The sequence below is a fragment of the Grus americana genome, chromosome 28 (genome assembly GCF_028858705.1).
Source record: "Grus americana isolate bGruAme1 chromosome 28, bGruAme1.mat, whole genome shotgun sequence".
Lineage (NCBI taxonomy): Eukaryota > Metazoa > Chordata > Aves > Gruiformes > Gruidae > Grus > Grus americana.
The window spans coordinates 1,470,874-1,749,593 of NC_072879.1; the positions used below are offsets into that span (position 1 = coordinate 1,470,874).

At 51.3% G+C, this 278,720-nt stretch overlaps 11 protein-coding genes and 1 long non-coding RNA gene across 30 annotated transcripts; 4 read left to right on the forward strand and 8 right to left on the reverse strand.

Moving 5' to 3' along the window:
* Positions 1-4,132: 4,132 nt before the first annotated feature.
* Positions 4,133-16,482, reverse strand: MKNK2 (MAPK interacting serine/threonine kinase 2). Of its 2 annotated transcripts, none has more exons than XM_054805491.1 (15): positions 16,391-16,482; positions 16,086-16,285; positions 13,764-13,845; positions 13,481-13,582; positions 13,221-13,318; positions 12,129-12,208; positions 11,526-11,599; positions 11,338-11,442; positions 10,909-10,964; positions 10,608-10,703; positions 8,853-9,047; positions 8,602-8,766; positions 8,455-8,498; positions 6,363-8,178; positions 4,133-6,272 (listed from the first exon to the last, which is right to left on the reverse strand). In XM_054805491.1, the coding sequence occupies exons 2-14, from the start codon at positions 16,131-16,133 to the stop codon at positions 7,911-7,913; spliced, it is 1,413 nt and encodes a 470-aa protein (XP_054661466.1). In that variant the 5' UTR covers positions 16,134-16,285; positions 16,391-16,482; the 3' UTR covers positions 4,133-6,272; positions 6,363-7,910. The 2 variants fall into 2 exon arrangements, with proteins under 2 accessions (XP_054661466.1, XP_054661467.1); XM_054805492.1 differs by having other exon boundaries at positions 16,086-16,170; positions 16,391-16,477.
* Positions 16,483-24,737: 8,255 nt separating this feature from the next.
* MOB3A (MOB kinase activator 3A) lies at positions 24,738-39,925 on the reverse strand. 6 transcript variants are annotated; one of them, XM_054805385.1, is made up of 5 exons: positions 39,772-39,921; positions 38,890-38,975; positions 28,879-29,434; positions 26,828-27,030; positions 24,738-26,142 (listed from the first exon to the last, which is right to left on the reverse strand). In XM_054805385.1, exons 3-5 carry the CDS (start codon positions 29,294-29,296, stop codon positions 26,113-26,115), a joined length of 651 nt encoding a protein of 216 aa, XP_054661360.1. In that variant the 5' UTR covers positions 29,297-29,434; positions 38,890-38,975; positions 39,772-39,921; the 3' UTR covers positions 24,738-26,112. The 6 variants fall into 6 exon arrangements, with proteins under 6 accessions (XP_054661360.1, XP_054661363.1, XP_054661357.1 ...); XM_054805388.1 differs by lacking the exon at positions 38,890-38,975 and having other exon boundaries at positions 39,772-39,925; XM_054805382.1 differs by lacking the exons at positions 38,890-38,975; positions 39,772-39,921 and adding an exon at positions 34,178-34,778.
* A 2,982-nt stretch (positions 39,926-42,907) lies between these two features.
* AP3D1 (adaptor related protein complex 3 subunit delta 1) lies at positions 42,908-87,281 on the reverse strand. Of its 2 annotated transcripts, XM_054805304.1 has the most exons (32): positions 86,892-87,281; positions 72,828-72,923; positions 72,032-72,112; positions 71,188-71,268; positions 69,164-69,271; positions 68,686-68,815; positions 67,196-67,335; positions 66,851-66,924; positions 64,942-64,991; positions 63,328-63,377; positions 62,855-62,903; positions 61,895-62,040; positions 60,578-60,726; positions 60,255-60,485; positions 58,687-58,918; positions 58,049-58,194; positions 57,790-57,931; positions 56,786-56,857; positions 55,778-55,853; positions 55,430-55,629; positions 54,665-54,738; positions 52,084-52,288; positions 51,293-51,355; positions 50,566-50,664; positions 49,898-50,047; positions 49,715-49,762; positions 49,155-49,344; positions 47,940-48,028; positions 46,819-46,904; positions 46,256-46,377; positions 45,422-45,501; positions 42,908-45,049 (listed from the first exon to the last, which is right to left on the reverse strand). In XM_054805304.1, the coding sequence occupies exons 1-32, from the start codon at positions 86,985-86,987 to the stop codon at positions 44,954-44,956; spliced, it is 3,651 nt and encodes a 1,216-aa protein (XP_054661279.1). In that variant the 5' UTR covers positions 86,988-87,281; the 3' UTR covers positions 42,908-44,953. The 2 variants fall into 2 exon arrangements, with proteins under 2 accessions (XP_054661279.1, XP_054661280.1); XM_054805305.1 differs by lacking the exons at positions 72,032-72,112; positions 72,828-72,923; positions 86,892-87,281 and having other exon boundaries at positions 69,164-69,201.
* Positions 87,282-98,851: 11,570 nt separating this feature from the next.
* On the forward strand, positions 98,852-167,356 carry DOT1L (DOT1 like histone lysine methyltransferase). Of its 10 annotated transcripts, none has more exons than XM_054805727.1 (28): positions 98,852-99,267; positions 115,884-115,927; positions 118,306-118,380; positions 120,596-120,659; positions 122,246-122,474; positions 125,709-125,803; positions 128,498-128,560; positions 136,626-136,681; positions 139,332-139,411; positions 140,727-140,795; positions 143,622-143,728; positions 144,742-144,783; positions 146,244-146,327; positions 147,040-147,274; positions 147,686-147,799; positions 149,271-149,362; positions 152,214-152,315; positions 152,912-153,049; positions 153,693-153,818; positions 154,633-155,114; positions 155,377-155,500; positions 156,283-156,303; positions 157,763-157,889; positions 159,258-159,871; positions 160,614-160,819; positions 161,595-161,659; positions 162,129-163,094; positions 164,208-167,356. In XM_054805727.1, exons 1-28 carry the CDS (start codon positions 99,187-99,189, stop codon positions 164,795-164,797), a joined length of 5,091 nt encoding a protein of 1,696 aa, XP_054661702.1. In that variant the 5' UTR covers positions 98,852-99,186; the 3' UTR covers positions 164,798-167,356. The 10 variants fall into 10 exon arrangements, 9 of the variants coding, with proteins under 9 accessions (XP_054661702.1, XP_054661701.1, XP_054661705.1 ...); XM_054805726.1 differs by having other exon boundaries at positions 98,853-99,267; positions 156,283-156,429; positions 160,698-160,819; XM_054805730.1 differs by having other exon boundaries at positions 98,853-99,267; positions 159,642-159,871.
* An 8,215-nt stretch (positions 167,357-175,571) lies between these two features.
* Positions 175,572-183,824, reverse strand: PLEKHJ1 (pleckstrin homology domain containing J1). 2 transcript variants are annotated; one of them, XM_054805735.1, is made up of 6 exons: positions 183,666-183,824; positions 182,730-182,797; positions 180,954-181,020; positions 179,453-179,543; positions 179,192-179,255; positions 175,572-178,541 (listed from the first exon to the last, which is right to left on the reverse strand). In XM_054805735.1, the coding sequence occupies exons 1-6, from the start codon at positions 183,757-183,759 to the stop codon at positions 178,476-178,478; spliced, it is 450 nt and encodes a 149-aa protein (XP_054661710.1). In that variant the 5' UTR covers positions 183,760-183,824; the 3' UTR covers positions 175,572-178,475. The 2 variants fall into 2 exon arrangements, with proteins under 2 accessions (XP_054661710.1, XP_054661709.1); XM_054805734.1 differs by having other exon boundaries at positions 175,572-179,255; positions 183,666-183,808.
* On the forward strand, positions 183,785-190,147 carry SF3A2 (splicing factor 3a subunit 2). The gene is made up of 9 exons (XM_054805733.1): positions 183,785-183,912; positions 184,991-185,161; positions 185,658-185,729; positions 186,047-186,093; positions 186,730-186,839; positions 187,963-188,012; positions 188,319-188,459; positions 188,963-189,031; positions 189,667-190,147. The coding sequence occupies exons 2-9, from the start codon at positions 185,036-185,038 to the stop codon at positions 189,997-189,999; spliced, it is 948 nt and encodes a 315-aa protein (XP_054661708.1). The 5' UTR covers positions 183,785-183,912; positions 184,991-185,035; the 3' UTR covers positions 190,000-190,147.
* A 2,454-nt stretch (positions 190,148-192,601) lies between these two features.
* AMH (anti-Mullerian hormone) lies at positions 192,602-196,332 on the forward strand. The gene is made up of 5 exons (XM_054805550.1): positions 192,602-193,205; positions 193,691-193,857; positions 194,495-194,618; positions 194,782-194,974; positions 195,146-196,332. The coding sequence occupies exons 1-5, from the start codon at positions 192,602-192,604 to the stop codon at positions 196,059-196,061; spliced, it is 2,004 nt and encodes a 667-aa protein (XP_054661525.1). The 3' UTR covers positions 196,062-196,332.
* Positions 196,333-197,158: 826 nt separating this feature from the next.
* LOC129197457 (uncharacterized) lies at positions 197,159-205,538 on the reverse strand. Its single transcript, XM_054805955.1, has 8 exons — positions 205,429-205,538; positions 202,893-203,026; positions 200,631-200,677; positions 199,688-199,835; positions 199,022-199,174; positions 198,875-198,937; positions 198,582-198,721; positions 197,159-198,433 (listed from the first exon to the last, which is right to left on the reverse strand). Exons 1-8 carry the CDS (start codon positions 205,536-205,538, stop codon positions 197,945-197,947), a joined length of 1,284 nt encoding a protein of 427 aa, XP_054661930.1. The 3' UTR covers positions 197,159-197,944.
* Positions 205,539-226,304: 20,766 nt separating this feature from the next.
* LOC129197384 (uncharacterized) lies at positions 226,305-229,707 on the reverse strand. Its single transcript, XR_008574303.1, has 4 exons — positions 229,615-229,707; positions 228,765-228,971; positions 228,117-228,328; positions 226,305-228,004 (listed from the first exon to the last, which is right to left on the reverse strand). It is a non-coding gene; the product is annotated as an uncharacterized LOC129197384 (long non-coding RNA).
* Positions 229,708-230,018: 311 nt separating this feature from the next.
* Positions 230,019-234,175, forward strand: OAZ1 (ornithine decarboxylase antizyme 1). The gene is given in 6 exon segments (XM_054805704.1): positions 230,019-230,214; positions 232,620-232,677; positions 232,679-232,765; positions 232,891-233,063; positions 233,557-233,642; positions 233,746-234,175. Coding segments are annotated over 6 exon segments (651 nt in total). The 5' UTR covers positions 230,019-230,098; the 3' UTR covers positions 233,877-234,175.
* A 2,737-nt stretch (positions 234,176-236,912) lies between these two features.
* On the reverse strand, positions 236,913-241,206 carry PEAK3 (PEAK family member 3). The gene is made up of 4 exons (XM_054805875.1): positions 240,956-241,206; positions 240,020-240,147; positions 239,087-239,757; positions 236,913-238,508 (listed from the first exon to the last, which is right to left on the reverse strand). The coding sequence occupies exons 1-4, from the start codon at positions 241,054-241,056 to the stop codon at positions 237,510-237,512; spliced, it is 1,899 nt and encodes a 632-aa protein (XP_054661850.1). The 5' UTR covers positions 241,057-241,206; the 3' UTR covers positions 236,913-237,509.
* Positions 241,207-244,239: 3,033 nt separating this feature from the next.
* On the reverse strand, positions 244,240-269,883 carry LINGO3 (leucine rich repeat and Ig domain containing 3). 2 transcript variants are annotated; one of them, XM_054805411.1, is made up of 3 exons: positions 269,711-269,883; positions 259,178-259,281; positions 244,240-248,155 (listed from the first exon to the last, which is right to left on the reverse strand). In XM_054805411.1, the coding sequence occupies exon 3, from the start codon at positions 248,119-248,121 to the stop codon at positions 246,304-246,306; it is 1,818 nt and encodes a 605-aa protein (XP_054661386.1). In that variant the 5' UTR covers positions 248,122-248,155; positions 259,178-259,281; positions 269,711-269,883; the 3' UTR covers positions 244,240-246,303. The 2 variants fall into 2 exon arrangements, with proteins under 2 accessions (XP_054661386.1, XP_054661387.1); XM_054805412.1 differs by lacking the exon at positions 259,178-259,281.
* Between the last annotated feature and the right edge of the window lie 8,837 nt (positions 269,884-278,720).

The following is a 278,720-nucleotide window of genomic DNA, read 5'->3' on the forward strand; positions in this document are numbered from 1 at the left end:
GCTTAGCACATCACACACACACACACCCCCCCCCCCTTTGCTGGCTGAGCCGCTTCCATGCATTTCAGCGTCACATTTTTTTACTCATAAACGTACTGCCTGGACGCCTGCCCGGTCCCTGCTCAGTCCTGCTTGGCTTTCGGGTGCTTCATTCGGGTCATAAACATTAGAGGGAGCTAAAGACTGCTGCGCACGCCCAACTGAGTGGCTGGAGGGATGGACATTTCTGATTTCGGTGGGCACCAGCGAGTTGGTCCCGCAGCCCTTCAGCTCCAGGAGTGCTACCGGGAGGGTCACCAAGAGCCCCCAGCCCTGCCCGGGTGGTGCGTGAACGTCCAGCCCAGCCCATGCTGCTGGGGATGGCTGAAGCTTCTCCACCGTAGAGTTCCCTGCTCCCAGATCCCGGCAAATCCACAGCTAGGCCTTCCTTGGGAAACACCGGTGTCGCTGAGGGCTTGGTGTCCCTGTCAGGGCGGATGCTGCTTCTCTGTCACGCGGGGAGGGGACTCAATGCCCACCAGTGGTACAGCGCCGGCGATCCTTCACGTTCGACGCCGATCTCCCCGGCACCGCCACCCTTCTCTGTGCCTTACTCACCACGCTGGCCCTGCCGCAGCTCCTTAGACAGGTCTTATTTGTTTGGCACGTGATGAACTAAACAAGGATGATTCGTATTGTGGCAGTAGCCAGAGGCTCAGCTCAGGGCCAGCATAAAGAAACACAGCTATGGGAATAAGAAGGGATAATATGGATAGCGCAGAAATCCTCGTGGGACGCTGTCGCCTTGGTTCTGTGGGATGGGATGAGGTGTTTGCTACAGTGTCCCCGGAGCAAAGCAGCAGCGATTAGCAGTGCATTAGACAAAAGAAATACAGCCAAAGAATAGTACCATACGGGAGACTTTACCATCCCAAAAAATAAAGCTGAGAACAAACGCTCCTAAAAATGGCACAGCGCCGTTATTTCTGGATCTGATAGCCAACAGATTTCTTCACAAATAATGCACTCGGCAAAAGGCAGCACTATTTTACATGAGGTAATCGCAAGATGATAAAACGCCTAACCACAGTAATAACTCTGGGTGGAGGAATCGTTGTGATTCAGATGGTGTTTGCTGAAGGCTGACCAAATACAGGCCTGGAAATAAAGGGTCTGGGTTGCACAAGGGCGAGCTACAAGCAGCTGGAATGAAACCGGTGGGACCAGAGTGCTCAGAGTTCGATGGCAGAGGACACCTGGCCTTTCTTTACCTTTTAGAGGCCAAAAAACCCCCCAAACACTTGGAATACGTATTCCAAGCGAAAGACAGGCATGTGGAGGTAGCTCTTACCTGGCTAGCAGCTCATCTCAAGGGAGTTATAAGACAAAAACGAAGCTCTGAGGCGGACAGACATATCTTGGGTGTTAGCCAGAGGAGGGCTAAAGTGGGACTTGCCAAGCCCCGTGCTTTAGCAACAAGCCTTCGTTTAAACCTTCAGCCAGCTGAGAAGATGAATCACAAGGCCCGTGACCCACTCCAGCCACGGGCAGCGGTGGAGTCTCAAGGAGCACGGCTGGAGATGCTCTCCCGGGCTTCGGAAAAACCTGACGCTGCTCCGCTCCCGCTGACTGACCGTAGTTCCCAACGCCTGTGCAGTTCCACCTGGAGCTGAAATCCCGTGGGAAAGCTGAATCTGTGCCCCATGGCTCTCCAAAAGCTGCACTTCACCATCTGAGCCCACAAACACAAGACTGACCAAGGCCTTTTCCAGCTGGTGGAGGAGAGCCGGCCACGTGGTGCTCGTGCCACCAAGGCTCGTCCTGGTGCAGAGCGCGGCCCGCCGCAGGGCGTTCAGGTGCAGTGACCGCAGGCAGCGCGGGCAGGGCCAGACCCGGGGTTTGCCAGGGTGCGCATTGCTCCCTGAGGTGGCCGCAGAGGGAGAACCTGCACATCTACACGCCAACCACAAAATGACACCGAAATGGCATGTGCTACCAAAAAAAAAACCCCCAAATCCTGATTTGGTTTGTTTTGGTTGCCTGGACAGAAGTGGTGATTCACTGCAAAAAGCACAGTGGTTCTTTCTCTGCCCCATCCTGAAAACAATTTAAAAGCACAAAACGGAAAAAATGAAACCTTTTTCTGCTCCAAAATAGCCCTTCACACCTTCCTCTCCACATGCCCAGTGCGGTTTTGGGGCTCACTGACTGTTGAGGAGACCAGTCTGGGGCTGAGGGAATGCATGTTCCTCACTTCAGGATTTTTTTTTTCAAGCAGATAGTGAATCAAAACTGGTTGATCACCCAGATTGTCTCCTGTCACCAGTATAGCCAGGCTTAGACCCCAAAATACTGAAGACGCTTCGTCCGCCACTCACCCACCCTCCTCGGTGCCCTGTGCCGAAGCCGGGCGCGACTCCACCGGCCACCCAAGCGCCGCGGCCGCTCGCATCCGCTCATGACCCGACGGCTCAATTAAATCCTGAGAAGAAGTGACACAAGCCATCACGTCACCCAAAGCCTGACTGACCCACTACATCACCCGGGCCATCCCAGCAGCTCTGCAGTGGCCCCTTCGCTCTTGGGAGCCACCGGGCCGGCGTGGGTGGCATCGCCGTTCCTCCTGCTGTGGGGCTTTTCTCCAATGCAACTCAACGCAGATTTATTTATAGCGCCCTTATCTCAGCGGGAAAGCCTATTTTGGGCCGATGCTCAAGCACCAGAGCAGCGCGGGTTATTTTAACCCAATGCTGGTTTATTTTTGGAGCTGCCCTTCTCTGCACGTGCTCTGAGATGGTTGCCATCTACTGGGTGCTTTCTGGGGGTGGTAAAACCAGGGGCAGGGGGGAAAGATGGACCATGTGAAGACATTATAGAGATTAAAACCGAAACCAGCCTCCGCAGCAAAGCTCCCTTTGACACACCATCTGTCTGGGATCCACCCAGCACCTCAGAAGACAGATTGTCTGCGGGATGGGGCAGGAGAGGAAGGGTTTCTGGAGCAGATAGCTGAGGGCTCAAGGACAGGTGAGACAACACGCAGGAGGGAAAGGAGAGCAGGATACACAAAGGGGGGGAAGGAAGGGAGAGCAGAATGCTCCTAAAATGTCCAGGGTCACACTGTGGCAGACCCAGGCACAGGAGCAATAGCTTTGTTCAACAGAGCCGGGAACAGCGCAGCAGGATGGGACACGTTCCTTCTCATCCTCTGCACCCAGGGGACCTCAGCCCTGGTCCCAGCACCGGCCATCCCGGAGCAGCCTGGGAGGGGAGACTCCTGCGGCCGCCCGGCCCGGATCCAGCCGCTGCAGGAAACGGCTGCCCCGCTTCCCAAGCAGTAAGCACGGACCGCTCGGCAGGGAGTTGCTGTGGGGCTTCCTTGGCTCAGAGCCGCCCTCGCCAGCACGCAGAGCAGGAGCAGCTACCGGTCCATGGCAGAACTCAGAGCCCCATCCTGAAAAGCGGGGGGGTGCCACATATGGGGGTCTGCCAGGACGGGGTGTCCCCACCAGCCATGGTAATGGCATCTGGAGGGCTCACAGTTCCATCCCCCCACGGGGCTGGAAAACTTACTTATGCCAGGCCAGAAAATACCTTTAAAAAAAAAAAAAATTCAAAAAGGTCTTCCCTGCCCATGGAAGAAAGCACAGCAGGGCTCCTGCAGCCCTTCTCCCACATCCTGATCACCAACGTCCAGTCCCTGCCGTATTCCCAGTCCTTCCCAGCGTCCCTGCTCCACAACCTGACAGAAAAGAGGGAGGGGGAGGAAAAAATGGGCCACAAGTGGCAGGGCGGTGGGCAGCCCCTGTGCCACTGCCCTGAGCACGGTGCTGCACCGTGACCCTCCGGCCCCGCTTTGGGGATGCGGCACATCACGCTACCCAGCTGGGAAAAGTGAGTCAGGACCTGAGCCGCTGCCAGCCCCTGGTCCTGGCATCCAAACCCACCGCCCTGCCGCGCCAGCCGTGCCCGGCCGCCATCCCGGCCCCCTTGGGACCGGCAGCGGGCTGAGGAGGAGCTGGTGGAGGATGACTGTGGGAAGACCCCTTGGATGGGGCACTGGGGGACTCAGTGCCCTCCCCAATCCCCCATAGCAGCAGGCAACGGCCCCGTGCTGCCCGCCCTGCCCGCAGCCACACGCCGACCACGTAGGTCTCAATGCATTTTTATTAAATTCTTACAAAACAGAATACAAAATTCTGGCATCAACAATTGTTATAAAGGAAAACTTCAATTCAGCTGTATCAGTTCACCTGGTACATACAGTAAAGTGCTTGTTTTTGTGGTTTTTTTTTTCCTTTTTGTTGTTTTTTTTTTTCTTTCGTTTTCATTTTTATTTTCCAGCCGTCCCCCGAGCAGAGGCTGCCATTTACAAACCAACAGTGCGTTAACATGACTCTTGTTGAACCAGCTTTGGCAGTCTTCATCAATTGTAAAGTGGAGAAAGTTTCTCCTGTTTTGATAAAAAAAAGTTAGCTTCACAGTAAACGTTTCTAACCACTTCTAAGTCGAGTTAGTCAGCTGAAGGAAGGGCGGGGGGGGGGGGGGGGAAGAGAGGAAGCCAAAATGCTTAAAGTTTCCAGCTTAAAAAAAAAAAAATTATCTTTTTGAAGTTGTTTTCCAAGACGTTGGAAATGGGGGGGAAAGGCTTTCGAGGAGGAAGAAGGGCGTTGGCCAGGGGGGTTAGCTGGTGCTGGACCACGGGTCGGGGAGCATCTGCCTGGAAACCACCCCGGGAGAGGCACTGGCAGCGGGGACGGGACGTCCGGCCCCGGCACGAGCATCTCCCCAGCCGGCCTGGTGCAATACGGAGCCCTGTGCTGCCGAGGCACCCGTGGGTGCCCAGCGCCGCCGCGAGTCAGGGCTGGAGGTGTTTCAGAGTCGACGGCCCCAGCTCTAGAGGCCTTCAGGATCCTCTCTAAACACACAGACCCTGCCACGCACGCCGCACACGATCTGCTGGGCGCTCGCCATCCTGGCGGCACCGGTGTCCGTGTCCCCCCCCGCCCCGAGTGCCGCGCCAGGAGCGCCGGGTCCACGGTCAAACTGAACTCCCGCGCTGAAACGCAAAACCAAGCCTGGGCTGAACAACCCAGCAAAGAGCTCGGATGCTCCCCGGCACGTCCGTCCCCTCGATGCAGACACCCGCAGCATCTGCGGGCATCCCCGGCCGAGGATGCCCACGCGTCGGCAAAGCGCCGGTGGGGACGGGCTCCACGCAGCACGGGTCGCCCAGGCCACGCGCCAGCCATCAGAAGTGTGTGTGTATACATATATATAAAAGAGATAGATCTTACGCGTGGGAAGAGGAAGGAAACTCTGTTTGCCAACAAAAGCACAGGGGACAAAAAAAAAAAAATTCAGAGACATCCCCCTGCCATCCCCTTCCCACAATTTTTTTTTTTTTTTAAAAAAGGCTGCAGCGTGCAGCGTTAACAATAGCTTTCACAATACCAGCTCAAGGCATCGCGTACTGTACATCATTCAAGTATTTCTTAATATAAGACAACAAGGAATTATCTACAACTGATAAAACAAAATAAGCTATAAAAAGTAACAATGTACAATCAAGATGGATTTTTCTTTTTTTCCTTTAAAGGAGGCCTCTCCGGGGTGTCCCGGTGCCTGGGGCGCGGGGGGGGGGTCTCCCCTCACTCACCACCACCCCACTCCTCCCCACCCTGCTCGGTGGGACCAGGGGCACCCAGGGGAGAGGGCAGATCCCAAGCGTGAGGCGGCTTTGGGGCAGGGGGTCTGGGGGGGCTGCCCTCCCTGACCCACCAACGCCACTCGGCAGCGGAGCCGGGAAGGGCGAGAAAAAATGGACCCTGCCCCAAACTCCATCAACACCAGAGATCATCATCTCCCAAGATAACTCACACACACCTCCCTGAAACATAAAACAACATATATTGCATAGTATTGCTGTCAGCAGTCTTAAAATAAAAAGAATTTTTTTTTTTTTTTCTGGAGACAGTGACTGTCTTGAGCTGGAGACCCGGGGAAGCCTCTTCCCCAGCTCAAAGCAAGCTCCCAAAGCCTTCACCCGTGCACACAATGGGCCGAGGCTGCTTTGTCACAATATAAACCTCAAAGCATTAACCTGGGACAGGAGATTGCTAACGAAGGGGACACCCTCCCTCCCGGCGGGACACGGGCATGGCAGCGGGCGCAGCGCGGCGGCACGACCCGCAGCAGGGAGCAGAGGTTTGCTGCTCTGGCTTGGTGCAGGGGGGCGTTTCGAGGAGCTGGAGGCCAGCCCGGCTCCGAGCACAGGAGCCACTTGCCCAGAGCTGGAGGCCAGCCCGGCTCCGAGCACGGGAGCCACTTGCCCAGAGCTGGAGGCCAGCCCGGCTCCGAGCACGGGAGCCACTTGCCCAGACAGCTCCAGCCCCGCGCAGCAGAAACCAGCCGAGAGCCTCGTCCCGATTCAACACCTCGAGTCCTCCCCCCGCGTGCATTCCCTCCCTCCCTTCCCCAAAGCAAGCTCTGAGGAAAGGACAACGCCGTGCAGGCACACGGGCGAACATACGTGAACGCAGACGCACACGCACACGCGTGAACACGCGTGGACACGCGCCCCCAGCTCTCCCGTCAGACCATGTGCTGCCCAGGCGCTGCTGCCCTGACCCCAAACCTTCGGCCTCACATTCCGAACCCTCCCCAGGCTGCTCCCCCACGCCGTGTCCCACGGGTGCTGCCGCCAGCCCGGCCGCTTGCCCGCCGACATCCCAGGGCGCCGGCCCCCTCCGCGCCCCCAGCCCCTCCTGCCACGGCAGCCTCGGGGCCAGCCCAAAGCCACACCAGGTCACACCGCCCTGCGGCGGGTCCCGACGCTCCTTAAGGGGGGTGGGTGGGGGGGTGTCCTTCACTTTCCATAAAGCACCCCTCTGGGAATAGCGGGGTATTTCTTTTTTGGCTGCTCCGGCTGCCCTGGAGACCTCATCCCTCCTTGCACCCCCATGAGGGCACGGCCACTGGCGAGCCCCCCCCTACGAAAACAGGGGTGCAACACCCAACCCGGCGCAAGAGCACAGCCCCAGATGCCTGTGCACCCCCCCCCCGGCTCTGACCTTACCCCCGGGGAGCTGCCAGCCGGAGCGCAGGAGGAAAGGAAGACATTTCTCCGTGCCCTGTAGAGAAGCACAGCTAGCAGTTTAAAACCAACAATAATTAAAAAAAAAAAAAAAGAAAGAAAAGAAAAAAAAAAAAGAAAAAAAAAGAAAAAAGGGGGGGGAAAAATAGCTTATTCTGGAAGCGGGCTGCCGAGGAGAGAGGGTGGCTCGGTGGGACAGGGTGCTGCTCCCGCGCTGGCACCGTCTCTCCCCGGCCCGAGCAGTTCCCTGCACAACGCCCACCACGTCCCCCCGAAGCACAGCCAGGGACACCCCCGAGCACAGGACGGAGGGGCTCCCCAACCCTGGGAGGTGCCTCTTGCCCCCCCCAGGAGGGGGGTTTTGCGGGATCTACCCCAACATCGGAGAAAGCTCCGCAGCTCCGAGGGGAGGGATGAGGTTAAAACGCGACTCCCGTTGTTGAAAACGCGACCGAGGGTCTTTTGTTCACAGTATGAAATGAGCTGAAATCGTCAAAGCGGCCGCGGATACAAAGAGTCCTTTGGTGCTGGGGAGGGGGGGAAATGTCAGAGGAGAAACCAAGAGTCGGGAAACAAAAGTCCGTGTGTCTGTCAGATGTCCTTGAGTGTGCCCTGGGTGAAGCAACCTCACGCTTGATTTAATACCTTAAAAAAAAAAAAAATCTTAAACCCTCCCACCCCCAGACCTACAAGATCAGCAAAACCTTGGAAACCAGCCACAGGGACGAGTCCTGATCTTGTCACTAGCCAGGAACGGGGGGGTTTGGGGGGGGAAGAAAAAGAAAGAAAGAAAGAGGAGGGGGACACGGGGTACAGCAGGTCCAAGGGGCACAGCTCAGGCTTGGTCGGCCACCAGGACCAGCGGGGCCACCAGGTGCTGCCCGGCGGCCACCGCCTTGGCCAGGCTGCTCTTCTGCCGCCGCTTGGCCAGCTTGGACTCAGAGGGGGGGGAGAGCTGCATGGCCCGTGAGGTAGCTTTGATGATGATGGGTCGTGCTTCCTCCTCCGCCTCCTCCTCCTCGTCCTCGTCGCGCCGCGTCAGCTGGCGGTTGACGGCAATGGCCTCGGCGGCGAAGGAGGTGAGCTCTTTGGCACTGCTGTTCCTGCGGGGGAGACGGGGGCTCAGAGTGGGGTGTGGGGGGCTGGAGGGAGGTCGAGGGTCAAATATCGGGGTGTCCCCCCTCGCACGCATGCCACAACAGACCGGTCGGGCACCCAAACCATGGCTCAAACCCAAACCACATGCTGCAACCGCTGCCCAGACAGTGAGAGCTGCAGCAGAGCACCCGAAAAGCGGCAAGAGGGGCCAGCAGCCCGCCAGGGAGAGGAACCACGGTTTGGGGGGTGTCCCCCTCCATCCCAGGGTCACCAGCGCTCACCTCTGCAGGATGATGGGGGTCGGCAGGGTGTTATCCGGGGCGCACTGCAACGAAACGCAGCCGGTCAGAGCCGGGCACCCCGCAGGGGGGTGTCCCCCACCCCGGCTTTTGGGGGGGGGGGGGGGGGGGGGGGGCAGCAGCACTCACCCCCTGCACCCAGGGGTGCTCCAGGACCTGGGCCGCGCTGAGCCGCTTCTTGGCATCTCTCACCAGCAGCTTGGAAATGAGGTCTTTGGCTCCGAAGGAGATGTGCGCCCAGTCCTTATCGGGGAACTCGTACTTCCCCTCCTGGATGCTCTCGAAGAGCATGTTCTGCGGGAGAAATAAAAGGCGCTGAGCGGGGAGCGGCGCTGCCGACCCGGCGGCGGGTTTTGGCGACGCCGGGGTCCCCCGCGCACCTGGCAGGTGTGGCACGCCTCGCCCCGGTCCCAGCCGCAGTCGGAGCCGCAGTGGCCCACGAAGGGGGGGTACCCGCTCAGCATGATGTACAGGATGACGCCCAGGCTCCACAGGTCGCAGCGCTTGTCGTAGATGGTCGCCTCCTCGTTGAAGGCTTCCACCACCTCCGGGGCCATGTACTCGGCAGAGCCGCACTGCGGGGAGAGGCGGGGGTGAGCCTCGGCACGGGGGCCCCGAACGGTGGGGGACCCATGGGGCAGAACCGTGCCGGCCGGGGGGGCTGGGGGGGGGTCCTGATGGAGATATGGGGCTGCACCCCCTGAAACGAGGGAGCAGACACAGCTGCTTCCCGGGTTTGCTCCTGGCAGGGGAGGTCACACCCCACACACCCCCCCCCCGGGTTTCCCACTGCACCCCTCCACGCAGGGGACGCCACGGACCTGCCTCTCCAGGGGCTCACCCATCGGGGGGGGCTGCCACCCCTAAAAAAAAGCCTAAAGGGGTGTAACCCCCTCCCGGACAACCCCCCCCCGCGGGGCAACGCTGCCGCCCAACCGGCTCAGCACCGCAGCGTCCGCCCCATCGCCTGGGAGCGGCCACAAAACACTGCGGGCAGGCGGCGGGACCGAGCCTGCTCTGCCTGTTCCCCTGCCTGTTCCCCTGCCTGCTCCCCTGCCTGCTCCCCTGCCTGACGCAGGTGCTGCGCCCGGAGCAGGCGCAGGATCCGGTGCCGGAGGAGTTAACACCGACGCAGGGAGAGGCGAGAGCGGCGGCCTGTTCCCCCATCGCTCCCGGGACTCTGGGGCTTTCCAGCGCACGTGACCCGCAGCCCACACGGGCCTCGTGACCAGCGGAGAAAAAAGCTGCAGCCAGCAGATAATCACCCTAACGAGAGGCCTCCACAGCCCCAGCAGCTGATGCCACCAAAAGGAAAAAAAAAAACCCACCCCAACCAGCACCCTGCAGCAGGGCTTTAACCCTGCAGGGACCGGGGTGGCTGCCCCCCGCCCCCCCCTGTCGCTGAGAACAGGGAAACTCGGGACACCTCAGAAATTCAGCCCCTGCCCCAGGAGGAGGGTAAATGCAGAGGAACGAGGGGGTCGGAGTGTTTTGGCCCCCACCTCTGCTGTTGTGCACCCTGCGTCGGCCAGGCTCTGCCCTCCCTGGCACATGAGGGCCCCAAAAACATGGGGGTGCAGGGCAACACCCTGCATGGAGGGCCCTGCTGCTGGCGATAAGAAAAGCACGGCTTTGGGGGGGGCGGGCTCAGCATCCCCCCTGGAGGGTGGGACAGCTTCTTCCAACATTGGGGTCACCCTGGAAGCTTTTGGGGTGTCCACCCTGCCCAGTCTACACTGCATGCAAGCAGCATCCTGCAGCGGGGGGGGGCGGTCCCAGCCCCCTCTCTCCACAACCGGGGGAATCACGGTGGCCCCCCCAGCCTCTCGCCTGACCCACTTCTCCCTGCGAGCGCCAGCCTCCGCGCAGCCGCCTCCACCGGGGCTGGCTGTTGCTAAGGCTCGTGGCAGCCCGGGCTGCGTGCCAGCCCCCCCCGCGCCGCCCGGCCCCCCCCAGCATTATGTAACCGCATCTTGCCCGCTGCCGCGGAGGGAGGGGGAACGCAGCATCAGCGACGGGAGCAACGAGCAGGGGGGTGACCGCACACAGCCCCATCCCCAAAGCTGTGGGACAGCGCGGGGGGAGCCCCTATAGCCAGCCGCCCCCCCCCCCAGCCCCAGCGTCTGCGTGCTTACTGGGGTGAGCAGCTCTGGGGTGGAAATGGGGGAGCAATCGCCGTTGAGTTTGATGCCGCTTCCCAGGTCAAAGTCGCAGATCTTCACCGGGGAGACCTGGGGGGGGCGGGAAAGGAGCAGCCAGTGACCCCCCAGCAGCCCCCGGGGACCCCCGGCCCTGCTTTCGCAGCCCAGCTGCTCACTAACGCCCGGTCCCTTCGTGCTTCACGCCACCCGCTGTGCCGCGGCAGCATCCCCCGTGGGGACCCGCACCCCCCCCCACGGCAGCACCCCCACGCCCGCCCCAGCTGCTCCCACTCACCTGGTCCGGGCTCTCGCACAGGATATTTTCTGGTTTCAGATCCCTGTGCGCGATTCCTGGGGGGAGAAGAGACGATGAGGGCAAAAATTCCTCCCCCCCTACAAGACCTCCGTGGCAAAAGGTCTGGGGGTGGCAGAGGCACCCCTCCCTCCCTCCCTCCCCCAAATCACCGCCTGCGTCGTGGCGAAAAAATTGCTGCTGGCCCCGAGCGCCGGCCGAACCAGAGGAACAGGCTCTGCCCCACGAAAAGCCTCGTGATGCAGCTGGGCCTGACCCTGCGCGCCCGGGGCCGGCGCTGTCCCCTGGGCAGGAGGAGGATGCAGGGAGGCAGCACCCCCCCGGGGAGGGCACAGCAGCACCCTGGGGAGGCAGCACCCACCCACCCCCCCCCAGGAGGGCACGGTGGCACCCCGGGGCGTTCCAGCTCACCTTTGTTGTGCAAAAAGTGCAGGGCGCTGGCGATATCCTGCACCACCACGCTGGCCTCCAGCTCGTTGAAGTGGCGTCTCCGGTGGATGTGGGTCAGGATGGAGCCTGTGGCCGGGCGAGAGCAGAGCGGGGGCTCACGGGGGGGGGTCCCACCACCCCGACTCCCCCCACCCTGGCATCGCACTCACCTCCTCTCATCTTCTCGAACACCAGGTAAAACCTCTCCTCCTCCTCGAAGAACTCGATCAGCTCCAGGACGTTCCTGCAGGGACAGCGGCATCAGCCCAGCATCCCCCAAAAACCTCCCGGGGCCCCCCCTCCCCGCAGCCTCCCGCACCCCCCAGCCAGCACGGGTCGCCGAGGGGGACGTGGGAGGGGAAAATTGGGTTTCCAGTGATTGAAACCACCCGGCTGGGGCCCCCCCGCCACATTCCAGGGGGGAGAGGGACTTTCGGCGCCCAGCTCCGCTCCCTAATTGCTCGCAGACCCTCCTGGCTCGCTCGCCCCTCTCCACCAACGGCCCCGCTCAGCAGCTTTCTGTGGCGGGTGGCAAACGCCGCTGCCGCAGCTTGGCTCGCCCCTCGACACCCCTCCAACTTGGCCGCCGCGACCCCCCGTTGTCATGGCAAATCGCTTAACGGCGCCTCAGGATGCTCCGGGAGAGGCCGAGGGGAGGGAGCGCCGCGCCGGAGGGCTGCCTGGCTGAAGCCCATGGGTGTCTCGAGCGTCAGCCCGGTCTCAGCCCACTCCCCATACCCACGGCGGGGGGGGCGCTGGCTGCCCCGTGGTACCTGTGTCCCTGGCACTGATAGAGCATCTCCACCTCCCGGAAGACCCTGCTGCGGATGTGTCCCAGGCGCTTCTCGATGATCTGAAGTGCGAAGCGGGGAGGCTCAGGGAGAGGCACCGCTGTTGGGGCGGGGGGGGGGCGAGGGGGGCAGGCTGGGGCCAGCAACTGCTGCACCCCCCCTCCCAGCTGGCGCTGGGGACCCCCGGGGCTGGGAGGAGGCAGGCGGGGGGTGCCCGAAGGGGTTAAGGCAGCAGAACAGGCTGTTCCCGGCGGCGGTGCCAAGCCGCTCCCTCCCGGAGCCGTGGCCAAGGCAAGGTCCATGTGACACCGCCGAGCCCTGGCGGGCGCTGGCACAGCGGGCGCCCAGCGGATATGCCACGGGGTGGGCAGGGGGTCCCCACCCACGGCCTCGCGGGGGGAGAGCTAGGTGCTCCCACTGGCCCCAGCCCTTCGGGGCACACGGAGCCCCCCCACCGCCACTCAGCCCTCCCCCGCTGCCTCAGTTTCCCCACCGGGGCACCCGAAGGCGCCCCTGGGGCAATGGGGGAAGCCGAGATCCCCTTGAATTATGGCTGCGTTATGATACGGGGCCCGTCCCAGCCCCCTCCCACCGTGGCTGGGAGCCTGGGGAGCGTGGGGCCACGGGACCACCAGCCCCAGCCCCAAAAGCGGTCGGCTCATCCCAACCCCCTCCAGCGCCCACGTGCTCGCAGGGGCATAGAGACTTCCCCGAGGCGAGCAAGAGCCGGCCATCCTGCCGGCACCGCACGCCCCTGCTTGCCCCAAGTCCCCAGACGCGTCGTAAGCATTAATTTAATCTCCCATCTGCCCTAATTTACAGGGAGAGGAGCGTGGCTAAGGGGGTTGACCAAGGTCCCGGAGCCAGGCAGTGGCAGAGGATGATGTGCCACCTGCACGGCCCGGCCGCGCTCCTGCCCCTCCCCTTCCCCTCCGGCCCACAAAACCATCGCTCTGTGCCAGCACCAGGTGGTCACAGGAGCTGGGAGAGCCCGAGAGGCGAAGGGCAGAAAGGGAAACCGAGGCAGGGGGTGGGAGGGAACCAGGCCTGCAGTCCCGAGCGGCAGAGCTTTACCTTCACCGCGTACTCCTTGTTGGTGATGAGGTTAACGCAGGACTGGACTCTGGCGTGCGCCCCTTCTCCCAGCACCTCCTCCTGCAGCTGGTAAACATCTGGCAGGGGAGAGGTCACCTGAGCCACCAGCCCCAGCGCACCACGGACACCACAGCCGTCCCTTCTCCCTGAGCTGTCCCCAAGCCTGGGGACACCAGGAGGGCCTCAGCCCTGCCCCAGGCCAGGGGGGACCCCCGGGGTCCCTGGGCAGCCCCGCTCACCTTCAAACCTGCCAGAGAAGCTGTCGGTGGCTCTGCAGCGCTTCTTCTTCTTGTTCCTTTTCTTGGCGTCGGGGATATCGATGGGTTGACTTGAAGGCATGTCTGTGCCGGAGCAAAGGCGCTAGCGTGAGTCACCCCCGTCTGCCCCGCACTCCCCCAGCATCGCCACCCCTGGGGCAGCCCCCCAAAGTCTTCGGGACAGGGCAAAGGACCGACATCCCGGGGCGAGGATGGGAGGGGACCCCCTGGGACGCAACCCCGAGGGAGGGCGCCCGCGGCTCACCGGGACGGGGCGGGCACTCGAAGTTGAAGACCGGCTCCAGGTGGTTGGACTGGTCGAACTCCAGGTCGAAGGGGTTTTGTCCCTGCGGGGGCCAAGAACAGGAGTGAGATGGCAGCCGCCGGATCAGCCGCCACCAGCCGCCCAGTACGGACACGGAGCCCGACACGCTCCTGGTCTTGGCAAACGCTCCGCTCGCCCGCCCCGCCGGTGCGGGACACCAGCTCACTGTGCTGCTGCCAAAGGGGCACGGTGGAGCCGCAGGCAGAGCCACGGGAGGAGGAAGAGGAGGAGGAGGAAGGGTTTGACCACATCTCCTGATGGTGACGGCGCTGTGGGGTCATGTCTCCATGCCAGCAGCCCCGGGCCAGCATGCGGGGGGTGATGAGAGGGGCTGGGGTCACTCGCACCAACCCAACCCCAAATCTCCACCCAGGCCTGAAGTACAGCTAGGGGGGAGGAAAAAAAGCCACGGGGCAGGATGTGCTCCAGAACCACCGTGCCATGTCCTCCCGGCTCCCCGCAAGGTCACAGCGTGCCAAGGCCCGCTCAGCCCCGCTCCGGTGAACGTCGTGCCCGTCGGGCTGCGAGACCCCTGTGACCTGGCAGGATCGGGCCCCACCCCAAAGCCTCCCTGCGCCCCAGATCGGTGAAGGGTGTGAGAACTGCTGCCTCCCCCACCCCAAACCCCAGCAGCTCCAGTCCCAGCGCCCCGAAGGGGACACCAGCCCCCTCTGCCCCCCAGTACCCTGAGCCACCCCACCGTGGGACGGGGCAGCGCTGGGGGCACCCGGCCGGGGAGGCGAAAGGGCCCCGTTCTCAGCGGGGTTACGAAATCTGTTTGGGTGGAGATGGCGGCTCCCGGCGGCGTTCCCAAACCCGCCCCGGTGCCCCGGTGCCCGGGCGGGCTGCCAGCCCCAGCGCGTCGCAGGAACAGCGAACCCCGGCCACCGCTGCCAGAAACAGCCAGAAAGCGCCTGTTTACTGCCGGGGCAGGTCTCGGGGGGGGGCCGGGGAGGTCCCCACCGCGGTGCAGTGTAGGGGGGGGTCACGCCAGGAGTGTGCACACACACAGCCCCACACCCCTCCCCAAGCACCACTCCAGATCTCTGGGGCCAAAACGCTCCTGCCCAGCATTCTGCCAGCTTCCTCCCCCCCCCCCAAAAAAAAAAAAAAATCTGAAATTGCAGAGTGCAGCGTTGCCCCTCGGCTGCCAGCACACACCCCCCCAGCCACGGGCCAAGGCCCTTGCGTCAGGGTGTCCACCCCCCCAGGACGAGCAGCTCTGGCCCAAGTCCCTGCACGAGGGGCAGGATGAGGCCTCCCGGGGGAGCAGACGGGGGGCACGGGGCCCCGCCAGCTGCCGCAGCACCGACACACAAAAGGTTTGGGGGATGGGAGGTGCGGAGCGGACGCTGCGCACCAGCTCCATCAGCACATCCGAGGTGTCCCCCTCATCCCCAGGCACCCGGCGGGGGGGTGGGGGGGAGCCAAACCCCAGCCCAAAGCCCCAAAAGCAGGATTAGGTGTCAGCTAAAATAAGCCGGGCAGGTTTCGGGTGAGCTCCCAGCATCCCTCGGAGCGCCGGGAGCCAAACTAAACAAAGATCCCACGAAGCTGCTCGGCCGCACGCTGGGACAAGAGCGAGCATTCAGGGGAGCAGGACCCGGCAGGATCCGGCCCCTTCCCGCACACCCCCAGCGTGACACCGGCCGGGACGGACGCGGCGTGACGGGGCGCGGGGCCGGCGGTCCCCCGGGCACCCCCGGGTGCAGCTGCACCCCCGGGCGGGCCGTGCTGCCCGGACCTGGCCCTCGCACAAGCTGCTTGCACAACAGGTCCCGGGCTGGGCCCGCGCAGCCCCTGCAGCCCCCCCCGCCCCGCAGGCAGCCCACCCACCCGCTGCAGCTCAGCGCCCCGCTCGCAGATTAGGGGCCGAAAGGGCGCAGCCCACCCACGCCCCCCACAGGGAACCCCCGAGGGAGCTGCAGGGAGGGGGGGGGGGGGAGCGAAGCCTTGCTGCAGCATCCCAGCGCCCGCCCGGGGAGGGGGGCTGCGGATCCGACCCCCGGGGGCGGGGGGGGGCCGGGGGGGGGGGGGTGTCCTGCCGCCCGCTTTGCATGGCAGCGCCCCCGGCGCTTCCCTCCTTCGGGGGGTGTCGGGGGGGGCGCGGCGAGCAGGAGGCGGATGGCCCCCCCGCCCCCCCGGGGATGCGGCGCAGAGCGCTGCAGAGCGCAGGATCCGGCTGCCGCGGGCCCGCACCGGCCCTGCCCGCACCCCCGAGCCCCCCCCCGCGCATCCCTGGGGAGGGGAGCAGCCCCTTACCTTGAAGGAGCGGTGGAAACCCGGGATCTCTGATTTCTTCTGCACCATCTTGCTGCGGGGAGGGGGGCGGCGGGGGGCGGCGTTGCTGGGAGAAATGAGGGGGGGGCGAAAAAATAATAAAAAAAAAAAAAATCGGGGCGGGGGGGAGGGAGGCGGAGGGACGGGCAGAGCCGGAGGGGAGTCCGGGGGGTGGCCGAGACCTGCGGGGAGAGGAGAGGCGGGGGGGGGTGGGGGGGGTGTGAGATGGCTGCAGCCCCGCACGGAGCCCCCCCCCCCCCCGCCCCCCCCCCCTCGGCGGCGCTCACCGGCGCGGCCCCGCAGAGCCGCCGCTGCTGGTGGTACCGCAGCCCGCACCGCCGCCCGCTCCGCTCCGCTCCGCGCCGCCGCCGGGAGGGGACGCGCCACCGCCGCCCCCGGCACCTTTATAGCGGCGGCCCCGGCCCGCCCCGCACCGCCCCGCACCGCCCCGCACCGCCCCCGCCGGGCGCCGCCGCCCCGGGCACCCCCCGCTCTGCGCCCCGGGACGGGGACACCCCCCCCCCCCGGGGGACACGAACAACCCCCCCGGGGGACACGAACACCCCCCCGGGCACCCCCCGCGCTGCACCGCGGACACAAACAGCCCGTCCGGGACCCCCCCCCTGCAGCGGAGCCGCCCCCCTGTGCTGCTCGGGGACATGGACACCCCCCCCGTGCACCCACCCCCCCCGTGGACACCCCCCCCCCCCGTGCACCCCCCTGCGCTGCGGTGGGGGACGGGGACACCCCCCCGGCCACCCCCCTGCGCTGCACCCAGAGACAGGGACACCCCCAGTCCCCCCTGTGCTGCACCCAGAGACAGGGACACCCCCCCGCCACCACCCTTACTGTACCCAGAGACAGGGGCACCCCTGCACTGCACCCTGACACCCCTCAGACCCCCCTGCACTGCACCAGGGGACGATGACACCCCCCCAGGCACACCAACCACCCCCCCACTTCACCCCTGGGCACAGGGCAGGGGCACCCCCAGGCTCCCTACAGTGCACCCAGGGACAGGGACCCCCCTTTGGGGTCCCCTCCTGCACCCAGGGACAGGGACACTCCGGCTCCACGTTCATTTTCCACAGCCCCGAGGCTCAGGGCTGGGGGGTGGGGACCGGCCCTGATCCCCCCCAAGTCAAGCCCACACATGCCACGAGCGGGGCAGTGCTCAGCCCTGCAGCTCGGCCTGCAGCGAGGTGGGGGAGCAGGGCACGGGGTCACATCCCTCTGTCCCCGCAGGCCACCGAGGCCCTGCTGGACAAGGCCAGTGGCAGGGGAGGGGGGAATTGGGAGTGGGACCCCCACTCCAGGCTCGGTGGCACCGTGGGAGACCGTCACCGTGTGGGTGTCCCCCTGCTATCTCACATGACGCCAACCCGGGCTGAGAACAGACGCGCTCGTTGCGCCGAGCAGCAGCGCCGGGGCCAATGGCTGCAGCACCGCGGTGCATGACTTCACCGGCCGCGCCGCGCATTGGCTGCTCGCCCCGTCGCCGCCATTGTGCACCCAGCGGGCCCCCCGTTTCGCCGCAGCCACCTCTCCCAGGGCGCCCCGTGTCAGCCCCCCCCCCGGCGATGCGGCCACCCGGCCCCACCGTCACCCTCTGCCCGCCCCCCCGCCCCAGTTTCTCCTTCTCCCCCCGCTGCTCAGGAACCTTGCGCTGTGGGATTTGCAGCCCCTCAAAGCCACCGGGGCCATCCTGGTGTGGGGCCACCGCGGTGGGGGCCCGGTGCCCCCGCCACACCCCCAGGCCCCTCCAACCCCTCGAAATTCTGGCTTTTGCCAGGCCCCGACGGCTGCTCCCCCGTCCCGCTCGCAAGCAGAGCAGCTGGGGAAAACCGGGCTGCCCGGCGTTTCTTCATTAGCGCTGCTACCAAGGGCTCCCCAATTAGCCCCGGCTGGGGGGGGTGGGAGCAGCCGTGGTGCTGCAGGACGGGGAGGGGGGGGGTTTGCAGGGTTTGGGCTCCCAGGGTTAGAGGAGGGACAGGGGACAGGGACGGGGGACAGGGACGGTGCCTCGGGGCGCGCTGGCCGCTGGCACTTGTTGGGCGGCTCCGGCGCAGGCAGAGGAGCCGCATGCCTCCAAAATTGCGCACGCCGCCATGTAGGTCACCGAGCCGGTAATGACAGGGCGGCAGTGCCGGCACCCACAGCCCTGGGGGGCCCACCCAGGGGTGCCCAGCACAGCGGGGACACCCACGGCCAGCCGGGAGCTTGCCCAGCCCGCGGGGGTGCCCGTCGTCACGCGGGGTGCCAGAGCGCTCGCAACCGTGTTTGCTGGCTGCGCGCTCACTGCACGTGTGCTGCCCGTTTGCCGCGTGCTCGCTGCACGTGCAATGCATGCGCTTCGTGTGTTGGCTGCATGTGACGTCATCGCGTGTTCTACACGTGGTCGCTGCATCCTCTGCATGTCTGGTGCATCTCACCGCACGCGCGCTGCCCGCTCTGTGCTCGCCTCGTGGCCTTAGCGTGACCTCTGCACGTTTGCTGCACGCGTGGCACACGGTCTCCCTGTGCTTGTTGCACACTCTCTACACGCTCCCTGCGCGCTCCTGGCCTCTCTGCACCTTCTGCACACCCGCTGCATGTCTGCGCGGTCACCGCACACTCACTGCGCGCTCCCTCCGTGCTCCCCGCTCGTGCTCCACACTCACTCTTTGCTCCCCGCACGCTCCTGGCCTCTCTGCACGCTCACACCGTGCCCGTTCCACGCTCCCCACGTGCTGCCTCCTGCACCGTATCCCACCCGCGAAAGGCCCCGACGCGGGAGGCGTTGGGGCGACGCCAGCGCTGTTCAAACCGGGGCCGGGAGCGGCGAGGGGCAGTGGCGCGTGAGGGGCAGGTTCCTCCAGCTGCAGGGCCGTGGGTGAGGTTTGCAGCCAGGCGTGGCGAGAGCTGGAGGTAGCGAGCGGCTGCCCGGTGCTGTTTTGCTGGGGGGCTCGTGCCGGCGCAGGGGGCTGGGACACGCACGTCCTTCCCTGCGCTCCCCCCCGCAGCGTTGGCCACCGGCACCCAGGGGGACGGGCACCCGCGTGGGGCCACGCACTGCGCGGCAGCCGGGCGTGCACAAAAGCGCGCGCCTGTGTGTGTGTGTGTGTGTGTGTGGGCGAAGCAGGGGGCGAAGCAGGAGGCAGCAGAGCATCACCCCACGTGGTGTTCGCACGCGCACACGTGTGTGCAGCCAGCACACGTGTGCACACACACGTGCGGGTGCAGCCTCTCTGGGTGCATCGCTGTGGAGCCGTATGGTCACCTGAGGGCCAGCTCACACATGCGCGCACACACACGTACATGCACACGCATACATGCATGTGCGTGTGCACGTGCACACACGATGGTGCCGGCATCGTCCCACATGTTGGTTTTTTGCCTGCACACGCATTTATCCTGGTGCATCACCCGCGTTTCCCCGCCCGGGCCGGGGGCTCTCCCACTCCCGCACAGCTCGGTGGATGCAGGGTCCAGCCAAAATCCCCCCTGCAGCTTAACCCCGGCTGCTTTCCTCCGGGCTGCCCCGTGCACGCGTGTTTTGGGGACTAAAGCGGGGGGTCCCACGCTGCACCCCCCTTTGCAGCAGCCCTTGCAAATCTGGGGCCGCAGCAGGTCCCAGCTCCAGCCGGCTCCGGCCGCGGGGGCACGCGTGGCCCCGACAAACGCACGGGCGGTGGAAGGGGCCATGACAGCGCCCGGCGAGAGGAGGCTTTGGCAGTTCATGGCCTGAGCTCACAGCACCGGGCATCCGACTATTTTTTCAGGGAAACACCAATTTGGATGCATTTGATGCCACCCGCCTGCTCCATGGGTGCTCAGCCCCCGGCCTTCCTCCCTCCCTCCCTCCTCCTGACGTTCAGGGGGCTGCAAGGCCGGGGCCGCTGGCAGCAAACCCACCACGTCCTGGTTTTTGCTGGCATCTGCGAGCAGCGAAACATCCCCAGGGCATCGCCCGTCCCCGCGCCCCTGGGTGCCGGCAGGACGGGGGTCCCCGTGCGGGTCAGCGGAGCCCCACGCGCTGAGCGCGGCCGAGGGAAAACAGGAAAGCGAGTGGGGCCGTGCCGGAAGACGGCTATTGTTGGTGTGGGGAGCAGAGGGGGTGCGAGTCAGGCGGGAGGCCATCGCGGCCACCCTGCCCACCGGCTGCCCCTCCGGCGGGTGGCACAGCCTGCCCCAAAGCCGCGCACGGCTGCCCTGTTCCCTGCGGGACGTGGGTCGACCCCGGCGTGGGCAGGAGCGGCAGGAGGGCGGCCACTCGTGGGTGTTCGGGGCTTCCTCCTCCCTTGCCCCGCTGGTTTAGAAGGAAAAAAACCCAATAAAAATCCTTTTTCCTTGTGTTATTTCCCCGGCACAAGGAGGGCCCAGCTTCCCTCCCCTGGAAGCGGGAGGATTTGGAGCCCTGGCTCTGTTTCAAATGAAAAATCTTGCAAAAAAACCTGGAATTTCCTGCCAGGCAGAAACCCGGAGGTTTGACTCTCCCGGCGCTGGTTCTGCTGCGGGCGTGGGACGGGAGGGACGGGAGGGACAGGGGACACAGGGGACACACACACGTGCGCGTCCAAGGCACACGCGGGCGTACGGCTGTGCTGGCTCACGTGCCGGGGGGTCTCCCAGCCTCCCCCCTCGCCCTGACGCAGCCGGGGGAATTTGGGCGGCTCCCGCGGCGCCCGGGCAGGTCACCAGCCTGGCTCCCCATTGCGGGGGGCAGGGTGCCGGGGCTCCAGTGCACCCCCAAGCCCCAGTGCTCGCCCCCCCCTGCCCCCCCCCCGACCGTAGCATCCTGTTTGGGTTTCCCAGCTCCTCCTTGGCACCCACGTTTCAGGGTTGCCCACCCTCCCCCTGGCACCCCACGGCTGAGCTGCCCGGCCCAGCTTGTCTCGGGGACAGCGGTGGGACGTGGCGTGGAGGGGTGGCCACGCGCAGAGCGGGGAAGGTGGTGCCGTGCCTCAGTTTCCCCAGCCAGAGGAGGTGCCATGGGGTTAAGGAGCAGCTGTAACCCACAGCCGAAGCAGCCGGGCAGTGCGACCCCAAGGGAGGGTAAAAACACACACTGGGGTGGTTTCACCCCAAAAAAAGCCTTTTGAGCTCCTCAGGGAGCATCCCCCGTCCTCCAGCAGCTTCACGGGGATACAGCCAGCTCCGGCTCTGCCGCCCAAAACCCGGGGGACAAGGAGATGGAGACGGTGGGGCTGGGCTGGGCCTCGGCACGGGCTTCTGGGGGGAAGACGGACCGAGTCACCATGGGGAGGGAAATCCCTGCAAGGCCCCGAAACCGGGGGCAGGAGCTCCGGGAACTGTGGCTTTGGGGTGTTTGTGGGGAAGGGCAGGGAGGAGGCTCGTGCCGTGCCGCAGTGGGGGTCCCGCCTTGGTCGCCAGCAGCAGCTGGGAGAAGCATCTCCAGGAGGCTTTTTTTGCCTCTCTCCATCCTCCAAATTCCTCGGGAAGGGGTGAAACCGTGGGGTGGCCCCGGGAGCCGGGGGACGCGGTGGGAGGGGAGGTGCAGGCTGGCACGTTGCGCAGTTTCCTAGAAGGAGTGGAAAAAGTCCCAAACCACCAAAAAAAATTACCCCTGCTCCCTCACTGTTTGAAAAGGTGCTGGTGGCCGCATCCTGGCAGCCTCTTGGGTTCGCAGGGGATGCTGTTCGCCGGGAGCAAAACTGAACCCAAGGCCCCTTTTTTTAAGCTGCTGCTGGGTGAGCTGTGGCAGCAATGTCCCCTCCTGCGGGGACAGCACGGGGCACGGAACAGCAGATGCCCCCCCCGTATCGCCTGCGAGCTGTGGGGAGGGGACGCGCGCTCCCCGCTCCGGTGCTTTCCCAGAAGGGTTGCCATGTCCTGTGCGTGTTCCCAGAGGGTGGGCAGGGTCAGCGGGAGCCGGGGAGCTGCTGGCCGCCCGCCTGGCCACGCCGTACAAGGGAGAGGAGAGCGCGTGCCGTGCTGGTGACCGTCCCCTTGTCCCAGGAACCGCTGTCACCTCCCCCACGGAACTCCAGAGCTCAAAACCAGAGGGGGACAAACCCGTCGCCCTGCTCCCCTCGCCCGGGGCTGGGTGGGTGGTCAGGGCTGGGGGTCTGCCAGGGCCCTGCAGGGCCCCTGGGGGGGATCCTGCCCCAAAGGCAGCAGCTGTCCTCCTGGGAAAAAACCCAAAACGCATTCAGAGCGCTTGGAAAGCTGCCGGCTGCCCGCTCGAGGAGGAGGGATGGAGGAGCAGGCAGCCACGGTGCTGCCAAGGTCTGGGGGGGCTGAGCACGATGGCAGAGGTGCTCAGGGACACGTCCTGTGCCACCCCGTTTCCCCAAGCCCAAAGGTGCAAGGGGGGGACAAGCAGGGGATGAGGCAGCACCTCCCGGGGACGGGAAGCAGCCTGTGCCCCTCCAGAGGGGTGGTCCACACCGCGGCTCTCCGGTGCCGGTGCAGCCCTGGGATGGAGCCCGGAGCACCGGTGGGCAGCAGCTCTCCGAGCCGCAGGGGCTGGAGGGGCAGGGCAGGGGTAAGGACGCGCTGACGTTGCAGCAAAGCCCCAGCAACGCTCCAAGCAGGATCTGCTGCCCGGGGAGGCAGCGGCAGCCAGGGACATCCCTGTCCTCACCCGGCTGGGACGTGGCTCCCGCACAGACCCAAGGGACATTTCCTGGCTGAAGCCACACGGCTGCAGAAGCTGTGGGAGACCCCAGACCCCGCGTCCCTGTGACTGGTTTCTAAGGGCCTGTGCGGTTGCTGCCCCTGCTCCCCAGCTTCGGAAACCAATGGCCAATTTTAAGCAAACCCTAGTGGGAACTGAGGTCCTCAAGCTCCCGAGCTCCTCAGCATTTGGGGACCGGAGGAGCCCAGCGGGGAGCGGGTGCAGGGCGAGCGATCGTTTCCTCAGGAGCAGCGGGCGACACCACGCCGAGCCAGAGAAAAGAAATATTTCCCTTCGAACATACGGCTGCCGCAGCTCCCTCCGTGCCATGGCAGGGCACCCTGCAGCCTGCGAGCCTGCGCCCGCTCCAGCTCCGGGGCAGACGCCATCTGTGGTTTTTGGGAAGGGGTCAGCCCCGCGGAGGGGTGGCTGCTGGAGCCCCAGGCGTGTTACCTGCTCAACCCAGGCCCTGCGATGCAGGAGATCTGCAGATCTGTTCTTTGGGCTCTCACCAAAGTCTTCACGACATCTCGGTCTGCGTTCCACCAGTGCCCAGAGACGAGCGATGAGTTCCCGACGGGACCAGGTCACGGCTAAACCCGCCCCGCCAGGCTGGGCTCAGCTCTGGGCGCTCGCTGCAGCCTGCTCACCTGCAGACCGTGACTCGCGACAAAGCAGCCGCAGCTCACGGGCGGGTAAACGCGAGGCCCCCGCACGGGGAGATGAAAGCAGGGTGCTGCCTGGGTGGCGGAGGGGAAAAGGCAGAGGCAGAAGTGGAGAAAGGCCGAGCGCCGGCTGCGGTGGCTCTGCAAACCTGTCTGAGCAACATCCTGCACTGCAGCACGCCACGGGGGACGGCCTCGGCTGCAGCGGCAGCTTTGGGCCCTGGTAGCTCTTCTCCCCTAAAGATGTTTTTTCCTCCTCCTCCTCCTCCTCCCTTGGCTGAGCCGGTCTCACACAGAAGCAGGCAGATCTTGCCCTCCGAAAGGGAGGGAGGGCAGCACCTTGGAGCCCCGCGGGTGACAGCAGGATGGGTGCCGCACGCCCCCGGACGCTCACGGCATCCGAGGTCGGTGTGAAAGGGAAAGTAGACGAAAAGCAAGGTGAGCTGCCCCAGCACCGCTCAGCACCCGCTCGCAGCCCCACCACAACCCGGCGCTCGGGTCCCTGCAGGTTTGTGCCTGTCTCTGCCTGCGTGCAGGATCCGGCCTCGCTCCCAGAGCACGCCGGGGCTGGGGGGTTGCTGCACCCCCTCCCAAGCAGTGGTGGGTCTCAGCTCCACGGGGGGCTCCAGCCACAGCCCAGGCAGCCACCCTGCACCCTCTACAGCACCCGGCCGGGGGCAGCCGCGGTTCCAGCTGAGCTCACAAAACACGGGGAGAGGGGCTGGAGGGGGCTTGGGAGGACCCAGCGCCTCCACCACGCTCGGGGAGTGGGCAAGAGCTGGTGTCACAGGCAGGGAACGGCCAGGTCTAGCACAGCCAGGAGCTGCGGGTTGGAGCCTGTTACTCCCCTCCTGGCCAGGAAAAGAACTTGGGGACCCTGATGCAGATCTTTGGCCAATCTAGTCCTTCAGCCTCTACAGCTCCGTCCACAGCTCCTTTCTGTGGCAGCAAAGAGCCCCTCAGCAAGCTCGTAAGCTTGAATTTGCCTCCCCTGTCCACACGCGACCAAGTTTTAGAGCTGGGAGAATCAACGCTTGGGTACAGGGACGTTGCAGAGACAAGTCAGGACGAACCCAGCCTGCGCTGGTTGAGCTCCAGCACCCGCCCGCTCTGCCCCACGGCCCTGGGAACAGGCGTGGGGCTGGGCGCAGCCCGGCCCCGGCCCCTTGGGAGCAGAAGGAATCAAAGCTCGGGGCAGCAGAGCCAGAGGCGCACACCCAAGAGCTTTTAGCAACCGTAGGAAACAGCTCTCCAGCAAACTTCCCGAGGAGTCCAAACACACCGTGTTTGTTCTGCTGATAGAACACCTCTGACGAACGCGTAATCACGAGACATTTAGCAATCGGAGCGTGCTATGTAAATACAACATAATTTATTGGTTCCATTTCAAAGAACTATAGTGGTATTTGTACGAGTGTCCTAATGATAGTACAAGAAACGAGAGTCACGTATGTACACAGATTCCAGGACACAGAAAAACTTTGTAAGGAAGAAGTGGTTAGTGGTACAGTTTGGTCACTGTTCATAGAAATCTTTTCTCTTATTGTAAACCCTGCTCCCCCACTCCCCCCAAATCCTAGGTAGACCTACCTACCTACCTCGGGAGCATCGCAAAGCTCTCGGCACGCAGCAGAGTCGCTCGTGCAAGCAGCGGGCAAGGCTAGCGGTCTCTGGCTGCACACCAGACTGGTTACGAGTGTGCGCAGCTGAGCGGGACGTGCTGCTCGGGAAGAGGGAGAAGGCTCCGTACCCTAATGGGAAGCAGAAAACAGTCCACACGCAGCCAGCGAGGCCCGAGGGCAAGCAGCCTGGTTCCTTCTCGGCAGGGTCAGCGTACCACAGAGAGACAGGGAAGTACAGGTGTTTGAGAAGACTTCCCCACGTCTATCCCAGTGCCTTCCCTCTGCTCGTTCCCATGAAGCAGAGGTCTGCCTGGCCTAACGCTGCTGGTGCGAATCCCCGTCCCCCGTGGGGACAGCGCACCCGGCTGGGCTGCGCGCGGGGAGGAACTCAGCTCAGAGCTGGTAAAGAGGCAAGGGCCGATTCACAACCGCAGCGCTCTGGCACAGACTCCGTCAGCAATGGCTGCACCGGTGTAGCTGTCAAAGAACCCAAGTCCAACTTCTGTCAGAGGGAACGCAAGGAGGGCCAAGCCTCGGGGACAGGATGCCAAGTGGAGGGTGAGCACAAAAGCAGCTCTGTCCAAAAACCGGACTCACAGCCAGCGGAAGAGGTGCTGGAACCAAACAGCACCCCGGGGGATCCACGCAAAGCAGCGTTTCTTCCCCAGTCCCCACGCAATCTCCTTTCACGGGTGGGAAATGGGTGTCCGGAGGGAAGTACCGCTTCCATGGCAGCACCAGCTACACAACATGGCTCTATCTGAAGCATCTGGCTCGGCTGGCTTGGTGCCGCTGCAGTGAGGGGAGGGGAAGAGGCAGTACAGGGTGGCTCTTCCCTCCTCAAAGAGCGAGCATTTCCACCAACTGTCCCAAAATATTTTCTTTTTTTTTTTTATAGAAATTACTATAAAAAACTAGTTTATCTAGAGCATCTTTAAAAAAATATTCCTGCAATATCACAGTTTTACATTGAAACTCATTAAAAATATATAGATTTCTTTAACAAAACGTCTCTGTTCTCCCCTTGAATCACGTCTCCGATGCAGGAGTGGGTCTCGGAGTCCTCGGAAGAGCCGCCAAGGTGGGAGCAGGAAGGTCTGATCTCAGTGGCACATCCGGGAGGTCATTTCCTTCTGTCAAAGGGACAGACAAGACAAGGGACCATGAAAGAAGATCCAAATTGCCAGGTGAGGGTGTGGATGAAAAAAACCTCACCTTTGTTTAGTGGTAAATACCCATCTCAGGCGCGCGGTGACACTTACTAAGAGCTCCAGTTTGGGCAGGTCTGTGTTCCCCCCACCACTCCCGTTCCCAGGCACGGGCAGGACATCCTTCCACTGCCCAACCGCTCTGCAGGTCTGCTCTGTGCTTACGGCTTTAGAAACACCGTCACCACCTCCTGGGGCTGGGTCCACCCTCCAGACTCCTCATGAAGGTGGTGGTGTCCTCACTTTTCAGCGTGGAAAGCGAGCACATGGTTTTAGCCATCCGCATCCCGGATGGGTAACAGCGCTGGGCTGACACAGCGCACACAAACAAGGCAAGCCAGCTGCTAGAAACACAAGGAGGTTGCTGGAAAACAAGTCAACTTCCCCCGACCGATGCCCGAATGGCCCTGGCTCAGCTGTGCCTGCACGTCCTGACTCCCAGCATCCCGACAGTCAAACTGCAAGGCCAACCCATGTCCTCAATTTGGGCAACCAGTTTTGAGAAGGTACCAGAGACCTCTGTGACTCCTCCACCCCCAGCCCACCCCTTCTGCGCTGGCTGCAGACCCTGAGAGACCAATGCATACCCTAAGCCCACCCAGACACTCACCAGTGGTTCCAGCTCCTTGGTGTCTATGAGATTGAACTCTTTCACAAAGTAGTAAAAGTGCTTGTAGCAGGTGTTCACGTGGGCTTCCGACCCCATCTGGGTGATCCTGTCGAAATGGTGGATGTAGACATGGACAAAGACCCGGAAGAGCCTGGAGAGAATCTTCTTCACCACCGGGAGGAAGTTCTTGGGGAAGGGAGTACCTGGGAGGGATGACACAACCATGAGAAACTTTCAGCAAAGTTAAAACTGGTTCCTTGGGGCTAAAATAAATCGATAAAACAGATAGATTGAGAGAAAAGGGCTTCTGTCCCAGGTAATTTCCAGTTCCCCTCTCTTTTTCCCTTTCCGTTCAGATCAGATTTTTCAAAGCACGGATTTCTTAAGTGCAAGTGCTGCGAGCCATTGATCGCTGCCAGCGAATGAAAGCGAGCGACCAGCCTCAGAGATTCCCAGCAGCTGTTTCAGCCTAATAGAGTTTTCTTCTATTCCTATTTGGCAAGTTTACATAAACAGTGCAAAATACCAGATACAACCAAGCAACTTCCCAAAAGAAAGAGTCAGTGCTGTTAACTCCCTACAGTTATCTCTTATTTTGCTGTGTCTTCAGCTCTTTGGTTAAAAATTAAAGATGTTAAGGTCGTCTTTAAAGGCATCGGTTCTTTGGGATTTGTTTAGCCAGGGTCCTGCGGCGGAGCGGTCTGGACAACCAGCCATCTCTGTAGAATATTACAGTTTAAAGTTCACACAGGTCATTTCTGGAGGAATGAGGATTAGTTAAACCCTTTCAGTGCTCTGCAAGAACTGCAGCATTTCAGTTGGCATTAAGGGCGAGGAATCTGGTAAAAGCCGAGCTGAAAACAACAATAACAATAAATAAATAAAACCCCACAACCCTCCTGCTGTCGGAAACTTGTCTTGCCTCCCCAGCCAGAACAAACACCCTGCTTACAGCCCCCAGAGAGCCTCGCAGAAGAGTCCTAGCTCAAGGCAGCACAGCAGCCATTCGGGCGACAGGAGGAAGGGGCAGGGAGGATTTCAGTGTTTCGGCCCTCTGAAGAGCTGCCTGTTTACGGCCCTGCTCCCCGCTCTGCCCGCTCACACCAGGTTTAGGCAGCGTTTTGGCACAGGCGGAGGAGCCCTGCGGATGCTCGTATGGCAGAGGCGGCAGACGTGTCCCAAACGGGGGCCAACCGCGTCCCAACAGAGCTTCAACAGGATAAATGCCAGGGCAGGAGGGAGGGAGCTCTGCTGCATCTTGTCTTCTGCGTCCCAGAAGATGGGAGCTCTGAATGGGATCAGTCATACTTGCCTAATGCTTTAGACACTGAATTCTCACATCTTCAGCACAAAACAAACAGAAAACCCAGCATCTTTGTCCCAAAGCCAGTACACGAAGCTGCGTTTGGATACGCAGATTTAGGTGTCTTAGGCCAAATTCTCATTTCCATCACCCTGGCAACAGATGAAACGCCGCCCCTCCCTCCATGCACATGTCAGCATCCCACCCAGCTGCAACGAAGAGCCGAGTGCACGCCAGGAAGCACTGAGCTAGAAAGGGCAGAGTCAGCTAACGCCAGCCTGTAATAACAAAGAGGCTAATTATGGAAGCGTGGCCACCATCACCAGGCCAACGCAGAGCACGCATGTTGAACCCAAGCTAGCAATCAGCTCTAAAAGAGCTGTCCTTCAGGAGAACATGTCCAGCATGAGCTACTCAAGAGTCATGTCAGAGACTGACTTTTCCAAGAGCAGCCTCTTGTTCTTGCTGCCTAGGCTCAGCTTGGCTTTCCTCGAGGTATCCGTGACTCCAAATGGGATCTGGAACTGCTCTGGGTATTTTAGCACTCCAGAAGAGCTCTGAAGTTTCTCAGGTGCTCGGAAGAGCTTACTACACTGCCGGCCTCTGAGCAGCACAAAAGGAAATAGCTCTGCTACAAGGGTGACCTGTGCAACAGCATCTCCTGGAACAGAAATGGGACTCGAGGGCTCAACGGAGAAGGTTGTGCACCAGCCTCCCTCCCCCCAGCCGCAACTGGAACTGAACTCACCAACATTAGTGGGAAAGATGTCCTCGTTGTTGATCTGTACCTCAATCCAGTCCATCAGGAGGTTCATGTACTGGGGAGCAGACAGGGCCGTGGGTTTTCGGTACTTGTGCTCATCCTGCCATCGGTACTCATACTTGGGTCCCCCCGACATGACAGGGCAGGACTGCTCAGTGCAATAGTCACTGATGGTGCCGTAGATCAGATTGATGCGGTTGAAGAAGTCCACCACGTGCACAGCCACCCAGTCATTCTGCTCCTCTCCCGGCGGCAGCTGGACGGCAACTTTCAAGTCCAGACCGGCGTTGAGCGAGGCTTGAGCCTTCTTGTGCAGCTCAAACCGCTGAGTCCCCGGCTCAAACTTGCGCTTGGGTCGGAAGGTTTTGTCTTTATTGAACACTTGCTTTAAAGCATGGGACATTTTTCTTCTCTTCTTCTTTCTTTTCCAGGTCCGTAGCGATGACAGCCGGAGACACAGCGCTGCTGGGCCACTTCCCGGGGCAGGGCTGAGGCGACTCTGATCTTCACAGAAACCTCCCTCTGCTCATCTGGTCCTGATCTGCAAGGCAGCACAGAAGGGCAGCGATTAGGAGCAGCTCTCTCAACAGGAAACCTTCTCTAAATCCCATAGGAAGAGATCTGGGATACCATCTGGGCCCTTGCCCCAGATCTGAGAAGGGGGGGAAGCCAACGCCAGCTTTCGTTCCTCCCCCTTCTCCTCACAGCCCAGCTTGCAGCAGAGCGGCGCTGAGCAGGTCTGAAGGAAGTCACCCCCGCAAGGTCTCCCTTGCTCAACGTGGGGATGAAGGAACCAGCCCCATAGGGAAGAGATGCAACGGGAGGCGTCAAGGCGTAGTCCCCCCGTGTCCCCCAGCGTGGCCTCTGCAGGAGATGGCTGCCATTCACCCCGACACCCAAACCCCACAGAACCGAGGAGAAACTCCACCACCTATTCAGCTCCAATACACCAAATATTTAAGAAGGGTAAAACAAGTTGGGTTTTACCCGGGTCAGATTTTTCACCTACGCTCCCTCCCCCTCTTTGGAAACAAGCCTACCGAAAAGGTAAGGTTATCACAACCTACAATAAAGCGCGGATCTGTTGCCAAACGTACTCCAACGAAACAGCCGTTTGAGCAGGAGCTGCGTGTGGTGTCGTAGCAAAGACAGGACACGAAAGGGCGGAGGGGAACAAGAAGAAGAAGAAGAAGTCGTCGCAGCTAAGGCACCCGGAAAGAGAGTATCCTGAAATAACACCAGCTCTGAGAGCAGCCACAGCCTCTTCTGCAGGTGCAGACAGACCATAAACATATTTTTCATTTCAGTTTAGCTCACTTCAAGTTGAGGGGTGGTTGAAAGTTGGAAGACCAGGGAAAGCTCGCCTTCCTCTTCCAGTCTGTGGAAAAGAATTAGCTCCAAGAGGGTGAGACACAAGTTAAGATCTGAAAGGATGCTGACGAGAAACACAGCTCTGTTTATCTGTAGCTAATTATACCTCCTTTGTTCCCACATCCATCCCCTCGTATTATTTGTGTCAAGCTGCTCTTTGATGGAAGCTCAAGGCAGAAAGCTGTGTGTACCAAAAATATTATTTTACATGTGCTGGACAGAGAAATAAAGTAACAGAAATTAACTAAAGCTGATGCCTTGCTGAATCTGGCAAATAAGAGTTTCCATAACTGTATAAGAAAGCAAGCAAACAAATCCCTTTCACCAAGCAGAAATCCACTTAGGTTTATATTAGGCCATAGTGCTGTTTAAATAGGTAAATAGTATTCTCAAACGTTGGCAACAAAATCTCAAATTCAAGGTCAAGACTACCTTTGCCACAATTCAGCCCATCTCTAACAGATGCCGCATAGTGCTAATCAGCATTTCTCCTCTGGAGAAAGATTAAAAAGATTTAAACCAAGGCCTCTTGTTTTCTTATTTAATTACAGCAAAGAAGAAAACCCAAACCTCTTCAGTTCGTCCCACTAAGAACAGGCTCGACATTTCCTAGTGCTGCTTTTCCTGCAGGAACAGGCTCAGTAACCTCTTTTGTGCAGGAGCAGAGAGATCCAAACTCCTGTTGCAACATGGGCCACGATGTGCATTGGGAGAAACCGAAAAAGCATTTTAATGTGGTTCAGCGAGATCCACCCTGGGCTAGAAGGTGAATTCAGTGCATGCATGCTTTCACTGCACACTGATAAAACAGCTGCTGCGACCCCGTAAGCTACCGTGTGAGAGTCAAAAAAAAAAAAAAAAGAAGAAAAAGAAACACACCCCCCCCCCAAAATGTGTCCCTAGGAGGTGTTTGATCGTACCACAGACATGTGGACATACCACATGGTTAGAGGAAGTAGCGAATGACATGGAGGGACATCTGAGCACGAGGCAGCAGCTTTGGTTACCGAGAGCTGTGTCACAGCCTCACCACATCCTGCAGCAAAACACCGAGGCGACCCGGCGGGGCGGAAGCACCAGGGAGCTGCGCCCACCCCGTCGCGGTGCCACGTCCGGAGCAACGGCAGGACTGGCCTCCAAGTAACGAGCAATGTGCACAGCAGGTGCTGAGTCTGCAGCTATTTCCAGCAGGAAATCAGTCCCAGAGAAGTCCTTGCACGCAATGATTTCCTTACACTGGAGATGGAGAAAAATGTCCTTTAAAACAAACAAGCCACAAAGAAGCACGAGCGTCGCCCTCCGCACAGCTCCCCAGAGGACTGGCAGCATCCTCAGCACGGTACAACTCTGCTCCTACTTATTTTTCTGTAGGATCTGCCTGATTGCTGTGACCGCACTCATATCCGTGCTGGCCCGAGACTGCAGCCAGGCACCGTCCCTCCCGCTGGACAAGGACGTGTTTCTCGAGTGGGGGTCAGGCCGTGGCTGCAGGGCCCGGCACGGAGAAGAGGATGGGGTGAAACAGAACGGCAAAACCGCAGGGAAAAAACCCCAAACATTCCCTGAGCTTGGCCACGTGCATCAAGAAGCAAAACCCGACCGTTTTCCAGAAGAAATTGTCATTTGAGCAGGGTGAAGAGGCTTTTAACGTGGTTTATTTGGTATGGAGGCAGCACTTGTCCTACAAACAACTTCCTCTTCCTGCAGAGTCATCATTCCTGAGAACTGGGGAGCTCAACACAGCAGCAACCGTCTCTCAGACGATTCAGCATCTGTCTGAGGGCATTAGCAAAATGAGTAGCTAAGACTTCAAGCAGATGCAGTCCATTTAATTATGGTCTTTGACTGCAACTGAGCTAAAAGAAACACTTAGCTCTAGGAAAAAAAAAAAAAAGGCACCGAGACCAAAAGCATCCCTAACATTGCTGGAAGATGATATCACACGTACAACACCTACTTCCACAGGCAGGAGTCCCAGCTCGGGCAGCACTAAGATGCTGCCTTCGCACAGAAGAGAAAGGAAAGGTTAGGAACAATCAGGATATGGGACATGCAAAGCACCTGAATGGTATTTGCAAGCTTCAAAGATGAGGGAAAAAAATCTCCCCCCCCCAACAAACCTGCAGTACATTTTGTTTACACCTCCCTTCCAGCCAGCCAAGATTACAGCACACGTCCGAGAGGACCTTGGCCATCCGAGATCACGCCACCACCGCAGAAAGCCCCACGCTGTGGCAGGCTGTCCGGAGCACAAACCGACCTCCAGCTTCTCCGCTATTCCCAAGGACAGGAGAGGAGCGGCTCGGTATTACGCTGGTTAAGGAGGCGACTTGCCGGCCCAGTGAGGGGGGTCGAGGCCTGGCCCTCCCTTCCCAAGAGCTCGTTCTCTCCCCTTGCTCCCTGCTCTCGCAGCTCCAGTCCTAACGCTGGTTTCTGTTGATGCCGTTCCTCTTCCCTCGGCGGGAACGGCGGATCACTCAGTGCTGCCTTACTCTAAAACCAGGCTCCGGGCAGAGGAAACCCAGGCGGTCCCCTCCCCAGCTCTCGGTGACTTTCACACGCAGCTCAAAGAGGGTACGAAAAAAGGAAAGATGGTCACCTCCTCCGAAACACCTGGAAACTGTCTCCCCTCGCAAGCCTGCCGCAGCCTTCCCGAGGCTTTCCAGGTGCGAGCAGCATTCCCGCCGGACCCTGCCCTCCCCGCAGAGGCAGAACGGCCAAAACCCTCTTCCAGGAGTCCCATGACTGCTCCGTCAGCGCCTGCCGGAGCAACACCCATGCTCCCCCCTGCCGCTAACACCGTGCAGGGGTTTAACAACAGCCAGGGGAAAGGAGAAAAGAAAAAAAAAGCAAGCAAGCCAGCACGCCAGCAAGCTCCTACCTGCATCTCTAGCCTTGGCAGATTACTCTGCAATTGCTCAGCCCGTCTCTGCAACTTCTACGAGCGCTCGTAGGCACTGAAGCAAAGAGCTTCCCTTTTCAAAAGGAGAAAAAAAAAAAAAAAAAGACTCCCATTTCATGCGCGGCTGCAATCCGAAGGCTCCCGCAGGCTGGGGAGGCGTCAGACGCAGGGCCACTTCCCTCCCAGTGACCCCAGCACCAGGGCAGATCACATCCTGCTGCCTCCCTGCTAAGAAAGCCCTTAAACAAACCCCAGCGAGCAATGCATTTCTCAGAATAATTGATTTCTCTAGTTTCCTTTTAGGGAAGCCATGCTGCTGTCCTGCGAGGTGATACGAATATGGTATCGCTGCTCAGCATTCATACCGAGTCCAGCCGAAAGCTCCTGCTGTGGCTGCTGTAATTGCAGCCCTTCGGTGACGAGCCCTCGCCATTCCCCCCGTCCCCACGGCTCCCCGGAAGGGAGAGGGGAGCAATGAACCCTTGAGCCGTTTTCAGTGTCCTCACTCACCGCCAATGCCATCGCTCAGACCACAGATTCCAACACAGGACACGAACCCACCCCATGCCAGTTTGATAAAGCAGCCACAATATATCAGATGCAGCGAGCACTTCAAGTAAAAAACAAGTTTACAGAGCGCACTCGAGAGGCAAAGTGGCTTCAAAACAGACAACTTAAACAAAAAAGCAAAGACGGATGCACACGCGCATTTTTCCCATCACACCCCCCTCCTTTCACAAATACCTTCCCACGGCCATTCTGCACTAGCTCAGTTTCTTGGTACAAGATGACCCTGGTTTTCTACGATCAAAGCAGAGATTTTAATAGGGAAAGCAAGGATCAGACCAATTACGGCAAACAGGGCTGGACTGGCACTAATGACAGCCGGTTTCTGCGCCTCTGGAGCCAGTCTGGCAAGAAACGAGAGCTTGCCTTTGCGGGATGAGATTTTCGGCTGTTCTTTTGAATTGTTTTATGATATGAGAAGCGAAGGTCTGTCCCCGTGCTTACCTCAGCCAGGGCAGGGCTCGGCGAGGAGCGTGTGGGGCAGAAGAGGAGGGCCGAGCGTGGTTGCGGCAGGCACGCCTGGCCATTCATAATCCCGGCGAGACGGCACTTCCACGTCAGCCGGCTTCCTGTCTGGCACCGAGTCCGGCCTCCCGGCCCGGGGAGCTGCCAACGTTTCCCCAAAAGCTAATCACTCCCCTCTACAAGCCCTGTCGTGGTGTTTCTGTCTTTTCTCCTGCAAGATCGCTCCATGCTGCTGCCTGAGGAGAGCCAAGCAGCCGCCCAGCGTTACCCTCAGCATCGCCTCTTCTTGTTTTTCCTCCTGGCAGCAGAAGCTGCTCTGAAGTTAAAGGAGAGGGAGCGGAGAGCGGATCTGGCCCAGCTGCACCTACAGCCCCAGGCTGGGTGAGACACGAGCAGCAAGTTCATTCTGTTGCTCTGCAGGACAATATCCACATTTTTCTTTTGGAAACTGCTTTAGGAGCAGCCTTCGCAACAAACTTAACGCAGCTATTCAGAAATGCACATTTGAAATGTTGAATTCCCAAGGTTTGGACAAACAAAGAGCCCTTTATACTTCACCACAAAGTCAGTTTTAAGAAAGCCCCGCTGGCTGCCAGCTCCCCCCCCCGCCCCCTGCAATTTAAATCTGCTGCACAATTTGGAAATTCCCAAGTCAGAAACTGTACAGACACCCCATCTCCTCGGCACTTCCCGGAAAGAGGCTTCCTTAGGAGCAGGGCAGCCTCTTTACGTGCCTGCAAGCCATGCAAACGCAGAGCCTATCTGCATCGCCACGCACATAAGAAAAGGAAACAGCATAATAGAAGACCAAAAATAGTTATACTGGGCTTTAATTGGTATCTTCTTTTTCTCCTGAAAGGCTATGCATTCAGACCAATTTTAAAGTCAAATTAGTTTATTATATAAAGGGAAAAGCCCTGTTGAATTAAGCCATAGCTGGGTTAGAAGACCCAACTGACTCAAACGCAGCAGCTCTGGCAGAGCCCATCAGGCAGCTGCCTGCTGCAGCTTGGGCCGATGGAAACGCGGCTGCACCGAGCGGAAAGCCCAGGTCACTGAGCAGCAAGAGGCATTTTTCAACCATCACGAGCAGGACGGAGGAGCAGGAAGTTTATTGCTCAACTCCGAGCTCGGGATTTGGATCCAGACCACACAGCGATGACAGGGGGGATGTTACAGGGATCGTGCGATGGAGCTGGCACCACAAGTGGATACTGAGGGGATGCAGGTGAGGGAACGAGCCCTGAAGGGGCTGGATGGCCCTTTCTGGCAGGGGAGAGGGAAGGCTGAATCACCTTCAAACTCTGCACGCAAGAAGACTGAATTTCCAGCGTGGGTTGTTCCCCTCGCCCTTCCAGGCATCCGCCCCACAGCCACAGAGTGTGGAAAAGCCACACGAGAAAGTAACTTTTGTAAAAAGTCACCCCTCCTACTTTCCCTTCCCCAAAAGGGGAAGGTCAGACAGCAGATGCTGCAATTTAAAACCTTCATTTGAAAGTCTAGAAACAACTGCAGTGTAGCAGGAACAGCTATCGCAGCCCCGAGCATTACCGATTTGGGCCAATTTTCTTGCCTCTTACGTGACATCTGCATCCATTGCAACGTCAGAGCTGCAGCTATTTTGGAAGGTTTCCACAGATCGCACTCGCACATCCACGCCGGGATGCATGTGGACGGCGTGACGGCCGGGATGATGGCTGCATGTGGAGGCAGAGCTAATCCGCTGCAGGCTTTGCAGACGCTGTGTTAAGCTGACAAGGTGGGTCACGACTCCAGCAGACAGGTTAACTGCACAGACAAATATTTCTAGGATAAACCACAGGCAGCGGGTGGCTGACAGCACGCTAAGAGCAGCTCTCTCTCTCTTTGAGGTCTGAGGGGTCATATTTTGCAGCCTGCTCCTTTCAGGAAGAACTTTCGCTGTCCTCCAACCCAGCTTTGTCCCCACCGGAGGACGTGTAAGCAGCAGCATGGCATTTATCGAGTCCAAGCTGCGAGCTTACATGTTTCTTCCTGCTTTTGCAGGCTCTACATTATTGTCCTCACCGGGCAGGGATATTTTTGAACCAACGGCAGTTTTATCTACTCTAACTTTGGGGTCTGCCTCCACCCAAGTAAAAGGTAATGCCGGTTCGGAGCATGAATTTTGCCTCAAGGCTGATAAAATGACTACAGCAAGAGGCACTGTTTAGCAGCGCGGCTCTGAGTTCGAGATCAGAGGAGATGCCAGGGCTATGAGCTCCTTCACCAGGGACTGAGCCGGCGGGCAAGCTGGCCGCAAGGCCAACCTTTCCCATGGCAGGGCTAATGCCATCAACAAATACCGCTTCTCCCCATGGTAATATTATGCTTTTGGAAGAAAGGCGGTATTGTTTCTTGCCGAAAGCAGATGCCCATGAGGCTCGCTCTTCCCCTCCACGAGGAGATATGGCAGTAACCCAACACATTAGCATGTCTCCAGGCAAGGAATAAGCCCGCTGATGTGGGGCTAGAGATCACCTCAAGACTAACCACATCATAAGACCTCCTGCCACACAGCGAGAAGAAGAAGAAAAAAAAAAAAGACCCAGACAGCAGCCCCAAGAGAAGCCTGCAGTTAAGATGAAAAAAATTATAGTGGCTTTTGATACAGCCATGGGCCTCACTCAGCCCCTGCTTCAAACTGAAACACGTTTTGCATGGCTCTAGCTCATTTTCTGTTCCACGGGCTCCCCAGCAGCCAGCGCAGAGGCACGCAGCCACGACTCACCCAAACCCAGCCGGTAACCGGGGAACACAGCACTGGTCCCTGAGCGGGCACAGGCAAGCACCAAGCATGGTCACAGCAGAACGCTTCCACCGCGGCACAGACCTACCCCAGCAGCACATGGGAACATCTGGCAGCGTCACCACCTTTGCCTCTTCTCACGTTGACTTGACAATAACTAAGCGAAGCTCCCAGGGACATCATCTGACTTTTCTGGATGAAGTCAAAGCTGCCCCAGTGTGACGGATTTTTTTTTTGCGTTGGCTTTACACGCTCGCAGAAGTGGGTTTTTTCTGGCCTTCACTGCCTCCGTTCCTCCCCTCTGCTCCCTGGCTGCTCCGCATACTCGGAGCAACAATTCCCCCATGTCATCAGGATCAGAACAGCACTTCTAGCACAACACCAGCTGAGGGAAGCAAGCAGCAGACCCAAACAGGAGTCACAGATAACTCTGCCTCCCAAGGGCACCTGGAAAAGGGAGGATAAAGATGCAGCCTAAGGTGCACTCTTTATTGAAGGCATTAGCTGGATATTACGTATTTCTAAAGATAAGCTCCTAAACCTCCAGCAAAGCTGGTTATGGATCCACTTACAGCAGCACTTACAGCTCAAGTATCACAAAATACTCTCCTGTCTTACAAAAAATTAAAACTCAGAAGTTGAAGGCAATACTTTTCCCAGATCTGAACGCTGTGCGCAGGACTGTTTAGGTTTTGCAATCTCTCTTGTCTGACCCCACGCGCTTTCACTGCTGACAAGGGAAACGTTTTTCCTTTGTGTACTGTGGCCATAGAGATCCCTGGCCCCTTTACAGAGAAGCACGAGTTACAAAACACAGCACGCGTCAGTACAGTCCAACCTCCACAAACAGGACTAAATCGCACCATTTCAGTTCGGGTGGTGCTTCACATCCCGTCAATGAAAGAGCCACGTTAGAGCCAAATGTGGACAAGGAAGAGTCTGGCAAACAGCTCCCACGCCAGAGGACAGCTGAAGACAGGAAGGAGGACTCTGCTCAAGATGCTGAGTGTGCTTCAAGCTCCCTCAGCCAAGTGGACAGGAGAGCCTGTTTCCATTTCTGACGATGGCACGGTTGACTGCGCAACCCCAAGCGGTGCGTCCAAAAGAGCATCCCAGGCCCTGAAAGGTGAGCCCGGTGCAGGGACCAGCTCCCTGCTCAGCACCTGGACTTGGCTCCTCAGCGTAAACTGAGAGCACCAGTTTTTGCTACCACACCACCAATCTGGCGTGAACTCCCAGCACTCCTCTCCTGCCCTTCTGGGGATTTTAAGAGGTTACAAGCTCACCCTCCTGCCCAAGTTAACTACACGAATACGTGACTAAGACAGAAAGTGAATCTAAGAGATGGAATATGCAGTCCAAGAAACAACAGCAGATAAACATAGAGTTGGATGTGAGCCTAAAGCTCAGAAAGGAAGCAGAGTGCAAGGACAAAGCCCTGGGGACTGTGATAAACAGGTGGCTGGGGAAATTTCACATCTCCTAGCAAAAATCCCCCTGTCCTGCAACTTGGCAGAAGACTTCCAGACCGGAAGGGGGTTTTAAACAAAGAAGGGATGGAAATCGAGAAAGTGCGGCTGCTTTTCAGCTCCAAGCACTAGGAGTAGAGGATCTCGCCTTTCACTAGCACCGGAGTCCACGACAGAGATGCTTTTTCCTAACATCTGTGCCACAGGCCGGACAGCTTCAAATCCCTCTTTCCTCTCTCTCCAGAGACTTCCTGCCCTTTCCTTTTTGCCTATCCTCCTCTCACACAGGGAACAGTTTTCTTTGAAGGAGCCGAGATTATTGTGCTGCAGATCACAGTGGAGGCAGCTACTGCAAGATTAGCATTCCTGCGCTCATAGCAAGGGACAGAAGCAGAGCAAGAGTTTGCTTTCAAGCGTCACAAGTTCTCCCTCATGACAGCTGAGTCGCAGCTCACCGTGATCAGAAAAAAGCGGAGAATTCCCCATTCTCCCCAAGCACTTAAAACATTGAGGAGTTTGAACTTCAGGACTATGCCTTTACCTACAATAGAAACATTTATTAGCATAGCTAGAGAAAGACAGGGGGGAAAGAGGCAGAATAAAATACAAGAACATCCAAGGCCGTAACTTCACGGTTATGTCAGCAACACCCTTACTCTCTGCGCCGGTTTTTTTTTTTCCCCCCCTCATTATGAGACTTTTTTTTTTGGTTTGCCGGTAAAGCCATGAGGTACCACCACCCGGACACCATCAGCCAGGCCTCTGCTGGGGAAGGTCACCGCTGCGCCCCGCAGCACCCCGCCGAGGCCGCGTCTGCTCCAGCGCACGGTACCACCGGCAGCACCAGGCCTCGGCCCCCCGCCCGGCCCCGCACAGCCCGGCCCGGCCCGGCCGCTCTGGGGAGCCCGGTGAGGGCCTCAGGGGCCTCCTCCCCCGGCCAGGGAAAGGCTTTCAGTGCGGACCGCAGCTCGGGGAGCGCAAAGCCACGAGAAACCGGCTCGCCATTACCTTCCGCCCGAGGGAAAGGAGAAATAATTAAAAAAAAAAAAAAAGGCATAGAGGTTTAGAAGTTCCAGTTCAACAAACAGGCTGCTCGCTACGGCCGGGGCGACCCTACACCCCGGGGAGGCCCTGTCCCTCCTGCGGGCACGGACAGCCCGGGGCATCGCCACTCCGGGGCGGCTGGCGGGGACCCCCGGGCAGGGGACGGGCACCCCCGGGCTCCGGGACACCGCGGCCCCCCCCCCCCAGGCCCGCCGTCCCCCTCAGGTCCCTACAAGCCCCCTCCGCCGGGCCCTGCTCCCCCCAGCCCCCCCCCCGCCCCGGCGCCCCCACACCTGGCTGACGGCAGCTAATCCGTGGCGACGCGGAGGCGGCTCCCCTCGTGCAGCCGCAGCACTCCGCCCCCCGCCCGCCCCGCACAACTTGGCGGTCTCCCGCGCGGCCCCTCTCCTCGCGCGCGGCCGCAGGCAGCCGGCCCTACTTCCTCTTAAAGGGGCCGCCGCCCGCCCCCGCCGGCTCCTCCCGCGGGCGGGACCGGGGCGGGGACGGAGGGGGGGAACCGGGGGGAGCCGGGGCCGCGGCCGGGGTCAGACAGCGCAGGCGGTGCTGAGAAGCAATTGTTTGTTTTATTTTTTCTATTCTATTTTGTTCTAGTTCATTATTTTACTCTATTTTCTTTTATTCTACTTTATCCTACTTTATTTTCTTTTTTTATTCTATGTAATTTATTTACTTTCTTTTATTCTCCTTTATCTAATTTATTTCTTTTCTTTTATTCCACTTTATTTTCTTTATTATTCCGATTTTCCTGGAGCCGGGGGTTAGGGGCAGCCCGCAGCCCCGTGGCCGTACCCCAGCCCAGGGATGCTCAGGGGGCTCAGCACCTCGGGGGAATTAAATTCTCCGTTGACACCGGAGGAGCCCGGCACGCCACGGCAGCAACGCCGGCTCCTGGAGTCAGGGGAGGGTTCGGGTGGGACGGGAGAACGTGACGAGGTGCCCTGGAAAGGGCAGAAACATCTGGGAGCAGAAGCCAGAATGAAATTAAGGTCGAAAGCTGCTGCGTCCGGCCGCGTTTCACGGAGCAACAGCCGCTCTGGACCCCCGGGCCGTGGGCACCGTCAGGCCCCGGAGAAGCGTTTTGGGGAGGCAATAACCAAAATTGCCTCTGTCCTCCCGCCAGCGAGGAGGGATGAGGGATGAGGGATGAGGGATGAGGGATGAGGGATGAGGGATGAGGGATGAGGGATGAGGGATGAGGGATGAGGGATGAGGGATGAGGGATGTCCTCCACCCTCCTCTGAGCATCCTTCCACCACAGCTGCCTTCAGACCAGCCTCGGGGAAGCCCAGCTCGCTGCCGGCACCTCCCATCCCCTGGCACTCCAGTAACTTCCTTCTTTTTCTGATTTCCAGCCCAAATTTGAGTCTGTGGGAGGGGAGGAGCTGCAGGGTGGGTTTGGCACCATCAGGAGCCGGGCAGAGTCAGGCCAGACTCGCGGCCGGAGCCGGCTCGGACCATGGTTTGAGGTGGTTTGGTGGAACAGGAGCCGCTGAAGGGACCTGCACGTACTTGTAGTTCAAAGCCACGAAAAGGAGAAGTAGCAGGAAACACAGCTGCTGGTTCAGAGGGAAATTTTCACAAAGATCAGAACAGGGGAAGTCGAACACAGGTGGCACGTCCCTGGGAAGCCCAAAACCAAACCGTGCCAAAAGCACAGCCGTTCCCCACCCCCCGCAGAGCTCCCCCCCCATCTCCTGCACTCGCGGTGTTCTTCCTACACCCCGGCCATTCCGCCAGCACAAGAGGGGAGATTCCAGGTGCCCCCACAACTGCCCCAAACTGGCAGCCTGGGAGATGTGCAGCAGCACCCAGGGGTGAAGGCTTTGGCCTGGCCTGGGGCAGCTCAGATGTTCCTGCAGCCTGTGGCTGTACCCCCCCCGGGGCTGTAACCCCCCCGGTACCCGCTGGGGCAGCAGCTCCAGCAGCGTTAGCGCCACTCCCGAGAGCGCGGTTGCCAAGGGTTGGGTACCTCCAAGGAATAGATGCTGCTCTGCCCCAGACTTGGCATGAAACACTCAACCGCAAAGCTCCAGGGTGACACTCTCCTGTTCCCGCAAGAATGATGCAGAGCACCGGTTCTTTTACATGCTTGTTTGTAACATGCCGTGTGCAAAACCCCACTTCGCTAAGGACCGATTTTCTTTGTCCAGTTGCTCCGTGAATTTTGACGCGATGTAAACGCAGGAAGCAGGGCAAGAGCCCGGCTCACTGCTCGAAGCCAGAAGGGGTCACTGTAAACTCCTGCATCGTGCAGTTAAGGTCCTGCAGCTCATTAAATACTCGATGTGCACTCTGCTTCCTGCATTTGGTGGTTTTTTTCATGCATTTTCAGAGATGGGTGTTTGTTGCGGTTTTCATCCTGTTTCATCAGATTTGTGCAGTCCCACCCCAAGGCAGAACAAGCGGGTGGCCTCCCCGCAAGCCAAGATGGGACTGCGGCATTGGACTTGCGGCGTTGGACTTGCAGTGCACGCAGAAAGCGGAAGACCTGGCCCTTCCTTCGCAGCAGGAGCTTATCTACCGAGTCAGTGCAAGCCCTGGGTTTTTCCTCAGTGCAGAGCTGGCAGCTCCTGACTATGCAGCCCCCAATATTTTTTGTTCTAAGAGATGCTTTTCACAGGTTCTGGTCTTACTAGCAACCCCCGAGCATCAGCAAAACTAATGCCTCAGCTCCTGACAGCACTGGACCTTAATTCCTCATATTAACGCTGCCGTGCTTCCATCACAAGTTTCACTGGCTGCCAGGCCAAGAGGAAGAGACAGAAGGGGCTGATTTCTGTCCTTCAGTTTATAGATATCTCTTTAAGGCCAGAGCTCTGATTTTCACAAGTGCTTAGGTTTTAGATGCAATTGCAATAAAAAAAAAATATTAATGTAGCTTTAACTGAGACCGTCTGAATTGTTTGGTGGTTTTTTCCCCTGTAATTTCTGTGTTAGTGACAACTGTCACTTGCAATGCTGCCTTCCAAAGGAGTGCTAAAACGCGACAACCGGACCAGTCCGCTATTCAAAGCCTGTAGGAATCAAAAGTTTTGGTGCCTACAAAAACCAGGTCAGTTTAAAATCCAAGAGGTGAAGAACAGCATCGTTCCCATCTCCCTCACTGCAGACTCCTCTGCTCGTGTACTTCAGGCGTGCGAGCTGTTGCTGCTGACAGAGTGGTCACGCGATCAGTCCCCGACACTCACAAGGGACACGGGACTCCCCTCGCTGACACACACCAGTGCCCCCACCCCACCCAGTGGTGGTAGAAATGAATTCTTACCTCCTCCAGAGCTTGTGGAATGAGATTCCCTGCATCCTCCCGAAGACACGAGCATTCAGAGCTCGGGTAAATCCATGTCATGTTTTTGGGTCCACACAAATCAGAAGGGTCTTGTAAAAGGACTATTTCCAAAGCCAAAAATGTAACTTTGTTTTGAAAGTTTATTGGATCATCTTGACACAAAATCATTACAGCAGCTTGTGGTATGTTGTTTTCTTTTTTTTTTTTTTAAGGGAATGTTGATAGCAAATAAATTTGTGAATGTAACACATCATACAGTTTCAAAAGTCTAGAATCACTGCACAGGATTCTGTAAGAGAAGACTCTACATGCTAAAGTGACAGTTTTCATCCATGAATTAAAAAAAAAACACTAATTGAGGAACATTATCCTTTAAGACAATTTTAATATGTTCAGTTTCTAATACACAAACTGGCTAACCAAGGGAGGTTGACCAATACCAAAAACTACCGCTTCACCAGCAGTGAAGCCTGCTGCAAACAAACTCCTGCAGCGCACAAGTGCGGTCAGAATACAAAGCCGGTCCTAGCAATAAAACCACAGCAGAGCCTTCGCAAAAATACCCTGAATATGGGAAGAGTGTAAAGAGCAGAAGACCTGCTTAAAGTACAGGACATTCACCCCAAGGGCAAGATCAAGGCTTTGTCCTGTTCCCTGCGTAGGGTTTTAGTTCAACTCTACTGGGCACTGCCGGCACCCTTGGAACGTGGTGGTGCTGGAGAAGTGTAGAGCAGCCCAGCTCCTTCCTGGGGACCCTTTTGGTAACAGCAACCCACGGCTCCTGCCCGTGCCTCAAAGCAAAACCGTTCAAGCGTGTTCTCAGTTTGCTGGGTATGGAACAGCAAATAAAAGAAATGGGAATAAAAAAAAAACCAAAAGCAAGAGATTTTTGGAGAAGGACATCAATGAAGCATCTCTGAAGTGACGTCCCTTCCCAGTAAGATTTCAATAGTGCAGAATGGGCTTCACTTGGCAGACCCTTCCTTTCTTCCCTCTAAAGTAACCTGCCACAGAGCCAAGCCTGCAGCTCCTCAGCATCCCCTCCCTCCTGCGCCCGGGCACGGAGAGTTCTGCTGCAGGGACCCAGCTACACTTGTGCTGCTAAATCCGCATCCACTGCTGCGAGGGCAGGGCAACGGGACGCTACGGGGACAACTGAGACAGCACGACATCTCTGATTTCACAGCACAGAGGGAGGGAACAGGGCTATATGCAAACTGCTTAGAGTACAAGGGATTACACGGGTGGGCGTTTCTCTAACCTGGTACTGGTCAACCTCAGCTGGTGAGCAAAATGATAAAAAAGCAGGAACAGACCCCTTTGGATTTCCAGTTTCTTGCTACACCCTAACTTTTCAGGAATGTGAAATTGAAGTGGACTCAGAAAACTCATCAGCAGAGACTGCTCGAAGGGGAGAGGCATGGCAGGCTCCGTTTGCGGGGGTGGTCAACAGGAGCAGAGAACCAAACGGTAACACTTTTGGCCTGTTTCACGCATTCACTCTCTACTCTTTCAGCCGTGACTAAAAGAAGGTTAAGGCTCAAGGCAACTACTATAAACAGAAACTCAGACATCCCCGTTCTCACAGGGCCCATTTGCATTAGCTCAAGGAGATGGAGGATGTTTATATGCTGATCACAATAGATCTTGAGATAATAATAATAATAATAAATCATACTTAGAAAAAAAAAAAAAAAGAGGCCTTCAGGTCCAGCACCAGCCTCTGCTAGAAATATACATCAACCACAGTAGCCCTGAAGACATATTCCATGGCTAAGGATCAAGTCAACCTTCCCTGGCAATAAGAACAAGCAACAGACTCCGTGCTACTGTTGATAAAATTCTGCTTAGTCCACCGTCCCGCACAGATGGCAAGGTTTATGGGGTCATCGTGAGCTGCTGAATAAATAGCGCCCCTCCCTCCCTCCAGTCACGTCACCAGGATCTTTGGGCTAGAAAGGGTTAACACCACAGTTTGTAAAAAGTCTTGAAATAAAAAGGTAACATACAGCCTTAAAATGTTTAAACTGCAAACAATGGTGGAGTTAACTGAAAAGCACGTGCCCCAGGATAGTACATGCGTACGAGGGAGAAACTTAACACTTGGGTCTGCTTGTCTTTACACATTAGGTGTGTTTCTTGTAACTGGAATATTTCATAAGGAATATTCAGCACTTGGACAATGTCTCTTTCATCTCATCCAACAAGTTGCTAAGCAGGGTGGAATCATTACATTTTCCATCTATGGATACAGAGTTCTCTCCCTTAGAAAGAAAAAGAAAAAAAGAAATCCATTAGCTCCTCTTCTAAGCAGGGACAATTTTATTCCCAGCCAAACTCCAGGACGGGAAGCAGCCAGTGGAGCCTGCAGAGGAATGAAGCAGGCTTAGCCGAGAGGTCATTTTGGGGAAGCCATCAGTGCTGCTACAACCCACCGGGCAACAGAAAGCCCAGGGGAGGTACAAGCATGGCAGCAGCACAGCAAGGACTGCTAGATGGGCCACCAGATGAATTAAATTGTCCATGGTGTCCCTGGATGATTTAGAGGGGAATATTTCCCTTGTTCTGTTAAGATAGGAAAGGCTGGAGATTTAGCTTCTCTCAGGTCTTGTTTCAGAGTGGTACAATGCTCTCACCTTTTTTACCAGTAGGCAGACGTGATGGCCTTGGATAGAACGACTGTACATTGATGCACACGAATCAACGCGTTCCACAACTATAAAGAAAGCATGAGTTTTCATTTAGTGGGACAACTTTTAATAGAAGGTTTGCTTCCTGTGAAGAGGAACTACTGCTTTGCCTGGCCTCAAGGAACAGAAGCTTCTACTGAGTGAGGGGAGGAGGAAGTCAGGGTTAAGATGATGTGCACGCCTGGCTCTTATCTGGGATATTTCACAACAGTGAGGTTAGTCATTAGTCTTTTAAGTAAGCTGCAAATATTTTGTGGCAAAAAGGCTGATCAGAAAGTAGATCTCTTCCCCAGAAATACTTTCATTGAGGCAACATCTAATGCATACGCCAGAGCATGATGAAACAGCCATTTGTTTTGCTTCATCCAGTACTTGTGTTTTAATTAATAAGTCCAAACTTTAATAGCTCGCGCTCTCCCTTTCTGAAATAAAGCACTGAGGAAAGAGGTTGGCTGAAGCACTAAAGACCAAACGCACCCTCCTGAGAACAGTTACAGCCCTAACTATAAGCGAGCTGCTCCCGTGATACCTGCCGCGTGCCTCGCCGGACAGGAGGAAAGCCACAGGGACAAAAGGAGAGTTCATTTTGAAGAACACTGCGTGCTTTGAGGATACGAATGTATTACAAAATCAGGAAAAAAATCCTCTCCCAAATTTATTTAATCTAGACATCACCTGCTTCTGTCATCGTTGAGGCTGTGGAGCGTGGCACTCACCAAGCATAGTGGAAATTTTAGAATATGGAATTTTGCAGAAGGTTCTGCATCAAGGAAGACTCACCTGAAAAATGATGATGAAAACAGATCTTTGCCAGTAGATGTTGGAAAGAAATGCTAATTCCATCTACTTTAATAGAACTCATGTGCAGATCTCCAGACTCTAGGAGCTTGGCAAAAGCATCACTGCAAAACAGGAAGGAAAGTAAACACTTGTGCTAGAAATTCAAGTATAATCTGCCACATTAGCCCCATGCAGACCTTGAGATATCTCAGAATGCAGAAGTCTAAGTACTACCAAGCTCTAGGAAAACGGGTGTACAGCCAGTATGGGAACCATACTCCAGACTCCACTGCCGTACCCTGACCTCAACCAGAGTTACTTCCGCACGACCTCTGCCAGCCTACAGGGCATACAGCTCCTTCTTCAGAACCACTTGAAATAAGTCACTGGACATATTTTAACAGTCAAACATTACACAAGATAACTGAAGTGTAATCAAAGCAATCGCAAGCAGCCAAAGTCAAATGCATGCTGTGTTATCTTGCAGAGATGGCCTGCAGCCAAAGCTCAGCTTCACATGGGCAGCAAAAGCACCAATGTTGTGCTCCCTAAATGGCACTTACCTATAGCAAGGCGTCGTGATCAAGTATGAAGCGCAACTGAAGTGCAATTTGAAATCTAGTTTTTCATGGGTTGAACCTTCATCATTCTGCAACAGGTCAAAGGAAAGGAGATGAAAGGGAGCCCCAAGGCAGCAAGAGGCGGCACCACCCCCATCTACCAAACAGGCACCGAGGAAGACTTTAGGGCTCAATCCCCTTTGATATATTCCTGGCTGGGCCTGAAGGATCAGTCTGAGAACAACCATCACGCTAAAGCATCAGGCCACTCAGAGAAAAGATTTGGGCAGCTAGGTTGATACGTACACCTGGAGCAGGTAAGGGACACAAATGGAGGGGTCTGGCTGTGTTTTTGATGGCACTCTGCTGAAATATATTGAGCAGACTGAATTTAAACTGATATTTGGAGATGTGGTTTTACAGTTCACTATTTCCCAAGCAAAATAATAAATTAGTATCTCCCAGATTCTTAGGCATTGAAAATAAGACTTGGATACTATTTTTAAGAAACCCTTAAAATAGAGATAATGGCTGGCTCAGAAGCAGCCACAACTGTCTCCATTCGCTTCCTTCAAGCTGTTCACACGGCTCCTTCATTAATAATTATACTGAAGTAAGATTAGAAACCTACATAGTCTTAAACAGCTCAATACTTATTAAACAATGCCTTCACTCATGTTCTGGGTTTCCATCCCTATTAACCGTATCTAACTGCTACTACAATTTTTCCAGCCTTGTACCAGGCAGCAGTGTCCAACTGATCTTCGGGCAACTGAGATCAGAAGAAACAACTCTGGGTTGCACCTCTCGCTAGCTGCTTGACCCCCTCTCCCTGGCAGATGCACCGCCGCAGTGACTTTCTAGCTGACAACGTGGCATATGTTTCAGGCTGCATTGCTCACACACTGCCAGGAATGACAATTTAGGACATGCTTACGCAGTATTCGGGACACTCTTTGCACAAGATGTCATGTAAAAATACTTCTCACATCACAGAATGGGCTGGTGCAGCAGAGATGAAATGATGCCTAAAAAAAGCTCTAAAGCAGTGCTTTCCACCCAAGTCAAGCTCCCTTATGCAGCTCCAAAGGAAGCAGAAGCACGGAGTTTAAAGCTGCACTTACTTTGACTATAAAGGACAGTGTTCCTTTTAACTTCTGAGCCATAACAATACTCTGAAGTGTAAACACAAACTGGGCTTCATTAGAGATTCCTAGCATGAAGAGAGGAGAGGGAGAAGTCAGGTCAGAAAACAGTTTTCATATCTAAGTAATGGCTAGAATAAACTGATTAGTAGCAGCTAAGCTTTAGGTACTATTTTTGAACCAAGTTTGAAGTTTTACATGTAGTTGGAAGAGTTATGTGTGCAATTCCTGTTGTGAATTAAGTGTTACAGCACTTAGCTCTTGGGTCTCTGAAAAGCAGCAGTGAGAGCTGGCATCTGGTAGAGGTTATTGAGCGAGTGCCTGGGCAAAGTAAGGCACAGCAGCAATGTATTTAAACTGTTTGTATAACTGGAAAATATACATCTTTCCAAGCGGTTTTCAGAACTAATTCACATTCTAATGTTTCTATATTTTTCTTTTAATATACAAGTCTGTGTCAAAACCTGCCTTATATAGAATAAAAAAAAAAAAAAACACCCCACTGCTTTTCATGGGGGAATCAAACTGCACCCTGAAGCCACTAAAATCCTAGAAGACTTCTGCGAGCTGTTTCAGTATTCAAATTAACTCTTTGGTGAAGGAAGTGAAATTCAAAGAAGCTCAGCGATTCGACCATACAATTGTACTATGTATGAAGCCATTATTACTCATCTCTGTGTCTAATATTTCTTAAGGGCTCAGCTTCCCATCCAAATAAGCACATGTTTTTCACAAACTTTCACTGCACATGGCCTCTGTCATTAAAACAGTGGGACAATAGCTCGAGAATAAATCCAGAGTGCATTCTAACGGTTCAAGAGCCTATAGCTTTGTTTCATTTTAAATCTCATAGCAAACTCCTCATGAATTTGGGATTCCTGGAGCTGGCAATGCTGGCATGTTCAAAGGTGTGCCAGCCTGCAACCACCTGAAAAAGGAACTCAGACACTTGGACTCCCAGCCCTACGTTATAGGCTTTGCTCTTGCTGTACAGCACCAACTGTGTTTATAGCCATACTGTAAGAAAGCTTATATCCTCTCCAGTGAATTGTGTGAAAGCCCAGTGAACACCCAGGTAGAGGGACACATCTTTCTGGAAAACAGCAAGTAGCAAGAAGTACAAACAATTCTTTCCACAGGAGGGCAGTGCAGGACTAGACATACTCCAAGAACCCTGTGCAAAGCTGCGCATACCAGGCGGTAGCTGGAAGGGCACAGGTATCCCATCATGTACTGATGATCCTTCTGGTCGGAGCATTTTAGTGTTGAGAGAGTCCAGGACATTTAGTTCCATGCTCTTAAGGAAGCTAGTGCTTTTGTTTTCAAAGATAACAGAGACAGTAACTTGACTATCATTCTGGAGGTTTCCTTGAATATCGTAGGTCTGCAAATGAAGGAAAAAAAATATTCAGAAACTTCCAACAGCAGAACACCAGAACAGAACACAGCACAAGAATAAAGCAAGCTTCAGAAAGAAGGTAATTCGGGACAGCTATAGGATAATGAAAAGCACACTGGTGATCAGCTCCACAGTACTACTAAGTAGCAGGAAAATATCAACTTAAAAACTTGTCAAGTGAGACATCCAAAGGAATTGAGATGGAGCTTTGTTATGTTTCTACCTCCTGGGATTTCAATAGTTCTTCAGTTAAATACTGTCTACATAAAGTCACTATACAATCCCCAGGGTATCCCTTCCTTCTCAGATGACACAAAAAGAGAAGACATGTGGATCTGAATGCCAAAACACTCACCATTTTAATGTATGGATTTTCAGCAAGAAGGCGGTAACTGGACATAGGCTGAAAACCAAGAGAGAAATCACAGTTGCAATACAACTAATTTCTCTGAAAAGAGCTGTCATTCTCCTCCCTCCCAAAACAGTTTAGCTCCTGCCTTTTCCCCAAGGCAAGCATTGCCAGCGCACAGCTACTCACTGGTAGTGGTTCATCATCTAGTGTTCCATTCTGCACCGACTCTGTTGTCTCCTCCTCGCTGTGATGACTCTTCTTTTTGGATTTCTTTTTATCCTTTGACTTCTCTTCTTTCTCTTTCTTGTGCTTTTTCTTCTTGTGCTTGGAGGATTTCTACCAAGAACAAGAAACTACAATAAACCCTTAAAGAAACCCTGCATTTCCAGCCATTACATCATGGCCCCTCTACCAATCTTTCAGCTATAGACTCCACTCTACACAGCCTTCTGGATGACTGAACGTGGTTTTCTACTGCTGCAGAAATCTGAAACAGAGCCCCCACTCCTTAAACCCCACCAGCCATCCCATGTTGAGTCCCAGTAAACCCTTGCTGCTCCCTGCTCACATGACAACATCTTAACCCAAAGCAGCCTGGGATCAGCAGGTGGCCAAATCTCTCCAACTGTTTGCAAGCTCAGCTTTAAAACTGCTGCCTGATCCTTGGCTCAAGGAAGAACCAAACCTCTTACTAGGAAGTGTTTAGAGCTCCTCAAGGGCGTAACATCCCACTGCTGTCTATTTGGTCACTACGCTGCATAGGATGCTGTTAGTAATTCCCATGTGCTTCCTTTTAAGGAATATGAGACACTAGGAGAATATGGCTAAGGGTGTCAGCAGTTTAAACCACTTACCTTTCCTTCATCATCATCCTCCTCATCTCGCTCTTCCCTTTCTTCCTTTTTTACCGCTTGAGGTTCAGCCACAACAGCAGCACCCACTTCAGGTTCACTCTGAGCAGATGAGTAGAAGGATTATCACACTAATGGAACACAGTTGAAACAACTGAATCCCACACCAAAAGAAATCTTAACAGTGACACTCCTCCCTGCTCAAAAATTACATTAGACTAACATGGTATCAAGTCTTTCATTTTATGCCTCTGAAACCCAGCAAATATGATCACCTGAGGACAAGATACAAAAGATTTCCTCCAAGGAATCCATCCCCTTATATTCCCTGTCTCTTCTTCTAAAATCTCCCATCAAAATTCACGAGACTTTCTTTCAGACTGTCTCTCTCATGTCTATTAATATTGCTCATGTCTAGCTCACACTAGGAAATAAAATCATACAATAATATAATATAATATAATATTAAACCCCACCAATAATATTAAAATCCACCAAGCCTGTAGCTGCACCTGTATTTCTATCCATTGATCTGCACAGCAAAATGAGCTTGAAACCTCCCATTACAGTGTCTGTAGACTGGGGAGATAAAGTGTTATTGCTTCACAGCCGTAAGTTGAGGAGACAAAGCCTATCCCTCCCTTCTCTCCTGCAGCACAACAAAGCACTTGTATCATAGCTAAGATGCAATCATAAGAAAAAGTTTCCTGTGATGTGGTAAGATGTCTACCTGTGGCTGGGTAGTGGAAGCAGGCGGTGGAGCAGTGGAGAGCCAGAAATCCAAGTCTTCCCCCTGAATTTCGAGAGAAAGCAAAACCATTATGGTTGTTTTGATACCATTCTTTAAAACAAAAAAATAAAAAAATCATCAATTAAATTAAAACCTTAAGTTTTCATGGAAATGCATTGTTCCAGAATGCTCGTACACCGATGCTACAGTACATTTAGGAGTAATTAATTCAAGCAGCACAACTTCGGCCTTTGAGCACGCTTCCAAACCTGGACAGAGCTGACAGCAACTGCAAATTACCCTACGTATCACAATATCTACAGGCATTCAAAGCATGTTGGCTGCATCTTAGCTGAAAAGCGCATCTCTACAGAGTGATTAACAAGAAGGATATGACAACTAATGTCAGGTTTTATAACTGAAAGATTCTGAAGTATATGGGGGACAGGATATAGAATAAAAGTCAGTTCTAGATATTTTGCTAAAGAGTTCCCCATTATAAGAACAGACAAAATATCAGTAAAATCAGCTTCCAAATTAGATCTGGAAGATCTGCTGCGTAGGATGCATCAAGGTGAATTCTGCTAACTGATAAGGCTAAGTAAATATTTTTATTAACAGAAATCTTTAAATACCTGCTCTTACGGTTGTAAAAAATTAAGGAAATAAAGGCTGAAAACATTCAACTGTTTGAATTGTCAAATGTGACTGTTCCTAAGCAACAAACAAAACAGCAATAGATATGGCCCATAACAGCAGTTTCTACAATAATGCAAGCCTTGCAGAATTACCTTTTTTTCTTCTTCCTCCTCTACCACCTTCTTCTCTTTCTCTTTCTTCTTTCCTTTGTCTCTCTCTTTTTCTTTGTGTTTCTTTTCCTTCTTTTTGGGTTTCTTGCTCTTCTTTTCTACTAGCGGAGCTTCTGAGTCTGGTGACTTCAGGGTCTCAACATTTCTGTGTCTCTGCACTGGCAGCTTCTCACTGTCTGCTAAGGGTCTTAAAAATGAAGAGACCATTACTCTTCTGCAAACAGTTTCCTGTAGCTCAGATTACCTGCTGGATGCCCAAGACAAGGTATGCCTTGTTTTTAAAGAAATTTCAAAAATCTTAAATCAGCACATAGTTTTTGTACCTGAAGTTTATTTATGTAACTGCAGACACTGCCCTCACAGATTAGAGGTTAACAGAAACATTTTGAAGGTGACGGAGCCAAACCCTGATCAAAACTTAGACCAAACAGAGTCAAACCTGATCACTCCTAAAGTGATAACTACAGACTTGCAGGCTGACTAACACCTATAGAAGAATACATACGTATAGCGTCATGCTGCAGTTCTGTGAAACCACTCTCAAAGGAAAGGCAAAGATGTGAAACAGCAGGAAGTATTCACAACAGCATGGAAATTCAAGCAGTGGAACGATAGCATTGCTCCAACAGCCCTTGAAGAGCATGTTTTTTCTTGTTATCAAATGAATAGATGACTCCAATTGGAAATTATTTTAAGCAATAAATTGTTTCATTTTGGAAGTTTATGCTATGAATCTGTACTCTTTAAAAAGTTGTGTTTAATTTCAGATATCTGTTTACAGAAAGCATGACTAGTAGTTCAGATTTACACGGTATCCCAAATCCATTACTTGGGAAAAAGACACTACAGAAATTTTCTCCATTCTTGTCAAACACTGTCCAGAAATCAGTGGGAAGTTCACCGACTGCCACCTCTTCTATTTCTACAGCTTTCACTTAACACTAATTTTCATGTTTGAGCAGCAAACACCTGTTCAGGAAGATTTCTAACGGTCTCACCTGCTTTCATTTCTTTCCTTATATTGCACAAAGAACCAGACCCAATTCATTTTTACTTTGAAACACACACTGTAAGGGCAAGATGGCCCCCTCATCTGCTTGAACAGTAAACAGATCTCACCTTTAAGCTATTTCACATATACCTGGTACAGGAACAGGGATCGGTGCTGAAAGTCAACGATGAACCAGACTCACACTAATTCGAGGGTCAATTATTTCAATAGGTTCAGCACCCTTCGAGTATTTACGCTGTCCACTGAAATTAACTAACCTGACAAAGAAGTCAACCACTTCGCAATATATTCTTACCTGGAAGGCTTCCCTGAAACCAGACTGCGTGTGAGCGTGACACAGACATAGCAGTGCAAGCACAGAAAGAAAGAGAGAGGACAGAGACATGAGAAAACGTGACAGGAGAGCACACTGACTCGTATGAGACGGAAAGAGAATGGATGGAAACAATATAAAAGTCCAAAGATGCCTCCTGGAGCGCAGCATTCAGAAATTGCTCTGCGCAGTATCTTCTGCGTGTTGAGACTTGTCACGCAAATATGAGGTCTATAGTCAGAAATTAATTTCCTTTTCTACGTTTGTTCCCTGCAGACTCAGGGGAATGGGACCAGCTCATGAAAAAAATGAAGTTTTTCAGAAACTGCTCTTTCACTTTTTAAAAATGCTACATCACTTTTTTGAAAGGTACCGAGGGGCCAAATCCCTACAGATTTGAGAAGTGCAGAGAATGGCACAGACTTTAAAGTTAAGTATCAGAGAGAGAGAGATACTACACATGCACACATGTGCCTGTAGTCTTCAAAACTTTACAGGAGGCATCCACGGACCATAAATCAGCAATTCTTTTTAGCGTCGCAATTTTGTAAAACAGCAACTAAAGAAATTCTCCACATGCAATACTTAACAGTCCACTGCTAATTATCATGTGGCACGCAGGGATTCAGGCTACAGCCTGGGTGCCAGAACTGTAAACAACTGCAGTAGCTGAACGGGGACCCGACTCTGGTCACAGTTATGAGATGCAGTTCACTCAATCGTATTAGAACAACATTTTTCACCAGTGGCACCATGTCTGAATGTCCACAGGGCAATGAGGATGCTATGAACTGGCTCTTACTGGTCAAATTATCACAAGACAGAGCATACAGACCAGCCAGGTGTACAGGGGTTCTGAGATGAACACAGATGAATGCAGGTCACGCTCGGTGCCAAGGCGGGTTAGATCAGACATATACTGGTATGCCCAAAAGCTCACACTAACTCTCTCACATCTATCCCAGCTACACCGCCTGTGCTTTCAGGCTTCGCTCAGTCACACAAAATTATTCCCCTGCCCCTCCCAAACCCCCCGCTCAGCAGCTTCACTTTTATCTATGCTGCAGTGGGAACCCAAGCCTGGATGATCATCTAAGGTTACATGCAAGACATGGTGAAAGACACAGTCTTTTCACCTACTGGAGTGTAGATAGTGCCTTTGCCTGTTTAGCCCCAGGCTTGTCTTCATGCATTCTGGTTAGCAATTAAGTAAATTCACCTACAAAACTGTCACTTACTTATCCAGATCTATATCAAGTGCCTTATACGGATCATTTGGATCTTTGTCATCTTCATCACTGGGCAAAGCGTTCTGCAGGAGAGATAAAAGAGACCATCCACTGAAGAAGTGAACCACAGGCAATTTTGAAACTAAAGCTCTACATCCCCCAAACCAGTCGTTTTCTGTTTTTTAAGATTGTTAACCCTGGAACAGGCCAGCTCGCAGTCAGGCACAGTAAGTACGAACAATGCACTGTAATGCAGCATCGAGTTACAAGATTAATATAGAACAGAAAACCATTCTTCATAAACTGCAGGATTTGAATTGCTGCTGTTCGGTTTTGATTAAAGGAAATTTTAGGAACAAATACAGATGACATCATTAGCATGTGCAATTAATTACAATCAGCTGCAAACCTGCTGACTAGACAGCAAGTTAATGTCAAAGTGAAGCAGCAGAGCATAATAAATGAAGCTACTATTTGGACAGCGCTACTTTTATAGCAAAGATGCATATTGTTTGTTTTGTTGGGTTGGTTTTTTTTTTTTAATAGCTTCAGTGGCAATTTTTGTCTTTTTGTGTACAAAAAGACAATCACTTCTCCTCCTGCAAAGAACAGCCTAGGACCATCTCAATCAGTCACTTCTTAAACAGCTTTGCAAGAAATCAGCGCTCTTGAACTGCAATGATACAGACTGGTTGGCAATTCTTGGGGAAAAATCTCTCTAGAAGAGCATGCAGATAAACCCCACAACTCAGACCACCAACCGAAGCAACTGACCTCCGGCATCTCTTCTGTTATGATATCGACATGGTGAGCTGGAGCAATATCCTCCTCACTCTCTGTGTGCAGAGAGTTATGGCGATGGTGTTTACCTCTCTTCTCCTTTTTCTGTTTTTTCTTTTTCTTGTCTTTCTCCAGTTTCTGTTTATGTCTTCGCTCTTCTTCCAATTTCACATACTGGTCAGACATGGGCATTCCTGTGGAGAAGGCCAAACTGCTTTCAGACTACAGTCCACATGGACATTCATCACTGGAACAGTGATGAAGATTCCTTCCTTAAGAAGGAATTATTGCTTTTGCTTAACTGAATTTTTGTAATTAATTGTAAAGATTAGCTGCACTTACCTGGAACTTTTAAGGGGACAGAAAGGTCGATTTGGACCACAGGTATATGTTCCACACCTGGAGTGTCCTGGTATCGCTGGGAAAATGAAAAGTTGTTACATTCTGAACATTGCCAGATACAAATCTACCTGAATAGACACATTTCAAAACATCAAGCAGTTTAATCCTTTAAGTGAACATTTTAAAGGATAGGAATGGAATAGCTCAGTACTAAATCCTGTGTGGTAGCAGGCTGTATTTTAAAGCCAGCTGATAACTATTATGAAGGCTTTTTTTCTAGCTACAGTTTTTTTAACCCTGCTACTGCCCTGAAGAAGGCTTGTTGCAACTCCGAAGAATTTTTGGGTTGTGTTTTATTGCTAATAACTTGTCACTTCAAAAGATACACTTTTGGATTTGAATTGAGGAAAATGGGGCATTCTTTTGGATATACAGGGAATAAAAGCAGGTTCTTTCCTGGGAAACAGTGTTAAGAGACCACAACGACCTTTTGATCCATAAACCACACTGCATGTTCACAGTTCACTCTCTCTTCATTGCTCTTAATGAAGTGCCTGGCAATCTGAACCCTTCCATCATCCAGAGCTGGGACAAGCTATCTGCAGAGGAATTTGTGACACAGAGAAGTGTTTCTCTACAGCTTTTAGAGTCCTTGCTGAAATATAAACACTGCGCTTTCCATGACAAGTTAATCCAGATTATTCCAAACTACTCTGTGATGGGAGCTGTGACAATTACTACTTTCTTGTTTCTAAGCTGGAGGTCCACCAGAGATTCACAGAAAGCTGGCTGTCTTGTGCTACTAGGTCACATTTGTGTTGAGAAACTCACAAAAGACTTACAAAAATAGTTGTAGGCAGCCACTCCAATCGGGACACTATGAAGCGATCAGAACTGCAGTGGGAATAATCAGAGTGTCCCAGAAGGAAGCTGCAGCTCTGACATTCAGTGAGACTTCACACAATTATAAGAGAGGCCAGCAAGAGATTTTAATTCAGACTCACTCACCTTCTGCGGGGAAGGAGAGCTTTTAATATAAAATGGGTTGTTTGCCTGTTCTTGTTTCCGGGCTTCTCGACGCTGAAAGCAAAAAAGAGTATTTGTTGTTAGAATGTTTGTTTATAAAGCAAAGAGAGATAAAAGGCAGCAAAGTGCAAAAAGCAATCTCCCTGAATTTCTGGAACAATGCATAACTACTTGCAAAGAGACTACAGCTTGAGTATGACAAATCAGCTTTGAGTTACAAGACATACTAGAATATAACTACAAGTAGTGTTACTAGTATAACTAATACTCCTTAGAACATCCTTTCTTTGTTTTTTAATTCTAGACAAGAGAGAGTAACTTCTGAAGACCAGATTTTGACAGGAATTCAAATATTCCTATCTTCTTGTTTGCAAAGAGAGGAAGAAGTGAAGATTCTTATCAATAAAGTCTTTTCTATGAAAACGAAAAGGTCAGAAGAAAGGTGGTGTCACTACTGAGAACAGTCACTTTACAGTAATTCATAGAACCTGCTAAAGTCCACGAGCAAAGATGCTGCTTCTTTTTCTGCTGCTATAGAGCATACAGAGTAAGAGAAGCACGCCAGTGGAGCAGGTGTGTGAAAAACCAAATAGCTGCAGGCTCAGCGTAAGTGTCCATCCTCTAGACCCTGTACTTTGAAGTGAACTGCACTACACACCACAGTTTACAGGTCAGATTTTTACAGGAGTCCAAAACTCCTAACAAGGGCCAAGTTATAATATCTCGCTTCCATGTGGACATGATAGGCAAGCTAGACTTCTCCAAGAGAACTTTATATAGGTGCATTCCACAATACCTAAAAAAAATAGATGTATTCGAATTACAAGTATATTTTGTTCACATCGAATCATCAGGTTTCCTGAGCTGCAGAGAGCAGAACGGCTCTCTAGCGACATGGAGAATCCACAACAGCTCCAATTGCTCTGGTAGCACTTACAACATTACTACTGAATTATGTAGGGAAAAGCATTTTAACATTCACTCACTCTGGCCAGTTCCTCTTCATCTATTTCTGGCTGTCTATGTCTGGAATGCCTTTGTTCCTCATCATGAAAAATTGTTTTGGGCTTTTCATCTTCAGACTCACTGTCTGATGGAGGTTCATTGATCCAGGCATCAAGGTCCAAGCTGGTAAGAATTGCAGTAAACAAATACTTTGACTCAGTACGCCTGACTATTTCTAATCACATACATCGCTTTACTATTTAAAAGTTTAAAAGCTATGGGAGAGAGAAGGAACCTTACCCTTCCGGAACTGGGACTTTCTTCTGTGCTTTAGGAGCCACAGGGTTCAGCTCACCAGCAAACAGGGCTATTACTTCCTCAGCTACAGGTACTTCTTTTATTTGTAGCTTCTGAATATATTTTATTAGTTGCAAGATGCAAGAAGCCTAAAAACAAATGCAGAAGTAGTTTCAGAACCAACATTAACAAACTGCGCCAAAAAAATCAACAGCAATGAAAGCCAGCGAAAGATAACTGTTCTACTCCATTCGGGGAATTAAGAGAAGCAGCGTAACTGTAGGTTTAGAGCAAAAGTAAAAAATCCATGTTAACCCTCTCTTCCAGCTGTGTCCTTTTTGTGTCCTTATGTGCTTGCATAGTTTTAACTCAAAACAATTTAATTTTAAATTCTTGTAAGCAGTCTTCAGAGGTGATATCAAACTGGAATAAGATCTGGGCTCTGATGTGAAACATCATCACTATTCCCACTCTAGTTCTAGAGCTTCTCTTTCACCGAGCTACACGTAGTACAGAATAAACGCACCACTCCATTGATGACAACAGCTTATATAAAACGTGCACATCCGCAGAAAATTACATTTATGCTCCAATACAAATGAGACTTTGTATGACAAATTCCAAAGTAATTTTGTTCTTACCCTCTCTTGAACTTCTAGATCTGCACTCTGTACAAACTGAGGCAGACGCTCAATCATCAGCTGTGTAATTTCCTGAGCTGCTTCCTTTTCCCCAGATTGCTCTTTCTGCTGTAGGATGGATGCATAGAGCTTCACCATGTTCTGGACATAAACTGCCTGGATGTGGCCTGGTAGAGTTGTAACTTTAGGCCGCAACATTGCTTCTAAAGTTTGGTTTGCTTCCTCGAGGTGTCTGTAAAGACGGAGTGGACAGATGAAAGACAGCAATTGAGAATTTCAGTATTTCATCAGTCTTCATGGAGAAGAATTTCAAAAACCTCAGTTGCAGTACAAAGTGCTGCAGAAAGACAGGACACTAAAAATACAGAATCATTTGCTCTCTGCATATTTTCCCCTTCCAAATTACAGTAGTAACATGGCACAGAAGAATTTGCAGAAGGGGAGGGACGTCTATTTCCACCTTTACAAGTTTAGCATTCTCTCCACTAACTAAGCATTGCACTTTTAAGTATCAACTCCATTGGCAGTCTGTACTTTACCACTCACATCAATGAGGTTGTATTTCCAATCAGTTACTGGACAAAAATAGAATCTAGAAGGCAATGCTTAATATACAGAAAAGAATGCAGATGATAGCACTTGTTTTAATAAATCTCATGCTCTTACTCCAAATTGTCTGTCCATGACTAAATGGAAGAGGCACAAAAAAGTTACTGGTCTATTATGAATGGAAAGCTGAAGTTCTTTCAAAAATGTAATCAAACTGGAAAAGGAGAGTATGTTCTCTTCCTGCTTAATCCACAGTTTTCTTTGCAGAACTTTTTTAATTAGATGAAGATCTAAGCTGTGTCAGCATTCCCTAAAAATATCACACCAACTATGTGAATTTAAACTGGAACCAGCCTTCAGAGTGGCAATTACAAGAAGAAACATCACACCAGATGATAAAAGGAGAATACAGCATCATGGTCTATCCAACTTCCCAAAACAAAAGCTAGGTAAGCATGTGTATAGGCACACACCACCAAGAGACAAAAACATCTGTTTAAACTAAAAGACAGCATTGGCACAAGGACATTGAAAACTGCGCTACTGTGGGTACAGACAAGTTTTGAGCAAGAATAAGATGACTTTTAATCCTCAGAAAGATTAGGTTCTGCAAAAAGCTTTCAACAAGGGCAAAACAGGGAGGAGAGTAAAAAAATAATTCAAACATGTTGATTGTACATTTTCCCTATGATATAAGTGGAGTTAGACCTTAATGATTAAGGAATTCCTTCAATGTCTTAAGATCTTACTGCTTATACCCACAACTCTGCCTTCCTGCATGAGCAGGCAGAACTATGGAGATAAGAGACAAGACCAGATATTCAAAATGAAGTATCCGTTTTGGCTAAAAACAGCTGAGGAGTCTTATGGGGTGAGGGAGCAGGAAAACAGCAATCACTTTGTTAGCTTTAGGGTGCATATTCTGAACCATCCTTCTCTCAAAAGATACTTTTCAGTGACCTGAATCTTTGTGCGAAAGACGACGTTCAAATCATGTCAGGCTTTCCGTTTGCACTTACTCTGAGAACTCCCCACATATCCAAGCAGCAGCATAAAGCACCTCGCAGATCCCATTTCTCTGGGTGTTGCTGGCTATGAGATGAGCGTTGTCCAGAAGCATGGCCATTTGAGAAACTGCAAATTTACGAATAGCTTTAACTCTGATAGCTACATCTAACATCTGAGCCGCTATAAGATGCCCGTGCCGTGTGCCTTCCAACCGGGTCAGCTCCACCAAGATGCTTATGTACCTACAAAAAGAGAAAGGGCCGCGATTTTATCAGCAGACAATCATGCGTTACCATTGCTGATGATCTCAAAGTTGACATGTAAAAACACTGACCATTCAAAGTTTGTGATATACTGATAATTGGACTGACTACAAATATCTATGATTTTGGTCAGCAGCTCATCCCGGTATGTCGTCCCTTCTGCTTTATCCACGTGAATCATCAGTTTCTTCACTATCTCCATCAAGTTCTTCTTCGATACCTGTTAAAGAATTATTGAAGGGTTGAACCAAAACTAAGCCATTTCCCATACTGTCAAGTCCTCCTAATTCCATTAAAGCAGCTCCTAGCTCTTTGACGGGCCTGTGTCATGTGTCAACAAGAAATCAGAACCACCTCTCTAGGTTCTTTTCAATATTGTTATTAAAGCAGAGCCAGCACAAGTATACAAGACCATGCTGTGGGAGAGCTGAGAATAAGAATTACTAGCAGCAATGCAGAAATCCAAGAGAAAATGAATCTTCTAATTCTGCCAGGTGGCAAATTTGATAGTTGAAAACATTTTTGTTTCTAAACTAAACAAATTTAAGAGTCATTAACATCCAGCAGAAATCTAGCATTTCAAAACATAGCTGTATTAACTTACTCTGGAAACTTATCTAAATAAAGCCACCAAAATATTCAGTAAATATCACCAGTTGAACAAAAGTAGACTCTTTCTCCTAGTTATTTTTTGACTAAAAACAGAACAAGCAGAATTTAACCTCCAGAACTAAGAACAAACTCCAATTCTCTTTGCAACAACATTAAAACCACTGTCCTATTACTCTCATCTCATGAGTACCACCAGATAAAAGGTATGCCTTCTTACTTTTCACTTTGTCTTCTGAAATAGGAAATGATGAGACATATCTATCATCATCCCTTTATGTAGGTGTGGAGTGGGCACAGACTCTTGAGTGAAAGGCACTTTATTACCTAAATCACAACTACAGCTCTTTTGGAGATCAAACGTTGTCACCACAAGACTGACACACTTTATCAACCACCCTGTGTGGCTGCGGAACGCATGATGCACAAACCCGTGGCACACAGGAGAGCAAACAGCAACAGGGACTGAACCTAGTACAGCACAGACCTATCCCAATAATGCCTACACAAATGACAGAAGGAGCAGCTCAGGCTTAGGCATTACAAAAGCAGCCTTCTGGGTGACTTCCACAGTGTCTGAACTCAGAAACTCCTTCCAGTCTGAATCAAAGTTTTTAAAGCCCTCTAACGCTGTGCCAGATCTTTTGTTTGTTGTAAGTGCCAAAAAAGATACAGGAGTTATCACAAGACTACTGGGAAGAGGGGAAGAGAAAGTTGCATTTTTTTCTTAAACATCAAGGGTCACGGGGGCTGGAGAGGAAATACATGTAGAAACATACCATGCCATATAGAAGATCTAAAGCTCTGAGTCGGATAGACTCATCTTTGTCATCCAAACATTGGAGAATGAGATCCTTGTGAGATTGGACTGATTTAGGATGTGTTTTCAGGATTTTGGACATAGCTAACAGTCCCAGGTATTTCACTGTGAAAGACAAAATAAAACTTCTTTCCAAATATAGAAACACTGTTTTGTGTTGAGCATGAAACCTTAATTCTGAGTGCTTCTACTGAAACCAACTTTAATACACTTGAATAAAAATCTATGATGAGGAAAAGCATTTTTGTGAAACAGTGCACCACAGATTACTGTCTTTAATTTCATAATCCTATACGCAGACACATTCATTACGTATAAAATCTTCATCGCAGTCTTCCTACACCTCAAGTTTTATCATTGATTTAAAACTATGCATTTAACATATAGAAACTATGGGGTTTGAGAACAGGCATCCTAGGATGAACACAGCTTTAAAAGCACTAAAGATTGGTGTATGAAGTAGGAGCTCTGTTCTCAATGGGAAAAAAGTCAGAAGGCAGGAAAAAGGTTTCCACAAAAAAGGACTTCCCAGTGTTCTTTGTAGTCACTGAAATAAATAAGCATTCTTGCATTTTACTATTATTCTTACACTGCCAAGTGCCCCTCACTATTTCCCAAGCTGCAAGTTTATAAAAAGGGAAAACCCAGAGCATGGAAAGAGAACTGGTTTAGATTTACAAGACCACAAACAGCAGTAATAATTAATCTCATTTGTTTTAGAAAAGCTCATTATAAAAAAAAGTCTTCACTATCAAAAAATATTTCCACATTAAAAATCCCAGCAAACATTTACAACATACCAGGCACTACAATACAGAACAAGCTGTTTGGAGAAACAGCTCGTTGCTCTAAGACTGTTGCAATTTCTCCCCAGTGCTCGGTTGCTAAAAGCTTCCATGAAGACAAGCAACATACTTACAGTTCTGGTCAGAATCTTCTATCAATATCCTTAACTTCTGAACACAAAGCTGGAAAAAAGACCACGTCATGCTTATTACAAGCCTGAAAAGTCTTAATTAAAATCACTCTTCATAAAGTTTACTCAATGCACAACGAAGCATTCCGATCGTGACCTGGGGCCTCTAGCTAAGATGGTTGTTGCATTAACAGGTTTCAAAACAAAAAGAACCCCTGTATGATTGTATTGATAGGAGGCAGCTGAATAAGAGAGTTAGGAAAACTCTAACTGAGGGGAATCTGCATTTTAGAGCAAAGGAAATAAGAGAATTCGTATAGCAAATCCTTCAGTTTAGCATTCCCCCTGAGTGAGAGCACTTCAGGGAGCTACTGCTTTAACTTTTGGCAAAGGAACACAATCCAATTTCTCCACGGCACTTGGCATTGCACATTACAGCAGAACAAAATCGCCCCCACCGGAGCCCCGCGCTGTACCTGGATGCTAGCGCTGTGATTAGGCATCCCAGAGGACAGGGAGATCAGAACTGAAATACAGAAGCACAAAGTTCCCTTAGTATTTCTGTGCTCTGAATGAATGCAACAACACAACACCTAAAGGTCAACAGCTAGCTCAGCTCACAAGGGAAAACATCAGTTTATGTTTGTTTGTTTGGACTTTTGGGAGGTCTGGGGGAAGAGAGAGGGTTGTTACACAAACTGTAGTTTCAATGTACCTTAAGAGTAATAACAGCAGGGCAGGAAAAAAGCATAAAGGTAGGAACTACTGGAACAGCCAGATCAAAGCTGCTTTTCATTACACTTTGCTCTCATTAAGGTTTACCTTACTGATATCGTGTCGCAGTCATCAGCTACTGACAGCTGAATTTTTAAGTGTGAACTTCCTTAATGCAGCAAGCTGCAGGAATGGATCCTAGAGTTTAATATAATTACATTGGAGCTTTAATCAAGCCAGCAAGAGACTCGAGGCAAAAATCAGGTCCCATTGTTGATTATCTTGTTAACTGCTGCTGTCATATGGCACATCCATGCCAACACCAACTCTTACTGAGCATGTCACACACGCTGACCTTAGTGACTACAAGTATAGTGGCATTTTGCTCTCCATAATCCTGCAGAGCTTCACTTCAGAGAAGACGTGTTGGATGCTATCATTTTGGGTCATGCAAAGAGATGGCACGTGCAAGGTGCTGCTCTAACGCAGGCATCAGCTTCCCATCTCATTTTCTGAATTTGAGTTTTACATTACAGTCCCCAAAATGTCCTGGGTGTGTGAATCTCCCTTTGACACACAGAGTTATCCTATGGTATCCCAGGGAAGCACGCTCTCATCCACAACAGAATTAACCTCTGTGTTATTCTTTCCCCCCGTCATAATGTCATCTCGCATTTCCCTGAAGGAACGAACGAACACAAACTGAGTGACAGATCACCCTTGCCTCTTTGAACTGACCCAGTACAGCACCTTCCTGCATCGTTGTCCAAACTACCCAAAAGAGACAGTCTTATGGCCAAACCATGGATGTCAATAACCCTCTACTTCCGCACTATGACAGAAGAGTGCCAAGTCTGAGCTGGAATACTGCGTTATCCCTTTTTGCCTTTGTTTCTCTCTCCATGCCCGTTATGGAGTTCACATCCCTTCCCCAGAGACTGAAACTGTAAATCAGTAATTCCAATGACCTCCTTTAAGGAACTACACCAAGTTTTTAAGCTGCGAAACCGTAGAATTAAAAAATAAGTCTGCTCCTTCATCAAGTAAGTAAACTTTGTTAAAGTTTCCATGAGGCATCAGTCATTTTCATTTTATTGCTGCTGGTATACTTGACAGTTCTGGCAACATATAAATAGTCACTCATCGTTTGTACTTTGTTTCAGCCTTTAGCAAATAGGACATAGCTGTAGTAACTTAGCATCATTGACTGACAACAAAGGATTTCAGTTACAGTTACACAGTGACACAAATCTAAGTTTGCCAGGCGACTTATTTCAGTTATAAAATACATTAAGTTAAAAAAAGGTTTACAGATGGTGATAATTGATGACGAAGTCCATCATGTTCTTTTCTAGGTTACAAATTCCAGTTCTCACCTGCTATTACTGTGTTCACACATTCATATAGGAGAGACATGGCTGAGGTGCTGAAACAGAAATCAAGTATTTTAAATAAGGAATAAAACCAGCACAATTTGAAGTGTTGTCAGCAATATTCTGGAGCTAGTTAACACCTTTAATTACACAAGAAATTGTCAGTATTCTGTTCCACATATCTTCAAACTAGATGAAATGATTCTCACTTAAAAAAAAAAGGGGGGGGGAGAGTGAGGGTTACTGAATGTTAAACAAAAATCTTCTCTGAGAAGCAGCACTGTAACAAGAGATGAGGAAGGAAGCAGTTACTCAAAACCTCAGTACCAGTTACAGAGCACTGAAGCAATCTTGTCCAAGGATCAAATCAAATCCACTGCCCAAGGTCAAAAACTCACAGTAAGGCAGGAAGGTGGAGAACCTCAAGTCTCTCTCTTCAAGGTGAACGAGTCATGCACAAACAGCAGACTCTTCTGGCACGCAGGTACACACTTACTCTTGCTTATAAGTGAGCAACGTATTTCAAATGTCTGATTTCCCCCAAACTTACATTTAAGACAACTTTTGCCAGTTGAACACGCACAGAGTGCAATTCTGAGGATTTAAGGTACTTACAAATCCTGATCTACACAAGAGGGAAACACAGCAAACCTCACAAGTAACAAAGAAGCAGACTCCAGAAGCAAGGTCTGCAAAGGTAATGAGCAAACAGCTCTGGAGGCAGCAGTCAGAAGCGACACCGTGAAGGTCACTCGGCACACCACATACGTGACTCCAGGACGCTCAGAATGAGACAGTCATTTTCGCTCCCCATCCATTCTGCGGTGGATGGCAGGGTGGTTTGCTTTACGCTTAAGTGATACGAGATCCAAAATGACTGAATGGAGACCAAACCGAACAGGATTACGTCCTCACAGATAATGAAATGACTAAGGTGGGAGTTGGGGAGAGGAGGTAGAGGCAGGATTGAAGACATACCGTCCTGCTTCCTGCTTTTTCTGGCAAAGTACTGTTTCTGGTGAATTTGTATGTGTTTGTCACTGCTGTAAAAACCCTCTTTAGGTATTTGGGTGCAACGCTGCTGGCTAGTCTGCTCTGAACCAGCTTTAAAGGCATACTAGGAGGGTGGACTAGTAGGTTTGACTGCTCTCATGGCTACATAGATATCCATTTAAAAATAAATTTAAAATTTGCCCATTCCCATCTATCTTCTTGCTCTGCCACATGAAGAGAAACAAACCTTTTAATTTAACAACTCATGCATATGACACCCTTCCTTTTCATAACTGGGAAAGTACACGTATTCCCTCCAAGACATCTACTTTCCGATTTCAGTTCAGAATTAGATCCAAAACAACACTACAAACCAGCTGTAACAAGGAACAAGGAAATATCTTCAAATTTATCTGATCTATATTTAGGACATATATGAAAGGAATCTCTTCCAAAACATGTCTGGGCTGACAAAGGCATGAGAAAGAACTTTAATATACTCCTTGTCACACTGCTTTGGCGGGTAAGGCACTTCCAAAAAAGTCAAGAGCCAAATGTGCGTAGGTGAACAGAATAGGCACATATACAGCTGAGTGTTTTTAAAACCAGAGTTTTTATATATTCTCCACAGTCATCTCTGGCTTAAAGTGAAGTGAAAGGAAAGCAAATTGCTCCAATTTTCATGCACACGTTGGAGAAATTAATGCTGACAGTCAGACACCCAAAGACTTTCCTTTAAGGTTTTATCTCGCTCAGGTTTTTCAGAAATAGTCCTGATGTGATTATCTTTTGATATGTGAAGCCAATATATCAAGACTCAAGAAAAAGTTCAGAAACACATCCGCAGACCTAGCTACTGACCTACCCAACAGGCACTTCACCGATCCTGAATGACCAAAGCAACATTTGTCATACGTACCTGTGGATGAGGTTGGTCAGAGGCTCAATCAATTTCTTTCCCAGTCTAGGTTCTAATGGAGTAAGAGCACCAAACTATTAAAAAGAGAAGTGCACACAAGAAAGTGATTTAATAGCTGCTTTTAAACAATACAAAAACATGATTTAAATTGCAGCATATTATATTTAAACCAAGCTATATTAAAACATTTTTCCCTCTTTGGTTATGCTCATGAACATTAGAAGATATTCCTGGTTTCTTTTTATTTGGATGTAATGGTAACTATATGTCCAAGAACTCTATTTTCACACCCAAGATAATTTAATGAGAACCCCAACCCTGTAAACATAGATCCAGAATACTTGCCAGTTTTATAATTTTAATGAGAACCCAATTATTGGTTGACGACGTCATCAACTTGAAGAAGAGTGGAGCAAGGGAAAGGTAGTTTTTGGGATTGCGTCGAGCCAGCTCACAAATAACATTTACTGCAGCAGACTGCACACCTGGGAAAAAGAAGTGGGAAAAGCAGAAATCTCATCAATGCCTTAATTGTAATTGAAGTTTCTGGTGCAGAACCTCCAGAACAAAAGCAGCTAAAGATTCAGGCTTGTGTGTCCAAGAGGAATGGTTCAGCCTCATTACCAACAGCAAAATAGTGAACTAAACACAAGAACGTAAAAACAAACCGAGAAAGGATTTTATTTAATTTTGGCTATATCAGCAAGCTGGTTATCTGCTTTGGATCCAGTATTAGAAAGAAGAGGATGCTGCCAGCTTCCTTCCTCCTTTACTGTGGATAGCTTGTTTGTGGGACACAGACAACACAACAATCAATAATCCTACCCACCATAAAGTTTCAAAACACTCTTGTTTCTTTAAAACAACAAAAAAATAATGAATCTTTAAGCAATCTGACAAGACAAGTTCATTCCTTTCTAATTGCTCAGCCTCTAAATGGATTGTTCTCAATTTGGAATCTTTCAGTCCAGATAGTCTAGGTTTTGTAGTAGAGTAGTCCTCTTTCCATAAAGCATAATAAGTAATTTTCTCCCCTCTGTTTGCAGGTGAGGGGGGTGTGTGTGTGTTTTGCTTTCTTTAGAAAGATTGTTCCTGGAAGATGAATCTTACATGCCTGCACCAAATTAGTCCAGTACATGCAACTAAATTTCTCCCTCTAAACACACAAATCAACTGGAGATCACAGAACTGCATCACACACAGAATTCTTGAAACAAGCGTACGGCATTTTGGTGCAGTGAGGGAAGATCAGCACCTTCTGGGAAAGCTGAGTAGAAGTGGGAATACCATACAGAGTAATTGCAAGCTTCCTCTGCTGCAACTGAATTGCACTGACACAGTACTGAAGGGCCCAAACAGCAGTCTGGACTCAAACTTTAAATTTAAAAAATAGAAGTGGGGGGAGGAAATATACCAAGCGATGTGAAATTATTTTAAGTACATCTATTGCAAGCCAATAGTTGCAGCTTTGTAAAAAGAGAGCACAGGAAACAACAAAAACCCAAACCCTGAAATCAACTGAAATATTTTCAATAGTCAAGTTAAGCAAGCAACCAACCAGGAATGATTAAGTAGCTTTGTCCCATTAAGGTTTAATCCACTGATATAGTTTCAGTAGCTTTGGGTTTGAAGTAAGAACTGGACACTTTACAGAATGTATTTTTAATATGGCAACATCTGTCAAAACTCTCATATGCTCATCTACCTATTAAACAGGCAAATCAGTACCCAAAAGATGATTACAGCATTTTTCATGTATTCTTGCCTCCACAAGCTCTAAAAGCATGTATACCTAGATGTTTTGGAGCAGAAGTAATCTACTAAAATTCACTCACCAGGATCTGGATCTTCAAGTTTCTCTTTAAGGCGAGGAAATGCGGGACGGAGGGACTCTGGGTATTTCAAAAAAACTTTGTACATGATTAACACTGCCTTCTTCCTGATGTAAGGCTTTGTATGAGACATCTGTTAAGGAAACAACTGCAATCAGGCTCTCAGCACATTTGTGTTTCCAGAATTATTCTCAAGGTCCTTATGCCCACACCACCGTCTCAAAACTTCTTTCTGGGAGACTCAACTACTTTTGAAAAACTCAGCTTTAAGGGGAGAGCAAAATACTGTCACTTATCACCAGAACTAACAGAAATATTCAATGTAATCCTCTTGAGCTAACTAAGGTCCCCCAAAACCCCACAAGAACAAAGGATCAGTTTTCACATGTAACAGTTCTAAATTTAACAGATATTTACCAGATTTGAACAATTTAACATTCTTTAATTACAGGGAAAAGTTATTTCAATCTTATCAACTCACCAGTGTCATGATGTCATTTGCCAAGTCCCTGGCAAGATCTGGAGTAACAAAACAGGACAAGCCAGTCAGTGCAACTCCAGTATCATACTGGTTAGGGCTACTCAGATCCTAAAAAAGGAAAAACAGGCTCAAAAATTTAAAATCACACAGAATGTTGAGAAACAATTTTCTCAGACCAGTTTCATTCACCCCACGCATATGAAGCAAAGCTCCTACTTCATGGGAATATTTATATCAACTATTAACAGGAACATCCTCCAACACCTGCTAAAATACCACTAACCTGGGGTTTAATAATGGGCATGAAGAATCGCAATTAAACAATAGATGGATGACTGCAACATAAAAACAATTAGAGATATCGTACCTTGGTGGTATTTTAGGAATGACAAATTATTTTTAAAAACTCATGACGTGATCAGAAACATGTGTAAAGTCCTAAAAATCCGGTATTAAATACTAACGCTGCTAAGTCAAAGCCTAAGTGTCATCAACTTCACTAGGAACAGGCACTCCTGTCAAGTGCTTAACAGTGTCCTAGCTTAATCTTTCAGAGAAATGAGATTACTTTCCTTCCAAGCTGCTGGCAGCACCATAACTTTCAGTCCATAAAGACATGACAAGCTAGGGTGTAGAATACATTTTATCGGTCAAGTTTCCTTGGACTTATTTGCAACCAGTGTCCTACATAGTCTTTCAGGTATTTCTAAGCTTCAGACTCTGAATATTAATATTCCTATCTAAGTATGTTCAAGTATAGATTACAAAACCAGACCTCACTGAATACAGAGCATCACAGGATCACTCCTTAACTGCAGTTATTAGGAAACAAAAATATGAAGTGAACTGCACAGAGCATTCCCACATGAACTACCAGAATTAACTGTCCAGATTCACGTGTACACGGAGGCTGCTTTAGGAGAGCTAAACATAGTCAGTCCTTCAGGGTTCTGTGTTATTTGCATCTTGTTTTAAAACCTTTTGCAGGTGGTAGGAAATTGGATTCTCTAAGAATAGTGAAATCTACTTCTTCAGGAGCAACAAAACTGCAGTTCATTTTGGCTTTAATGTATTTTGAGAACTGATAACCCCTTAAAACACAAAGTTGCTAGATCAATGAAACATGAAAAGGCATAAAGATGCTTTTAAGTAAAAACTCAGGCACAAAAAGGAAGGAGTAGCCTAGTGACTGAAATTCAAGGTCTTCATAATAAAAAAATGGATGGACATTATTAAAAATATACACTTGTTAGAGCAGAACAGTTTTAAAGGGAAAAGCACTAGTTCTTAAGGGAAGACACTGGATAACATCCCACTGTCTTTAAGTAAAAAGACATTTTAGCTACTTAGATGGCAAAAACGCAGGCACATCTCGTACTGGATCAGTTCAGATGTAAAGCAGTGTTACTCTGAAAAGTTAAACTTAAGAGCTTTGAAAAAGTATCTGTAATCTGAAGAACAGAAAAATAATGCTGCAGCCCAATAGCTCTGAAAAAATTTAAGTGATAAAGCTCTATGAAAATGAACGCAACACACTTTGGTACATTAATACAGAACACAACTTTACATACACTGTTCACCATTTTTACATGCAATTATTGTACCAAAGAAGTCCAAAGCCTGATCTGTTATTACCAGAAGAAAATGGGCCCTCACCAATAGAAATTTTGTGAAGCCAGGTGACTCTTCATTTTACTTCAGGAATGGGGACATTTTTCTTACCCATCACATTAAGTGCTGCCTAAGAGACTAGTAATATTAACAAAGGTGGTTGTTGGCACCATTCACAGTGTTGAATAAACACAGACAGCTGGTATGAGACAGCACGAGGGAAGCCTACAGATAGGTTCTAAGTATTTCATTAATCCTTCAGCTTGTGGGATGAGAGTAGACTGTAAACCAAGTAGATAGAATTCTACTTAAACATCTTTATAATCCTAAGAGAGAAATACTTTGTACAGATTTGAACGTACAAGTAGGGAGACAGTGCAAGAAAAAATGAAGAACTGGAGTAAAAAGTTTACCTTTCGGATCTGATTAGTAGTCAACATAATTACATCAGTCCCTTCATGAAAGCACTGAGAGGCAGCTAGGTAACCGATTCGCTGTAAAAGGGTAAGGAGAAAAAAAAAAGTTAAGTAAGTTTAGACAATGTTTAGATAAACAACAACTGGTAGCTTCAGAAGCAATATTAAAAAGATGAACAATTAGGCAGGAGGTTTGCATAACAGAGGCGGCATGATAGGGTTCTCTAGAAAAGGGGGTTTATATCAAGAAAGAATAATCTCAGACAAGTAACATCTCTAGTGATAATACATCTATCTTAAGGATAATAAAACTAGCTTCACCCTCCCTAATTTGTTAGAACATACAGGTTCAACGAGCACGAAGATGTAGACATAAGGTAGGATTGTCAGTAGAAGAAATGGAGAATATTACATTTATTTTGTCTGTGCTGACTCCTGACTTTCAGGTACTAAAGTCCAATTTGGAAACTATTCCTTATGAAGTAACATTCCACCTGTTTGATGAAACAGATCTGTACCACAGCAGAGCATGAACAAAACCTTTCAGGAAAAATTATAAAGCTGTTACAAATAAAATATGCTTGCTACTAGGAATCTTAGGTGGTCTTCACATAAAAATACTCTGCTTTTTCACAAAAGATATCTGACTGCTATTGTCAAACATCTGGTAGAAAAAGCCTACTACTAACAGGCCAAGTAGTATCCATTTACTAGAAACAAATACAGCCTACTTCTTTCCATATTGAAGTAAACAAATCAAAAGATGATGCATCAATACATTCATTAAATACAGTAATGAAGCAGCTTGGCTAATACAGTTGTAGTTACACAGAGAACTCACTTTGAATGTAAACTTCGATGCGCTCATGACTTCAATAATATTGAAAGCAGCCCAACTGATGTCATAGCCCAGCATCTGTAACTGTGAGCAGAGAAGCCAAGATAAACTTCTGAAATAAGAGACTCAAGAAAATAGGTCAAGATACGTCAGAAAGTTGAGGATGGAACAAAAGTCCAAAAATAATACTATAAGACATCTTAAGTTTATGAGTAACACTACATTCTACGCCACTCGCAGTAAGTGGAAGTAGTCCCGAAGTGCCACGAAAAGCAAGTTTTGAATAGGTTGCATTAACGCCAGGTACTACATATGCAGTTATATAAGCATCATTGTGAAGGGGTTTTTTCCCTGGATTTTTTTTTTTAAATAAAAACCAGAACAGAACCACAAAAATCATTCTTTAACAGTATTTCCCTCCTCTCCTTCTCGACAAAGGACTGTGCAAAGAGAAACAAACACCAGTTTCAAGTGCTCATGCAACTGTGTGATAAGAAACAATCCAGCTGAAAACAACTTTTTAAATTGGATTAGTTTTAAATCAGATTAACTTCCTGACCAGTCTCGATAAAAAAGAATTGTACCAATATTAGTGCAAACACAATGAACAGTGTGGGAATATGCAGCCTCTGACATCAGACACACGTGGGAGGATTTTCACCTGCAGCTTGCACTTCCGACAGTCTAAGGAACTGCAGTCTAAGAAAAGCAGGCATTCAGACCAAAGACTGACTCCTAGTCAGCAAGAAAGAACAAAATAAAGATGTGATTATCCATTGTACTGCAGCAAGGCACTTACATATGTCAATTTGCAGACTGCGTTTGCTTTCACTGCAATGTTATCCTGCTTTAGCTCCTGCTTGATCTCATCGATGCACTGGGAGATGTATTTTGCCTGAGGAAAAACAAACAAAAATTTGTGCGCATTTACCCATTTTGTAGATATCCAGCACGTTAGGGGGCAGAAGCAGCAGAACTCATCATTTGCAAGCACCAAGTCTCTCACACACACAATTTAGGTAAGCACTTAAATTCTGACAAAACTACTCATTAACAAGAAACGTCACAACTCTATTACAAAACTGAAAGTCGACAGAGATGTTTCTTCAGTGGTTTCCCTTTTCCCCATCTCCCTCGCAATTATACTGTTCAGTCCAGAGATCTAGTTTCAAAGACTTGCGAAAAAAGGTGTTTAATGGAGATTGTGTCCCTAGGGGTCTGAACAAAACCTGAGTTCCACCATTCCTATAACATGCACTAGGCACTCACCTCAATGGGAAGTCAGAGATCACCCATTCATTACGTGTCTAGAAAAAAAACTGTGTCAAACACTATTAATAGCCCACGAAGTTAAGGTGACTGAGAAAAATACGAGTTACTCTACTTTTGGGCACGCTGTGCATGGCTGGCACTGCAGATGTGCACCTCCCACGGGACGCAGGTACTCTTGGCTGTCACCCTCGTCATCCACCCCAACCATGGCAAGGACACCCCCTCCGTGGTTCACAACTTAGATGAGCCATTTTGCCATTTACACATTTAATAAGCAATAGTTATTTGTATGAATTTCTCAGTAATTCAGAGCACCAAATGTCAAAATGTTTACATTTAAATATTGGTCCTTCATCTCTTTCCAAACAATCACGGCTGTGCTTGTGGGAGGGATGTGGCAAATGCATGATTTAAAAATATCTGTACAGATTTTACTTTAGAAGTAGGCTTAGCTCAGTCAGAGACTCGTTTGGTTCACAATTAATTATGATTTAAGTACTGAAGGTATCTGCTACAGAAATCATGAAAATTTAAAAGCAGAGAAATAATCTCTCCTTAGAAAGCCACGCGTGCACCAGGGCATTTCACATTCAATATAAATAAATCAACTGCCAGAGGAACCAGGTCAGAAATGCATTACCTAGTTCCAAAGTAAAATCCTGCCTGAATACCATTACCTTCCACCAAAAAGATATTTTCAACATAGAAGTCTACTGACCTGCCTTTAATTAACATTTCTCCCCTCTACACTAAATTTTGTGTATTATCTGAACCATTCATTGGTCTTTTGCAATGTCCTAGAGCGATACTCATGCTTCAAGTCATAAAAGTTTGCTGCTAGAAGCAGAGTATGTTATTTTTAATAACTAGCAGGTGACAATAAAAAGAAATTGTACAAAGTCTGTAGTGCAAAGGAACACTGCAATGATCCAGGTGAGGAAAGGTAGCAACCGAATTTTAATGCAGGGATTTCATACTCCAAGCAGCAGTCATGCAACGACACTTTACACTGCTATCATTTAGAGTCTAGCGATACCAGAATTAGCATCCACCATCAGGGTCCGTGGTGAATACACGTAATTCAGAGGAGGAGCAGCTTCACTGGTTTAACAGCTTCTATAGAAGCAGAATAATTTATCTGGCTTTTCTCTCAAGCCTCACACAGAGGGATAAAAGCCAGCTCCTCCATGGCACGGGTCAGCTCAGGTGGAACCACATTTCTTATTTTGAGACATTTACTGAAAGCCTTCATTGACCTTCATGGAGTTCCCATCTGACCCATTCCTGCAGCCTGCTGAAGTCCCTCAACAGCAGCCCTGTGCTCCAGCATCATGTAACCCAGAAGGTCTGGTGGAAAAAAAGCTGGCAAGTAAGTTTACTTGATGAAATTTAAGATATTCCTAAATACCTGTATTTGGGGTAGAAACACTATCTTTGCAAGGGGAATTTTCATGTTAAGGGAGGGCATGCTAAACACCAAACAACTCTTTCCTCTGCAGAGGTACTCATCTGTCCTCTTGGATATGGGCGAGTGGATCACATTTGCCAAAACTGAAGATGGCATTGCCCCAAACGCTTAACGTATAGTCCAGGTGACTTCTCCTCAGAAGCAGAAGATTTGGGATTCTAAACCACTCAACTGAGAGTGATTCAGGTCCAGACAACTCCCATGGGAAGTTTAAACTCTTCAGTATAAACTAAAAAACTTCTGATAGTAGAAAATAAATACTTTATCAGAGATGCTGACAGAATGACTTACACAACATGCCAGTGATCTACAAACACATTGTACCTAGCCTTGAATATTTTATGCACACCTAAGAGCACGCTGGAACAGTGTCACAGAATCCTTTATGTGTGTATCTCATTGCCACACCTTGGCCAGCAAGGTCAGCACTGGTTCTCAGCGCAGAGGACTAACACACAGGTTCTCGGCCTTTACGTCCATAACCAGAAAACATTATTGTCATTTCCCACAGCATTTATCCCCAAACCATTTAAACACTAGCTTAAGCCTCCTGGCAACCTCTTGGGAGTTAAACACAAACCACTGTGTGACCAGGAGGGGGAAAAAAAAAGAAAATAGAGAACAGAGAAGTTCAATAACATACAGCCCGGCACAGCCAAATACAGGCTCCCAAGTCACCAGCCACACTCAATGGGCCCAGCAGCCTGCGGGCAAACCCCTGCCAACCAGTTAGCCTAACATAACGAGCGACTTTTGGAAAAGCATATTACAGAACTCAGAACCAGATCTGAAACTAAAATAAGTGATTTAAGAGCAGAGAGAAGTCCTTCCAAAATAGCTGTACTTCAAATCCTAACAGACTCCAAGGAATGAAAGACTCTCTATTTATAGAAAGCTTTAAAGGATCAGCAGGTATTAACTTTTTGTTAATCTCTGTGGAATAGCACTGTCATGAATGAGCAATATGAAGAAAACAGATCTGTTTAGTCTCCCACTGGTATCTGAACCCCAACCACCACACCCCAGCCAGATTCACGTTTAACAGCTACACAAATATGAAGGAAACGAGTCTGCATGCGTGGATCTTCAGCGAAGCTCTTTCCCCGGTCTCTGGCTAGCGGAATCGCTGACCTCTGCAAAGCACCAGGCAGGAGGCTGCACCAAAGCATTTCCATGCTGACCGATACCCTCAGGCCCCACGCTGCAGCCTGCAAGCTGCTCAATTCAGACAGCCAAGCTACACGGTGAAAGGGAGAACCGCCGCTTGACGCAATGAAGAAAAAATGGTAGTCACTCAGCAAGGCCTAAATATTTGCAGGAAAAAAACACCCCAACATTTACATACTGAAACAGGACAAAATCTGGATACTCTCCCTGGCATTGATTCACCGATAGTTTTTGCATAAATCCTTCTAATATAGTAATTAAAAATAAGTACTTCTCAGGATATAACTGGCTCAGTTTTCCCTAAAATGCTTTTAGATCCCACAAAGGAATGCAAAAGGAAGATACTTCAGAGTTAATTTATGCTCATAGTATTGATTATGATAGCAATATATTTCTGAACTATTAATTCCTTACTAATTCTGTGAGAGTCTTATTTGAAGTCTTCCCGGGATGCTACTCAATTGCTCACACATTTCGGCCATCAACAGGAACACTTCTAAGTCACAATATTTATAGACCTTTGGACATTCCCAGCCAGACTGCTTTGAGCAAGCAAGGCAATTATAAGGAAGCCTTTCACTCCTGGTGTAGTGGAGAACAAGCAGGGCCATTAAGCGACAGAACACCCTCGGAATGATGGCAATCCAGGAAAAGCTGCAAGTCTGCAGTCAAAAAGCTGAAGGGCATATGATAACCCAGGGAAAAGAGCTGAGAGGAGCTCTTTTATTTGTGCTAGGCTGCCAAATGGTAAAGGAGCCTTTCCCAACTCAGTGGAAAAGGCTCCTTAATGAAATGCTAAAAAACAATCACCCAAGTGGTTGCTACTCTGGCATATCCCTCAGAAGGAGGAAGATTACAGGAACTCAGAGCAGCGCAGCTAAAACCCAAGGAAAGCATGCAGATGTTAGCAGTAATTACTGAACAAAGCTGTGAGTACAGCAAAGTCACAACTGCCATTTCTTAATGTATTCCACCAAACAGATGCAGTAAGCATTTTATATCCATTAGCAACATAAGCAAGCTAATTTTTAAAATAAGCCCAAATTCCTCAAGAATTCCAAGACCTCACCCAGAAAATATGTGCATTTAAGCTAGTGCAAGTGGCTACAATAAGAACAAAGGTATCATGAATCGAAGACAATCCCTTTGAAACAGAGGGAGGGAGGAAGAGAAAAGTGGGTCATGGTAAGAAGCCAAAATGTCCGTTCATAGGATTTTTCATTTCCCAAGCCATGTTTTTTGAATTAACTTTGAAAAACACTAAAATTTTATTCCAAGCTCTGGCCAAGAGAGAACTTGGGGTTTGCTGACAATTTCAGAGAGGTTCACAAAAGACTAATATTTTTTTCAAGCAATATGTGAACAAAGTTGAAAAATCCCCAATCTAACTGAACAACAATTACATTCCTAGGAACTGTGACTATGCTGTACTTTCATCGGTTGATAAGACACTAATGATTAAAATGGATATCACTGCAGAACCTTTACATTAAATTTAATCATGAAAGCTATTCATTTCCCATAGTCTTAAAGAAGCTGTACTCTTCTCTCAGCCATATACCATCTTCCGAAACCAAGAGATGGCAAACTCACATTCTTACCACTTTGGGCAAAGTCCAGCAAACAGAGGTCCTCCCAAATCCTCGTCAGGACCCAGCCTCGATCCACTGGATCTGCTGCAGCTGATTTGAGATTCAAACCTGTCACTTACTGCAAGAACAAAGTGCTTTCCACCCAGATGAAATAGCAAAATGTCAGCGAACATTAGTCCCTATTCCTCTTGCTGCGTTTAACCCTGAAAGTACATTTTAGGGCAAGAGTGATTAACAGCGAACATCACAAGGAGCAAGATATGAGCCGATATAAATGCATAACTACACCACTCTAAAACAGAAAAAGTTTGGAATAAGTAGGACATAAAAATAAATAACTGAAATAAGCACAAAACGCGACATTTCTTTTAAGCACTGTAGGATTTATCTTTTTTGTAGCACTGAGACATACGCTTGCCATTAACTCCATGAAATCACATTTAGTGCAAGCACATGACGATCTCACATGAGGGGAAGATGCCCACTGCTCCAACTTCCAGAAACCTAGCAACAACTGTCCTTTTTTTTAAAAAAATAATCTTAAGAAATACTACCTGTGGGATGCAAGCCATGTGACATGACTACAATGCTTAACACAAAAAGCAGTTACACCACAGGCACCTTGCAGAGGTGAAGCAACTGTTGAATTTATTTGTTCTTCCAGCAGAAGATCCTGTTACAAGCACATTGTCCATCAGCTGCCACTTCCTAACCCAGGAAGAAGGCTGGAAAGAAATATGTATCACTTGCCAGGCTTCTATCAAAACCCCAAAAGCAGTACTTCACATCAACAAACACCACTGAACTAGTCAAAGAGAATTTATACACCTAGAATTGACTACAGTACCTGAAACACAAGCATTGCACCATCATAGCACAGAGTAAATCAACTGAAGTAACACACAAGAGCATAAAAAAGCAAAAACATGCTGCTTTCCACTCACTTGGACACAGCGCTAGAGAAAAACATATTAGATGTTAACTTCTGTCATACATAACTAAAAACATAATATTTAAATACTGTAGAGAAAGCTATTTGAGCTAAGTAACAGGATCCTTCGTTAAGACTACTCCATGGCTGGACAGAAAGATAATTGAGGCACACGCAATCTCACAACTAACTTGACTACAACTATAAACCAAGAAAATTAGATAAGCATGTAACAGAATACGAGCAATAACTAAGAAATTGCACAGCATTCATTTAAGCAGGTTTGCAGAAGCCACAATAAAATGGTGCAGAGGGTAATCAGATGCCATAAAGAGCTCAGAAAACATGTTAAAACTTGAAAGGCGTTTTGAAAAAGTTTGCCATTGCTACCTAGCTTTCCAGGGATTTATTCACTCATCTTCTGGATCTTTTGGTAGCCTTAAGATCCTGGACCAACATACTGTTCTCATCAGTGGTAAACACTGGAGGCATGAAGGTCTACCTCTGCCATTTCATTTGCAGCAGTCTTCTCCTGTGTTATTTATTGGAAACGTGATGTATTACCCACTACCCCATTGTCCATTACGACCAAAGTGAGATAGCAAGACTCCTTGGCCAAACACCACTGATGGAGGAACGCAAAAAGGCAATTTACACTTTTTTCTTTTCTTAACATTTACTGAAATTATACATACTGACTGAAATTTGCCAAGATGCATCCATCTATCCTAAAATGACTTGTAAACCAATGAAACCCTTTAAACCTTATTTTTAAAATTCAGAGAGATGCTAAGCAAGTAGCATACACCTACCAGTTTCAGAGCAGATACTGAACAACCCCAAACAAACCACCACAGCACCAAAAGGCACTGTATAAAAAACCCACAAACAATCTTCCGAACAGGTACGTTACACAGAAGGATCGGATTTCCAAAAAGAAACAGATGTAGAGTTGCAGCTGCTTGTCCAAAATGACTCCACGCGAGACCCAGGCCACCGCATGCACCCAGAGGATGGCGCTGCCCCAGACGCACTGGGCACCGCAGCATCGGCAGCACCGCTCCAAGCACCGGGGTGTTCCGGCAGGCTCCCATGGAGAGCGCCTTTTCAGTGCTTTACCCAGAGCCAATTGAAGTATTTCACAGAAAAAGAGCACCTATGTCAGCAGCTGGAGCAGCCACCCAGGCAGGCTAGGCCAAGATGCCAACAATTAACTGGGTATTGGATAGCAAAACCCAACAGTCCAACATAAATCAGTAAGCACGTATCATCAGCAAGACTCCAGAGATGTCCCTTAATATATCTCCAGTCTGAGTAGTCCTTAATATAAATATGCCTCCAGTCTGATCACAGTATTTGTAAATTTAATTGCACAGCAATTAAACAATCCTCGGGGGCCTGCGCTGTCTAAATCATACCAGAGCAGACAACTTTTAAGACTAAAGAGATGCATCAGATAAAAGCGCTTATTCCTGCTAACACAAGATTTACTCGAACTTTTAATTTTATATTACTACGCAAAAAGCTGTGCAAGCTATAGATTTTTCAATTTGCTAGTTCCAGACATATTTCTGTGCATGATTTCAGGTTTTGATAAATGTAGGCTTCGTTATGAGCATGTGTTTTGTTGTACGTATAGCAAATAGTCACTTCCTTCCAATGAACTAAAGTAACTACTGTTTCCAAGACTCAGCTGACTAGAATTAGTTCAGAAGGAAACATCACAAAAAAAGATGCTTAATGATGTATTAATACTATATAAAAATGTAACACTGAAAATATTGCAAAGATGTAACACAGATTTATGCAAAGCTATGAGTACTTTTCAGTTATGGAAAGGTAAGAAGGACAACAAAGAAAAAGATGGTTTGTGGCCATCACTGACTCTTAAATTCAGTACAAATATTTGTGTAATTAAAGTAAATTTGTTCCCCTACTCCCTGCCATACGATCATACCACGCTCTCTACACAAACTTACATTTCTCAAGGCTGAAGCTTAGTCACACCACGGTAGCTACAAGTGATACATATATTTTGCAGCCTGAATTTGCCATGAAGATTGAGCCCACTGGAAGAAAGTTTCAACATACCTACATTGATGCCTACTTCCCTTTATATACCTTTTAACACACAAATCTCTCAGCAAAAGCTATCAGGTTTGGACGTCCAGGTCATAAAAGAACAATAAACCCCCCCCAGCTAATACAAAAACCAGCACTCAATCACCCTTTGATCAGCCCACTGGCCAGTGACTGAGGAGGTAAGCCATACGAACCAGACATTTTTTCATGCCCAGTTACACACCAGCATTCAAGAGGACTTGTAAGTATTGTCAGTTATTTTGAATGTATTCTTATTTTAAGAAATATTCATCTCCTTTATGAACTACTAATGCTACCACTAACCATGTTGTTTGCTGCATCTTTTACCTTACTCAAATACCTTTATACTTCCTGCCACCTGGATTTAAGCAGACTCCCCTCTAGATTACGAAGCATTTCTATTTTTCAGCAGGAGCGATCAGGTTTTTTTAATAACCTAAGGAACACAACTGCTTCTTTGTAACTGGTCCCATGACTCGGACTTTCTGATGCACGTTGTTTCGTGCTTCCCTTACTGCTCTTTGCATCGCACCAGAAACGGGACACGCTACCAAAGAACACTTCTGAGTGAAAAAACTAAAGGTACCCTTTGTACACCAAATATATTCACTAACCCACATTGTAGAGGAAGAGGTTTTTCAGTCACTTCTGTGGACACTGACGACATTGGAGGAAATCACAAAAGGCCCCATTTTCCGCACTCAGCACTGGGACAAAGAGAGCTGCATCAAAAAGCATCAAATAAACAACTCTCTGAAGATGACCACAGTACAGAAGTGTAGTTCATATCTTTATTTGACTTTGATTTTTCTGGCTGTTCTTCCACTAGCCTTGAGAAAAGTGCAGCGCATAGGCCACTCCATTTCATAGGATGAGGTACCAGAAGCTTTTCCTCTCCTCCGGACTTGCCTAGGCAGAATTTTTACTTACATGTGTGAGAAAGCGATCTGTCTGTAGCATTTCAAACCCTCAAAAGAGATGGCTACAAAAGGATCTGGACTGGGAACAAAGCTATTAGCCCCACTCATGCCACAGTCAATTAAGTAATATTTAACCCAGGAGAAAGCAAGAAGCTAATGAAAGGCAGCACTAATGCAAAGCCTCAGCTGCTCTCTGGTTGTAATCACACAAGAAAAAGCCCACTTCTTGGCTTGTGCTCCACAGCTCCAGGCCCTTTATCTTCCGTGACACAGCAGGTAAGGCAGGAACACTGTCACACTGGAGGCCGCTACCAGTCTGCTTTTTTACCAATTGGTGTGAGGTCCTTATCCAACCCTCTTTTGTGTATTGTTTCTACTTCCGACTTTGTCTTTTCCAGTGATTCACATGCTCAAAGAATTAACAATAGCAACTCTAGATCCACTTGAAAGTGGGTGGAATAATGAGCTCCCTTCAAAGATATTAACACACGTATGACAAGCAGTAACTGATCGAGCATCAGGGACTGAAAGAGCTGTCTGACACCAATGAACTGCACGCCGCCTATCAGTTGGGCTGTTTTTTCATCTTGGGCACCAACAAGCTTTTTAGCATTCCTCAAAATTCCCCTATTATGTTCCATCCCATATCCTTTACCATTAAATGCTAATGCTGCAGTAGTGGCTGGAGGCCGAGCCGTCAGAAGACCACAGCATTAGACGGTCTTCAGACTCATTGATGACAGGCTGTGCCCAAGAGACTTTTCTGATGTTAAAGGATTCCTCAAAGCTCCTTATGCCGCCATTTCATCTGAAAACTTGTCAGAGAAGTATCTGGAAGTGTGCAGTCGAGCGCAGCAGCCCTTTATTTAGGGGAAAAGGTTTTTTAACAATACAAGTCCACTGTCCTGAGGTAACAGTCACTAAGTGAGAACACGCTGCCAGTTTGGTAAGCCTGGTCTTTCTCAGTAGTGAAATACGTATTTCATGGCACGGCCATTCAACATGCCTCTCATTTAGCATTAAATTATCAACTGAAATTAATTTTTATTTTTTCCCAGCCAGAAACACTGATTGCTCCTTTAGCTCCTCCAACTTGCTTCTATAGAAACAACAACTTAAATGTAAACCAGCAACGAGATACTTATCACCGAACACTACACGCAAGAAAATGTGGATTTTTTTTAACATGCTTTTTCCTGAAAGTATTGATTACCAAAAATGTGAAGTGCTAATCCTGGCACATAAGCAGTAGATTCTCTGAAAGAAGACGGAGGCAATTTTCTCAAGTTATGAGAGAATTGCACAGACATTTCATGCAGGACTTCTTTTAATCACTTCTCCCTCAAGTGCTGTCCGAGTAAATCAAAGACACTTGAAACACAGAGGGCTATGGTCTGAACAGGACTAAGCACCAGAGTTAACATCTCTGATCCTGTTATTTTATCATCTCAGTTTTATAAAGGAATCTCTCACCATAGCACCTGACAGTAGCTTTCTTGTTGGGAACAACAAACTTAACTGCAAATGCAAAACACTGTGCGAGAGCCAAATAGCATCAAAGGATTATCCCTTCCTTTATTTCACATTCAGGAGAACATCTCTAAACAGAAATAATTTCTCAGTTTGGAGTATCTTGGGGAAATATCCATTATACTTTTAACAGCCTATCGTACGAGCCATTCCCCTCTTGAGCGTGCTGTTGTAGCACATCCATAAAAAGTAAGCACAGAGTGGGAGAAGTTATTCCATCAGGTACAAAACGAACTAGTAACAGGTGAAAAACTCACTGCTTTCATTATCAAAAGGACTAACTTGCCAAATGAAAGAGAATGAGATACAAGAAGTGAAGGTCAGCGGAGAATGGAATAGGATCAAGTCTTCCCTGCAGGTTTGGCGTTCCTCAAACTTGAACTGGCACTGGGAAACACCACAGGGATTAAAGCATCTGTACAGACTGGTGAAAGTAAACACAACACGTCAAACTAGGAAAAGATCTAATGCTGTTATGCTACCTCATTCCTTCCACACTAGCATTTACTTCACAGAAAGACGATGCAGCTCCAATTTTCCCCAGAAGATTGGAAAATGGACAGAGGGTATCTGCACAGAAAAGTCACTGTGTTAACTAACTCCTATCCCTTACCTTTCATCCTTACAGAAGGCCATCACTTCAGTTTCAGTGTTTTAAACTCAAAATAAATGGGTCAGCTTTGGATACAGACTAGAAACTAAAACGAAAACAGCCTCTGACAGGTAATTAAGCACTCTGCAGCAAGAAAGAGAGCTAAAGTGCCAGGCAGCCTCCAGTACCCTCTCAGTTCCTCTAGTGAGCCGAGGAGGACACTTAAAATTTATTGGTAAAGAGCTCGTGGTGCTCCATTTCCTTCACAACAAGCATTGGGGTATGAGCTTAAGAGTTCCAGCGATACAGAATGAACACATAACCATCAAGCAAGAACACAGTAGGTCTGTTGAAAAGCTGTTTTGAGAAACCTACACCTGAACCAAGGTGACAACCATTTGGCTCATCCTGCACTACAAACGCATCCTCTGTGTGTCAGTGAAATACCAGATACATTCGCTTGTGATGGTACCTGAGGAGGAACTGGAAAGGGATAAATCTCACTATCTCCTATATAGCAGGAGAGGCTGCCCAAAAAGACAATGGGAAAAAGTGATGGCGGAATTTCCATACGATTAAATTCCACAAGACAAGAACCAACACATACAACAAAATTAACCTTCTGCAAAAAGCATAACTGAATCAGAAGTCAAAGCAATGATCATGCTTTCGTTTCTTTCCGTGTCATCTTTATTTAACAATCACAGTTCCTCCTTTCCAGAGGCATCTCTTTCACAGAGCAATTCTTGTTGAGCTGAGATCAAGAGCTAATATTCTTGCCACCAAAGCACGCTGCTGTTTGTTTTAAACAAATTTGCTCTTCTGAATAGGACAGAGTGTGTGTCTTAAGCTTAGACACTTACCTTGAGACACACAAATGCTGCTTGAACAACTACATTCAGTATTGGAGAAACATTTAATAGATACAATGAACAATGGAAGCCCTGTAGGAAAAGGAGAAAAAATTTTTGCAGCTACTTCCTGTAAAATACTATTCTGATTTTGTAACATCACCTGAAAACTAGCAAATGTCCATGACCGTTGCCTGGGAAGCACTGAAGCAACACCCAGCATCCTAATAGCAGAAGGTTTACAGCCCTCTTCAGCTAGCTGAGCTAGAAAAAGGAGCAGTCCTGTGCTGTTTGCAGCCACTCTATGTAATTAAGCAAAATCTTTAAAGTTTCCGAAGACAGTCTATGCTACAGAAGACAAGCATTTCATCAGTACGACGTCTGCTGATCAGCTGAACACATACTGAAGTTCAGTTTTTAATTTTTGCTGTGCACATGAGGATATAAAAGGGAACTATCCCTACAGCTACCTATTTTAAAATCTCACCAGTTGTATTTCAAACTAAAGCATCATTTAAAATACCATCACACTACAGTCCAACTATTGCAACTATTGACATCAGCCTTGTACTTATGGTAGGACATAACACATTTGCTTTGACCTCACTGAATCCTCAAGAGTGTGTATACCTGTGTAACAACTTCCCTCAAATATACAGAGCCCTACAAAACTGTCTGAGGAGTGTTTTTCCCTAACTCCAAAGGAGATCAAAGCCAACGCATTTTAACTATTTCTTGGCACAGACTAAGAACAAACTCGGTATGGCTTATCATGCACAGAAACTTGTTAATCCTGACTGTGTAACAGCACTTCTGCTCTTCATGAAGTCCTGGAAAAGGAGCTATTTGTCACAAAATTATTTTAGAAATGAGAATAGTACGCTCAATCCTCCTCAAAGAGGACTGGTGTCACAAAGGGCTGGACCAGCCTGGACCTTCATCGGGGGGATCCTCAGAGGTCTGACAGCTGTTGAAACATTTTCTGTCCTATGCACAAAAGAATAAAGTGTATTTACTAAAAGCAGCATAACATACAAACTGGGCCTAAGCATGCTATGGGGAAATGCTCCACAGAATTACTGTTCCAGCTTTGAGTATAATACATTAAGTGTCCACATAAACATGCTGTTTCCACTTCACCATGTAGTTTTGCACGTTTTGCAGGGAACTGCACACTTCATAGTAGCACTATCTTCCTCTGTCACCAAATCAATAGCCATAAATTTATACTAAAATAAAAAAAAATTATACTAAAATAAAAATATAAGTTTCCCAGGTATCATCACTAACAAATAACACCTTGTCCTGTGCACAACAGGCTTAAAAGCCATTCAAACATTCAAGTGGTTTTGGAAGTTGTATTTTGTGTTTCAGTCCAACAGCACCAGTAATGAAGATCAGAGTTTTCCTAATGAAGTATTTAATTTAGCTACATGTTTACAACTTTTCCAGATACCTTTCACAGCTGACACCATTTGGATATTGCACTTGTATGAAGAGACACCGTAGCGTACAAGTATTTTCAGCCTGTCACTAACTCCACAGCAACTCACTGATACTCTAGCAAAGCAAAACTGTTAGACCACTCATAAGAAAGCCTCTGAAGCCATGACTACTTACTCAAGGATGAACACAAACGATGTCCTTAGTGTCCGTTACTTCCCAATTAACATGTGACACTTCACTGTTGAAAGTCTCACATAACATGTTCTTGATGACTAGTTATTTCACCTATACTAATTTCCTGATCACGTGCCTCTAATACAAGAGAGAATAACAGGCCAACGCATGCAATTGCTTTCTGCCTAGAAGAGCTTTGAAACAAGGAAGATACATTTTAGTCAGAGGGTATACAACGTGAATAATCTGAAAGCTGAATTATGACTGAACTCAGTTTTCCTGTATCAGCTTTGCAATGAAGAACGTATATAGTTGACGACGGTAGGTGAGTGTAGTGCAGTAGGCAGGATTTCCTCTATTATATATATCGGGGATCTGAACACCACAATAACACGCGAAACAGGAAAGCGAGAACCAAGCGTGACTCTCCCTTATCCTCCTTTTCAACTCACTGCTTCCCTAACGCCTTCTTGTTCTCCCACAGTCTCTCCCTTTTGGCCTACACCCCAGCACCATCTTCCTCGTTTTGATTCCTGCTTTCACCTTCCCCCACACAACATCCCCTTTCCAGGGCAGCCAAGACACCCGGCTGCTTCTGGGCCTAGCGCAGCCTCCCCTCCCTGGGGGAGCGGGGCGGAGGCAGGCTCCCACCTCCCCCGGCCCCCCGGAGGAGCAGGACCTGACTGGGAAACGAGTGACAGCCAGCACGGGGAGGTGAGGCAAGCCAGCCCAGGCCGACGCGAAGGGGAGGCGGCCCCGCCGGGCCCCGCCGAAGGCAGCCGGCAGCCCCTCCACGGCGGCGGCCGGGTCCGCTCACCTCGTCCTCCTTGTGGTTGCGGATTCCGCGCACCAGATCCTGCAGGTTCTTGTCAAACATGCGGTCGATGCTGCCCTTCACCATCTTCAGCGCCATGGCGGCGGGGCCGGGCCGGGCTGCGGGGCCTGCGCTCGGGGCTGAGGGGCCGGGCCCAGCCGGGGGGGGCCGCCGCGGCTCCTGCTACCGCTAGAGCCGGGTGAGACCAGCAAGCCCGGGCCGCTCACATCCCGGGCGGGGAGGCGGGGGGCGCGGACGGTGCTCGCCCCCGGCGCGGCGCGGCGCGGCACAGGGCGGGCAGGCGGCAGGCAGGGGCGGCCCCGGCGGCCGCAAGCCCCAACTCCGGGCTCCGCTCGGCCTCCCAGCGCCTGACAAAATGGCGGCCGGTCAGCTGAGGGCTCAGCCCCGCCCTCTCCCGCCTAACCACGCCCCCGTGCCCGCCCCAGCCGCGTCCGCCCGCCTCTCCCTTCTCCAGCCCCGCCCATTCCGCGCTAGGCCACGCCCACCCCACCCGCCCCGCGCCCGCCAGCGACAGCCGCGTCACTGCTACCGCTAACCCCGCCCCCAGGCCCCGCCCCCGCCTGGCCCCGCCCCCGCAGGGCCCACGTGGCGGGGGGAGCGCGGGCCGGGGCGGCGGGGACACGCGTGGGGCCGGGGCCTCCCTGCTGCCCATACACCCAAATCTTGGCCGTGTCCCTCGTGGGGACGCAGCTCCACAGGCTGCCGCAGCCCGGGCACCGGCTGCCACCACCCCACGGGTGCGAACCCCCGTGGCCACTCACAGTCCCTAACACCCGTGGGGACTCGGGCGGTCTCATAAACGCAGTCACCCATTTCCCCAGGTGACAAGTGCCGGTGCGGGAGAGCTGTGACGGGTGACGGGCGACAGTGACGGGCGGCAGCCGGGCGGACACGGAGCCTGGTGGGTAGCGCCACGCGCGTGGGCAGGGCGCGGAGCGGGCGGCGGGTCGGGCGGCTTCCCTACGGCCGCAGCTCGTCCCCTAACCCACGTGCCAAACACCCGCCTCATCCCTGCGCGTGTCTGCCCGGTGGGTGCCGTGTCCCGCTTGCGGGTGGGTGGTGCCGTGGAACAGCAGAGGGAAAAGGAAACGTCGAGGAGCCGCTTTCCCACCCCACCTTCGTCTCCAGAGCGGGATTCCAGCATCTGGGAAAGGGGAGGAATAAACGGAAAGGAGCTTGCAGACAAAAAAGGAGACGTGACCTTTGCTAAGATCTGGCTGGGCTTTTGAGCTGCTTTATGACGGGGGGAAGGAAAAGGATTTCTGTTTGCTCCAAGTGTTTTTCCCCTTTGTTCTCCGTCTTCAGATTCTGACTTACAGCCTGTTTTTGTTGGACCCCGGCAGAAGAACGGAGCCCAGGGGTTTGTTTGTCTTTGATTCACAAATAGCTGCACACATCTGCCCCTACGCATCGGGTTTCCCTTTTTAAGGGCAAAAGGCAAAGGGTAGGAGTTATGTTCCCAGGAGTCGTCGGGGGACGGTAACGTCCAGGATGAGGCGGTAGGTTGAGAAGGGGCGGCCGTGCCCACCCACGCTGCCACCGTCCCCTGCAGCCGTCCCTCCGCCTCTGCCGGCGTGCCAGCGCCGCTCTCCGAGGGACTCTGCCAAAAACCTTGCGAAAAGCCCTGATTTTAACCCAGAGCGTTTCAGCGGCTCGGTCGGAGCCCAGGCCCACGCACCGTCACGCCGTCACACCTGCAGGACGGGGCCAGGCGTGGAAGCCCAGGCTGGGAGGTGCAACACTGCAACGAACTTCCCCACCTCCGGCACTAACGAACGGCACGCTGCAGAGCGGGAGCTGGGCAGGAGAGCTGCCGCAGCACCCCAGAGCAGGGTGCTGGGGACCGACCTCGCAGGGAAAGTCTCCTACAGACAAATTTAGAGCCAGGACTTGATCCCTCCGGATGAGTTTCCAAGGATTTCTCCTTTTGGTGTGACCTGACTTGGTTCACCCTTAAAAATCTGGATCAGTAATGACTTTTTCACTCTGCTTCCTCCAGACCCTGGAGGGTTTGAAATTCTGTTATGATCACCCTTAATTAAGAGCGTGGCTCCTACCCTAATTGTCGCCATACGTTCAAGCCCTTAAAATTCCCAGCTTCTTGTCTCTTTGGCTTTTGCAGTTCAGATTATTTTTTTTAATAAATAACGCCACCTCCTGTTTTTGCTGGTGTAATTTCACAGGCGGCTTTCTCAGGGAAGGAACTTTCCCACTTGCAGCTGCGTCTCCTCCTGCCGCCGGCAGCGAGCATCCCTAAGGGTGCCATGGGAGAGCTCCGGCCACGGGCTACCGAGTCCCGGTGTCTGTCGGTGGGAAAGCACGAGCCTGGCCATCGCATCCCTGATGGAGCTGGACCTGGGCTGCTCAGTTCAGGGCCTGATCCTGCTTTTCCCCCGAAGGCAGCACTTCTGTGAGTTTTCTCGCCGTTTCGCGAGGTTCTCCCGTCCTGGCACTCGGAGGGCTCCGGGGATTCGGCTGCCCAGATCGGCCGGTGGCAGGTCCAGGTCCTACGGTGCCGCTGCCCCGTGGCACATCCCTGCCCCTCGCTGCTGGCCCGGGCACGGGCACCTGAGCTGGGGCGATGGATGCCCCGCGTCGGGGTGCCCGTGGTGAGATGCTCACGACAGGGTGCCTGTGTTCCGGTGACTTTGCTGGGGTGCTCAACGCCCAGGTGCCCATATTGGGGTGCCCTATGTTGGGGAGTCCTTGACAGGGTGCTCTGTCCCCAGGTGACCATACCGGGGTGTCCACGCCAAAGTGCCCGTGCTGGGGTGCCCGTATCGGGGTGCCCCATGTTGCGGTCCCCGTGCTGAGCTGCCCATGACAGGATGCCCGTGGTGGGGTGCTCGTTTTGGGGTGCCCATGCTGGGGTGTCCTGTCTTGGGGTGCCCGTGTGGCTCCAGCACGACCCCCGCCCGTGGCCCCGCTCCGCTGCCTTCCCCGGCCGGTGGCTCCCGACCCGCCCTGCCTGCCCCTGCCCGCCCCTGCCCGACGCTGCGCTCGGTCCCCGCGAGATGGCGCCGGCGGCCCGGGAGAGCCGGGGGGGGACGGACGGGGTCGGCGGGACCTGCCGGGGGGGGGGACGACACGCGTGGGGTGCCCCGTGTCGGGGGGCAGGGAGGGACCCGCGTTTGGGCGGTGGGTGCCCCGCGGTTGGGTGGGGGTGATGGGTGCTCATGTTTGGATGGGGGTGATGGGTGCTCATGTTTGGGTGGGGGTGATGGGTGCCCCATGTCTGGGTGATGGATGCCCCATGTTTGGGTCACCCATGTTAGGGTGTGGGTGATGGGTGCCCTGTGTTGGGTGACGGGTGAGCTGTGGGTGTGGGGCGGGGGGCGGGGGCAGCTGGTGTCCCCGTGGGCCAGGCACGGAGCGGGGCACCCGGCCAGCCGGCGCTGCGGGGACAAGGGACCCATTGAGGCGGCTGCGTGCACCACGGCTGCTTTCGGCTGCTCCGGGCCCCGCAGCGGGCGACTCGAGTCTGGCACCGCGCTGCGTGTGCAGCCGGCACGGCCCCCTCGCCCCCCACCCTCCCAGCACCTTTGTCCCCCCACGGTCTCCTCTAAAATCGGGGCGCAGAGCTGGACGTGGCGGGGATGGTGCCATCCTGGATCAGGGATGGAGCCCGAGGATTAAATACCGCAGCCTCGTGCTCAAAAACGCCACCTCTGATTCCTTCTTGAAATTGGTTGCAAACGATGCCCGGGAAGCCGGAGGCTGAGAAGAGCCCACCAGAGCCCACGGACAAAGCTCGGTGCTGGGTGCCCCCAGACCCGGCTGCCTTCCACCGGGCCCAGCCAAGAGGCGCGTTGGGGACAAAAAGCTGCCCAGCTGCTTGAGCCAGCTCTGAGCTTGCTGGGGGCAAAAAAGGGCGACCGAGGAGGGAAGCGGCTGTGGGGACCTGCACCCCCAGCCTTCCCGTGGGACCTGGTTTGGCCTCTGTCCCTGTGTGGGGTCACGGCTGTGCCAGGGGCTGGGGCAAGGCAGAGGGTCCCCGCACGGATCCTGCAGCCCCAGGAGCTCTCCGGCAGCACGGTGTTCGCTAAGACGGGTCAGGGCTGCGGTGCTGGGCGATTCGAGCTCCAGCAGAGCCTAAAACGACAAAATTGGGGTTGTTTTTTCTGTGGCAAAGCAGAGCTCCGACAGAAACCTCCCAGGGCAGGGCAGGAAGGAGCCGGGATGGATTTCCCTGGCTCCACGCTGTGCCGGGGCGTTCAGCAGCTCAGCAGCCCCCAAGCAAACCCCGGTCCAGCTCCGCGGTGCTGGGTCGGCCTCAGCCCACAGCAGCTGTGCCAGCACTCTTGCAGAGCTGGGTTTTCCAGCAACAACCAAGCAAGTGGGTGTGAACAGGCGCATGCACGCACCCGGGAGGTGCCTGGTCCCCAGATTTCGGGGGCCGCACGTGCTAGAGAGTCCTAGAGTCAGAGTGGAGGCGAGCACCACCATTTTGTGCCTGCACGTTGTCCTCCTCCGCAGTGAGGGAAACCCCTCCGGGGTTTTAACTCCAGCCCAGCTGGGTTTGGGCTTTCCCAGGACGTCTGGCCGTGTCACTGCTCACCCACTGGGTTAATCCCTCGCCCATGCGGGGCAGCAGCCCCGGGGGTGACCGACCGCTCTTGCCCCCGCGTCCCGCCGCAGCCTGGCTCCCGGCCGGGGCTGGGTGCTGCTGCACGGTGACTCACCGGCACACGGGCAAGCCCACGCAGCCAGCAGCAGCCCGCGAGCACGGAGCCAGGGCACGGCTCCGGTTCAGAGGTGCCTTCCTTTGGGCTGCCCTGTGCGGATGCACGGAGCCCGGAGGAGGTTGATGGGAAGCTTCCCTCCTCCTCCTCCTCCTGCTCCTCCCGGCGCCCTGCCCAGCCTGGCAGCGATCCCCTGCGGGAGCAGGATCCCGGGGCTGCGGGGCCCTTAATCCTGGGAGTGTGGATCTGCCGAAGGCAGTGGGAAGGGGAAAGCTTGGTGGGGCTGCAGCAGTCGGAGGGGATGGGGACCGGGGACACGGCTGGGACACGGCTGGGACACGGGGTTCGCTTGCAGCCAGGGCGGCACCTGGGGAAGGGCAGCAGGAGGGGACAGGCTCGGTGATGCCCTGGTGCATGCAGGGGACTCGGCGTTTGCTGTGGGGAGAGGAGAGAGCTGGGAGAGGGTCGCATCCTGTCAGCCCCAGTGCTGGGGACCCCCAGCCCATACTGGCTCCTGACAGGGAAACTCCTGGCTGGCCGTGCAACCCTCTGCACCCCCCAGGCCAAAAAGTGCCGAGGCAGCCGCAGCACCCATGGGGACAGACAGTGGGTGCCCTACAGCCCCAGCAGCGAGGACGCCAGGGACAGGCACCGCAGCCCCCGTGGGGTGCGTGGCCAGTGCAGCAAGGGGAATGCAGCTCTGCAGGGCGCCGTGCACCCAGCCGCACTGGAGATGTGATCACTTTGGGCTTGTTCCAGTGCAAACACCCCTGTCACCTTCAGTGGGGTTTGGGTCCGGCCCAGGGGGCTGAGCAGAGCCGGCGGTTCGGCCAGCATCGGCTGTGCCTGGTGCGGCAGCAGGCTGACAGTCCCCGGCTTTTTGCATCTTGTTCCCCAGTTCCCCATTTGGGGTTCTGGCTCCAGCAGTGGCAGCCACCTCTCAGCAGGGAGAAAAGCTCCAAAACTGAGCTCAGACCAGTTTCCAGGACCAGACTGGGGACATTCATCACCAAAAGGGGCTTTATCCCACCTGGACCTTTGCCGACACCAGCGCGGCCACGGCACCTCTCGCCCGTCCCAGTCCCCGGCGTTAACTCTGCTTCTGTATCCCGAGAGGGAACTGTTGCATCATTTTGTTGTTGTGGCAATTGCAGCCGAAGCATCCCTGGAGAGATTTGGCCCAGGGAGCTGCTGGGACAGATGGAAAGGACAGATGCTGCTCTGTCATGTGGAAGGGAACTCCTCGGTGCGACGCGGGATTGACCCAGGGAAATTAAAATGGGGCTTGGAAAATTGCACGTGGGCCGTTTTGCAAGGAGGGGAAGGGAAGCTCTGAGCAGCCGGGCTTGCGTTCGTGTCGTCAAACTTCCTGCCTTATTTCGCGGGTCCGTCCAAAGGCTAACGGGGGACCGAGACGTGCAATTCCAGCTGGGGTTAAACAGCTTAACCGCTCCGTGAAACGAGCTGTGCAACAGGAGCCATTTGCAGAGCCCGAGTTTTATTGGTCCTACCATGAAACAGTGAACAGAGCTTGGCCGCGCTCCAGGCTTCAGGGGGAGAGAAGGAAAAACCACGTACCACAAAGGGCACTAGTAACCCCGTCCCAGGGGAGCTCGAATTAGAAATAAACAGCAAGTTGTGGGCACTCAGGATGAGGGGAGGCTTTTGCAGGGCTGGGCCATCAGAGCGTGGAGCTGGCATCAGAGCGGGGAGCTGATCCCATCCCCTGGGGCTCTGGACCACCAGCGTCCTGCCCCACCGTTACGGGGGCAAAGGCACAGGGCTCCAGGTGGAATATTTAATCTGATGGGAACAGACTCGCTCGCATTAACCCGCCCTGTGATCTACCTCGTTATTGTCAACTAAATCGGGTCAATACTTGAGGTGAGGCACTGCTGGAAAGGCAAGTTTCTGGAGGAGCCAACGGGCACCTCAAGCCCCCGCGCACACCCCAGCTCCCGCCCCGCGGCCAAGCACTTGCCCCGCCAGCGCCGTGCCGGCCGCCAGGCTGGATGCACCCACGAGCGCGGCAGCTGCCGCTGCGGGGAGCCGATCCCGCAGCCCCGAGGGGAATAGCGCCAGCGTGAGAATGAGCTCAAGGAGGTGCCTTCGCATGTGGCTTGCGCGGGGTGCGCTCGGAGCATCGCTTGTGCGAGATGCCCTCGGTGCATCGATGCCCTCCCCGCATCCCCCCGTGCCCGCAGGGGCCAGGACTCCCGTTCTGCTCGCTGCCTGCCCCCGGGGGGGACCCCGGCCGGGGCCCAGGCTGCTGCGTGGGAGCAGAGGTGGGAAGCGGGAGCGGTGGGGAAGGAGGCGCTGCTGGCTGGCTGCCGTCAGCCTCCGCAGGGCCAGGCGCCAGCCACATGCTGTACCTGGCTCCTGCCACGGAAACCTCCCTTCTTCAGCGCCCCAGAACCGCGTCCGCCTGCGGGGAGCTGCACAGAGCTTCCCCATTCCTCCTGCAGTCAAACCTGGTTTACCCGGTGGTGACCAAAAAAAAAAAAATAATTCAGCTCTGAATTGCACCAGGACGGAGCCGGGAGCCGCAGCCAGCGGGGATGCAGCAGGGCCAGCAAACCAAGGGAGGAGACGGGCACCTCTCCCCCCGCCAACCTCCGTACCAGCAAAATCCAACAGCGGCTGAATTTGAAGCCGGTCTTGTGACTCCGGAGCGGGCGACGCTGCAGGTCACTGCCTGATGCCCGTGAAGAATCATTGACCTGCGGAGCCCCGGCAGCACCCGGCGGGTCCTGCTGCAACGCAGAGCTGAGCTGCGGGCAAGCGTGGGGGCGAGCAGGCAAAGAAAACCCCAAAAAAGCAAAATTTCAGAGCTGTCGAAGGGTGCAGAGCGGCTCCCACCTCTCAGGGGCCAGTTCGGCTCACCGAACCAGCAGAAAACAACTCATTGCCCTTGCTCGCTTCCCTCTCTTTGCCCGGATTGAAAACTCAGGGAAATCGGTGAAAAAAGGATCTCCCGCTTAGGGCAGGCGTTTCGGAAATGACCTGCCGTCCGCTACCTGCCAGCAGACATCGGCACTGGCGCTGAAGCGCCGCACGGCAGCCGGATGGCTGGGCACGGGCCGGGTCGGCCGGGAAACCCTCATGGCTTCGATGACTCTTTATTAGCAGCCCAGGAGCCTGCCTGGGCCACACAAGGACTTTGCCTACAAACTGATTAAAGACCAACCTAACGAACTCAAAGAGAATTCTTTAAATGGAGCCTGCTGTGCCTCGGAGAACTCCTGCCATGTCTATTTATTTAAATTTAATGGAATTTTTGTGGTAAGCTAATTAAATATGAATTGATTATTTAAGAGGCAGTCAGAACAGTTTAAGCACTGCTGACTTGATGATTTTCATGTTTTCTTTAGAAAAGCGTTCCTAGTTATGTAGCTTTCTGCACTTACGGACATTTAAGTGGGAAAAAAGGGATACAAAGAGAAGAGCGGCCGAGTTTGGACCCGGACTCAGAGGCGTTTCTGGGTGAGGGACCAACCTGCTGTGGGGCCAGGAGCAGGGGCACGTCCCAGCCCGAGGGCTCCGTCGCAGGGTCGTGCACCCGCCTCCAGCAAGCGGCTGCTTGTCTCAGCTGAAGGCAGCGACCTGTCAAGAAATACAGGTGCTAAATAATGCACAAAACACCTTGCCGGGAGATATCTCGCTCTGGCACGCGGTGGCTCTGGGACGCGTTTCAGGCACGGTGCATCCCCCCCGCCCTCCCACGCCGGGCTGTCAGGGCGATGGGAGCGGGAGCACGACGGCCGCAGGCTGGGACCCCAGCCGCGATGCCGGTTTTCAGCCCAAATATCGGACGTTGCCGAGGCGGGGGGAGCAGGATCCCGAAGGACTTTGCAGACGACTGCTGAACGCGGTGGCGTTGCCTGGCCCCGGCGCCGCAGCCCAGCGCGGGAGGAGAGCGGATGTGATCGCCCCGAAGCAGGGGCACCGCGGGCTGGTGCCGAGCCCCACTGCGTGGCAGGCGGCCCCCCAACCTCCCCAGCATGTTTGTGGCTGACCCACATCCTCTCTGTCGGGATAAAAGGAAGATGAGATTAATCTGCTGGGGGACAACAGCCAGAAGAGACAGATGGCAAAAGCATCCTGACACGAGCCGTGTTTACCTATCCTTGGCTGAGAAAGTCAGAAACCAAGCGGGGGTGTAACGGGCCCCACGCCTGCATCGCAGGGCAGCAGCTCCCGGCACAACTTCCACCACCGCTTTGATGGGAAAAGGCTGCCCCCGGCTGCGGTGCCCGGGCTCGCTGCTGCCCGACGGGGCGGTGGGCACCTCCCGGGGATGCTCCCGGCCCGCGGGGACGCTCGGCCCCAGCACAGACGGGCTCACTGCTGCTCTTCCAGCCCTCGAATGGAAACCAGCTGCGCCCCGGCCCCATCCGGCGGTGGGATGTGAGTGGAGGTGGGTGGCGAGGGTGCAGGTGCTGCAGCGGCGCTGGGTGCTCTTCCCTCGGGGTGGCTCGCTGCCGAGCCGGGAGCCCCGATGCACTGGGTGTTGCAGCCCGGTCATGTGCTGGTGTCCCACGGGCTGAAAACCACGTAAAAATCACCTGCTGCGTAGAAACCGGCTGCTTTTGAGGGTGACAGAGGTGCAAGCGGCTGCAGGGCTCCGAACCGATCGGAGGGTGCAGGTGTTTCACCTGCAAGAGCTCCGGGTGCACCGACGCCGCCCGGCTGGAAACGCTCCTTCCCCAGAGCAAGGACCGGCTCAAGCCGTCACGACGCGGCAGTGGCAGGTCCCTCGGTCCTGCTCCGACCTTCGGCGTGGACCCTGCCTTTCGGGGACGAGTACTCTCAGGGGGGTTCTCTCGCGTGCACCCCAGAGGACCCCGTGGGGCAATGCGGGCAGGCGCACGCCTGCGAGGCATCTCCGGGAGGGCGGCCGAGCCATCGGTGGGTGTTGGGGTGCACCGCCCCTTTGCCAAGGTGCAAGCGTGGGGTGAGGTGACCCCCGCGTCACCGGCGGGTGGGATCCCCGCATCATCTGCCACGGCTGCGCCTGCACGCGTTTCTAGCCCTGCAGGGCTTGCGAGCCGTAGCTAATTTGGGGGAGCTGCACGCAGCACTGGCAGCGTTTCCTCCCGTCTGAATTTTCTCACCCCCGCGAGCGGCGCAGCCCCGGGAGCAGGAGGCCCCTCGGTCCCAGCCGCCGTGGGGCCGTGTCCCCGCTGTGCGTGGGGCCGGTTATCCGGGGGGGGGGGGGGGGGGGCTCTGCTAGCAGCAGGAGGGAGCCAGCACCCACAGCCCAGGGCAGGGTGGCAGAGCACCCAGATGCCTGTGCACCCCAGGGCACTGGCATGTCCCCAAATACAGGAAATTAGCACCCAAAGGCCTGATTTTATCACTCAGCTCCAGCCTGGGCACCTATAGACATGCAAAATGGTATCAGCTCTGCTCCTGGCTACTGCTGGGCACCTGTAGAGATGCAAAATGATGTCATTCAGCTCCCAGCCATCACAGGACCCTATGGAGATGCAGGAATGTGACTCAGCTCCTGGCCACCCCTGGGCAGCTTCCCGGGGGGAGGGACAGGGACAGGGGCAGGGACGGGGGACACCAGCCCTCACCCAGGGCGCTTCCCTGGCTCCCTCCGTGCCCACCGGGTGCAGAGCACCGGGGGTGCTGGGGCGCGCTTCGTCCTGCTACCAGGTTACACTGCGTTGTAAGGTGGTAGCCGCTGGTGCGGCAGCTCCCTACCCCCCGTCGCTCCTCTCTGCGCCCAGGGCAGCAGGTGACGTTTTCTGCGCTTGGCGTTTGCAGCTGATGGACGCCGTCCACCCGTCGCGGTTGGAGGATGCGCTGGTGCACGCACCAGGGTGACGCCTCGGCACGAGGCCGCGGTTTGGCTTTGCTGGGGCTCCCGATCCCCCATCCCAGTAAAGCTCCTACTCGGAAACACGCACGGAGCTGCTCGCGCCAGCCTGGCACGCTCGTCCACGTGCGGCGGGAAGCCCCTGGCTGCGTCACCCCCCCAACACGCACGCGTTGCGCCGCGACCTTGGGGCACCACGCGAAGCTCACGCTTGCGCGCAGACCTTGCACCATGTGGCACGCGGGCTCGTTCCATCGCTTTAGCGACCCGCGCACACGCGTCGCGGCTGGAGTCGCGTGCTTCGCTCGTAAGAGGGGAGCAACATCATCGACGTACAACAGCGAGGCGACACGGTTTGATAGCGAATGCGACGGTGGTGTAACAAGATGCGATGGCAAGGTACGCTGGATTATTTACTGCGCAGAGGACAGGGGCAGACCAAACTGTCGGGGAGACCCTCCCGTGAGTCAGGAGGTTCAGAGAGGACCCCCCTGACTCTTAAACCCCTTCTCAGAGAGGGGTCTGGTGCAGCTGGATCCAGTCCCAGTCCCAGACTTGATCAACAGGTCATGTCTAAAGGATTATATATGCGCAATCGATCCTTTCTGTCGCTGCGCTGGGATTTCGGAGTTCAGCGCGCTGTCGGTCACTTCCCAAGGATCTGTCGGGGCAAGGAGTCCCTCAGCCTGGAGGAGTAACCCTGAGAGGTCCCTGCTCAAGGGCAGACCCTGGTGTGCAGCCCGCTGCCGGGCAGGAGAGCTCCCGGGGCCCCGAGCTGGCCGCTAGCGACAGAGTGGGACCGCTGACTTAGCGTCATATTTACACACCAGCAAGACGCCGGGGTCGCTGCTCCTGGCGGCCCGTGGCTGCCGCGTGGCCGTCTGTCTGTCCCCCAAAGTCCAGCGTGAGCTGGGTGCAGCCGTCACGACCCCACTGGTGGTCACGGCTTAAGGCGTTGGGGGGAGCAGACTGCCCCAGCATGTTCTGCTGTCACATCAAGTGTTCCAGCTTTGCACGATCACCTGAACGCCGCACGCCGGCCTCGCACCTTCACGCGGGGTGCTCCAGCCTTGCACGTCCCCATCCCCGTCCCCCCCCCCGAGCGCCGCGTGCCAGCTCCGCGCCCTTGCACGCGCGTGGCGCCGCCGCCTCGTGCCGCCGCCCGGGTGCGACGCGCCGGCCCGGCCCCGCCCGCCTCGCGCCCTCCCGCGCTCGGCGCCGGCCCCGCGCACCGCCCCGCACGCGCTCCCGCGCTCTCTCTCCCTTCCCCTCCCCTCCCCCCCGCCCCCGACTCCCGCCCCCCGCCGGCGCGCGGCGCGGACGCGCGCGGAGGCGGTGGCGAGCGCGCGCGCGGGGAGGGGGCGCGCGCGGGGAGGGCAGCTGAGGACAGGGGGAGGGAGCGCGAGGCCGCGCCCGCCTCCGCCCCCCGCGTCTGGCGCGTCGGTCGGGCCCGGCCCGGCCCGGCCCCGGCGCCTCATTGTGCTTCGCCTCACGCCGGCCCAAGATGGCGGCGGCGCCGGAGAGCCCCGCGAGCCGCTAACGACAATAGAGGGAGGCGAGGGGAGCGGGCGCCCCCGCCGGCACCGGCCTCCCCTCCCCGCCTCTCCCGTCGCCCCCCCCCTTCCCTCCCCTTTACCCCCCCCCCCCCCCCCCCGCCGCCGCTGCACCTCGCACACGCCCCCGGCCGGGCCCGGCCGCCACACCCCACCCCGGCCGGCCCCTCTAGCATGGTGCGGGGCCGCCGCCGCCTCCTTCTCCGGCTGCCGACATGGGCGAGAGGCTGGAGCTCCGGCTGAAGTCGCCCGTGGGAGCCGAGCCCGCCGTCTACCCCTGGCCGCTGCCCGTCTACGTGAGTATGGCCCCGGCCCGGCACCTGCCCCGCGCCCTGTCAGCGCCGGCCGCTCTCCGGGCCCGGCCACCCGCCGCGGCCCCGCTCAGCCCCGCGGGCCCCCGGCCCGCCTCCCCCGGTCCCTTCCCTTCCTCAGCCCGCCGTGGCTCCCCGCCGAGCGCTTTCTGTCACTTGTTAATCAATCTGTTAATGTGTGTCCTTCCTGGGAGCGGGAGTCATTTGCCTTATTTATCCGGTAGAGCTTCCCATGCGGGAGCACCCCCCGGAGCCGCGGGCGGGAGGGTGAGGGGCTGCCGGGCTCCCCAGCCCGGGGTGCTGCCGCTCTCCTGGAAGTCAAATCCCCAATTTCTTTTTATAATTGGTTGACTAAACTTAAGGGCGGGGAGGAGGAGGACTGGTTAATGAAAAGTTTTCGTGTTTTCCTGAGCTCGGCTCGTGTAACTGGTTAATAACCGGAGCTGCTTCGAGCGGGGTGAAATCGAGAGGGCTTTCTGGCTGCTAAATATCGTCTAAATTATCGATGGCTTCGGGGGACCCCCCCAAAAAAACCCCCCACAGTCGAAGGAGTGGAAATAGATAGAGGAGAAGCGTTAATTGTGGGCAGGGGAGAAGGGCTTTGCCTTGGGTAGTGTTAGTGGGGTTGGTGCCGTTGCCTACGTTTCCCTCAAACGAGTGCCCTTGTAGCTTCTCTTTTATTTAGTCTGAACAGAATTCAAGTCAGGTTTGTCAGTTGATGGCAGCCGTAATCCGCATGCTTTCAAATAAAATGTCACTTGTCCCTGTTTAGTTACGTGAGCGGCGGTTTTTCTTCTAACTTGCCTGACTTTTTCCTGCCTCTCCGGAGCCCCGAGTGAGAGATGTGTGACCTTGATAACAATGTCCGTGTTCGAATTGGGGAAAATCTCATGAGGGGTGAAAGGCTTGAGGATTTCTCTGTGTGTGTGTGTGTCTAGGGTTTGTACCAATCCTTAAACAATTTTTCACCCTGTTCGTGGCGCCTTTAAGAGCAGTTTATAAAGGGGAAAAAAAATCTCTATGTATATTTTACTTGGCCTGAGTACTGCTGATTATTCCTTGCGTTTCAGGCTTTGCTCTTCTGTGTGTGCTGTTTTGGGGGAGAACACGCTGGGACTGACCGGCTGGGGTGGCTGATATTGCTGATATTGTTGCTTGCTTGGCAATTCTACCACGCTTGTGCATGAATGATTAGAAATATATCGCTTGTGGCAGGGAAGATGACTGTATATTTCTATCTGCTGCCTGCCTTTTGGTGCTGCTGCTCTATCTGTGGTTTCCAAAACATCCTCCATGTATGCTGGCATGCTATTTTCATCTGCTGCTCCCAGAGCTGGAGCCTCCAGCACACACTGGTTAATGCAGCCTTTCCTGTTTGGGCAGCTCTGTCATTCGTGTGTGTGTTCGCGGGCGCGCGCTTTGCTTAAATTGTCAGAAACTGAAAGTATAACGATGACCAGTTCAGTTTTCTTCATGTCGCCAAATATTAACTTGCGTCTTCAAGTGGGTTGCGCAAAGTATAGGTTAAAGATTACATAGTTTAGGGATTAATCTGGAAGGAAGGAATGGTTTTACGTATATTCACAAAACTTCCTACAGGCTTAAAGAAAAAAAGCAAACCCCGGTGCTCCCACCCTCCCCCCCCCGCAATGTATTTTAACAATGTATTTTAATGTTGTTTGCAGCATAGGAAATAAGGATTTAGTTAATTTAGGAAAACTTGAGCAGCCGGTTCTGAAAGATGGCAGAGTACATAGATTTTTCTTTCCCAGTTAATCACAAATGCAATGGGCAGGGGAGCTTATCCACATGTGCTATCTGTGTGTGTTAGGAAATACCGCAAAACCCGAACATCCTGCCATTAAACCGGCCTCTATGCGTTGCAAATTTTTCCACAGTAATACAGAAGTGGATGGTTCATCTGGAGCCAATCAATATTCTGTCCTGCAGTTTTGGTGAAAAGATCACACCGCATATTACAGAAGCGTGCGCTTGCGTGCGTGGGCACGCATGCATACACACACGCTCGCCGCTTGCAGCAGCAGATGAACTCTGGAGCTTCAGAAATAAATCCTCCTCTCTGTACATGGCAGTGTTTGGCCTGCTAACATTGTACTCTGCTGAACTGTAGACTTTCTTTCCCTCGTTGGCTCAGCCTTGAGTTGGCAGCAGGGTATATGTACCGTTGTGGTTTTAGAGCTCAGCTCTGTTTGACGTAAGCAGAACATTTCTCAGTTTCACCACTCTCTTTGCTACTTGGTTCCTAGGAAGCAAGGTGGGATACCTGGCGGGGGGGGGGATACACTTCAAGTAGTTTTATTTAGCAGCATTCTTGCTGCTTCCTGTTGTGTGCCGTGAGATATATTTTCCAAAGAGAGCTGGAGAGAAAGGGGAGGGGAAGCTCACAGTCCTTGCTAATTATTTTTGGTGAGAGTGCCAGGAATGGCAGGGAATCATCTTTCCCAACATCAGAGGCTGAGTGGTATTGTAGACCTGCTGCCTGATGAGCACCGCTGCGTGACGTAACCCCACATTGAGTAACTTGGCTATTTTTACGCTCTTACTACATCTTAAATTAGCTGCGTTGGTATTGCTGCGTAGAAGGCTAAGGGTCTAATCTCTCGTATTAATTGGTGCCCGGATTAATAATGTGTCTATTTATTGCAGAACTGCTGCTTATTTCATATATAATGGGAAAAGTGGGGTCTCTTCAGATTGCTGAGTTTGCATAATAGCTCAGCTGACAAACTGGTGCTTGTTGGGATGCTAAAAGAGCCTGGGAGGGTGATGTGAAACATGTATTTCCCTACATGTCTAATTAGGGCTGTGGGAGGAGAGAGCATTGGTGTTGCAGATATAGCCTCCCACTGGCTTACATACAAAACTGAAAGTATGACTCTTTCCCCCGCCTTCTGCTTTTCTCAAAGGAAAGGCCACGGTTTCCTAATGAATACATGGTGAGCAGTTCTGTCCGTAGCACACTGTGATGAGTAAGTTGAATAGTGCATGGTGAGTAATCTCTCCTCATGACTCACAAAATATTTTCTGATGTTGACCTCTGTTTTTATGAGTGCCCTGCTTAATCAGAGCCGAAGTAAGTTTATTCTTTTGTATGCCATTTAACTCCTTGACTCCCACATACCTGCCCCATTTTTTCCTTGTGTTAAGTTGTCAGAGACTGGTGAGAACTGCATTAAAAAATCTTAATTTTGATATCGGGTGAGATACAGGCCTGGATAAAGGAAGTACGTTATGTGCTCAGATGGCTGGGTGAGCAGAGTTAATGGATCTAGGTGGTTTTAAATAGGCTGATGCCGATACGGGATGGCATTTGTAGTCGTACTTCAAGTACTGATATGCACGACTTGGTACTTACTACTTAGATCTGATGGATACAAGGGGTGAAGTCCCCTTGTAGTTCTAAGACTTGCAGGCGTTTAGGTTTATTCTAGAGAATTGTCCTTCAACTGGCATTCTCTTGTCATTGACTTTTACTGTAGCTAAATCTGAATATTTATTAGGTTTGAACATGGAGATTTTTCATACCATAAGCTCATAATCAGTGAGGTATCTGAGGCTGTACTTTGAACTCCTCTTGACAACAGTTCCTGCTTAAGGAGTCCCAGCCTGCTCTGTGTGTGTGTGTAAAAATGGTGTGTGGGGTGGGTTTTGTTGTGGAACTGATCCAGATTTAAAAAAAAAACAAACAAACAATCTGATCTGGCACGGTTCTGCTGATACATCTCTGGCACCAGTGAGGGATTGCTTGCATACCGAACTGAGCAACAGGAGGCTTCAGAGCTGCTGAAGCTGATTATTGTCACCAAATCGATGTTTGCTGAGCTGCACCCCATTGCGATGAGTTTATGAATGTGGAAAAGCCTGTTTTCTGGTAGCACGTGCATCAATAAGAGGACACCGTGGTTCATTTATCTGCTCTCCTTCAGGCTTGCACTGAACGGGTTTGCAGTGTGATCAAAGTACATGTCATGCTGACAAAGGGGGGGCCGGGGAGGCACAGCCAGGTGATGAGGGGAGGGTGGGACTGGTGTTGACTTTGAGTGGCTTACGCTGTCGTGGCACTGCATCCTTCACCCGGATGGCTGCAAATGACTCGCTGCCTGTCATGTTAAATAGTGTGCAAGTCCTTTCAAGTTTCAGAATTAGACATCTGCCTGTCTTGCCTTGCTCTTTTCGCCTGGTAGGCCTTCCCGTTGTTCGCCTGCTGAATAGCATTCCCCCAAAAGATAATGGCAAACCTCTGTGTGTGTCATGTTTTTGTGTGTCGTGTTTTCCCCCTTCCCTGTTTGACTTGTAAGGACTAGGCAGTCGTGTTGTGATAGTGCCTGGGAACTCCTCCTGCAGCCCAGGCCGCTGATGGGCAAGCCACTGTGGATCCCAGTAGGGTTACGCTCTGGGTATCTTTTACCAATTTTGCTCCCATCTTCCATCCTGGAAATCTCAGGGCCTCGACTCTGCCGCAGGAGGGGACAGTCCTGGCTGTGCCATTGTGCAAATCTTTCCAGGGTGAGGTACCTCTGCTGTGAGCTGCTGAAGCTTAAGCCTCCAAATTAGCAACTGTAATGATAAGTCTGGCTTGAATAATTCATTGATTTGTCTGCATTCCTCCTCTTTGCTGCTGACTTTCCACACAGCTGTAATGGCAAAAAATTCCCATTGGCTAATTGAGTGTTGTGCGAGCATCACCCTGCAGCTGTTGGAGAGGTGTACGTGTGTCTGTTACTGAGGAGTAATGAGATACCAGCTTGATAATACTGGACTTTGTGCAGGTGGAAGGGTGCAGAGTGTGTGTGTGTGGGGTGGGATCTCCCCCCCCCCCCCCCCCCCCCCCCGCCTCCACTGGTGGGTGATACAGCTGATACCATTCTGTCACCAACGGAATGTGCTCAGGGGCAGGCAGTGATAACGAAAATCACGGCCCAGCAGGGAGTGTCACCTTTGAAATGAAAGATCAACGGTAGAGATGAATAACAAGCCTTGTTTAAGAATGTAATGCTTTTTTTTTTTTTTTTGTCTGTCACTCAACTTTACCGGGAATGGTTTTTCTGATGATTAGCTTTGAGTTCTGAGACAGCAAAGTAGGTATGGGACCAGTTACGGAAGTTGAGTGCCATTGCGTAGTACGGTAAGATCAATTTAGGAAGGTCCCAAATTGGTCCCTTTGGTGTTGCACCTAACCCGATGCTGAGGGGTGGTCCCGTGGCTCCTTTCCCCCAGCCGCTTGCTCTTGCTGTTTCCCCTGCGCAGCTCCAGCCCTTCCTTGCTACACGCTCCGTTACACTCTGGCAGGACGAGCTGATGGAAAACAGTTTCACGTTTTGCACGTGCATGCGGTTTTTCCCTTGGATCAGTTTGTGCTGGAGGGAGAAGGTGGGGTGCCGGGGGGGGGGGGCAGGGTGAGGCTGTCCCTTCACTGCTGTCTGCAGTTCCTAAGCGTGGAGGCAGCCCCTCTGGTGTGCTGCTGTGAAGCTGTGTGTGGGGTGGCTCTGTGAACTGGATCGCTGAAAATATCTGGGCTGGAAAAAAATGTTCCAGTGTTTTCATAGCTGGCGCCCCCCCTCCGCCCTGATCTGTAATCTGACTCATGCTGCCTTCCCAGGGCAGTGGTGCCGGCGGTACAAAGGAGGGGGTGGCGGAGTGGGGGAAGCTGTTGAGCTGGCTTTGCCAGGCAAAACCTCCTCACACCCTGAGTAATCACCCAGAAATTCGGCAGTGGTGGCAGAGGTTAGGGGATTTTCTCTGATTTAATAGATGCTATCAATGCAGCTTGTTGGGAAATGTTTGTGAGGATGACTAATTACTTATAGAAACTTCTCTAGTGAAGAAAAGGTTTGAAAACTTTAGCAGACTTCCGATTTCTCAACACCCCTCTGCCCTCCCCAATTCTCAAGATGATGTGGAGTGGGGAGAGTGAATAGTGCAAAGCTGGGAAATAACTGACTTGGTCATTTCAAAAGTACTTGGGTTTCCCTGCTGCCCGGCAAATAAACAGAAGCAAATGACAGAGTTGGCACAGTTGCATCATTTTTCTGTACTTTTCAGCTCCCGCAAATGCCAAAGGGAACCCGGCAATACGCTCTTGGGAGGTGAGGTGGCCTCACAAGGCGAGGAAGACTGTAACCGTACAGCGTTTAATTGCGCAGCACGTGGTTATTACAGAATAGCAGTTTTCTTCTGGGCTTTACCCTTTGAAGTACAACTTGCCATGAGTGACAATTGGTACTTGTTCAGTTTTTAGACTGGCTTTTGTTCAAAGCCCTGACCTGTTGGACACAATATAAATCATGAGTTCAGTTAACGTACGCTTTTTTCCATAGTATTTCTGTATGAAAAGTAAAAGTTGTTCTTTTGTATTGCATCTTAAGACCATGGTACTCTTTATTTTTCATATAACTGAATTACCTGAAAGGTAACCGTTGAAAGATAGAGTAGCTGTTCAAGATTGCTTTTTTTCTATCAGCAGATGAGTAAGGATTAATGTTCCTGTCCTGGCTAGAGTTCCAGCTCAGGCAATTCAAATTTATCTACCTAAAATTCACCCATCAGTTACAGTTGGACACAGTATTGAAAGCTTTTAGTGTGCCAAGGGAAATCCATGCCACCACATGCAACTCCAGCTCTTGTCCTTCATGGCAGCCTTGATATATATGGAGATGATTATCCTTTCAAGTCTCAGATATGTGACTGAATTGTGTTTCTCCTGGGAATTTAGGCAAAATATCTTACCTCTTGGTATGCAAGATTTATGGCAAATTTAATCACCCTTCTCCCCAGACATCCATATGTCTACTTTTGTACTCTTCCTTCTTTCTTTTTCCCCGTTCATACTGCTTTGCTTTTTTTCTTCCTGCTTTGAGTTAACCTTTGACGATCTGATTAAAGCTTTTTACCCTAATGATCAAGACAAGGACCAGAGGTGGGCTGTTGTTTGGGTTTTTTTCCCCCTCCTTACAGAGTATTTATCACAGATTGATAATCATAGTGTCAAAACATATTTAAAATATTTTTGCTTAATTTATTTTCTCCTTCCTAACAGAAGGATCCACAGAAGCATGAGAAGTACAGATTAGGAATCCGTGAATGTAATATATTTACTTTTGTAGTAATTAATAAAGACAAAACTAACTGTGAGGAGGAACAAGAAATAAAACTGAACATACAATGATATTTGCCACATGCTGCTGCTATAGATATCAAACTGAGTAGGTACTATTTTTAGAGCATAGGAAGAGGGTAAATATATTTTACAGCAGGAAATGATGGCTTCATAGATATGAACAGATCTATGAATAACGAAAAAGTTCCTGTTCTGAGTATTTTGGTTTGTTTCATTTCATGAGTGAATGAGAGTTTCCTAAAAATCTACACTGAAAGAACTTTTTAGTGTTAAATGAAAAAATCTAAGGGACAACTGAAGACAGCGAAATGAAGCATTGGAAACTTTAAAAAACCCAAAATACTACAGAAAGTTCTGAATAAGTTTTTTTTTTTAGTAAAAATTAATGAATTTTAATACTGTTTCTGTGATTGGGAAACTTTCTGATATTTTCTGTGTAGTGCGAAGGGCAATTTCTTGAGGTTTTGGCATTAGTCGTTTGCTTCTTGGAGCTCAGCAACATTATTAGTGTTTGACAGTGTATACTTCTGAAATTCCAAAAAGTTTGAACTTTTAAGACTGCTTTTTCCTTCCTCAGCTGGATTTCCATTGGGTCGCAGGTGATTCCCTCTTGTTTGCATATCTGTTGGCAACAAAGCCTTTGGTACCGAGAGGTCAGGTGCTGGCGTGGGGCGGCCTCTGAGGATGGGGATTGGAGTCTGCCTTGATCTCACTTTGGCTTCCTCCCTCCTCATTAGAAGAAACAGCAATTTGCAACGTGTGGAGAATACATTGTAATATTGTAGGGTCATTTACCTTTCTGTAAAATGGAAGCTTTTACAAACGGTTGGCACTTAAAAGTTCATGTTCAAAATCTGTATTGGGTGTAGCTTGTGTCACTGCTCTGCAGTGCAAGTTGAAGCTTACAGGGGGGAAAGCTGTAACCATTCATATTTTTCTTTTGTATCTCACAAACCATCTGTCTTTAGGAGCTCAGTGGGCTTCAGAAAGAGTACAAGGTTTTATTGCTAACTTCTGTTATGTAGAATATTTATGTGTGTTAAGCAGGAGCAGAATTCCTGAGCTGTCCAAGATTGAGTATCTTTACAGAATGTAAAATGGTTGTTTAAGGCGGCATTGTCCTACCAGCAGCCTGCAGGATGCTTCCCGTTGGCCTGCCAGTTTTCCATGCAGGAGGTGGGAATCGACTGTTCAGACAGCAAATGCTGACTGAAGAGCTGGGCTGTGCTACGAGCTTCCTCCCAGCACCCACCGAGGATGGGGGGGACGACTGTGGGCCTGAGAAAAAGATGGTAGCTGCTTTTGAAACTGGTGTGTCTGCAAGTAGAAACAACGCTTGCTATCTCTGTCCGCTTGCTGTGGTGTCTAAGCTGCCCTCATCCTTCTAACAGTGTTTGTACACTGGTGTGGTGAACTGGTCTTGCTTGAAAGGTAACTAAGCCAAAACACCATACAGCTTTAGCTTAAGCCTTCCCTGACTTTGCTCTGCGTGTGCACAGACACTGCTGGCCCAAAGAGTTGGCTGTGTTGGTTTAAACTGTTTGTGGAACGATGGTGGGGCCGCCTCTCTTGTTGACTCGCGTGAAATCCCAGCAGTCCGCTCTGTCCCAGAATAAGCAAACACATAGTGCTTCTTCAGCTGCTGGGATAGCTGCAGTGTCCGCGTGCTCCCTCCAGCTGTCGTATTGTGGGAAGTTTATAATTGCCTAACACTTACATGTAAAAGCAGTAGGATATACCAGTGCAAGGTACTGTTTTACCAAAATAGTTGCATTCCCCTATATATTCTGATGTAAACACTTTGGATTTTTTTTAACTAGTCTGTCTTTTTGCATAATAGAACTACTTCTTACTTATGTCTGGGCTATGTCTGATTTACACAGACTCAAGGCAGTAGGTCATCCTGCTGTAACTGTCCCATGTGGATGTTGCCTTAGACACTCCTGCGGAATGATTGCATGTTAATATATTTATACAGCCCCTCCTACACACTATCACGGGAACCATTCCCTCTTGCATTTGTGCAGTGTCTGTAGCAACAGTTGGAATTGCTACGTTGAAAGGCAAACCATTTTTATTGTGGTTTAGGTAGCTGCGATGAAAGTGTGAGTCCCTGTTGCATCCAGATCCACAATTGACTTGTCTACAAATTCTGGATCACCTGTACTCATGCTATATGAAGATCACCTGGAGCGGTTTGAATCTTCTTATATAATGCCTGTTTCCTTTGTTAACTCGGTAGTTTTAGTATATTCTGGATCTTGGACCAAACTCTTTTCTTGAAAAGTCCTTAAGTAGCCATTAGGGAAGCCATAACGCCCTCCCGTGTTTTCCATTTAGTTTGTGTGACAGTAAACTTACTAACTCCTGAAACTACATCGAACTTGTCCGCTCTCTTGCTGTGTGGGAGACGGGTTTCAAAAATGCAGTCTTGGTAGCTCTTGTTTCCCTCACTGCTTCTCTGAGCTTGGGAGGAAAAGAACGGACACAAGCTGTTTGCTGCAGGAGATCTCTTTTTATATGTACTGATATATACGTATACTTGTGAATGTCCTTATACTTTCTTGATGTAAGGGAACAACAGCAATTGGACGCTTCAAAGACGGTCCTTGTCTCACTTGGTAAGAAGACACAAGCTTTGGTTGTCGCTGTGGAAACTAAATGACACAATCTGGGTTTGGGATAAAGTCTGATAATATTAAATGAAGTCTAGCTATGCAATATGAAATATTGCAAGGAGCAGACTTTCCCTTTTCATTACTCAAAGTGTAATTGGCATTTGAGCACAAGGCGAAGACCTTAAAATGTGAAGTGATTGAAGACACTAGCTGACAGGACTGCGGAGCTTGAGATCTTTCCTGTTGTTTGGCTGGCCCGCAGGCCAGCTCTTCGCCACTGTAGCAGCTGGAAGTACTTTGGTTTTGGCTTTTTCTAGGCTCTTGTCAACCACTGTTTGCAGGCGTACTGAATATGGACATGCTCTGGACATAGAAGCTGTACTGGTGAATATTTCTAGACAGGGTGTAAATGGAGTTAAACCCCAGGGGGAGGAGGAACGCAAAGTTCTGACAGGCTGAAGGCAGTGGTTTTGAGAGAGCATCCGTGTGCCATGCAGAGTGCTGGATGCTTTCCTGGTTCCTGTGGGGAAGCTGCAGCTGCAGTAGCTCACATTGCCTTTCTTGGTGTCTAGAGAAATGCTTATCATCCTCCACAGATGGAGGAAACCTAGGGGACATTAAAGAGGCACTTGTCCCACTAGTCTTCTGCAAGATTGATTGGCTTTTCCTAATCCATCTTTTTGATCTCTGCTAACCATCTTGTCTCCAGCTGTAACATCCTCTTGTTTGGATTTATGGACCACTGCCTGGGGAGAGAGCTGCCACTACAGGCAACCAAGCTGTTCTTTGAAACCAGAGGCTAGTGAGATTGACCTCTTTTGTTTTGCAAGTTAAATAGATCGTTCGCAGATCAGAATTTGGCAGATTGACTTCTGGTAAAACATGTGTCAATGTTTAGTACTTGGGGAGCCAGTGTTACATGGTTGAGGTGTTGGAAGTAGAATGGTACCTAAGGACAATCATTAAAAAGTACATGAGTGTTGCCATTGATTTATTTGTAACTAGGTTGTTTCAGGTTCAGTTTTCTCTGAATTGTTTGGATTCATCCAGTGAACAGTGAAAAGCTTGTAGGAGATCTCTTCCTCCTGCTCTGCAAATACTTGACCACAGGTTGTTTGCACATTTCTGAAGAGCTGCTTTGGTCACCTAGCCTGTTTTTGGGGGAGGAAGTGTGATGTAGTGAGTCAAACACCAAACTAGCTCTGCAAAGGTAAGAATTGCTTTTGTGGTGGGATAGTTTAGTCATGGGCAAAGCTATGTGCAAAAATGTTCCTATCTATGAAGAGAAGATAAGGGGTCTTAAAGTGGTGCTTTGAAAGCTACTGATCGAAGGTGCATGAGCTGTATTTCCTTTTTTTTTTTTTTTTCCTCCTCCAAGATGTCACCCAGATTTTCAAACCATTTGTTCTCCTCTGAGGTTTGCAGATTTGGGCTTTTTGCTACCTTTACTGTGTAGCATGGCACAGCCTGATCAGATCTCACAAGGATCCCACTTTGCATGTGGGGAAATGAAATTTAGAAAAATAGTGTTCATCCCCCAAGCCCCAACTTATGCTTATCCCCAAGGCTAAGATTAATTTCATAAGAAGGACCTAAATATAAGATGATGTGAATTTGGAGCAACACCCTAGTGTTGTTCCTTGCTTCAGGCAATGATGGTGGCCCAATTTAATTGAATGTGTTCTTTGTGTTTGAGGAAAAAACACAAAATGTTTAAATCTGTTGCTTTAGGTTGGAGATTCACTTTAGAGTACGAATGGTTGCATTGCGAGATAACTAGTCCTGTACAAATACACCTGAGAGTCTAGGATACAGTACTGGATTGCAGAATTATATCAAAACAATGCCATTAAGATATCCTAAGGGATGTTAACCTGAAAAAATAATGTAACCAAAACAGTCACACAGGTGGCAGAGTGTGTAGTGCTTTATATTTGGTGTGAATTACAAGTCTTCATAACAGCTAACTTGTGGCAAAAATGTAACAAATTGTAATTTTCACTTTACCTTGCTCTTGTAGAGTGTTCTGCAAAAACTTCTGATTCAACTGTTTTTATTACAAATTTGGTGCTTCGTTGAACAAAATTATGTATAGATAGCTGAAATGTGTCTTGTACCGTTCGTATGATGCATGGTATGATTGGGACTCTCTTAGTTTTCTCACGTAGGTGTTAGTGTAATAGCTGTGATTACCGCTGAGAACTTACGAGTTCTGATCATATTGATTATTTTTTAAAAAATTTGCGTTAACAAGCAAAGAGTGTGTGATCGTAGAAAATAATTGCACAAAAATACATATTTGGAAAGAGCTTTTGGACACTGTATTATTTGGCGTTTTAAACCACGTATAGAGCTTCTCATAGCCGCAAGATACAAAATGTCTTGTACAAAGAGGACTGGCTGACTTGAGCATTGAAGCACGCAGAAACATTCATTATCCTTTTTTTTTTTTTTTTTTTCTTCTTTCTTTCCCCCTGCCCTGTGGTCAGAGAGCTGAGCCTAAACTGTAGGCAAAGGTCCTAACTGAGAACAACCAGGACGGGAAATTTTGGAGAAGAGGTGAAGGGAAAGATCGAATTCTTAAAAATTGCTCTATGGCCTAATCTCCATGTCCTAAAGGACAAAGCTGCTAATGCGGCCGGCTGATTTCTGTTGGAGGACTCTGTCTGCTTGGCACGGTGTGTAAGCAGGAGTCGTGCATGCTGGTAGGGCTTCTGGGCACTACTGTACTAAAAGTAATAGCAGTGGGTGTGTTCCTGGCTCCAAACTCTTAACTCCTGTGATCAGAGTTGTAGTAACATGTGGATGGAGAAATCTGTTGTAAGAATCTGAACTGTGAAGCTGTTTGGTTGTGCTGGTTGAAACTGTTCTTCACTGTTTTCCATAGAAAATTGAATTCTCTTGTAAGTGATTTTTGAAAAAGTGTCTGCTTTCTTTCTGTTATTTTTCAATGAAATGTCTTGGCAAAAGCTATTGAATTCTCTTTGGGAGCTCACGTTTCAATTTTAAATCGTATGTTTAGGTTGAAAATAAGAACTCTTTATTATAAAGTTCAGCTGGAGAGAATCAACTGCAATAACTAACTTTTAATGTGTGTTTAGGTTTTTTTTTTTTAATAAACTTGTTATGAATAGCTTTGGGCATTCTCAATTACTATAGATTGCAACTTTTTACTTTAAATACTTAGTGCATAGACCACACTAAAGAGATAAGGTCTTGTCTCATGAAATAGCTTCCATTTATGTCGCTCAGAAGATTCCGAGGGCCCCTCAAACTACATAAATATAAGATCATTGCAGAAGTACAGCCAGGCCAACGAACAGCACGTAGTATGCTTCACATCAGTGTGTAGGGGAGGAGGGAGGGAGAACAGCTTGGAGCAGAGTCGGAGGATGAATGGAACTCCTCTTTGTGACAGAGAGCACCATGGCATCAACTCGTGACTGCAGACAGAACAGATAGGCTTCTTGAGATTTGTCCAAAAGGCTTCTGCACAGTGTATTTCGTGATTGATAGCCAGTCTGCTTGTAGGAGGCTCTTTACCAGGATATTTTACTGTGAGTGCAGATGCAATGTAAAACTGTGCACTCACAGATGACTGCCAAAGTATAACATGACGTGCTTGTATAATGAGCCTGTAGTAGAGGTGTAGCTGGCATGCTGGTGTTGGTCATGGGTCACTTTTTTATACTGAAAAAAGTATAAAATAAAATAAAGACTAGGTGTCTGAATTCGAGAAGCTTCAGGCCATCTTTGGATGTCCTGAATTGAGTGTTGGCTGAGTCAGGTGTAAATTTGTCAGCCTGCTGTGATTGCAGCAGAGCTGTTGGGAATTGCTGTCGGTCTGTCCCAACCTGCAGGTTTCAGTGCTCATCCCCTGGGTCTGCAAAAGGATCTGGGTTAAAGCTGCCACACCAAGCTCAGTTGCGCGTTTGGCCAAAACCAGTGCATCTGCTTGAGAGGGTGATGGGCAGAGGCTGATGCTGGTTGCAGTGGAGTCTGTGGTTTTGGTGAGGTTTCTATTTGGCTTGCCTTTTGAGTTGTTGAAGACTCTCTATCAGTGCCATAAACAATTGCATGAATACAGATGTGATGACTGGTGCTGTTTAATGTCTATTCTTATTAAGTCTTACAACTGTAATGTTGAAACGGGACTAAAAGCATTCTCTAAAGAAAGGGAAACTGATCTGTATTTCCTTTAGATCTGTCCCCCCCTTCCCTCCATTTTCCATGGCTGCCTGCACTTTGAAGAGATGATAGGAGATTGTCTCTGATTTTGTTTGCAAGACTTGCATGAGATCTTGGGAGTTTGTCTACTTGGACAGAGTATGTTAGTTCTAGAGTATAGTAAACTTGGTAAGTGTTTCAACGTGAGAAATTTAGCAGCAGTAAATGTGGAACTGGTTTCAACTTCATTATTCCCAGACAATGACACAAACTAAGCTCAAAAGGGCCCCTTCTGGCTGGAGTTTCCACATCAGGTTGCGTTAGTAAAACCACTTGCTTAAACTGGATGATCTGTAGTTGTAGATGTGCATTGTGATTTTTTTTTTTAATTTATTTTTCACTTTTTAACCCAAATCAAAGGAATCTGTTAAGCAGTTTTGGTCATTTATAGGGGCGTTTTCATGAAGACCTATAGGACAAGGGGTTTCTCTGTGTGTTCTGTAAGCACTGAAACCGTCCAAAACCATCAATGAAGAACAGAACTTCTTCAGAGAAAATGGTTATGCCAGAATAAGCATGAATTCACTTTTCCGGTATAATGTGCTTATGTTGATAAAGCATATTCTTACTATACAGGAACACAGTTTACTGGAAGAGCTGGATCAGCCCAGGGGGTTTCTACTGTGATAATTCTGTGTGTAGCGAAAGGTGAAAATTTATAGGGGATGTTTATGGATGAGCTGACTGTCTTGGGTTATTCTTTGCAGATAAGAAACGAAAAGAAAGAAAAGTCCTCCTTCTGTATGCTTTTTCGTCTTTTATATGAGCATTGAGAATCAGGATCAGATCTTAGTTTGGTTGTTTCCCTGTTTTCTAGGCCAAGAGTTATCAGTAGAGTCACTTACCTGACATCTCTGAACTTAGATTGGGTGTGACTGTTTATTGGTGCTGTTGGTTTTTGTTGGATTTGGGCTGTCCCAATGCCGTAGACTGGAGGAAGCACAACCCCAGATCTGTTCTGCATGGCTTACGATGTTCGGGGTGTTTGTATAGCGTTGGCATGTTGTTATGAAACAGGACCAAGGTAATGCTGGGCTTCTAGGCCACTGTGTATTCAGTCCCAAATGTCCTGACTACTTCTATGTTGGCTGTTTCTCCTTTTTGATATTGCAACTGGGATTTTTTGTTTTTCTTTGATTAGTCTCTCGTGTGACTCCTAGATATAGGATAAACTGTTTGCATTCTGAACATAAAAGCATTTCCTAATCCAATAGGAAGTGTTCCTTCATTCCTTTACTGTAACAGACTTCAGAAATGTTTGCCTTTCTTCCTGTCCCTCTCAGTCATGACACTTTTATCCAGGTATCTAAAGGGCTGTGGGCAAGTTTCTAGGAATGAAAACTTCTACAAGACTGGCTGATCCTAAGTATATAAACTGGTTACACAAGGGGAAATCTGTTTCTTCATGCAAATATGAAAGCTGTGATACTGATGGAAAAAGCTTCTATTTAATTTATGTCCTTCCATGCCTTGAAGAAATAAAATTAAACCCAGCTGTTTTCTGTCATCTGTCCATTAGTGTTTCTCTTCTTCTGTTCCCTCCCTTCCCCTGCCCCCAATCCTCTGCTTTCTGTGGCCTGTCCCTAGCCTTTGCTATAGAATTTCCCCCTGCTAACTCTATAGAAATGACACTTCTGCAGCAGAAGACAAGGGAAAGTATTTGAGAGCGAGTGGGCCTTTACACTTCTAACTCTGGAAGGTCCTTAGATACTAGACTCCTAATTAAAAGGTCAAAGCCACTTCAAGAAACAAATGTCTAAATATAACCTTGGGTGCAGATGGACTCTGGTAACTAAGGCTTCACAAGATGGATACAGTGATATATATAGGAACTCCTGTAACTTCCCTAAAATAGAATTTTTTGTAGCATGGTGCATATACATCCAGCTCCAAGGGCTTTATTAGCATGAATTTGGAATGGCTTGCTAAACTCACTTGTGCTTCTGTTGCTCCCAAATTAAAGTCAACAACCATCTGTGCCTCATAGTCTAGTGTATACTTGTAATGCACAAGTTCTAATGTGTTTTGTGCACGTGTGGTTATGGTTTTAGTTCATGAAGAGGCCTGCATATTCAGGCCTTTGTTTTTTTGCGTGTTCTGTGAGATTTTTCTTTTTCTACGCTGCTATCCACTCCCACTGTTTAGTTGATACTTTACTTTAGAAAGTCATTCACTGTGCTAGAATCTTACTGTCCATATGGAGATGTGAGCATGTACCAGATGCTAGGTCAATGAAATCAGCTGTTCATTGTGGAACTTGCAGTCAGGTACTTACTGCATACCAGTAATCCTCAAGGGTATCAGCTACACAATTCCTGATTTCAGGAAGTGATAAAGTAGTAAGTACAATGACAGTTCCTTCATGTAAATCTTCTGCTAGTCCATAAAACTTGAAAAATGTATTTCCTTAGGTGTGGGTTTTGGTTGGTGGTTTTTGGTTTTTTTTTTTTTAGAGGGCTCTTTTTGATGGCTTTAATGGCCTGGGTGGCAATCAAAGACTCCTTTCCTAGTATGGTTGCCATCTATATTCTTAAAAAGATTGTGATTCCTGTAATTTGCTGAAAAACAGCACATCTGATGTCTCTTTGAAAGCATTTCTTCTTTTCTTTTTATTTCAGGACAAACACCATGATGCTGCTCATGAAATTATTGAGACAATTCGGTAAGTGTTCAATGCAGACAATGCTAGAAACCCTTTCCTGTGTCTTACTGCACCTCACTGGATGTCTTGAGACAAAATCTAAAGGAAGGCAGCAGTTATAATTAGCAGCTCCAAACTATTTTCTAAGCAGAATTGATATTGTTCCAATACAAATCTCCCTGTCAAACAGACTTTATTTCAACTTACCATATTCTGTTGTCTTTTGAACAGAATTAAAAATGAATAGTGATATTAAACTTGTGGTGCTTATGGCAATCTTTAGAAAAGCAAGGTTAAGTGTGTTAAGTTCTGGTCTTGCATATCCTCTTCCCCACCCTCTCCCTTTCCCCTTGTTGCTGTGATGTTGCAGCATTGTTAGCATTTGCATTATTTGGGAATGATGTCCCTGTTAGCATTCCTCTTAATTCTGCTGGTAGAATTGGACCAATGTGGGGAAAATAGGAGGATAAAGGTGAAAGACAGATGCAGGGAGTAGGAAGTCTGAGCATTTCCCAATACAGACAGTGGTTATGACATGGCTTGGTGTTATTTCAGCAGGATTAGGGGGTGACTTGCTGTAGAACAACTTTTATTAAATGCTAACAGAAACTCCCCAAACACCCGAGGGATATTAACGTGTTATCTGCATTAGATTGTTTAAAAGCTGTTCTTGTTAACTGTTTTAGATCCTTACCATACAGGCTTCCCTTGTCTGAGGGCTGTATCTGCAGCTGGTTTTAATGGTTGGATGGTGCAGATACAGGTGAGGTACAAAGAAGGATGTTTTCTCTGCATAGCCACCGGAGCTGAAATTTGGTCGGTCACACATGACCTAGGAAAAGGTAGTGAGCTTTGTTTGCTCCCAGCAAAACAAGAGACCTAAATGCTTGCATGTGTTATGTGGTGATAATATCACTTATATGCGTGAAATCCTAGCATTTTCCCATGGTCTGTGGTGGGAGAGAATGTGTAATGAGGGGCTAAAGCTGAGAATTTTTCTTCTAAACGAATTTCTTTTTTGAACTACAAAGCCTTGACACAAGAGGCACTGCCACTGCTATTTCCAGTTCACTTGTACTGCTGTTGATGAGGTTCTGTGCCTTGGGAACTTGTGGCATCATTTGTCAGTATGACTATTGAGAAGACCCTTTCTATGCTACACTAGCTGAAGGCAAGGGGAAAACTGTGTTAGAAAGCAGTTGGGCCAAAGTAATGTTTCACAACTGTGTTCTAAGCATGATTGCAGTGGATACAGTATTAGAAGGCTTTCATGCTGCCTTGTGCAAACTAACCGCAATGAGGTTATGAAAGTGGTGGGTAAAAGGATGCAAAGAAGCATTTATTTCTTCAGGCCAGTGGTAAACAGCTGTTGACTGTCCATTTCCCTAATCTAAGAGAAAACAAATGGCAGAGTTCTAACATTTTTAGGGAGAAGGGAGATATTAGTCAGCCATATATCTAGAAGTTCTCGTTTTTACTTGCCTATATATTTATTTGATAAGGGTGAATCGGCCAGAAGGAACCAGAACTATTGAATCTCCAGTAATTTTTTCCCCTACCATTTTAAAAGGCAAGCATGCATCAAGGTACATGAAGAAAAAACTCTGCTATTCCTGTTGGAATTCATCCTGTGACATGCTCTGAGGTTTTCTGGTGATGATAGTGCTTTCCCATTTTAATGCTTTTGGAGGAAAGTGTGTGCAAAGCTTATGTGGCTTTTAAGATGTCTTTGAAAGGAATTAATCTTCCTGTGTTCCAAAAGCGAAGATCTACTGTGAGATGCCATTGTGGGTGCGCGCTTTCCATTTCTAACGACAACAACACACGGGGCTTTGTTAACTCAGCGTGTAAAAGGGATCTTTTATCAAAATAACTTTTGAAAATCTGTTTTGGGTTGCGTTGTGTAAGAGTGGTTTAGAGCACTAGACAGAGGAGACTATCCTTGGCAATGAATGGTTGATGCCATTGTTTTGGGGTGCTGAAGGAAATGTCTTCACATTCAGCTTTGTCAAAGCTTGTTACAGTATCAGAATTCTTTGGAAATATTGCACTTCTGCATCACAATTTATGTTACATTAGCATCAGCCATGGCTTTGAGTATTTTTAGATGCATTGAATACATTTATCACCTTGTTTTGAAGTTGTGCCATTTCAAGAGCTTTATACTACTGCTAATGTCTACGGGCACCTTGCTGTTTATTCAATACAAACGTGAACTATTGCAGCTTTCCAATTAGCATCTTGTGATGTCTGCCTTGCTTCTAATAATATTGTGATCTTTCAGGTCTGCTGCAGTATTCTGTCTTAATATACAGCAGTGCCAGTCTAGAATTGAGACAGACGGCCTTATTATACGTAATTGGAGATGTTTTTATTTGTTATTTCTTCTCTTGTTCCAGGTGGGTCTGTGAAGAAATCCCAGATCTCAAGCTTGCTATGGAAAACTATGTTTTAATTGACTATGATACAAAAAGGTGAGAGGAATATTTTTTTTCCCACCAGGACAGGCCAGCACAGTTTATAGTGAATCAGTTTGTAACTGGTTATTCTTAGACACTATAAACTGAAGTTTTCTTTTAGAACTGGCTTCAGACTCGGCAGAGTTATTTTGGTAGGAAATGTGTAACAGAAATATTGGCAAAGGCTGTTGGATTAAGGACATAATTGGAAACTCCACGCAGCAGAAAGTTGAGCTCTGGTGTACGTTGGAATTACTCACTCTGAAACAATGATCGGTATCTGTGCTGTTGGACTGCGTCCAGTGTTAGGAATCTGAATGGCACTGAGGTTTCTACTTTTGTAGTAACTAAGAATTCCTGTTTAGAAAGTGGCATGCCAGAGCTGTATGTCAGCGCTGTGTCCTCCGCCTGCCGTGACTGTGGGAGGTTAACCTTCCCCATCCCTCCGCTGGTTAGGATTCAGTGCAAGTGGAATGCTGTTTGCGTGGGGGGCTAAATTAAAAGGCAAACTACTCATACTGCTCTTCTGGGCAGGTTAAAAGTAATTTTAAGATGCCTGTAGTTACATGCGAATACCTATTACACAAACAGCTTAAAGCAAACGTACAGTAAGTATGTGGCATTCACCTTGAGGTTGGGAGAGGCTGATTCTGACCTGTGGTATATCTCTGGAGAGGTCTGAGGTGCTGTGTATTGACTTGGCTGTACTGAGACTGGAAAAAGAGATGACCCTCAAGCTGCAGTTTATAAAAACCCTCCTTAGTTGCTTTCGTGGGAAAGACTGAATTTGTTCAAGTCCACAGCATGACTAAACTTTTAGAATGAGGTTTGCAGATGAAACTGCATTGCGTTAATCCCTGGCTATTGTACTGAGCACCAGATACTTGTGTGATGATCTACTTAATGTATTGCTTCCTCCTCTCAATTTCATTTTAATTGTTTCATTGCGAGACTTGTTAGTCCCTCTCTTCCTCCTGAAAAAAACAGAAGGAGAAATCAGGGTTGAGCATCCCTTGTCATCAAATCCATTAATTTGGGTTTGTGGATAACTCAGAGCGACTGCAGTGCTGTAACTTTTGTAGTTCTGGCATCCTCGCTGGGCATGTTTAACTGGGCAGCATCAGCGTGGTCGGAAGCAATACCGAATAAGAGAGAAACCCATCTGTCCCCAAAAGTCACGCCCCACTTAACCTGTCTGCAACTTTTCAAGGGAGTCATAAACCTATAATTTTGGTAATGGTTTTAGTCTTTTTACTTCCTTTGAAAAAAATTCGTCAGAAAAATTACTTGCAGCAGATAGACTGACACATGGAGGTGAATGAAGAGCAGCAGGCTATGGAAACACACGCGCTGTGCAGACAAAACCCATTTCAGCCTCTTTGTCTTAACGTGGAATTAAACATGGGCAGTTGAAAGCTTGAAGTGGAAGTCAGCAGTCCTCCTCAGAGAGGTGTCCTAGCCAACGTAGTGGCAATCAGGATCACAAGAGACTGAAGAGCCATTTCCTTCTGATGTCCCCTCGTCCCCCTGCTCCCCTCCTGATTTGCGGATGACCATGATTTACTTATCTTACTCCTGTAACTCCTTGGATTGTGTTTTTTTGCTGCTGCTTTGTGGGTCTGATTACATAACAGATGATGTTCCTAGTAATATCTTTTCTTCCGTGACCTGAGATGAATTTATTTAATCCTCTCAGCTTCTGTCATTAAGGCATCTGCCTGAAATGACTGTAATCCTGACCAACCCATGAAGCAATCAGTATGCTTTTCTGATGGGTGAAATTTTATATTGTGTCCTGGGTCTATCTGCATTTTCAGTGCCAGTGTTAATTTCTAGAAAAGTAACTACTTATCTCAGGACTGATTATTGTGGAGAGATGATGGGACAAAGATGAAAAATTTACAAATGTCTTGAATTCCTGTGCAGCTGAGAATATGGAAAAGTAGTAATGGACTATGAGAATACAAAACTTTTTAATAAGTCCCTTTGAGTTCAGTCCTTTTTCCATTAATTATACTAGTATTATTTATCATGTATTCCTTGTCTACTGGAGAATTGTTTTAAAGGAAACTGGCTACAAAGTCCTACAGCTGTCTACCCAATTACATGTTCTGCAAGAAACAAACCCTCAATAGCCACCTACTTAGAGTGCGTATTACAAAAAAGCACAAGGTTGTACCTTCAAATCATTCTGTTTTAAAGTGACCCTGCGTTCTTTCTCCCCACATAGCTTTGAAAGCATGCAGAGGCTTTGTGACAAGTACAACCGAGCCATTGATAGCATTCATCAGTTGGTATGTATTTACCTTTGTTACGTGCCATGATGTTTATCTAGCTGGTTTGAAATTGCATATTGTGAATAACATCCAGAAAGCAGTGACTGACTTAGCACTGTATTGTATGTGTTCGTCTAGTTGCATCACCAGTATTCAGCACTTCCATTCTTTTGGGGAGTTGATAAGTCTGATACTAAACCTTATTTTCTTGATCACACCTGGGCAGTCAAGGAGTTAGTATTGGAGGGACATTCTAAAAAAAAAAAAGAATTTTTTTTTCCCCCCCCAAACTGCAGATGTGTAAGCTATATTACTCTTTAGTGTGCACTTTCAGCATCATTGTTTTGGCACTTTGAAATAGCTGAGTTACCTTTAGGGGGAAGAAAAGATTTCTTTGCATTTAGCGTGTAGATGTTTCACAGGGATTTATCATATAGATTTACTTTTGCGTGGGGAAATCTATGGCTTATGAGTACTTAACTAATCCATATGAACTCTCCTGTGTATTGTGGAAGTGATCCATGGATTAGGAATTTCCTTGCTTACCACTCAGTTCAACTGCTCTGTTCTGGGGCATCGCTCTGGCAAAACTAGAATGTAATCTCTTTTCAGACCAATTTAACAAGCTTTTTGGTTTTCTTACCCCTATAAAAGGTTGAATTGGAGGAAGCAAAACATGAACAATGAATGAACATTAGTATTCTGTTTAATTTTGAAAGTATAGGTGGATTTTTTTTCTCTGCTGTGCTTGTGGGAATTATTTGAAGTGTGCAGTATTATGGCAACAAGACTATTTTTGCCAGGCTTTCCTTCACTTTGTGGGCCTACAACTCCATAAAACTTGTACTTGTTTGGATTTGGGTGTCTTCATGTGTATGCTGGTTAATAGAAAAAGATTTGAAGCTCTTCAGCACTTGCAATTGCTGTCTGAAATGGCAAACCTGATTGGTTTCATTTTCTTCTTGCCATCTGAATCTCAAAGAGAGGAATGTTTAGGAGAGATCCTGGAGTTGTCCTTTTTTTTTTTTTTTGTTTGTTTGTTTTTCCTTATCAAAGGGAGAGGTAAACAGTTTTAAAACTTAACTTTTATGTTTAGGACAGAGTTTTTTCTGAAGAAGAAAGGAAGCTTGATTTCCATCTCTTTCCTGCCACTCCCTGTTTGAGTACATACGATCCCTCCCATCCTACAGTTCCTGAAAGAAAATAAAACTGCTCTTATGTTGACAGTACAGTCAACATCAGTTGAGTGGTGATCAGTAAATAAAAAATGACTAAACGAACTCTTACGCCTACTCCAACTATACTCGGTATAAAGCTTTACATTGCCTATTGATTTTTACATCTCTTTAATTTCCCCTTTACCACCTATTGCCAGCATATTTAAAATTACCTATTAGCTGAGGTGAGACAAAGTATAGAGCAATCGGTGTTGTGTAATTTCTTTAGTATCGTTTTTATCTTTACGGAGCCCTGCAGACCAGCTTGTGAGAGAGGGGATGGGAGGGAATTTCTCATTTCTACATTATGCCAATGCAGCCTTGTTCTGGCGACGTTTACTTATTCTTGCGTTGGGTTCATGTCTTCTTCCTGCTCTTTACCTTTAGTGGAAAGGAACCACCCAACCGATGAAACTGAACACTCGTCCCTCCAACGGGCTCCTCCGGCACATCCTGCAGCAAGTGTATAACCACTCGGTGACTGATCCAGAGAAACTTAACAACTACGAGCCCTTTTCCCCAGAGGTTTACGGAGAAACTTCCTTTGACTTAGTGGCCCAAATGATAGATGAGATTAAAATGACAGAGGATGACTTGTTTGTTGACTTGGGCAGTGGTAAGTGACCAATAACTGAAATGGATTTTCTTTTTCTCTTTTTGCTTGCTATTTTTTCCTTTCTTTAAAAAAAAAGAAGTGAAATTCATATTTGGAAAGTAAGCCAGGACTAAGGATTGTGTTACAGGGTAAGTATCTTTTCTAGATAATCCCCAGTGATGCTCCTGCTTTTTATGACAAGATTAAATAGACCAAACAGACATCCCAGACGTTCTTCCCTGTGGTGTTAGCGAAACGTTGGCCTACAAATGCAATAACCCCTTGTTACAGAAAACTCTTGGTTTCTGTTGCTATGGGTGGATACACTTGTAAAGAAGAAACAGTATTAAAAATGATGCATGAAAGATAACAATAGCAGTTCCATTTCTAAGGATTCATCTGTTTTCAGTGGATTCAGTTTACGCCCTTCATATCTGAAAATGTGATTTCTTGACCCTTCTCATGCCAGCGTGAAACACTTGGTGTGGAATCCGAGAATTAAGCAGGGTTTTTCTCCTCTGACATGCTTTTCAGTGTGTCAGAAAAGACTTTATAGTTAGCTTTAACAGCTGCCTTGAGACCCCACAAAATCTAGCTTACAACCTACAACTGCATCTCATGAACAGGTTAGAGTTTTAAAAGGAAATAGATGTTTATAGTTGGTAAAGAAACCAATTATGACCCAAACACATGTGGAAGAGATATACTGAGTAAGAAGATGATCATCTTTTTGTTGCTAAAATCTGGTTCAGAGATGGGTTGTAAAGTTTTAAATGAACTGTGGTTTTGGTTTTGTAGCTGGTATGATACAAGACTTCTGTGGAAAAATATTTTAAAGTACATTCAGTTGTTAAAAAGCAAATCTAATTTAAATTTAAATACATCAAGACTGCCATTTTCCCCTAAAACTTAATACATCTCCAGTCTGGGATCTTCAGTGTTTTGTTTTGTTTTTATTTTTAACCCCCTGCCTCCTCCCTCAGTGGGACTTATGTATGAAATTTCCTGTTTCAATGACTTATGTTCAGAGGAGACATTTAGAAAGGCATCAGATCTGACAAACTATTTTCCATCTGGTAGAAAAAAATGACCATAGATGCTCGCAATTGTTTGTTCAGGAAGGTTAGAGAAGATTGTATCTGAAGTCCTGTAGTGCTGCCGGTTATGTAACATGCTCAAATGTTAAATACTTTTACCTGCTGTCATCAGAAATAAACTCAGGTATTTATTGCTAACCTCCCCACTTTAATCTTGGAGATTGACGAACAGGATAAAAATTCACAGTCTAAGAAGCCTGTCTGAAAGGAATGTTTTAAATTTAGAAGCCTTTGACTTTTAACATTTGGAACACTGAAACAATTAAAACCAGAACATAGTTGTTCAGTTTGTACTGAAGGAGTGAACTTTTGTAAATTGTAATCAATGCAGTATTGAGTTCAGTGTAAATGAAAACAGTCAGAGCATATTATTTCTACCAGTAAATTTAATGTCGGGCCAGTAACTACATGCATACAGCCGTGGCTGAGCAGCAGGGCAAAACCCCCACCAGGATGCTGTGGCTGTTCTTGGTAGCTTTGTGTGCGATGCCAGGAATGTGTGGCTCGTGGCAGGAGTTTATGGAGGTATGCACCATCATTAGGCAAACTGAAATCACAATACAGTTAAGTTCTTGCAAAGAGAAAAGCCAAAGAAAGATAAGATTAATAGCTACTTATGCCGCATCATGTGATATCTGACAATGCAGCGTGTTCTTGATCGTCCCTTTCGTCTTTGTCCTCCTTGCTCTTCATAAATAAGAAACGGCAAAACAATTCTCCCTGAAATCATTGGTTGTCCATGTTCTCCGCCCTGCAGAAATTTGTACATCCATATTTGCATGTGTATAAAATATGCATGTGTATGCAAAATGGGAATTGGCAAAAAAAACCCCAACCCAACCAAAAAACCCCAACAACAAAATCCCCTGTCAGCACTGCAGTTCTCATTGTGCCAGCCAACATTATAGTGGTAATGGTTTAAATGCAGGAGTTCCACCCCTTCAATTACCAGTGCTGCTTCCTGCCGGCAGCCAATGAAATGGAAAACAGCAATATGTTTTCTGTGCAAATGGGCTATCCTCTTAGATTCGCTCGTGTTTCCCATGTGGTCCTCTGCAGAATGATTAAGTGCGCTGGTGAGACAAGAATGCATTTTGTCATAGACAGAAAGTCATGCATCAATGTACTATTGATGAATATCGGATGTTTTTAAGGAAATTGTAAGTGACTGTTGTAACAAATGTGGAATGACGTTGCTACAGTGTGTGCAAAATGTGGGTCACACATACAGAGAGAAATCTAACATATTTTTTCTTTTGTCCTTTTAACACAAGCTGAGGTGGGAGAGAGGGAATGCATTCAGGCAAGGTGTAGAAATGGCAGCTAATTACTGCTGGTAGCGTCTGATGCAAGTAGAATTTGGAGTGATGGGAAGGTCATGCATTTTTAAGTCATACTTAGTCTTGCCAGTGTAGTGGGTGCCTCTGAAATTTTGAGTGTTGAGCCCTATAATATTTTCTAAAGTAGCTCATATATGAATGAGCTTTACATGTTTTCAGACTTAATCTAGCAATATTTATACTGGTTTTCACTATGAGATGCAGTACAATGACAAACATTTTAGCCAATCTTTAAATTAATGGCATAGGTATGTGACCAACAGGTATTTGTTTTGGGATGTGGTAGGGTTTGTCTAACTGTTCAATTAATTAAATAGTGAATTACAAACCTGTAGATTTGATGGAATGCATATAAAATTTGTGGACAAAAGCCAAATGCAGTCATTCTGAAACCTGTGTGAATTTGTAAAAATGAGCCTGTAATATTTAATAAAAGTAGCCATTAATAGTTATCAATACAAACACTGCTGTAAGTGTTGTAGTCTTAGGCTGTTATCATAAAAGGTGCTCGATGTAGTGGAAAATATAAACCTGAAAACTATACACTATAAATGCTTTTTTGTAAGAAAAGTGAAATTGCACTGCTTACTTTCTAGTTAGGATGTAAACTCTTTTTACTGAAAATTTTCAGTTGAGAGATAGGTGGAGTTCATATGGGAACAGTGAGACACAACTGGGAGTTGAAATTGTACCCTGAGGCCTCGTCCCACAGATTACCTGCGTTTTTCCTGTTGCCTTTTGCTCTAAAAGATCTTGTCTCCCCTTGCAGTGATTTTCTACTGAAACTTGTTCTCAGGTTTGTTTTTCCATTCCTGCAGGTGTGGGTCAGGTGGTGCTTCAAGTGGCTGCAGCCACAAACTGCAAACATCACTATGGTGTGGAGAAAGCTGATATTCCAGCCAAATATGCTGAGGTGAGTTTTCTTGAAGCGAGTTGTGTGTGAACACCTTATTTGAAGGCTGAGCGGTTCAGGGTTACTGTTAAGTGCTGTGCAGGAAGAAAAGCAAGAGTTTCAGTCCTAGTTGCTTTTGCTTCTTAGGTCAGTATGACCTGGAGCATGGCATGCTCGGGGAAAGAAGTGTGTACGGAGTTGTTTGCTAGTAGTGCTTGTGGAGAGCACAGGAGGACCATTAGCATGTTTCTGAAGTGATTTCAGGACCAGGAGATGTAAAGCTGTTTTAAAGGCAATGGTGTAAGACCTATTCAAAAGGAAGCGTAGCATAAGCTTCACCTAAACACCTGTACCATCCTGGATCTGAAATGGCTTTCATACAGGGCTTCCAGAGACCATACCATTAAGCAAATCTGGGAATGAATTGACCAAAGAAAAGGGTTCCTAAAGGTTTTAAAGGCTGTGTTTCTGCTTATGGTAGCGATGCCTCTTTTTGGTGTCCTGAAGCTCAAGTTCTGCTTAGTTATTAAACTGTTGCAGTTTAATTGAGAAGGCCTGTGTTGGGTATCTGGTTAATAACTGCTTAGTAGGCATTTAGATGAAGTCTTATAATAAGAAAACCATGATGTTTAGTCAGGCAGGCAGGTTTTTTCACACTTCTAATTCTGTGCCACTGGGAACACACAAAGATAATCAGTTCCAAGGCAAACCTGGAAGGCAAATGAGCTACAAGCAAATAATAAAGGTTAGTCATGCCTTACCATAAGAAGTTTACTTTCTTCAGTAGATTGAACAGAAACTTATTCCTCCGTATTGTTAAAACAAGCTGACTCAGCCTGTACAAGCTAGAAAATTATACCTTATGAAGGGAGTGGGGGAAAAAAATACCCTTGATCCTCCTTTTCAGTGGTGTGGGCAAAAATGCATAAACATAGTGGTGAAGAGGATCAGACAAGGATCTAAAAATCCATTTGGTTTCCCCTGCTATGACCCAGTGGAAATTTCCAACTGGAATGCTCTTTGCAGTCCCTCTGCGTGAACGTTCTGGTTTCACTAGGGAGTCACTTGCAAGGCCTGGACTCCCATCTGTGATGATTAGTAACCTTAAAGATCAGTGTTGAAGAGGGAAAGTTAAATTCTCACTTTCATTAATATCCCTTCATGTCATTGTGCAAACATAAGGCTTTAGCGAAAATGGTTAGCAAACAAAAAAACCTACCCACAAATTGAATATTAGGAGTATTTAACTCATGGGGTACCTTCAGTTTCAGAAGTACACCAGTATTTCGTAAGGTTACTGGATGAACAAAATGTACTGCGTTATTTTTCTGGTTACAGACGATGTCCTGTCAGATTTAACAGCTGAACAGCTGCTGCAGTGTCAGAATGTGTGAAGCTGCCTGTGTACAGCTAATCTGCCTTGTGCTGTGTGTAATGGACTGGTTTTCCTCCTCATCTCTGACAAACCTTTGTGGAAGGGATTGGATTAAGTTTCTAGTTAAGATTGGCTGTGGCAACACATCTCTAGTTACTATGATAATTAATGCAGATGACTCTCAAACGCTTCAGCTGAAGAGGAAGAATGTTACGAATTTGTCTTAGTGAAGTTGTCTTAAAAAAAAATAATCATGCAGCATATGAAAATACTGAAGATTTTTGTGAGTTGTCCTACTGCACTTTGGAGTGCTTGTGAATTGTAAAGAATTTTAAGACACATCTGTCAATGCATGCTGTTTTACTGACCTGCTGATGGAGGGCTTCACCATTTCCAGGCTGTCAGTGAAGTCAGAATTCCCACTATGTTTCTCTCCCTTATCTCCTTTCTCTGCTACCTCCAAATTTGGGCCCCCCCCCCCATATGTGGAGTCAAATCCTAAAGATCAGGAGTGGGGTTTTTTCCAGTCTTTCAAGACATTTGAGTTTCATTTCCAAATATGTCGTATAGGTGTAGCTGGACCTCCACTGCCACGCTAAACTACTGATCTGTGCTGCGTGTTGTCAGTTTATATAGATGGGGACAAGATTTTGCAACTATGGAGATGCGTATTTGTAAGGCACCAAGCTGTCTTGATGTATGAGGGGTTTTGGTTCCTTTCTGTTATATTTTGGCAGTGGAAAACCAGTGCCAGCTATCTGGTTGGGTAGTAGCAGTCTTTCATCCTCTGCAGCCCTAGTCTGTTTAGATGTAGTTTGAAGCATTCTTCTTGGTTGCTCTGTCAAGTGCGACATTCCTTCCGTTTGCTGTTACAGTTGCTTTGCATGCCACTTTCTGCTTTCTCATTCACCCTAGCAGACCTGTCTTCATCCTGTTTGTTCCTTTGCTGTCTGGGCTTAGACTGGGCTGCATTCGGTGCCTCCTCCTTGCTGTGGGATTATGTACTACAACACAGTAGCTACTTAAGGTTGCACCAGTTTTAGTGCTGAGCAGTGTCAACTCAGATTTCCTTGCTTATAACATGTAACTTCGATGGAAGAGGATCCCAGCTTTGACTTGGCCCTGGTAAAGCAAAGGCTTTCTTGAGGAAACAAAACTACAGTAGTTGTCTGCCTGCCTATCCTTTGAGCGTTAATGGCAAACCCCCCCCAAACCAAACAAACAAAAAAAAAGCCTTGGGGGTCAATGAACACTGTCAGAGCTGCTTCTCCTTTTACTGCAATGTAACTGTTAACATGAGATGTCTTAATTGGTGGTTTTGTTTTTCTTCCCTCTTCTAGACGATGGACAGAGAGTTCAGAAAGTGGATGAAATGGTATGGGAAAAAACATGCAGAATACACAGTGAGTGAAATTCAGGTGAAAAACTTTGTGATCCTTGCTGATGTACAGAATTTGCAAAGTCCTCTTCAGCCTTTCGCCAGCCATGCGGCAGCATGAGTCATACCTGCTACCTGGCTTTTTACTTGGTCCCGAGGATGGTGTTTTCCAAGACATCCTCCCATGGCCCTCTCTTTGCCTTGCTTGACATGTGGTATGGTGGTGTTGGGAGCACTTTCAGGTCTTTTCAGAAGCTCTTGGAAGCTTTATTCTTCTAAAACATTGTCATTTTAACTGGGGCTGCCATGTGTCTTCTGTTTGTATTAAAACTTCTTTTGCCTTTTTTTTTTTTTCTTTTCCCCTTCTCTCTCCATGGCGTGGGGTTTCTTTTCTGGGTAAACTATTGAAAATGACAGCTCTTCCTTGGGTTTCTGAAATCTCTTGCTAGAAACAAAAGCTGAATGTTTGGTTCTGCAGGCAGGTAAAGGTGGGGTCACCTGGGACAGGTGGTGGAGGGGATGGGATGGCAGGGGCTTGAACGTTGGGGACCATGGGGTTGAAGTTCTGGATGAATGCTGGCACTGCAAGATTAGAGCAGAAAACTCCAGGACCAATAGATGGTTTGTAGCTGAAGGTAAGGGGGGGTTGTGGGCTCAGGAGGGATGGCGGGTGGTTAGTTCTGATTTGGAAAGGATTGGAATTAGATGATCTGAGGGTGGAGTTAGAGCAGGAGGAGTACATGGGTCATCACAGGGCATGTATCTACTCAGGGCTAGGGACACATGATGAAGTAGCTTTCCCCTTCCTCGGAATGTTGGATTGTGGATGTGTTTACCGCTCTGTAATGACAGTGTGAGGCATGTGCAGAGTCCTACACTCTCTTGTGTCATTCCTTCCCTTTTCCTTTTCTCCCCCTTCATAATTGTCATTAAGAAAATCTGCTCCCTCGTTAACTGCTTTCCAATGAGGAAATGTATGTCATCATAGTACAAGAGGAAGCAACAGGGAGTTTTGAAAATACTTGTATTTCTGCTTCTCTGACCACTGGAGAATGGATCAGGGTTGTTCCCTAATTGCCCGGAGAAGTTGGGTCAGTCTTTCCTGCTCATAAATTGCAGCTAGCAATGTGTACCGCAGTTGAAGTGCGAGCAAGTGTTTGGGGACCTACTACTTCATTTTCCTTTTGTACAGAGCCACTACTGCTGTATTACTTGGAATGGTTTGAAACACGTGGCTTTCAGCATTCCAGCAGTGTGGGATCAAATGGCAGGTCATAGATGGCCAGCCTTTATTTCCCAATTTTCTGTGTCTACTGGGATCCCTGGTGCTCTTTAGAGGGCTTATCTTTTAAGGAAGGATGCTACAGCTCTCCCTTTGGGAAGCAGGCTGGAGAAGGTGACAGTGCCACCTGCCTCGGTGCACTTTTGTCCTGAAATGCCTTTCCTGTATAGCACAATTTTCTTCAGAGGGATGCTGGGCCTGCTGTGGGACTAGTTTGTTGCAGGATTGATATCAGGCTGCTAACTCTTTCCTGCTGTGGAAACACTGTGAATGCTTTGCTTTTCATGAAGTGGCCATATGGCATTTTTCCATTGTGTCACCCAGCTGGCATTACATGAAAGGAACTGTTACTGAAGATACTCTGCTTATGAGCTGTGTAATTTAAAGAATAGGGTAGGAACTTGGACTAAAATATTGAAAGCATATTGATTGCCGTAGGCAGTGAGCATTTCCATATTGTGCATTCCAAGTGACAGAGTCTGGTACTATATTGAAACAAAGCTACTTATTTTTTGCTAGGTTCTTTGGCTTTTATAACTCTTCAGAAAAGTGTTTAAAATTTCTTTCTCGAGTCTGCAGTCTGCATTTCTGGGAAGAGCTGAGCACTTAGAGCACTTCTTGTCTTAAGGAAAGTTGGTTTCCTATCACCTTGTCATAGTGATGCTTGAAAATAGATTTTGGTCTTTTACGCGTAGACATACAGGGCAGATTTTATTTAGTTTTTATTGCTTCCTCAAACATCCTAGGCTTACATTTGCTTTTTCTTGCCAAGCAGTATGTTTTCTTTAGTAACTTCTTAGTGTCTTCAATAGGTGACTATCGTTAAGCAGAGAGCAAACTTGTCTCATAATGCAGCTAGAAGACACTGGAAGGCACAGGATTAAAAGCCTGCTATCTTTATCTTTCTGGAAAACAACTTTGTCCCTGCAAAATGCTTAGTGAGGTCCCAGAATTCCAAATGCTGGAGATAAAATAAGCACAAATTGAAACGGTCTGTCATCAGCAGAGCTTAACTTGTGAATTCCACTCTAATGTTTTAGGCAGTCATATGAAAAATAAATATTTTCAGAAGAAGAAAGTGTTGGAGGAGGGAAGCTTGGCAGAATTTCAGCGGGAAGAATTCTCAGATCCCACCTGCAGTTTTGTTGGAGTAATGTGGACAGTGGTTTTGACTTCATGCACGTAACAGCTGCCTTGCTGTAAAAGTAAAAACTGTGGTACATAAGGCAGCAATAAATCCTGGAGTTGGGCCTGCAGAGTTGCTGCTTGTTTTTTTTTTTTTTTTTAACAGGCAAGAGCCTCGTACAAGTATAGGTTTCCAATACAAATGAGTTTTTGATTTCTCACTGGAAAGGGATCTGCTGCTTAAGTCTTGTCTTCTAGCTAGCACTGTTTTGGTGAGGCAACTTACCAGATCTGCAACCATCAGATTCACTTCCTCGCCTTTCCCACTGGAGTATTCTTACTGCTGCTGGAAGTTCTGAGCTTGGACATGTGAATTCTGATGAGCAAGGTCCAGTGACAATATTTAAAATAAGCCCTGATTGTCCAGGTATATTTCCATTCTATTTTGTCCACAATTGTAGAAAAAAGTCTGTTTTGAGAAATGGTTCCATACTAAATGCACAGTCACATATATGCAGATCTTTTCAGTAAAGAAATCAAAACATTGTTGCATAGTCACTCTGAGATGATAATTGCACGTTAAACTTCTCCAGTAGCTAGTGGCAAAGTGTCCTGAGACTGCCAGTAATGGGTCATTGCTGCAGCTTTAGAGTGGGAAGATCCATTTGGAGCATGAGAGGAGTGGCAGAAAGGTTGCTCATCGTACGATGGCTTCTAAGTCTCCTCATCTCCAGCTATGGTAGGTAATCATATCGCATAATCCTGTTAAATGAACTGAGTTTCATTTTAAATGACAGGCCGTTCAATCTCATGATTCTAATAGGAAAAAAACAAACCAGGAGAGTAACACTTTCTGCTAAGAATCTTTCTCAGTTTTTACATTCAATTGATATGTTTCAACTTGCAATATTTACATCCCTGTGCTATTGTTTAGGTTCAGTTGCTCCTCAACTTCCTTGATTTCTTAATTCCTGATCGGTTAGGGATAATCATGTTCTTTGCTAGTCTCCTCTGTTGTATTCAGAGGGAATGCATTGTACTTTTTTCATCAGCTGCTTGAGCTTTTTGGACTAGAATGTCCCACTTCCAACACATCTCACTTTGTTTCAACTCCTTTTATCTTGTCACTTCTCTTCCCATGGAACTCGGAAGTCTCCAAGCTTAGCCTTACCCCATTCTTTTCAAGAAAACTGTTGTCTGAAGGAAACGGGAGACTTCTAAGGTCATTAGGCCTAGATAATTAGAGAGTCTTTCTTGGGGAATTTCTGCACATGTGCAGTCATCAAATTAAAAAGCAGTGTTGCAATTAAGAGGCAGATGGGTTTGCATGGTTTCTAACTGTAAATATCCTCGTGTGGCCTCAAAATCAGAGCCATCTCCAGGTATCTAGGGCACAATGCTGAGATTGCCGTGTGGCAGAAAGTGCTTAAGTGTTCTTCCCAGGGTACCCTTGAAGAAAGTTTTCAGTGCGTCCTCAGTGCCTGCTACCTGTTGTACTCTTCTGCTAGGGGAAGGTATTCTTCCGGTCAGAGCTTAGAGTAGGTCTCTGCAAGCAAAGCTGGCAGTAGCTGCAGTTGCACATTGGACTTGTGCTGAAGACAAGGATTTGTTTTGGTTTTGTTTACTCAGGGTTGTTATAACAGAATACCTTCCCCTGTTCCATGAAAGCTTGTTTTAGCAGTAGGTGGAAATCATGTACGAATCTTCAAAGTGCAGGAAAACGCAGGTCAGCATTGTTAAAGGCTGGGTGGACATCTCTGACATGGGTGCTGTCTGCTCAGAGGAAACCCCAGTAGCTTCTAATTGCTGAAGATGCTCTGTGGTTCAGCCCCGCAGATCAGAGGTGATTTTTGTTGTGCATAAATCAGTGGAATCCTGGCATCATTAAGCTTGCAGGCTTGTCTCTGGGTTTGGGGTGCCCTGTCTGGCCTGTTTTCCTGGAAATCTCTGTTCTGAGGAAAAGCAGAGTGATTTGTGTAGGAGTTTTGTTGTCTCTTGTTGTCTGATACCAGCTGCTGGTTTGTGGGGATAACTGACATCACCTGTACTTAAAAACTTCCATTGCTTAACAGTACACTGCAGCTGAGGAAAGGGCAAGATATCTGTTTGTCCCAGATATTTTTGAATGCCCTATTTCAGCGGGAAACTTGATGTTTTGGTATTTGAAAAGCCCTCCAAACGTCCCCAGTGGCTTTGAAATGATGCCACATTTTGGAGGTTTGGATTCATGCCTCCAGTTATTTTTGAAAAGAACAGGAACCTAAAAATAACCATGTGTACTTTTCCAGGCAGAAACGACTGGTTTTTGCGAGCCAAGTGTTTGCATGGAGGCTGCTGGAATGAGGCATTCTCTGTGTGAATTTATGGCTTTGTGCAGCCGGTCAGACAGAGCGTTACCAGAGAGACTCCCAGCCCAGCGCTGGGGCGAGAATGGAGCCCTCCTCCGCAGCACAGGGGCTTGACCTTCATAAACTGTTGCTCTGCTACGTGATGAATGCAAACCCGCTGGAGTGTACCTCTTGTTGCTTCCCCCTGGGCGCTGACCTGCTGGGTTTTCTTTGAGTTACAGGCAGGGTTACAGGAATCAGATGCCGTTGAGCGTATTTCTGCAGTCTCCGTAGAGCGAATTTATCTATTTGAAAAACCTGAATAAAAACCTGTTTTTGCTTCTAAACTTAGAAACAATGCAGGCTGGCAGCTCTCTGAAGCGGATTTCACTGAGCTAATTATCCTTTTAGATAAAGCACGTCTCCTGCATTGTCTAATCAGATGAAAATACCTGCATTACAGATGGTCCATCTTCCATTCATTATTCACTAAGGAGATTAAGTTTCGCAGAGAGAGGAGGAACACGATGGGGGTGGGGACACTGGTGGGAATAGATTGAGTGTGTCCCCAAAGCTGTCATTGCCGCTCTGCCCGGGCATGCCACCTTCTCGCTACGTGACCGTAATGGACCTTGTTCTTCTACTGGTTTAGCTACTGCAGCCCTTGGCCAGGAGTTGGCTAGCTGGAGTTTCCTTACTGGTTCTTGTTTTGCTCTCAAAATTGTTGTAAACCACAGAGTTGACTGGGATTTTGGGTGGATTTTGTTGGATTCCCTGTGTCAGTTGATGGGGAAGGCCCTACTAGCCTTATTTTAGGCCATCATTTCTTGATCATTACTCCCCAAGTACAGTAGGTGAAGAAACTGGTCGTTAAGAGTAGTCAATCAGGTAGCTCTTGTGCTCTGTTTTGAATTCACTCATCCAGGAATCACTGTCTTGCTTCCAGAGGGGAAAAAATAACCCAATTTTCTCCCAACCGCTGTTGACCATCTGGTTATTTCCGTACTCCAGTATTTTTCCTGGTGAGATTTTTCCCTCAGCTATTGGCTAAGTATGAGCTAGGGTAGCATTGCAATACAAAAATAGACAGGTTTAAACAGGGCTGCGGTTCATTCGAATTGTAACGTGGCTGTATCTTGCAAAAGTAGACGGGGGGGAAAAAGCATTCAGCCTCCATTGTGCTGTTATATCGGGTTAAGGCATGGAGATCTTGGTTATAACTGCGCTCTTTCTAACCACATAGGCATGGCAAATGTATAGTGTAACTGGATCCAAATAAAGTATAACGGCCACTTAGGTTAGATTTCAAGACCTTTATATGAAGCTTAGTATTCCAAAACACTTTCATGCTACACTGGTTCTTTGTTCTCTTGCTAGACTATGGCTTTATAATCATGCTTCCTTATTTCTCAAATGTTTTTTCTTTCTCCTCTTAGTGTATGAGAACCTCATGTAGACATTAGAAACTGATTGTGTGGCATGGGGGACTGCAATATAGAAGCTGACTTGCAAAAATTGTTGTAAAATAAATATGGTTGCCTTGCATGTGGGTTTTCTTCTTCTGTGTCTTAGTTACTCAACCATGAAACTACAAGAACAGAAAAGACTTTGAGACAAAATTATCTCTTAAAAATAACGTAGAGATGGTCTCCATTCACAAACAGAGCATATAGAGCCCCAGGAAAAAAAAATGTTTCAGTGTATCAGGTGAGAAAAACTCAATACTCTTTAAAACTGTTCTGATGTTGGATTGAGTTTCTGCTTTAGAGTTTGAAAATATCTGGTAGTATTTTGTTAGGTTGGATCGCTCAGAGTTCAGTCTCCAGCATACGCTTTGTTTTTACTGTTGTGGGGATATCAAAACATACATCCCCTCCCAGCAGGTGTGAGAGAACAGGTAGTAATTCTGGTTTGAAATCTTATTTCAGCCTAGCTGTTTGACGGAACAGATGATTCTGACTAACTCCAGTTACTCTACCCTGCTGATTTCAGCATGTTTAGTTTATGATACTTAAGGCTCTTTGCAAAGTTCTTGAGCTTTTGCCCAAAAACCCTTGATGCTCCCCCCTCAGCCACAGCATGTAGCAGCAGGGATTTGGACTTCTTTATTGGTGTTTTGGGTTTTTTTTCTTTTTTTCTTTTTCTCTTTTCTTCCTAAGAAGCACACCCGTTCCTGTTGGCAATTGTGGCTTTGTCCTTCACAGTGGCTCAGACAGGTTTATCTCCGTTTGCCATCCCTTCTGTGGCTCTGAGTGGTGTGAGGCTGCCCTGCTGGGAAGAGAAAGCTATGGTGGAAGGCACCAGGCTCCGGTGCTTCACCGAGACAGACATCCTGGCTTAGCGAGCGAGGTTTGGAAGTAGCTTGAGTGTGTCTGCATTGCAGTGCAGGCACTTCTGTTTGAGTTGTCACTAAACGAGAATAAGTGCTGGCATGTGAAATGCTCTTTTCTTTCCATACAAAGGAATATATGCAGAAAAAGGATGCTAAGCAGTCATTGTCGTTGCTTTGCTTTGATGTTCCTGAGGTTCTGATATAAGCCATCATCCTACTTGCCCCTTCAAAGTGTGTCATCATCATTAATTATTTAGTTGCATATTTTTTCTCTCTTCCTCCCCCAACCCTCCTTCTGCCTTACTTGTGGCACAGCAAAACAGCATGGCCCATAGGTTCCTCTCTCATTTCAAAAGCATGACTGAGAAAACATTAATCTGTGGAAAAGCTGTGGAGTTGTGGGTGTTAGCCTGGGACTTGATGTGGTTTCATCAGAAAGGTACTACATAAGTCACTGAAGTCATAACTATACTATTTTCAAATAAGGCCTCTATGTTCCGTGATTTCCAGCTTGAAAGTGTTATAAGCATTCAAGATCTATATTTAGTACCACTGAAAAATCAGATGCTTGTCTGTCGCTACAAGAGCCTGAATTACGAGCCAGTGTTTCCAGACAGTGCTGTGCTGAATTTCTTTGCCCTGGTTCCCCTCTGCTGAGAGGGGCTGACCTAACCATGGGGGTCAGTGGGGACTTGAGGAGGCATTTGCTGATCGTTTCTGGTTTGGGTGCTCTACGGCATTACTTGCTTCTCCATGGAGCACAGCCTTCATAGGCATCGGTGACACTTGGGGACCCTTGCCCATTCATCCAGTGGTGGGAGCAGAGAGGGGGGCACCTCCGGGAGCAGGGCATGGGCAGAGCCAGCTGGTGACCTCTGGGTGCTTCGTCTCCTGGGTATTCCTCAAGACTTCATGGGTGGTGCAGTACGTTTGGCCTTCTCTGAAGGAAAAGGGGTATGGAGCAGAAAGGAACAATGTTAACTCGTGTGTGTGTGTGTTTTTGTGTTCTTTGTCTTTTTTTAAGCTGGAAAGAGGTGACTTCCTCTCAGAAGAATGGAGAGAGAGAATTGCAAACACAAGGTACAGTACAGCAATTCAATGCTGCTTTATGAACTGAATATTTGGGAGTTTGTATAATGGAAATTGGGAGGCTGGCCAGCTATAGAATTTCCATAGCAAATACCAAAAGCCTGTCTGCCAATTTATACTGGCCTCTTTTCTGACAAGAAGAATGGGTTTAAATGCATGTCCCATGATATTACATACAAGGGTGTATCCAAGATAAATTCTGGTTATACGGAGGTATAAACCTCTGTTCTGCATATTCTTGTAGTTCGTGTCAGTGATTCTGGCAAAACACTAGTTATTTTGGCTATTGGTGTACTCAGCTAGGCTCACTTTGCATTTAAAAAAAGCAAAAGACCCAAGTGAGTCTGTTCCAACTTAAATTGGGAATTCATTTAAGTTGTTTGTCTTGAAGATTTATTTCTGTAAAGATCTGTACAGAGGGTTAGATTCCTTTTTGATGGTAGCAAAGAGGGAGTAAATTTGTTAAAAGCAATAAAATATTCTTCTGTATTTTTAAAGGCTTTGCATTCTTTCAGCCTTATGGACAGAAAAAAAGTCTTTATTTTTATATGACCTTCTGGGCCACCCTCTTATGTGGGGGAGTGGAAGGCAGTTGTCAGAGGGCTCTCTGAAAGTCTTCAGTGTTGTGGCAATTTATGGATTCCTTCCAAGTCACTGTTTTAAGAGTACTCCATCAAGAAAGCATCTGCCAGGTCGCTGACTTTTGCATTATTGTGTACCTCAGTTAAACTTCTGGAGGTGCCTTTTAATTTGTGGACAGACTTGTCCACAGCATAGCGGGGTTTTGCTTTGTTGTTTGCTATTCCAAATGCATGCTCCTCTGCTGTTTGTGCAACTTTCCTTGGAACAAATTTAATATTTTTTTTTTTTAACTGAAGTACCTCTAATTGCATGCAGAAATGCTGGTAGATATTTATTTTGTATGGTATGCAGCTAATTGTATGCTGACTGATCCACAGCCACTTTGCTCTGATACAGAAATTCAAAAAGAAGTAGCTTTTTGCTCACAACCGTTAGTTGTTTGTTCTGAGCGTGCCAACTGTTCAGCGTCTGCTCTCTCTAATGAGACTGCAGATTGGCTGATGAATTCACCTTGGAGCCATCCGGTCTTAGCGAGTAAGTTGAAGTGAGTGTCACCCTTCCCGTGAGCTCCCAGGCTCTGGAGGGATGGGTGGGTTTGTACCAGAACAGGGTTCTACGTGCTCGAGTGCTGACATGTCAGCGAGCCGTGCAGCACGCAGTATTCCCGTTAATAGCTGTACTTGTGGCTTCGCAATACGTGCTGAAAAGAAGGCTGAAGTCAAGGTGGACTGGGGGCTCCTGTGCTTCAGTCACGTGCATGCAAAATATTGTGCCAAAATGAACACTAAAAAAAAAATATATCTGGCGAGTTATGTCTTTTTCCTTTCCTTTCCTGGATGTTTTCTAGTCCCATTAATATGCTTGGCTCTTTTGCAAGGCCTCTTTTTTGGCACATGGGAAGGAGGAGGAAGAAACCCCTGCTAGCCTTACTTGCCAGACAGGGTTTCCCAAATTTCTAAGAGCAAGGCATAGCAAGAATAGCTTTTTTTTTTCTCCTTGGTGTATAAACATTTTTTTTTTCATCCATGAGTTTTAATAGCTTTGGCTGCTGCTCTTAAACTCAGTGTCCTTGTTGAACACGTTTAATGTGCGGAGGCACTAGGAGGGGAGCTTTCAACCATCTCTTGCAAAGAAATCAGTTCTTCATGTCAATACAACATGCCAGGCTGGCCTTCACAGTTTGTGTGTGCAGGGTGCTCGATGGCTCCTGGGAGATGGTGAGGACTCTTGTTACGTGCTGGTAGGAAACAGGCACCAGGGCCAGTTAGACCAGGCCCAGGCTCTTAAAAATAAAGGGCTATTTCTTTTTTAATCTGTTTTTTTCCCAAATGTTTTTGTCATTTGTGTGATTCTACCTGTGTGCAGGTTTCTTTGTTTCCATCTGACTGTTGTTTTTTCAGGAATAAACCCCCCTCATTTGGTTTTCTAACCCGGAAAGAAAGATGCAAACCTTCCGTTGTGGGTTAGGGTGAAGTGCTGGGTTCTGGTCAGGGAAAACGTGCTGAGAGATGTCAACTGCCTTTTAGTGTAACAGGGAAATTTAGAGCTAGAAGAGAAAATATATTTTGGTATTTTGCTGTAATATTTTAAATGCTCGTGAAGAAGTAATGGGACGTGAAATGTGTGTGCTGGAGTGTTGCTTTTCATGTGTGGATTAACTACTGTGTGTTGGTAGTTGCTGTGTTGGTGTTTGATCTCACCATGGCAGAGGGGTGAAAACACTTTGCGCATTGTTTTTATGTTGAAACTTCAGGCGTAAAACTCAGCTGTATTCTGAGAGCAACTGCCAGAGCAGGACACCTTTTAAAATTATTTAAATGTAATTCTGTGGGCAGTGTCTGTGAATGCTAAAGTAAGGTAATGTTTTGTGTCACTATGCAAGAAGGAGGCGTTTTGTTAGATGGAAGTAGCTGTATAGTCAGGGACAAGCGGCGTTTTTCAGTTTCACAAGTGGCTGGAAAGGCTGTAAGTGACTGTGAGTCGTGGTTGTGGGGGTAGTTGCGTTTACTTGGGTGCCATTTGCCTGTCCCTCTTGATTAACTAGACCATTATCTTGCAGTGTTATTTTTGTGAATAACTTTGCCTTTGGTCCTGAGGTGGATCACCAACTGAAGGAGCGATTTGCGAACATGAAGGAAGGTAACAAATCGAACTTAAAACCTTTTTCCATTGGTTTCCTGCTTACTGAGGGAGCTGGTGGTGGTAAGGGCTTAGCAACAGCCGTCAGAAGCCAGGTTGGTGGGTTTGGTTCTGTGCCTTCCAGGCAAGCGCCTGCACCGCAATGGTTATTTCCTGGGCTTTTTACTTCCCTTCTTAATATCTACTCTGACCTACCTGATTACTTGGAGGTAGGTCTGTGTGTGAACACTCTCTGTGGGGTAGGAGGAACTACTGGTCCTTTCTTACCTGTTACGGGAGCTGACAAAACATGCAACGGCCAAGATTGGAAAGTTTCCTGGCTGCGTAGGCATGGCTTTGTATATCCAGTTTCTGTAACCACATGCTGAATTCAGTTACTGGATTCTCCTATGTAAAGTTGGAACGTTTAGTACTGGATATTGACTAATAAGTATTGAAATGGGCACGCTGTCACTGGATGTCTTGTGTGCTTCTTGAGAAGTCACATTGCAGACGCTAGTGACTGGGGATGTCCTGTGCCCGCTGTGGCCCTCGCATTGCCCGAGATGTCTTTGTCTTTCCTCTTAACCACTTGGATAAGTGACGATTTTATTTGGTTATGGTGGAAATTACAAAAATAAGTATTTCTGAAAAGAAAAAATGTGTGGAATGGACAAGAAGCTGTGGCTTCCCATTGTACAGCTTTGTGCTGAAGTAAATAATGTGACTTTTGGGCTCTGATGCAAACCGTAAAACCCCCAAATTTAAACTGTCGTCTTTAATTTTAGTGGCTGATCTTTTTTTCTTTTTTTTTTTTTTAAATCTTATGTTTAGTGGTGGCTTGAGAGAAGTGGCATGGTAGGAATGAAGAAACCAGAGTTCCTTTCCCAGAAGGTGCTCAGGCTCTGTGTCTTGGGCTAAATGACCATAAATAGCTGTGGAGATTAGTGTCTTTGTAAATAAAAGGGCTTTGGGGGCTTGTGTATGAAAGATACTAACTAGGAATGATGAGATAGTGGTGTTCCTAATTGAAATTTCTATAGATTGCCACTGAAAATTAATGTGCTCTTTTTTTGTTTAAGTGTTTTAAGATCTATCATTTTAAAGTGATCCTTGAGGTGTCACCTCATAGCTAGTGGGACGAATATATTGGCTTTCTTGGATGCTGTCAGAATAAACTTTGTAAAGTAATTTTTTGTTTTGGTAATGATATACAAGTGATAGTTTTCATTAGGGCTGCTCTTTAGGGTTCTGTACTGGGTTATATTTAATAAGTAGTCATTTCTAGAAGAAACAGTGGTAGCTGACTTTGCTTTTTTTTCTTTCTTTTTTCCAGGTGGGAGAATTGTGTCCTCAAAACCTTTTGCACCTCTAAATTTTAGAATTAACAGTCGAAACTTGAGTGGTATGATTGCCCTTTTTATTGTTCATTACAATTATGATGTATGCATTATCTGAACATGTCTGTAGTGGAGTTTTGTTGCTCTTCAAAGAGTTGTGTAAGTAACTAGAAAAATGCTGTTATATTATTCTAGCATACGTGCCAAAGTGACATGTATTTAAAATCAAACAAAGCAAAAAACTCCACCCAGCGCTGGAACAAGCATACACTCTTTTTATGGGGTTCATCCTGCTGTGTTTAGATGTCTATAACATCAGTGTTTCCCTGACTGGGCATCTTTGAGTTGAAGAGAAATAAGGTGTTTCAAGGACGTGATTAATTTCTTCAACTACAAGGAGCTGCAGGTTCCTTTTATCATAGCTGTCTAAATTTGGACAGGTAAATCCTACCAGTTATGATTTGTAAGGCTTAGAAGCTGAAATATTCAACTTTGCCTAGTCTTCTGGACTGTAAATTGATCAGACAGACCTGTCCCATAAATGTCCAGTTGCTGTGTTTGTTTTCTTGCCAACAAAGTTTTGTGTTTTTTTTTCTCTTGTGAACATCGTAGACTTGTATTTGCCAGTGTTGTTGTTTGCAAGTGTGGGAACTGCAGTTTAATGAGGTTTTGAGATTGCTAATTGTTGAAATTTTTCAAGCAAAAGAATGACCCAAGCTGGGTTTTACATGTATTTACAGTGTCCAGTGCAAAACACTCCCTAAATTTAAAAATGGCCTTACTCCCCTCTCCTCATGCTAACGTGGCAAGTAACACGCTGAGTTACAAATCTCAAGCTGTTCTCTATTTTTGACCTGATACTCATGGTAAACTGCTTTTCAAGAACAGTAATTTGAAGACTGTCATTAAGGCGTTTCACTGAAATAGTACCATTGCAAGTTATTTTTACTAAGCTTGAATTGTTGTCAATGTCCTGTGCATCGGACATCCAAACCTGCTGTTTTCCTTCCTGTTTGATATTCTTTTCTGTGGCATCTGATTATTTGGAACCTTATTAACCGTTGGGTCCTGGCTCACCAATCCTTTGTAGACATGTACGTGAAAATAAAAGGGGAAAAAAAAAAAGCAGAATGGTACTCCTGGAAATTCTCAAACCTCCAGACAGCTGAGATCAGTCTGTCAGGTGCTCTTTGTCTTATTAGCAAACTAAGTAAAGCCTACTACCTCTTTTACAGCACACTAGATGAAATACAAGAAGGCACTTCTGAGGTTTCAATTAGGAGACTTGCCTATGTAAATAATTTTTTTTTGGCCTCTCAAGCCTTTTCTTTCCTGGCTTCTGACCATTTTGTTATCTCTGTTCGCTAGGTTTGGGAGACTGCAGTTATTGAAAAAGTGATGGGGAGGCAAAGGGGCCCCCCTACATTTTTCCCCTCATAAAAGCCCCGATTCTGACTATCAGTTGAGCCAGTTCTTTATCCTGTTTCAGCCTTCACACCAGCATGGATTCAGTGGGAATAGTTTTCTACAATGCTGAAGTTTTCTGTATCAACTGTTATTTAATGCTTAAGGCGAATATTCATGTTAAAGTTACATAGAGATAGCTAATTAAGATTTGGGTGAATGTGATTGTTTAGCATAAGAATAGATAATAGCTTCCACTAACAGGAAACTCTTCCAGGGATTCAGATAAGAGGTCCTGAAAGGAAATTACCTTTGTACGCTACAGACAGTGAGGGAAAATTGTGCAAGTCAGTTTTAGGTCTTAATCCCATTCTGTGACCATACTGTATTTGGGAAATACCAGTATCGAATGATCATGCATGGGATGTGCTAGGCCTGGGGCTTGTTCTGGTCTTAATGGCCCATTCTAAGCGACACTTCCAGGGAAACGTCATCCAGTTAGAGCTCATGGCATCAAATGTGGCCAATATGCTGCTGCCCTACAAGGTTTTTCATAATCCTTTTATTCCGCAGGTTTTGATTTTTTTTTTTTTTGGTGCCTGAGTGTGATTTGAGTCACGTGGCATGCCTGTCTATCTAATGTTTTGATCTAAAGCATGAACAGTTAAATAATTTAAAAAAATATAGTGGAAAAGATAAAGCTTTTAGAAGGAGGCGACCTTTTTTCTCAATACCATTTTTGTCCTTAGTAGTGCCATCTGAAAAAAGAAATGGAAATGTGGAAAGAGTTGAGACAAATTAAGACAAGTATTAAAATGTGGTTAAAATGGTCGTTGAAGTTGCTGAATCCTAAACCTTGCTTTTTGACTCTTCTGGGTAATTTTCTATTTAATTAGAACTGTGCCATAATTTCATCTGCAGTCATGCCACTCAGTGTTCAGTGGTCATGGAAATGCTTAGACACATCCCATACCTATTAATTCTAGGGAACAAAACAAATATAGGCAAGAAAGCAAATACAACACATGTTTGTCCCCAGTCCAGATACAGTGCAGTTACAGTTTACCCGGGTTGCATCTAATGACATTCTGTTACTGGTTCTGCCTAATTAAAGCCTGCCTGTTGCTGCAGATGTGTTGTCGCTGGGTTCCTCATAAAAGTTGTCTCTGAGACACAGGAAAGTCCCGTTTGTTAAAAACTTGCACTAGCATGTTATTTTACTCTAGAACGGCTGACTATCTCTGAAGAAATGAAAGGTAGATCTTCCACATTTCTTAAGTTTTCTGTAGGGTGCACGTAGCAAGAGAATAAGAAATTGCTTTTTAACCTCACTGCAGTGCTTTCTTCTAGGACGTTGCTGTCGGAATACAAAATTTATCATCTTGTTTTGAATGTGCCTTTACTGTTGCATGGCCAGTTTCAGCCGGGTAGAACTGAGTGTCAAGCTGAGTGAGCTTTGGTTCCCTAACTTGACTTTCTTCCTTCAGATATTGGCACTATAATGAGAGTTGTGGAGCTATCACCACTGAAAGGGTCTGTGTCATGGACCGGGAAACCAGTTTCTTACTACCTGCATACTATTGACCGAACCATAGTGAGTATAAATACGGGCCAGTAAATCGCAGGCTGCTTTACCTTCGGAACTTCAGTTCCTTGCTCTTGGGAATTGTTTTCTTGTTTGTTTGCATGTTACAGACATGTAGCACAGCTAATCAGAGTGGGCGCGCTTCCCCCGTTACCTGCTGGGTCTAGCTGAATGTGCAGATCGTACTGCATGGCTTGGCCTCTGGCTGCTTGAGGGCAGCATCTCACACAAACTCTAATTATGGACAGCACCATGGCAGTCTGTTAATTCGTTGAAGGTGCCTAGATTTACAAGTATAATTCCTTCTCATACTCCAGGATATGGAACCGTGCAGAATGATGGTCTTGTGCTACAGCTTCCACACTGACTAAAGACTCTGTGGGTCTTTAATTCTTCAGTTTGCTTTGTGGTGTACACACCATTTCATTCTATCCTATTCAAGCAGTAAATCTCCATTTTAGTTGAACTTTCAGTTGCTGTAGAACCAGCCAAAGCTCCATAACAATGCTGATGTATTCACTGTTGGTTTTTTTTCCTTCCAGCTAAAGAAAACAGAAACAACCCTGTAGAAATGTAAACTTTTGTGGAGAAATAGTTTATTCCCACACTGAGTTTTTTGCAATATGATAGTAAGACTATTTTTCTAAGACTGCTGTAGTCTAATAATGCTTTTGTTAAAGAATATGCTAGAGTGCAGATAAATATTTTAGTGGAGTACAAGACTGAAGTAGCTTCATTGAAAATAACCTTCTGCTGAGTAGAGATATATGACACAAAGCTTTAAAACAAGGATAGGCAGTGGTGAAGATGATAAAACCTTGTTGAGGCTTGGATTAGGTCCTGCTACACAACGTGTCTGTGTAGCTAAAAAGAATGAGTGTAAACGGCTTCTTGATGTAGCTTATCAGAAGAAAACCAGTTAGAACTTCTGCAGTTCCACGTTTGTCTTAAGCTAGTATTTTGTTCTGATGTATTCATCTGCCGTGACTTTGAAAATGACTATCTTATCTTTCTATTTTCAGCTTGAAAACTATTTTTCTAGTCTCAAAAATCCAAAACTCAGGGTAAGTTTCAGTCACTTTCTGTAGAAAATCCAAAATAATGGAGCAGCCACTATAAGGAATTTAGTCACTTGTTAAAGATGTACAAAACTGATAGAAAATCAAATGTTCTTAATAAGCAGGGCACATGGGTGTGGAGCTAATTGAAGTGAAGCATGATATGCCATCAAGCACTAATACAATCATGTTCAAGAGCTTTGTAATAAGAGAATTAATGGGGCAGCCACAAGGTGTTTTTCCCTTTCATTGGATGTCTGTAAAGGGCTATTCGTTCAGTAAAGAGCTGCAGCTAAAGGAGGAGATGATAGTTTGAATCTGTCCCGGTGTTCAGCTGCATGAAAATGAAGCTGAAAGGCGCTCTGAGATGTTACTTTTGGGACATGCCTTTTGAGACATGAAATGTGTTGTCAGTTGCTGCAGTCTGTGCTATCACATGTGGAATTAAAATGCTAGAGGATTTTTGAGACTGTGCTGGGCTGTATTAATCTGAAACAACTGATGGGACTGGTATTCCCAGTAAGAGAATTAAGTGAGGCTACTTAATTTAAAACTTGAGGTGAATGTTAGTCTTCAGAGTGACTTGCTTAGTAAGTGTTGAAAACAGACTAATGGTAGCTTTTGAGATTGGGTTCTTCCAGACTGCTGAATTCAAGCTTGGGAGAAAAAAGACTTCTCAGAGTCAAAAGAAGAAAAAAGCAGGGTGATATCCAAGTACTTCTCTGCTTTTAATGATGAGACTGTTTAAATCTGCCATTTATAGGATCTAGTTGATAACTTGCTTAAATTGAAGAGGTGTTGGAATTGCCAGAATTCTTGTGCAAATTAAACCTCACCTGGCAGATACAAGAAAGGCTTTGAGTGAGGACTTTGAAATTTCCTGTCCTACCTGCCTAGTAGAAAACCAAGCTTAAAAGTTGCTTTTTTTGTTTTTTAGTCTCCTCTACAGACTTGGCTAAAGTTGAATTAGATGATGATGAATGGCTTTGCCATTTCCAGTCATGTAAGATTTTGAGTGATGTAGCACACATTAAATGTTGAGGGTATAGGTAAAGCTATTGAAATATTTAATAATTATATTTTTCATTTAAAAAAAAAAACCCCAAACCTGTAACACCAGTGTGTGATCTAGGGGGTGAGATTGGGAGGGGCAGAATAAGGGAAGAACTTGAAACTTAATCTCCTTTGCCCCGTGGCTGCATGTTTGAAACCCATTATAGTAGGTAATGCGGTACAAAAGGGTGGCTTGTACTTTATCTTCCTTTTCCCACTGAGTGTTGCCTGAGGCAGGGTAAGTTTTTTCCCTTGCTGCTGACAAAAGGGGTTTTTTTATTTTTAATTAGGCATTATATGATAAGAGCACTTACACCTAGTGCTTGTGGAAGACTAAGCTGGGAAACACAGTGGTCTGTATTAAAAAAAGATAAATATATGAGTAAATTAAGTCTTTTAAAACATTTATCCAGGAGGAACAAGAGGCAGCTAGACGTCGTCAACAAAGAGAAAATAAGAGCAACACAACTACTCCAACGAAGGTTCAAGAAAACAAGGTGAACATCCTGCATTTTCGTAGAGTAAATGTGTTTTCTCTTCAGCTGTGCATAAACTCCTACTCTGTGTCAGGCAAAGCCTGATGCTGTGGGAGGGGTGACTGTGTGTGTTTCTGAAAACGTAAACTGGTGTAGCTGTTACTGTGGGCAAAAATATGATGGAGTGACTTAAAAGCTGCACTTGGGAATTGCATTGCTAATTCTGGAAAAAAAGATACTGCGAGATGAATAGAATAGTTGGTTGTCCACCCTCGCTTACCTTCAGCACCAGCTTGCAGAGCTTTCCCTGACTCATAACCCATTGAATGGAGTTCAAAGTGTGCCGAGTCTCTTCTGCAAAGACTCATTTCCTTTCTCATTCCATTGCATAATACTGCTGGAAGTGCAGTGCACAAAAATATACAGTATTGAATGTACTTTGACTTTTTAATGAAATTCAGTTGAAGAATATAGTCAATACAGGGTGAATAATCAGCTTTTCTTAGACAGCAGTTACATATTTCCTTTTCTGTAATGAGCAAGTCCAGAAGAGAATAAGCACAAATCCTTGGGTGTTGGGGACAGCTCTTATCCCAAGTCTACTTCACTGGCAAGTTATTCAACTACAATGCATCAGTTTCCTTTCATAAAATTATTGATGTCTGCTTAAAAGGAATGCTGCATATGTAGGTAGAAATGACTGAAGAGCTTTTGGCTTTTAAAAATCTCTTAGGATTCTGGTGCTGAAGAAGAAAAGGCTGCGGCAAATTCTGTTAAAAAGCCATCTCCCTCCAAAGCACGGAAGAAGAAGCTAAGTAAAAAAGGAAGGAAAATGGCAGGCAGGAAACGAGGACGTCCCAAGAAAATGAACACTGCAAATACGGAGCGCAAGACCAAGAAGAACCAAACTGCACTAGAACTTCTGCATGCTCAAACTGTTTCACAGACATCTTCATCCTCTCCTCAGGGTGAGTTCAAGGCTGGCAGTGGAAGAAGCTTCCCCCTGCCACATGAGCCTAGATAAGTGTCTGAGGCTCTGAATGCATGCTTCGAGGTCATTTTCCTTTATTGCTAGGTTTAGTTCAGTTTTGTGTCATAACTTCTCCCTTGCTGCCAAAGCAAAGCTCCCCTTGAGATGGTGGTTGAATCTGTAGGTGCTTGGCCAGAAGCTGTGGCTGAGCTGTGGCTCATAGCTTGTTGCTGCTGTTCGAAGGATAAATTGTAAATGTCCTTCCAAACGATGTGTTGCAGTGTGTTGATCTAGCTAAGTTACTAGATCTCACATTGTAAATGACATGCTTTCCAATGGTAAAGCTACTGTACTTTCCAGAATCGCTAACTTTCATAATCTGAAAGGTGATCTTTGTTTCTCTCTTTAGATGCGTACAAGTCACCTCATAGTCCATATTACCAACTACCTCCTAAAGTGCAACGGCATTCATCTAACCAGCTACTGGTGACACCTACCCCACCTGCACTACAGAAGCTGCTAGGTAAGGCTGTAACGTTGTCTCTGGGTTTGTCCTGGGAACCTCTACTTTGAGGTTTCTGAACAAATGGTAAATCAAAGGGCTACTAATAAACAGCTGCTGTGGAAAGCTGGATATTGAACGGGAGAGGGGGATAGGATAGCTTTTTCTCCATCTTCCCCCGCCTGCCCCACTTCTATTGGCATCGCCACGAGGTCTCTTCTCTTGCTGCTGAAGTTGATGTCTTGGTCTGCATTTGTTTTTTTGACATTGTTTCAGCTCTCATTTGGCACAAAAGGAAATAAGCTTGGGTTTAGCAGGAATCCAAAAGAACTTTAAATAGAAATGGCTAGTCAGAAATAACTTTATTTTAAATGAAACCATGCTCTTATTCTGAAATGATACAGTCTTGGGAAATACCACTCCATTTTCTCTTCAAAACTGAGAGCAAAGTAAATGAGATGCTGAGTTTCTGAGGCCACAAAGGTGGTGTGGTTGGAGAATATGCTCCATGTGCAAGAGGTGATGAAGGTTTTTTGGGGCTTCTGGTTCCTTCCCCCACCCCTATTTCTGGCCTTTGGCATTGGGCATGAGCCAGTTTAGGATCATCTGGGAATCTGATGTAACGCTGATGTAACGTTCCTGTCTATGTAGAACCAAGGGCATCTGTGATGTCCTTATCTCCCGCTCTCTTGCTGTGGTGTCTTACAGTTGTGACTGATTTCTTACTGTAGAGAAAAAAAGAGAAAAAGAGTGAGTCAGAGGGATGTTTCATGTCGGGGTGGTGGTGGGTGGAATGACACTTGCCTGGAGTAAACCTTGCTGCAAAAGTCCGTATACCTTCTCTTATGTGTTTTGGCTGCCTGTGGTTGCAGCAGACTGGACTTAAATCATGTGGTTGGCTTTATGAGGAAAGGGCTCCAGCGGTGAGGGCTGGGGAGGAGGAAGGTTCCCTGTGTAATGGGAGACTGGAGATAGAAAGACAATGAGAAGCAAGTGCTCCTCGGAGGGTAGAGTAAATGTGGGTGTAGAGCTTGTCATCTGCACGGAGGTAGGAGGAGCACAGCAAGCCCTGTCTTGTGAGCTGGGAGAATGAGTGCTCTGAGCTTAGGGCTGACTTTGGCTGTTACAGCTAATCTCTTTTATTATTTCTACTTACAGTGCATGAAAAGCTGTTCAACTCCTCTTTCATCAGGCAAATGCACCATTAGCACCCATCATTCTTCTCTGTGTTTTTGAATGCGTTGTCATGACTTCCATTGGGGTACCTAATTTAACTAGCTAATGGGTCCAAGAGTTCAGCTTGCATCAGAAGATGTGTTTTCAACATGCTCTAAATTGATCTTTAATGGTTTGGTCTGACTTAGTCCAAATAAAAAGCAAGAGAAGAGCGAAGAGGGGAGAGGTGTAAGGGGAGCAAATAGGGGTAAACAGGAGCATTGCACTTTGCACTTTCTCTCACTTGCAATGTATAATTTCCTTATTTATTTTGCAGACTCTTTTAAGATCCAGTACATGCAGTTCATGGCATACATGAAAACTCCACAGTATAAAGCAAGTCTGCAACAGTTACTGGAGCAGGAAAAGGTAGGTCTTGTTTTTAACACTTCTAAACACAATTGCCAGGCTACCAGACACCTCAGATGTGGGGCAAAAAACGCTGACGATGAGAATTGTGTACACTTACCACCAGTGCTGCACCAGGCCAATTATAAAGACTCTACCAGAGTAATGCTTCGGCTGAATGACTGTACCTGGGGATTTTATTGCTAACTCGGTCAGTCTTTGTGTGCTTAAATTTCCCATCCACAAACTGGAGAGATGCACCTCGTCTCTTCCCTCTGGTGCCCCTCCACCTGGTAAGCCTTACATCAGTGTTTCTGTTTTTTCCTCTGTATTGACATGAAGCTGTGTGTACCAGTGCAGGAAGCTGATGTTTTGAAGCCTGTCCTTTTCTCCCATTTGGGATTGGCAGCTGCTTTTCTTCTCTAAGTGTCTCATGGGTCACAGGAGCAAGAGGTGGTGGTCAGCCTCTCCAGCAGTATGTACTGCCCGAAAACATTCCTGCCCTCCACTTAGAGGGGGTTCCCCGCACAGATGCGAGCTGCTAGTCTAACTGCTTTTAGATAACTAAATTGTGCTTAATCTAGCTAAAGATTGTAGCAATTTTGAATGAGGACTCTTGAAAAAACACACAGATGCTAATTCCGTGGAGCTGAATTTTTTGGGTTTTGATATTCTATACTTCTCCCACTGTAGGAAAGCCTAAACAAATTGAGTACTCTAGCATCAGGATGGCTCATTAAACTTGTACCAAATTGAAGTACGGGATTAAAAAAACCTAACTGTCATCACTGACTTAAGAGACCTAATGAAGCATCCTTAGTATTGATAATCTGATGTGTTAAGGTTACACTGGTGGGCAAAGTGTGAATTTACCAAATTGTGGGTTGAAATACATAGAAAGGTGAAGAAAATCCTGCAGCTGTGGTGTGGCATTTTTCTCTGCTATGGAGCCATCTCCCCAGCAGAGGGAGGACATTTACCGGCCGAACACCTTTTCTTTTTGTATTGCTTTACCTCAGTTATGAATAATTTAATTGCTTTATAAATTAGTCTTGATGAGAGACACTGTGCTTGCTACTTCTGTGGAGGAAGCTTTTCCTATAGGACTCAACAATAATCTTTAACTTCTGGCCAGTTCCAGCTTTTGGTGGCCCCTGTGGAAGCTTTTTTCCTTTGCTCTGTGGCCTTAGTGTCAGCATAAAGCTGTAGTATTGTTTCATGGGGTTTTCCATAATGGGAACTCTTTTTTTCCAGATGAGAGGGGCTAACTTGTGCCACCCTGCTTGTTACTGAGAATCGGTTGATGCTGATGTGGTGTTCACGCAACCGTTTTTTCTATGGTTGTTTCCATTTGTTTTCACAGTCAAACAGCACTTTGAATTTTCAACTTTTTCCTGAAGCAGCATATTTTTCTGCTTGTTCTGTACTTGTCAGGAAAGTCAGCATAAAGTTACCATATCTCCTTGCACAGAAAATAGCATGAAAAATGATAGTGTGCAAGTATTATGCTGTGCACTGAAAGTATAAATTGAGAGTGTGGATTAGTAATCACTTTGTGTTGTTGTCTGACAGCTGTTTCATACTTTAAGACATTAAAATGAGGAATTTGGTATGAAAATATTTTTTTAATGAAGTGTTACGCTGAGAGCAGCAGAACTTTGCTGGATGAGGTGCTATTGTATAGTCTAGTTAATAACTCCTCCTTACATGAAGGTTTTTCAAGTACAAGAAAAATGTTTCTGTAATAAGATTTTAAAATAAACAAGATGCTGGGAGCTGCTAGTTCACCAGATTACCCTTAGATGGAGCTGTCAGCTCCTCCACGGCTTGCAAAGGCTGAATGAAATGAGTGATGTTGAAAGCATAAATGATATTTTCAGCATCACCTATGGCAGTCCTTTTAGCATTGCAATGACTCAACTGTTTTCTCAAGCTGTTGGCATGAGAGACCACAAGAGCCGTGTGCCAGGTCCTGTGTTTTCTCACACACGAGGAACTTGTGAGCGCTGCTGCTTCACTTCACAAATGGATTGCTTGGAAGATCAAGGTGCTTTTTGCCCTTGTCTCCACTTTTTCTGGGGTGGTGGGTCGGTTTCTGCACAATTCCCGTTTGACCTCAGCAGCAAAAGTTGCAGAAAAGCATCATCTCCAGAGCGCGCTCTTCTTGCTGCACTCGTCTTTCAGTTGGGAACTGAATAAATGAGATTCTTTAGCCGGTCCTATCCTTGCCCTTTGCTGCTCACATAGTGCATGACCACAAAATGAGTAAGCGCTATCTAGTTAAGGAGTGTTATGGGCAGGAAACGTTCTGTGAGCGGAAGGGTCGGGTGGCCCACCGAAGTAATTTTGGCAATAGAAATACAAGTGGTTTGGCTTATTTATGACTTTCTTCCTACCTCCCCCACAGCGTATTTTCATTTACTGTGTGTCTTCCATGAGTATTGTGTAGGAAAACTCTGAATTGAGACTCTGGAGATTTAGATTCTGCTCCCAGTTTAGTAACAAATTTAATACAGATAATCTTTTCCAGTTCCATTTCTGCTCTGTAGGATGTGATTATTATTACTTCTTTACAATGCACTAGTAGAAAAAAAATTAATTTTTAAGACTGTCCTGGTTATATTTTAGCATATAGCAGAAAAAATCCCTACTTAAAAGCTCTTTTCAGCTTACTTATCTTCACCGAGTGTTGAACACTAACAAATACAGGCTCCCAGAAGTCTGAGACAGAGCTAGAGTAGTTCATACATCTCCCCTCTGAGCTCACATTCCCTCCCACCTTGCTATACAAACTAGTTGTAAACATCTTGCTAAGATGGACTGTGCTGCAGTTAGTGCTAAAAGTGTGTTTTCTCACTCTTCCCTCTTCCAGGAAAAGAATGCTCAGTTACTGGGTACAGCACAGCAGTTATTCACCCACTGCCAGGCACAGAAAGAGGAAATCAAACGGCTTTTTCAGCAGAAACTTGATGAGGTAGCCCTGATCTGGTGGAAGTGGATGCTTGTTAGTTGTCTGCATGCAAACATTTTTGATAAAAATAAGCAAGACCAGAGTAGTCTCAGGTCTTCAGCCTCTGTTTTGCAGTAGATCATGCTAAATAATGTGGAATCTGTGTTGCTCTTTGGTTGTGTTTTATCTTCTTTGTTGAAATTGTTGTGTGCCACTCTGTATCTAAGGGAGGGGGGTGACAGACCACGGACACTGGTATTTTAGTAAAGGGCACATCCCCTGCTGGTCGAACAAACTCTGTGTTGCCAATGCAAGTTCAGAAGTGTAGAGGGAAATGTGGTGGCTCTCTACAAAAATAGTTTTCTTCTGGCTGACAAGAAACTAAATGCCGGTTTTAAAGTTGAATTGCTGGAAGAGCAGCTCCACATGAGCTATTTCTGTCCTTCCTCGCTATCCCCTAGCAATGACAAAGCATCTTGGAGAATGCTGGGGGACTTCCTGTGAGCTGCCTAAGTTCTGCGGATCTCCTCAATGTCACTTTTGAATGTGACAGTCGTCTGCAATTGGGGTGTCAAGACCTTATTGAGTGATCTCTTTCCTTCTCGCTCTTCATCTTGTAGTTGGGAGTTAAAGCTCTAACGTACAATGACCTGATTCAGGCTCAGAAGGAAATCTCTGCTCACAATCAGCAACTGAAAGAACAGACGAAACAGCTGGAGAAGGATAACAGTGAACTCAGGAACCAGAGCTTACAGCTGGTATGTACAACGCTTGTGTCTCAGTAGTGGGGTGATGCTCCCATTTATGTAAGGAGGACAGGTCAGGAGCCGAGGGCTGCCCCTGTCTTTAAGGCATCTTAACAAATGAAAAATCATTGAGCTGCTATAGCTGCTCTGTAACAGAGAAGAATGATGGGGGAAAGGGTGCAGGTGATCCTTTTCTTGGTGACCTGTATGTACCTCTAACCAAAGGCTGAGGCGACAGTTGGCTCTGGCCTCAGCTGCATCCTGTAAACAGCTTTGCACCTATACATGCACTTGTCACTGAATCTGGATCTTGCTGGCCAATAAGTTTGTACAGTGCTTCCTTTGTGGTAGCCATAATTCTTGTGGTGTTCGTCTTGGTAACTCAAACTGTTGAGGTAGGTGAGGGGGAAATCTGGACGTGGGAAGTGGTTGTGGAGGGTGGGTGATAACAACACTGGTTTTGGAAAGAATCAGGCCACTCCGTGCCATGTTATGTGGGGACCACAGGACCGTTTTGGCTTAAGTTGAGAGGAGTTTTCAATGGGCTGAGAAGCTTCTTGCACCTATCCGGCTGAAAGGTGCATGGCTTTCAGCTTGCACCTTGGGTGAAGTGGTGAAAGTTCTCTTTTCATCTGTTTATCCCATGTCCTTGCAGCTTAAGGCACGGTGTGAAGAACTGAAGCTGGATTGGTCAACACTGTCACTGGAGAACTTGTTGAAAGAGAAGCAGGCGTTGAAGAATCAGATTTCTGAGAAACAAAAGCACTGTTTGGAATTGCAGGTAGAGGGCAAGAAACAAATCTGGAGTCGCCAACTTGGGGTACCTCTTTGGCAATTGGCCTAAGGGTATTTGACTACATATGGTGTTAAAGGATAAGCTAGGTGGCTGCTTTTCTTTTTCTTTTTCTTTTTTCTTCTTTTTTTCCTTCCTTTTTTCCCCCCAGAGATTAGTCTTTCTAGTAGAGGGTTTTAATAAATCTAAAGAATAAGGACGTGGGTAACTTGTAAAGGAAGTAGATGCTATGACCTACTTCCTTGGTAATGCTGTGGAAAAAGGAATCATGGTTTACCATTAAATGTAATTAGAAGGCATGACCTGATGAAAAGAAAGGTCCTGCTTGTTTGCACGTGTGCTCTGACATCTCAATTCAGGAATCAGTTCCCACAGAATGTCACTTACAATAGTGAAAAGAAATTAAACTCCTGTGACTGAAGAACTTTGCTCTCCTTGTGAGATTAGCTCTAAAGCTAATCCAGCCTTCTGCTGGATGCCTTGACACGCAGTGACTGTTTCCTTCGATGACTGGCAGTATTGAGTTACTCCGTACTCTATATAAGCTGGAGATACATTATTGCTTTTAAGATCTGAAAAGTGCTTTCTAAGAGTCTCTAAGCCATTTGCCTTACCTGTGCCTTTTGGTCTCAAGCTCAGAGCAGCATGTTGAAATTTGTTTCTCAAATTTTGGGTCAATTGTTCTGCGTTGTTCCCAGAAATGGGGCCGCTTTTCCTGAGAAGCCTATCGAGGCAAAACTCCATCATGTGATAGAATTGTTAAGTGTGGTCTTTAATCATTGTCCTCCTCTTCCATTTAAAGATCAGCATTGTGGAACTTGAGAAAAGTCAAAGACAGCAGGAGCTCATGCAGCTGAAATCGTACACGCCGTCTGATGAGTCACTGTCAGTACAGCTACGCAATAAAAACCATTTGAGCCGTGATCCTGAGGCTGATCACGGCAGGTTCCAACTGGAGCTTGAATGCTCTAAGTTTCCTATGCCCCACATCAATGGCATGAGCCCTGAACTGTCCATGAACGGCCATGCTACTCCCTATGAAATCCATAACACCTTTAGCAGGCCCTCTTCCAAGCAGAACACCCCTCAGTACACGACCTCTCACCTGGACCAAGAAATAGTTCCGTGTACCCCAAACCACAGCAGCAGACAGAAGGCAGACAAGACGACAAGCTTGTCCTTCCCTGATTATACCAGGTTTTCCCCAGCTAAAATAGCACTAAGGAGACACTTGAATCAAGACCATGCAGTCAATGGAAAAGCAACAACTAATGAGATACAGAGGTGAGAGTGATCATTTCCTAGTCTGGGAAAGGAGGGGTAATGCTATTGCTTGCTTTAATAACAGTGGTTTATTTGGATTGTGGAAAAATATTTTTAAAAGCAGAATTTTATACACTTTAAAAAGTTTTGTTTCAAGAAAACCAGCAGTGGCAGCTGCTCGGGTAAATAAGCTGGTACAGTGCCTTGAGTTTGGAACAGGAATTCCTTGCTAAAGAGAAGTCATTAGCTTTTGTATTCTAACGATCGTACCTCTCTGTTCCAGAGCTGACCATGTCAAAGAGAATGGCCTTACATATCCAAGCCCCGGTATTTCAAATGGCATAAAGCTGAGTCCTCAGGAAACTCGGCCCTCTTCCCCAGCGGCCTTACCAATTGCAGGCGAGAAGGTAAGAGATCTGCTTGTGCTGGTAGAACAAAGAAAAAGTTGGCCAAACTAGGAAATGCATGCATGCTCCTTTCTGTGGTCAGCTTGGCATGGAAAACAGCACGAAATACAGCAGGTGTGATACAATAAAAAAAGAGCTGGCTAGGGGAAGAGAATACTGTGCTCATGAAAGACATGCTTACCTCTTACGGTTTTTATATGAACTGCACCAGCAAGGCAGCAGGACTTCTTTTTGATCTGGTGCGTGTCTACTTGAACTTGAAAAGTAGACTCTCATAGTTAAAAATAACAAAAAATTGTCCACGTAATTGGCCCAGCCATGAATCATACTGGTGCTTATTTCAGAGCAAGCAGGTGCCCTCCAGTAGGAGGTTACCATGGAAATATTTCTGGCTACTACATCTTCTGTGTGCAAAGGGCCTCAACATACGAATTGTGTCAGATGAGTGCTTTTCAGAGGGCTTCTAACAAAGACACTAGGAAATGAGCTTGTCTAAGGCATCCTTTTCCTTACGCTTGGGGCCACAGTAGCTTTGATTTTCATATTTCTATGCTGTTGGATATGGCTTTCCCAGTAGAGTGGTGTTGGTAACAAAGCTGCTCCATACATGCCCTGTCTTTGTTATGTAGTCATCACTCTTTATTGTGTAATTAAAAAAAAAAAAAAAAGAGGGAGAGTGATGGTGACCACAAAATATAAATGAGCAGGCTACTATTAGTTTAAAAAGTCTTTTCAGTACTAGCATGCAGTTGGGAACATTACTTTCTCTTTTGCATTTACAGGTTTTGAGAGAGAGAACCTCTGTGAGTAATGGAGAAACTATCACCAGCCTACCTATCAGTATTCCTCTCAGCACAGTGCAGCCCAATAAACTCCCTGTTAGTATCCCTCTGGCCAGCGTAGTCCTACCTAGCCGTGTTGAGAAGGTGGTGAGTAAGGGATTGTCAACACTTTCCGTCCCTAACTAAATTCACACTGGGCAGTAATGGGTGCTGTGCACCAGAATCCTTTGTGGGCTGCTAATATCGAATGTCTGATGCTTCGGGGGAGGTTGCTGTTGGGATGCATCCTCTTGGCTCTTAGTTGTTCTGTAGATGTTTCCTCTCCTGTGTCTGTGGGGTGGTGGCATTTCAGCCAGGAAGAAAAGTAAAATATATGCCTCGAGATCCTAGTCTTAAATGCCTGGCTGGGTAGAAAAGGCACAGAGTCTGAGGGTTTGTGGCAGTAAAAGCAGAGAATCACACATGTCTGTTTGTTCTTAGCCTGTGCCTTCTTACATGACCTTGGGAGATAAATTCTTCTGCCTCAGTCTGGTCATCTCAAAATTGTCTGTCTTTATCATATACATGTGTAGGATGAACTTGAATAGTGCCTTGAGGCCGTAATCCCTAATGTGTGAGAGCGCAACTAGAGGAGTTCTGGGGCCATCTCCTTTTGAAACCCTGATAAGTCTGTGCTACTCTCAGTGGCAGAGGAGTTTAGAAAAGCCTGGTCCGGTTTCTCACAAATGTTTGTCACAGAAGTGTTACAGTAGAGAACTGAGAAGCATTTGCTGCTTTTACATGAGAGCTGTGAATTTAGAATCCATCCACAAATGCCTGCCCTACAATCCCATATTTCATAGTTGTTTCATAGTATTGAATCCCATTATCTTTTTCTACCTGTAGACTTCTAGTTGTAGCAGAACTACAGTCTGCCCAGCTCTGAGCAGTTGTATGTCCTCAGGATGCTCTGGATGGCATCTCTCACCTCAGCATGTTGTTTATTCAGGCTACCATTACACAGTTGTTTTGCTTGCTTTAGGAAATCACCGCTTGCTGATCATACCCTCGGATAGTGTACCAGAGAACACGGCCTGATGCGTTTCATGTTCAGTTTGGGGTGGTTTTGGGGAACTTCATGTGCACAGGCTTGGGGATGTGATACAAGCATTTGTTGCCTTTCTGGCTGCCTGTGAAACAGCGGACTAAGGCATTCATTCTCTGATTGCAGTGCTGTCCTGAGTCTAAACTTTCTGGGACAATGAGCCTGTTCTCCCTCTATCTGTATGGTGTCTGTTGTGTGCTGGATACTATTGCAGTATAATGAATCATGGTATTTTTGTCCCATAATGTGCTGATCTACGTTTTTCTCAAAACAAGCAAAATCTAGGACATTTAGGAAGTCACCCACTTTCCTTGGTAGATCTACTAATGCATGTGAATTTTGTTGAAACTTTTGAGTATACTTCCTGTACTAAAATGCGTGTTTCTCTCCCCCCAGAGAAGCACACCTAGCCCAGTTCATCAGAGTAGAGACTCATCGACACTTGAAAAGCAGATTGGTGCTAGTTCTCATAATGGCATAAGCAATGCTGCTGGAAACAAGCCACTGGCTTTGGCTACCTCAGGTAACAGCCTCATCTACGCGAAGGTGTGCTGTCTTGTCATGACAGCACCCCCAAGCGCACGCGTCAGAGTTTTCCGAGCGCTTCTTGTCAGGTCGTTCATGCAGTAGAGTGTTGGATAAATGTGTGTTTTGTAACGAGACCAAAGAATTGTGGATGATGATGTTTTGAGACAGTGTGTGCCTACAGCTTGGATGCATTCTGGCGTAAAGTATTGGTTTGATGTGCTTTACCTGAACTGCAGCACCTTGCAGTGTAAATAAATAATTGCTTTCGTAATCCACATAGAAGAATTTAAGAGATTCCTACCTTTACAGTGTGTCACACTAGCAAAGTGTTGCATAACTGTGCAATGAGCTGATCATCTGGCTTTAAAGTTTTATTTTACAGGGTGGTGGAGGTTTTTTAATAGCAAAATTAATTTCTTGATGCAGGTCACAATGGTGCCTCATGAACAGTTGTAAAGGCACAAGTACCTGGGTAGGAACAAGTGTCAAATGGGAGAGGGTAGGGACACCTTGAATTGCAGACATCGCTTCCGAACTCACTCATCTGTTGAAATTGTGGCCTTTAGCTATTCAGGATATGGGAATGTTGTGGACCAGGAAAAGTAGGTTCTAGCCCACAGAAGCTATTCTATGGCTGATCCCTCATCAGGGAGTGCATTTGTTCTTAATGTTTACCACCTCGAGGGGCTTGTGTTGTTTCTAGCACCTGTTTTGCAAAGAAGGGCTTGGCTGCAGTTTTCTTTAAAACCAATGAAGTATTTAAAAAAAACCTCGTTGTAAAACAATACCGTGTTCCCTTTCATTTAGACAGCCCAGAGACAAGGCCTTACTAGAGCACTAAACCCATTTCTGATACACCATGACAAATACCTAATTCCCTTTCCAAGCTTCCTCCCGTGTGGCATTCTTCTGCCATGGTTTCTTTGAAGGTCCCCTGTCACTCCCTAAGCCACAGCTTTTTGTTTAATTTTGAGAAGGAGGTGGGCTACATGGATGACAAAGTCCGTTCTTTTTTGGGGGAAGGAAATGGACTGAATTTGGCCGTCTATTTCCTTGAGCCCTGATTTCAAAAGGCATAATAGCTCAAAAGAAACTTACACTTGAATTCCATTTAAAAACTGGGTAGAGCAGAGGATATCTCTGTATAACACATGAATTTTCCTGAACTGGCAAAAGAGTAGCAAAAATCATTAACCCCTAACCGAAACTGTCAGCGCTCAGAGCCACGTTTTCCACTGCACCGTGCAGTTTCCCGTGTAACACACGGCAGGTAGAGCTGAAACCACTCCCAGTCATCCCAGAAATCTAGCACTGTGCGCTATCACTCAGCAGAAGCAATGATGTATACTTTCCCTTTCAACAGGTTTTTCTTACTCTTCTGGCTCCGTGGCAGTCAATGGAAATCTTACAAACAGCCCAGCCCATCTTAACCATAGTGTTGATCAGGCAGCTCTGGACGACTCTGGGAGTCTGTTTAACTCAGTAGGGTCTCGGAGTTCCACTCCACAACATCCTTTGCTAATGATGCAGTCAAGGAACTCTGGGCAAAACTCCCCTGCTCACCAGCACTCAACAAGCCCCAGGTTAAATGGCACCTCCCAGAGCCTGGTAGGGGTATTGCAATATGCAGATGCTCAGAAGATGTTTGCCGAAGGAACAAAGGGGGATCTTCAGTCTGATGCAGCATTTTCAGATCCTGAGAACGAGGCCAAGAGAAGAATCATCTTTACAATCTCTCCTAATACAGGACATGTAAAACAATCCCCTTCCAACAAGCACAGTCCTCTGCCCACGAGCGCTCGGCTGGACTGTGGCCAAGCACACGCGCAGGATGGGAAGAAGCGAGGCCGGCGGAAGAGATCCTCTACTGGGAATCTCAGCGGGAACTCCGGGGTCTCCCCTAAACGCAAATCCTTACCTACTGTGTCTGGACTCTTTACGCAACCATCAGGTTCACCGCTCAATATCAACTCCATGGTAAGGGCAAAAATGAAGAGCTCTAGCAAGAGCGAAGGGCCTGGGAAAGCTCTTTGAATTAGAAATAAGATTCAACTGTCCTATTCTTTAGCTGTTTAATTCTTTAACTCTCAGGCTGTTAGAGTGCTAGCAGCTAGAATTGGTATGAAGACCCTTTCTGAAAATGGCCCCTCTGAGAGGCAGAGAATTGCTGAAAAGTTGGTGAACTATTTCTGTACAGGAAGAATATCTTCAAAGAGCTCTTTGCTGTCAGAGCATTAAAAATTAAAAATAATGTCTTGCCTTATGACAAAGACCTTGTTTCTGCAGAGAAGTTGATTTTTAGGCTGTAGGTTAAATATTTTGAAAATAGTTTAAACTAAGATTGACTAAATAGCATAAGAGTGCCAGAAGCATATGGCATTCTTGCGTAATTAAGCCAGCTATACAAGTTGTGTTCATGTGATCCTGCAATGGTAGTTTGGAGAGGAAGGAAAAAAAAAAGTGATGATCCCATGTCTTCATTTCTGTATTTAAACATTAAATTGAAGAGCAAAACCTAGATATTTTTCAAATTATATTAAAGCTTTCATCTCGGGCTCTAATGCAGGATCGTGGAGTATAACAACGGCAGTTCTAAAGAAGCAGCCGTTGGCATTCCTAAAGCTGGGCAAGTTAAGCCTGCTTTTAATATCCTTAACAAGACTCCTTGTTTCTAAAGGGATACTCTCATCTGTAACTGCTTTCTTTCCTTCTTGCCCAGGTCAATAACATTAACCAGCCTTTAGAAATAACAGCCATTTCCTCTCCTGAAAACTCCCTGAAGAACTCTCCTGTTCCTTACCAGGACAATGACCAGCCCCCGGTACTGAAAAAGGAAAAGCCTCTCATTCAGACCAACGGCGTTCATTACTCTCCTCTAACATCAGATGAAGAGCAGGGATCTGAAGACGAGCACAATAGCAGCAGGTGAATACACAGACATAGGTTTCAGGATGAGATTTCTCTGAGAGCTGATAATGGTGCTCTGAGAGATGTGTTATGCTTTCTTTGTTCCCTTTGCTTGGAGATCGATGCCATTATACCGAGCCTCTTTACGTGGCTGAAATTGTGAATAGGGAAGGTATTTAGGCAGTAGTACTTGAATGTGGGAACCTACTGTTGCTGTGTTTGCAAGGCTGACAGTGTCTGGCCTCTGAAAGAATTAGTGTAGAAATGATTTGATTATTTTTTTTTTCCTACGTTGCTTTGTAGGAGTACTGAGACTGCGTGTGTAATCTTAACTAAGAATCTGTCTCCTGCTCTCTCCCAGTTTCAACTTGATTCAAAATTCTTCACTTCTTGCCCCAAACTGTGGATGTGTTGCTCTGAAAATTGAGTGCTCGCCACCCTTTGCCTGCCTGTGGGGTGCAATTTTTTTTCTTGTTTAAGGTGCTGGAAAAGTAACCACTATAGAAACGTGAGCGAGAGCCTACTTCTTGTTGTGAAAGAAAAGCAACAATGAAGTCCTCTGAATGTGCACTAATCTTGGCAAAGAGCAATAATCCTGTAACAGCTTCTACTTAAAGTTTGTGGTAGATTTTTTTATGCTTTTAAGTTCAGTAACATACAGCTGTCTAGCTGACTTGGCTTTATATACTCCAGTCACCTGTTAAAACGTGAGCATGAGGAAGATAGGTTATGAGGGTAAATGTGCAACAAAAGATCTGCAACAAGTGCTATAACCTTTTTATTTTCCCACTAGAATTGAGAGGAAAATTGCAACAATATCATTGGAAAGCAAATCTCCACAGAAGACTGTTGAAAATGGTAAGTGCAAGGAATGTTAATTATTTATTGTAATGGTTGGACTTGGGAACGGGTGTCTGCCACTGACTGAAGTTGTTAGTACGCAGCAGGCTTTTCTGTGCTCCTGGGCAAAGGGCAGTTCTGCCAGGGCTTTTCATAATCGTAATAAAGACAGGTGGCTGATAATTACAGATTTGGGGTCAGTTCTTTCTGTAGTCACAGGTCACCAAAGATCTGACCAGGTTTTTTGTTGACTCAGATTTTGGGGAGGGATCTGTGGTGCAAAGAGTAGATCAACACGCTCAGGCTTTCAGAGCATTAAACTAAATTTGAAGGACTTTTAGGTGACTTCACAAATATTTCTGCCTTTGGATCAAAAACAGAATTACAGACAGATAAAACATGAGTGTTGAAAGATAAAACCCTGTTCGTAATGAGCAGATTCAGTAAATGCTGGTTTTTGACACTTAGAAATTTTCTTCCAAACCAGGTGGCAGCTTATCTGGGAGGAAGCAAGCACAAAGCAACGAGAACATGAATAGCAGTAAATGGAAATCTACTTTTTCACCAATATCTGACATCAACCTGACCAAAACTACAGATAGTCCTTTGCAGTCATCTCTGAGCCAGAATTCGCTGTTTGCCTTCAGGCCGTCCTCCGAGGACAGCCTTGCCATCGACGCCAAGATCACAGCACACACAAGGAAAAGCATTGCCATGCCCTCCTCTGGGGCAGATGGGCTCAGCCCTGGTACAAACTCCACTAACGGATTCGCCTACAATGGTGGACTGTCAACTGATGTTGGTTTACACAGCTTTATTGATGGTGCTTCTCTTCCGCATAAGGCTTCAGACATGACGACTTCCAACTGCTCCCTGGGTTTCCAGTCGCAGCGAAGCAAAGATGTGGGGGTATCGGAAACGAATCCTTTTTTGAACAAGAGGCAACTCGAAGGCCTCAGCGGTACGAAAGGAGAAGACTTAAATCGGTCAGGGGTCAAAGGCAAAGAGATCAGCGAAATAAGCATTCGTACTGGGGGTTCTTCAGAAAAAAACTCTTTGCAGCATAATGGAAAGGTTGGCAAAGGAAGGGACCGAGATGTGGAGTTTAAAAATGGCCACAACCTTTTCATTTCTGCTGCTGTTTCATCTGGTGGCCTTCTGAATGGTAAAAGCCTTTCTACTGCTGTTTCTTCAGCAGGCAACCCAGCATCTTCTGTTCAGACGCACCATCCTTTCCTAAACACTTTGACCACTGGATCGCAGTTTCCCCTCGGCCCCATGGCCTTGCAAGCAAACCTCAACTCGGTGACAAATTCCTCAGTATTGCAGTCCTTATTTAATTCAATGCCAGCTGCTGCCAGTCTGGTCCACGTGTCATCAGCTGCAACCAGACTGACTAATTCTCACACTATGGGGAACTTCTCTCCTGGGGTTACAGGTGGAACAGTTGGAGGTAGGCAGAACTCTTTCTCTGGTATAAGACAGGGCCTAAAGGAAAGTCTGACACTGCCTCTCCAGGGGTGAAACCCTTTCATTTCTGCAGGATGTGAAGCAAATCTGTCCCACATAACCAGTCTCCTCTCTCTCTTGGAAATGCTAGGATGAGTTCAGTTCCCCACAGTGAAATCTCATGAGCTTTGTCTACTAGATGAGCTTGTTGTATCACCTTAATGAAAGAATACACCCAGACTTTGTGATTTCATAATGTATGCTTGTTCAGATGTTGCTGTGTTGGAACCAACTTAGGTCTGCCTGCAGGTAAAAGATTTAACTTGTCCTGGTACCGAGTTAAGGATCTCTAACTTGTCAACTTGAGTAAAGGTTGAGATTAGGCCTTGAATGGATTTAGCATGATCCAGGAAGAGCAAAACATCAGTGCCTCTTCAGAGGAGATGGTGTTGGGAATTGCGTAGCATTCTGGCTCTTGAATGGACCCGAAGAGCGTTTCTTTGCCAGGAAGGGCAATGCCATATGCACCTTGCACTTCTGGGATTCTGCACAGGCTTAGCTTCTGTGGCCCAAACCGGAGACAAGCTGGCAGGATTAGAAGATAGTCTGAACCTGCCGTCACTAAGTATCCAAGGCAGTTTTTCTTACCTGTCCATAATCATTCAGGCACCATGTCGGGAAATCCTAACTCTCACATCTCTCAGCACATAGATTTGCTGGAAATACAATCTCCCCTCTGCTGCCCTGTAAGTGGGAAAGCAGGAGGGTGGGGAGGGAAGAGCAGCAGTTTGAGTCTTCAGATAAACAACTCTAGAGACCACGTAATCTCATCAAAAGTCTACCTGTGTGGTATAGAACTGACAGTTCTTGGGTCTGACCATTTTTCCTCGTGGCATTTAGAGGTTGGCAGTAGGAAAGGTAAGTGAAATCTTTTGTACCTCCTGGCCTGCACCATTATCTCTCATTGCTTGCTGCCTTCTCATGCTGCATATTTTTGTATGGGGCTGTGACTATTATAATTTTGCTTTTTTCTTTTTTTTTTGGTTTTGTTTCTCTTGTCACTTGAGACTGTACAAAGCCCATCTGTTGAAGCTGAGTTTTTCTCTCCTGTTTGCAGGTATTTTTAACCATGCGGTGCCTTCTGCCTCCTCTCCTCATCAATTTGGAGCCAGTTTCAGCAGCAGTGCTGTCTCTAGCAGCACAGTGCTAAGCTTAAACCCTCTGCAGGCTGTTGCCAGCACCTCATCCTCATCCTTCCCACCCCCCTCCTCTAATTTAGTAACATCTAGTGAGACTAGATCTGCTCAGCACCTCAACAGAGCACCAGTGCAATCTGTTTTCCATTCCCCTCCGCCCCCTCCTAACGTTTCGTTGCCCCCACCTCCTCCATTACTTGCTTCTAACTCCGAGCCTGCGCTTCTGCAGAACCTGCCATCCATCCCACCTGGCGAAGCTTTTTTGCCATCCTCTTCTGCTGCTTCTGTCCAATCTGTTAATGCTTCTTTGTCTATTAAGCTAGCTTCTCTCCAGCACAAAACCTCCCGCCCCTCCTTTACAGTCCATCACCCGCCTCTGCCCCGTTTGGCGCTGGCACAGTCCGCGCCCATGATCACGCAGTCCAACGCAGCTGGCACGTCCGCTATGTGGGTTACACTTGGCATGCAGTCTCCTTATGCTTCGCACCTTTCTGGGGTTAAGCCACGATAAAGAGCTTGCTTAGCTAACAGTTCTTATTTTGTAAGGTAAGGCTAGAGAAAAAAAAAGAGGAGTTTTGTACAAGATGCTGAATGATGCTTCTTCCTTTGCAGAGATAGGTTGGGGATGGGCTCTGTGAAACAGAGAAACCTCTAAAATGTGGGAAGCAAATAATCTGATGGCAAAGGATGGAGAGTCTTAATGCTCTCTGTTCTGGGAGTCAGGATTTCTCGACAAGGCGTGCTCACAATGGTAACTCTGGTCTGTCTCATCAGACATTAGGATTATGTTCAGGTTGGGATCACTTCATGGAAATGTTTATTTCAGTAACCAGGAGGAAACGTCTATTTTTAAGTATGGTTTTACAGAGTTATTGGAAGTGGTGGTTGCTGTCTTTTATTCCCCCCTTCCCCTTTTCTTGCCCTCCGACACAGACTGTTGCATCTCCACCAGTCCATGTTCACATAGCGTTAGGATGCGTAATGGTGCCGCTTTGTGACTGTATGTGGCAATGCGGTCTTGGTTTTACTGTCAGTCAACGACAGCTGCTCTAAATAATCACAAAGTTAAAAATCTCTAGGTTACAAGCTGCAGCTCTGTCTTGCAGAGCAAATGCCCTGGTCTTGCATTGCAGTTAACGTGCCCCCTGCATCACTGGAAAACACAACCACAGGTAGCGAAGAAAGGTTGTGATTTATCTGTGCACTGCGGCTTTATTGGACTTGCCTGCTAGGGCTAACAGTAACAGACTCCATCAGATGCTGTATTTATGCTTGCTTGGCAATTGCTGGCTTACTGGGTAGACTGTGAATGGGAATAGAGGATATCTGCAGGGTTAACTCTGGTCCGTGCTTCGTAAAGGCTGGGGCCACAGAGGAGAGGAGGGTTTCCGGAGACTGTATGCATTTTTACTAAAGCAGGTATTTCAATGTCTTTAGAGCAACTCCAGAATAAAGTGTACCACCACAGAGTTGGGTACTGTTGTTCATGAAAATACTCTGTGGCATCCTGATGTAACAACTTGTGCTTGCAAAGTGAAATCGGTATGTTAGGCCCCAGAGCTTGCTCCGTGCTTTTCTTGTAGGTCTTTGATGTTGTTGCTGTTCACTGATACCAAAGCTACATACAATATATGGTTGAATACTCTTTGCCGCTTATAAAACATATGACTCAATTACAATATACCTGAGAGATTCTTTTGACTGTGCATTGTGTATAGCGTCTTCATCAAATTGCTCCACAGACACGAACAAATCCTCGTTAGGCTTTTGTGAGGCACGTAAGTATTACCTCCGTCCTTCTGTACAAGAAAGTGAGGCTGAGGAAGAATTTTGAGTAACGTGGTCCCACCAACAGCCTGGTGTGGTTACGGAACGGGCTTGAAAAACCCTGAATAGAAACAAGACGGGGCGGGAGAAGGGGCGAGGAGGGTTAGGTTCGGGGTTTTCTATGTGTGAGCGACTTGAGTGAGAACAGTGCGAAAGCCTTCTGCTGAAGCAGTTGCCTTACCTGGATCTGAGGTCGTATTGGGCCAGACTCCGTAGCATCGGATGCGATGGTCCCTGTTACAGAAAGGTTCTGAGCAAAATAGGCAAGGCACAATTGGGACGTGTGGAGAAAGGTAGCTGGATGGCAAAGCTGGACTGTGGAGCAAAGGAGCAGAAATAATGCTGCCGGGAGATGGTGTATGACAGACGTACCATAGTGTGGTTATGCTCCGTGTGACTCTTGAACGTAGGTTAAATCTCTGAGCAGTTTCATTGACTTTGGTGTGAATACGTGTGCTCAGAGTCCTTGATGAACCAAGGTTGAAATCTGGAATCGGGGGCTAAAATAATCTGCTTTGCTTCTCATAATTTTTCTCCCCCAGGGTAATAAAAAATTCAAAGCAGATTAGTGTGTGCTAGAAAAAGGTGAAGTACTGAGTGGGAGAATACGTTTTTCCCCCTCACTCAAGGTCAGTCATAGGAGGACAGAGTTCGATATGGTTGCGCTGTCAGAAAGCTTTGAAAACTGAAAAAACCCCTCTTGGAGGCATCCATCTTTTCTAATTGCGGTCGCATCAAGAGTTGCTGCTCCTTTGCTGGCTAACGAGGTCTTGGAGCAATGAAGCATTGATTGACGCATCTAACACAGTAGATTTTTTTGTCTTTTATTTAGATGAGTCTCTTCCTCTCCTCCTGTTGTGCAGGTAACTAGGATTTCTACCTCAACCCAATGTGACCTATGCAAGGACAACGTGGACCAACTTCACTCGGCTTCCACTGAAAGGTGCTCACCTGGCCTGTGCAGGGGTTTCTACTCTCTTACTACTGGACAAAATAAAACCATAAAAAGACCTAAACAACAGAGAAAAGAATATTTACTGTGAATCTGAGTAAAAAAGAAAAAAAAGAAAAAAAAAAGGCAAAAGAAATGCTTAAAGCTCCAGTTTGTATTGTTGATAGTTTAGATAAAGTATTTATCTTTTTTTAAGTGAAAACAATTTTGACTTATTTTATTCCACCTAGAATCATAAATACAACTTATTATTAAATTCTCTGAATAATAAAGGACTGGCACACCAGCAGAGATGTAAAGAGCCTCCTCTCGGTGCTATTTCATCCGTCAGAACTGTGCCTCTCGTTTGAATCCTTGGTGCTGAATTTGGAGGGTTGACCAATGCCAAACCCAGTTCTCAGAAAGGTCTGCAGTTTATTTATTCAACTTACTCTGTTCATATACCAAAATCCACTCGGTTTGCAGCAGTGTGAGCTACAGAGAAAGGCAGTCTTCTATCCAGCGTTTCGTTTTCATTTAAACTGAGCCGGGCGCTCTGTTAACTGGGTGGTTTTTAATCGGGTTCGTTACGAACGAACTCATCGCTCCCCTCTGGAGTGGCAGCTGGAGCACCTGGGGCGGCCCAGGCGAGCTCAGCCAATGCAGGCACAGTTTGAACAGAAGAAATTCAAGTCCTGCCCCATTCGAACTACTTCACCGGGCCATTTGCAGTCGCTGGTGGCACTCGAGTCACTGTGAATTTTTGGTAGCTAGTCTGGTTAACTTGTTTTGGGATGTCGTTGGCATATGAACAGGGTGCGTAATCACTGGTATTGGTCAGGCCCTTCTTCCCGACGTTGGGAAGACTGAACATAGTGCTTCTGTACTGGTGCACGTAGCAGATTTTCTCAGCTCGTTGTTTTTGTTCCAAGTACAATGTATTTTGTTAGTAGGGTTTGATACTTGATTCGGAAATGGCTTAGCCGTGTACGTTAATTGACGAAGTGCATTTTGCTTTTGTATTTCTTTGCTTTAAGTAGGTCTAAATGGTAGTTCACAAAAACACCACAATCTAGCTTACCGTGCTGCCACGCTATCAAACTGGTGCAGTTAATTGTATTGTGACTTGGTGTTCTGTGTACAGAAAGTGCCGCTCCGAGCAGTGGCTGTATTTTATAGAGATGTGATGAAAAATTATAAATTTCATATACTTTATTTCATTTATTTTTAGATTGTACAATGCACAGTAAACTTGTAAAAACTTATTTATTCGAGTGCACAAAGTGAGGAGAAGGATGATCCATTAAGTAGAAATCACGCTGGTCTGTAGCTCAGACTGGACCAAGCACCAATAAATGAAACTACAGTAAAAAGAAGGGGAATTGCAACAGCAAAATGACTAGAAGAAAAACACATTTAGGCTTTGGGAAACATCTGCCTGCTAGCCCCGGTGCTAGCATTGACTGCTCTGCGTCGGAGGCACTCACTGTCCTGAAATCCCTTATGGATCCCTAATGAGTCTCCCACCTCCAGCAATGGGGCATTCACCTCCGACTTGAGCCCTGCCTTCCCAGGCACCTGACGGAGCGTCCCGCAGTCACAAAAAGCCGGGCTGAACGCGTTGTGTTGGAAGGAGGCGAGGTACCTCTGCCCTCGGGTGCTCTCTCCTGCTGCCTGCCTGCGGGAGGAAGGGTTGCGAGCGCCGTGCTGGCCGTGCTCGAGAGCAGCGGGGGTGAGGTTGCCGTAGGCCCTTTTCTCTGTACCTCAGCCCCGGCAATCTTAGTAGAGATTAAGGACAAAGTGCAGTTATTTTGTTAATTCCTAAGCGCGTCTTCCACAGGCAGCCTTTGTGCGCAGAAACTGTTGATCGAACTTTGCCTTCTTATTCGCTGGAAAGGGAAGGGATTGATGGCCCTGGAAATTAGGGGTGTTTTGGAACTGTTTTCCGCTTTGCGTGTGGGAGAGGACTTGACAGCGGTGCGCCCTGCTGAGTTATTAACAGCAAGATGAAAACCTGGAAAAGGGCAGAAATGCTCAGAGGGTGATAGCTGAGAAACATCCAGTAGCTTCTAGTAGAAGCCGTACACAGTGTATGTCCTGGAATCCAGGAAGACAATGTAACCCAGATGTTCTGCAGCTGGGAGCTGGGCAGCTCCAGGCTTCTTCCAGATCCTGGGGTAACTGGAAGTTGCAGAGCTGCCTTAGCATCCTTCCCGGCGAACGGCAGAGTGCTCAGCTCTCTGAAGGCTTTAAATTGGTAGGCTGTGCCTGAGCAGTTGCTGGAGGGGCAGCAGCCTTAATTGCATCTCCCCCCCATCACTTAAATTCCCAGTGAGAGATGAGGAAATACAAGTAGAAGCTTTTAATCGCTCTGCTTTTATCGGATCCCATTCTGAAAGGGGACCAAGATACAATGCTGCTTGGGCCTCTTGTGCCCCCCATCATCTCAAACCGCAGAAGATGTCCAGCTCATTTGTTCTGTTGTTGGCTTGTGCTCATGCCTGAGGCGTCACGGGATGCTAGCAGAGATGCCTGTTTGGAGAAGGAACCGACTCGTGGAGCTCTGTCGAACCTGCCGTGCTTTCCAACACCTGCTTGGGGCCCGTGTCACCCAGCTGGCTCCCAGCACCCCTCGGGTGAAGGTCCTTGTTGCGGGAATGACTTGCTTTGCCCTGAGGTTCACAGAATTTCAGGAACTGGTGTCTGGGGAGCAAGACAGAACTGTCAGACAGAGCTTAGTGGTGGACTTGGCAGCTTTAGGTTTACAATTGGACTCGATGGTCTTAAAGGTGTTTTCCAACCTGAATGATTCCATGATTCTATGGCCCTTTGGAGCAAAGGCCCCGGGCAAGGAGTTTGTCATCTGCTCTGCAGTGGGCGTTGTAGAAAAGCAAACCCCCCTCTGTCCCTCAGAGTCACCTGTGGTAGTGGGTGCTTTGGTGATCGGCAGTCACCCGGCGTCTGTTGCAGGACTTGCTCACGAGCAGCCATCGGAGATCGGCAGCACGAGCCCGCGCGCTGTAGCTGAGCACACGCGCGCTGTCGAGACATTTTCATCTAGCCGGCATTTTGGACTCTGCGACTCTCCAGCTGTCATCTGGGAAGGCCAAAGGAAACCAGACGCTGACCCAGGAATAACCGCGTAGTTGGGACGTACTTGAAAGGGACTCGGTCTGTCGGCCAACCTGCTGAGCATCTGCTTCAGCCTCCTGGGGCCTGCTGGGACCGGGCTTTCATCTGCCTCTGCATCACCTCAGTGCTGTCACTCCCTGCCACCCGATGTTTCCATTTTGGCAGCCCACGCTGCAGGAGTCTGGAGCTGCTCTGGCCTTGCCGGAGTCTTCCACCCACGCCGGGTACCGTTGGCACCTTCACCTCACGATGCATGGCGTAATTGCGATGTGTTTCACTTGTGTGGCACCTTTAATCTAAATCTTCGTAGTAATCCTGAGATGCGCTTCCAGGAAGGTGCCTGGTAAGCTAACGCTTGTAGGGAGCAGTGAGAGGTGCGAAGCCGGGCGAGTGCAGGTTTTGGACTGATGTTTTAATATCGTGTTAGCTGGGAGATGATGATGCCTAGAGATTTGTTTTGTTGTCTTCCCCACTCCCTGATAATCTTGGGCGAGTTCGACTTGTTTCTCCTGTGACCGCAAAATGGGGAGAGCGTTTTACCTTGCTGTAGGGTTGCTGAAGGAATAGCTTTGGGATGTTAAGATCTGAAGCCGTATGGCCACAAGAACAAGACCCTCGTGACCCTACCGTAGGAGTGCTGTGCCAGAGGTCCGAAACCTGTTTTCAATAATTGGAGCTACTTTTGAGTAATCGAAGCCAGTTCCAGAAAGGAATTCCTTCTGTGTTACCACATCCTGCCGGGTCCCGTCGTTTTGTGGCTGTCACACATGTTTCTTCTCCTCCACGCTGCTGCTGCCAGCGAGGGCCTCGTCAGGAAGCTAAAATCCATCTTGTAGCACATACATTGCCAAAAAAAATTAAACTTCCTGAGCGTTGTGCTGAGCAAAACCTGTGCCCCACTGCTAAATGTCAGCCTTGGGGAAGAAGCCTTGCACGCTTTTCCTTTTTTGGTGATTTTTCTACCTCTGGCTCGCGCTTGCCGGGTTCAGTCCACTGAGACCCACCGTGCTGGGAAGCTGGGAGCGCTCCAAAAGCGCTAAACCTGAACTCGCAATTTGCTGCAGATTAGTCATTCAGCAACGATTCTTCTATTAGCCAGGGGCATGCGGGGCACCCAGCGGTCAGATTTTTCTCTGCTTTTCATGTAGCTGAAGGAGAAAGTGGGAAAACATCGCTGGAGGACACAGGCTGGTGGGGAAGTCGGGCTGTGCCTGCGTCGCCTCTTGTTTTGGTGCAAATGAGGCCGTTTCCTTCAGGAAGGTGCGGATCGGTCTGGACAACCATCGTGACGGGGCAGCATCTTCATTCTCTCAGTTCAGGGTGCGGATGCAGTGGGAGAGGCGAAGGGGAAGCCGCTTTTTGGGGAACCTGCTGACATCGAGGATGCGCTGCACTCCCTGTTGTATGTGACATTGAGACACAGCACCGTCTCCAACTAGTTTCTTCTGATAGGAACTTGTGTCTCCTTGGCTAGGCAAACATAGAAATATTTTCTTGTTCTCCCATCTCATTTCCTTCCTTCCTCGTGGCGATAGCTGCGTTATCTTTTAGCACACGATTTGTGCTCGCTGCGCTGTTGGCTGGGGTTTGGCTCAGCCCAGGTTATGAAGCCTGAATTCCCCAGTGCCGGGGCTCGCTGGTGGAATGGGCACGTGGGAGTGAAGGGTCTGACTCCGTTGCCGAAGGCAGGAAGGGATCTGCTAGTCACTGGTTTTGTGACTCAAGAGCTTTCAAATCCCCAAGACTTGACACTCCTCAGCCTGAAACACACCCAGCTGCTGGCCACGCTTAGTTACTTAATCTCAAGTCGAAGCGTTGAGTAGCTTTTTTCTTTCTTGAGTCAAACTTAATACGCAAGTAACTTCTTCATTTGAAATCTGCTGAGCAGATGGGTTTCAGGCTCGGTAAGCTCTTCCGTTGCATCTGAACAACGTTTCAAAACGGAGCATTGCTTCAGTACTGCTTGGCCATCGTTGCTGGCCGGGGCTGAGCGCGTGGCTGCGTGTAGGTGCTCGCTGTCACCCTGCTGGGGACAAGAGTTCCCGTCTGAGCGGCCGTGGTGGCACTTCTCTGTACGGACGTGTCTGGGAGAGTCGTTTTGCTTCAGAAAATAGATGGAAGGGGTGCGAGTGGGAAGGAGACGGGCGTAGGGCGGATCTGCCTCGCCCGCTGTTACTGCAGCGCAGATTCATACCGAATGCAGAGGGGCTCCAATAGCATTTGCGGGTCGGGTGCTCCACACCACGCTGGATTTCCTCCCCGTGGTGATCGGGTTCTGTCTCACCGCAGCCTGCCCTGCTCTATCTTCCCGTCCTGTGCTGCTGGGCTTCCCCTTCCAGGAGAAGGTCTTTCGTTCTGGAGAAACGAGGCCACAGACTGGCAGCTCGGGTTGCCTCCGGGGACCTGTGTGGTTTGATTCTTGCTGGGATTGTGTATTTAGAAAGCAGCATCTGCTCCCCCCACCCGTTATTTTTTCCCCTCGAAAGAGAGTCCAAGCAGAGGAGAGGCTGAGTGATTGCACGGCAGGGGAGAGCATCAGCGGGTGCAGAGCTGATCTCTGCAGCGGGGTGGGCTCGCCTCTTGTTCAGGTGATTGTTTTTGGTGGGACACAGGGTCACTGTCAGCAGTTGGAGGGCCAGCATGCGCTTTCACCCCCTCCGAGTTTATTCAGAGAGCCCACCTCTTTGTGACTTCCGTGGCCACGGCAGCGGCCCTCGCACGAGGACCCGTGGGACCCGTGCCCTCGTGATGCTCCCGCAGCAGGGACTCGCTGGCACGAGGTGATCCCCGACAGCGGTGTCGCTGGAGGCAGCAGGATGGCTCTGCAGAACAAAGCACGTGTCCAGGCCCGGCCCTGCAGGTGGGAGAGGGTTGCAGGGTGGAGCCTTTCCATCACAAAACGCTGCCGCATCAGCCCCGCTCGAGGTTTTTGCCGCATTGCTGGAAGAGGAGATGTCCAGCCCTGGGAGCATCTTTTCAAGCTGCTGATCAGAGACTCCCCTCCCGGCTCGGACTTCCCCGTGACCCCTCCTTCCCCGGCCGGGTGTGGAGTTGGTGCTATCACCTCCGAGCACTAGTACCAAACACTTGCCAGAGCCGCTCCCTTGCTGGAGCCGGCTGGTGCTGAAGAGCTGTTCAGAGCTGTTCGTTAGGACTCGGTAATTTTGTCCTAGTGCTGACGTACGGCAGCTGTGGCTGATCGAGCCCTGTGTACGACCCCTTTGCTTTCCCTGTTGAAATCGGTCATTTTAATACAGGGTATGGAAACCTGAAGGTGATTGATGTATTTTTTTTTTTTTTTTTTCTTGGAGGGAGTTATCCCAACTCACGCAGGTGGCTGGCTTGAAAAATTCTTTTGTTGTTTTGCCTGAGCCAAAAAGCATAAAGAGGATTAAGCATTGGGAGCTCCAAACGATGATTTCTTCAGTTAAGGAATGGATGTTGTACAGTGGACTGCAAACCAACAATAACGTATTTTAAAAAATCAGTTTGGGGAGAAGAAACTAGACAGTGTTTTTGTGAACTATCTTTGCAGCACTGAGGAAAAAAAATCACAAGAATTGGATTTTTTTGGAAGCACAGATGTGTAGTCAGTGTACGAGTAGTTGAAGTTTTATGGCTGTTAAAGATTTTTTTTTTCCCCCTCCAACATTTCCGTAGCTTGCATATCAGGTTTTCGCTAAAAGATGGATTACCAGTTTTAAAAATGTTGTTGTGCCATATTTTATTTATCCTTATGCATTATAAATAAATAAATATCTATTTAGACTGAATATTGCAATAAAAGATGCTATAATTGTGAACTTCAGGGTTTAAACTTGAGACAAAAAAATTGGGAAATACTGCTCCAGTGTATCTGCTGTTTGCGACCCTCTTTCTGAAGAGGTTATTTAAGGTTTTATAGGTTAAAAACAAAATCACGTCTTAAAATTCACAGTTTTGCGATGCTAACCCTGAAGTTCTCAAGTTTGTGATCCTTTTGCGGTTTTTTTTGAGGTTGCTTTTCTGGCGCAGTCACATCATTCTTTAGAGAGGTCGAGTTTCTGGAGTTACTGAGGAAGAGGTGGAATGGGTTGATCCATCCTGCTTGGCTTTTTTAACCTATTAATCTTTTAAGCGATCAATTTCAAATTAAAAACCAACTTTTTAGGTCTCTGTTCTACTTAAACTTTTTAGGAGTGAGAGCCTGCCCTCGCTGAGTGCGACTTTGATGGGGAAAGCAGTAGATTATGAGGTTGCTGTTGCTCAGGAATTGATTAGTAAACTTTTAACTACTAATAAAAATCCATTTTTCAATGGATTTTTTGAAAAACCCATTTTCTTAGAACAGTGATATGGGATGTTTCCTAGTGAATAGGAATTAGTTTATATAATTTAGCCTATTAAACTGAATTATTTAAAATTCAAACTTCCCCTAATTTATCTTTTTTTTGTTGGATTTTTTTTTTATACTGGTAAGTTGTCCTGTCATTCCTTTCATTCTTCCATAGAAGTAGCGTGAATTCTTCTGGTGTGTATATATGTATGTATAATATATATATTTCCACCCTGCCTTTCTAATTCTCCATAATGTAAGAGTTAGTTTTTTCTCCCCTCCCTCCACTTAATTTCTTGTGTCTTTACCTTGATTTGTAATTGAAACAATGCTTTGAAGTTTTGTCTTTATATTAAAGTGTATGTATTTTAATACACCGTACTGTTGTGGAGTTTCACTGCTTCAGCAGGACAAGCATCCCCCGAGGACAGGAGATGTTCTGGACCACGTCCTGAATTAGGCGGCGTGCTTAGCTCTGGCAAAGCTGAGCCTAAGCTCTCGGGGTTTAGCAGGGGAGTGACTCGACAACCCCACCCTAGTGACGTTTCCTATTTACCCTTTTGGCCAGTTATTTCACCGCTGGAATGAAACTCAAGTCAGCCAGGCAACGTATTTGAATTTCAGAAGTGACGGCCGTAACGCTTTCTAAGCTAATTCGCTGTAGGATTCCTAAACTGCGCTGAAAGCCCGGCTTCACCCCATGCTTGCGCCTAGGTAGGTTTGTGGGTGTTGGAGACGGGCTGCAGCAGCAGCCTGACCCAGCTCATCTTCCTCAACACGTTTGTCACTCGAGCTACGGCCAAGCGCTTGGCCTGTTAGCCAAAGGCCTCTAAAAAGCACACGGCAGAGAGGTGCCTTCCCCCAGCGCCCCACTGCTCGTTCTCGGGGGACCGAAGGCACCGTCTCTTCGGTGCATCTGCCGCCGCTCCTCCATCGGCGAGCCCGGCTGTGTCACCTCCTCTCGTGCGGTGCCGCTGGTGGCCTGGAGCCACCCGCTCCCTCCCGGCTGGGCCCTGAGCTGGCTGTGGCCACCCCTCCCCAGCCACGGTTTGTGGTTCTTAGACAGCTCTGACTGCCACAAAGATAAAAACAAGTTTTTATTGGAAACGGTCCCTGTACAACAGATAAATGGCTTCAGTTACGCCTTCAGGGAGCCTGTACGCAGCGCTTGCTGGAACAAGCCACTGAAATACAAAAAGCATAGTGACCAGAGTATGAAAAATGAACAATTGTCTGGAAATCACCAGCAGTTGATGCAGATCTCAGTGTGTAGAAGTACCATCTGCCCTCACTTCTGAAACCTAACCCAGTGTCCTAGCACTAGTCTACGAGTTGATCTAAGTTACTGGGCCTGTGCTCATGTAACCCTTCACAGCATTTGTCTTTTACATTCAGTTACGAAATGTCCTTGTTACCTCTTAAATAAGTGTTGGGATTATCTCCTGCTCACCCAACCGTTCCCCATAACACCAAAACAAAATGCCCGTTTTATGTACAGTGGGACGGTGGGTGCTGGCTCTGCCTTCTGAAAGGCGCGTAAGGAGGACGCTAGCGATGGTCCTGGAAGGCAGAGGGTTGAGAACCGTTGGCTGCTGAAGGTGGCTGGCAGAAACCGGGAGCCTCGCTGTAGCACTAGAATTTTGTTTGCTAGAAATGACTAAATGTTGGCGGAATTCCCAGGGGCTTGCGTATATATGGGCTGACTTTGCATATTGAAGAATTCACGGATGACGAACCTTGGGGAACTGAGTTTGGATGCGGCCGTTCCGCCTCTGAAACCAGCTGGCGGGAGCTGGTAAGCCAACGCTGGAGCCGGAGCGCTGCGTGACCTGCAGCGGGGGAACCCACAACTGCTCAGCTCAGCCCGCGCTACAGCAGTAGTAGCTGCAGCGCAGCTTGGGTTATCCTGCCGCTGCGCCTGGAGCGCATCCATCCTCTATCGAGTGACCTGACAGACGAGTCTTTTTCACAGTAAGTAAAGCTGCTGCATGTCAGGAACATGTCCCTGCACTGACGTAAAGCAGAGTAGGCTTGTGAGGATTAAAATGCACTTTAAAGTCATCTGAGGACACTAAGTTCCTAAAGCGCAAGCTCTTGTGTGTTCCTGCTTTTAATCCCTCGCTGCTGCTTCCACTAGAGTTGCCATCTGTCTTCGGAACTGCCCTATTTTCTGCTCCCACCCTGCCATGCCCTCAGCTTATTGTGCAGGGCAGCTGCCCCGCTGCTTATTTTGGTAATTTCTGGAGCAAGCACCTGAACTGCTGAAGGGAAACAGAGCATCTGGGGAGGGAAAGGAAAAATCTTGGCTTTGAGGTTAAAAATAAAGTATCAGTGACATCTGCCGCTATTGGTACCCAGCAACATGAGGTAAAGAGGAAAGGCCAGGCCACCAAAGCTTGTGATATGGGCTCTTGTTCCAGAATGTGCTCCCAGCCAAAGAGGAAGAGACCCAAAACTTCCCTTCAGGCCCAGAGCACACACTGTTCTACCCCCTCTCGCTTGCCCTGTGCTGGGTAGCTGCAGCGCAGCCTTCCTGCCAACCGGGTGGAACAAAGCCCAGAGCTGCAGCCACCTAAAGCTCAGGCCACGCCCTTGTGCTGCGTTTACCTGCCCCAGCCCCTTCTGTCATCAACAGCCTGACAGCGTTACCTGGGACCTTCCTAGGAGCTTTTCCTGGAGCTTTTCCTGGGCTCGTTCCAGGGAAGCTGCTGCAGCCAGCTGTGTCCCTGCGAGCGTTGGGAAACAGGGTCACCCTGAGCCCTGGGTGCAGGTGGGGGGAGTGGCTTTCAGCCCTGGGCAGTTTTCCTTCCTTCAGCCAGAGCAGGAGGTGCAGAACAAGGAGAGACGATGTTCCTTAATGCTTATCTTATCTCTCTGCTACAGGTGCCCCAGGAAGGTGGCCCTTGTTCCCTGGCAGCTTGCTGTGACCTTGGTACAGTGTTCTGGTCTTGCCCTTTGGACGCTCACAAAGGGGAGAAAAGCTGCAGCAAAGGCTCAGGGAAGGAAGGGTTAATGCCCAGATCTCACATGCTCCCCAGGGTTAACTTCTGCATGCCCCAAAGCTCCAACATCCAGCCAAAGTGGAGCAGTTCCGGTCTTTACCAACCTCCCCATGTGGCTTTCCTCTCTGGGAAGCTGAATAACTGCGCTGCTTAGCCTGGCTCACAGCACTGCAGAGGGAGGCAGGATCAGGTCACAGCCCTGTCTGCGCTCCCCTGTTCTCTAACACGTTAGTGAGAGTGCTCAGATGGCTGTGGTGTGGGCTGCATCGAGCCTCAAGGGATCAGCACCACCTGCCTGCAGAAAGGAAAAGAAGGCACAGCCACTGCTGCCTTCACCCAGGGGAGGGGACACCCCTGGAGCTGAGCTCCCCTCCCTCAACTGCCTGGCCATCGGCCATCAGCCTCTGCTAGCAGGTCTCAGACACAGAACTGGCTTTGCAATGAAGAGAGGGCATGACAGGGTTAACCCTGCGAGCACAGAAATGAAATCTGTTGGCGCAGCCTCTTACAGCACTTCATGGCTCCCTTGGAGACTGCAGGAACAGCCTGAGCCAGATAAGCTGATTAGCTCCCTGCAGGAGGGGGAGGAAGAGGAGGGCTAGAGCTGGCTCAGGGCCTGTCCCAAAAGCTCCAGGCCAGAGGGCTGCAGCCTGTGCTGGAGGGCCGCAGGTGCTGGGAGCTCTGTTCAGTCCCTGCCTCCTCCACTCTTGCTAGGAGCCGGCGGGGTTTCACTCCTGGTGCCGCAGCAGCGCGGTGTCAGGTCAAGGGCATGGTCTGCAGGGAGCAGTTAAGACTGGCTGCCCCCACAGCTGGGGCAAGAGGGAATGTGCAATGAATTCCCTTTAAAAAAAATCATACAAAATCATTTGGCTAATAAATTAAAAAGTCACTTGGTCACCGCTGTGGGGAACTGCTGCTGTTCTTCCTGGGGGGTGCTTGGGGGTGACCTGCGGCCAGAAGCCAGTTCAGCCAGGCGAGGGGATCATTGCTTGTGTGTTCCCAGCTGGAAGCGGGCTTCCTCGGAGATCCCGTACTGCTCCAGGGGGTCCTGCAGAACAGCACACAGAAGGCACCAGTGAGACACAGACAAGGACGGGGGCCAGCAGGACTGTCCGTCAACCGGTCTGGGGCTGGGCACCTGGTCCAGTCGTGTGCTGGATTTACCCCCGTCCAGCCACTGGCTGCTGTTTCTGGTGCAGAAAATCAAGCAGCCCTCAGGGAGGGCACAGAGGACAGCCAAGGTTCATGGGCTGTACTCTGTCCCCTCCGGTGCAGGAGCACGTGATGAGCCGCAGGCACCTCTGTCACCTCGAGCACAGATGCTCTGAGGCGCCCGGCAGAGCTGTGAGCAGCATCTTGACCCATGTACACCCTGATCTCGCCAGTGCTGCTGCAAACTCCTCCAGAGGAGGAGTTCAGGGCTGGCCCAGGCCAGACCTGTCTGGCTACAAACGTGGGGCCGCTCTGCTGCTGGAAGAGCACGTGTGTCAAAGCTGAGCACGGCAACAGCAGACAAAGACTCAGGTCTAGCTGTTGAGACCACGGCTTGAGGAACTGGCATACCGCAGGAGCTCTTCCGTAGACACGGCAGCAAATAGCTGCATGCAGGACAGTCGGCAGCAACACCTGGATCGCTGGCCCCAGCTCCAGTCCAAACCCTTGGGTCACCACCCAACAAGCTGCCTTCAAGGGACTCACCTTCCCTGTCATTTTCTGGATCTCATTCCGGTAGAAAATCAAGCTCCTCCTCATGAACTCGTAGCTGTAAGACAGGAACAGACCATGCAGCAGGCTGACCAGAAAAGGATGTGGAGAAGTTTCCGATGCTATTTAGAGCTGAAGGGAAGCTCGCTTGGGAGGAGACAACCGCTTTCCTCCCGGGGTTCACCACAACCTGATCCCAGAACACAAACAGCACAGAGCACACGACACAGACCTCGCACTAGCGGCTCAGCCTACCTGGCTCGCTTGAGTGCCTCAATCCACTCCTGACACTGCTCTTTGCTGTCACATTCGAAGCAGTATTTCCTCTCCGGCTCCTCAACGAAACCTGCCAGGGATAAGGAAAAGGCTTAAGGCAGGTCCTGGCACCACTGTTTCCCTCCCCAGCAAGAGCCAGACTTTGCCGGGCCACAGTTAGCGCCTCTGTTCAGCTAAGATCTAGACCCAGCTAGTAACGCAGGTCTGTGGCCCCTCTCCCTCAGCCTGGAGGGCTCCTGGCTGCCTGCAGTGTTTCTCAGCTTACAGCAGCCAAAGGCTTTGGAGAGGAAAGAGCAACTTCTCAAACTGAGAGCAACAGCTCGGAACAACCAGACCAATGTGGCCAGATTCAGGACTGAAACTCCCTGAGCCTCCTTGCAAACAGTCACCAGAGATTTAGTAATCAAAGTGGAAAATGGCCCTGAGGAAGTGATGGTGATACATGCAGGTGTTAAATTGCACTCAGAGACGGCACTGACCTGTCTTTGCTCGAGGCTTTTGGGAATTTGGTACTTTGCACAGTAGAAACCAAGTCCCCATGCAACTCCAGTTCTTTACCAAGACAGAATCAGGACATCTAATTAGTTACGTTGTCCTCAGAGCTCTGCTCTTTGGTACACAGTCCATAGAGATCTAGGCTGCTGCTGGGAAATAACTGGGTCAGACCGCATCAAACACAACCTGACACCAACTGCCATCGGTTTTAACACTTTTCTCAGGAATCCTCAATCCACCAGAGGTCCCAACAGTCCTAAACCCCCAGAAATTTGGGGCGTGGTGCTTGCTTAGATAGATCAGAATGCTCAGGCTCGAGGGTCCTTTGGAGACGGTGAGATCACCACCTCTCCCAGTGAAAGGAGGAGACAAGGCTCTGCACAGAGAAGCAGCTGCGCCCAACAACCAGGCCAAAAGATACGGGGATGGCCTTGGAGAAACATCCTGTTATTTTTGCCACATACCTCTCGCACAATGATTAGTTGTTGGATGAAAGGCTGCTTACAAAGGACAACACAGCGCGAGCCAGCTGGAGCCGTGGCTATCAACACAAGGACAAACAGCGTGGCGGGAGGACTGGTGCTAGATTAGCCCGGCAGATGGTTTATCTGAGGCTTGCTTTTTTTTTTTGATGAAATGCAATAGCACAGAAGCAGCAATCTGTCAATATCAACCCCTCCCAGAGAGGGATTTCCACAAGCACTAAGCTGTGGTCTGTCTCCTATTCCTGCTTCTCTCCTCATACGTGCTGTGCAAATCGCACAGATTTCAGCCAGCAAAGAAACACCGCTGTCCTCGGGCCGGGCACAGCAATGCCAGAGTAGCAACTCGCAGCTGAGGAGGAGGAGGAAGGCTGCGCAGCACTAACCCTACTGTTACCAGAGAAACAGAGGGAAAAGCAGGAACTAAGCAGCAAAACATTTCCTTTTACATAGCGCTATTTACCCTAAGGGAAACGCAAAGGGAATGCATACGCAGAACTCACTGATTGAGAAGACGTTCTCCTCCTCTTTGGTGATCCTGCAGTGCTCCAGCAGCAGAGCTCCAATGGGCTGGAAAAGACCCGGAGAGAGGGTTTAACCTGCATCATCCACCAGTGCCAAAGCAGCCTGAACCCCCAGTTTGCCCAGTGCCTTTAAGCAATTTCATAACCTGGTGCTACTTTTAAAGTAATTCAGGCTAATTGCATAGAAGTTCCACGTTCTTTTAATTGATCTTTTTGTGTCTGCTGACATGCTTCGTTGCGCTAGTCTTCCCTGTAACACTGATACATTAATTAGGTGTAAACATTTCTACTTGCTTGGATTCCACCTGGGCTTTAGCATTCATTTCGGCGGTGCAAAGCCAGCGAAGAAGTTCACTTCCTCGCTCAGTAACTCAGAGATGAAATACTTAACACGACACACAGAACAACTCACGCTGTACTTCTAAGGGCAGCCCTGAAGTATTGCAAGAGGTTGAGAACAGCGTGTGGAGGAAGTAGAACAGCTTGGGATAAACAGATAAACAGCAGGTACTATCTGCCAGCCAGTGCACGCTGAGCAAGGACACGGGAACCAAAGGGTGATACCAGCCATAAACAAACACAACCCACAGGCAAATTCTTTTGTCCAAGTAAACAAAAAGTGAGAGGCAAGTAAGGCAGCAGGGAAGATACTGAAACACCTGGTTTACTCTGTATTTCTGGCACAACGGTTCTACACTAGCACCCTCCACCCACCTGCTGAACTATTTTTGGTCCATTCAAGAACATTCTCTCCCCTGAATCAGAACGCACACGGGTGCTTACAAATAACCGCCAGAGAAGATGACAGCAGGGAAGGAGACTGCGAAGGAGACGGGCCGTGTCCTCAGAGCCTTGTCCCGCACCAGCGCGGGAGCCACAGCTGCGTCTTTACACACAGAGACGTGCCAGAGCGACTGCTCGGCGTCTTGGCCCTACCCAGGGAACTGCGACTGCAGGTCTAGCAAAGCGGCGATCAGCAACTGCGCTTCGGCAGAAAGCAAGAAAGAGCAGTTCTGAAAGCAGGAGCTCAGCCACGACCTGGGTAAAATATTTATGATGAACTGAGGCTAAAAATGCCACTAAAAGCTTTGCAGTTCCTTTGTAGCACCAGCTTGCATGCAGCACCTTTCTTCACACGCATTATTAAGATTGCTTTTATATTCGTTTTCCAACAAGAGAATCTGTAGCAACAGTTAGCAAGGGATTCATTAAAAATCACCAGATCTCAGCAGTGGCAAAGCCAGAAACAGAACCCAAAGGTCCCATCCCTCATTTCTTTTTCCCTAGACCTAAGGAGAGTTTCTGCATGCTCAAAACATCAATATCGACAGGGTACGGCCACAAAAGTTTCCCAGTATTGTATGCAAGTAAAATTCCTGGCATCGAAAAGAAGAAACAATGCAGGGAGAACAAAATGCAATATAAATTTCCTTGGGAGAGCAAAATCTAAGCTTCCCCTCACAGTTTGGCACGATAAAATGCAGTCCTACAAACAAAGAGCACAGACTCCGCCTTTTGCAGTTTTGGGGCAACGTTTAAATGATTCGTTCCAAATTCGCAGGAGAAGCACCTGGGTGTGGGCAGATGGCAGCGCTGCTTCTCACCCCCAGTTTTTGCTGAGCTGCTAGAAGAGGAAACGTGGGTGCTCTGTCCTGGCTCTGGCAGCCTCTTACTGACCAGTTTACAAAGCCCACACAATCAATTCACAGAAAAAGAAGAGAGAGGGAGGAAAACAACAACAAGCAATTTCCATACCTCTGCTTCGTCTGTCCGAAAGTAGAAGAGAAAGTTGACAACAAGCTTCACGAGGCGTTTCTTTAACACTGCAAAGAAAAAGAGCGTTGAGGCGGGCGGAGGGAAGCCCCTTCCACCCCGCAGTGCCCAGCACGGCGTCGACTCAACCAAATCCACGGGGAAGCACCAGTACAGTTTAGACTTTTGCTCCTGGAGGAGCTTGTGACAGCCCACCGTCTGCACCAACCCTGCCAGGCTGCCCTTGACTGAACCGCAGCCACGGGGTGACAAAAGTCACTTTGCAGCTTCTCGAGCGGCTTCTGGGCAGACAGAGCCCACAGCACCGCGTCACCAACGCGCGCACGAGGCAACCGCCCGGCTGACGAGACCTCAGCCAGGGAGTGCTCCAAACCCCGGGGGTCCCAGCCCGGGGCTGTTGGCACAGATGTCACCGCGAAGGGACAAAGTCCACCAGAACGCTGCAGGTCCTGGGGCGGAGGAAAGGTGCGGCACAAGGGAGAGAGTTTAAGTCTCGTATTCCAGTGCTGGTTTGCAAGGAAATTTGCTGGGAGATTTCAGGAAAGAGCCTCTTCCTCCGATCCCCTGGCCCCTCCCAGCCACGCTGCCCCCAGCCGTGCCGCACCCCTCCACTCCAGCCCCCCCGATCCTGTACCCCGGGTTAAGATGCCGCCGCTCGTGCTCCCCAGTCCTACACACCAGTCCTCCCAGTCAGTTCCCAGTCCTGCCTCCCAATACCCCCAGTCCTAACCGCCCCCTCACCCCGCCCAAGTCCTGCCCCGGTCCTACCCCCAGTTTCCCAGTCCTGCCTCCGCCCAGGGCGCCCAGTTCTCCCAGTCCCCCTCTAGCCCTGTCCCCCACTTACCCCGCTCCTTCCTCTCAGGCCTTCCCAGTCCGACCCCCTCCCAGTCCCGCCCCGCTCCCCCCGTCCCCTCTCACCGCTCCCTTTCTTGGGCACCCGCATCAAGATCTCGGCCGCCTTCTCTGCGGGCTGCCGGGACAGGGACAGCAGCTCCCGCTCGTTGTACCTCATGACGAGCCCCCTCCGCCGACCTACGGCCGCTCCATCGTCCCGGAACCGCTCCCGCCCGTCCCGGAAGCGCTTGAGCCGGAAGCAGGAAGTCACCCACTGGTGGGGCAGCGCGCATGCGCGGCGCGGGAGTGAGGAGAGGGGCTGCGCGTGCCGGTACGGGCCCGGGGGGGGGGGGGAGCGGGGGGGGCTGAGGGGCCTTGTCGGGGGGGGAGGGGCCCGATCCGGGCGGGGGGGGCTGAGGGGCCTTGTCGGGGGGGGAGGGGCCCGATCCGGGCGGGGGGGTCGGGGGGGGCTGAGGGGCCTTGGCTCTCCCTGAGGGGTCGGGGGGGGAAGGGTCACCCTTGCTGAGGGGCGTTTGGGGGATGTTTGGGCGGGCTCTGGCCCTCGCTGAGGGCTTGGGGTGCCTGGGGGGGTCTGATCCCTGGCTGGGGGTGTTTGGAGGCGGCTTTGGCCCTCGCTGAGGGGCGTTTGAGGGGGGTTGGCTCTCGCTGAGGGGCTGGGGGTTGTTTGAGGGGGGTTGATCCTTGCTGGGGGGCGTTTGAGGGGGATCTTCCCTCTTGCTGAGGGGCTGGGGGTTTCTGTGGCCTTCCTGCAACGGGGGGGTTCATGTATGTGTGTGGGGAGGTGGGGGGGACCCTGGTCCCTGTTGGGGAAGGGGGGGCTCTGGCACCTCACTGGGGGGTTGGGGACAGTGGGCAGAGCCCTGACCCTGCTGGGGGGGTTGCGGGGGGAACTGTGTCCCTCACAGAGAGTTTGGGGCAGCCTGGGGGTGGTTTGGGGCCTTGGGGGGGCATTGGTGTGGTGGGGCAGCACCAAGCCTTGGTGGTGGAGAGGGGCTTCGGCTCGCGGCAGGTTCTGGGGCTGTTCGCTGTCAAGGTGGAGGGTTGGGGTCTCCTGGGGAGGCTCCTGTTTGGGGGGGTGTCACTGGTGTAGCTGTTGCGCCTTGCTGGGCCCTGCTGAGCCTGTGGGGGAGGAACACGTCTCTGTGTAGAAGAAGCAGTTGAGGAGATGAGAAGAGCTCTGGGGCTCGTTATTTTGGATCATTTCACTTCTGCTCAACTCACTGAGTGGTACAAGACCTGGTCTGTGTGAAATTGTGTTACGTGGGGAGTGCCCAGGGCACGGCTTGTGCTCGTCTCGTGCCCTTACTGATGGGTCTAAACAGTGGTGTGAACTCCGCGTTAGGAAAAGCCTTTGTTATCGCTCACGTTATTTTTCCTCACTTTTCCAGACTCCATCTTTCTCCATAAGTAGCTGAAGCACAGAAATCCCCATCATGGATTTTCAGCATCGTCCTGGAGGTAAAACTGGGAGCGGAGGCGTAGCCTCTGCCTCAGAAAGTAACCGAGACCGCAGGGAGCGGCTCCGGCAGCTGGCTTTGGAAACCATCGACATCAACAAGGTGAGCCTTGGCCCCTGCCTGCGCAGGAAAGAAAAGACTCGCGGCTCCCATCCTGCAGACTTTTGTGGGGATAAGTACAGAGCTTTGCCCGAGTGAAACAGCTCGGAGGCCGAGAGATTTAATGGAGAGATGTGGATTTGAATTAAATACTTCTTTTTCTGGTAATGTGGGCATTGAGCGAGAAACATTTGTGGCAGGGCTGACCAGAGAGGTGCCAGCACTTACATGTTCAAGTAGCTGTTACTGCATTATTTTCGATCTTCTCGGGGCTGGTTTATATTTTGGTGTTTCTTGCCTGCAGTTGGGTATGCTGTCACCAATTAAGAAAGCTGCTGTTGTTTCTCTCTGGTTTTATAGTCCTAAAGCAGTGCCGTGCTATTAATTTAAATCTACGAACTCAGTTCTTCCAGTGCGGCAAAAGTTCATTATTAAGTCTTTTGATTATTCTGGTTTGCTGTGTATTTTGCTTGTAACTTTTTAATAATTCTCTTCCTAGGACCCATATTTTATGAAAAATCACTTGGGCTCTTATGAATGCAAGCTTTGCCTAACGCTGCACAACAACGAGGTGAGTTGAAGAGCTGTCTGTCTCCATCTCGGCAGCAGGTATTTTAGAATAATAGTAGCTTTAAGTGCAAGAACCTGGGACGTGCCTGGTGACTGACTGCTGAGGAGATGATGGGTGGGTAGTGGCTTGTACATGTCAAGCCTGACAGTTTATGACAGTTCAGCAGTTGAGAGCAATCTGCAATTTTTGAGTAAGATTCCTCTTTGCTAAGGATTAAAATATCCTTGTCAACGTGTGATATAGTCTCTCCCTGACAAGGCAGTGTAGGAACAGTCCTGTCTTCGTTTAACTTTCTCCTGCCTTGTTTTTTATTTCAGGGAAGTTACTTAGCACATACCCAGGGGAAGAAGCATCAGACCAATTTGTAAGTCATTCTCCATTGTAACTTTAGTCTCTGTTACTTAAGCACTTTAAAATGATGGTTGTGTGCATCTATAAATCTTGACCTCCGTTATATAGTAGCACACCGTGCTTGAATGTTCTTTGATTGTATTTGTTTCCTAGTGAACAGCCTGGCACTAGTCAGGATGTACCAACTAGATCTGCTCCATTTCAAGCTCAAGTTCAAAGCCATTTGTGGGATTTCTGAAGGAAGGGGGAGAAAGAGTTTTAAAAGGCAAACGGTCGAGTCTAGTTAGAAGGATCTGTTTTCATGGATACAGGTTGAGAGATGTTTGTAAGTTTGGTTTTAAGAAATCCAGTTTGCTTTGGTTTAGATGAGTAGCTTGTGGGGTTTTTTCTTTTTTATTTCAAGAACTCTCAAATCCATCTGTGGATCATCTTGGGGATGGATGAGATAATTGACATCTTTAGTCAGGAGAAGGCATGTACACCATTGGCCTGTAGTGGTACACGTGGAAGAGAAATAGCAGGTTTTCCTGCCGTGCTTTCTGTGAAGCACTGAATATTCCATGGTGAGGGATTCACACTGCTCCTAGTTTATACTTTAGAAACAAGCGTGGCTAACCTTTTAAATTTGGCACGTTTCAAATTAATCCAGAGCCCGTCGAGCTGCCAAGGAAGCAAAGGAAGCCCCTGCCCAGCCCGCACCAGAAAAAGTCAAAGTGGAAGTGAAGAAATTTGTGAAAATTGGACGACCGGGTTATAAAGGTATGTCAGGGGTGTCTGTCGTAGGAGATACCTGTTGCCTGCTGGAGCTTGCCTCAAGTGCAGTGCTGTGGATCTGAATTATTAATTAGTCTTTTTTAGCAGATCTGTCCATGAATAAGATATGGGCTTATCTCCTGATGTCCTTTATTGTTTAAATTACCCATGGAATATCTCTTTATCGCTGACAGTCGAGTGAGAACTGTTTTAATAATAGATTTTTGTGTCTCAGTCTTTCAGCTCTTAGTAGTAGTCGTGCAGGAGATGATGATGTTTTAGTCTCTCTTATTTTATTGTGCTGCACCATCTTTCACTAATGCTTATAAATCTCTCATCGCACGTATAGCTCATGTGTTTTCTGTGAACTCCTCATTGTTTTGACCTTTGGGCCAAAACTTGGCTCCTTTATCTCCCAGCTTTGTTCTGCACAGTGTCTTTGCCCCACTGAATTTCGGTAGAGACCCGTAGTAGAATCATTGAGGTTGGAAAAGACCTTTAAGATCATTGAGTCCAACCGTTAACCCAACACTAGCAAGCCCACCACTAAACCATGTCCCTGTGCACCACATCTACATGTCTTTTAAATATCTCCAGGGATGGCGACTCCACCACTTCCCTGGGCAGCCTGTTCCAGGGACTGACAACCCTTTGGGTGAAGAAATTTTTCCTGATATCCAATCTAAACCTCCCCTGGCACAACTTGAGGCCGTTTCCTTTTGTCCTATCACTTGTGACTTGGGAGAAGAGACCGCCCCCCACCTGGCTACACCCTCCTTTCAGGTAGTTGTAGAGAGCCATCAGGTCTCCCCTCAGCCTCCTTTTCTCTAGGCTAAACAACCTCAGTTCCATCAGCCGCTCCTCATCAGACTTGTGCTCCAGACCCTGCACCACTTCGTTGCCCTTCTCTGGACACACTCCGGCACCTCAATGTCCTTCTTGGAGTGAGGGGCCCGAAACTGAACACAGTACTAGCTTTGGTTAAAGACAATGTGGCGTTTTGTTTGATAAATGGGAGAAAAATCTTGTAAGATTTTGTTGTTGAAAGCTTTGTGTGTTTCCTAGGGCAGAAATAATGTTGCTGTAACCCTGCTGTGTGATGTACTGAGTTTTCTTATTTTCTTTACAGTGACCAAACAGAGAGATCCAGAAACAGGCCAGCAGAGCCTTCTCTTCCAAGTAAGGGCACTGTTAAAATTCTTGGTGTCTGGGTTATCCAAGTAAAAGTGCTGCTACATGAGCAGTTCTTTGCAGGATTCATGAAATAAATAATAATTAGAAAAAAGACTTTACCTTCCTAGCCCTCTGCTGCTGATTGTATCGAGCAAATCATGATCGTAGTTGTCAAGCCGTTTCCTTTGGTGGCACTAAGTTTTCTGTTTGGAGCTGATCTCTCGATACGCTTCGTAGTTGAGGGATTTGTTTTGTACAAAGGGGGAGTGAAAAGGGGATGTTGTCCTTAGTGCTGTAATAACTCCCCAACAGATTGATTATCCAGAGATTGCAGAAAGTATCATGCCTCGTCATCGGTTCATGTCAGCCTATGAGCAAAGGATTGAGCCCCCTGATAGACGCTGGCAATACCTTCTGATGGCGGCAGAGCCCTACGAAACCATAGCCTTCAAGGTAAGACTTGGGGTTGACGGTTGGGGAAGTTCCCTTCCCATATTTTCCAAGATGTTAATTCCCAGTGAACATTATTACAGACTTCTGTTCTAGCCTTCAGGGGGTTAATGGAGTGGAAAGGGGGCTCAAGAAGACATGGCTGGAAGTCATTAAACCCTACTGAGAATTAGTGGAGGACTCTGGCATGAAAACTGGGCTGTGTGCTGAACCCTGGGGAGCCATTGAATTCTTGGTGTCTGGCACAGAAAGGAGCCTTCTAGGCTTTGCTCCTCAGCCTTTTGTGCAGATGTTAAGAGGGTTTTTTGCCAGCGCACTTGTCCTTGACTGATAGGGAAGTAACTTGATTCTTTCCTGCCCCCATCTCTATCTAATAACATCCGAGACTAGCGCATCTCACGAAGGTCTGGGATAACTGTTCTTATCTTGCATGCTCTGGTGCTAAAAAGGGCCTTTGAGCTAATCTGGTGGTGCTAATAATAGCTCCTTATTCTGTTTTGTTGCAGGTGCCAAGCAGAGAAATCGACAAAGCAGAAGGAAAGTTTTGGACCCACTGGAACAGGGAAACCAAACAGGTAGCCGGAGCACTGCGACGTTACGGAGGGTTAAAGAGGGGAGCAGGAGGGCAGAGCAGCTTGGGGGGAAAGGCAGTGCAGGCAGAGCGTGCACCAGTGATACCCGTGCTGGCTTTGATGCTAAAATCTTTATTCCTTCAGTGCTATTGTCCAGTGACTCCTCCTGCCAGAAAGATCTCCCTGTGTGGGATCTTTGTGAGAATTTAACCTGGGAGGTAGAATCCTTGGCTGCCAGCAGCAGCGGAACGGTGCATAGACGTGTGGCAGCGTGGCCTTGCCCTCTCTGTGGCTCCTCGCTGCGGGTTTCCTGCACGCAGCTGTCTGGTGACCCCGTGGCGTGGAGCTACTCGCTGGGTATCGCACGTGAGGGCAGGGGACGGATGCATAGTGGGGGATAGCTGCCCCATCACAGATAGCTTAGTGCTTAGAACTGGTTTCAGAGGAGTTAAAGTACTGGTGCGAGTCGTGAATGCTGCCAGGGGAGAGAGACAGCCGTGGTCTGTGGAGGGAACGGGTCAGGAGAGCTGAGCTGTGCCTGGAGGCAGAGAGCACGGACAGAGCAGCTGTGTTGTGGGATGCACAAAGTTCTCTGAGGATTGATTGTTCCCTTCTCTCTGCTTTTCTCCCCTCCCCAGTTCTTCCTTCAATTCCACTTCAAGATGGAGAAGCCCCCAGCTCCCCCAAACCTCCCTCCGGGGCCCCCAACTGTGAAGCGGCCTCCTCCACCCCCGCTGATGAACGGCCTGCCCCCAAGGCCACCTCTGCCCGACTCCATGCCGCCGCCTCCTCCCGGAGGCATGACTCTGCCTCCGATGCCTCCCTCGGGACCAGTGCCACCGCCTCCCGTGCCACCCCAGTTGCCACCAGCACCCGGCGTACCCCCCCCGGCTCCTCTGCCACCCATGATGAGACCTCCTCTCCCCACGGAGGGGCCCGGCACTATCCCCCCTCCACCTCCCTCCAACTGAAGCCCCTCCTGGACTCAGTCCTGCTGGACTCCTCTAGCTCCTATCTTTTTATATGCAGATCACAACAGAATCAGAGAAATATTTCTGTTTTGTATGCCTGCAAATTTGCATCCTGTAGGTTGATTAAAAGGTTTTCAATTTTCCTTTCTCTATGTATTCCTGTGTCTTGGTTAAAAATGTTGCCATGCGTTCAACTTTCTTTGGCTCTTAAATGTGTAAAACATTCCTAGTTTGGTTACATTTTGGAATTCTCCATAAAGCAGGCAAAGGACTGGAAATCTCCAGGCACCTCAGCTCCCTCTAACTGAGTAGCTACAACAACCTCAGCTCAGCCGCGTTGGCTTTACGTGTTACCCCCCTCTTAGAGTGCTCGTTGTGTGTCCCATCAATTACCAGCCAGTTAATCAGCTGCTGTTCAACTGAAATCCTTGATCGAGCTGTTCCTTCAGTGAGGGGGAGACTTGTCATAGACACACAGAAAGGATTCTGGTACTGCATCCCCAGTAATCACAGCGGCGGGCAGAACGGAAGGCAAGCAGAATTTTCTAAATCCAGTTTTCTCTGTCTTCCTGCTGAATTAAGGTTGCAATCGGAAGCGTTTGGAAATTTCTCCCAGTGCCCGAGTGCTGTTCTGCAGCTCGGGTGTTGCCAGCTAAAAGCACGGGGCTGCCTCTACTGAGGAGATGGGCTGCACCGCTTCTCGGGAGTCCTTGAGAAGTGCCAGGCAAGATTTCACTGACAATTTAAGAAAGAATCATCCTTCCCTGGTACGCAGCTGCCCAGCTCCTACCCGCCGCTCGTTAGACTGTTTATGCCAAACATGGGTTCACAAACAAAGCGCCGGTGCTCTCCTCTGTGGCGGTGGCAGGGATCTCTGGGAATGTTTAGTCAAAAGAAGTTACCAAAGCTGCAGTGATATTAAATCTTAGTTTATTGTTACAATTCATTAAATGTTGTCCGTACTGTTACGAAGCACCTGCTGCCATGTATGATTTGTATTGTATACATCCTCCCACTAGCAGATTAGTTTTGGCAAGCTTCTAGTCCTCTGTGGTTTTATTTATACTAAACGTTTCCTTCAAACACTCATTTGGTTCCCATTAAAAAACAGAAGTTCTGAGGTTTCTCCTCTCTGTCCTTTCCAGGATTCATTTCACTGACCTGGGGCATCTCAGCGTGGGACACCAGGGCTGCCCGCCCCCACCTTGCTCCCGGCCAGCGCCCTCGCTGGCTTTCCCAGGAGCGCTTTGGCTCCGGCTGAGCTGGCCCCATGCCCGAATCGGCTTGTGTGGGTGTCCCCTTGCCAGGTGCGTGTCCTGTGTCACAGCTCCTGCAGCAGAGAGGTCGGCCTTTGCAGCTCTTTGGTATGGTGCCCTTTGTTCCGCCCCAGTTCGGATGTGCAGCCCGTTTATGATGTTCCATAGCCAGATCTTGAGCTCCGAGCTGCAAAGTCTTGGAAAGCCAGAGAAGGGTCTGAGCGTGCCTTGGAACTTTTTTTGCAGGTGCCGTTCCCCTTGCCCTCTGTTGCCAAAAAAAGGAGATACCTTGGCGGGGGGGGAGGTTTCTCTGGGGTGGATTAGGTGGGTGGCACTGGTAATTCCAAGCGTTACAGCGAGTGTTGGCATCTCATAGAGGGAAAAGTCCTTATAATATGCATGTTGTGAGACTTCGAAGTCAAGTCTACAAGGGCAGGGAGTGCCAGGCCAAGGGGAATGGCCTGAAGCTGCAGGAGGGGAGATGGAGATGGGATGTGAGGCAGAAATCCTTCCCTGTGAGGGTGCTGAGGCCCTGGCACAGGGTGCCCAGAGGAGCTGTGGCTGCCCCTGGCTCCCTGGCAGTGTTCAAGGCCAGGTTGGATGGGGCTTTGGGCAACCTGGGCTAGTGGAGGGTGTCCCTGCCCATGGCAGGGGTGGGACTGGGTGGGCTGTGAGGTCCCTTCCAACACAAACCAGCCTGTGAGTCTATGATTCTATGAAGTCTTAAGTGTTCAAAGTCATCAGGCTGCTGCTGCACCCCGTGAGTTTCTCCTTCGCAGGGTTGAGCAGCCTGGAGCCCAGGAGCTGCGTTAACAGCCCCCTGCAAGGCGGCATCGCCACACTGCAGCGTACGCGGTGCCAGCCGAGGCAGGAGGTTTGCCAGTGAAGAGAGAATGCTTTCCGTACGTTTACTTAGTTTCTGCCCATCATTTGTCTCTATCCCCCTCCTCCCAGTCTGGCTAATTCTTCCCTCCTGTGTTTCACTGCTGATGGGAATAGTATGTGCCAGTCCCCATGAAGATCCAAGTCTAGACGTCCATCCTCCTTTAGAAAACATCTGAAGTCAAGGACGTGTGTCCCTACGAGTAAGAGAAACAACTTTAACTTTTCATGTTTCCAATACTAGATGCAAATCCAAAAATAGAACAAAAAAGTTTCTTTGAAACATCCCTCCCTCCTCTCCAGCATGACAGCCTTTGAGTTTCTCAAGGGAGGTGTGTTGTGCATTGTCAACTCAAGGCCACCGGTTTTTAAAAGGGAGACGCCGTCCTCCCCTTCTGCCCAAGCGTTCTGAGATGCGTGTGAGTGGCTCGAACGACCGCGTTGGGAGCAGCTGAAGTGGGAACATGAAGGCTGTTCTTAGGGTGCTTTTGCCGTGCCTGGTGCTGTCGCTCCCCTCTGCAGCGCTTCCGAGAAAGGGGGGTGCGGAGGAAAGGATTTCCCCAAGTAACCGGCTGGAGCTGAGCCTGCCGGAGGAGCTGGGACTTGAAGCACAGGAGAGAAAAAGAGAAAATGCAAGTTTACAGGAAAAAGTGAGACCCAGCTCGGTGGCAAGATCAAGGGTGACTGCTGCTGCTCGCCTCTTCTCTAAGCCTGACCCAGGAGCAAGATGCCTCCAGGGGATGGCTGAGGGTGGGGGCATCGGCTGGTCGGGCTCCAGCCTGCACCCGTGGCCGCTGGGGGGGCTGGAAGGGCCCGTGTGCAGGGTGAAAATGGACCAGGACGGGCTGACCCCCAGGCACCTGGAAGTTGTGGGTGTCCTCACCCACTATGAAAGCAACTTCATCAAACTGTTGAGACAACGCACCAGCTGGGATGAAAGTTATCTCGAGACCTTCGGGCTCTGCCCAGCCGGGGAGGTGGGTGCTGCTCTCCATCCCCTGAAGCACATCCACGCGCACGTGGTGGAGCCAGGGCAGGACCGCTTCCTCGTGCTGCATCTGGAGGAAGGTTGGTGTGAAATCCCTGCTCTGAGGCTGAGCAGAGGGGGGTGAGCACAGGGCTCGGGGAGGCCGATGCTGTTTTCTTGCCCTAAATCAGAGATTCCTCCCCTCCCCGATTTTGGATTTTTCAGCTGAACTTGCCAGTGCCGGGCAGATGGGGAAGTGGCTCTTCCTCAGGCAGTGCTGTGGCTGTGATGCAATGGCCACAATGTCCCTGAGCCACCAGAGCAGCTGCCATGGGAGAAGGGATTTCTATGGGGATCTGACCATGAAAATTTATCAAAGCCGCTCTGGGAGTGAGGCAGCCACCTCCCTGAAAATGGGGAAGCGGATCTGCCGTGTCCCTCCACCCTGTCGGCTCCCGCCCCAGATGCTCTGGTCGCTGCGTTGGACCGGTGCTCAGCCCCGAAGCCCCTTCCTCACCCACCATCCCCCCAGGAGCCCTGCAGCCGCCGGAGGGGCGATTCACCCGCTCTGTCCTCTCCTTTCCAGTGAAGTGGGAAGCCGAGGTGAAGCTGTGGTTCAGGCTGGTTTTCCAGGCAGAGGTGGGCCGGTCGCTGGGAGAGCTGCGGTTCGCCCTGCTGCTCTTCTACCTGGGCAGCCGCGCCGGGCACAGAGAGGAGCTGCTGGCCACCGGCACGGGGCTGGCGTGGGAGCAGGTGGGTGGCCGTGGCTCGGGGGGTCCGGTCCTGGGTGCAGGGAAGGTGGGAGGGGGTGTCTTGGCTCTGCTGGCCCGGCACCTTTGCCATCCCCTCCCAGTCCCTTTCCCATCCTCTCCCAGTCCCTTTCCCATCCGCTCCCAGCATCCCTGCCCCGTCGCGCCCTGTCGCACCCTCCCGCCGGGGCCGAGCCGTGCCTGAAGATGGTGCTGTTACCCTGTGCCCAGCTGCTGGCAGGGCCCGAGGGCCGGCCCGGGGTACCCAGCCCGTCTGGGGGTCGTGGCTCCCCCCGCCGCCCCAGGGCTCTCCAGCCCGGCCGGGGGCAGCAGCTGGGAGAGGGGGGTCTGGGGCCAGGCTCGCTCGGGGCCCCTCTGCCCACGCGGGGGTCCCGTGGGGCTCCCTGCACCCCACGGCTCCCGGAGCAGCTCTGGAGCCGGGTGGGGAAGCCCCCCCGCCCCCGCCCGCTCTGCTCCCGGCGGTCCCGACCCTCCCGTTTCGCCGCTCCCTGGGCCGCCGCGGACCGGGTGACCCGGAGGCAGCGGGGACCGGAGCGGGAGGCTCATCCGAGTGCCCCCCCCGCCCCCCGCGATGCCTCACCCACGCCCTCGGTGCTCCTGAGCTTTTTCCCTCCGTGCAGAGGCTCTGCCTCGCCAGGGCCACCCAGTACCTCGTCCTGGGAGCCGCCGTGGCGTCCGTCACCCGCACCAGCGAGCAGCTCAGCTTCGAGGCTTCCCTGGCCATCAGGCATCGCCAAGAGCCAGGTAGGGACGCGGGAAGCCCGCGGTGGCCGGGGACACTGGTGTCTGTGGCCTCTGTGTCCTGACTCGGACATTTAGGATCTTCTCAAGGGCCTCTGTAACGAGGGGCTGTGGGGACGGGTGGGAGACCCTGGACCACCGTCCTCACCGCTCCTCTCCCCACCAGGTGCCCCCTTGTCCCCCACGGAGACCCAGCAGCTCCTTTTTGGCTCCGATGACAAGTGCTTCACCAGGATGACCCCCGTGCTGCTCCTGCTGGCCAAGTCGCGGCAGGAGGAGGAGGAGGAGGTGGCTTTGGCCCCTTCTTCCTACCTCTCTGCCGACGGGGTGGTGGACACGGCTCCGTACCCACAGCTCAGGTGTGGCCCTCACCGCAGCCATGGGAAAACACAGGGGCTGGGAGTCTGGGGGGAGAGGGGCAGGCCCAGCTCTTCTGCTGTGGGACGACGGTGGGACGATGTGCGGCAGGGCCTGGTGAGACCCCTGGGGTACAAGGGGACCCCATGACCCTCCCTGTGTTCTCCTCACAGCCCACCCCAGGCCGGGACCGAGGAGCTGCCATTCCCCACCACCCCGAGCCAAGCCAACACCTCATCCCTGGCACCCGGCGGCAGCAGCCAGTTCCTGGGCATCCTGACCCGGTTCATCCGCCAAGTCCTGAGCCCCTCCAGCGAGCCGCCCACCCAGCCCAGCTCCCACCACTGGCTGGACTTCCAGGTGATGGAGACCCTCCCTCACCAGCTGCTCAACCTGTCGGAGGAGGCTGCGCTGGAGCGGCTGGTGCAGTCGGAGGAGCCCTCGGTGCTGCTTTTCCCCCAGGACAGCGGAGCCGTGCTGGAGCAGCACTTGGGGGACTGGCAGCCAGAGGGGACCGTGCTGCAGCTGCTGATGGGCAAGCTGCAGGCGGTGATCCAGGAGCTGAGGGACATCCCAGCTTTCCAAGCCAACATGGGGCTTTTCCAGCATCTCCTGAGCTTCTGCTACTACCCGCCGGGGCTGGGTGAGGGTCAAGCCAGTGAGCAGCCGCCTGGCTCGGGGAAGCTGCACACGCTGCTGCTGCTGAAGGCGTTGCAGACGGTGCGGGTGCGTTGGCAGGAGCGGAGGAAGGTGCTGCGGCAAAACCGCAGCGCGCGGCACCAGGCCCACTGCCGCCTGCAGGAGCTGACCATCGACCTGCACGACCGCAAGTTCATCGTCATGCCCACCGTCTATGCGGCCAACAACTGCGAGGGTCCCTGCAAGCTGCCCCTCTCCACTCGCGTCCCCAGCTACTACTCGCACACGGTGCTGCTGCTGGGCATGCAGGAGCGGGGCTCGCCCCTCCAGCGGGCTCCCTGCTGCGTGCCCGTCCGCTACTCGGACCAGCTCATCATCAGCCTCTCCACGGAGGGGCTGGAGGTCCGCAAGTTCCCCAACATGGTGGCAGAGGAGTGCGGCTGTCGGTAGAGGTGCCCACCCGCCTCCCTGCTTGCCCTCATCCTGTTCCCTCCCCCTGCACCCCCCCGAGTTTGCCCTGGCAGCTCGGGAGCTGGTGCTTCTCGCCGAGACGGGAGCTCCCCGCGTGTCCTTTCCCCACGGTTTGGCTTGTTAGCGTCGCTCTGCTTCTGGGTTTGTCTGTAGCCATGCCAGTCCCTGGGGGCTGCTCTGCAGCCCTGCATTGCCCCACGCCCACTCCTGATGCTGGGGATGCCCGAGGTACCCGCGGGGCCATGCTGCAGTGCGGCTCTGACCCCGCAGCGGGGTTTGGGCTGGATACGGGTGCTGCGGGGCCATCGTGGGAGGACAAGGCTTGGCAGATCCCACCAGGACTACACTTATTTATCCCTTGCCTTCTGTTCCTGGAGCAGCTGGGCAGGGCAGTTGTTGCCTCCTCCCCCCCACCGCAGCATCCTCTGGCCGTTTCCCAGCCCACAGCCGGTAACTCGGCCCCCACCAGCCGCACGGCTCCACCTGCGAAAGCAGAACAAGAGGCAAAATCCCACCCGCAGGAACCAGCCTTCACTTGGGGACCTGTCCCCGTGTGAGGAGAGCCGCTGGCAGTGGCTTGGGGCTCCCTGCCGGGTCACGTCTGCATCGCCCCGCGCTGACCCCGCTCCCGGGACGCTGCCAGAGCCGGGGGCGAGGGGAGGGAGGGCTGAGCCAGGGGAGCGATCCCGTTACACGCCATTAATAGGAGCGGGCGCAAACTGCTGCCAAAGCACCTGCTCCGCGTCCCTGCCGGCGTCGGCACAGGGAGCCCGGCTGCCTCCAGATCATCTTCCCAGCTAAGCCTGGCCTTCAGCGAGACCCGCCGGGGCTGCCGCAGGGTCCAAACCCCCAGAAAGCAGCTCCAGGGCTCGTCCTGGCTGCAGCCCACCCGGTGCTGGGACCAGCCCTTGGCTTTGCGGTGTCCCCACAGGGCTGGCGGGGGCACGGCCGGAGGCTGGCACACCCCAGCCCTGTCCCGCAGGGACCCGGGTTAGCCCTGAGCCCCTGCACATCGGGGATGGGGGGGGCACAGAAAACACACAAACATAACAGGGACAAGATCTTTTCTTGTGGGTTTGGTTTTTTTGGGTTTTGGTTTTGTTTTTTTTTAAACATTCAATTTAATACCTTTTTAAAAATGAAAATAGTTTATTTTAACCTCTATTGATTTAGCAAAAACTTAAACCTGCCGTGGGCTGGGGGCTGTGAACGTCTCCTGTAGTTGCTACAGCGCTGCGTGATATTGCACTTGTGTTTCATTCCTAAAAGCGACTCTGTGAAGGCAAGGCCCGAAGGGATCCCTGGGTGATGGGCTCTCCAGCCCTGTTTTGTTACCAGCAAGCTTCGCGCCACCCGGCAGTGACGGCACCGGGGCCCGGCGCGGTCGTTCCCCTGATGTGCCTCCGAGGATGGCTGCAGCCTGGTTTCGTTAACCCAGAATACGCTTCTCTCTTGATTTGCTTTGAATAAAACCATTAACTGAAGAGCTAGACAGTCTGGAGACAAACTCTGTTCGCTGGGATCCCTGTGCCCACAACTGAAAATGAACTGCAAGAGAGATTTTTGGGTGGGGATGGAGAAATAGCGCGAAGCCCAGATGAAGAGAAGCTCCTTCCCCCGGTCCTTTCGGGTTGCCTTTGTGCATCTAATCCAGGGGGGGCCCAAAGTCCCTGGGGAGGCTCGTGCCAGGCTCCCAGGCTGCTGCTCGGCGATCCTGGAGCGCTGCCCGCGCTGCCCACGCTGCCGGCCCAGGGATGTCTCTGGAGAGCAGGCAGGGAGCGGCAGGGTGCCTTTGCCGGGGGCGGTGCCGGGGTTGGCCCCCCCTGGATTCAGCATCATCAAGCCCCTCGGTTGCCCCAGCCTCAGTCGCGCCTCTTGCCCTCCCTGGGCCTGGCGGTGCCGTCCTTCCCTGGCGCGGCCGCCGGCTCCCAGGGCTTCCTGCCCTTCTGCTGCCGCCAGTCCCGCTTCGGGCTCTCCTCGCCGCCATCGGCCCTGCCGGGACGGCCCTTCCACCCCTCCTTCCTGGGCTCGTCCCGCTCCCGCCGGCTCTCCTTCCCCTCCCGGCCCCGCTTCCTCTGGGGCTGCTGCTCCGGTTCCCGGGGGGCCCTGGGGGCTCTGCCAGGCTTGTCCCCCGCCACCCTGTCCTTGGCTCGCGCCTCCCTCCGGCTGCTCCGCTCCACCTGGGCGGCACGGCCCTCCCGGGCCTTCTCCTCCTTCTTCTCCAGCTTCTTCTCCCGGCTCTTCTTCACCTCGGCTGCAGCCGGCGGCACCTCAGGAATATCCGTGGGCTCTTCATCCCCGTCCTCTGGTGCTGAGCGGCCAAACCACTTCTTGAAGATCCAGGGCTCTGCCTGGAGGGGGACGGAGGGGACCAGGGGCTGGTGATGCAGCCCAAGGGACCGGGACCTGTCTCTATCCTTCCCCCCGGGGACGAGATGCTCCCCCCGCCATGGGAGGTGCCCTGAGGATGCTGTTTCTCCCCCCACCTCAGACCCGTACCAAGTTGCTGTCAGCATCACTGTCATCATCGTCGTCACCATCGTCATCGCCATCATTGTCCGCTAACGTGCTGCTCTCGGGCTGGGCAGGCTGGGCAGTCACCATTTCTTGGACCTCCTCCTCCTCGGCGCTGACCACCTCTGGGAGGGGAGAGGGACAGGCCACCGTCAGCAGGGGCTGAGGCTGTCCGGGTGTCATGTCCCAGACACGGGGTCCCAGGGCCACCCTACCCTCAGGGCCCCATCTCAGGCTGGATCCAGGGGATCAGGACAGCCTGGAGCATCCGAACCCACCGTGAAGGGGAGGTGGTGGAGGGTCCTGCCGGCCGGGACTGACTCCCTCCCTGGAGCACGGCGCTGGAAGAGAGGAGGCAGGAGGAGGCGGGAGGTGGCAGCAGGGTCTGGCCACCCCATCCCCCTCTGGTCCGGCTCCCAGCTCACCTTGGAGCACCTGGAAGGTGACGCTGAGCAGGGCGACGACGGAGGCCACCAGGATGCACTTGTTGAGAGTGAGCCCTTCCCAGAGGAGCGGCTCCTCCGCAGGGTCCAGGCTGTGGGGCTCCACCTTCCTCTGCACGGGGAGGCTCTTGGGGACTGGGGACCCCCAAGGAAAACAGCGTTACTGGGGGAGCTGGGAAGCAGCAAAGGGCTCTGAGCTGGGGCTAACATCCTCCTGCACAGCCCACCTGGGGCAGGGGCACGGGCAGGAGCTGCCTGCCCTGCTACTGCCAGCGGAGAAGGTGTTTGCACTGCAGGAGTGGGGAAAAGAGTCATGGGGGCTGACTCCCATGGTGTTTGGGCTGCGATGGGGTTACAGCATCCTGGGGCTCAAGTGGGGAAAACCTCTGCCTGTGCTCCTGACTCTGCTGCTCCCCCCCAGCAGCAGATCTGGGCAGGGCAGAGAGGAGGAGGAGGAGGAGGAGCAGGATTTGGCGGGTGGATGAGAATCACATCTCCATGTCCCTGAGCTCCCAGGGGACTGTGGAGAGCGGAGCTTGTCCCATCACTGCTCTGTGGCCAGGACACAGGACAGGGTCCATGCCTCTGTGGCCACCTGGGGCCAGGCTGGCCGTTTTGGGGCAGAGAAGGGCTTTCCTGCACACCCACCTGGAGGCCCAGTAGCGCTGCCTTTGGCTCCCACCTTCTCCACCCGCTTCTTCTCCACGCTGAGCGGTGCCGGCTCTGGCATGCTCAGCTCAGGCTCGTCTGGATCCTTCTCAGAGACGCCAAGCTGGGTCCTCGTCTCCTCTAGCCCCTGCGGGGAGGGGAGCGAGCGTGGCTGGGGTGTGACAGCATCGCATGGTCCCACGGGGAAAGCAAGCAGCATGGCTGGGCAGGATGGGGGGCAATGGTGCACGTCTGTGCCCCCTCCCAGAACAAGGGGTGCTCAGCACAGCCGTGGAGGAACCTGGTCCCTGTGCTCCGCAGCCCGTGCTCACGCTCCCCGGGTCCCCCAGGGCTGAGCTGATGCTCACACCAGCCCCGAGCTTGTCACAGGCTCCTCAAGCACCTAATCCCGGTGCGTGTATTAACATTAGCAGCCTTAAAAACACATTGGGGTTTTTTTTTTGTCAGCTAAGGTGGATTTAGCCACTAGCTGGCTCCACGCTGCAGAGCGCACGGGTGGGCTGGAGGCTGCTGACCCCCAGGCTGCGTGTCAGCAAGCCCACCCCAGAGCGGCCCTCGGGGCTGGACCCCCCCCAGCACGGACGAGCAGGGTTTCACACAGCCACTGAGGGCAGCGGGTCAGATCCAGGGCACGCCAACAGGGTCAGCACACCGGGACGTGAGGGACCACACGACACGTTGGGGTCTGGGCTTGGTGCTGCAGGGGGTTTGGTGGCCGGGCTGGCTGCTGGCTTGGCACAGATCAGTGACAGTGACAGCTGAAGGACGCAGCCTTCGGCTCCCCCAAGATGGACGTGCTGTAACACCCCAGAGAGCCCCCCTGGGCTGAACGCCGCTGCGGGGCAGCACCCTGCTCAGCCCCCAGCCCTGGCGCAGGGACCCCCGCCGGCAGACGCCCAGCCCCGGGATGCTGTGCACTTACATGGGCTCTACTGCTCTCCCCGTCGCTGCTCACGGGCACGTCGGCATCTGTCGAGGGCAAGCACAGCACAGCCCATTACGTGGTGAATTTGGGGACGTGAGAATTGCCAGGGGCTGGGGGCGTGTGGTCCCCCCTGCTGCCACCCACCAGCCCGCAGAACGGGGACATTGTCGCTATGTACAAACACCCTGAAAACACGTGGCTGGAGGCTGGAGGCAGCTCAGGCTGTAGCCTAGACAGCAGGACAAGCTCCAGGTACCGTGGAGCAACCAGACCTCAAAGAAGACTCCAAGCCACCCAAGAGGACCACGAATCTCAGGGATGACTCTCGGGGCTTTTCCCAGATGTAAAGTGGGAGAGAAAACCGGAGGGTCCCCAGGGCTCTGCAGCGGTTCAACACAATGAAGGACTGGGGAGCATGCCGGGCTCCTCGGGCTCCCTGGGGGTTTCTCTGCCCCTGGGTCTGGGGTGAGCTACGGCTGAGGATGCACCAAGGTCCCAACGCAGTGCGGCCTCAGCCCTCTCTGCACCTCGGAGCACGGCCCTCACTCTGCTGGGATCTGGATGCCACATCCTTGCAAGTCCCCACCAGAAGGAGGAATTTTTGCCCCCTTTAAGCCTCCTTTGATGCTGAGATAAAATACCAGTTCTCAGAGGAAATCTAAGACACAATATTGGAAGCAAAAAAATAAATAAGAGAAAACCTTTTGGCTGGGGGGACCATGGCCTGAAAGGTCTTTGCTTTCAAGAGGGAATTAAAAAAAAAAATCTTTGGTTTCGTTTTAGTGATGGCAAGTCTGGTCCTTTCTCTACTGGGAAGCGAAGGAGCTGCCCCAGGACTCTTGCGTTGGCTTGGGGGGGATCCCAGCCCAGGGGGTCCCAGCCCCAAGGAAAGCACGAAGATGGAGAATTTTTCCTTAAAGAGCTTTTCCCCCTAGGTGCTCATCATGTGTCTGAGGTTGCCCCGTGATTTCACGGCACTGCAAAGAGCCGTCATCTCTGCCGGGCCGAGCCCTCTCCTGCAGGGCCGGAAGCACCACGGCAGCGGCGCTGGCACGGCCACGGCTGGCACCTCCTGGCCGCCGGCTCGTGGCAAGGACCAGGCACCTTTCCCCATTCTTCCTTGGCCGCCTCTGAGCGCTCCCCACGTGCCGGAGCAGCTCATCGGTAGCGTTGGGGCATCCCAACTCTTGCTCCAACACCTCACGGGGACCTGCTGCCGTGTCACTTTGAGGGACCCTCACTAAACCGAGAGGGATAAAATGAACGCCGGGCAGCAGTGCCCTGTGGCACGCGGCTGTCCTGCCACATCCTCGCTGCAGTCCCGGGTCCCTGGCTGTTCCCATGCCTCCATCCCTTGGGCTTCACCCAGATGGAGGAGCCCAAACTGCCTCCAGCCCCCAGGCGCGTTCCCAGGATTTGCCACGACGGCTGCAGGGCTCCGCGACAGCCGCGCCGCGGCCGGGCAGGCAGCCATCCTCCCCCCGCACCCAGTGCCCTGCGGGTGTTAACTTGGTCCCAGAGCTGACCGGCTCCATGTCCGGCCTGTTCCCCTGCGGACGGGAGATGGGGTCTGTGCCCCGGTGGGAGGCGGATGCATTTCAGGGCTCTACAGCCTGCGTGGGATCCTCATCCCCAAGCAGGACGGGTCGTGTCACCCGCAGGACCTGGTTTCCTGGGGCTGGTTCCTATCGGACCAGCTCCGGCACCCGTGTACCAAGCAAACGGCCACTGCCCAGGGCACGCAGGGCAGGAACGGCCACCGATGCCAGGGACGGCCACCGATGCCAGGGATGGCCACCAATGCCAGGGATGGCTTGCCCGTGGCAGGGCTGGTCACCCGGAGCCCCGGCTCCCGCACAGGAGCCCTCCCGTATGACTGCTCCACACATCCATCCCCTCCCCAGCGCTGCCCGTGCTCCCGCTCCCTCGAACGCACACCCTGCATGCCACATCTTCTCTTAAACACACAAAACTACGGACGCTCAACGAATAATCGGCGTTGCTCTGCTGCGGCTGGGACTTTTCCCGCACGAACTCCCGAGGTTGCCTCTACTGCTGACTCACATCAAAGAAACTTCCAAAAATAGTCCCCTTGCCTGCCCTGCTCTCCCTGTGCACGCTCACATGGCAGCGCCGGGACGGGCCCTGCGGCCCCCGATCTGCCGCCGGCCGGCAGTGTGCTGAGCGCTGCCCTGCGGGCTGTGCCCGTGGGTTGCCCCCCCACCGAGTGAAAGGGTTAAAAGCCACAGAAAGTCCTACCTGGGGCTCGAGCACCGCTGCCTTGCCTCCAGCCCCCCGGCTGGCTCCGGCTCTCCGGGGTAATATACAGCAGCAGCTGCCGAACTGTGCCGGAGCAAAATAGCACCCAATCACCGGGAGCCGGAGCACCCGCGCTTCAGCCCCAGAAAAGGCAGTTTAGCCCCAGGCATCGAAAGCAGGGGCTGCTGCAAGCAAGGCGGACGCAAGGGGATGTGGCTCTCAAGGGCACCTGGGACGTGGCTTGTCCCTCTGTCCCCCGCAGAGCACGAAGATGGACGGACACGGGTGCTGGGGGTGCAGAGAGGCAGATCAGGAACCTCCCGGGTTAAGAAGGTGCTGCAGGAGAGAGGAGGAGCAGCACCTGGGACCAGCAGTGCTTAGACAACCCCGGTGAAAACTGCTTTTTGCCAGTGTTTCGAGCAGGTCCGTCGCCCTCCGACCCCTCCGATTTCCCTGCGGTATCTGGTTCCTGCAGCCAGGTCCCCAGGAGCCCTGCCGCAGCCACAGCCACTTCTTGGGGAGGGATGTGGTCCTCCCCGCAGCTTCCCGCTCACAGGAGGTAGCGAGGAGACAAAGAATCTCTCATTTGGGGAGCTGAAAAGGACCATCGGGCTCTGGCCCTGCCTGTGCAAGGTTACCCAGAGCCCCCAGCTCGGCACGGGCAGGTACAGCCTTGGGCAGAAGCGCCTGTCCCGGGGGACGTGGTGCAGCCGCGGCTGGTACCAGCCCGGCACATCTAGGAGGCATCCTGCTTTGAGGACATCTCTCTTATGGAGAGCCGCTTCTGAAAGGCTTCAGGTTTAAAGAAATACTCTGAAACTGTGACGTTCCACATCTGCAGTATTGACATTTTTCTTTAGCAGAGGTGTGAAATGTCTTTGATTGCAAGATCTAAAGGAGGAATAAATTGGGCACTGGCATCCCGGAGGGGACTTAGCCTTCTTCCAGGGCTCCGGACGCCTGGTGAGCCTGGCCCATGGTCCTGCTGTAGGACCATGCAGCAAATGAACTCAGGAGCAGTCGTTTGCTTTCCAGGGCAGGGATTTCCCCTCTTTGGCAGACACAGGACCGAGCACGCTGTGAACCCTGCTGCGGTATAAATAACGCGCCGCAGAAGCTGAACGCAGATGGAGGCAGGGATGGAGCTGTAAACACAGCCCCCCGCACCAAGCCGGGGCTGCGGGCGCACGTGCCAAGGGTAGTTTTCTCAGTTCTGTTCCCACTCCAGTACGGTCAGGTCAACTGGCAAGGCATGTTTGCTTTATAGGGATGTAATGAAAGCAGAAAATCATAAACAGGCCAAATAAAAATCCCTTCTGCTCCCAGTTAATCATGTTTCCCGTGGTGCTTGCGGGTTCGAAAGCCTGCTCCTGCCTTCCGTGGGCGAGCTGATCCTCGCAGGAAAGAACCCAGGGGTTGAGCGGGTAACGTCTGCATGCGGAGAGCTCAGGCAAAACGTCCTCCCACTTTGTCGCTGCGTGGGACCACGGGACAGAGAGCTCTCCTCACCCTTTCCAGGACCCTTCAACACCGGGGAGGGACCAGGAGCGTTTTTGCCTCCATATGTTTAGCTCTGAGCAGTTCCCTGCCGAGCTGCAAAGCCTCCATCTCCATCAATTTATCCCAGGCAGATGGAGGAAAGAGATTCCAAGACGCAAATTCTTCCCTAATCCTTTGAACCCCCCAAATCCTGGCTTCTCCCTTGCCCTGAGACTGATAAAAGTGTCTCTGGGATGGGGTTAGCTCAGAGAGGGGGAAACACTATCCGGCTGTGAGACCAGGCAGAGAGAGAGCCGCTGGTGGAAGAGCTCGGGAAGGCAATCAAGCGCCGTGATGGATGGGGGCCTGGCTGCACACAAGCTGCTCTCCATGTCCAGGCTAAATATTGACTCTCTGGCTTTGACTTGATAACACAAATCTATCTTCTCGGACTTCCCAGGCTCTCAGCTTGCCTCGGATTCACGCGGGCGCATCTGTGCCCGCAGTGCGCCGGCCGCCCCCGAGGATCTGCCGTGGCTTCATGGTTTGTGGTCCAGATGGACCGAGTTGTGCTGCAGCATCCCCTTGCTTCTATGGCAACACTCATTTATCCTCCCACCAGGACATAATCTTCTTTCTCCCCGTCTTTAATAACTCGCAGTTAAAAGGCAATCATAAAGACATAAAATTAGTCACTGATTATTTTCAGCACAGGTTAGTTCTGGGGATGAATTTTCCTTTTATCCATGCAATTCCTCCTCTCCCCAGAGCCCCTACTGCTACGGCAGCCCCAGCCCGACCCCGGCTACTCCTGCCACGGGTACAAGGGGAGGCGGATGCTCGAGCCGGCTGTGCGGGCGGGTTTCCTGCTGCCCCGGCTCTCGGCCCAAACTCGCCGGCTCACCGGGCTGGCTGCAGGTCTTTCCCCCGGATTTCATCCCTGGCTCCAGCAGATCCACCCGCCCGGGTTCCTAGCCCCTGGGAATCGAAAACATCCTTCCAGCCCTTGAAGCATTTATCCTTCAGCTCCTCACATAGGCAGGGTCAGGCTCTTGACCTGCTTTTAAAGATGGGAATTTGGATCTTGTCTGCTAAGCCCAGGTGCCCCGAGCAAAGGATGGCTTTGTAGGTCGGTCCCTGCTCCAGAAAGAGCCTCGTCACCTCCATGCCGGCATCGTCCCTTTGTGCAGCTGTGGGTGGCAGTGGGTGCCGGCTGATCCAGGGCTATGCAGGTGAGTGTGTCTCCCCCCCCGCTACCGGCTGAGCCGCAACGCGCTGCCTGGCAGCTGCCGGCACCAAACAAATAGCTGCCGGAGATGCACATGGTGCTCGGGCCAGGCGTTGCATGGGCTTGTTGTAGGTGCTTCGTGTCTCAGAGCCCTCCACCCTTCTCTTAGATGTGGTTGGAGGTTGCTACTGGGCTGAGATGCGATGGAGGGGGAGCGAGGCTGGCGGCTGGCAGAGAGGATCACAGAAGCATGATTTCTTGGGGAAATCAGGTGAAAGAGCATCCTGATTCCTCGCACGATCAAAAACCTAAAGGCACAGGTGTCCCCATAGCAACCTGGCCACATCCCAGCGCTGGCAACAAGATTCTGCTGACCTAAAATTCCTCTTTCAGTTGGATTCAGCATACATCAGCTCTTCCCATCCCCAACGGTTGTGCAATGTCTGTGTGCTGAAACACACCTGCTGCCTCCGTACCCCGAGGTAGCAACACATCAGTGTCAGCTGGGGAGATTATTTCTCCACGTGATTGCAAGAACCACAGACCTTTACGAGCGCTGGTGTTATTAAGAAGCGCGCAGGAAGTTACAGGAAGCGAAGAGATGGTTTTTTTCTCTGCCAGCTGTGCTTCTCCTGTCAAATCATGATCTTTCATCACAGGAGGTTTTAGATACGTTGAGCTGAGCAATCTCCTTGTGGAGGTGCAGCTAATTGAAAGCCCAGAGCATTTTGGAAGTTGAATGTTCTGGTGGCTTCATGCCACCAGGCATTGCAACGGGGTTGGGTAGCACTGCCCGTGTCAGAGGGAGCCAGCCAGAGAGACGGAGCATCCTCGGCACAAGCCGATACCCACAGCTGATACCTGGACGGGCTCCGCTGCCCCGGTGCGATGCCCTGGCTGGCTGCTGGCAGGTCACAGCCCTGCTCTGTTCCGCTAATGGAAAGCATCTGATAGCAGAGAACTGCTGCAAGAACTCAGACCTGGGCCTTCCCCAGAGCTTCAGTGATTGGGTCAGCCAGGAAAACACAGCTGAAGGTATCTTTTGCCTCCTCGCCTGGGGTGAAGGTTTGATGTGATATGGAACTGGAAAGGGAGGAGACAGGACAGGTACCATCTCAGGCCAGCCCCCGGTTTAAGGAATCACAGCTTGCAGCATCTTTGAGGACCTTCTTCTTCCTCTTACCCTAAGCTTTTAGCCATGGGTGAGCTTGGTGGGATGGCAAGCCAGAAACACTACGGGCCTTTGTTTAAAGGCAAGGGGACATCCTGCCTGTGGACCAGGCTGGGAGGTCACACCTCCACCAGGTCTTCAGGAGCATGATGTTGCAGACCAAGCATCAGCTTAACCACCTGGAGGCACGTTCGTCCAGCCAAGGATGGCGAAGGTGATCACATCCATCAAAGGAACACTCTCTCATGTCACCTCTGGCTTTCCAGTTCTGAGCTAGAGCCAGCCAGCCGTCCATCCAGGGACAGAGCAGTGGCCGTGCTGGACACACAGACCGACTTGAGAGCAGCATCCCAATCGCGTTCAGGGTCTGGGTTGTCTCATAATCATTCCCAGCGGTGATGGAGGAATCGTGCTGGGGACAGGCCTCCGCTTGGCAGAGCTGAGCAGGAAAAGGAGCAGCCGTGGTCCTGCCCTCAGGTCCTGGTCCCTGCAGGACTGGCTGGTGCTCAGGCCACTCAGCACCGTGACAGACCAGGCTGGCGGGGGAGAAAACACCACAGAGAACACATCTGTAACCAGTCGATAGCTGTGCAGGTGTGCTCTTAAATGAAATGAGCTTTTTAGGTCTCTGCAAAGAGCAGAAGAGGCAACAGAGAGGGTGTGGGAAGCCCCTTCTGCCCCGCACCGCCTCCCGTGCCGCGACATCCGTGTCTGAGCAGGGGTGAGCACGGTGCAGGGATGCACTGTGGGCAGCGATCCTGCCCGTGGGGCTCCCGGCCCCACCGCGCTCAGTGCAGCAGCTGGGATCACACTGTGCAAAACACCGCGGTGTCGCTGGAGGGAAAGCCTTTCACCGGGCTCGCCCTGTCACCTTGCTAAAAGCTGGTGGAAGCATTGATCCCTCAGTGCGCTATATGATCTATAGGTATTCAGAGTAGCTTTACATTAAAGCCAATCTGATCACATTCTAATCCATGTGTGACCTAAATACTCCACTTTACAAATCCCAGAGGTTTTTGCTCCCTTTGCCTGGCAGAAGGAGCAGCATTCAGGTCAGCGGGAACAGAAGATGCCGGATCCCGTTAAATGTTACTTTTAGTCTCGGCTGCTTTCAGTAATTGTTCCATGATCCGTTTTCTCACAGCCCAGCACCGCTTAGGGCTAATCATTATTCTCTCTGAAGATTTACAGCTGTTCGTACCTCCGAGGAGAATACAAGTACGCGACTGTGTTTGAATATGACATTTCAAACGAACTGTCCTTGGAAGTGCCATTTGGGAATGGGGAAAGCAGCCGCGATGTTTTTCCCTTGAAGGGACAATGCTGGGGGTTGTTGCTCTATCAGTCCGAAACAGCCACATCAGGGGAAACTGAGGCAAAAGGAGATTAAGGGGAAAGTGAAGCTTTGGGTAAGAGGTGCTGGAACAGCCTGGCAATAATATCACAACGATCACAAATCTTCCTGCAGGAGGGCAGCGGCCGGTTCATTAGTTCCTTTATCTGGTGAGGTTCAGTCCTCCTGTGCTGGCACTGTGTGGGTGCAGATGCCACCCCATTCCTCCCTTTCCAAATCCCACCCAGCCAAGGAACTGCTCCCCTCTGCTCCAAGCAGGCGCCCTGCAAACACAGGGCATGGGGAGCGAGAGGGCTCTGCTACCAGAGCTGCACGGGGCTGTTCCCCCGCTCCTGGCAGCAGCCAGCCTCTTTGGAACGATGGCACCCCACCAGAGAGCAGGTCCTGCCAGTTTTAGCACCTTTCCCAGGGCTCCAGGTTGCCCTGACACCATTAAAAACACTGTGAAGCCCCAGCGGGACCAAGCAGCCATTTCAAAAGTGATCAGCCCATGTGTACAGAAATGCTTTTTCGTGCCTCTGCCTTTGCAGGGGGGATGCTCACAGCCTTCGGCAGCTGCGCCAGGAGTTGCTGGGCTGGGGGACGGCAGCGAGGAGTGTCAGCCCCAGCACCCTCGTGCAGGCTGTGCGACACGGCAGGGGGAGGAGATAACCTGGGCAGGCTGGCTTCAGGTCTTCAGGGTTAGGAGGGTCATAAAAGTACAAAGTTCACTGCAAACTACAGCAGAAAGTTCTGCAGCGACAGCAGAAATAGCAGGAACTTCCTAACCTCCACCAGACCTTCAGCTGGGGTTTCCCAGTTTCCCAGTGCCTCCCCCTCTGGTTCCCCATTTCTCTCTCTCTCTTATCAGACAAGGAATTCCCAGTTAAACTTCAGTAGACTTCAGAAACCAAGGGCAAAAGTTTCACACAGGCCAGGCTTGTCTGTTCTCTCCTCCCTGCCTCATGCCATGTATTTCTCGGTTTCTTTGTGACAGTAAAGGAAGGCTGGAGAGGTTTGGGTTCTGCTTTCTTAATAAAAATCCCCTCCTTGACAAGGCCAGGACTGCCTGCTCTGGTGCCGCCTGCCTCTGTAAGGCACTTGCTAGGGTCCTCACGGATGTGTTTTGTCTCCTCTCCGAGGTTTGGAAACTTAGATGATGACTTTCCTTCTCCAAAATTTTAGCTAGTCTCCAAACTACTCCGTTAATTATAAGCAGCACAGAAAAGGCTGGGACCTGGGGAGAAGGTTTTTGAAGGGAACTTCACGTTCCTTTCTGCTCCAGCTTTCCCTCTCCCTACTTGCATAAAGTGATGTCAAATGAAATATGTTATAGTAACAAGCAAGAACCAAACCATTTAGGTCTTAAAATAGCAGCAAACTCCCTTTCCCAAAGCCACCTTCTTAATTATTGAGTTTTCTCTTCTTTTCGCTCATCATCCTTAGCAACATCCTGCAGACCAGGTTTTGTCCAGTGCAGGCAATTCCACTGCAACGAGGCAAATAAATAATTGTTTGCATCCAGCCTGCTTGAAGGGCTGTAGGAACTGTAGAACTCTCCGCTCTCATCCTCCTGGGCTAAATTAGAAGACATCAAAGCTCATGATCTTAAATGTTTTCTAGTCCTTTCCCAAAATGTCCCTACTGGTCATTTGTTCCTAAACAGCACGCAACAAGATTTGTATTTAAAATAAGGCTTGAGACTCCCTGCAGTCGTGACTAAACTACAAGAAACCCGTGGCTGCAGCTGGCTGAGGCAAAGGATGGGCAGACGGAGAGACGGACGGAAAGATGGACAGTCCCTCGTCATAAACCCAGATTCTGCTGACCCCACACCACCAAGCACCCGGAGCCCGTGAAACCTGCACCCTGCTCTACCACGCCGGAGCCAGCGTGTTTTTGGCTGGAGCTGACGGTCAGCAGCCAAGCAATTAAATTTCCCCTCCGCCCCGCAGCACAAACACAAAAGGCTTCCAGGAGCATCGCTCCACTTCCATCACCCGTGGCCGGGAGGTTGCGCAGGGACCGTCCGTGCAGCACTAACAAGGGCGATGCTGCTGTATTTTGTGCTCACGGGTCACCGTTAATACCCACAGCCTGCAAGGGCTTTGCTGAATTGCAAACGCTTTGCTCGAGGCATTGAGTTGCAGGCCAGGAGGACTGTTGCTGGTGTAAATCCAAGGCAGCTTCTCTGGATCATAGAATCCCAGAATCCCAGACCGGTTTGGGTTGGCAGGGACCTCACAGCCCACCCAGTGCCACCCCTGCCATGGGCAGGGACACCCTCCACCAGCCCAGGTTGCCCAAAGCCCCATCCAACCTGGCCTTGAACACTGCCAGGGAGCCAGGGGCAGCCACAGCTTCTCTGGGCACCCTGTGCCAGGGCCTCAGCACCCTCACAGGGAAGGATTTCTGCCTCACATCCCATCTCCATCTCCCCTGTTTTAGTTTAAACCCATCACCTCTTGTCCTGTCACTACATTCCCTGATAAACAGTCCCTCTCCATGAGGCTATGCTAGATTTGTGAGGAAATTACAGAGCTGTGGCTCTTTGGCACCAAAAAGGCCCATCTTTAGGACTGATGCTCATTCACAGCTCCCTGCCATCACCGGAAGAAAGCAAATGTCCTGGAAAAGCCAGGATGCAATCACCAACTTGCCATGGTTAATACAAGCTTAGGCAGATTTTTTTTTTTTATGAATGACAGAGCAGAAGAATCAAGAATGAACCTTGAATGAAAGCGAGCTCCTTGAATGAAAGCGGGGTCCTGCCCACCTGGCTGGGGGAAAGTCTTTAAAGGGACTTGGACAAGAACCTCCACCCGGGTGGCTCCCGAGTTAGGCAATCATTCACTCTGGAGCACCGCCCTGGTTTTTATGCTGTTTTCTCACCAATACCACACAGTATGTGAGTACCGAGGCCTGTTCTGACTACTGACCTTTCTCTTTTCCCTCCTGAAGAAACCAAACAACCTCATTCTCACTCTGGTTTCAGCACCCCGTGCCGTATTTCAGGGCAGGACGTAGCCCTCCATGATCATGCCTTGGATCACAACAGCAGAGTTCGGCACAGACTGAATTAGTTCTCATGTTCGTCTACGACACCAGTCTGGTATTTCTTGGCAAAAAGGCACAAAGTAATGAAATGTGCCCTGGGATGGGGCGGGTAGATGCAGAGACACGCACGGGAGATGGCAGCGTGCCGGTGTTTGCTTGCGTGCACAGCCAGCGAGGACTTGAGGCAGGAGCCTGCGGGCTCTGGTAGTAACAGCTATTTAAAGTGATGATGGAATTATTAAAAAATGGCAACACTGGTGCATGAGTGGGCAGAAGAGCAGGAGATGAGCTGCTCCACAGCCTTCTCCCAGCAGCAAGGCACTCAGCATCCCCACCAGCCAGGCTCCGAGGTGTACCCTCGCATCTTTTGTCTAGGGACTCCTCAAGTGACCGCTGAAGATTTTGTGACTTTGGTCGTACATCTCAACCAAAGGACCAGGGACCTGCACCCAGGTGTAGGCTCCATCCCAGGAAGAGAATCCAGGGAGAGCAGCTGGAAGGGGGGTTTGGCAGGGCACTGGGCAGGAACTGCCTTGTCCTTTCCCAGCTCCGGGGCAGGCATTTGACTTTGAAGCGTGGCTGCCCTCGAGTGGTGCCTCAGGAGCAGGAGTGAAGCCCATTAAGGGGATGCACGCTTGCCACACAGCTTCAAGACAAATATTTAAGCGCAACTACCCATAGTTTTATCAATTCCCCTCCCTTCTCCTCACCCCACATGTGCCCAGCCTGCTTCACGCTGGGAGGTATGAAAGCAAAACCAGATGAGCCATTTTGCTGGTTTTTTTTTTTTTTGTTCCGGTGAAATGCAAACAACAGCCTGAAAGAATTTCCTCCTCAAGCCCCAAGTTAGGCCCCAAATTAGCCATTCAAAACCACGAGGGTTTTCTTTCCATAGGAAATGCTGCAGGAGTCTCAGGCACCAGCAGCCCCCATCTCCAAACACCGCGTGTGCCAGGCCCAGGCCTCTGCATCTCAGGAAGGAGCCAGGTCCCATCAGCACAGCAGAGCACGGTCTCCAAGCCAGCCTCAGGTCTCTGCAGTGATGCAGCTGATTTTATATTCTAGACATCCGGGGATTTTAACAGCAAAAACGAGAAGAGCACAAGACACGTCCCCTTCAACCACCTCTGCCCCTCCAGAGATGTGGGGGAGAAGAGCCCTCTCCATCCCCGTCAGCATCTTGCAGTGTTGGATGGACCCCACACACCACCTGAAAGCTATGTAGCGACACCCACCTCTAACAGCGACACCCACTGCTGATGATTTCTGACCCTACATAACGCAAGGAGGGTGCTATAGAAATGCTGGCGGGGCAGATGCAACTCCTTCCTTTCATGCCCACAGAAGCTATCCCCAGCTGGGGCACCAAACACCCCCAAATTGCTCCATGGTCACCACTGGGCTCTCCTGTCCTACAGTGCCCAGGACCAGAGACAGCAGCTGTGGTGGCCCAGCACGCGATGAGCAAGAGAATGAGGAAAAAACTTGTAGAAACCAATCAGCCCGTGCCAGAATCCCATTTGGAGTGTTTTGCTCCCGTACACGGAGGTGAATGATCTCATTGGAGAAGCATCAAAGGCAGCAAACCATTTTTGCAGGTGAATGAACAACAGAGCCAGGCTGAGAACCATGGGACAAGCCGAGACAGGTCGCGGCACAAGGCAGAGCCGGGGTTTGGCCGCAGGGAGGTTCGAAGCTCTGGGCTGCCTCGTGGGAATTTCTTTTAAAGTCAGGCTGGGGAGGAGCGTTGGTGAGTAATTGCTCCATGGCAGGTCCAAGAAGTGAATAATTTTCCAAGAATAAAGGTTAAAAGCCTAGAGACTCCAATGAAAGGTGCTCTATAAATAGGACTAAGTAGGCAGAGCAGCAGGAATAACGGGCAAAAAAACTTGCTGTGGAAAAGGGGTGGAAATGATCTGACACCCACGTCGGGATTGGACATGTGGTTGTCTCTGCCAAGCAGATGTTTTACATAAGCTAACATTGCAAAGAGTTTTGGGGTTTGGGTTTTTTAAGAAACACTTTTCGGATACCCCATTGCACTGTGGGCCCGATGAGAGTGGTGAGCTGTCTGCAACCATCCTACCCCAGCGATACGTGACTTGATTTGTCCCCGAATCAGAGCATCGTGCTGGTGCATGGCCCAAGGCTCCAGAACAGCAGCTGAAATTTAGTGTTGCTCAAACCATCACGTGGGACATCTTCTGCTTAGAGGAACCGGAGGAGCTTTCCTACCGATTTCTGTCCTTTGCCCCATATCCCCACCGCCCCTCATGTCCCTCGGTGGGCACAAGGAGGGTGCCCTGGCTGGGGTGCAGGCAGGAGAGCCAGTGGGCAGGGGTGGCCTTGCTGGCGGCACGGGTGCTGCACGGCAGAGCCCCGCCTGCCTGCCCATGAGCTGACGTGTGGACCCACATCTCCCTCTTTCACTCAAACAGGAAAAACCATCCCTCCTGGGGACGTTCACCCTCCTTCCAGTTTACCTGCTGCTGGTAGGTGCTTTCTACAGTTATTAGAAAGAGAGGTGGGGTGTCAGATAGCATGATCATGTAGACTTTGGTTCTTTAAAAAGCAATAACCCATCTGCAATAACAGGCTGTAAATGAGCTAACGCCCGTCAGAGATCTTCCAGTCACTGTGGATGTAACTGTGCAAATGTCAGCTCAGGGCTTACGACAGTAAAAAGGCATCCTAGGGAACTGCTGCGAGTGGTGCAGAGATGATGCTAGAAAAACCCATCCTGTGTTTGCAGAAAGGCCCTGTGCACTCACATCTCAACCGCTGCCAGCGGCTCTGGTCACCTCCAAAAAGACACAGATAAGCGAGAAAAAGGGCTGGTGCAGGAGCAGGTGGTGCATACGGCAGAGCTTCCACACGAGGAAAGACTGAAGAGAGGAAAATGTCAGCTTGGAAGAGAAACAAAAACCTGAAAGAGCTCCAGAGAGGGAGCAGTTACTCTCCAATTCTCAAAGCACAAAAATTGCGGTCCCAGATGCAATTAGCAAGTGACAGGTTGAAGACCAGCCAAGGTCTTCTGCACAGACATGTAAGGGAGACGTGGATCTCGTTGCCATGGGATGTGGTAGGAGCCAAATGAAGACATCCTTTGGAAAAGGGTTTAAAAACCCGCCTGGAGGATGGGTCCATGCTGTTAGATTCGAGAGCCCAAATTTAGACTCGAGAGCCCGAGTTCAGCAAGTCAGCCAGCCGGCCGCGGTGCTGCACGCCTGCTCAGCATGGCTGCGCTCGCTGACTTGCAGTTGCAGGGTAGATGCAAATCCAGCAAAGTCAGATGATTTACAGGAGCTTTGCGATTGTGTCCAAGGTTAGAAGCAGGGCCCAGATCTGCACATCAAAACAGATTTCCCATAAATTACTATGTTAATGTTTTTCGTAAGAGCTTAACAGCATGAAGTATGATTCATGAAGAACCTGTAATGTTTAATTAAAGGGGAGAAACTGATCCTGCTGTGAAAAACTTCCAGATCCCATGCCAAGCTCATCATTGACTTAATTTATGGGACATAAACAGGCCAGAAAATGGCATAAGTGGTAAAGTCGTGTAACTTTTGCCAGTTTGGGATACGATGGCTGTGCAAAGGGAGGGTGGTTTACAAACTAAATGAGATGAAGGTGGAGGTGTAGCAAGAAAACAGCGAACAAACTCCTGGGCAGCGCAGGATGGGAGGATCTAACCTATACTCCGCTCTAGCTGCTCTTTTTGCTGCCGCCCCGGTTTCTGCCTCCTGGCATGAAGGTCACTGGTCTCATACAGCCATGAAATTCCCCATTGGCTTAAATTACACGTGTCCTTCAGGCTTCTAACCCTAGGTGTCAAACCGTCAAGGCTGCCATGTCAGTGACATGGACGTAACTTCTGGTCTAACTCCAGCGAAACCGATAGAATTACTTTGGATTTACACCAGTACCACCCTACTGCACCCCACCCGCTGCGGGGGAATGTTTCTCCAGTTTCCCTGGGGCTCTGACTTTCTTGCCCTGTGCATGCCTCTCGGTGTAACCATGCCCATGGCGGGATGCAACGTGTGCCCAAAAAGGGATTCTCGGTATTATTCATATGGAAAAAATGCTGTGGGATTGCTTCCCTTCATCTAACTAACTGGTCCCATGACCTCAGTTTCATGATTCTTGATTTCTGAGTGAAATAATTTCCAATACTGAGGAGGGAGAGGCTGCTGGGTTTGTGGGGAAGGCAGCGGGGAGGCTGCAGTGAGCAATTGCTTGCAAAAGAGACCGGCTTGGGAGCCACACCTAAGAGGAGCTCGGCTCCAGCCCTGCCCACCCACATCATCTTTCCGGTGTCTTTTTAGCAACCATGAGCAAGGCAGTGAATTGGGACCCTGAGCAATACCTAACAGGCACAGAAACCTGTTGCTGGAGACGCCTTTGATGGGGTGTTCACCAGTCCCTAAATAGAGCAGCTCTCCACTTACATGGAAAAGAGGGAGGCGAAGAATTCAAAACCAAGAAGGGAGAGGAGGTCACTGCAGAGCTACTTGAGTTCAGCCGCAGTTTCACAAATGCTTTAAATATCGCTCCCTGCTGTCCTGTCCAGGCCTGGGCAGGGTAGAGAAAGCTGAAACAGCTGAAGGTCTTGGGGAAAAAAAGGTGGACAAATAGAGGGGAATAACAGGAGTGGCTCCCTGACTGTACATGGAGATGCCTCCAGCTCCCTTACCTTCCCTGTAGGAATCAGGACTTTGCAACAAACCTGACTTTGGGTACTAGAGAGTGAAAGGAACTGCAGTGGCAATCAGGTGGCTCGTGTCACATCCCTGAAGCATCCCACAGCCAGACCCAGGCTGGCAAGTACCTGAGATGAAAACCAGCCTGCCTCCTGTTCCATCCTCCCCTTGGGAAGAAGGCTCTCACCAGGTTGCAGAATGACACCAGGTACATAAGAGGGATTTCAAAGCGGAAGAAAACAAGTTGAAAAGGCAAAAATATATGCAAAAAAGCCCAACCCAAGACTCTTGGGTGCAAAAAGCATTGCAGGTGCCAGGAACACCTATGCAAGGGGAATGTTTGAAGATAATCACCAGCTCACACCATGGGCAAGAGATCAGCCTGTCGGGGCAGCCCGTTGCATTCCTGCAACAGGATGGGGCTGAGAGAACAGACTGGAGAAAATCACGCGCAAGGGTCTGGGGCAGAGGCACAGGCTGACTGAGGCTGAGCGCCGAGGCTGGACCTGCTGTGGGCTCTGACGGGGGACAATCCCACCGTCTCACAGAGCTGCAGCTTCCCTTTCTGTAAACAGAGGGAATAATATTTGCCGTGCTCCCCACATCATGGAAAGGTAAATAAATTCACTAAAATGGGTTGCAGAAGATTCTAGATGGGTTTACTAGAGTACTGTGCATTTTTATTGCAAGGTTTAATCCTAAATCCACCGTCCCCAACTATACAACAGTTATCTTCCAGAGCTTTGTTCAGTTCAGCTTCCAGCGTCCAAACAACAGTTTTTTGTGTTGTCTCGAGACACGATCCATTGCTTGCCACATCCCACAACCAGAAATCATCCTCGACACCCAGCCTATAATTTGCATTTATTTAGCTTAATCCCTTTCACAATACATCATCCATGCCGCTGCCTTCCTCCTTTGAGTGCTCACCCCTTGTGACTGACTACAGCAATGACTGCTCAGCCGACCTGCAACATCTGCTCCCATCTCACTTGGGTTTTGGGGAGAAATCCAGGCCCAGCAGAGAGCCAGATCCTGGGAATGCTTCTGCCCTGAGCCTTCCCACCTCCATCCTCACAGAGCAGCTGGTAGGGACGGCATGGGTCTCAGCCCCAGGGAGAGTGCAGGGTACCACAGAGCGGCGAGGGAAGGCATGGTTTGCACAGGGAATTAAAAAAGTCAGCCCAGCAGCCCCGATCGCTAATGAAAGCCTTGCAGCTGCATATCGCTGGGATTTTCTTTTTCTTATACCTAAGAACGTTGTCATCAGGATGACAAAGAAAGCACAATGGGAGCTAGAGCAGGAGATAAAGAGGAAAGCTGGGCAGAGCTGGTAGTGGAGGGAGGGGGGGGAAATATAAAAGGGAGAAGGAAAAGAATCAAGGATGTGGGCGAGCAAACAGGCCAGAAACTTGGATAAAAAAGGTAGGGTCTGAAAAAGGTGAAAAAATGAAAATGGAGCACCACGGCAAAGCAAATCTGTGGGGAAGAGGCAGGAGGAGAGGGCCTGGTCACCCTGAAGGACGGTGGATGGACAGACGGACCTGCAGGGCTCCTGGGGCGGGTTCGTGGGACGGCAACTGGCAGCCCGAGCACCAGAGCGGTGCCCACGGCCACCGTGTCACCCCATGCCCGAGTTGTGCCCTTGTGATCCTGCCCTGCCCATTCCCTGCCTGCTGCTCTGCCCGTGGAAGTGTCCCCCACCACAGGGGAGCTTGCACGTGATGGGTGCTCAGGACCAGCAGCGACGTACTGTAGCCCACGCAGGCAGTGGGACCAGCACCCTCCGCTGCAGCCCCGCCACGGCCACCTCTCCCATCTGGTTTTGCTTGTGCCAGATGGGAAGGGGAGGGAGGGATGGGGGATGGGGCCACATCACTGGGATGTCGGGGATTCATTTCTTTCTATTCTTCTCCCTGTGACATTTAAATGGCTGGCCCCAAAACACTTTCTGATTGCTGTGTGTTTTTTCCAGACACAAAGGCGAGGGTCTTTCAGAATAAATCATTTAGAGGCAGGGGAAAAAAAAAAAAAGCAGCTGCTCAGACCCCACAGGCACATACACCTCCCTTCTCCTCGCCCTCCCCTACAAGCATGTTTTGGAGCTGCTCAAGCAAAGGGGAGAGTGAGCAGGAGTAATTTTCCATGGATGCAGGGAACAATTGAGCCCCGCATGGTTTTCATCGTTAAAATGCTTCCCTCCAGCAGTTTATGTTCATCCACACCAGACAAAGGCGATATGCATGCAGAGACCAGTTTAGTCTTGCTCCACCCGCCGGTGGTGAGGAGTTGAGGTGCGGGGTGACGGGGAGGAGGAGTGGGGGAGAGATGCTAACGCCACGAGGTGGGACCTGCTCCAGCTCCTCTCCCTGCGCGGGCAGGGGATGGCTGAACCCAGCTCTGAGTCACCCTTACTCAGCCCCGGCACAGCCTCAACCATGCCCAGGTACGTGGGCTGGTTTTGGGGAGGGGAGAGGGGACGGGGCAGCTTTGGCACACAGAAAACGAGCGTGTGGGTTTAGGGGGAAGCATCGCTCAATGCTGCTGGTGTGGCACCATCGTTTCTGCACGCAGACAGGAGGCTGGGGGAGGAAGGAGGTCACCTCACTTCACAGCAGTGCTTGCTTCAGCCTCGTGCTGCCAGCCCGGCTTCTCCTGGGATCCAGCCCCTCCACTCACACAGGGTTCTCCAACCACCCTACAGACACAGCAGACCCTTCCTCATCCTCTGTGCTGAACACCAGCAGGCAGCGGGATTGCTCCCAGCTCCCTCCCTTGTGCTAAGGACGGATGCTGGTACCACGTTTGTGCTGAGAGGCTTTAGAGGGGAGCAGGGGGACGTGGGCACGCTCAGCACCATCTCCCCAACAGCACAGTTCAGGGGCCAAACACTGCTGCAGCTGGGGGCACGGCTGGGAAAAGCACAACTGGTTTTTATAGCACAGATGTGCCGAAAATAAGAGCTCCGGGCTTTTGCAACTAAAAGAGCTTTTAAATGTCCATCTCTGGGACCTCAGGACAGCAGGGTGCAAGTTTGTGGCTGGCAGCTTCACCGCTCTTGCACATCAGTCACAGCATCGTTTCTGAGCCCCTTTTGGCACCTCTTCCCTGAGTGGTGCCAACTAAACCCACCATCCTCAGAAACTTGCTGCTTGCTGGGAGCGTGCAGGGCTGAAGGGGCAATACCACCAGTCTTGTGGGAACCATGTCAAGAGGACCACTAGCTCTGAGTGCGAAGAAAGATGAAAAGCGACAAGTTTTCACAAAAAAACAAATTCTTCGTTCCTTATCAAAGATCAGCACTTAGGAGCTAAACAGACTCAGGCCCAGACTGGTGGGAGATCTCTAAGCAACATTTTTGTGGTGCAGAGTAAGGTTTTGCCAAACTCCTTCCACCTAGATACTACCGAGGCAGTGGTTCAGACCAATGCCGGTTTGTATCCCTTTGCCAGACCACTGAAGGCGGCTTTCAACAAAACATCAAAGCAGAGACCCAAATGAGTCACAGGATCCAGTGCTGAGGCTCCAACAGCCCTTTCACGAAGCACAACAGCATAAGCCCCGGCATCCTTGTCGAATTATAACCCCCCAGGTAGATACGTCAAGCTTTTTGCTCCTTGTTCTCCTTGGTTGTGTGTGTTTTCTCAGCTCCTTTTCCAACATCCAGCAAATGCATTTATAAATAGTTGGGTTCCACGTAAGAGGTGGTGGCACTTATATGGTCACGGAGAGATAGACAGCTTGTGCGGGAAAGATTTCGGGTGGCTCAGATACTTCCTTGACAAGAAACGTAACAAGGAGAAAGGAAACTTTTACAGAAGACGATCTCAGTTTGCTTAGCCTACCAAAACAAAGGCCAGAAGGGGTAGGATTGCTACACATAAAAGCACCCAAGAGAGAGCTGAGACATCTATTTAAACATAAGGACAATGTTGGCATGAAACCAGTTGAGAAAAAAATTGGCTACAAAGAAATAAAACTAGGATTAAGAAGGAGCTTCGTAACTCTTAGAGCACTCAGTGTGTGGAATGGCCTCGCAGGGCACACGCTGGAGGCTGTGAGGGTGGAGCACTGTACTTTTATGGACGGGATCCTAGAACCACACGTGGACAACTGGTCTGTGTTTGACTCACAAGGTCTCTCCTAGCCCTATGCCTCCATCAGTAAAGACATCCCACACGTAGGTCTCTGAAACTGGGAAGTCCCAGTGCTCAATGTCCCTGTACCGCTGTGTCAAGAGCTCTTGAAATCTTCCCAGATGAAAAGTCAATCAAAGAAGATACACAAGCTGACTTCCCTTGGATTGTGTGTGCCTTGAGATTGGTAACTTTTCAAAGTACTATAATGAGCATGGATCTTGGAGAGCTACAACAATAGCTTATTTTCAAGGAAAATTAAGAACAGCTTGTTTTTCCTAATCTTACAGTTTCCTCCAAATGTGTCACAGCTTTATACCTGGAGGTCATGGAAAAAAAGTCTCATTGGAACTGCTGTGAGAAGTATTTTGGCCGAAGATAAAGAGTTTGAATGTGTCCTGCATGAATACAGCGGGGAGAGACTGAAGAGAAACTGTCTTCTTGCCCATGGTAACAGCAAGATGAATAGCAGTCATGAATTTAAGGGGGAAAACCCCACATACTTTGTAGCAGTAAAGACTGAAAACTATTGGAAGAGATTGTCTAGGGAACTGTTGGCCTTGCTATCACTGAAGGGTTTTATGAACAGGTTAGACACATCTGTCAGGAATGATTCGTTTGGGGCAGGAGCATGGCTTATAGGGTTTGTGCAATGGCAACTAATATCCTCTGTGATAGAAAGCTTGGCACCAAGATGAAGACGGCACGGTCGTCTCTGATCACTTACGTTCAGGGCTGGATGCAGATTTACTGCTAGCTGCACCACAGTCTGAACTGGAATGATAAAGGCTTAATCAAGCCTTATATATTATTAAATATATGTATTATGCATTTATTAAACTTTATTTGCATCATTTTGCGAGGCTCAGGAAAGGCTTGTTGTTAAAATTCAAAGAGTTTTAAAAGTCCCAGGGATACTGAGAGTAGCGATGCAAAATTAGCGATGCAAATAACCAGAGTTTCAGTGCCATCACGTTGGCGTTGTTGACAGACACAAGCTGCGATGATGCTGGTCAGAGCCGTACAGAGGCCCAGGGAGGTGGTCATGTCAATTGACAGTACCATGAAAATGCTAAAATTAAAAAAAAATAAAAATAGTTTTGTATAAATTGATATCTTGCGGCCACCTCCGTAACAGTTCATGGGGAAAAGTATCCAGTTACCACAAGCAAGCGGATTTCTGAACCCATTTAAAATCTTAAAACCACAATACATAAACCTAACAATACCAAACGGCAAGACATCAGGAAACCATTCAAAGAAAAGCCCAGTATAATAGAAAAGAGAATTAAACATGTCTATCACTGCCAAAGAATAATCTCCCATAAATATTTTTAAAGGGAACAAAGAGGATTATCAAAGAGAGTTGAGACAGGATAAGGACAGACAATTTAGGTTCAAGGGAACATTTTCCTTATTTCAAAGGTTCTTTGAGGTAACTAGACTTTTAAAAGCAACCTAAACCCCCTAGTCTTGTAGGATTCGAGGTCAGAGGAGGGAGCCTGAAGGGAGCAGAGGCCACGAGACCTCTTCAGCTCCCATCTCAGCTCTGCTTCTGCACAGCCTGAGGCTGGTCCTTTCTTCCTGCCTCAGTTTCCCAATCCACAGTGACAGAAGCAAAGTAAGTTACAGCCTCCAAAGGGAGCACGAGGGCTGCAAGGACTGAGAGGTAGCATTGGAAGCTTAAACATGTAAACCATAGATCCTGTTTTCACTGTCTGATCAATACAAGCCATCACAGGGACGGTGTAGGATCTGCCGCCGCCGCCGCGACACACTCTGATCTCTGCAGGGATCGGTTTTAATGTGCATACTCCAGCCCATTAAGCCCGTGACTTGATTTAGCAGAACTACAGAGCTGCCGTACTGTGCACATTGTTCTGACAGCTGCTGAGGACTGACCTGCTGACTCTCATTGCTTCCTGTCACATCCTGTTCCTTGAAGGATAGCTGATTACATTTGCCTCCCTAATGAGCTCAATGAGTCTGAAGACGGGCTGAGACTGCCCAATTGGATAGTACATGATCTTTGGCTTCCACTGCTGCCTGATGGCTGGCAGTCAGAGATCGAGGATACGTCTGGGTGTGAAGCCAAACAAACATGGAAATGTCATGGGGAATAAGGAACCGTGAGCTTGGAAATTAATATGCTGTAGGACAAAAGTCAGGGGAAGCACCAGGAAGGCAGAACACCTGCACTGCGATTTGGAAGGACGTACCCACTAGACAATCCAAAATGGAAACTCTCTAACCCGAGAAAGGACAAACATTTATATGGGGATCAGCTGTCCAGAGGAACAGAAATAGGAGCTTCGGTAGCTAAAATACCCAAAAAACAAATTTCAGCACTAACTCTTAACTCCTATCCGGACAGTTTATCTTCTGTAATCGCAACTGCTCCCTTCCTTTGCATACACCTCTGAAGCAGGAGGTTTTCAGATCGTCATATGAAGTACTTGGTAAAAGTCACTGTAAGCAGAAAATCAAACTAACTAGGTCATCGATCCAATCCCAAACAGTAATATCAGGGTTTCTTGCCTTCCTTATGCCACCTCTTTATCTTCTAGCACCTTAGGAAATCTGTTGGTCTTATTAAGAGTTGCGAGGACATGTTCAGCTCTGCGTGGAAGTGCGCTTTTGCACTCCCCAAAGATTAGGCTACCCTGCCTCTGCAGCAGGAAGCCCCATGAGTCAAGTTAGGGTACCTGTGTGAGATTGCTGGGCTTACACACGGCAAGACATGTGGGATAACAGCTCTCCTAAAGCCTGGTTACTTCGGAAACATAGGAAAAGGCATCGCAACGCTCTCAGGAGCATGGCTGTAAAACATTGCAGTGCTTCGCAGTGGCTCACGCCTTTCCAGCAGGGTAAGCAATGAATCCTTCAAATCTCAGCTTCTTCTAGAGTTAATAACAAACAGGAGACAGGGTAAGTTAATTTGTACCTAGAACAGCTTCATAAATAGAATCCCTTACGAAAACTGGAAAATTCTAGCAATTAAATAGAGCTGCCTTCATTTTACAGCCTCCACTCCCAAGTCTGTTGACAACCTGGCAGTTTATTTGATAGCAGTTTGCTGTCAGTCCTTTATAGCCATCACGATAGCACCAGTTGTCTTTGGATTTCAGTTTGGTGCCTACAGAGCAAGCAGTGGGGAGACGCCAAGGCCTGTACGAGTCGGGGGTCTGCTCCCTACCTGCTGCTCAGAGGGGTTTTTCTGGCTGAAGAGGTGCAGTGGGTGGGCAGGACGGAGGGGGTGTGCTGCAGGGGAAGCTTGCACCGCCATCGCTCTACCTGCTGTGTGGGTAAAGGCTCACCAGAGCTGTCACGCTGCCACCTTTCACCAGCCTGAAATTCAAGAGTATTTTTTTTTAAAAAAAGCAAACAACCCAAGCTGCTAAGCTGGCCTGATGGCTGGTTCCAGCCTCACTCTCACTCAGAGGGATTGCTGACTATCTTGGTATACAGAACCATGAGTAAATATTGGTTCAAACACGGATAGCTCATGGGCAAAAGCACAAGGCTGCATGCACCTCAAATAAACAGGCTGGCAAAAGTGACTGCTACTGGGGCCGGAAATCCCCTGTGCCTCCGGCGGCACCCCGAGAGCTGCCCTGGCTGTTAGCACAGCTCTGGGTGAGCTCCGGCCAGTGACTTTGCGAATTGCTGAATCCACAGGGATTATACCCGAAATAAAGCAGCGTGCAGCACAAACGTACAGCTAGAAGAAATCCCACTTTGCCAATCCTGCTGGCCAGAAGCCGTTCTCGCGCTTGCTCTCAGCTACAGTAAAGGGACAAACTGGTTCCCTTACTCGCAACTCTCTGAAAGACGAGTGTGGGATATAACATATTGCAAGCTAAATAACCTTCCCTGCCCTCGAGGCTTGTTCATTTTATTTATGGGAAAATATGCTCGTTAATGCTCTTATCACAGGAATGATCTAATCGGGGGGTGGGGGGGGAAGTCGCCTTTGAATATATCCATTTTAATGAGCTGTTGGGCAAAATGTTTAGGCAGGCAAAACTGACTCTGAACTCGTTTCTGACAGAGCAGATTCTGCACAGGTCTTAACGCTCATCCTGCTGGCATCTGTTTGTTTTGATAACATTTCCAAACGAAATTACGAGTTACAAAAGCTGAGCTGTACTGTGCACTTCCTCGTCCCTAAGGTTGACTGATCCAAGCACAATATGAAGGAAAATAAGCCACGCCGTCCAGCTCGCCTTCCCGACACAGAGGCTGTGGAAGTGGCCTATTCTGTAAAGAAACATCAGATAGTGCTGAACTCTCCTGTAGGAGAAAAGGGAAGCTAAGCAAAAAATAAACAAATACACCCACCACACAAAGGCTCCAGTAAGCAAGCAAGGGAAAGGAGTCAGGCAGAGAAAGAAAATGTTCACAGAAGAATTCCAGAAAGCCGCTGCGCACCAAAATGCTGATTACATGTGGTCACAGAGGGGCTCGTTTCCTCGGGACCCGGCTCTGCGAGGTGCTGTGCACCCCACCGCTCTGTCCCATGCCAACGGGAAGGAAAGCACACCATCTCCTCTTGGAGCCGAACTCCCCGCTGTGCCATTGCACCCTTTGCCAGAACCGGACCTTCATCACCTCTCATTAACTTGGGGAGGGGGAGCAGAGGGAGAGGAGGGGATGGAGATGCGAGCTGCATCTGGCCCAATGTAAATCAAACAGAAAATAGATTGTGGAAGGGAGGATGTTGCAATGTCTTCCACTTTATTCTTTTGTAACTACCTCTGAATTCCTCATGACTATTTGTTCATAACTGGCAGCAACACCCAGAGAAAAATCAATACAAAAATCAAGCTTGTGGAACATTATTCTTAAATTACAGAACCGTAATGACAAATTGCTCAAGCACACTTCTTTCCCCAGAAATGTCAAGGTGCCATCCTCTGACCCTATCTCGTGTCTTGTGCTGTGGCTAACCCGCTCTCTAGCTGACTGTATTTCCTCTTCTCCTTCAAACTTTTCCCCTCGCCCCCACATTATTTTTACATGGAAACTGAACTGCAATGCCTGGTAAGTTTGATCCTGCAAAGTTAAAGAAAACAACTCAGCACTTATCAGGTGACTAGCACTATGTTGGATTACTCCCCTAAATCAGATAACGAGACTAAAGCATTTTAAGCATCTGTTACCTCATCTGCATTCAATATATAGTCCTCTTCATACCAGCTGTTTTTAAGTGAGAAAGCAGAGATCCAAAGTTTCTTTGGTAAGAAGTACAGACATTTGTTGGCCCGACGAACTAGTCACTGCTTTCTTCTTGTTCAATATCTCACAAAGATCTTGGAAAATAAATTCTTCCCTGTGCTGGTAAACATCTAAGAATTCCAGCTTAACTTCGCAGTGGCATGCAGAATCTCCTTCCAGCACAAGTGGGTCTGCAGAAAACCTGACCTTCAAATCAAATCATTCTCGCACGGATGACAATGAAAATGAGGAGAGTTTTCCAGCTAGAAAAAGTGTTCTAATTACATGTCCCACAAAGATCAGAATAGATTCTAACACACCAAACAGTGTTTTTAGTGTGGGGGTATTTAAAATTAGATAACTGGTAGTTAACTGTTACCTGTAAGGAAACAAACCAGAAGTTCTAAGGAAGGAGACAGGTAGATTTAAGAGCCTTGCTTTATAATATTTATAAACTACAGGTCTTATAAAGGTTAGAAATAACACTGCCCAGTGTTTTGAGAAAGACCTCACAAGCTTGTGCTGCGCTTTGTCTCCAGACAGAGCTGACCAAGATGGACATATAAATTATTCTGGGTCTAAAACCAGCTAAATTACAGGGTGGAGAAGTCATCACACGCAACGATTTCTGTGAAAACACATCATGATGGACATCACTGCCTCAGACTCTGTCCTGTTCTGGTGCTTGGCTACATCTCTAGATAACTCTTAAAACTGTGAGAACAAGTAGAGTCTTCCTGGAGTGGAAATGGAGAGAAAAGGCAATCAGAACAACTTGATTTTATAGTCTGGCTCAATTAATTTTTTTTTTTTGTTTTAAACCATTTCTGGGGAGTTACTAAGTGTGTAATGCTATGTAAGGACTGCACATGCTTTAAAAGAGAGCTTGTGTTTTTCTTTCTGTTGTACTTCCCTAGTCAGCAAATCAGAGTTAGATTAATTCCCGTGATGCTGCTAAATGTCATAAACGTCTATTCCCACATTCAAGAAGAGCTATGCTGGCTTGATGCAGCTAAGCAGAAAATATATGGGGGTTTCTGCTACATGTCAAATATCAGTTTTTTTCCATTCACCTTCACTGGAACTTTGTTACCTGCAGCGGCCCACCCTCTGATAGCCTCCTCAGCGGCAGAAAACCACACAAAAGCACTAATGTTGGCAGCCGTGTTGTTTAGTTATGTTTTAATCACAAACAACAGAACGGTTTCTCTTTCCTTCTCTAAATACAAGATGCAATACAACTACAGTATCAAGAGCAGGATTTCAGAACTGGCAAGTCTTATGAGTGTTTCAGGTCCTGTACATCTTTCCGAGCACTAGTTTCATGTCTATAAAAGCTTGACTAAGAATCATTAACTGGCAATTTTCACTAATGTTTGAGACCTCTTTTGTTAGAAGAGGCTGAAAAGCGTGCTGAAACAAGCTAAAAAAAAGGAAAATGAAGGTCTAGAAAATGAAACTCCTTGGTTTTCCTCAATTGAAACAATTTCAACTTAGATTCCTAACGTGGAGTTAGTGCTTGTTTTGTACTTTCTCTGTTAACAGGTCTAGTTACTGAGTAACTCAGACTGTACAAGATATTTTCCCAGGTCGTTTCACACAGCCTAATTGCTATGACCTGCTTCTGTAAGAACACAGAACAACTGGGACTCGTTGCATGCTCTCTCCTCAGAGGAGTGCAGTGAGCAGTTCAGGGGAGAATTGATATAAGCTCCTGCTGCATCTCCTGCTCTGGGGACTATGCCAGTCCTTTGAAAGACGTATCTTTTGGAGATGGTAGTTGGGAGTCAGCAGAATGAGGGGGCCTTTGATAGGGTATTTGTGGACACCAGCATAGGACTTGGGATGAACTAGAGCCCCAGGACTTCGATGGATGAAATTCTCTATTTGCACTTGTCCATCTTGTCTCTGTGTCGAAAGCTGCTGTGCCACAGCAGACGCGGGCGAGTAGGGAAGGATGCCCGCACATCAGCTGTTAGGCTTCACTGCCCAGCGTATTAGAGAACAGCAGGGACTGAGACTGGGTTTGGATGATGATGCCAAAACAGAAATGCAGCTGGAGTAACTGAGACACCGACACACGGTTACTTCTGCCTCCTCTGCTGCCATGGGCAGGGTAATCACAGCAAACCAGTGGTAAAAAACCAGCTGGCGACAGCAACATCTCAAACTGCCTCAGCTGGTAATCCTGAATTGTGAGTCAGAGGCTTCTCTGTGAGGATTTATGAATCGCTGTCACTGCTAAACTGGAAGTCAGGCTATCTCAGCAAAACTGCAGCTGGAACTAATCCCTCACGATATTTAATGCACAAACCCAGACCAGGTTGATTGGACTTTGTGCAGACTACAGAGCACTGCAGCGTTATCCAGGTCACTTGGCTGTAAAACGGAATGATGGCCCGTTGAGATGACAGGTATCCAAAGGGCAAAGCTGTTTCCAGTGCCACAGTGAAGAGGGAAGCAGCTGCAAAGATGATGTCTTCTGACACAGTGCCATTATAAGGAATTACAGTCAGATTACTGCATAAATAATAAATGCCATTGTTCAAAATAATGAAACCTATGACAAAATGCTAAGGCAGTCCTTCCATCGACTAACAGATCCATCCCCACATCAGGAAAACCTTTCTAATCCAACACACAAAACATGAATTGCTAAATCTTCTCCATTGTGCTTCATTTGGTCCGGATGTTCCTGAATTGCAGCTATCCTATTGTTTCAAGTTAGTCTCTGGGTAATGCATTAAGTGGCAGTCAGCTTCCCCTCCATAAATCAACAGCAAATCTAGAGAGCGAGGTGAAAGCAAGCACTAACGTCTTAGTTATGTTGTGTTCTGCAAGTTAAGTGCAGATACCTGCAGCAGGAAAAGGTTTTTTCTCTTGTACCTCTTACTTACCATGACTCCCAGACTAGTCACTGGCTGCTGACCAGGCTAGGCTTCTCATCTAAGCTGCAGGAGAACAGACAGCGTTTTCTTTTGGCAAATACGCTTTGTTCCATCATAGTCAATCAGAGAAGTTTCAGGACACAGAAGGTGGGAGGGGATTTAAACACTTATCCTTGTGCAAAGCGGAACCACTCAATGGACTATCCATGTGCCCAGAGCTCCTGGATGGGAATATTTTAAAGCAAATAAAAACAAGCAATATAGTAAAAAAAAAAAAAAGGCAGCCCAAATGCAGCTATGGTACCTGAAGGCAATAAAATAGGTGTGTGAATGAACAAAAAAGAAATACAGCCATCTACAATTTATTTTTTTTTTTTAGAAAACCATGATTTTGAAAATCATTACCACATATTTTTAGTAGTTTTCTTCGAGTCTATAAAGACCTTTTCCACTTAATTTACAAGGCATACCTGAGTGGAAACTCAATTCAGCGTCATTTAAACCATTGTTTTGAGCTTTCTTTCCATACAGGATAAGATCCACTGCTTAAGACATGCCCTGACTTCTGTGATGTGCTTCTGACTCGGTTTTCAGGCTGAAATGGTCAGAAACGGCCAAGTCAAAGATCTCCTGTCATGGAAATTATAACCTATTTACCTTTTGTACGCGTTTGCTGCTTTTAAGATGAATTTTGAAGATTGACCCCCACCCCCACAGGGATGAATCTGTGTTTTCATCAATATTGTCCAAAAGAGAAGAGGGGCGTCTGATTTTCAAATGCACATCCTTCCCTCCAGACCTTGCTCTTCCCGCGGGGCTGCAGAAAGACCCAACCGTGTTCCCGAGCCTCGGATTTCCAAAATCCTTGGAGAGGAGATGAAAAGCAGAGCAGACGAAAAGTCAGGGGAGCGTTACGGGCTGTTTGTTATGGGGGTGGGGACGCAGCCCAACTTCTGCTCTGTAAATAACCAGGATTTATTCACTTCCTCACGAAGGCGCAGCACGAAGCCTTTTTCCATTTAAAAAGATTACCACCAACCATTCCCCAGACAACCCGAGCTATAAATTACTGCCGCTGGCCAGCACAAGGCACAGGCCGAGGGAAACTGGGACCCCAAAACTGTGTCACCACTTCAGCCCGTCCTTTCAGGGACCCCCTCCAGTACTTGGGGGAGTTTTAAATTATTTTTTTAATTAAAGTTTCTCTCAGCATTGAGGCGAAAAACGCTTCGCGTGACAGATCGGAGGGTGGCGATGCCCCCCCCCGGCCCGGCGCCGGCTGTTCCCCACAGGATGTCCCGCTGCCAGGAGGCTGCGTTCCCCCCCACCCGCGAGCGAGAAGCCCCGGGGCTGTAAAGCCGGACCGTGCCGAGGCCGGACGGTGACCCGACCCTCCGTGCCCAGCCGCAGCCACCCCCCGGCCACGGCCACTGCCACCGCCCCGCTCTTCCCCTCACCGGCGCATGCGCCAGGCCGGGGCTGGCCCCTCCCCTCCTCCGCAGTTTACCTCAGCCAGGCGGGGGCGCGGACGCGGGACTCGAACCGGCGGCTCTACGGGGAGTGAGGGCTGCGGAGCCGCGGCGGAGCCTCCCGGCCGAACCCCGCCAGACCCCGCCCACCCACAGCGGGCGTAGCCAATCAGAGACCGCTATTCCCTCTCTGTCTCCGTCCTGACGCTCTTCTAACCAATGCTTGAACCTTCTCAGGCTGCCAGCCAATAGAGAAAGAGCTCTCTGTTCCGTCCCCCGCGCTCCCTTCAGCCAATGGGAAGGGAGATTTTCTAAGGGACAATCGGGCCGTTCACCGGACGGGAGCCCTTTCCCGGTCGGGGGCGTGTCCCGCCTCGCGGGGCGTTGCCGTGGCGGGAGGCGTGGCCTGGGAAGGGTATATAAGGACCTACTGCAGCAACGGTGCCATTTTGTGTAGCAGCGCCTGGAGAGCGGCCGGCGGGAGGCGGCGGAGGGTTTCGGGGTTCGGACCAGAGCGGCCGGATGGTGAAATCCTCCCTGCAGCGGATACTCAACAGTCACTGCTTCGCTAGAGAGAAAGAGGGGAATAAAAGCACCATCATGCCCGCTGTGCTGAGCCTCAGTACCGGACAGAGCAGGTGAGGGGCCGGGGCCTCCCTCAGCCTTCGCACCGCTGGGCGCTCGCCGCCTCCTCCCTTCCCCTCAGGGCCCGTCCTGATCCTCCTCCTCCTCCTCCTCCTCGTCCCTCAAGCGCCCGTCGCCTCCCCCGTGACCGGGGGGAGGGGTGCTCCGTGGCGGGTGGGGGAGGGGCGGCCCGCGCCGCCGCCTCAGCGCTGGGCGCTGCGGCCTGGCCTCTTCCCCGGCAGAAAAAGGGGGGAGGGAAGGGAAAACCATGAGGGGAAAAAAACAAAAAGGGGGGGGGGTTTTTTGAACGCCCAAGGCGGCGCCGGTTGCACCCACTCCTCGGCCCGGTGTGACTCGCCGCCGTGCCGGGCGGCACGTCCCCCCTCCCCCGGGGCGGGGGGAGCTGCCCGCGGCCGCCACCCCCCCTGAGTCGCCTCACACACACCCGGCTGCCTCCCGCCATGTGCCACGTTAGCTGCCGTCCGCCTGCAGGGAGAGCTCCCATCGCATCTCCGGAGTTGTCATAACCGTGGGAGGAAGCCTTGAACAACATACACCGGGCCCTGGTGGGGGGCGGCTGGTCCGTAAGCTGCTCCCGAGCAAGTTAACGGGGCTGAAAGGTGCCTGGAGACAAAAGCCGGGCTGGAGGCAGGGCCTGTGGGTGCCTTCTTCCTACCGGGGGAAAAAACGCCACCAATTAGGCAAAGATCTCAAAGGATTGAAAACTGTTATCCCCTTATGCAATCGTAGATACGAGGGTGCTGAGCATAAGAGTGTTAGGAGAGCTGTTTAAAACTCAACCAAAAGATTAAACGATCCTGACAGATGCTGGGAAGAAAATATGTGAATCGAGGTGACTGGTGTAGAGTGAGGCAGGCTTAGGACATCAGTCTGCCTTGTATTGAGGAAACCATATGCAGACCATGAGAGGAGTTTCAGGGTTTTTTTAAGGAAGCCGTTTTTATACTTGACTGCTGTTTAAAGGTTATTTTTTTCCAGAGGAGTAAGCGCACACAAACATCACTCTAAAATATAGTCTTGATTGCAAAGTGTAGGCAACCTTCATTACGCACAGCATTTCACCGGTCAAAAGGTGAAATCGTGTAAAGGATTGCCACTGCACACCTCTGAAGCGGGGGGTGGGGGTGTAAAGGCTTATTTGCAAGCATCATTAGGAATGTGTAGCTTTACAATCACTCTGAGATAAAATAAGTAATGCTAATACTAAAGAAAAGTGCCTCTCTTTCAAAGAGCCTAAAATAATGGATCGAATACTCATTTAATTGAGAGGATAAATTTTATTTTTTTAATAAAACTTTGCAGTTGCTGTGCTTAGTAATGACTTCCAGCATATAATATTTGACCTATCTGGCCATTCAGTGCCTTTCTAATATGGATTATTCATCACAAGTTTCAAGTTCATTAGGAAAAAAAAGAATCAAACTCGTACAAACTGTGCAAAATGGTGGATTATTTTGTACATGTTTATTCTGATTTGCAAATGGCTGCTGGCACTCACAGACAGGACGATTGTGAAAATTTCCCTAAGGGCCTCGATTGCTGCATCTGCTGAGATGACGCAACTCAAGAGTGAGCCTGCAGGGTGAAGGATGGTGCAGAGGGAGGGGCCACTCAGCACAGCCTTTGCTCTTCCTACACTAGAAGGCTTATTTGCTTAAGAAGGCTCGTATGGATGGAGTAAAACTTATGTTCATGGAAGAAATATGTTTCATATCTTGAGGATAAAATTCTTAACATTAAGAACCGAACTTAGCCGAGCAGTGTAAAATTGTTCTGAAGAAAGGTTTTCAGATATTCAGGTGTGGTCTCGAAGTTAAAACTGGTGAGCTTTGTGTCTGAGTGTGGTGAAAGCATTTGAGGTCGTGACATCTGTGAGACTTAATTCATGTAATTTTCTGACCTCAAGCCAAGAGTGCTGATGCAAAGGCCTGCAGTAATTAGGGTCGTATGTCACAGGGAAAAATATCCCTAGCTCGCTGGGCCAGTAGAGTCATGATAACTTAGGAGAACAAGCTGGGGGAGAAAATGGGATCTTGCATATGTGATAGCAGAATGATTCTTCTCTTGAGATCAGGTCAAGCACGCTGCTGCCTTGGTATAGAAACATACCTTGCTCACTTCACACTAGGAGTATTTTCATCTCCCACTTAGTCTCCCTCAAAACACTGCAGTAGTAGCTTTCTGACCCTTGTGGGTCTGTGTGCAAGGCAGTGTTCCTGTCCCTGGTCTGGAGGCTCCTTTGTCTTCCCACATCCTTGGGTTGCAGTGAGAGGAGTTCCCTTTGCCTAGGTTTGGGTTTTTTTTAAATCTTGCCATCCGATCACTATTTAAAACCTAGAATTCACCGGCCTTTGTCTTACACTGCCTATTTGCCTCTCTAACTGTGATCCCTTTCTAGTTCCAGGGTTCCCTTCAATTGCTGTAGTAACCTGGGTCCGGGGCCTCGGTGGTGCTCCTGATGTCCCTCACCCACCCCTGAAGATCCCAGGTGGGCGAGGGAATAGTCAGAGGGATCACAATCTTTCAGCTAATTTATTTTATTCGGTGAGTATGAATAATATTAAGCAGCTTGCTATGGTAAGCTTGAATGCATTTCTTGCCTCAGGCCTATTAGTGGGAGTTATCCCTTCTCTAAAATGAAAATAACTTTGCGTATATTATTGCTACAGGATAATCGGCTGAATGTAACAGAAGAACTAACATCTAATAACAGGACAAGAATTCTGAATGTCCAGTCAAGGCTTACAGATGCCAAACACATTAGTTGGAGAGCAGTGCTGAACAACAACAACCTCTATATAGAAATTCCCAGTGGTGCTCTGCCTGAAGGGAGCAAAGACAGGTGGGTAGAATAAAATCTGACTGCAGTTTAACTTGCCTCTGGCTTGAAGGCCTATCAGTAGGGTGGAATAACACTTTGCTGTTGTTGATGTTCACTTCTGTTTTTCTGGAAGTTGAAGTCTAATTGTGGTGCTTGATGCTGTCTTGTAAGAGGCTGCAACTCAGTGATCCTGGTCTGAGGGCTGCTTCTACCTGTGTTGTCAGGCAGAACCACCCAGATCTGTGATCTCAAGCTGTGCTCCCAGGTACTGGGTGGCTGCTTTTATCCACTGAAAACCCCAGCCTGGTTCTGTCACTGCAATTCTTCTGCTGTAACACAAAAGCATGTTTTCTGTGTTCCTGAAGACTTAGATTTCTGCCTCAAGTTAAACCTAGGGCTCAGGGCTTTCCTCTCCCACCTTTGCGCCTGTGAGCTTGGCTCGCAGGGCCTTGCTGACTGTCTCTGAAGGAAATGCTTGCTCACGTGCATTGAACGCCTTGTATTTGTCTTGCAGTTTTGCGGTTCTTCTAGAGTTTGCCGAAGAACAGCTTCGAGTTGATCATGTGTTTATTTGTTTCCACAAGAACAGAGATGATAGAGGTAGGTGTTACCTCATAGCACTGTCTCTAGAAATGTGGATGCTTTAATTGTACAGTATCAAATGGATGAAACTTACTTTCTGCTTTTTTTTTTTTCTTTCTAGCTGCATTGCTCCGTACTTTCAGCTTTTTGGGCTTTGAGATTGTGAGACCAGGGCATCCCCTTGTCCCCAAGAGACCAGATGCTTGCTTCATGGCCTACACGTTTGAGAGAGACTCATCAGAAGAAGAATAGATTGCAATGTTTGCCTCTTAGAGCTTTCTTGTTGTCTATAAAGATGATTCTGTAGAAATTTTGTCAACATCTATTACAGTACATATAACTCTGTATGAAACATTGTGACCAACTGCTCTGGTGGTGAGATGTTGAAAATTTCAGACTCCACATCTTTTTCTGGATTTGTGTGCATGTTGTGGTTGTGCAAATAAATGCTCCCTCCAAATTAGCAGTATATTTCTTGAAGTTTAATATTGTGTTTGTGATACTGAAGTATTTGCTTTAATTCTAAATAAAAATTTATATTTTACTTTTTATTGCTGGTTTAAGCTGTTTAAGACTTGCACTCTGAAGAGATGCCTCTGGAACTGCCCCAACCATTAAAGTTGCAGGTACGGAAAGGTGTTGGTCATTCTTTGCTTGACTGGAACTCATGGCTGTGATCTACCAGGACTTGAAAAAATCTAGCAATCCTGTAAAAGCATACTTTTAGTGGAATATTTGCGGATTGTTCATTTCCACTGGGAATTAGGATCTGGTGCTTCAGGGCATGTGTTAGTTGGGAACTCACAAGTGAAATGCTGAGCAGCACAGCTCGTGGGTGCCTTTACTGTTGGGAGTCTTCAAGTATCAAATATAGAACTGTGATAGCTGAAGTCTCACTTGCACTGGTGTGTGTTAAACATGCAGGATGGCTCGATGAGTTCCTAGGAAGGTGTGCGGTGCTTCAGAGCTAAATGCTGTCACTGAGGCTGGGTGGCCTCCAGGCCATGAGCTACACCTCCCTTGGGGCTGAAGTGTAAGGAGAAGGGGCTGTTGTCAGGCGGTGCCTGTTGGTGCTTGGGTACTGAACAAAAGGGAAATGGCTGCTTGTGTGGTGCTAGAAGTAATGGAATTTGTGCTGAAGTTACTAGAGAAGTCTCTCGGTACTTTAAGCTTTGGAGGGTTGTTTGGCACTGTTTGAGCTGATGAATCTTCCCTCTCTCAAACCTTGGAGCGGTGAGTCCCTGGGACAGGTTGTTTTACCACAAGGTTACGCTGTGACTTGGTGTAAATAGAAGGATGTGAACTTCATGAGTGTGGGCTCTGCCAGGGCCCTGACATCCCCTGAGCTTGGCTTTAGGAGCATTATGTTGTGAAAAGTTGGGGGGGGGGGGGGCCTCAGGGTCACCCCACAGGTCACCCTGGGCAGATGTTCTGGGCTAAGTGGTGCTGGACTGGCATGGAATATACAGAATGTAATCCCTGACATTCCTTTCTCGGAGATGGAGCAGGGAGCAGATCCTGCAGTGGATCCCAGGAGGATGGCACCGTATTCCCAGAGAGCCTCTTAAATTAGCAACACGGTGAAAGGTGGATGTTCTTGATGGTCTGTTTAATTGGCTTCAGATATTTATATCGGCCTCCCAGCTTGGGCTGCTCTGCTCCTTGGGGTGCGACATGCCGCACAGCATCCCCTCTGCTGGGACCAAGGCTCCTGGCTGCGTGTCAGTCCAGTGAATGCGAGGGGTCTCCTTCCTGTGGGTCTTCTGACAATGTTTTTGTAACCCTACAATCATGCTCTTCTTGGGGGTGTTTGTGGAAAGCTGTGAACTTGCTGGTTTTGGTGTGCCAAAGGCCAGCAAAGAGGAGGTGGGCATCACCGGGGAGAGGGTGTTCCTCTTTTGCTGAACAGGCTGGCAAAGGTCTGAAGTTCATAAACGGATTCTCTAGAAGAGAAATTGTTTTCCTCAGTGAGGCTGTGCCCGTGCTGTGGTCTGCTTTCTGCAGGGACGTGCAAGTGTGGAGATGTATGTGCTCCTGCCCTCAAGGCTGTGGTCCCCTGTAGAGGTTTCCCTGACCTTGGGTGCTCCAAGCTGCTCCTGGCAGAAGGGGAGGGGGTCAACCAAGGAGGAAACCAGAAACGGAGGGGGGGGGGCTCTGAGTTGCTGCCCTGGGGCTGGGGTGGGCATACAGGCCTGGCAGAAGCAGGTTTTGTCTGTCTTTTTCCAGGATCAGATGCCCAAGGTGGCTTTGGGTGAGCTGCTGCCATGCCACGGGCTTTACTGCCATCTTGTAGCCACACAAGATACTACAGGAGAGGTGGTGGGGAGAGCAGGGCTGGGGCTCACCCAGGACAACCCCTCCTGCGTGCTTTTGGCCCAAAAGCCCACACTGAAATTTGAACAACGTTTCTGTGGACCGGCTGTGCTCGGGTGGTGACCACGTCAGGGTTTGCCTGGCCAGGGAGCTCATTGGGTCCCCCCCTTGCTGAGGCTGGATGAGCAAGGAGGCTGTGCTGCTGGGTTTGGGGGCTGCTCCGGGACGGAAGGGTCGGAGCCGCGCACACAGGGGCTGCGGCCTCGGCTGGGTCTTTGGACCCGCTGCAGCCCTGATGATGAGGGTGCTGCCCACCCATGCTCAGCGGGCAGAGCAGATGCCAGAAACCCACCGAGCCGGGAGCTGGGTTCAGTCGTGGGGAGTGGGGTGGGAGTCACAGCTCTCGTTTATTAGGGTTTGGGTTGTTTTGAGCTCGGGTGCTCCTAGGAGGACTCCTCCCCATCCAGCCATGCCACGGGCCCTGGTGTGCCACTGCCCACGTCCGTGGGCACACCGGGGCTGCCCCAGCGGCAGCTCCCGAGAAGGTCTGGACAGTCCGTCCCGCTGTGTGCACAGCCCACAGAGGTGGCTCTTGCTGCTGTCAGGTGATAGCCGCGAGTGGATTAATAATTACTTAATAATAATTTAAATGACCTGTGCGGGGCCTTGCGTGGTACTTCACTGTGATGGTCACTGGGCGCTTGCATGGGTTTGGGGACTGGGGCGCAGATCCCGTGCGGTGCTGAGTGTTTCATACCGAGCAGCAGATGCAACGGCCCTGCCGTGATGCAGAGAGCGACCCTGCAGCCTGGTCCCCGGCTGCAGCAGCTGTAAACTGACCCGAGTTATTTACTGGACACCATCGAGGCTGTTCTGGCTAATCACCGCCGGGCAGTGAAGTTTGGCTTTGTGTTTCTCCCTGGATACATCACTGGGGTGTGTAACGCTGTCAAAGCAGCACATAAAGGACCAGTATTTAAGAGGCTCAGATCTGGGTTTTATTGAAGCTGTGTGGCTGCTGTATTTCCCCCTTTAAAATGTCATTTATATTTGTGACTATGCCACAAATTGTTTCTAAAAAGAGCAGGCTGTACAAGGTATTGTATTTCTCCTTTGCGAACGGTGCATTAAGGTGAGCTGTCATGTGTGGCTTTGTGGTGTTATTTAAAACAGCGAAAGCCCTGTGGAGGCAGGAGGGGTCTGAGGGGGGGTTGTGCAAAGTCTAAGCCCCATAAACTTTACTCGGGATAATCAACCACTAAATTGGTGCTTGATCCTGGGGTTTCCATCCAGCTGTCTTTCCTGAGATGCTCCGATAAACGGGACTCACAGTATCAAACAAAAATCGGTCGCGGGGGTAAAAACATACCCTGCGTTGTGGGAGCCACGGGTGGGAGTTTGGCCCCAGCTTCATCGTTCACGTGCTGTGGGGGAAGCGGGTTCGGGTTTGCAAACAGAGTTTTCCCAGCCAGGACCCACTGGGGTTCCTTGTGAGCTGGTGGATTTGGCCAGGTCCTCGTGGGCCCTTGGCTTTGAGGAGACCTTTTGGGTGGGCTGAACTTCAGCTTGCCTTTAGGGAGTGTAGAGAGCCTGGGTGACTTGGTAGAGCGTGTGTTCGGTGACCTCCTTGAAGTACTGGCAGCACAGCCACTCCTCGAGGCCGGGGATCCCCACCGCCCCAGCCGAATTCTCCGCAAACTTCAGGAGCAGCAGAGCCCTCTTCACCTCCACCCAGCTCCGGAGCAGGGTGAGGGTCTTCTTGCTCCTGGCGAAGAGCTCCTGGCGAGGCCCCCAGAGCAGGACCTGCAGGATGCTCCTTGCCTGCTCGATGGAGACCCTCTTGCAGGGATCTCTGTGGAGAAGCAGTGTGGCCAGACGCTTGAGTCCCGTGGAATAGATGGACAGGGAGGGAATTTCAGGAAGTCTATTGCTTCTGAACCCCAAGGCGTTCTCCAGAGAGATGTCCACATGCAAGATCTGATAGATCAGCATGCCCACATTCGGCTCATCTGCCACCAGGGAGGGTAGTGCAGCAAGCCCCTCGGTCCAGTCCTGCTCTTGGCTGGTAGAAGATCTTCGCTTGTCTTTAACCTTGAAGAAGCTGCTGATGAGCAGCCTTGGAAGGGACAGCCCCAGGGATGCCTCCTTGCCTTGCTGGCTCCAAGGAGGACATGGGCACTGCACCAGCAGCAGGTTCTTGGGGCAGAGGTCCCCCTGCCCCACGTTCTGCACCCGGAGATGCTCCAGCCCCATGCACACCTGCAGGAGGAGGAGGCAAGCCAGGCGTTCGTAGTGCCCAGGGCTGGTCCTGTGCAAACTGTGGGATCCCTTCACAAAGTCTGCCAGGGTCTGGTAGGGAACCTCAGGAGAAATGAGGACCTGCAGGACAGGGTGGGTGGCAAGACGGGCTGGCTCTTCTCGGAAAGGGGACTGACTCTGCTCCCCAGGGCTTCCCGGGAGCACCAGCTCCTGAGGGAGGTGGTCGGTGAAGCGGCCGATCAGGCGCTGGATGCTGCAGTGCGCCCCAAGGGAGCTCTGCACCCCCAGGGTGGCACAGCACGTCTTGGGGACCTGCAAGGAGAGACAACATAGCCAGATGCACGAGGACGGAGCCACGAGGTGCCTCGTCCTGGGCCAGGCCACCACCTCAAGGCCACCGGCCCTGGTCCGACCCATGCATGGTGCTGGGCTCCCCGCTCCAAACCAACTGGCACCCACCAGAATGGCTTTGAGCAAGAAATGGGAAAGGAGGGGAGGTGTAACCCCCAGGTGAGCTGCAAAGCTGCTTTGAGGGGTCTCATCCTGCACTGCCTGAGCGGCCAGCTCTGCTCCAGCCTCTACTTGGCATCCGCTGGCCCCTTGAGACCACTTGCCAGGGCATCTCCCCCAGAGGTGCCGTTCTCCTCGGCGTGTCCTTTGGACTCGTGGGGAGCTGTTGCCCCCACCTCCCTGGCCCGTGCAGGCAGCGCTGTCTGATTTATAGCAAATGCAGAAGTAGGTGCAAAACGAGGAAGCGCCTGCGTGATGGTGGTCGGTGGAAAAGCCAACACTCCTGGTTCACACTTGCCTGCGGCACCGCAGCCCCCTTGCGCTCCAGGAGCCGGCTCCCTCTGCACCGCCCCGGGCATTTCCCCCAATTCCCTGCTTACCTTGGCTGCAAACACCAGCTGGGTTTGCTCAAAAGCGAAGCCCACCCGGAAATACCACGCATCCCCGCTTTCGCAGCACGGCTCCCGGTCCAGGATGCTGAGCGCTGCCCATCTCTTCCCTGCCAGCTCTGCCTGCAGCAGCTGCTGCCGCTCCTCCGGCCCCATGAGCTCCTCCTGGATGCGAGCCGAGAGCCGGGCCAGGGCGGCCGCCTGGCAGCCCAGCACCACCCCGCACACCCCGGCCGGGCTCTCCAGGAGCTGCAGGAGCTGCCCCAGCTCCCCGTCCGCCGTCCCAAACGTCAGCTCTGCTGGGCTGAGCGACGGGGCGTTTTGCAGGCTGCTCTGGGCCACCGGCTCCCTCAGGCTTTGGGACTTGGTCAGGGGCTTCTTGGGTCCCCAGGAGGGTCCGTCCCTTGGGGGGATGGAGCCAGGAGCCCCGTCCTCGTGCCGCGGATGGGATGGTGGGATGCTGCAGAGGATGCTGCCGGCCCATGGTGTGGGGTCACCCCGACAGCACCAGGATGGCCCTTGCTCCGGGAGGGACTCTGCTCGCTGGAGCTGTTTTTTTGGCAAGGGGGGAGGCAGGGGGGCCCGGTCGGGCTGAGAGGGGGCTCTCCCAGCTCCTTCCCCTCGGCTAGCCTTGCAGGGGACGAGGTGGGCGCGCAGCTCTCCTGGGAAGGGAGGAACAGACAACGGCAGGGCTGAGACTTTCCTGGGGTGGTGGTGGGGGGGAGAAAGCTGGAGATGGAGCGGGGCAGGAGTACGAGCACGTCGTTCTTTGCCCCGCTGCAGATTCCCAGCCCCAAAGCGACGCCGGAGGGGTGATGGCCGGGTACCGCAGGAGGAGGACAGGGACGGCAGCGGGGTTTGATCCCACCATCCGAGCTGACACCTCGGAGGGCAGGAGGGCAGCGTGTTCGGGGTGTCACTCACCAACGTTGCTGTAGATGAGGGCTGAGTCGGGGGGCCGAGGCGGGCGCCCCCCCGGGGTGTCCAGCATAAGGGCGGGCGGTCCGGGGGCACCCAGGTCCAGGCTGCTGCAGCGGACGTGCACGCCGGCCCTGCACAGAGCCAGGAGTCAGCGCTTGCCCCCCGCTCCCCCCGGGGGGTTTCCGGCTCCTGTCGGTGCCGACGCAGGGGAAGAGCGAGGAGAAAGGGGAAGCAGTGGCCCGGGGAGCCCTGGCTGCATGGGTTTGGGGCAAAAGACAGAGTTTGGTGGCCCAGTGACTCCAGCTCCTGCACTGGGGGGGTCCTGGGGGTGCTTCCGCCGCCTTGAGGGCTTCACGTGTGCTGGTTCACGTGTGCAGAGGGGGGGTGTGTACACAGGGGTTCACGTCTGCCCTGCGGTCCCCATTGGGTGGCTGCGAGGGGGACACGACGGTGGGAGAGGTGTGGGACAAGAGCAGGAAAAGCCTTCGACACCCCCGGGCCAGGTCTGGGGGGGGTGTGTGTGGGGGGGTGGGGGTGTGGGTGTGTGTGCAGGACGGGGGGCTGTGCGCGGGGAGGGAAGAGCAGAGAGCCCACATGGAGGAGCGCAGCAGCAGGAAGGAGCCGTCCGCAGCCCCCGCTGGGGTTTCGCTTCCCTGTCCCGGCCAGGCTCAGCACAAACCTGCAGCTCTGCCCCGGCTGCCACGAGTGGTACCAAACCCACGGCGGTTTTCTTTAAAAACTCTGGTTTCTGCTGGGGCCATCGCTTGCTGTGCAGCCGCGGGCTTTGGCCCAGCTCGGCCCTTGTTACCCCCCTCCCCGGGGGAACGGGGATTATCGCCCTGCCTCTGGCTGCGGTGCAAAGCACCGGGCTGAAGCAACCGCGCCAGGATGCTGCCGGGAAGCTCCTTTTTGGGTCCCATTTGCAAAGCAATTTGTTACCTCTGAGTTTTCCCTGGCAGCGGTGGGGGCTTGGGGGGCTCCAGCTCCTGGCTCGGCAGCGGCTCCCGCTCCCCGTCCCGGGCTCCCCCGGTGTTGGCCATGACGCTGCTGGGAATCGCCTTGCACAACTCGCTGCAACCCCGCTTGCAGGAGGATGTTCTTTCAAAACCTGCTTCTTGCAAACCTAAAGGAAGCTGGAGGCTTGGCCTTGCTCCCCGGCACCGCACGCTGCCCGCAGAGGCTTCTGCTGCAGCCGCGGGAATTGCGCTGCTTTTGGTGCAACCCGTTGCAATGGGGTCACCCCCCCCCACCCCGAGGTGCTCGTGGAGGCTTCGTGATCCTGATCCCAGGCTGCTTTCTGGGTGGCAGCTGTATTGGGGGGGTGGGGGGATTTCCACCGTAAAACCCCCCCAAACCACGTAATTAATTCCTTGCTCTCCAGGTTGTGTTACTCTAGATGGACTGGTGAGGTGGAATTTTTTTTGTTTTCTTCTATATTTTTTTTTTTCCGGGATTTCCTGCAACCGTTGCACAAGAGGAGCCCAGTCATTAGAAAACATTTTTTTTTTTTTTTCTCCCAGAGCTTTACAGACGCTGAGAGAACACAAAGCAACACGACTCAGCTGCTGAAAAAAAAAAAAAAGAATCCCCCCATCGGTGTCTGCCCCCTCTAGGCTAAAGTCGCTCTTTTAACACTCTAAACCCCCAAATATTTTAATATCTACTCCCTTCTCTTCAGTCTTTGAACTGATTAGTTCCCACAGGACCGGGCACCTCTCCAGGGCTTGGGGGGGGCCGGTTTGGGGCTCAGCGGGTGCCTGCGAGCCTGAAGCCGCCTCCAGCGAGGAGACCACCCGCCTCGGTGGTTTCCTCGCCGTGTATTTTGCAATTCCTATTTCCTTGCCAGCACCGAGCAAGCCGGCGGGTTTGTGTCTGTTGGCCCGCGGCGCTCGCCAAGGGCCGTTTCTGCGGTGCCGAGGCCGTATGTTAGAGCTGATAAAAATACACGTCGGGGCTGAGTCACGTTTGAATCCGGCACTAACTCAGGGAGGATGTGCAAGACTTTGGGAGATGACAACCTGCGTTGGGACGCGCCCGGTCCTTCCCATGCCGCTGCTGGCTTTGCTGCCGGGGGCTGCCCGTCCCCGCGCCCCAGCCCTGGCTGGGACCGCAGCTCACCCCTGCCCAACAGCGAGACCTGGGGCGGTGTCGCTCCCTCAACAAGTCATCTAGGGCTATAACGCTGTAAAAATAAAGACTATAAATATATTAATGCAACATGAGCGGGGCAGGCAGGAATTGCCTTTTGCAGAAGTATGAGCTGCAGATTTCCTCGTGCCTCATTATAATCAAGGAGACACCGCCAAGCTTAAAAGCGACCCGAGGCCTTATAAAGGACCGTGATTTTATACTGCTCAGCCCTGCAGGACGAGTGAGCAAATGCTCGTTCAAGCTACGGGGCACCCCGACTCCATCGGTAGGTTCCTCTGCCCGTCCTGTGCTGCTAAAGCAGCGAAGGAGCCGATGGCTGCAGGACACTGCTGGCAATTGCAGTCGCTGGTTCAGGGGGTGCTGAGCCCTTTGCCCCCCCCTCCCCGCGCTGTGCAGGGGTGGAATTTAGGGAGCTGATCCAGGGAAATTTTATTTAGCCGAAGTCTTTTTTATTTGTAAGGAAATTGGTTTCTCTTCCCAGCAGGAGATACAATCTTTAAACGCAACCGCTGGAAAATTGCATTTTTCTAATTGTCTATTTATGTTTTGATGGTTTCTTGTGTCACTGTTCTCATCACATCGCTGCTGCTGCTGCTGAGCTGCTCCGCGCCTGGCTCAGGGCAGGTTGGCACGGTACTCGTGGCACTGCCGGGCCGGTGCAGGCACCGAAACCACCTGAGCTGCTTTCTCAGCAGCTTTGATCCCAGCAACTTTCATCCCCCAAAAGGCGCCGGGGGAGCGGGTGGGCTCAGCCCTGGCTCCCACGGGTGTCCCCGAGGCCACAGCGCACCCAGACCCTTCAGCACAGGCGTGAACTGTAACCCCGACCCTTAACCTCCCGGGCGCTCTCGTGCCATGCAATATTTTTTTCATGCAGGAAATGAGAGGAAAAAAAAAAACCAAACCCAAACCACCCCCGATTTCCTCTTTTACTCCCACGAGAGCTCTCGCCCCAGCTGTGGGGGCTGCAGGAGGCCCAGGGTGCCAGCAGCACCCCGGTTATTTTGCAGCCAGGGCCCCCCCCCCACTCCTTCGCGCCGGTGAGGCGGGTGCCGGGAGCCTCCCAGGGGAGCAGCGGGGTGCGGAGTTTCGGGGTGCAGAGGCTGGGCAGTGGCCCAGGGCCCTTTTCCCCAGCAGATGGAGGCATTGCTTTGCTCCCGCCGCCCCGCGGGCTCCCAGCCCAGTCCTCATTCCAGTCTCACACTGGGAAAGCTGGGACTCTGGGCTGGCGTGGGGACAGGCCAGGCGCTGAGCCCGGAAGGAGGGAAATGGGGGGTTTGGGGGGGGGGGGGGGCATGTAGCGTCCCCTTTGCTGGGGACACAAGGACTGATGGCCTCCAGCCGGTGGGGCAAGGGGACACCGGGATAGCCGAGCACCTCGTGGGTGACGGCAGCTCGGCCAAGGGCAGGGACGGCACCACAAGGGGGGGGTGGGGGTCCCTGCGGCCGATGGCACGGGGAAGGGGACCGACAGGGTCACTTCAAGAGGGACCCCTCCAGTGCCACCGACTCCTGCCCCTCGGCCCTCTGTGCCTCAGTTTCCCCAGCCAGACGGCTGCAGCACAGACCCCCAGTGCCCAGATTTCGGTTTGGCCGTGTGTGTGTGTGTGTGTGTGTGTACACACATAGGTGTGTGCGCTCCCATGTGCACGTGAGTCCTTTCAACACCCCCCCCGTCGCCTCCCGGCTCCCCGCGAGCAGGAGGTGAGCTGCTGGCTTTGCACCCCTCAGCTTAAAGGCATCCTTGTAAACCCGCCATTAATAATTAATAACAGATCAATGGCAGCGGCAGTTTGTTAACACATGCACATTAATCATTCAGCGCTTATTAATACGGACTTTAGTACCCTCTGAAAGTTGGTTTAGCGTTGTTCATTGCGGGGTTTGCAGGGCTGAGGGTGGCGATGGGCCCCCCCCCAGGCCCATCCGGGGGCTGGCTGCCTGAGTTTCCAGCCATCGCTGCTGTAAACTGGGTGATTTCCTTCCGGATCATTCCAATTTCTAAACGAGGTTGGCCAGACATCAATAATCCGGGAAAAAAAAACAAAAAAAACAAACAAGCCACAAAAGTCCCCTCTTTTTTTTTTTTTTTTTTTCCTTTCCCCCCGCAAATACATTTCACATGCTCGTTACATATAAAACCGTGCCAGGTCTGCACTGCCCAAACGCGCCTTTGCTCCCGGCTGCGAGGGTCCGTGCCCGCCCTGCTCCCCATCCCCCCCCCCGGTAAAAAAACCCCCAGACACCGAACAAGGGCGCGTGGGTGACGCCGGCGGGACCCCTGGTACGTCACGGCATGCACGGCTCTGGGAGCGAGGGGACACCGGCCAGACCCAAGGTGGGGGATGGATGGGGAGAGATGGGCACCGCACCCCCCGCGTCGGGGTCGCATCCTGGCAGTGACCGGCTGCAGCCCGGGGAGCTCCTTGGGGAGGAGGGCAGGGTGCTGAGCCCGCTGGCTCCGCCGTCCCTCTCCCCCCCCGGGGCTCAGAGGGCACCCGACGCCCATGGGTGCGAGCGCAGGACGGGGTGCAGGGGACAACCCGAGCAGCCGCTCTCACCTGCGCCCCACGCAGCAAAGCTCATGGGGATGGGGGGGGGGGGCGCAGTCCCGACCCCTCGGAGCTCCTGCTCCCCGAAGGCATGGGACGCCTGGCAGGAGACGGGCAGCTGCCTTCTATTGCTCCCACAGCGAGTGTGCCCCGACCGGCTAGAGAAGGGACATCCAGGTGGGGGGACGTTCCCGCAGGAACGGGGACAGAGGTGGGAGCTGCAGCAATCCCTGGGGGTGAACACGGGAGGAGGAGGAGGAGGAAGCAATGGGCTCCCTGGCCCATCCAGGTCCCATCCAGGCTCTTCCCTTCCATCTGTGCCAGCTCTGCTCCTTCTCCCACCCAAAGCCCTACGCCCCCAGCCGAAGCCAGCGGTGCCCCGCGCAGGGGTGGGAGGGGAAGCAGGGAGTGGAGCCTGCGGACACCGACCCGCGGTCCCCAGCGCCGGAGGGTGCAGGATCCGGGCAGACACGGCGGAGGTGCCAGCCGGCCAGGCTTTTGCCGTCAGTTCCCGAGGTGCTCGTCCCAAGCCTTTCGCTCCTCCTCTCTGCCGGGCTGTACAGCCTCCCTGTGCAGGACGAGCCAGCTCCTGCTCTCCTGCAGACTTGACTTTGCAAACCAAAGAAAACTGACCCAAAAGTGACTTTTGGACCTGTACGAATCCTGACTCCCCACCCCTTCGATCCCGCTGCTCCCGCAGCGCTTTGGGTGGATGCAAAGACGGGGCCTTGCATCGCCCTGGGGCTGCTCCTCCTGATTTTAATGACCTTGGCCTCATTTTGCCTTTTTTTTTTTTCCCACCCCCCCCGTTTATTTTTTTTCCTTGCCGACACTTCCTCAGAGCTCAGCCTCGGGCGGGTTATTATTGCTTGTGCAGGAGTGTCCCCAGGCACCCGTGTTTGCAGATGCCACCTCTTAAATCTGCCGATGGGAAGGTCTCAAGGCACGGCCGTGCCCCCGGGGGTCCGGCTTTGCTGAGGGACTGGCGGAGCCCCCCCCAGCTTGGCACAACCTCCCCTGGCTCCCCAGTCCCGCATCGCCCCGGAAGACTTTTCTCTTGGAAATTCATTAAAAAGGAATCGTTGGACCAAAAAAAAAAAAAAAAAAAACCAACCAAAAAAACCCCCAACAACAAGAAAAGAGAAGAACCGTAAACAACCACCAAGAAAGTTTTCTGGAGAGTCTTTTTAAAAAAAAAAGGGGAAAGGGGGGAAAAAAAAAAGGAAGCAGTTGTTTTTCCCAGGCCCAAACGCTGCTGATCTCTTGGCTAGAGAAATGCATAGTTGGTTGCAAAAACGTCGGCTACATCGGGAGCCCCTGGAGCTGGGACAGCCCTGAGCCACGGTGCCCCGAGGACGCACCGCGGGGCTGGGACAGCCAGGGTCATCGCTCCCTGACCCCAAGGTCCATGAGGCGCCGACCCCTCCGGCCTTCGGCACGTCTCCGGCCGCGTCCCAGCGCAGCGAGGTCCTGCCGCCAGCCCTGGGACGTTGCCGGTGCTCCCACACACCCCCCTCCGGCCCCGTCCCGCTGCGGCCGTGCCCAGGGCCGGGCAGCAGACAACTGTTCTCCTCTGGGAGAGGTTCAGATCATCTTCATGTTGAACTTCCTGGCTCCTCCTTGGCCGGTGGTGGTGGTGGGACCGTCCACCTTGCGGAAGGAGTACTCCACCGAGAAGTTGTTCTTGTGCTGCCCTCGGCCCCGGCTCCAGACGAAGAGGAGGAGGAAGCAGAAGAGCACCACGCCCAAGAAGGTGATGCAGCCCATGGCTGTGGAGACCAGGATGGTCTTGAGGTCCAAGGTAAACTTCAAGAAGACCTGTGTGTCATTGTGGAAGGTGTCGTTGAACTCACTGAGGTACAAAGTCCGGTTTGCGTAGTGGGATCTGTCGGCTGGGTGCCCCTTGACCGTCAGGGTGGCGAAGTAGGTGTCGTTGCCCCCTGCGTTGCTGGCGATGCAGATGTAGGTGCCGCTGTCCTGGACCTGGGCGAAGCGGATCTCCAGGGTGCCCCCGGGCAGCACGGTCGCTCGCCCCGTGCTGCGGGTGGTGATCATGCGGTGCTGGGGGGACACCCAGGCGATGGAGGGGTCTGGCTCCCCATCCGCCCGGCAAAGGAAGGACACGGACTGCCCTTCCCGGGCTGTCACGTGCTGCAGCTTCCGATCCCTTATCTTGGGCTTCTGGCAGGTGAAGTACTCGAAGAGCACGGAGTCCGGGAAGTCACGCAGGGCATTGCCCTGGATTTCAGGTGGTGAGGAGCACATGGGCTGCTGCCCGTCGAAGTTGAGCGTCTTCCGTCGCTGCAGGATCCAGAGGAGGCGGCAGTCACAGGCCAGAGGGTTCCTGTCCACCCGCAGCGTCTCCAGCGTGTTGACGGAGTGGAAGGTGCTCTCCTCCAGCGTGGAGAGGAAGTTGCCGGAGAGGTTGAGCAGCCGGATTTGTCTCAGGCCAGAGAAAGCCTGCGGCTCCACAGACGCCAAGAGAGCACCCACGATGTGGAGCTCCTGGAGCCGGATGAGGTCTTTAAAGGAGCCCTTGAGCACAGTGCTAATGGGGTTGTAGGACAGGTTCAGGTACCGGAGGTACACCAGGTTCCTCAAGGCAGCGGCGGGCACGGCTGTGATGTTGGTGTAGGTGATGGAGAGCGAGGTGAGGTTCAGGCCCTGGAAGCTGGTGGGGGAGATGTCTTCCAGCAGCGGCCAGTTGTCGATCTCCAGCTGCAGGAGGTTGTAGAGCTTCTTGAAGTTTTGGTCCTCCAGCGCGGAGATGCTGAGGTGCCGGAGCCGCAGCACCTCCAGGTTCTGGAGGTAGGAGAGAGACTCGGCCGAGATGGAGGTCAGGTTGCACTTCTCGATGGTCAGCTGCTCCAGGCCGAGCAGCCCCGAGAAGGCCCGTTGGGAGATGTACACCAAGTCGTTATCGCCCACCTCCAGGCTCTTCAGGTTGCGCAGGTCCTGGAACATGTAGTCCAGCAGGATGACGAGTTTGTTCTCGCTGATGTCCAGGAGGGTGAGGTTGGTCAGTTTGGTGAAGACCCCTGGAGGGATGAGCTTGAGCTGGTTCCCCCGCAGCCGCAAGGTCTGCAGGTTGAACAGGTTGCTGAAAGCGCCCGGCTCCACATTGGAGATGATGTTCTCACTGAAATCCAGCTCCTCCAGCAGTGGATATGGGGAGAGGTCCCCAGGGTTCAGGCAGCGGATGCGGTTCTTGTTGAGCTCCAGGATCTTGGTCTCGGTGGGGATGCCCTCGGGGATGGAGGTGAGCCGCTTGCGGTGACACACCACAGACTTGATCTGCGGGGCGCACTCGCAGCGGGCAGGGCAGGCAGCCGCCCGCGGGGGGCTCAGGAGGACCAGGTGGAGGACCAGGACCGGGAGCCAACATGTCATTGTGTGGAGCATGGTCTTACGGACTCACTATCATTCTCCCGTGCACCTGGAAGGGAGAGAGATGCCGAGTCAGCAGCGAGCCCAGGGGAGGCTGACGAAGTCCTGCCCAGCCCCAGATCACCCGTCTGGGGGCTGAGACTGGCAAACGCTCCCAAACCGTGGCCCGTTGCCCTGTAAGGTCCCCGGGAACCCTTGGGACCCCTTCCTCAGCACCTGACAAGTGACCTGGAGACTGTGCCCTGTGCAAACCTGGGGCAAACAAGCCTCGCCGCCTGCACGCACCGTTAGGAGAGCAGGGAAACTGAGGCAGGGGGAGATATTTGCAAGAGGAGACACAGCTGCAGACCCACATCCCAGCCTCTGCCCCGCGGCCGCCTCACACCCGCCCCGTGCCGCCGATGGTGCACACCCAGGCGTAGGGCACCGTGAGCACGAGCTCCCCGGGATGATGGGGAACACGGACCCACAGGGCAGCGTAGGAGCAAAGAGATGCAGCCGGAGGCCTTGCAACCTTGTGAACACCGGTGGGACGTCACATCCCCTCTGCTCCCTGCGCGGCTGCGGCGAGGTCTCGTCCAGCGGCACAAATCCTTCCCAGGCCCCGGGCTCGGCGAGGTCCCACAGGACGGGGGATGCTCGGAGCCGCACGTAGGGACTGGTTCTCCCAGCCCCGTCCCCAGCGTCGCCCTCTCGGAGCGGAGATTAAGGCGGCCGCGGGCACAATCTTCGCAGATGAGGGATTAACACCGACCTTGCGCAGCGCGGCGGCCCGGCTGCCCTCCTTTCCAGGGATTAGCACTTCGCTGCCGCTTTCCCTTTTTTCTGCTTCCCCTTCCCCGCTCCCTGTGCCCTTCTGCGCCCCAAATCTGCCGGGCTGCCGCCACGCCTGGAAACGCACCTCCCAGCGCCCGGGCGAACTCGTCAGCCACCTTTCCGTAATGAAGCACTGTCATTAACCTAATTAAGCGGCAGAGCTGCTCGGTTGGGGTGTTTCTGGGCCTGGCGAGGGAACGCGGGCAATTTGGGGGGGGACCGAGCTCAGAGCCGGTCCCCCCAGCCACCCCCGCGGAGGTGGAGCGAGCAGGGCAGGTCTCAGCCCTGCGCTGGGGGTGAAAGGCCCAAAGAGAAAATGTCCCAAACGAGCCGGCTGATGTGACCAGAAGTGGTCCAGCATCTCCCGGGGTTGGGTCCTCACCCACCCCGTCCCTGAAGCAGCGTGGGGGCAAGAGCCTGGGCAGAGCATCACCACCAGCGCCGCAGCAGGGCGCCCACCAAAGCGACTCGGCACACCTGCCTGCGCAGGGAGATGCTCGTCACGTCTCGGCAGCCCCCTCCTTCTCCTTTCCCTCCTCCTCCTCTCCCACCTCCAAGTTCTCCGGCTCCTCGCGGCCAGGATTTATTTGCTTTGTGCCTTCCCAGGTGTCTCCTGGCTGCTGCACGGCGCGGGCAGGAGGCAGAGCATCCCTCTCCCCATCTGCTCTCTATCGACAGCATTTATCCGCGCTCCGGCTGCTCTCGCCGCGCCAGCCCTGCTGCTCACGGCAAAACCCGCCTGTCCGTGGGACGTCTCCGTTCGCACAGACTCCGACCCCTGCCTTCACCGTTCTCCAAATTTTCAACAGCTCAGCGCGGCCGGATCGATGGCTGAAAGGGGCAGAGGGGCACCGACCCCTCCAGCGTGGGGGTTCCCTTCTGTCCCTCTGGGCCTGTTGGGGACCCTAAAAGTGGCCGCCGGAGCACAGCAGGACATGGGGACAGGGGACAGGAGGACACGATGTCCGTCTCTGCTCCAGCCCATCGCGGCGTTGCTGCAGGTTCGAGCCCCTCGCGGTGCCACCGCGTGTCCTCACTGCCCAAAAGCTTCCGGAAAGGCCGGGCTCAAGGCGGCTGGTGCTTGGTTTAGGGGGTGACGGAGGGCGAAAGGAGGAGCTGCTGCTTGTCACCGGGAGAGACGGTGGGAGCTGCCGGGGCAGGATTGCAGCGGGGAGGGGATGAGCCACCACGTCCCCTCGCATCCCTCATCCCTGCCCCTTTGCTAAGGGGGACCGCGGAGGAGAGAGCACCCGGTGGGGACGGTGGGGCAGGACACGCAGGTCCCCATCCCAGGTGCTGAGCTATCCGCTGCTTCCTACCAAGTTGTTGCCCTTTGCCCAAACCCGCCAGCCCCTCGCCTCCCCAAACCCCCGCTCCCGCGGCACTGCAGCCCCCCGCCTCCCCTGGCTGCGCCCCGTGCCCCGAGCCCGTCCCGGCCGGCCCCGTCCCTCGCGCAGCAGTCGCACTCCGGTCGCAGGGAGGCTCAGCGGGACACACCAGAAGGAGCCTGACAGTTTTGCCACGCTCTTGCTCCCCGTCACCCCCCTCCCCGTCCTTCTTTACACTCTCAGAGCGCTTGGCTCAGAGCCACGACGAGTGATGGGGACCCGGGACCCCCCTGGAGAGGTGACACTGACAGAGGGGGGGGACAGCGGGAGCTCGCCCATCCCAGCGCCTCTGCCCAGCGGCTCCTGCACGGCGCGGCCGTCCTGCTGACAAAGGACACCGAAGGCCGGCATCACCCTCCCCTCCTGTCCCCGAGGGACCGGTGGCACACGGGAATGGCCTCGGGGGACTGGGGGTGTCCCGACCCCCTCTGTGCCCATGTGGGGGGGAAGGCTCCATGGCGCGTTTCCTGCCCTGACCCTGTTACCCATCTGAGCCGCTCTCTGCCCATAAACCCATCGCTCGGTGCGATTTAGCAGCCATAGGAGATTCTCTGTTACAGACTTTTTTGTCGGTGCCTGTCTTAATTTTGCCACATTTCCCTTTTTCTTCCAGTGAATCAAACCAAGAGGGAAGCGCTATCATTTGTCACACCGCCGCAGGGAGGGGACTAACAGCCGAGCGGGACGCAGCAGTGACTTTCCTTGCCGGGGGCAGCGCGGTGGGACCGGAGACCCCACAGCTGCCGCTGCCACAGGCCCAGCCCCTCCCGCCCCCCTCGCCAGCCGCCCGGCCCCTCTCTCCAGCACTATTCAGGCTTCACCCGTGGCACCCGACCCCCCCCATGTCCCAACCCCGCCGTGTCCAGCGACCAGGGGTCCCCAAATGCCACCTGGGTACCAGAGCGGGGATGCGGCTGGAGCTGCTTGGCAGCCTCTGCCTCAAGGAAGCTGCTCACGGCCGCGCCAAGAGCCATTTTGCGATCTGCTTCGCCTGGCTGGCGGCCTCAGGAACCTGAGCCAGCTCTAGGGTGATGGGGGGGGGCTTTGCTTGGTCCCCCCCGGTTCAGAAGACTCCGCTCCTGCTCTGCCGTGGGGCCGGATGGGAAGGATGCGCCCAGGCATGACCTGCAACCCTGCAGGAAAAAACCCCTCCCAATTTGTTGTGACGTTTTATTCAGTGTCTCTACGCTAAATAAATACACCCAGGCACCGCTGCCAGGCTAATGATCTCCCACGCTCGGCTGTATCCTGTGCCCACCATCACCTGCCCTCCCAGGGGCTGGGGGGGACACGGCCCCTTCCCCGTCCCTGCCCACGGCCGCTGTTGTGCCAGAGGCAACCTGCGAGCACGCCGCCTCTCCGCCGTTCATTATGAATGAGCCCGGGGTAACTGGACTCCACTTTTGGTTACTGCTTCGGCCACCTGATCCTCTAAGCAAAGGTACAAACCCGCCGGCGTTGTTTTACCCGGCAGCCGGGGAGCGGGAGCCGCAGCCCCAGGCTCTTCTCCCCCCGCCCCAGCCAGAGCAGAGCATCGCCCGCCCCTGCTGCCCCGCAGCCCCCACCCATGGGTGACCCAGAGGAGCCGGGCACAGCCCCGACACCCTCGGTAAACCCCATGGGTGGGATTAATGGGCGGCAGACGAGCTCTCACCCAGCAGATCCAGGCAGACACGAGCTCTGGAGCCGAGGTGGCCGGGGCTGGCTCTGTCCTGCCGGCTCCAGGACACCCCGCAGGAGCTGCCCCAGCCCCAGAGACCCCAGGACCCCGCAGTGACAACCGGGGCCCCACCGTCCCCGTCTGGCCCAGGCAGAGCCGAGCCAAGCCCAGAGCCGAGCCCAGAGCCGAGCCCAGAGCTGAGCCCAGAGCCGAGCCGCGCCGTTTATTAATAGCTCATTACTCTGATAGCGCAGTGTCCTCTGGGGCTCCGGAGAGCGAGGCCAATTAAGACTCTATGCGAAGGCCTAGATACAGGTTCTTCTTCACATTTAATTTATTTTTAAAAATAACGCGCCCGCTGCATGCAGGGCTGGGGAAGAGAGCCGGGAAAGCCCAAGGCTGAGGGGCTGCGGCACGGCGGGGGGAAGCGGAGCAGACCCCCTTTGGGCACTTCCGAGCCGCCGGGAGCAGCCCCCGCCTTCCCTACCTCCCCACCAGGACGTGTGGCCACCAAGCCCGTTTTGTCCCAGCCACCGGGTGCTTCCCGTCGAGCAGAGGTCGGAACGTGGAGGACGCGGAGCTCTCCGACCGCCTGGCTCTCAGCTGCTGGCTGACCTGGCTCGCACGCGGGCTTTTGCTCCCTCGCACCATCACTTCTTAGAGAAGAGGTGGCGGCAAGGGCTCTTCAACCCCCTTCAAATGACTCCTGCTTCAGTGGCACACGCTTGGCACGCTCAGCTCCTCTGAGAGCAATTGCTCCTCAGCTGCCATTTCTCCCTTTTTCTGAATAAAGACCGGAAAATAAGCCAAGGTTGACATTTCTAGATTCCCCTGTGTTGACATCGTGCAAGTACAAATACTTCAGTCAAAATGTCTTGTTGTATTCTTCCGTTGGCTTGCAGGAAGCAAAACGGTCCTGCTGAGACCTTCTCCTTCAAGAACCCCCCCGCTGCTGCTCGAGGCAAACCCACGGTACCCAGGGGAGGGTCCGTGCTCGGGATACGGGATGCTGCTCCACCTCTCCGGGGGATGCAGGGGACCCCAGGGGAGGGTGGAGACCCCCGGGTAGGCAGGGAGCAGACGGGGCAGAAAGCGATTCCGGCATCCCCAAAACATCGACGGGGGGATAACATCAGCCCCCCGATGCAGAAGTGACAGGGAGGTGGCAGCGCCAGCGACTCGTGCCAGCGCCAGCACGTCCCAAACCGGGCCCGAGACAGGAGCGGGCTCCTGTGAACATTCACCTCCACCAGCAGCCAAATGCTGCTGGAAACACCCCGAGCGATGCCCGTTCGCCTCTGCCTGGCCGACAGCCGGCAGCCAGCCCTGAGCTGGCAGGGAAGCGTCCCTGCTGCCTGCCCGCGGCTGCCCTCGCTCCCTGCCTGCTCTCCCCGGCCCACGCCGGGCTCCGTACCAGCGGCTCCGCAGAGAAGGCAGCTCCAACCATGGCTCTACCGCGCAGACGGCGGCACCTCCGCGCTCGCCGGGGGCCGTGCCAGCATCCTCGCAGACACCGCTGCCCAGCTCAGCCTCCGCGCCGGGGCTCGGGCTGGATTTGGAAGGGAGACGGAGGGGCCGAGCATCCCCTGCCGAAGCGGAGCGATTATTTTCCCTGGCGTTTCCAGCTTGCAGGATTGCTCAGGGGAGAGCGCTGGACTCGCCGTCAGCACGAGCTCTGTGCGCTCCCCGGTCCTGGGGTATCAACTAGACGAGATCTCGATCACCGGGAATGGGAACGCTCGATGGATGGCCTGGGACTGGAACCACTGGGAGCTGCTGGTACAGGCTTGGGTGCCCTGAACGCAGATGCCAACAACTCCCACGCGTGGGTGCCAGGCTGAGCCCTGGCCCCGAGCTCTACCCCCGGGCCGGGAGCCTCGGCCCAGCTCTCAGGGGAAGCCGGGAGCCAGAGCTGCCGCGGGACCAGAAGACGAGCCCAGCTCCCCCGTCCTGTGCCAAAGCTCGTCCCGACGTCAGCTCCTTCCCTCCCCACTGGAAAGCCCCGAGCCCTCGGTTTTGCCATGCAACAACTACCGAAACCGAAGCCCCTCCTCACATGGCTTTTGGGCTGCAAAGGGACAAACCCACCGTCCCGGGGAAATCTGCTCCATCCTCTCGCTGACGCAGCGCAGAGGCTGGTGACGCCGCCGCCGTCGACCCGCGGCACCCACGGGCTGATGCGGGCCCTGGGGGGGGCACTTTTAGGCATTTTTCAGAGCTAACAGAGCAAACTTCCATGCCCGAGTGGGAAGTCAGGGATTTGAAGTTTTTTTCCAGACGCCACCGCGGGTGGCTTGGCTCACAGCAGAGCGTAGGTACCGGGGACATTTTCTGGGGCACCGAAATGAGGGGTGGAGGTGTCCTGTGCTGCTCAGCGTCTCCAGGGTTTCTCATGCCACCACCCAAAAATAAACCTGTGGCTCTCGCGACTTTTATTTTATCCATTGCCTCAAGTCTGCGAAACCAGCAGGTTTGTGGCCACACTGAGCCCCAGAAAAGACGAGGGGTCACTGGGAGGATGGAGGCGACGGGGAGGAGCTGAGGGGCATCCCCAGGACCTTCCCTGGCTCCAGGGGTGACACCGGCAGGTTGCTCCCGGTGATCAGGGCAGCAGAAAGAACCCAGCTTACGCTGGGGAGTGGAGGAGATGAAATCAGAGCTGAGGCATAAACAAAGAGGCAGAAAACTCGGGAGGGTCAGAAGAGGCCAGCGACGTCCCTGCGCCTCGCTCTGTCGAGGCTTTAGTGATGGGGCAATTAGCAAACCAAGCATGAGAATAATCCAGCTGAAACAGGGAGAGGAGGAGAAAGCTGGGGGTAGGAAGGAAGAAAATCAATCATCAGACCTAATGGAGAATTATCTAGCAGAGAGTTATTCCTAATCCCATCGGAGTCGGGCTGGGAAACAAATTCTCGCGGCTCTGCCACTCTTGGCGCACCCAGAACACGTTTTTCTGGGTCAGTTCCTGTCCCAGCAAAGCTGCGCTGGGGCAGGCAGGAGGGCAGAGCCGGAGGAGCGGAGGGGAGAACCGAGCAGCTGGGTGGGCAGCGGGACAGGAGGGCACCCGGCGCGCTCCATACCGTGGGTGCCCCCATGCCATGGTGGCTCCTGCCTGCAGGTCCTGCACCAGGCAGCCGAACGACTGTACCCACCAGCTACGGCAGAGCCCGGCAGCAGGGCTGGGACCCGTGGTGGCCGCGCTCCCGACAGTCACCCCTGTGTCCCTCTGGAGCCTGCTCAAACGGGAGCGGATTTTCCTGCCAACACGCAGAAACGAGGAGAGAAAGCGTGAGAGGAGAGATGTCTGTGCGAGGAGACAGGCTCCTGCTGGGGCGCCGCAGACAACGACCCGAAGCATGACTTGAAGGGGCTGCTTGAAAAATATGAAAACCTCGCACGGAAGGGAGTTCTTCTGGTGCCTGGCAGCTGCTGCATCTCACGCGTCTCCCCCTGCTCAACAGCCCCAGGTCTCAGGGACAGACGAGACGATGCTGGAGCAGCAAGACCGTGCGAGCTTTCAGCGGAGGCAGGGTTTACCCTTTCTACCCAGCAACAGCCATGACTGATGTCTTCGTGGAGCCACCTTCCCACCCCGTGACCCCATCCTGAGTCCTAGCCGAGTCCTCAACAGCCGCGACCACAGGACTCTCCGCTTTCCTCCCACGTGGAAACTCCCAGCCCTCACAAATGCTGCGAAAACCCAGAAACGAGGATTCCCTAATGAGCTAAGACGCCAAGGAGACGACTCAAAAGAAGCCACCGCTTATTTTTAGAGACAACCTTATGATTCTTGAGCACGTGGCCCAGGCAACGCTGCGCAGGCAGCCACAGATCGGCCGCAATCTGCTTTTCTTCTTGATAGACATCATGTCTGAATCTCTATCTCCACAGATGCTCCCAGGAGAGAAGACATTTAGATACGACCACAATGTACAACATTTCTGAAAGGTCACTGCGCGTACTCGGGAACGAGGTGCAGAAGCCACTCATCAGCAACAGGGGCTTTGGGGACGTATTTAATATTCCACGAGCATCTTTATTTCTCTACCAAGGTGAATAACTCCTCTAAAACGAGGGAAGGGGGAGCAGGACAAGTGAGTGCTAATACTCTTATTTCAACCCAAGCTGTTGGAGCGAACCACCTTTTCCTCCAGCCAGATCTGAATCTGAACTGTTACCGGGAAAGTTGGCCGAGAACAAACCCGACCTGGATCTCAGCAGCTTCAGTACCTGCTGGGCCACACGGGAACTGAGGCTGAGCTTGACTCCCCCGGCTCCAGTTGCACCCAAAAACGCCTTGTTGCCAGTGAGCTGGTCCACTAGAACCCGTCAGAAACACCGCAGTTGAACTTGGCCTTAGGCAGTGGGTCCCAGACGGGCACCGGGGGTTGTTTCCTGAGGATTCACAGCAAGTTTCTGCTGCGCGGTGAGAACTTTTCATTTGCAGAAAAGCCCATTAACGTCACAGGCAGGACGACGAGGGTTCGGAAGGCAAATACAGGCTGACAGCCCACGTCCCCAGGACCTCCCCCACGATGTTCTGCCATCGTTGTCTGTCACCAGGACCAGCTGCTGGCCGCGTCCCCCGTGGCGTCCTTGTCCCCGAGCACCCACCCAGCTGGGAGAGGACTCAGCAACGAGCTCAGAGGCAGCCCGGGTCTAGGAGAGTCCCTCTGTAAAACCACCTTCCTCTCGTCCCACCAAAGGGCAGGATACAGCCCAGGGGCTCTGGGCTTTGCAGAACTCCCCAAGCTGAACCAAAACCGCCCCAGCTGAACCATCCCGGGGCCCAAGGTTTGCCCTTGCTCAGGTTTCTCCCTGGCCCAGCACCGAGAGCGGGGATGGGGAACCTAAGCTCCTGGGAAATGTGCTCCTGGCATCTGTCGGTTTTAAAGCCCATGCCACGACGTTGCCGAGAGATTTACAAAACACAAGCCCATAACAACCCCGGCCGGCACAGACGCGACAGTTGGGCGCGCACGTATCCTGGCTGCGAGCAGAGCATCTCAGAAAACAGGGCTACGCTCCTGGCAATGGCTCCTGCCCCCACAGAGACACAAATAAAGATCATTAAATGAACGAGGGGAATTTGCTCCTTCTGCAGCTGCTTCCCCCTCCTGCCTCCCGGGGCGCGCGGCCGCTTCACAAGCTCATCGCTTACCTTCCTACCCGAAACGCAGCCTGGGAGCAACACACCGGGAGCAAAACCTCGGCAGAGGAGAGCACCAAAGCCAGCGTGCCGTGCGTGGCTGGAGCCACGTGGAAGGGAACAGAGGGAGCTCGCCGGAGCCCGGCCAAGCAGGACGTCCCCAGGCAGAGCACAGGCCGGGAGCACCCGTGTCCTGCAGACGCATCACCCAAAGGGGCTCCCAAGCAGCAGGCGGAACGGGACCCCGTGCCTTCGCTCCTCTAACCCAGGCAGTTCCGTAATAAATGAAGTACAGGAGCAGGATGATTAATAATCACAACAGAAAAGCATACGCTGTAATTAGCCACCTTTCAGAACGCTGATTGATGACACTGCTCGGGGGCGTGTGGAGCGCTCGGGCTGGCACACGTGCAGCCGCCCGCCCGGCCCCAGCCCGGGTCTGGCCAGCGGCGCCCGGCAGAGCCCTCCCCGTGTCACCGGCCGAGGACTTCGCAGCAGCCTGAGCGCCAGCTGCTTCCCGGCAGGCTTTGTCCCATCACGCGACCTCGTTTATCCACCTGGTCTGGCCCTCGTTAGATTAGGTTGTTCATTAAGCTCAGCACCTCAGCGACGCTGGCCTGAGCCCGTCAGGGGGCCGTCAGGGGGCTGGCAGGCTGCTGGCAGCCCGTGGGCACCGCACCTTGCGAGGGCAACGCATCGTTTGGGAGGTTTTAATTCAACCGGACAGCCGGACTCGTGGCAGGGTGACCAGACTGACAGACAGATGTCTGCTCCGAGGACAGGGCGGGAGAGGCAGCCACGGCTGGAAAACAACCCGGTTCCAGCAGGACCGCTCGGTTTTCTGCAGGAAAACAAGTTTGTAGCTCTGTGAGCAAACGTCTGGGGGTGCAGAGGGGTGAGAGGGGCGAGAGGGGCGGGTACGGAGACCCCGATCTGCTGGAAACCTTGCTCAGAGCGGGAATCCCAGGCGAGGGAAGCGCAGAGCAACAGCCTTCCCTCCGCCTTTCAGCTCTGCTCAGCATCAATCCTGGGCTGAATGCATTTTTTAAGACCTATCTACAGCTGCTGCATTGGAAATTTTATTGCCGTCCCAATTATGATCATGGGAGCAGCGAGCAAAGGAAGGAAAATGCCATTACGGGGTGAAACAACGCTTGACGTTGCAATCTATACCTGGTTCTGGGGGGCGGGAGCGAGACCAAACCACCTCGCTGTAAGCAGCCCCTGAGAGGGGAGGGGGACGGGGACCCGTCCCAGCCCTGCCAGAGCCCTCTGGAGAGCAGAGCCCTCCCAGCCTCACCGCCCAGATTTTGGAGGGGGCCAGCCAGGCCTCGGGGGGGTGGGGGTCCAGCTGCGCCTCCCCCACATCCCCTCCAGGCTGGAGATTGCAGCGAGCGGTGACATTTGGAGCGAGACACGCTGGCGTTGGTCCCCAGATCTACAGCTGCGGGGCATCAGCTGTGGCTGCGGGACCAGGAGAGCATCTCCTTTCCCACGCGCAGCCCCAAAGAGGCTCCTGAAAGTCAGAAGTCCCTGTGGCGGGAGGGGAAGCGGACGGCAGGGCCGTATCTCTTAACTCCCTGTCCAGCATCTTGACAGCAGAGCGAGGGCAAAGCCTCCGGAGCCCCAGAGCTCTGCCGAGACCGAGCTGGTGGACTCCTGAATCCCCTCTCTATGAAACCTGTCTGAACCCCAAAACCGCTGCTCTTGGAACCGATGCCGCGCATGCATCCCGGTGCGGCCAAGGCTGGGGTCCCCGCTATCTGCCGGCAACCTCGGAGCGAGCGCCAGAGCTTAACGCTCCCGAGCAAGTTACTTCTTGCTCGTTTTGGGGTTGTGGCAGCGGGCAGGAGATTTCTCAGCCGTTACGTGGGACAAACCTCCGGCTCGCAAAAGGAGGGTGGGGGTGAGGAGGGAGCTCATGCCACCAAGCAGGGATGGCCATGAGCTAAAAATGAGCCGGATTTCAAGTATCGCAAGGCACAAACCCCACCAGGTATGAGGGCAGTGATGAGGCTGATCCTCCTGTCACCCTGCTCGAGCCTGGGGAACACTCACCGTTCTGCAGGTCTGGGTCTGCACCGACATCTGGGTCTGCTGTGGCATCCGAGACCGGGGATGTTTAAATGGCAAAGTGTCCGGCACAGACGGCCTCGGCTCCTCTGGACAAAACAGCACAAGACGACGACTGTAAATCACCTTTCCACAGTGTCCAGCACAGAAATCCCAAATAAATGCCCCCGGAGTCCAAGAACATGGCACACAGGCACCACACAGAGAGGGGAAGCATCCTTAGCCTTGCTCCAGCCCAACGTCTGACGCGACCCTTGCAGCTCGCCTGCTTATTTATATACAAAATTCTATAGCGCTTTGTACCCTGAAGGATCCTCTCACAAACAGCAGAGTGTCTGAGCCCAGCACCGCTGCGGCCAGCTCTGGGGTGGAGCAAAGGGAGATGCGGCAACGCTCCCCGGCAATCACGCGCAGGGATTTCAGGAGGAGATGGCACCCACGCAGCAGGTGCCCGAGGCCAGCTCTCCAGGAGTCCTCTCATTTCAGGAGACTGGACCCACACTCGCGTGTAAAAGTGCCGCTGGCTGGACCCTCCGTGCCGCATCCCTCCCCGCGGGCACTTTGGGGGGGTCGCGAGACACGCTCCCAGCCCTGACGGCCGGCGCAGGGGGTGCAGGACACCGCCGTGCAAGCGAACGATTTGCTACGGTTTTGCTAAAGCATTTTAAGCTCTCTGGATCAAGTTTAATTTGCCTGTAAAAAAAAAGAAAGAAGGAATTCAAATAGCTCCTTTTTCGCGGGAAATCCAGCTCTTCCTCATTAACAGACCACAACTGGTCCCAGACTGGTCCTGTTCAGCTACACCCCCGCAGAGATGCATCCCTGCTCGGGCCCCGGGTAGTCTCTGCCCCCTGCTCCTGCCTGGACGAGCTGCCCAAGGGCAGGAGCAGCAGCCGGGGAGGTTAATTCCTGCCCGGGTGGCACGCCGCTCGCACCCCCTTAGCGCGCAGGGAGGACGTCCCTGGTGACAATGGGGAGCCAAGAGCTGGCCCCAGGACAGCGGGGGTCCCCTGCCCGGGCAGGGTCGTGCCCTGTAGCCTCCCCACTTGCTCCTGCAAGCCCCAGCACTGTCCAGGTGCCGCTTATGGATGGGCAAAACCTCACTTTTGGGGTTTCCAGAGAACTGATAGCACACAGCACTCCGGAAAAGCTAAAATTCCTCCAGGAAAACATCACTACCCCAAAGCAAATGACGGAAGGATTCCCCTAAAACCCGCAGGCTCAGGCTCAGCCATGCAGGCGCTGCACGGGGACCCCATTTCCCCATCCTCCCCCCCGCGCACACATCGTTCAGGTCGTGCTTTGCACAGGGCCCCGGCAGGGATGCACGGCAACACGAAGGAGCGACGCTAAAAATCCCCCCGCCACACCCCCCTCATTAGCAACCGCAGCAAGGAAATCTCCTGCCATGGAGGTGCTGGGGTTTGCCAGTGGATTCAGGGGACGTGCCAGCCTCTCCGGGCTGCCCCACGCCTTGGCGGCATGGCAGGGCTGGGACAACAGGGACAGGGAGCGCTCCGGGGCTGGCAGCAGGGCAGGAGGAGCCCAGCACGGATCCCAGGCACAACCACATCTCCTCAGCCGGGGACCCTGCGGCACGAGCGGCTGATGCACACAGGTACGCGGCGCTCAGACCCGACACTCGTAACAAAGGCGAGAGCCACCCAAACCAAGCCCTCGCTACGCTAAACCGACCCAGAAATGCCCCAGCCTGCCCGCAGCGCCCACGGTTTGCAGCACCACCAGAACTACAACGTGGTGCAACACAGCGAGGATGTTGTCTAGAGAGTCAATCCGGTGTCCGTGCTTCGAGGGATGACAGCCTCCACGGCGTCAACGCACAAATATCTGTTTCGGCTCGCGGTGCTGGCAGCTGCAGAGCAGGAGGGGCTCCTCTACTGCCCAAGTGATGCGATAATCGGGAGGGAAGTGGATTTGTTTTGCACCGCAGCGATACGTGCGGCTCCTCGCACGCTCCAGCACCTCCGTGCGTTTCAGCAGGGGTGGAGGAGGCTCTGCAGGCGATGCTCAAAGGCACCGCCATCCAAAAAGTTAAGCGCAACTGTGCTGGAGCAGCTTGGCTCGCTGCTCCTGAAGACCAGGCTCTGGCTACCAGGGATGGATAAAGCAAAATTTAATACAAATTCCAGCAAGCTGGACGTGCCCAGATGTTTATTGCAAACCCGCTGAAACCAAATTGCAGTAAGCAAAATCTGCTCAACTCTCTGCGCTTACCGGCCTTTCCTGCTCTCCCTGCAGGCAGCGAAGCGCAGAGCGCCTTTGCCTCTGGACCTGCCCGCACGGAGCCGACCGCGCTGGCACCGTACGAACACGGCGTTTAAGTTTGCTTTAGAGAGCGCCTGGCCTTGGCTCACCAAACCCCGGCGTGCGTTACGTCGGCCCGTCATTCCCAGCCCTCTGAACGATTAGGGTCTTTGTTGATGGTCTTGGCATTTGGTTTCGGCAGCTCCTGCATCACTTAGCAACCTCCGTTTCAGGTTAATTCAGGTTTTTTGCTGTAAATACAGTTTAATCCCCGTGAAATGGGACCCACCAGAACGTGCGTGAAGCGGCCTAAAACCTCCTCTGGTCCCACAGCACGCCAGCACAACTCCCCAGCTCTCCGTGGGTTCGTACCGCCAGAGCGCTTGCCACCGTTGAGCCCCCCGTGTCTTGTGTTTTAAGGCACAAATACTTAAAAATGGGTATTTTAACTCTTTTCTAGAGCAACTTGGTGGAGGAGCCGGGGGATGAGTCTCCTCTCCCCGAGGACCACACAGGATCTGCCTCTCCATCGAAGAGGCTCCGGTGCAAGTTCTGTCCACAGGAGCCTCTTGAAGAAGAAATTTGGCAGCAAAGCCAAAGGCCAAACGGGGCCCCGGGGTGCTGTGAAATCAGCAGAGACCCTTGTACCTCCGGAGGCCCAGGCCCGGATGCTCCGAGTCGAGCTGTTCTAGGGCAGAACCATCCCTTGGGATGCGCACGCCAACTCTTCCAGCGGACGCGCGCGGCAGCGAACCCGCGGCTCAGCCCAGCCCAGGACAGACCTGCAGCCGCCCCCAAACCACAAGAGACCCGACCTCCCCAAGCCCCTCAACACCCTCACGCTGCCGCAGGACACCCAACAGCGCCCAAGGCCCGGCCACCCACCCTCGCGCTGCCCCAGCATCCGGGAGGGCTAAGCACGGAGCAGTAAGCCAGAGATTTTTGCTCATTAATGTAATTAACATCAGACTTCCCAGCCAGCCGGGCTTCCGTCTGACCTTTAGTTATCGAAATATGAACAACAAAAATGACACGTTATCACAGAGGGGGTGTCACAGGCCGTTTGTTTGAAATCCTCAGTGAAACCTCTCTTGGCGACGGGCCCCCAAAGAGCATCTTTCTGCAAAAGTACACGGGAAAATTTGGAAAACCATCGGGCAAGGAGGAAAAACTCAGCCCCCCCGCCCCGGTTCACAGCAGCTGCCCAGCAGGGACACGGCGTCTCCCGGCTTCTGCAGGGGCACAGCCAGAAACGACCCCAGGGAGAGAAACGGAGAGATGGGGCAGAGCTGTTAAAAAAATGAAACAAAGGAAAAAAGACCTGTTTCTTAGGAGTCTTGTGAAAGCAGGAAGTCACCGAGGTGGCCGCGGCCGAGCCGGACCCCGGCGGTACAGTCGGAGCCCAGCCCAGCATCAAGCGGTCCCTGCACCGGAGACGGCTCTGCCCGCGTCCCGGTGCGAACCGTAACTCACGGGCCAGCAACAGCCGCGACCAAGCAAGAACTGGGGAAAAAAACCCAAACCTGGCAGCCGGGACACGACCGTGTCCGGTGATGGGCGAGACTGATCCATCAGATGGCAACCCCATTTGCCACAGCGAACAACTCGGGTCTGAATTTCCAGAGGTTGCCAGATGTTGGTGAGAGGCTGAGCAAGGTTCAGCGATGGCATGACCCTACGCTGCGGTGGGCGCTCCCCCAGCCCAGGCCACTCCCTAAGCTGGAAACCGCTTTGCCACAAGGATATCCCCCCCCCCAAAAAAAAAGACCCTGAAGGCAGGAGGAGAAACCGCTCCCTGAATCGATGGTGGAAAGCATCCAGACTCCAAAGTAACTCCTGGAGCAACACGCCGCTGCGGCACCGGGCCCGGCTGGCAGGGATGTCCGGCATCACCGGCTGCGCTTCCCCGGGAGCCGACCAAAGGCTCCAGCTCCGTGTCAGCCCTGGGCACGAGGACTAACGAAGGCAGGGTTATTTCCCCCCCCTCCATTTGTCACACTCAGTTAACACTTCTGCTTGTGGAAGAAGGTCACGATTTAGATCTCATTTATGTCACTTCATCTTTGGTTTGCAATTGCAGAGTCCTGCTCATTTTCCATCCCCAATTAGCGTTCAGTTACGGGGGGCCCTGCTCCACCCCTCCTTGTCGCTGCGATGGAAAGGAGGAGAGACAGAGGTCCTGGACACGCGACCTCGCCCGGGTCTCCGGTGAGGAGATGCCCGTAGAAAGCTGACCTGAGAGCAGCCTTCTTCCTCTGGCAGCACGAAGGCAACCAGATGGACTTGCCTTCAAATAAGATTTAAATGGAAAAACACAAAATAGCTCATTCTGGCAAGATTGAAGAGTTGGTGCCCAGCTGTCCCAAGCAGGGGGAAGGTCGGACCGGGTGACCCTCTGGAAAAAGAGGCCAGAAGCACGACCCACCCGCACGGTTCGCTCCTCCGGCTGCACCACCGGGACTGGTGACCCCACAGCGTGCAGCCCATCAACGCCCCTCTAAATCATCTCAGCCTGCAAACGCACCCTCTCATCCGCCCCGACTGAAACAGCATCCCAATCAAGCCGAAAAAATGAGCGAGGCCTCAGGAGGATTTTTCTGGTGACGCTGAGGACGGGAGACGAGTCGGGGGTCAGGCGCATCCCCCCGCCCCGCTGCAGGCCCACGTTGTCACCGCTTCTTCCCTCCCGCATCTGCTCGAACTCGCCGCGTGAAACAGCCGTGACGTCCCCGTCCTCCCCACTCGGAAGCCAGCGAGGGTTCTGCCACCCCCACGGGGACGGGTTCCTCGGCCCCAGGCAGCAGCAGGACCGTCCCCGTCGCCCGGGCTCACTCCAGGTCCCACACAACCTCCTCGCGTCCGCTGGGAGCATCGGGGTGCTGCGACGTGACAGGGGCAATGCTTGGCATCAAACGTGCCCAGGGCAGCGAGAGGGAGAACATTTGTTTCGAATGTTTCTTCTATTCCCTTCCTGTTAAATATTTTCCCTCCTCCTTTCCAAGAACCTCCTTTCTTTCTCCCCGTCTCCCTCTAGCAACAGCATCCGGGACAAACAATGAATTTTTAATAGGAGGGGGCGGTGGGAAGAGGGAGACCCTAAGGCAAAGAGATAAAACATTGATCTATTAAATAACCTTATCATCGTGAAACCACATTTCAGGAAGAGGGAACCGCACAAGGGACCACGCAGCACCCGGCAGGGACCGAGGGGTGCAAACATCAGCTCCCGCTCAGGGTCGCAGCCCCCCCCTTACTCCTAACCCAGTGCCCGGACGGGTGCTGCGCACAAGCAAGCTGCGGACAGGGCGAATCCTGCTCGGAGGGGCTTTCCCAGCCGTGCCACGCGTGCTCGGCCACGGCAGGTCTGGGCATGCAAGACCCCAAACGGGCCATCGCACAGGTGAGGACAACCCGCCAGCTCTCCTGCCATGCAGCACCGTGGGTTGTCCCTCTGCGGCATCTCGAAGCCGAGCCATTCCCACGGCCTGGTCCCCGCGTCCCCCCCCCAGATCCTGCCCGGGCTCTGCGGGGCCAGGGCTCGCCCTCGCAGGGCTGAGGGTGCCCAGCTCACCTCCCGCAGCGCCTGGCCCTGCCTCCCCATCACACGGCTGGACCTAAATATAGTCCCTGATCCTCTTTTCTTGTAGACACAACCGGTGCTCCGGGTGAAAGTCCTTTCCCATGAACTCACTGTTGCTTAATAAAGCACAAACCCTCGGAGACCTTGATGCCGGGATGTGTCATTTTAATTCTCGGCGACACTTGTTCCTCTCCACTACGGTACGTGGCCGCTGCTATTTTGGCTGGCACATCAGGAGCCGAACAAGAAGCCCCAGCGCTCCAGGTCTGAGCCGTTAAGAGCTGGGATGCGGCTTTAAAAAACAAACCCATATGATGGATGGGGCTGCAAACTGCAGTGAAGCTCATGGTGGCATGAAAAATTCAGGGGGAGGAAGGCAGGAAAGCAAGGAAAGGGCTGGGCTGAGCCAGACGGCGCGGGAAGGAGGAGGGCACGTGCCGGGGCTGCGGCCGGCTTCGCTGCTTGGGTCTGAGCTGCTCGGTGAGATGGGTGCTGCCTCTGCTCCCCAGCCTGGTACCCAGGACCCCGGCCGCTGAGTGCCTGCGTGGATGCCAAGGCACCGCGGCAGCCTGGGGGTTGCAGCCCGGACCCTTCATGGTTAGCTGCTTTTTTTTTTTTTTTAACCTCATCCACAGAGAAGCTGTTCCTCACAGTTTCCCCAAATTATCCACCCAAGTCCCTGCTATTTGAGCGTGCTGGGGTGAGTTTGCTCCTGTTCTCAGTTTGCCATTTCCCTGCTCTGTCACCCGCAGCAGCCCTGGCCCCATGTCCTGCCCGACCTCAGCCCCCACCTCCGACACCCTGGGGTCATGGGCCCCCCCCCGGGCCAGCACAGGGGTCCAGCCACAGCCCCAAAGCATCACGACTTAAAGCAAAGGGATCAAAAGAAGGAGAAACCAACACACACACGTCGTTGCTGATGGCTGCCCGCTGCCAGCAGCCGAGCGATGCTGCGATCCGGCCCCCGCTGCTCCCGCATCCCTGGAGCCGACCCTTGTGAAAGCATTTGCTTCGTCTTTCAAGGTAAACCCTACATAAACATAAAGAATATCCTCCCACGAGAGTCAACCGATAACACTCGAAGCCCAATCAATTTCCCTACCACGGCCGGCGAGCCAGAGCAGCTCTCGGCATCTTTTCGAAACGCTCTCGCGGGTTTTATTGCTTTCCTTCATCTCCTCTCAAATCTCTGAACGTTTCTGCCCTCGCCTGTTCGTTTTGGTGTTTTTCCTGGACTCACAAAACGGCCCTTCAGGCTCAAGCGGCATCTCCGTCGGCAGCACCTTCTGTCCCCAGGCTGCAACCCCTGCCCCGGGGACCGGAGAGATACTGGGCGATGCCCCCTCTGCCATTCTCAGCCAATTCAGTCATCGCCCTACGGCTGCAGACGCAGACAGGCAGCAGGGTTTTGGCTGTCTGAGGGAGCGTATGAACCTACAAAGCCAGGCCTCCGGGCTACGCCCATTTACAGAGAGGGAAACTGAGGCACGGGATGCGTGTTTTATAGGCACCCGGTGATTCAGCACGGCGGGGGACAAGCTCAGGGACGGCCTCGCTTGGCCCCCATGTCCCTCAGCTCTGAGATGTGGGATTTGGCACCCGGGGAGATGCTGCTGGCGACGGGCATCCCACCTAGGCTGCCCACACCGGAGCGGGAATTACCGCTGCCCACGCAAAACGCATCCATCCACGTGCTTCACATTCCCGATGTTATTTCCAGGGCTACGGCAACGGCTCGCTCCCATCCCGGGGATGCGAACGTGGCAGCGACGTGGCTCGTATCCACCGGAGCAGCCCAGCTCCTCCGTCACCGCCTGCTCCTTCTGCCTCATGGCAGTTCCCCGCGCTGCTGAGCGGAGAGGGGCCACCCGCTCCCCGGCAGGATGCTCGGGGGCGAAACAGTGGCAAGCCGACAACCAGAAGTTGAAAAGGCTCCGTCGATTCCAACAACATCAACTTAAAGCCTTTAAATGCCAAGCGCAAATACAGCCGGGCGCTCTTGTCGTCCGTACCATCGGGCTTCAAATTCAATGTTTAATTCGGGCCCGTGCCGTTCCTCGGAGGGAAAACACGGTGATTAGGTTTGGGCCTTGGAGCGAGGGATGCGTAATCTTGTGATGCAGGATTAACACAGCTAATAAAAGCAGACATTCCTGAGCTCAAAACTAAAAAAAAAAAAAAAAAGGAAAAAAGCCCCCAGCCCTGCTATCTTCAGCAAGGGATCAGCACAAGCGCATCCCCTGGGAAGGGCCGAGCCTGGCAGCAGCGGGAGGTGGTGCAGGATCTGGCCGTGCCTGGGAGATGCCACCGCTCTGCGACCACAGAGAGTCCCTTGCTCCGCCTGACGCGGCTGCTTCCCACCCCGGGCATCGATGCCACGGGGCAGCTCAGAAGGGCAGCCCAAGAGGGGTGAAACGCAAGCCAGCCCCCGTTTCCCTGGTCCTCCAGCTCCCTCCTCCCTACAGGGCAGGATAAAAGAATCTGCTGATTTTTAAGCCAAAAAACCAAACTCTTTCACGAAGCTGCTTTGCCTCCTGCATCCCCGCGCCAGCGGGAACACGTTTGCTCCCTGCTGTCGGGGTGCTTCTCCGGCTGTTTGGTCGTGCTTGAGACCATCTTGCCCCAAGCTCAGCTCAGCCAAGGACCAAGCGGGATTTCTGCAACCTCTGAAAACCATGAGAAACGTTGCGGGGATCAGAAGCCACCTCTCCCAACTGCTCCGGCCAAAACTCACCCAGCGCTGCCAGTCCTCCAGCAGTGAGAGGCAGCAACTCTGCTCCCTCCTCTCTGCCTTAACGAGCGCCACAGAAACGCCAATGATAAAGACATTAGCTCAAATTAAACCGGATCAATCACAGGCTGTCAGACTGGCAGCTCCCCAACACATCTTGAATTATTCTCCTGCTTAAAGGACGCACGCCGCGTTTCCTGCTGTGGAGGGGTGCAGGCAGCGGGTACCTTATCCCCCAGTCTCCATCCTGCAGCCTAAGGGATGACGAGGCAGCAGCGAAGAGCAGAGCTTTGGGGTGCAAAGCCCCAAGCCGCCTCCTTTACCAAGTGGTTATCACAGGGTTCACCACCTATATTTCTGCAGTTTTAAGGTCAGCAACAGAACCTGGCCCTGGCTTTAAAGCCACACGTGAATATATCACACCAAGCAGCTGTTCAGCTTGCTGGGAGCTGCTGGGCAACTCTGCCTTTTCAGGTTTTGGGTTGTCGGGTTGTTTTTTTTAATTCCTTGTGATTTGATTGAGAGAGACGTTCGTAGGAACTCTCCCTCTCTGGATGCAGCTTTTCTCACGGTGTCTCCTCAGCAGCAGGGCTGGATCTGGGTAAACCAGCACCCGCCGGGGAGGTCTGCTCCAGGCAGGACAGCCTCCTGCCCGCAGGCAGCGCATCCCCAGCCAGGGTGAGAGCGGGCAGCACCACGTTGGCAGCTGACACCAAGCCATGAAACTAAGCAGCAAGTGGGAGCTCTTTGAAAGGCCCAGGCTGCTCCTCACCCGGCCACTGAGCATCCCCAACCCTGTCTCGTCCCCGGTGCCCAGCCTCTGCGGGCACCTTCGCTCCGAAGGGGCAAGCTCTGGGCGCTGCAGGCTGCGGATCCACGCACCGATCAGCTCTCAATCTATTCTGCAGGCACTCTGCCTGCTTCTGTTATTCTCTCCCCTCCTGTTTGCTCTTCTCTCCTTCCCAAAACCTTTCCTCAGGGTAAGGCTGGGCACAAATTTAAAGAGCAGCTGCTCTTCTGCAATCGCTCCCTTGCGCGAACGTGGTGGGAATTAGAGCACCTTTTGTCAGGTTTTAGCTCAATCCGCTTTGCAAGTGGATTAAGAAAGTGGCACAAAAGTACTCTGGATCTGGAGTAGGCAGAGGCAGGCTGTTATTCCAGAACGGTGATAGGAGCCGCATATGCTGCGATTGCTGCCTGCTCCATTTCCCTGAGAAACACAACCCCGGTAACATTTGCATTTAAATCAACCCTGGGATTTTTGACAGGAGAATCCGCCTAGCCCTAAAATCAAGGGTGCTGAGAGAAGGGGGCAGGCAGGGCCCTGGGGTGGTGAGGAGCGAGACCCTGCAGGACTGGGGGGGGGGAACAGGAGCGATATGAGATGGGAGAAGCCCCTTCTGCCTGGCGAGGTTCAGACCCCCTCGGGGCTGCCAGGGAAAGGCTCCGCGGGGCTGCGAGCGGCGGCCCCAGCCCTGACGGCGGGGAGACTGCGGGTACCAGACCCCCCGGAGCGCCGGGGCCGAGCGGGGGCGGATGGAGCCGGGCCGGTTCAGGCTGGACCTCCCGGTGCAGCTCTCCCCCTGCCTGAGACCATTTAAACCCCCGGTGCCAGCCCAGCCGCTGCCCTCCCCGCCAAGCCCCCCCCCCCCAGCCGGGGCTGAGCCCCCTCTCCCCGGGCACCAGCCGGAGGCTGCGGGGAGCGGAGGGGCCTTGCAGCCCCGGGCGGTGGGCACCGGCTGGGCAGACCCCCGGCGAGCCGGTTTCGGGGTGCCGGGGAAGGGTGGCCCCAGGGGCGACGGGGGCTCCGCGGCCGCCCCCCGCACCCACGTGTGCGCCCTGCCGGGCTCTGCCTCCCCCGGTCCGGCAGGGTCCGGCCCGGTCCGGCACGGCACGGCACGACCCGGCGGCGTTCCCCCCCCTCCCGGGACCCCGCACTCACCGCTCGGCTCCGGCTCCCGGGCAGCCCATGGCGCGGCGGCGGCGGCGCGGGCAGAGCCGCAGCCCCGGGGGCGGCGCGGCGGTGGCTCCGGACGGACCCCGGCCCGGCCCCGGCGCGTCCCCGGGGGCGGCGCCTCTCCCCGCTGCCCGCCGTGCCTGGCCGTGCGCCGGCGGAACGGGGGTGGGAGCCGCCTCCCGCGCCCCCCGCCGGGCCGCGCCGCCCCGGGAGCGCGGGGGAGGGACGGGGAGAGGGGCGATGCGCGGCCCCGGGCTGCGCTGGGGAGGGACGGGGAGAGGGGCGATGCGCGGCCCCGGGCTGCGCTGGGGAGGGGGGGAACGGGCAGAGCCCGCGGCGAAATGCGGGGAAGGGCACGGGGGTCCCTTCCCCTTTGGCACGGCAAAGCGGGGAGGGGTGTCCATCCCCCCGCCCCCCCGGACAGCCTGGGTTCCCCCAGCCCCGGGTACCCGCACAGCGCCCTGCCTGGGCTCCCCCAGCCCCGGGCCAGCCTGCTTGCACCCCCTCCTACCCCGTGCCACCCTGTCCGTCCACCCTGCGACAGGGTGCGGGTGCCCACCTCGCTGGGAGCTCCCCTCTCTGCACGGGAGGTTTCTCCCATCGTGGTGATTATGGGCCAGCACAGCCATTTCCCCCCTACCCAACAGGGAAACCGAGACAAACGGGGCACAGCCAGCACCCTAACACCAGGAACGAGCACAGCCCCCAATCCAGCCAGGGTTCCCGCGCTCGTGCCCCCACAGCGGGCTCCGCTGTCCCTTGCAGCAGTGCCGAGCTCACGGGCAGCCACGGCAGGGCCAGGAAGATGCCAAGCTCACAGGGCAATGACATGGTGTGCCCCACCAGCACCCACATCCCACAGGGAGACGCTGCTCACCATTAGCCATTCCTCTTTGGAGCTCTCTTCTTGCCCCTCTCCGCTTCCACTAAGGCCTCCCACAAATGCAGATGATTTGGTTAATTAGGCTTTGAGGATGAGAGAGGCCAATTCATTCATTAGGGCTGACTTCCAGGGCAGAATTGTTGCTCTCGTCTATTCATCGCTGCTTGGTCCAGGCTGGCGTTAGCCTTGCTGGTCACGGGGCTTAGGGGACACGGGCCGCTGAAGCAGAGTGTCCTGTGCCCTTGATCTGTTGCGTGACAGCCGACGAGCATCACCTGAGCAATTCAGTTACATTTTCTGCATCTGACAGCGGTTTTCAAGCAGGGTTTGGCACCGTGTCCTCCATTTTACAGATGGGGAAACTGAGGGAAGAAATCAGGGGTAAGGAGCGGGGCACAGCGCTGCATCCCGGGCTGATTTAATGCCATGGGCTCCCCTATTAGATGTTCTTGCCTGAATTGGCTCCATTTGTGCAGGATGTTGCCAGGAGAAATGCCAACAGCTCTCCTGGCTCGCGTGCCTTAGCGGTTCCACTTGCAACTTCCATCCCTAGCTGCAGCCCAGCGCTTCTGCTGATGGAGATTTCTGGCTGCCTCCTACTGCTCGTTTGCTCCGGGATGTGGATTTATAATTTCATTACAGGCACGAGCATCTCAGGCTTTCCCATCTGAGTTTCGTCCCCAGCCTCATCCCTGGATCTGCAGTTAAAACCAGATTTACATGGGTGTGAAGGCATTTCATTGCTGTTTTAAACAATAACAATTTATCTGCTTAATAAAAGATGAAAAATCCAAGCATGAGAAATACAACTGGTTTAGTTGGAGATGTATTTTTAAGAGCCTGGGGGGGAAGGGGGGGGGGGGGAGGCCGTGCCAGAGCAATTCACGTTTCATTTCAGTTCCCCAGGATGAAAAGGTGATTCTGGCTAATTTGAACCTAGTCATTAAGCCGCTGTTTCAAAAACACAGAGTCAATTAAACAGCATCCCCCCCGCCCTCGCTCCGCAGGCCTGCTTTGGTATTAATCAAGGGAGAAGGGGAATTGCGTGATCCATACAGCTCGCGCTCCTGTCACTGGGAGCCAAGTGCCGATCTGATTTTGCCTGATGGGAGATGTTTTCCTGCCTGCTGGTCGGGGTCAGAATTGATTTTAGGGGGGCAGAGTGCTGGCAATGCAGTGGGGGGGCTGGGGGAGCCCAGGTTGGCAGGGGCCACCTCGTCCTTGTCCTGTCCCCAAGCCTCCACTGGAAAAACAGTTATGTCTCAGCATGTCCCCTTTGTACCATTATTGTACTTTGGGGAAAACCAAGGCACAGGCATTTGCCCAGGATAAGGGAAAAGGCAGGTTGTGACTAAAGCCCGTGACGGGGGTTTTAGCTCAGCCCCACTCCCCCTCTGCGTGCGCCCGGTTGCCACCTCCTCCCGTTACCTTTGGTGCCCCTTTAGCATCACTTTGGGCTTTAAGGAAAGAACAGGACAAAGATGCAGAGAAAAGGTGCCAGGCTGAGGTTAACAGCTCTGCTTCCCCGAGCAGGAGCCCCGCAGCCCTGCGCTGGATGTCGGAGAAGCCCACGGGGGCCGTGTCCCCAGGTCTTGCTCTCCAATTAATTCAAATCGGCTTCAATATGAGCATTAATCAAAAAGGACCTTATGGCAGAAGGTGGGGGACAGGCTGAGCCAGGGGCCCCCTGTCCTCCGCGCGCCCAGAACCTGCTCCCTGCCAGGGGCTGTGGCATTTGGGGTGCTCAGACGGACCTGGTCCCCTCCTTAGGTCCCCTGAACTTTATCCCCACCTATCACTCCTGTCCTGAGACCCCGGCCCTGCGCAAAATAGTCGCCCCTGAAATGAGGATGGAGATCCATAAAACACATCCCTCCAAACTCTGCCTCTTGCTCAGCATCGGGACTGGGGATGCAGCGGGGCCACCTGGGTCACAGCTGTCCCCCGTGAACGGAGGGGAACACGAACGTCACCTCCTCCCGTCGAGGTGTCCCCGTCCCCAGCGTGGGGGGGTGGGTGGGTGCCCTGTGGTAGGGCCCTGGGGGTGTTGGCAGGCAATGCTTCGGGGAGGGTCTCTGCCTTTGGAGGTGCTGTTCTAAGCGAGCCAGCGCTGGAAGCATCTTGACAAGTTTTACTGCTTTCTGGGGCATTTTCACACAGACTCAGCAAAATGATTTAAAAAAAAAAAAAGTGAGAGAGAAATAAAAAAATCACAGCTGCTCTGGCAGACACTCAAAATCCCAAAGAGTTTTTGGCTGAAACGTGCCAGGGGAAAAAAAATAATCCAATAAACAGGGAGGTAAACCCCCTTTTGCCGCCCAGTTTGCCCTCCCATGGTGGAGCGCGGGAGCTTTCCCCGCTGAGCACAGGCCAAGGCCTCTCCCTGCCCGTGGGGGGGCCCGGGTCAGCTCAGCCCCCCGCGCCGCCGGACACGCTGGTCCCCTGCCAGCTCAAATGCAGCACTCCAGCGCTGCCAGGTCTGGTGACAGCCAGTGATTTCCCACCCACCCCCCCAAGGATGCAGCAGTGGGAGCCATGTGATGACTACAGACTCTTGGTGGCCATTAATTTTGACTAACGGAAACCTCGATTAACTCCTAGAAGGAGCCAGCCGGATGGCTCACGATCCACACAGCGTTTGACCCTGCAGCAATCGGGTGGCTGGGGAGCTCTAAGTGCCCCTTTGGCACTGGACGGATGCTGTAAGAGCTCAGGGATGCCAGAGAGCCAGTTCTTGCTCGGTGGGGTACCCCCCCAGGGCACGGCTGGAGGGCAGCCCCGACGCAGAGCCAGCCAAATCGCAGGCACTGGAGACTGCACCATCCCCAGGACTCGTCCCTGGGTAAGACGCTGCCGGAGGTGCGCCCTGTCCTGGGACGTGCCACGGTGCCTCTTTCCTGGGTGCCCGATGGGTCCTGGGGCACACGGAGGGGGTTATTCCCCCCGGTAGATGCGGAGGGTTTGCAGAGACCCAAATACGAGTGGAGAGTGACACCGCATGGCCGGAGGCAGCAGGGCCCTGGGTGCCCCGGGGACACCACCCCATGTTGTCCTCTCCTCCAGCTGGAAGGGCAGGAGGAGCCCCGCTCTGCACCCGCAGGTTCCCAGCCTGGAGCCACCCTCTCCCAGGGACCTGACCCCACGCTGCCCGCCTGCGAGGTCCCATGGGCTCGCTCCGGCCGGGTCCCCCATCGGCACCCCAAAATGCAACCTCCCCCCACCCGTATCTCTCAGGCACGACGCCAGCTTGCAGATGGGGCCGGGGGGGCATGGCCCACTGCCCCCCGCTCCTGGGGTTTGGGGACCTCAGGACAGGGTCGCTGCCGCACCGCAAGCGGCGTACGTGACCTCCTCCGCACGGGGCTGGCGCTGTGCCCCCTACAAAGCCCGTTTTCACCAGCTCGCTCTGCCCTGACCCCGATGTTTCTGTGTCTGTGGTTTTGATCTGCTTCAGAGCATGAACCCCTGAGGGAAGACATCTCACCCTTGTATTTACCTACAAAGCACCGGACATGCGTACCCGCTCTGCAGCCCCAGCCCCAGCCGGTGACTAATCCTAGTTACTTTTAATAAATATTTGGTAACTATAATGAAAGTTTCTTTGGCCAAGCACCTGCTGTTCTGAGCTGTCCCCAGCAGAAACACCATCAGGCGAAAGGTTTTAATCCGAGCGGGCAGGAGAGGGACCTTTCCTCTCTCCGACTGCCAGGGCTTTGAGTGACAGCGGAGAGGAGATGGTGAGAGCCGGCGCTCGGCTCCGCACCCGCCCCTGCTCCCGGCTGCCTTTAGCAACCCCTAAGTGAGCCCTTTTGCCATGTCTGGGTCAAGATGTCCCTTCTGGCAGTGAAGTCAGCCCAAGGTGACAAACTCCCACAGAAGAAGGACTTCCCCCAATCCCTTTTTCAAGGTCCACGGCCCAGTTTTGCAGAGCCACCGAACACCAGTGCCAACTGGCTTCAGCAGCAGCTCTGCACGTTCAACGGCCATCAAAGCCAGCACACCTCTTTCCCTGTCCAAAGAAGGACAAAGCAAATTATCTCCGGTTCCCCAGCACAGGCTGCATTTCTCCCCCTGCCACCTGGCACGATGCTCACGGCGGGGGCTAAGCCCACCCCAGGTCCCCTTTGCAATGCCATCGCTTCCGCAGCCGCTTGCACAGCACCCAGGTCCCAGCATCTGCCTGTGCTCACGGAGCCGATCGCTGCCCGCCGCGGAAGCGCGTGTGCTCGGGATGCTGTGCGCTCACCTTCCGGGGCTGCTCACCCCCCGGACTTGGCGCTCAGCCCCGCCGCAGCCGGCAGCTGAGCGCGGAGCCCAGGGCTGATGATTTATTCCCCTCAGCAAGTGGGGCCGGCGCTGCCCAGCTCATTCTCTCATCCTGGCAGCTGAGGGGTTTCTGTTTGCCCTGCTAATCCAGGAAGGTGCTCCATGTACAGGATACATTAACAGAGGAATCGCTGCCGGCGGATGTGACCCGGTTCCTCCTTCCCACTGTGATCCTCAGCTCCAGAGTGGTTTTTCTGCTGCTGCCCAGCCCGGGAGGATTGCCGAGCCATCTGCATCCCCAGGGGCCCCCAGCCACTGGCAGCACTGGGAGCAGCCCGGTGTGGTGGGAGCGGTGCAGTGATGCTGCGGGTTTGGGGGTGTCGGAGCAGTGCAGTGACACTGTGGGTTTGGGGGTGTCGAGCGGTGCAGTGATGCTGCGGCTTTGGGGTGTCCCTGGGCTGGGGAAGCCAAGGAACTGCCTTGAGCCGGGATCCCCGCCTGCCCCAAAAGCAGCGGGGAGCAGGACATTTGGGGCTCAAAATCCAGCTGTGAGCGCAGCTGGCCGCAGCAGCAGCGCATCCCCGGGGCTGCCTGTAGCTCAGGGCGTTTGGGGAGCTGGTGGCTGGGCTGTGGGGTGAGGGCAGGCACGGGACAGGGTGGAGGGAACCTGGCAGCACCGGTGTGATTGCTGCCAGTAGAACTGGCCGAGACACGGGCTGGGGTGCGCTTGGGCACCGTTGCGGGCAGACCCCATGGAGAAGGGGCGATAAGCGGTGTCGGCACAGCAGGTATTTTGCAAGGCACTGCCTGTTTCACCTCCTCTCTCCATGGCAGAGGCACTGCTGGAAGGGTCCAGGGTCACCTCTCCATCCCTGAACAAGTACAGGGGTTCGTGCCAGAGCCGTGCCCAGCGGGATCCCAGCGCTCCCTGCTGTCAGAGAGCTGGGGGCGGCCGCCCTGCTGCCTGCTCGCTCCCTCCTCACTAGGAAATTGCTCCTGATGAAATTCAGCCCACATTTCTGCATCGTGTGAAACACGCTCCCCGCCCCCGTCTCCCTTACCCTCCCTCCACACGCGCGTCCTGCCTGCCTGCCTTTATCTGAGCGTGGCATCGAATCCCTCCCGGCAGCTCCAAGCTCATTTTCAAATATCATTAGAGCTGCTGTGCAGATGATTAGGATTCCAGGCACCGCGGTGCCGCGGACGGCAAACACACCATTTGCACCCGCTAGTCGGAAACCGTCCCCGGTGTCTTCTCTGCCCCGCGCCCCTGCGACCCCAGAGTCTGTCTTCACGCTTCATGCAGGCAGACCAGATTCTCCTCTCCTTAATTCATCAGCTCAAGCCATGGCCACGTCTGCTCACAGGTCTGGGAGCTGCTGGTTCCTGGTTGGAGATGGGGCCGTTGCAGACGAGTCACGGCAGTCTTGTCCCCAGCCAGTCTGAACAGAATTGCATCAGCGGAGCACATAACGCAGCAGCAATAAAACCCCAACGGTCGTGCCCGTCTCCGCTGCGGGATGGCCCTCGCCAGGTTCCCACGCAGGGATGCTGCAGGCGGGCAGTGTGCTCGCTGAACTCGGGTGCTGGCAGCGCGGGCAGGAGGGAGCTCACTGCCCCGGCTGGCGCCCCGGGGTGCTGCTGGGGCCATCAGCCAGGAGATGTTTTCCTCACCCATTTCTAACAGCTCACTCTCCATTAGGCAGCATTTCTGATCCACTGGTCACTCTGCAAGACACTGGCTTGGGAGAAAAGCTGGACGTTGGTGTAAATCGCTCACGGACACGTTTCTGTCACCACCATGACGAGGTGCCAACCCCCAGCAACTTTCTCCATGTTCCCTGTTCCCAAATGTACCACATCCAGGATACGAACTTAAACGATGTGGGAAGAAACTCCCTTGTCCCCGTCTTTTACTGCTCGGCTGAGTCCAGCACACAGGGTCCTGCTTTTTTTGGCTGCCTACTTTTCCTCTGAGTGGGATGGGAGCTCTTACGTTGAAAGACAAGACAAATTATTCTGGTGTGCAGTGATGGCAGAGCTGATTCATAAGCCAGGCAGGTCTACAAGGTCTAATTTGGGATGGAAGATAGCTGACGACTTCTTTAGTAACCGGGAAGACTTGGGAAACTAACTTTTCTTTGACAAGCACACGATTACCTACTAGCTTAACGCTGTTGCTCTGCTCGTCCAAGCGCTGGGTTTCTGCAGGACCGACAGGCTGTCACGGTTAGGAAATAGGTGTTAAGGAGGAAATATTTTAATAGGAAATGGCTTAAAATTGGCCAGGAGCATCATCCCCCATCCACGTGGGGGCATTGGCCAACACCAGTTTAAAGATGACGGTTTCTCCCCAGGGGAATCCAGCTGTTTCCAGGTGTTGAGAGTCTCTTCTGGCCCAAGCACGAAGCTCCGCAGCGCCGGCCATGTTTCACCTGCCAAAACAACCCTCATCCCTCCTGCCCGCCGCAGGGACCAGGAGTGGGTGCCGGGGTGCTCTGGCTGCCCTGATGCCTGGCGTTGCTTTGGGGCTGAACACAGCTCCGGGGCTTGAAGCGACTTCTCCGTGTCGACGCTGTGGGCATTGGCTTCGTCGCCAAAGGCTGCCTGCAGCCAGGCAGGTAATCACAGCCTCCTCCAGACACCGCTGCCTCGGAGGCCGGAGAAGAAAGACTTCCCTTCGGCTGTTGAGGACCCAGCGCTGGGGTCTGTGCTCTCACGCACCCACTGGGGCTCCTGGGCGGGGGGGCTGTGGGGTGGGGGGGCGGTGCAGAGCGGGGCCGCAGGAGCATTTTGAGGAGTATCGGTGCTGGCTAAGAACTGGCGCTGCACCTGGCACCTGGCCAGCGTTATTAGTGTCTCATTTTTGCAGGCAACAAATCCACCCACGTCCTCGATGGAAGGAAAAACTGTTTGGAAACAAGACCTCTACCTGGCACGCAGATCCAGAGACGTTCGTCACCCCACGCCCCCCTGCCCGAAGGCATCTCGCCCAGCAGCACCCAGCTCCCTGCGGCATCGGCAGGAGAGAGGCAGCTGTGCCCAAGGGACCACAGTCCCACCGTGACCATCCCCACCATCCCGTCCCTCTTCCCTGCTCATCACATCAGCGACGGCTCTCTGCACCTTGCAGCACTTAATATGCGAGAGGGGGCGAAGATCGCTGCACCCTGCCTTGCACGATGAATTATTAATCCAGCATTAGACAGGTTGGAGTGTTAAATCTTTCCCACTAAGCCGTCCCTGGCTGTCCCCCAGCACACAGGGACACTGGGGCTGGGTTGTCCAAGCCCTGCGGGGGGAACTGGCCAGAGACCGAGTGACCCAGGCTGAGCATGGTCCCGTCTGCCTGCAGACCGCGTCCCGTCCCCCGCTCCACCGCTGAATCACGGGGATTTCAAGGTTCCTCTCACCCCTTACCCTGCGCCAGTCTCCTCTGCTCTGCCCCAGGGTGAATCTGGGACCAAACCTTGGGGTCCTCCTGCCAAGTGCTGGGGCTCCTGAGAAAGACCCGAGCTCAGGGCAGGGGTGCCGTGGGAGGAGGGGGGGGTATTCCCAGGGGTGCGGCAGCGCGTGGGTGCTCGGTGCTGCTCGGGGAGCACGCTGCAGCGCCCGGGGCCATTGCACAGAGCGCGTGGGCTCCGAGCCCAGTTCCCAAGCACAAGGGCAATTGTGTGGGGCAGGTACCAGTGCTGGGGCTGCCTGGGGGTTTCAGCGGGGCAGAGACTGGCTCAGTTCCCACAGGACAATGCTCTCCTCTCCCTGCAGCAGCATCGACAGCCAAGCCCCCAGGGCAGACCGTGCTAGCACCCAGCCTCACCCGCATTTTCCACCCCAAAGCACTCA

Coding starts and splice junctions, on each gene's coding strand:
- PLEKHJ1 (XM_054805734.1), bottom strand. CDS start 183,759: ATGAGGTACAACGAGCGGGAGCTGCTGTCCCTGTCCCGGCAGCCCGCA. Junction 181,021..182,729: donor TTCGGACAGACGAAGCAGAG/GTATGGAAATTG, acceptor GGTCTTTTCCAG/CCCATTGGAGCTCTGCTGCT. Junction 179,544..180,953: donor GGAGAACGTCTTCTCAATCA/GTGAGTTCTGCG, acceptor TATCCCTGGCAG/GTTTCGTTGAGGAGCCGGAG.
- MOB3A (XM_054805388.1), bottom strand. CDS start 29,296: ATGTCCCATGCTTTAAAGCAAGTGTTCAATAAAGACAAAACCTTCCGA. Junction 27,031..28,878: donor CATCTTTCCCACTAATGTTG/GTGAGTTCAGTT, acceptor CATCCCTCCCAG/GTACTCCCTTCCCCAAGAAC. Junction 26,143..26,827: donor CCAAGGAGCTGGAACCACTG/GTGAGTGTCTGG, acceptor TCCCTTTGACAG/AAGGAAATGACCTCCCGGAT.
- AMH (XM_054805550.1), top strand. CDS start 192,602: ATGAAGGCTGTTCTTAGGGTGCTTTTGCCGTGCCTGGTGCTGTCGCTC. Junction 193,206..193,690: donor CGTGCTGCATCTGGAGGAAG/GTTGGTGTGAAA, acceptor TCTCCTTTCCAG/TGAAGTGGGAAGCCGAGGTG. Junction 194,975..195,145: donor GCTCCGTACCCACAGCTCAG/GTGTGGCCCTCA, acceptor TTCTCCTCACAG/CCCACCCCAGGCCGGGACCG.
- PEAK3 (XM_054805875.1), bottom strand. CDS start 241,056: ATGGCCAACACCGGGGGAGCCCGGGACGGGGAGCGGGAGCCGCTGCCG. Junction 240,148..240,955: donor CTGCCAGGGAAAACTCAGAG/GTAACAAATTGC, acceptor GGCTCTGTGCAG/GGCCGGCGTGCACGTCCGCT. Junction 238,509..239,086: donor AGCTGGTGTTTGCAGCCAAG/GTAAGCAGGGAA, acceptor CTCTCCTTGCAG/GTCCCCAAGACGTGCTGTGC.
- LOC129197457 (XM_054805955.1), bottom strand. CDS start 205,538: ATGGAGGTGACGAGGCTCTTTCTGGAGCAGGGACCGACCTACAAAGCC. Junction 199,175..199,687: donor CAGCGCTACTGGGCCTCCAG/GTGGGTGTGCAG, acceptor GGGGGTCCCCAG/TCCCCAAGAGCCTCCCCGTG. Junction 198,434..198,581: donor GTGATGCTGACAGCAACTTG/GTACGGGTCTGA, acceptor GTCCCCCTCCAG/GCAGAGCCCTGGATCTTCAA.
- DOT1L (XM_054805724.1), top strand. CDS start 99,187: ATGGGCGAGAGGCTGGAGCTCCGGCTGAAGTCGCCCGTGGGAGCCGAG. Junction 140,796..143,621: donor TAACAGTCGAAACTTGAGTG/GTATGATTGCCC, acceptor TTCTTCCTTCAG/ATATTGGCACTATAATGAGA. Junction 149,363..152,213: donor AGTTACTGGAGCAGGAAAAG/GTAGGTCTTGTT, acceptor TCCCTCTTCCAG/GAAAAGAATGCTCAGTTACT.
- LINGO3 (XM_054805412.1), bottom strand. CDS start 248,121: ATGCTCCACACAATGACATGTTGGCTCCCGGTCCTGGTCCTCCACCTG.
- AP3D1 (XM_054805304.1), bottom strand. CDS start 86,987: ATGGCGCTGAAGATGGTGAAGGGCAGCATCGACCGCATGTTTGACAAG. Junction 72,113..72,827: donor CAGTCTGCAAATTGACATAT/GTAAGTGCCTTG, acceptor CTCTGCTCACAG/TTACAGATGCTGGGCTATGA. Junction 62,041..62,854: donor AGAAGATTCTGACCAGAACT/GTAAGTATGTTG, acceptor TGTCTTTCACAG/TGAAATACCTGGGACTGTTA.
- SF3A2 (XM_054805733.1), top strand. CDS start 185,036: ATGGATTTTCAGCATCGTCCTGGAGGTAAAACTGGGAGCGGAGGCGTA. Junction 185,162..185,657: donor AAACCATCGACATCAACAAG/GTGAGCCTTGGC, acceptor TTCTCTTCCTAG/GACCCATATTTTATGAAAAA. Junction 188,013..188,318: donor AGCAGAGCCTTCTCTTCCAA/GTAAGGGCACTG, acceptor ACTCCCCAACAG/ATTGATTATCCAGAGATTGC.
- MKNK2 (XM_054805491.1), bottom strand. CDS start 16,133: ATGGTGCAGAAGAAATCAGAGATCCCGGGTTTCCACCGCTCCTTCAAG. Junction 9,048..10,607: donor CCCCAGAGCTGCTCACCCCA/GTAAGCACGCAG, acceptor CTCTCCCCGCAG/TGCGGCTCTGCCGAGTACAT. Junction 8,499..8,601: donor AGCACCCCTGGGTGCAGGGG/GTGAGTGCTGCT, acceptor GTTTCGTTGCAG/TGCGCCCCGGATAACACCCT.